The sequence below is a fragment of the Haliotis rufescens genome, unplaced genomic scaffold, assembly GCF_023055435.1.
Source record: "Haliotis rufescens isolate VD_foot unplaced genomic scaffold, xgHalRufe1.0.p SCAF_7, whole genome shotgun sequence".
Lineage (NCBI taxonomy): Eukaryota > Metazoa > Mollusca > Gastropoda > Lepetellida > Haliotidae > Haliotis > Haliotis rufescens.
Window position 1 is genome coordinate 49,496,016 of NW_025964361.1, and position 248,362 is coordinate 49,744,377.

Sequence of the window (248,362 nt, forward strand, 5' to 3'; positions counted from 1 at the left end):
TGTTGACATGAGAAACATGTTGCACCTGAGCAACTGACCACGCCCTGGTCGTGTCCACTTCTGCATAGGGGGACAAACTCGCCCTTGGTCGTACACTTCCTTTCCTCTTGACACAGGTCTTGAAACCCAAGCATAATCTTGAAGACATGCTTTAGCCCACACAAAGCTGACATGTCATGACGTAACTGTTGAAAGCAGCATTTAAGCCAACTCACACAAAAAGTAAATACATAGTAAGCTCAACTCTTTGCAGTCCAGTCCATGAAACATGCCTTATACAACACACAGGAAAAGCTTTAAAAAAGACACCAAAGCCTCTGCTTTTTTATTTTTTATTTTCCTGCAAACATGTCTATAAACACCATGTGGGGCGGTCGGGTAGCCTAGTGGTTAAAGAGTTCACTCGTCACACCGAAGACCCGGGTTCGATTCCCGACATGGGTACAATGTGTGGAGCCCATTTCTGGTGTCCCCCGCCGTGATATTGCTGGAATATTGCTAAAAGCGGCGTAAAACCATACTCACTCACTCCATAAACAGCATGTACAATCTGCAACAGACTGCCCTGCACACCACCATACCCCATCACTTCTCAAAGTCTGGACACATCAGCAGCTACTTGCCATGCTCTCACGCCACACCTGAAATAGAAGACGGTACAAAGGAACCGCTACCTGCCACTGTATCTCAAGGGAGAACAAGTACATGAAGTAAGAAACTCTATGAGGATCTATTGCATGCATTCAGTTACATTCACTTCTTGACAAAACATTGATGTTAACTGAAGACCAGGCATATTCTATGACACTCTCCTACCCAGAGTACCTAGCCAGCATAGTACCTCTGCCACAGGCCAGCGCCATGTGACGATTCTTCACATCTTTCACAGTCCATTCAAGATATTGCATATGCTTTTCATCTGTTTCATTTTTGACACATCTACATATCTAGGTACACACGTCATAGAATGGTTAACTTTCATTGAGAAAATATACAAAATCGTGGAAAACTATTTCCATTTGCGTAGTTATCATATGTTTACATTGGTTGTACGGCTCCACATGCTGTCATTGAAGCCCTACGGAGAGCTAGCAATACGGTCACTTTGATGCATAAATATAAATTGTCATGCAACACACTGTCGCAGTTATACATTGTAGTAGCATATCTATATAATTATGCAAAACAATATGTAAAGCTACCCCAAATACTTTCATAAGCCTGTTCTATTCTGATTTCTGAAAAAGCGGGTTGTTTACAAACAAGAGAAAAGTCCGGTCACGTGATATGCAAATTAGCCTGTGGCAGTGGTGTTATGAATTAAGAATTTTGGAATTCACACCAGATGCACTATTTTCTGTTGCCCATACATGGGTAGCCAGTGGTTAAGCGTTGGCCAGTCACATGGTATGATTCCCCACATCCGTGCAAAAAGTGAAGCTCATTCTTGGTAACCTCAGCTAATTGTTTAAGGTCAAATGTTGCTAAAACTTGTGTTCCTAAAAAACATCAAGAAACTGCTTGTAATAAGACGTACACGCACTCACAGCAACATACTACTCAATGAAATTCTTCCTCAGTTGACTGTACTGTGACTGACCTGAGTAGCAGCTCGATGTACGATGGTGTGTCGGAGAGAGAGTTCGTCAAGGTCATTGGAGTAGCCTCCCCCTATCACAGTGGCACATGGGATACCCCTGGAGGCCAAGTGCTGCAGCACATAGTGGTCTCGGTCGTACAAACCTACAGACAGAAAGACGTCAACTATAACCAGAGTAGTCTACCCTTGGTGCAGCAGATTGTGGTGTCATCCGTGCAAGCCAACAGACGTTAACTATAAACAGAATAGACTCCCCTATCACCATGATCACATGGGATACCCCTGGAGGCAAAGTGATCTTGGTCGTACCAATCTCATTGAAAACAGATCTTTTACTCCGAAACCATACCTCTCTGCATAAGGTTCTGAGGTCCCACAGACAACATGTTAACCATAAACAGAGTAGCCTCCCCTTGTCATATTAAACTATGGAGTTGCTTCCCCTGGGAGTGCCAACAGGTGATGCTCATCCTTTACTTCCTTAAACCTTCATGTGCACGATTTGTATTTATTTAATTATTTCGGCAACACTAGCATATTCACTTGATCCCTATCATTGTGACATTATAAGGACGTTTGGACATGCTATCACCTTGATCTGTCATCTTGAGTTTCCCGAGTTCGTCCTTCTCATGGGGGTCAACGCCAGCATCATAAAGTACAAGGTCGGGCCGGAAACTTTTGACAATCCAGCCAAGGTGATCATCAAGTGTTGACAGATATTCTTCATCCTGAGTGCACAGACAGAGTGGAACCTCATTAATCCAGAAGTACACAGAGTGAAACCTCATTAATCCAGAAGCACACAGACAGAGTGAAACCTTATTGATCCAGAAGCACACAGAGTGAAACCTCATTAATCCAGAAGCACACAGACAGAGTGAAACCTTATTGATCCAGAAGCACACAGAGTGAAACCTCATTAATCCAGAAGCACACAGATAGAGTGAAACCTTATTGATCCAGAAGCACACAGAGTGAAACCTCATTAATCCAGAAGCACACAGACAGAGTGAAACCTTATTGATCCAGAAGCACACAGAGTGAAACCTCATTAATCCAGAAGCACACAGACAGAGTGGAACCTCATTAATCCAGAAGCACACAGACAGAGCGAGACCTCATTAATCCAGAAGCTCACAGACAGAGTGGAACCTCATTAATCCAGAAGCACACAGACAGAGTGAAACCTCATTAATCCAGAGGTACACAGACAGAGTGAAACCTCATTAATCCAATGTGACTGTTAACCTTCTTGTGCCTGACAAGGCAGCTTGGGTGTATACTCCCCAGGGAGCTGAGAATGAAAATTGGGTGCACACTAATCCATCGACCATTGTAATAATGTTGGTGCTTTGAGCATGCACCGAGTGTATGGAGGCTAGTACAATATAAGTACACACATTACCATTATTAAATCTAACATAGCCACATACCGTACAGCCGATATCAAGTCCCACATCGATATCACTTTGCTGCTTCTTGTGCGGAAAGTTATCCTGGCAATGCATTGAGAATGTGAACACACGCTTGTCATCCTTGAAGATATACGCTGTGCCATCACCCTGGCAACACAAAGATATCACGTGAGTGAGTGAGTTGAGTTTAACGCTGTATTCCAGTAATATCATGGCGTGTCAGCTTAATGTGGGAGGAAAGCCTGAAGTGATGTAGGTCTCAGACGTTTACCACTTCGGTGAAACCCATGAGCACAGGTATGGCGCTGACAAACCTAGAAACATAATCGGGGCAAAGCGGGATTCGAACCCAAAATCAAAGGATTCTGGCATGCCCAAGGGACGCAACTCTGCACTGCGAATTGTGGCGCCTTAGACGACTGGGACACCCGTGCTCCAGATATCATGTGACAAATATCTCACAGACTTGTATTGATAAAACATGAAACTGTCAGTGGTATGCAACTGGCATCTTGCTCCTTCAGCCATCTATTCACCAAATTTACAGGACATAAAAAAATTAATCTTGTAATAACCTTTAAAGGGGAACTAGGTTCTGGTTAATTGCCAGTCATAGCAAGTTTGATTAAAGTCACCAGGGTCCCGTTCAACAAAGCGATCGTAGCACTAAGACGATCATAAATCAATGTTGAAGCATGGGAGTTACAATCATCTTAGCGCTAAGATCGCTTTGCGGAACGGGTTCTAGAATGGTTATTTTGATTGGTTGATGATAGAGATGGCCATGTTACTTCGAAAAAAACACTAAGGTGGTGAATGGATAAATGGTATCTTATAAAATATAATGGAGATACAATACCCCAGATTATTGAGGATGGTAAAGGCATATCATTAATAAATAAATCTAAGTAGTTGTTGTTGTTAGGTTTGTTTACATTTTATGAGCACCAATGTGTACGCACTATTATGGTAAAATGTTCCCCAACAACGGAAATGACGTCATCACCATGAACCTCGTGTCAGTTACAAATAAATCATCATTCAAACCAGGCGTCTTTTGCTTAATGTTTCTCCCAGACCAGGTGCAGGTCATACAAATACACAAACATGATTTACAGTCCTACAAATACACTACATCTGTCACCAATATGTAGTCCTTCTTGAATGCAACCATGCGCACTAATAAACGTGCTTCGATACCGCCATTTCTACTGGGGTTGCTTATAGTAGAGATGGTGTCGCTACTGTGCCAAGTCACTACATGGACGTCCTGGAGGAAGCTAATTACAATAGTAATGTCATCAAACCAACTAAAAATACTGAGTCGTATACAGACTTTTTACCTGGTGTACATCAAGGTCTACAATGAGAACTCTCTCCACAAAGCCATGTTTCAGCATGTAGCTTGCAGCGACAGCCAGGTCATTCAGAAGACAGTACCCCGAGCCATGGGCAGGGAAGGCGTGGTGCGTGCCTCCCCCAGTGCTACACGCCAGGCCACGCTCCATGGCTGTGACAGCTGCTAGTATTGTGCCTGCTGAGAGGGGAAAATAGGAGCAAGGGAATGACTGACCCCTTGACTTGGGTAGTTATTGACATTTAAACTCCACCGTAATGTGTCATGACAAATGCATGTTGTGAGGTGTAGTGACCAAGTCAGTGGTTGATTTCCATCATTGGAGTGTGGATTATGGACAAAACAATGTAATGAGTGAGTGAGTGAGTTGGGTTTAATGCCGCTTTTAACAGTATTCCAGTTATATCACGGTGTGTCAGCTTAATGTGGGAGGAAAGCCTGAAGTGATGCAGGTCAAAGACATTTACCACGTCAGTGAAACCCACGACCATGGGTATGGTGCTGACAAACCTAGAAACATAATCCGGGCGAACCGGGATTCGAACCCACAATCATAGGTTTCTGGCGTGCCCAAGGGACGCAACCCTGCACAGCGAATGGCAGCGCCTTAGACGACTGGGCTACCCATGCCCCCAGAAATGTAATGAGTGACTTTACAATCAGAACAGTACTTGGCAACATTTCCGAGAATAATTTTAGATTATCTTCTGAACAAACACAGCCATGATGTATTTACCACACATATCAGGTTGTTATTTCTCTTTGTTCCCTAGTCTAGTCATCACACAAGTAGTACTTTACAGTCTGATGAATTAAATATGATTACAAATGAAGCTTCAGACACGGCAGAAACTCTTTCCGGCACAACTTCTATCATGCAGCTGTTTATTTGCTTTTATCATATTTATAATTTGGCAAAAAACAAATATATCAAACTTTTATTGATAACCATTTCTCTATTTTTATGATACCATTTCAGGGCTGTTCTCACCTCTTAATCAAGGTTCATCTAATTCCAGGAATTAACCAAACAGTAGCCCTCAAACATTGTTACAAAGAAAGAAGTTACTATCCATAACAGTTTCATGCCAATGTCTGGCATATGATTTCGCTTGCTCATCCGGAACCTCACCTGTTTCATACCTGCACCGACTAACGAGTCCCTCTGACCATTTGAATCCAGTGAATCTCTGTTCCTTGTCAGTTGTCTGCCCTTGGAAGAATCTGTTGATGTAGTCTTCTGTATGCACTGGTAGCAAGTCCTTGGGCTTCACATGCTCGGGCTGGAGGATTTGTTTGGAAGAGATTACATTGTCTCTTCTCAAATAACGCATCACCCCATGAAACTTTCTCATAGCAAATCGGTGCTTGATTGGCAGGTCGCTGACATAGCCATGGTGATGGATAATAGGTAAACCTTTCATTTCTGCCCTTTTGACCTGTAAACATAGAAAACAATCACTACAAATACCCTGGTAAGTTGAAATCACTATACTGTACACAGAATAGCAGTCAACAGTGTGCATGAAGAGTGGTAAAGATTTCTTGATGGACAGAAGGAGTCATAAACATACATTATTATAAACTATATTTCTGTGTAATCGTGTCAATAACACTCTACCGTGCCTTACATAATGGTACATTAAATAATACTTTAGTGGAAGATGCAACTAACAATTTATAGAACTGTTTCAATAATTTTTAAATGGCATATGTAGAAATCCTAGCTAAAACTATTCACATTTCACATCTTCCTCAGTCCAGGCTATGTGTAGCATGTCTAGGTTATTTCATTACTGATGAAGAGACACACAAACATAAACAGCAAATGAAAAATGTAAAGGATCATAAGCTGAGTTTATATGGTTAGTAATGACTTGAAGATCGTGAAGTTTTTTGTTGTTGTTTAATGCTGCACTCAGCAATATTACAGCTATATGACGGCGGTCTGTAAATAATCGAGTCTGGACCAGACAATCCAGTGATTGACATCATGAGCCTCGATCCACGCATTTGGGATACGATGACGTGAAACTAAGTCAGCGAGCCTAACCACCCGATCCCGTTAGTAGCCTCTTACGACAAGCATAGTCACCTTTTACGGCAAGCATGGGTTGCTGAGGACGTATTCTCCATCCGGACCTTCACGGGTCTTGTGATGGAAAAATCATGATGTGATGGAGCTAACAATTGAAATTAGTCACCTGACGAATCATCTCTTCAAAACCATCGACAGGTTTGATGTTTAATGCGTGTTTCAAACGCTTGAATGTCAAAAGAGACCTGTGTGTTTTCGAACATAGACATGTTGACTTTATCATGTCTTGTCTAGCTGATTCTGTGACAAAACTGACAAAGGTATTTAATTTAAACAATGCTCCGGAGCCACCTGTTGTCTATTTCAGATCTCAATACAAATAGGCTAATTAACTGCGGCCCCTAACTACGATTGAACAGTGATGCACGGTCAAGCAAAATAAATAGATACACGGAATCTTTTCTATCTTATCCAGTGACCACAAAAATATTCTGAAAAACACGTGTTTTTCTGTTTTGACATTCAACCGGAAGAGGAAATTGTAAAGTCTCCTCCAATCACGCGAGACCACAAATATATTTATAAACAAAGATGGTTTCCCTAACGTGCAGGGTTATATGATGTGAAGAATTAGTTTGACTGCTGCAAAGGTAACTGTCAGACAATGTTTGAAGTGATCAATGGTGATGGATAAACTTAGCTGCTTGTTAAATTTGTAACGACTATTACTGTTGTCTGCATGTCTATCAAGGTGACACTGACAGAAGGAATGTCAACTGCCACTGCCGGATCAGACATCACCTGACAACCTTGGTTAGCAGAAGCGGATCAGTGAACTGCCAGTGGGGAAAATAATAAATGACATAATAAAGTAGAATAAATTAATAACAGCGCTTTATAGTTGTTAATCAGTCATTTCATTAGTCGTTCATAAATATCCAAGAAGTTACAGGCATAACATATAAGTTATAGATTTTATCAATATGTTCTTTTTTTTCGAGGTGATCATGATCAGTATGGCAGTTGACATTCGTATTATCCATCTTTAAACCTGTATGATATGGAGATAATTAATACATTGTTTAAAAATATGGCTCTGAATCATAAGCATGTAGAGTTAAAAGTTGCGATGCACCATCAAGGTACCCTTGCATTGGCCTGGACACCTAGCCGAGAGCCACAATGTGGTCCGACAGTCAAGACACTACCCTACAATATGTCTTGACTGTTTAACCCAATCACAGCTCTCGGCTACCAGACACCTATATATCTGCCTTGTTTGTTAGATGCTGTTAATATAGTGGCATGTGAAAACATGACAGTTTTAAAAACAGGATGATGAGGCTAAAAATAAGCAGTAGAAATGATGCTGCTTGCATTTGTATGGTTTAATGTTATTAAGCCTAAAAAATAAATAATTGAAAAGCAAAGCAATTAATGCAAATCAAACTTGGACATCAACTTTAAAAACTAACTTGAAAATAGAAGTTCCACAATCGCATGTGGTAACCTCATGAGTGACATCCATAAGTGCCACATTTCAACAAACACATAGTATTTTTCATAGTCATTGCTAACTAAACACATAAATTATATATAAGGAATGAGCTCGTGCACATCTCTTGCAGAAATGGCTGAATGTGTCCAGAAAAGTGCGTTCTTGCCTTAATTACATATAAACCTAAATATATAAAAGCAATCATGCTGAGCATGATAGAAAGGAAGCTTGGTGAAAGGTAGTGTGGACAGTAGTTATCCTCATCATTTCTGGCACACTGACATTAACTAAAACATATGTCAACTAGTTGATGATACAGGTTTTCTTAAGTATCAGATGAAATATGCAGAATACAAGGAGCATGCACCTGTTCATGAATTGGTGATAAAAGAGATCAGCCTTCCACCAACCAGATGTTTCATTTATCCAACAGGCTCAACCTCATAACAGTCTGAAGATGTTGCGACCGCTGTGTCATGAGGCACAGTTGTTGTTGCACCAGGCTCTGCGATCTCAGCTGAGAGTTGGTGTGGGGCTTCAGCAGCGAATGGTTTCTCATCACTTGTGTAGAGGTGAGGAGGCTGAGATGATCACATCTTCTTAACCAACACTACTGATGATACTGATCTGATAGTCAGGGTTGCAGGTTCATTTATGTGGTTTATTGAGTTTATTTTCAGTCCGTCAGCGTTAACTCTTTGGAAGGGATATGTTGCTTTATTTCCTCGGGTGTTTCCTCATCAGTCTTGTAGATCACCTTAACATCTCCAATTTGAGCATGTGTCATCAAGACTTAAAATTTCGTCAGTCAATTTGTGCATCTGTGATTGGGTCTGTAGTTGGTCCAACTGTCCATTTCCATTACTACCACTGAAACTTTACATCCCTTTTTCCTCAAATCCTCTGAACCTGTCAATGTGATTTTCACGTATCACATTCTTCATGCACTAAGCTACAAAGAAGTAAAAGATTTGGTCTGTCATGCTGATCTACCTTGTTTGCTGGTCAAAGATGCACTGCTTTTGATCGTAAATTTTCAGACAGTTTTCATGTAATGTTCTTGCCTCCGTGTTCTAGTGGTAGAGAGTCTGCCCGATGAGCGGAATGTCGGGGGTTCGATCATCGGCCATATCATACCAAAAGAAGTTAAAAGAATGTACTTGTTGTTACCCTGCCTGGCGTTTTGCATTAAGGGGCTGGAAATAGTACTGGTTGGCTCAGAGTCAGTATAATGTGTCTGAGTGGGGTATTCATGTTACACTGCAGAATGGTATCTCAGTGGGCTAGCACCATAAAATCGGCATTAGTCTGGACTGGTACAAGCAGCACACACATACATACGTGTGTGCTTGCAGGTTGCTGTATAAGTGCAATGATCTTGAACGCGACACTAAACCCCATTTCACCTCACCTCACCTCACCTCACCTCATGTACTGTTCATGTTTTTGGTGAGAATAGTAAGTGAAGAAGGGGAGCATCCAGTAGGGTTACCATGGTTACTGTGATGTAGCAATCTTCTAAAGTTCCAGTGTCTACAGGCAAACAAACATGAGAAAACTTCTATCAACAGTCAATGCCATCTGAACCACAAAATGCAGTTGTTATATTACATTTAGATTGTCAACGTCAGTTCTCCACAACACGCAAATACATCAAGAAAATCCAGGGCACCTGGTCCCAGACTCTTGCCAACCTTGCACGCCAGCTGAGCTCGAGCACAGGAAGCAAGGATGGACCATCCGAACCGGGATCTTCTCAGCCCAAGATGGCTGCCCCCGCTGCGGGAGCCCAAACCCCATTGTCTAGTCCAAAGTCTCTCGATGGCTCAGGGGATACAAAGTCATCACAATCACAGAAGGTTTTAAAAGGTAAAGAATTGTGCATGTTGTGAACAGAACACCAGTTTTGGTGTGGAATTTTCAGGTGTGAAAAACAATGTGTAGATACTAAACTGAAAGGGATTTTGAAATGTCTTTGTTTACCGTTTCCCATGTTCAACTCCCAAATCACTTTAAGGAGTATCGAGCTCAACTTGGGCTACGTGATGCCTAGTGGTCATAGTCATGATAGTGGTAGGCATGTTTGGGCTATCAGAGCTCCAGATAAGCTGCGTATCTGCGTGAAATACGCATCAGAAATGCAGAAATACGCAGTTAAATATATTCCAAGCGTATCAAATACGCAACGAACATTACAGATACGCTACAAAAATAATATTTGTGCGTATCATCAAAATATTGTGAAGTAACCCTGCGTATTCGATTAGCAAATCAGCAACTTATTTTGAAATTATAAACGGGCATTTCGTCAACCTTGCCAAACTTCACGATGACAGTAACAGAAATTTGAATACGCAGATAGAATTACTGATACCCAATGATTTTAAAATGCATGGGTAAAATACCCACAACACCAAAAGCTTATCTGGAGCTCTGGGCTATTCATTTTATTGAAGTGTTTCTCCCTGGCTGAGAGATCTCAATTGTGGTTACATTTCGGTTCCAACAACAAGAGATTGCATTATATAAAATAAGGATAAGTATATAAATATCAAATATATCAGATATTAATAATTATGGCTGTGTAATTGTTTACCTGTAGTTACGCCCCGAGCAAGGAAAAAGTCCATCGACTACAGCTATACCGGCAATATCTACATCCTCCCCGTCAGAGCCATGAATGAATACCTCCTCAAACCAAGGTGAGTAAACAACATGATATACCGTATTCGACATAATAAGCGCCCAGGGCGCTCTCAAAGTTAGAAATAGGGGGCTCTTATTAGAATATTATTTTGGTGAAAAACAACAGAGTTGAAAGATCGTAAATTTCGTGGTTTATGCTAACAGCCTGAAATGTTTATATACGACAGATATATTTTATCCAGAATTTAATTTCCCATAATTATGAATGCATATAACATGCGTATTATACACGAATATATAAGTCCTGTGTACATTGATCAATCGGAAGGGGTGCTAATTGGGATTGTACGCTAGCCAATATATTAGAAAATATCGCAGTGGGCGCTTATTAGAGCGGGGCGCTTATTACGTCGAATACGGTAGTTGTAGGTGTCGTTTGTAAAGAAATTCTGGGAAATACAGAATTGATCTTCTGTAACCTGTGCTTGTTGTAAGAGGCGACTAATGGGATTGGGTGGCTAGACTCGCTGACTTGGTTGATGTCCGTTATTGTGTCCCAATTGTGAGGTCAATTTTCGTGAAGTCAATCACTGGATTCTCTGGCCCAGGCTCCATTTGTATTTTTTTTATTTACAGACCCCCATCATATAGCTCGAATATTGCTGAGTGTGGCTTTAAACAACAAACAAAGAGACTGTAATGAAATTCATGTAAATAAACATGAGATACATTAGGCTGTCTTCGTCTTCCATCCATGTTGATATGGCTACCATGGTTACAAGAGTTGTGAGGGGCGGTCGGGTAGCCTAGTGGTTAAAGCGTTGGATCGTCACGCCGAAGACCCGGGTTCGATTCCCCACATGGGTACAATGTGTGAAGCCCATTTCTGGTGTCCCCCGCCGTGATATTGCTGGAATATTGCTAAAAGCAGCGTAAAACCATACTCACTCTACCACTCCGCTCTACAAGAGTTGTGTAAATATGTGCACTAGATAACTGGACCAATCTGTCTCTTGTAATTGACACTTGAAAAGATTGTCTTTTCTCATTTATGTATACATGGTATAAGACTGCCAGTACCATCTTTGTTGTCCTCATGTCTGAAACTAAGTATTTGTCATTTCTTATCCAGTGATCTCGATGAGCTGCCAAAGTACTCACGGCGGAGTCCTTATGAGACAGGGCCAAAGATTGTTGTTTATCTGCGCTCGGACGTGGAAGATTTGTGAGTTTTGGAGTTAGCTAATCTTGTATTTATCCAAACTGCTATATTTGACTGTGAATGATTTTGTAAGTATTGTTTGTCATCACCAGGTAATACTGTTCTTGTTTGCTTAACGCCGCGATATGACTGGAATACTGTTAAAAGTGTCATTGAACCCAACTCACTCACTCACTCTTGTTTGCTTAAAGCCCCATCTGCGGTAGGAACTACCGCACTCCAGTGGGCGGAGCTTATACGAGTGATCTGACAGGTCAATATGACGTCATGATAACACACACATTTCATTGGTTATTGCGTAAACGGGTGACGTCATGTAAACACCCACCCACGTGGACCGTTTGACAACAAGGACGTAAGTTTTAATGGTAATAAATATCTATCAAACGATTCCAGTTGTTGGTCCCCCAGTGGTTGCCAAGTCCGGTGCTTGTACAAGATTTGCCCTGATCATAATTTTCTTAGTCTGCCAGCACTTTTCAATCTGTTATCAGTACAGATACCAGCATTCACGTATTATTACATTTCACAATTATAAAATATCCATCTGTTGATGTACTGCCCATTCTTGTAGTTGTATTTTGAGAATAACTAACAGTCTTCATGAAATTTCACATCATCTGACTGAGTGAATGAGTGATGTAAAATACAAGCCTTTGTACAAATAATCTGTGCTTTTTTAATTTTATGTAGGTTATTCTATGTATTACTCTTTGTCATTTTAAGACAGAAAATGAAGAAAAATGCTTGAAATGTCAACCCTCCAATGTATACAAGAGAATTTCACTTAACATGATGAAGATTATTGTTCAGTTGTGATGTCTTGAACAATGGATAACGTCCTAACATATTGTTCTCAAAAATGAAACTACTCATTAAGATCCAGGTTAGAATTGGTTTTGAGCAACCCATGCTTGTCGTAAGAGGCGACTAACATGATTGGGTGGTCAGGCTCGCTGATTTTGTTGATGCATGTCATCGTTTCCCAATTGCATGGATCGATGCACATGTCAGTCACTGCATTTTTAGACTCGATTACTTACAGACCGCCATCAAAAAGCTGGAATATTGCTGAGTGTCACGTTAACCAACAAACAAACAACAATAACAATAGTGAAGCAGCATGACATCATAACGTTTCAACTGACCAATCGGGGCAGTCGGGTAGCCTAGTGGTTAAAGCGTTCGCTCGTCACGCCGAAGACCCGGGTTCGATTCCCGACATGGGTACAATGTGTGAAGCCCATTTCTGGTGTCCTCCGCCGTGATATTGCTGGAATATTGCTAATACAGCGTAAAACCATACTCACTCACTCACTCACTCATCTGACCAATCAGCATGCAGAATGTTGAAAATCACTGAAATGCAAATGTAAAATTACCATGAAGTTGTGACACCCGATATTTCTACTGTTGGGCCAATGTGTGCACTATTGGATGTGACGCGTAGACTAGTTGTGGTATACCGTGTGTGTGTTGGCCTCCACAGGGCCGGGAGAGTGTGGGGCAGCCTGGACAAACTGAACAAGGAGAAACACAAGCTGCTGCAGGGGGACCGATGTGAGTGTAGAGCTGACGTGGAGACTTACAACTTCAACATTACTGCAGTCCATTCATTATGCATCACTAGTTATAGTCTGAATTTCTGTTAGTCTACTTCCAAGGTTTTAGGATCAAGATGAATCTGAAAATAGCTACATAATTACATGTTTATAAAGTGTATTCATCTTATTGCCGCTTAATTACATGTTTATAAAGTATATTCATCTTGTATGTAAGCCATAAGGAGTTATGTAAAAATTAACTATTTGGTAAATTTTATGATTTTTTAAATGTCCAATTGTTGACTAATATGTCAGATGTAAGAATTAACCTATTTTAGAAACAAGATTTAAGAGTTGTCTCCCCTTGTACATCTAGATGACGTGTTTGAGATGCGGCGCCTCATTGACCAACACAAACTACGAGTAGCAGCCATGTCAGAAGATCGACCTCCCACTGACAAAAATTACACAGTCGTTAGTCTCCTTTTTTCCTCCTAATCCTCCCTGTCACTTACTCGTTTCTGTTGTAATTGTGCAGAGTTGTGTCCCTTGGCTGAGCTAGGATCTGCTGGTCATGGGTCCTAATCCCAAAGTATCAGTTATGATTCCCATGGTTGCGGGTTTCACCTCAGTGGCAAATGTCTACAACCTGTGTCATTGTTTGGCTAACTTTAAGAACTTTATTTTCCTTTTAACAATGGGTGAGTTTGTTTTATGCTGTTTTTAGCAATATTCTAGCAATATCACAGCAGGGGACACCAGAAATGGGCTTCACACATTGTAGCCATGTGGGGAATTGAACCCAGGTCTTCGGCGTGACAGGCAACCCCACCGCCCCTTTCCCTTAACAATAAGTGAGAGTGAAAGTTGCATAGTAAACAGAATTAAATCTACTTGAGTAACATCATTGAATACACAATGATCATGTTAAAGGGGGACTAGGCTCGGACAAACTGACGGTACCAGCACATTTGATCCAAGTTGTTCAGACAGCACTTTCTTTGCCACTTGAATATAATTTTAGTATGTATATCAATGAAGCTGATAATGATTTCCCTAATTACACAGAGACAATGTGTAACTTCCACACAGGGCATAGTTTCATTGTTGAGACCTTGACTAAAAACTGCCAAAAGACTGTGAGCGTAGTCCCTCTTTAGTACAATGGTTACTTACTAATACTGTACCTGTGTGGATGTTGTCCACCTCCACTCCAGTGGGAGATGCTTGTATGTCTGTAAGCCTGGTAACACTAAATACTGCTGCTTATGTAAATATTTAGGTTGTGTACAGTTGGTAGGATTATTTATTTATTTATTTTTCAGAGGGAAATATTTTTGGAGAGTGGCACAGGAAGAGTTGTCATGTCAGCAATTTTTGTGTAAGTTTCAGGATAATTTTGTCGTCTTCCTGCCCTTTTTATTCAAGTTCTTGAGTCCCCTCTCATATTTGCTTGTTGTAAGAGGCAAGCTAAATGGATTGGGTGGTCAGACTGGGTGATTGTGTGGACGTTGTTCATAATATCAATCACAAGTTTGTCCAATCTCATTAAAATCAGGTCTTAGTTTTCGCTACCGCTATACAAAGATCTGAGGACATCCCATTACGGGTCACGTCAGAACGACCTTTCGGGACTTTGACCGACCAATGAAATGATTGACAAGAAATCGACATGGGCCAACCAGAAGGCAGCTTTCTCGAGCTTTACGACCCTAGTTTGAAACTGGTGACTACATGTCCAAACATATTTTGACGTATTCTCGATTAAAAATTAAAAACGGATTAAAAGAACATTCTGGAATGGCTTCTAGATGTCCTAGATTGTATGGATATAATCATAGAAACCCGTAAGTGTTGTTACCTCTGTTAAATCTTTCGAGGTTGCATGATTAGAAAACACATTCCAACTGTCACTTTCATGATCTGGTAAGCGACGTTCTGATTGGTTGGATGAAAGGTTGTTCTGACGTGACCCGTAATGGGATGTCCTCAGATCTTTGTTTAGCGTTAGCGAGAACTAAGATCTGATTTTAATGAGGTTGAAGTTTGTCTGTCCAAGGCTCAATGATTTACAGGCTGCTGTGGTATTGGCAGTGACCACATCATAATCTTGAGGCTCTTGAGAGTGATGTTAAAAAAATAATTTCAACTGTTTTGAGATAAGCATGAGATAATAACATTTTGTTCAGATTTTAGTCTTCATACTGATCATGCAGAAAGGTTCTGTCTAGACTTGCTACAGCTAACATCATCTATTGTTGTGTTTTCAGTAATGCTTTGAACAGCCTGATAAAACTTGTAGCATGGATCTTCACAGGCTCACACAGCATGTTCTCAGAAGTCATTCACTCAGTGGCCGACACAGTCAACCAGGTAGGCAAATATTGCTGTCGATAATCCCCACATCGTCAATACTGTCAACCAGGTAGGGAAATATTGCTGTCGATAATCCCCACATCGTCAATACTGTCAACCAGGTAGGCACATATTGCTGCCGATTATCCCCACATCGTCAATACTGTCAACCAGGTAGGCAAATATTGCTGTCGATTATCCCCACATCGTCAATACTGGGCATGTTCCACAAAGTTATCTTAACGTAACGCTGTTCTGATCTTAACTCACATACTTTTAACATAGACTTTAGACAGTTATGTTCTGAGATGGAACCGTGGAAGGTAAGTGTTGGTGTAAGTGATCCCACATATCAGGGCCCACTTGCACAAAGCGATCATAGCGCTAAGACTATTGTAAGCCTATGCTAAAGTATGGGAGTTACGATCATCTTAGCGCTAAGATCGCTTTGTGCAAGTGGGCCCAGGTGTTTTACACAGTCTTTTTGGGTAATGGCCTCTGTAAGTAGTTGGTACGACTTCAATGGAAATGCTGTATTCGTGTTTCCTGAGCTTAATGTTAACATCCAATGAGCTATGCTGTAGACTAATGCAGGGATAAAATGCACCAACAAGTTATAGTTGAATTTGTCAGTTGTGATTAGGGTCATCAGGTCTACGATGTCTCGAAAATATAATTTCCTATTCAGGTTATCCTGGCCTTCGGGCTGTACCACTCCATGCAGAAGCCAGACTCCGACCACCCGTAAGTAGGATATAAACATCTAAAACCTGCATCACTTCGGGCTTTCCTCCAACATCAAGCCGACACGTCGTGGTATAACTGACAAACTGGTCAAATGGGCATCAGACCAAACTGGTGAACTCACTCATGAACCTATGATGTCACCATAAGATATCAAGTTTCAAATGTCAACTGCATGTAAGCTAGTGAGTTTGGTTTAAAGCCTCTTTTAACACATTTATCGGTTATATCATGGTATGATCATCTGATTTGGGAGAAAAGCCGGACATGATATTTTTTTTCTTCGGTGAAATACATGATGATGAAACACTCTCAGAGGTCTTATGCAGATCCAACAACTGCTGGGACCTCCCAGGGACATTGAAACTTAGGGACTGGTCAATTACTTTAAGGGGGCGAGATTGGTGAGAACTGTGTCTAATTTTGCTGACACCCCCCATCCCATTTATGCATCACCCTTGCATGACCCCCACCCTATACTAAATGACCAGTCCCAGAATAATGTTCTAATGTTATAAGGGGCGGTCGGGTAGCCTAGTGGTCAAAGCTTTTGCTCGTCACGCTGAACACCGGGTTCAATTCCCGACATGGGTACATTGTGTGAAGCCCATTTCTGGTGCCCCCCGATGTGATATTGCTGGAATATTGCTAAAAGTGGCGTAAAACCATACTCACTCACTCTTAGTTATGATCCATATCTTATTTATTTTAAAAGATAGAACTGTGTCATTTTTTCACCTTTTTTTTTTACTCCCAGTCAGATGACTGTAGCTACATCCCTGCTTTGTCTGTTGCAGGTATGGGTTTGTCAACCTGAGACATATTTCATCCCTGATCAGCGGTGTGGGCATCTTTTGTCTGGGTTCAGGCCTGTCCTGTTACCATGGCATCCAGGGTTTTCTCCATCCAGAACAGCTTGGCTCTATGTACTGGGTACGTCTATGTTCAGGCTGTCTTGAAACAGTGTGCCTGATGTTTGTTTGAAGTAATGAAGAATGCATGAGAATCAAGACCATGACGAAGCGGCAAGTTGTTCTACTTCTGTAATCAACAGATTTGAGAGATTACTCTAACTTAAACCTTGTTGTGGTTCATATATAATTTCTCTAGCACTGTGCGTAATGATCTACTTGTTAAAATGCAAGTTCAGAATGGCCAGTGAATTCCTGGCTCAGAATCAACTGCAACAACAATGATGTAATGATCTAATCATAATCATTGAAAATTCTATCTTCTGTCAGTGCATGGGTTGTATAACATATATAACATGTATAAGGCACTGTAACTCTCTGTTTTGAGTTATGTCCCTTAGTTGTGCCAGGGTGGGATGGTTGTGAGTCAGCATCATGCTGATGTGTTTTTCTGAAGTGGTAAACACTTACAATCAGTGTTCGAAATAACACCTGCCCATTTGTCACAATAAGCTGCACGTATAGAATGAGGGCCTGAAGAGTTTAGTCCGGGCCTGCAGCTTCTAAAGTCTAGGGGTCCTGATGGCAGCCTGGTATTTTCTTTGTATTTCAGACACTGCCTACAATCAATCCATTTCGCCTTTCCTCCCACATCATGCTCTGAAAAAACTGAATTATTATCCATAGTGAAGTCAGCTCACATTGTTTACAAAAATGTACCCTGGCCAAAAATCAAAATCTGGTCATATAGACATATACCCTGTGTGACTACTGCATATCGCTGAAGCCATTGGAAGATTTAATTTGATATGTGTGCATCCAGTTCCTTTATTGTCTTCCAGACTGTGGATAAATCAATCAGGTCATACTTTCCTATAAAATCCATATCATATTTTCTTGCAATTATATATTCCCGCAGCATGGAAAAATTTCTAGTACCAGTGAAACTTTAACAAGGATCAGCTGAATCAGGTGTCAATAAGCTGCCCTGGGATTAAATAAGTTCATCTTCATCTAGATATAGAAAAATATAGAAAAATAAAGAAAATTCAGCATAGTGTTCAGAGTATTTCAATGAATGTGTCCATTTTTGCAGTCCAGCAGCATTAGTTGAGTACAGTAACCATATTATGTTCTTGATTATATTCCAGGCTCTTGGGACTTTAGCAGCTGCCTTTGTTTCTGAAGGAGGTGAGCCTACTTGACATTAACTTTTGCAGACAACATAAAAACAGTACGTGACTGACAATATTCAGTGGTCAAGGGTGATTATGGCAATTGGAGTAGTGACTGGTGTTAGGGTACACAGATCAGGGACCAGCAGTGAAGAACAACTCTCAGCTGGGAAATTGTTCATCATCATGCTTGCATTATTCTATCAACCAGTGGGCTCAAGCTTCTTTTCTTACTATAGTACCTCCATAGTCTTGCAAACTAGGGTGAAACCCTATTCAATCACTTGACTCAGAGTAAATATGGCACGAACGAATCAGCAAAAGTCTGTTTCGGTCATGTTGGTAATGAGTAGGCTCGTCTGTAAAAGTGTCTGATATCTTGTCCACAGTATCTCAGGCAGAGTGACTCATGAATTTAATAGTCCTGAAAAGATCCGGGTAGAAAATAGGTCCTCAGCAACCCATGCTTGCCGTAAGTGGCTACTATGCTTGTCATATGAGGCGACTAACGGGATTAGGTGATCAGGCTCGCTGACTTGGTTGATGCATGTCATCGTATGCCAATTAAGTAGATCGTTGCTCATGATATCAATCCCTGGATTGTCTGGTATAGACTCGATTATTTACAGACCGCCGTCGTATTGCTGGAATATTGCTAAACAACAAACAAACAAACATGAGTATGATACATGGGGGTTAAGCAGCAAGGATCAACATTGGGTAGAGTGTGTGTATTGGAAGTACAGAAGGTTATTGTGTTTCAGCAACGCTGCTTGTGGCTGTGAACCAAGTGAGGAAGAAAAGTCGAGCCAAGAACATGAGGTTCTGGCAGTATGGTAAGTAGGATTGGGCATCATGTGGCTTTCTTAGGTTAAAGGACAATTTAAAACTCCTGTATATGAGAGTTTACTGCATCATGATCACTGATAATGACAACAGGATTCTTACTAGTTCAAAAATTGATACCACATCTGTCACAAAATATTAAATTGACAATTTGGTATCAGGATTACTAGATTATGGATCATAACATGTTCGAAGCATCATTATATTTTTCTGACTTTTTCATCTGTGTCAGGGTGACACCCAAACACTGATACCAAGATATCCAAGATGCATTCCAAGTCTGTACAGCAGATGTTACCGAAGACGTAAAGTTCTGTTGACAAGGCTGGTGCATTCCGAGTCTAATTTCTGTGTGACCTGCCCATGTTTCAGTGCAGGGTGGGTTTGACCCCAATGTGAACGTGGTGCTGCTCGAGGACCTCGCTGCCGTGGTCGGGGTAGGCATAGCAGCGGCATGCATGGGCATCACACACTACACCGGCAACCCCTTCGCTGACTCCCTCGGCTCCATGTTGATTGGTGGCCTTCTCGGGGTGGTTGCTACGTTTATTATCACCACAAACACAGAAGCTCTGGTTGGCAGGTACTGTAGAGTTTGTATCCTTTGAGATGTCTGTGATGTGAAGTTGATTTGATTCAATACTTTTAATAGCTGATTGAGGGGATTATTATCCCCCGCCACAAAGTGGTAGGGGGATCAAGAAATGGGTGCTATCCATATGCCCTTCCGTCCATCATGTTTTGTTTCTGGAGCAGAACTCAAAAGCCATGAGAGATATCTTAACCAAACTTGGCACACGGATAGGTGCAGTTGTGAACTAGTACCTTTTGATAGTTTGGGATTTTTGAAAATCGGTAGTGTTCATTTCCAGAGCAGATCTTGAAAACTGTACAATATTTCTCACCTTGCACACAACTGGACATGTCAAATATTGGGCGGGCATATGATTATTTCACTCTTGTTTCATAATTTCTTTGTAACTGAGACTGTCTGGCTTGCTTGATGTTGTGTGTTTCTGCTCGCAGGTCCATCCCACAGACACTGAAGCAGCAGATTAGCCAGGACCTGGAGAGTGACCGCATGATTAGGTGGGTGTCATTTCATAATTAGATAGGTGTTATCTCATGATTAGGTTTGTCTTATCTCATGGTCAGGTAGGTGTTATCACATGGTCAGGTGGGCATTATCACATGATTGGGGAGGTGCTATGTCATGGTCAGATAGCAAGCCCCTCACAGCGATAGCCCGTTCCCAGAACTCTCAATACTATCGCTGCCACCAGTCAAAACTCCCTACTGTGATGGGTGGCGACAACCCTGCTTGGAGTTATGTTTATTAACAAGTGGCGACTGTCTTGACGCCGAATACACTTACCCCTGCTAAATTACTTTCTTTGTTTGTCAATTTGAATTCTATTTCATTAAAACTATCATGTAATTGATGTAGTAAGAATGTAAGGGAGAAGTTGATTTTCTGTTAGTCTGCAATCTCGAAGCAATCTGATTATACAAACAACAAAGTAATTTCATCTGGAAAACATGGTCCATCGTAAACCTTTCCAAAATGAACTATCATGGCATTCACAAAGACATAAACAAAAGTATAAATGTTACTACATTTGGGGTTAGAGGGTAAATTTCAAGATTCTTGTAATGGCTGCGCACCACACTAGTGGCAGCAATGTTACCGAGAGTGTAGCGAAGGTGTTACACACTGGGAAGGAAGTTGGGTCAGATAGGTGTTATCACATGGTCAGGTGGGTGTTATCACATGATCGGGGAAGTGCTATATCATGGTCTGGTGGGTGTTATAACTTAATGAGATGGGTGTTATCTCATGCTTAGGGAGGTGTTCTTACATGGTCAGATGGGTGTTATCACTTGATTTGGTGGATATCAGCACCATATCAATTTGACGCTAGTATGTATTTAGTGTTTGTGAAGCTACTTGCCTCAGATGCACATAACATTTGATGTGAGACCAGTTGCTCTCCCTTCTGTAGGTCGCTTCATGATGTGAAGGCCACTGACATGGCCGGCCAGGTGAGGTTCAAGGCTGAGGTGGACTTTGATGGAAGGGAGATAACTCGTGCATACCTTTACAAGCTGGACCTGGAGCAGCTGCTTGCAGTGCGTTCTCTTTGCAGTGTTAAAACTTGATATGAAAATTATCTTTAGAATTCAGAAAACTGTGTTACCGAAAACATTCGATGTAGTGTGGTTTTATCATTCCTGTTGAAATTGGTTTAAAATCGTCTTCCATGCACTTGTTAGAGGTGAAACGATACAACAAGGTCACAATACAAATAGTATCACATTACAAAGGTCGCGATATGATACGTATCACGATATGCATATTTATGTCAAATTGTGTGGAAATGTCTTGACTATAAATATTTTACAAAAGGAAAAGCTAGCTGTAGACACGTTCGTTGTGGCTATATTTTCAGTAGTGAACTTAATTCCAACATATTTTGCAATTTATTTTACTGACAAAAACCAGGTTATCGTCTTGTATCGATACAGAATAAAATGTATCGTGTATTGTATCGACGCATGAAAACTAGCGATGCACAATGCACCAATGTATCGTTTCACCTCTGGCACTTGTTTGAAAAAAATGTCTGTAAAACGAGGAATTATTGTCAGTTAGACGTAAGCTGTGCTCACATGGCAGAGTTACATCCGTTGGCTGCTGTGGCTAGCTTCATGGGTTCACAGATTCTACCCCATTACGATGCTTGATAGTCAGCACCTGTATTTACTGGACCAGTGCAGATCCGGGATAGAATAGGGCTTCAGCAACCCATGCTTACCGTAAAAGGTGACTATGCTTGTCGTAAGAGGTGACTAACAGCATTGGGTGGTCAGGCTCGCTGACTTGGTTGATGATGCATGTCATCGTATCCCAATTGTGTGGATCGATGCTCATGATGTCAATCACTGGATTGTCTGGTTCAAACATGATTATTTACAGACTGTCGTCATAAATTTGGAATATTGCTGAGCAAAACAAACAAACAAAAACAAACAAACTGTATTTATGGGGTACCCAAGGTGGTAAGATATTTAACCTGCATCACATGGGGCTTTCCACCCACATCATGCTGACACAATGTGATACAAGTGAACCACTGATCTGCTAGGTGTGTAAAAGACGAGTCATGGTACAGTATTGTGTGTTTGGTGGCTGCAGGAGATGCGCGAGCTGCAGAAGGTCGAGGACGTGGAGGGCTTCATGTTGAACCATGGAGAGAAGATCATCGACCTCCTGGGGGAGGAGGTCGACAGGATTGAAAAGAAACTGAAGGTAACTATTGCCTGATACAAAGTGTCCACAGTGAACACAGTGAAGTTTTGGATAGATTCTGTACCCAGGAATTCAGCTCGGGTACCCTTTCCCTACATGGGTACATGTCTAAAGCCCATTCCTGGTGCTCCTCGTCGTCATATAGCTGCAATGTTGCTAAAAGTGGCGTAAAACCCAACTCACTCACTCTTGGAAATGTTCTAAAATGACCAGGGGGTCACGGATGACCCAGTCGTCTAAGGCCCCGCAATTCGCTGTGCAGAGTTGCCTCCCCTGGACACGCCAGAAACCTATGATTGTGGGTTCGAATCCCGGTTCACCCCGATTATGTTTCTAGGTTTGTCAGCACCATACCCGTGCTCGTGGGTTTCACCGAAGTGGTAAACGTCTGAGACCTGCATCACTTCGGGCTTTCCTCCCACATTAAGCTGACACGCCATGATATAACTGGAATAATGTTAAAAGCGGCGTTAAACCCATCTCACTCACTCACTCACTCTAAAATGACCAAGACATTTTTTTAGGAAAATCTCGGCTCTTTTCACATGTTTTTTCAACCAAATTGTCACATGTATGCTGAAATATCATGACTTTTATCAAATATATGTCATTCATTACGATATTTTCAAGACAAGCTCTGATTGCAGAAAACCCATCCCCAGTTGAGGCATGTTGACCTGGAGGCGTTATGAGACCAAGGGGAGATAATCTAGTCAAGAGTGGTTCAGCAAGAGGACTAGTGCAATCTTAGACCGCCCATTCCACAAAGCATGAAGCCAGTGACACATGTCGTACATGGTGCCTCCACCTGGTGCTTGTATCAATGGCACCACACTGATCCAGATGGGCACACTCACCTCAATCCCATAAGTCACCTCGGCCAGCGTTGGGGGCTGGGGGGAATTCGTATGGAACTACCAGTAGTTTCGGTCATGTGACGGTCACATGACAGAATACAATCTGTCTGCAATCTTGACACTAAATCAAATGTTGGAATTTGGAGAATTTTTTTTTCTCAAAATTAAATAATTCTTTGCCTTTCCTGGTAATTTGTGTGAATCATACGATAAGCTGTTTTATGATGTGTTATACAGCTTACTGCACAGGGATTTTGTGGTACAGAAGGCAGTGGTGTGGACAGTACACTGGGCTGTTCAAGGTGTGAAGTAGGCAGCCAAAACAGCAGAGTGGACCCAGAGAGATAGTGAGGGGACCACACTGTTGGAGAAGGTTCAGCTGATGAAATACTCCCTCACAATATACTTCAACCTGTGCCCACTTAGGCTAGGGGCACAGTCTTCATTTTAACTTTCTCAACAGCACCTTTTTCTTGTGAACTCAATGTTGTTTAGGGGGTATTTAAGATTGGATCGTCCAATTGGATGATTAAGGTGAGAGAACTCCTGACAAGGCAAATGACAACTTTAGAGGCTATCATGATAAATATTTATATCAGGACGGCTAACAACTGCAATATATGTAATATTTACCTGTATGCCAAATCCATGTGCCATAACTGTTGTGGTTCTCACTTTTGTGTTAAGTCTTGCTTTTGGATTTTCTTTTCATTCTTGATTCTCACAATGAAGGAGAAAAAACACAATACAGCACTGCAGGGAGAATAAACCACGAGGGGTACAGCTTATATGAGATATCAACATTGTGTATAGCCTCTTTGATGGTGTTGATAAAATGTACACGCTTTAAAAATATTTACCCTAAATTTTGATAATGATGACTCTCTCAATAGAATCCTACCTCGGCAATGTCGGACAAGTGCATTTTATGCACGTGTGTATTTCCTGTATATTCTCACAATCCTTTCGTCGATTAGCTGAAGCTGTTCTCCCAATGACAATCATCATATCTCTCCCGCTTCTGGATATGATCTTTCAGCCATCGTGTTTATCTGCGTGGCCCAGCTACATCTATGGGGAACAACTCACCAGATACTCCCCTCTCACAAATAACGTGTGCGCATGTTTGAATCTCCAGAAATTATGTCATGATAGAACACTGTTTTGGCATGAAATAAACCACACTTCATTGTTCTTTGCGATTTATCTCATTAGCTATCTTATATAGTCAGTTAATGCCATTGACTGGCGAAGATTTGCCTATACATGTATATGAATAAGAGATGTTATGCAGGGAGAATAACTGTTTATTACAAGGCAAGTAGGCTATTAGGTATATTTGTCAGTTCATGTCAGTTCTTGAACTATATGTAGGCTTTTGAAATAATCCTACTTTTTACTTTCAATCAAATCAGATTTTGTTATATGTATTGATCATTTGCACAGTTACCGTGTGATGGTAGTTGTTGTTCAAAGGACATGTAAGCATTTAAGGAGAGTTGTCGATCAGGATAGAGGACCAGTAGATGTCCACACAAGACTTTCATGAGCAAGTGCAGGGGCACTTCGGATGTTTGCCTTCTCCCGATACCCTTTTGCTGTGAAGGAAACATTTTGTAACTATTTCTGTGATTGAAGTGGCATTATCCAAGGTGGTTGTACGTCCCAAGGAGGTTGCTGTGGACATTGTGGAGTCTTGTATGTGATGTGAAGAGACTGTGCCTGCTATTTTAGGAACCATTCTGTTGCTAGTATACATGGCTTCATTGCCATGATCGTTGCTGTTTGTTATGGATGCACATCTACGCCAGTGTACATACAACTATGCATGACTAGAGTCCTCCCTAGCCTTGCTGCAGGGGTGGCAGTTAACCCTTCCTTCATATGGGTGGAGTGATCAATCTCAACATTCTCCTAATTCCATGAATGTTTGATCGAAATTATCTTGCAAAATTTTATCTCCATTTTGTTGTGTTTTGTTTATTTGTTTAACACTGAACACCACAATATTTCAGCTGCATGAAATCTGTAAATAACCACGATTCTGGACCAGACAATCCAGTGATGACATCTACGCAATTGGGATAAGATGACATGCATCAAGCAAGTCAGCGAGTCTGACCACCCGATCCCGTTAGTCACTCTTTTGACAAGCATGGGTTGCTGAAGACCAGTTCTAGCCTGGAATCATGGAGACATTCCATTGCTATACATGTATATACCCAGGACCAGTTCACAATCCTCTACATCACTTTGCCAGAAGCAGAATTTGTCTTGCAATTTAGTGTAATTTGATTGGATGGCTGTGTCATTTGAATCAGACTCAAAACTATAGTAGTGAATGGACTCAGGTACATGGAGTTAGCATCATGGAATGGAGATTATATACCCTGGATAATAGGAGATCATTAAGTGCTCCTTTCAGCTGATTTTGTGAAGTGAAGCTGCCATCCTAGTGGTAAAACAGACTAGCAAAGACTATACAGACAAAAGTACCGTTTGGTTAGTAGTGTTGAGGAATGTCATGCATTGTGATGTTATGTGCTATGTTCATTCCTGTGCCGCTGAAGTGCTTTATGTGTCTTCGTTAAGGCCAGACCAAGTAACTGTTTGACAGATTTTCTAACTGAATACGAGTGAGTGAGTAATTGAAATAACTCAAGAATTGACATTATATTTTGAAAATATTTATAGATAATCAGTGTAGTTGTTTTATTTTCCTCAGAAACATGAGTTAGAACAGCACTTATTTCACTATAAATATTTTTGGTGGACAGTTTTCTTTGAAATTTTTTTATTTATACTTATTGAAAACTTTGGATCATGGTTGATCTTGTCTGATCATTACAGCTATATCTGTATGTCATGACCTGTTGCCAGAGGAATTTTGAAACAAACCTTTCTTTTTTTCCCCAAACCACAAATGCATGTAGCTGTTTCTTAATTTTGTAATTTTATTAATTGATCTCGGTCTTGTATGACAGTTTCCCCTTTACTGATTGCATTTTTTATTTATTTTCTATACTATTAATGATGCTATGTATTATAAGTCTCCATGTGAAATGTGCTTGTTATGGAGTTTTAGCTTGTTGCCATGTCATATATCCATGTTGAAAGTCACCATACTGAGATACATAAAGGAGAGTACTGCATCATGTCTTTGTGTTATCATTCACCAAGTGGGGTAGCCTAGTGATTAAAGTGTTCACTTGTCACACCGGAGGCCTGGATTTGATTCCCCACATGGGTACTGACATGCAGTGGGTGTTTTAAAAAACGCAACAAATATTATGTGGCTGCTCTCTATCAAAGCATGACTGAACAGTGACAAGCCCAGGGACAGAGTTCACTGCGGCATGCCTTTGCGCACACAGCCGATGCGCCACATGTTGCTGTCCAGAACAACACCACACCTGAACAAATGGTGCGTTCGTGCGTTTGTTTTCAGTGTTTTGGAATGGTTTGACGCCTTCTGTCCAGGTACAATGTGTGCAGCCTATTCTGGCATTCCTCACCATGATATTGCTGGAATATTGCTAAAGCAATCTCATTAAAAGGACATCCCATTACGGGTCACATCAGAACACAAATTTTGACCGAACAATGAAATGATTGACTTTGGCCAATCAGAAGGCAGCTTTCTTGAGCTTTATGACACTAGTTTCAAACTCTTCGAAACATATTTTGACGTAATCTCGATTAAGAATTTTAAAACTGATAAGAAGAACATTCTGAAATGGCTTATAGATGGCCTAGATTGTATGGATATAATCATAAAACCCGTAACTGTTGTTCGGAATACCCCGTGTTAAATATATCGTGGTTGCATGATTAGAAAACACATTCCGACTGTCACTTTCACGATCTGGTAAGCGACTCTCTGATTGGTTGGATGAAAGGTCGGTCTGACGTGACCCATAATGGGATGTCCTCAGATCTTTGTTTAGCGATAGCGAGAACTAAGATCTGATTTTAATGAGATTGTTGCTAAAGCAGTGTGAAAATATACTCACTCAGCAAGTAGAATAAAGAATAAAGTATGACCAAGTACATTATAGCTAAAAGTATGTTTTTAACTAAGTACATTACAGCTAAAGGTGTGTTAACTGAACAAGTACATTACAGCTAAAGGTGTGTTAACTGAACAAGTACATTACAGCTAAAGGTGTGTTAACTGAACAAGTACATTACAGCTAAAGGTGTGTTAACTGAACAAGTACATTACAGCTAAAGGTGTGTTAACTGAACAAGTACATTACAGCTAAAGATGTGTTAACTGAACAAGTACATTACAGCTAAAGGTGTGTTAACTGAACAAGTACATTACAGCTAAAGATGTGTTAACTGAACAAGTCCATTACAGCTAAAGGTGTGTTAACTGAACAAGTCCATTACAGCTAAAGGTGTGTTAACTGAACAAGTCCATTACAGCTAAAGGTGTGTTAACTGAACAAGTACATTACAGCTAAAGGTGTGTTAACTGAACAAGTCCATTACAGCTAAAGGTGTGTTAACTGAACAAGTCCATTACAGCTAAAGGTGTGTTAACTGAACAAGTCCATTACAGCTAAAGATGTGTTAACTGAACAAGTACATTACAGCTAAAGGTGTGTTAACTGAACAAGTACATTACAGCTAAAGGTGTGTTAACTGAACAAGTACATTACAGCTAAAGGTGTGTTAACTGAACAAGTACATTACAGCTAAAGATGTGTTAACTGAACAAGTCCATTACAGCTAAAGGTGTGTTAACTGAACAAGTCCATTACAGCTAAAGGTGTGTTAACTGAACAAGTCCATTACAGCTAAAGGTGTGTTAACTGAACAAGTCCATTACAGCTAAAGGTGTGTTAACTGAACAAGTACATTACAGCTAAAGGTGTGTTAACTGAACAAGTACATTACAGCTAAAGGTGTGTTAACTGAACAAGTCCATTACAGCTAAAGGTGTGTTAACTGAACAAGTCCATTACAGCTAAAGGTGTGTTAACTGAACAAGTCCATTACAGCTAAAGGTGTGTTAACTGAACAAGTACATTACAGCTAAAGGTGTGTTAACTGAACAAGTACATTACAGCTAAAAGTGACCCGTGAAGATCCAGAGTAGAATAGGTCTTCATCAACCCATGCTTGCCATAAAAGGCGACTATGCTTGTAGTAAGAGGGTGGTCAGGCTCACTGACTTGGTTGATGCATGTCATTGTATCCCAAATGCATGGTTTGATGCTCATGATGTCAATCACTGGATTGTCTGGTCCAGACTAGATGTTTACAGAATGCCGTCATATAGCTGGAATCCAGTGATTGACAGCATGAGCATTGATCCAAGCAGTACAGATACGATGACATGCCTCAACCAAGTCAGGGAGCCTGACCACCCCGTTAGTCACCTTACGACAAGCATAATCGCCTCTTATGGCAAGCATGGGTTGCTGAAGACCTATTCTACCCTGGATCTTCACGGGTCTTCAAATATGTGCACTATCCATCTTAAGGCTGTAAATGTAGGATAAAACATGTCCTTGGGTTTTTATGGGAATAGAAGGCCCATCTCATACAAAAACTGAGAGGATGTGTTTTATTTTACTTTTGAAGTGAATGAAAAGTCTGAATGAACATTTATCAGCCATTTTATTTTTCAAACATGCTTTCCATGAACCTTAGGAAATGGATGTAAAATATCTCTTGCTGGCATACATGTACTTGAAAAAGACATTCTTACAAGCATTGAGTGCCTCAGTAGCCTAGCAGTTCACACACAAGGCTTTTGTCAGCACCTTACCCTTGCTGCTGGGTTTCACCAGAGCGGTAAACGTGTGATGCAGCTCACCTGCATCACTTCAGGCTTTCTTCCCACATATGGGGGCGGTCGGGTAGCCTAGTGGTTAAAGCGTTCGCTCGTCACGCCGAAGACCCGGGTTCGATTCCCGACATGGGTACAATGTGTGAAGCCCATTTCTGGTGTCCCCCGCCGTGATATTGCTGGAATATTGCTAAAAGCGGCGTAAAACCATACTCACTCACTCACTCTTCCCACATATAGTTGACACGCCGTGATATAACTGAAATAATTAGCGGCGTTAAACCCAACTCACTCACCAACTCACTGTTGTCACATCCCTGTATATGAGGTTTAACCTGACTGGAGAACCATGAAAAATTTAACATTCCCGTGTCAGGGAAAACTGAAATTTGTTGATAAAAAAACAAAGCAGATGACAATAAAACCGATCGCATAAACGCATCACGGCAAAGGCCATGGTAACCCGATGTATGCGAGTTCTGTGCCAATTGAAATGCACATGCGTTCACCCATTTCTTGCCCTATAAAAATCCACCCTGATCGGATAGCATTCATTCCTTATTGAATTGCTACCACAGGCCAAGATTGACAAGAAATCAGCGACACCAAGCCCTTTGACGATTGCAAGCTGGACAAACCGCCCGGCATGTAGCCAATGCATTTCAAGACCACGTAAGGACCATATACAGGCTCCAGCAACGGTACCATGCAGACCACCAACACTACAGATGGCCGACCACGTAGTGGAAGACCAAGGGTCACTACCCGACGTCTGGGTCGTCAGATTGTGCGACAGCATCTTCCAGATCGCTTTGTTACTGCTGCGGAAACTGCTCGACAGACCATGGGGACACACCAGCGACACATTAGTGCGGACACCGTGCGTCGACGATTGACGAACAGACGAGATTCAAAGACGGCTGAATGACGTCCGACCAAGGCTGACAACTGCAGCTGAACTGCGTCAGGCGTTCCTCAGAGTGTGGGCTCAAGTGCTAATGGCCTTCATCAACCGTCTCATCCATTCCGTGTATCGACATTGCACGGCAGTCATCAATTCCAATGGCCGACACACGAGATACTGACTTGTGATGCCATTTTCTCAGAGACTAGCGTTGTGTTTCACTTTTAGAACATTTGACACTTAAATTTCAACCTTGATGATCAGTTTTGCCAAGTTTCATCTTTTTTATATGTCACAAAGTATGTTTACAGTGCAAATAAGGTTTCTCATATAGCTATCCATGGGGACGTTTCTTTTGCGGTTCAGTATATGTTCTTGCATCTTGATCGCGGTGTGAGAACCGTTTCAGTTCTCATGTCACAGATTTTCACCAAGGAAACAATTACAACACTGTAATCCACTTAGTGTCAAGACATGACAAGAGTGCTGTCAGTGCAGGATAACAAGCAAGTAACTGGACGTTTGTAACAAGTACAATATGAGCCAGCAAGTATCATTATTTGGTGTTTGTTTTGTGTCTATTGTTTAACGACGCACTCAGCAATTTTACAGACGGTGGTCTGTAAATAAGCAAGTCTGGACCAGTCAATCCAGTGATTGACCTCATGAGCATCGATCCACGCAATTGGGATACGATGACATGCATCAACCAAGTCAGCGAGCCTGACCAACCCATCCCGTTAGCCCCTCTTACGACAAGCATAGTCGCCTCTAACAACAAGCATTTTTATTTATAATGAATGTCCCGTTACATGTGTCTTATCTGACTTAAGAAACAGGATAAAAGTGACAAAATACTGTTTAATCAAGTTTAAAATACAATCTAAAAGTATGAATAACTCAATACAATAAATCGATACAAATATGCAAAATGTATGCAGTACTGTAATTTGTTCCTTGGAATTGAATTCATGTATAAATGATTTGGTTCCTTCCTGCCTTGTAGATGTTCCCAGGGATACACCTAACATTTGACCCGTGGTGTAAAGTTCTGGTCAGGGCTGGGTTCCAACCTCATGAACTCTATTGTTTTTACACTTACTTACAGAGTTTTTACACTTACTTACAGAGTTTTTACACTTACTTACAGAGGTTTTACACTTACAGAGTTTTTACACTTACTTACAGAGTTTTTACACTTACTTACAGAGTTTTTACACTTACTTACAGAGGTTTTACACTTACTTACAGAGGTTTTACACTTACTTACAGAGGTTTTACACTTACTTACAGAGTTTTTACACTTACTTACAGAGGTTTTACACTTACTTACAGAGGTTTTACACTTACTTACAGAGTTTTTACACTTACCTACAGAGTTTTTACACTTACTTACAGAGTTTTTACACTAACTTACAGAGTTTTTACACTTACTTACAGAGTTTTTACACTTACTTACAGAGTTTTTACACTAACTTACAGAGTTTTTACACTTACTTACGGAGGTTTTACACTTACAGAGTTTTTACACTTACTTACAGAGTTTTTACACTTACTTACAGAGTTTTTACACTTACTTACAGAGTTTTTACACTTACTTACAGAGTTTTTACACTTACTTACAGAGTTTTTACACTTACTTACAGAGGTTTTACACTTACAGAGTTTTTACACTTACTTACAGAGTTTTTACACTTACTTACAGAGTTTTTACACTTACTTACAGAGTTTTTACACTTACTTACAGAGGTTTTACACTTACTTACAGAGTTTTACACTTACAGAGTTTTTACACTTACTTACAGAGGTTTTACACTTACTTACAGAGTTTTTACACTTACTTACAGAGTTTTTACACTTACTTACAGAGGTTTTACACTTACTTACAGAGTTTTTACACTTACTTACAGAGGTTTTACACTTACTTACAGAGGTTTTACACTTACTTACAGAGTTTTTACACTTACTTACAGAGTTTTTACACTTACCTACAGAGTTTTTACACTTACTTACAGAGTTTTTACACTAACTTACAGAGTTTTTACACTTACTTACAGAGTTTTTACACTTACTTACAGAGTTTTTACACTAACTTACAGAGTTTTTACACTTACTTACAGAGTTTTTACACTTACTTACAGAGTTTTTACACTAACTTACAGAGTTTTTACACTTACTTACAGAGTTTTTACACTTACCTACATAGTTTTTACACTTACTTACAGAGTTTTTACACTAACTTACAGAGTTTTTACACTTACTTACAGAGTTTTTACACTTACTTACAGAGTTTTTACACTAACTTACAGAGTTTTTACACTTACTTACAGAGTTTTTACACTTACTTACAGAGTTTTTACACTTACTTACAGAGTTTTTACACTTACCTACAGAGTTTTTACACTTACTTACAGAGTTTTTACACTAACTTACAGAGTTTTTACACTTACTTACAGAGTTTTTACACTTACTTACAGAGTTTTTACACTTACTTACAGAGTTTTTACACTTACTTACAGAGTTTTTACACTTACTTACAGAGTTTTTACACTTACTTACAGAGTTTTTACACTTACTTACAGAGTTTTTACACTTACCTACAGAGTTTTTACACTTACTTACAGAGTTTTTACACTAACTTACAGAGTTTTTACACTTACTTACAGAGTTTTAACACTTACTTACAGAGGTTTTACACTTACTTACAGAGTTTTTACACTTACTTACAGAGTTTTTACACTTACTTACAGAGTTTTTACACTTACTTACAGAGTTTTTATACTTACTTACAGAGTTTTTATACTTACTTACAGAGGTTTTATACTTACTTACAGAGTTTTTACACTTACTTACAGAGTTTTTACACTTACTTACAGAGTTTTTACACTTACTTACAGAGTTTTTACACTTACTTACAGAGGTTTTACACTTACTTACAGAGTTTTTACACTTACTTACAGAGGTTTTACACTTACTTACAGAGTTTTTACACTTACAGAGTTTTTACACTTACAGAGTTTTTACACTTACTTACAGAGGTTTTACACTTACTTACAGAGTTTTTACACTTACTTACAGAGTTTTTACACTTACAGAGTTTTTACACTTACTTACAGAGTTTTTACACTTACTTACAGTATTTTTACACTTACTTACAGAGGTTTTACACTCACTTACAGTGGTTTTACACTTACAGAGTTTTTACACTTACTTACAGAGGTTTTACACTTACTTACAGAGTTTTTACACTTACTTACAATATTTTTACACTTACTTACAGAGGTTTTACACTCACTTACAGAGTTTTTACACTTACTTACAGAGTTTTTACACTTACAGAGTTTTACACTTACAGAGTTTTTACGCTTACTTACAGAGTTTTTACACTTACTAACAGAGGTTTTACACTTACTAACAGAGTTTTACACTTACTTACAGAGTTTTTACACTTACTTACAGAGATTTTACACTTACTTACAGCTTGTTTTAATGGGGCTCACCAAACAAATTGATTTGTTTTTATTGGGAGTAAGACATGTAAAACACATGTTTATGAAGTAACATATTGAGGAAATATATATTCCCAGCGGAAGAAATGTGTGAAACTCTTGCAACAGGAAATCAGGCAGACACTTGAAAATTTAAGTGTGAAATGAATTTTGTAAGGAAGGTTATTATTTCTTTTGCTCCTGGATGGGCATACAGTTACAACTGCTTCAAGCATTCGTTACCAACTTGTGCCATTCTGGGACAAAGATGCTGCTAAAAGGTTTTACTCAAATCTGACAGATCCCCTGACAGTCGGGGTGGTCGGTCGGCCTTGTGGTTAAAGCGTTAGCTCGTTACGCCGAAGACCCGGGCCCACTTGCACAAAGCAATCTTAGCGCTAAGACTGTTGTAAGCCTATGCTGAAGTATGGGAGTTACGATCATCTTAGCGCTAAGATCGCTTTGTGCAAGTGGGCCCCGGCCGGGTTCGATTCCCGACATGGGTACTCTCCAGGGAGCTGAGAATGAAAATCGATTGCTCACTGATCCATTGACTGGGGTAATAATGCACACGAACTGGTACGGAGTTTGGCGCCATACAAATGGAATATTGCAAAAAATACGGCGTAAAACCATACTCACTCACTCGCTCCCTTGACAGTCATATAGCTGTACAATTTACCCAGAGAATCTCTTTTATGGTCTCTGGTACAACCATAGACAACACTGAAATAATCTTCAGCTTCAATGAGATTTCCATTTATGACTAATATAAAAAGGTACTATTTTAGTAAAACGAGTATTATTGACATGAAAACGAGATAATCCCCTTGTTCTACACGCAAATGTGTAACGTCATGTGTGACGTCATCGTACGCACATGCTGCACATGTATTCCTAAACCCGATTTTGGCCTAGATGTTCGAATTCTTGAAATTCTAGAAATAACGTTATTTGGTGTTTAATCATGTTTTTTCAACAAGCCGTTTTCCACATGAAAGAAAAGATGAGGTATTGGCTAGCCGTTCTCTTCTCCGTTGGCCCGTAACTAGACGAATTTCTTCCAGTGGAAATAAAGAAATAAACTATGGATTTATAAACTAAAATAACTTACATTATGCACTTCAGCATATTTAGTTTAGTAAAAAATAAAGTTTGCCTTATTTTTTCCTTAAAACACATCCAAACACTGATGTCTGATTTTACAGAGCCTTAAATTAATCTTACTCTTATCAGACAGAATTTTTACCTCTTAAAATTGTTTCAGGCACTGACTGCTATTTGGTTTTGTTAGTCAAGTATAAGAAATTTGAGGGAGGGGGAGGTGCAAAATAGGTTTACACCATTCCTTCTTGCAGCAGATCTAAAATTTATTCAACGGTTGTGTGGAAGAACAGACTCAGATTGATTTGGTGAAGTGACAGTTATACTCGTCAGTGATCCGAAATTATGTGCGGGGGTGGAGTCAAATATAGCGCCCCGCCCACACACAATTTCGGATTCCTTGCTTATTAAATCAAAAGTGACTTGGGTTTCAGTATAAATTGTCTCAACGCAGTGTGAAACTCGTAACCTATTTGAACATAAACGTGTGCATCATCAACAGTAAAAAAAACCCGCTTTCGTCGAGTTCATTTTTATTTCTGTAGATTCGTCTGTTTATTGTTGTCACGTGACTATCAAGCTCCTAACAGTCCAACAACTCCTCACACCACTTTCGGACATAACATAAACAAGCATGGCCGCCGACACGCGGAGAGAGCTTCCTGTTACAGGTCCAACCACCCTATTGTTCGATGACCGTATCGTTCTGGTTCTATGCCGTTCGGTTCGGTTCGTCAAGGGCTGCTCTCAGTGGTGATCGTAATTCAAATATTGGAAATATGTTAAAGGTAAGCTCTCTGTGGAAATTGACCCGTAATGTAGAGCACTACATATGTCAAATTATGGAACCGGCAATGACAAGTTATCTGGTAATTTATAGATCTGACGGGAGCAGTTCGATCAGATGCATCACTCATGCTTTTCTCTCCGACAACCCCCACTGACGTTAAAGGGCAACACAATGTAAGACAGATCTATATTGGGCTCGCACCTTTCACCAGTGGATGTGCTGACCGTTGATCAGTCAGCCGTGGCTAATTGTGGCAATGGATATATTGTCATCCCGATACTTTACAGTATATTTCTAGTGACCACAACAATAACGATTGCTAATTTTGTAATGTATGTATTTTCCCCAGTATTGATAAGTACCAGTTTTGTAGGTCATGTGTGATATGTGTAAGCACCATGCTCTGCATGATTATTAATGTGTATGATTCAATACATATAATTTGTTTTTATATAGTTAATTCATGAAGCCTCTGAAGCTGATATCTTAAATTGGAAATATCATTAACATTTAAATTCATCTTGACTCATTTATTTTCAGTCCCCAGACTAAATTACTATTCAGAATAAATGATATTGCATAGTATAAAATTAATGCAGTATATGTATTCTAGAATGTTCTTGATACGATATGTTATCATGGTACTTGTTCTTTCATATGTTTTTAAAGTAACTTTCACAAATGAATCAGAGACTTACTGCACAACCAATTTGAATGCTAACACAGGTTTTTTTGTGACACAGAAATGTGCGTCCACTACACACAGTTGTGCAGAAAGGATGCAGAAAAAAAGAATTAATAGCGTTTAGTGATCAGAACTTAATGCCTTTATGTCAGGCTTGGCACCGTTGCTATTAATACTACATCTTAATACCTACCTTCATTCTGTGCATCTATGTGCTGGTTTTCATGCTGCCATCATCTCCGGCCTAGATCTGCTCTTGGCATGTCCGGTTATAGGAATGTTTGTTTATATTTACTATGTCATCTTGTAATGTGGCACTTGCTCTCCAGCTTTCAGCTGCACAACGCATATTTTATATTTTTGCATTCATCTGTAGTTTGTTGCATCTATATATATATGTTGTTATATAATTTGTAGCATTCCGAGGGATGCACAATAATATTCATTGTACCAAATTCTTGATGAGAAATATAAAGTTCCGAAAGTAATTATCAAATCCTACACTATTATATACTACCCCATTTCATTACATTATAGGACCCTCATATTTCCTGTAAAACAATTACCGGTATTTGGGACCTCTGGACCCCATGTTTTGTAGGTCAAGGTAAAACCCTGCTAACAGAAGTGCCCTTGACATCAAAAGTATTTAACATAACTAACAATGCTCTTCTCCTACAGATACATTGCTGACATCAGCCATGAGTAACAAGGGCGCCACCACAGGTGGGGTTGGATCAGTTTCGGATGACAGCGCTGCAGTTCTGCCTGAAGGATCCGATGTCTCCTCACACGCCCCCGCACCTGTGTCAGGGTCCACTGATCCAGACGAAGGAAGCTTTCTTGGCCAAGTCAGGGACGAGTCTGTGTTTGGATCTGGCCCAATGAGGCAGTTGTCTCAGTTGAGTAGCACTAGTGAAGTCTCGGAAGGTGTTACAAGTATGTCATCTGGCAAGGATGATGTTTGTGGGCGTAGGTCACCTGCATCTCGACCAACTTCAGAGTTGTCTCAGTTATTATTCTCCCCCCACCAGCTTGGTTCATCTGGCGGGTTTGTACCAGTATCTCCCAGTTCTAGGCAGTCAGCCGTTTCCCAGGTGCCCCAGCACAGCGACCTCGTGACTTCAGGTGAGAAAGTCCATACATGGACATGTCGGATCTTTTGGTATGTCTTCATCAAAATACAACTTTGCTCGAAGAAATGAGCAATTATTTTAAAATGTATTTGTACTGAATTTTCAGTATTAGCATCTACAAACAAAATTGGACAATAGAACCATGAATATGATAAATATATGATAAAGATTGTCACCAGAATTGACGCTACTTGCAGGTGATACTTTCCTCTGCTAGAGCACATTTAGTAACTTATTTTCTTATTGATAAAAAATTGTATTCTTCTTGGCACACAGCCAAACATGTATGGCCCTGTGTCACACTGGAAAATAATTTTGGGCACTTCATAATTTCTCTTCAACTTTCTCATCGACTTGGTTAAAAAATTGATGTCTATTTTTCTGGCTTTTACAGACTGTTTTTGCATCTTGACCTTTTGGGCAAGAACATCCAAATAAGGCAAGAGAATCATATGATCTGCTGTGTTAGAAATTGGCACTAGTCCTGTAGTCCTTGCCAAACTGCCCAATAGTTAAGGTATCATGAGGACTAGTAGAAATTTGCCATTTTTAAGGGTTTAGCTCTATGTTATCATTCTAAGGACTAGTGGACTAAAAATGTTAGTTTCTACCCCTGATCTGGCTGATGGCTCTGATGGCAGATATCATTTGGATCTGTTTAATTGATTTAGGATCCCGGGTGGTTCCTGAAAGCTACAAATTTTGTTTGTCTTAGCCAAGCATAACCGTGAAGATTCGGGTTAGAATAGGTCTTCAGCAACCTATGCTTTTCCTAAAAGGCGACTATGCTTATCGTAAGAGGCCACTAACAGGGTTGGGTGGTCAGGCTCGCTGACTTGGTTGATGCATGTCTTTGTATGCCAGTTATATGGATTGATGCACATAATGTCAATCACCGGAATATTTACAGACCACCAAACTAACAAAGTTATTTTCTGATCCTCTAATGCAGTGAGTGGTTCCCCTCGAGGGGAAGATTCCGATCTCTACTCACGTCCTACGTCCATCCATCAGTCCCCTCAGCTCAGTGTGAGGAGTGGCTCCATTGGCTCCAGTGGCTCCTACAGACTTGGGGGACACTCCAAACTCACACCCAATATCGGCAGACATGTTCCTGGCGTGTCTCCGACGTCTTCCAAAGAGGCTGTGAGTGAAGCTCGTACTCCGCCAACTGAGGGCCATCAACCGCTTCTTGTGCAGCTGTCCAGCGGAAAACGAGCGGAACTGTCTCACGTCTCGGATCAGGAACATAGGAAGAGTATTGCAGATTCAAGGTTATCCCGAGGTCGGGACAAAAACGTAAGCGAATCTTTGTCTGCTGTGAAGGAAGATGGGGAGGCGATTTATCCACAGATGTCACGAGTTGGATGGCATAGCCTGGACACAGAGGACAATGATGATACCTTCTATCATGGCTTGAATCCTATGTATGCAACTGTCACCAGCAATGCCTCCGCCTTCAGTCGAGAGTCTTCAGACATGGCCTACATTCCGAACTTCCCTGGGGGAGTCCTACACTTTGTACAGGAAGGAGACTCTGTCTTCAACCAGATGGTCAGTGTAAGCTGTAGTGTCAGTAAGGCTGTCATACAATGCACATTTATAACATGCAACTTGATTATTAGCTGTTCAAATATTCCCCATTTTGCCTGAATTTCTCACATTGTTATCCACATTTGGCATTTAATCTATTTTTTAACCAATAATTTTGTGCAATTCTGTAATCCTCATTACCATTCGTGACCAACTCGTGTTATTCCAGGACAAGCCGAATAGCGACTCGTGCCCCTCTCATGGCCATTTTTGCGACATGGTTCCGTCTTAGCGGAAACGGGCATACCTAAAACAATTGTCAACTCGTAGTGGATGGGTCACATATATTTCCCCATATATTATATCTATTTCAGATGCAATTTAATACACATCAGGACATGCGGAATTATACAGTATGATTGACCATATTTAACTGTGTCTTGGGTACATTTTTAGATGTAAGACATGTTAAATTAAAAATTGTTTCTGAGGGATTCTTTGACGAAGAGCTTGAAATCATATGCGTATTCTGATTGGTTTGTCGTATTTTCGCACATAACATTAATCGATAGGGGGACAAGTCTTCTTGCAGGTTACGGAAAGGGGCGAGTGGTGACGAATGCCTCATCACCTGTACTTAATATTATTACATACATGTTAATATTGTGACTATGATCCTTGTAAGAAGTGACTGACAGGATCTGATGGTCAGGCTTGCTGACTCCATATAATCTAGGCCATCTGTTAGCCTTGCCAGAATGTTCGATTATTCTGTTTTCAAATTTTTAATTGAGAATTTGTCAAAATATGTTTCAAAGCATAGTCACCAGTTTGAAGCTAGTGCCGTAAAGCATGAGAAAGCTTCCTTCTGATTGGCTTATGTCAACTTCTTGTCAGTTATCTCATTGGTCGGCCAAAATTTGCCAAAGGTCTGTCTGATGTGACTGGTAATGGGATGCCCTCAGATATTTGTTTTGTGGTAGCGAGAACTAATATCTGCTTTTAATGAGATTGTATCACAAGGAAATATATCTTCAATGAAATTGCCTCAAAATGCTTTGCAGATTATTATGATGTCAACGTTTACTATGACATCACAATCAAATGACATCATTAATCTCTGCCACTGCAGCTGAACTATTTAGACTCAAGACTGGTTATTACTGTTGCAAACTGAAAAAGTGGGAAGAATGATTTTGGATGATAAACAGAATCTTGACCTGGTGTCTTCCAAACTCAAATTTATCAAGACTCAGATATTTGTAATTTTCATCAACTCGTCTTGATATATTTTGTCTCGGAAGACACCTGGGTGAGATTCTCTATGTATTTACGACCCGTGAAGATTCTGGCGACTAACAGGTACGGGTGGTCAGTCTCGCTGACTTGGTTGATGCATGTCATCGATCCCAATTGCGTGGATCGATGCTCCTGATATTAGTCACTGGATTGTCTGGTCCAGACTCGATTATTTACAGACCACTGTCATATAGCTGGAATATTGCTGAGTGCGGCGTTAAACAACAAACCAACCAACCAACTCTATGTATTTACAGTGTGAAGAAGTTCTCACTAGTTCAGACAGTGTTCCCTTTTATGTGCAATAGAATACCGGTAATTCAGTTGGAGATGGAGCAGTACTGTGAGTCACTTCTAGACATCGGTTTGATTTCAGGATCGTTATTATGTGTGTATACCTCGAGACAGCACAGTAGATGATGTTGCAAGTTACATCGCCGGTGGCTGGCGGCGGCGTACTCCCAAGATTGTGCTGTCTGTGATCAGCAGTGTGCAGTACTTCAAGGCCTGGGAGAATGAGAGAAGTGTCGACAACTTTAAGAGAGGACTCATTCAGGTAGGCGTGTACAGGGCATCAGGCTCAAACAGTTCAGACTAACAAGCAAAGCCTCATCCTCAAGGTTGTTGAAGGAAAACAGGATTTTGCACTAACAATATTCCTGACCATTAATCAAGTTGCAATATTTTGATTCCCTGAAAGACACTTGTTGAGCAACTAATACATACTTTACAACAAGACCCGTGAAGATCCAGTTAGAATAGGTCGTAAAAGGCGACTATGCTTGTCGTTAGTGGTGACTAACGGGTTCGGGTGGTCAGACTCTCTGACTTGGTTGATGCATGTCAGCGTATCCTAATTGCTTGGATTGATGCTCATGATATCAATCACTGGATTGTCTGGCCCAGACTTGATTATTTATAAACAACCGTCCTATAACTGTAAATATTGCTGAGTGTGGCATTAAACAACATACAAACTTTACAACAAGCATCTGTACTACAAAGGGAGGTAACCATAGTACATAACAGGTGACCCATGAAGATCCAGTGTAGAATAGGTCTTCAGCAACCCATGCTTGTCGTAAAAGGCCACTAACGGGATCGGGTTGTCAGGCTCGTTGACTTGGTTAATGCATGGATCCCAATTGCGTGGATCGATGCTCATAAAGTCAATCACTGGATTGTCTGGCCCAGACTCGGTTATTTACAGACAGCCGTCATATAGCTGGAATCTCTCTGAGTGGGCAGTTAAACAACAAACAAACAAACGTAACATGTCTTCGATGTATTTCAGGCGGCAAACTTGACTGAGATGTGGATTCTGACTGATGGCCTTGACCGTGGGGTGGCGAAGATGATTGGCAATGCTGTGTACCAGGAAATGGCCCGCAGGAAGTGCCAGGAAATGGATGCTCAGGTGGTCAAGAACGTGTACATGGTGGAGAAAGTGACCAAACTGACTGTGCTGGGCGTCGTCAACAAGGAGCACATCGCGTACTCCGAAGCCTTGAGCGGAGAGGTATGCTGTGTCTGCCTTTTCTCATTACTAATATTTGTGAGCCGAAAATATTATCAACATGTTTTTATATTCTAATGTGTAAACAAACAAGGCATGTAAAAGTAATGAATTCATAGAGAAATATTGTCTTTACTTGTCATAAAACTTGTTTAGCTCATCTAATGACCTGCAAAGTTGAAATTATATGTGAGTGATTGAGTGAGTTGGGTTTAACGCTGCTTTTAACAGTATTCCAGTTATATCACGGCGTGTCAGCTTAATGTGGGAGGAAACCCCAAAGTGTGCAGGTCTCAGACGTCTACCACTTCGGTGAAACCCACGAGCACGGGTATGGTGCTGACAAACCTAGTAACATAATCGGGGTGAACTGGGATTCGAACCCACAATCATAGGTTTCTGGCGTGCCCAAGGGACGCAACTCTGCATAGTGAATCGCGACTTGGACTGGGACTGTGAATTAGACGACTGGGCCACCCGTGCCCCCCTGAAATGATATGAAAGAGATTAACATGTTACTTGACAAGAAAAGACAATAAAGTGTAACCATAGATTTTTGCCATTAAACAATATATCACGTGACAAACCACTGATGTGGGTCCTACTCCGCACCCACCTGACCCGAGTACTCCCCTGACCCATCCCAGCCCTACATTGAAGCATGGTTAACTGGCACCATATGTGTCAAGTTGTCCATAGTTGGTGGCAACACCACGGTACCATTGTTAGTTGATATGGAATCCGTGTTGGCAAGGTTTCCTTGTATGTATGTTTGTTTTGCAATTAGAATCTAAATTTGTGTTTTCTTTTTGAGAACATCATGATTTGTCAAGTTTCTGACAACTGTATACAGGGATTTATCAAGAGGCTGATATTGGCCCAGTCATATAAACTTTCCAATTTTGAACTAAAATTTTCCCAATTCATGTGACAATGTATTAATGTTTGTAACTAATAACTAATTTTTGGGCTGAGTATGCACTTATGACAGATCAATAAATAGAAACAGGTTTTAATGTTTTGTTTTATGTTATTGCAATCTCAAAATACCCCTGAATTTAAGAAATTTTGAAAATTAAAAAAATCCCACATTTGAACAAATAGCATTTATTTCTCAAATTTGCCTGCCAGGGGCACTAAGTTAAACATCCTGGACTCATCCTCATCGGATATATGATGAAAGAAAGTGCCACTAACCCTCTGAATTACAGCACAAGGACCCACAGGAACTAGAGAACTCGGGCTACAAGCCATCGTCAGGGAAGTACAACTTGAACCCAAACCACACCCACTTCATCCTGGGGGAGGAAGTCACCTCGCAGGAACTCATCAACTTCCGATATAACCTGGAACTTCGCTTCCAGATGCCCGTGGGTCGTCCCCGGCGATATCGACGGATGCCTTCAAGTCAGACCACCCTGTGTATGTAGAGCTGTGTGAAGAGAGAGGCAGTGATAGCATGGTTTGGAAGAAATGCTAATCCACTAAACTAACTAAACTCACACAAGTAATAATGTTGGTTAAAATAACAGTACTGTCTGGAATGTGACTGCATGTGCAAACAGTACTTATTCCCTGTTGCAGAGAACAGTGAGGTTATAACAGTTCTTATTCCTTGTGGCAGGGAACAGTGAGGTTATAACAGTACTTATTCCCAGTGGCAGGGAACAGTGAGGTTATAACAGTTCTTATTGCTAGTGGCAGGGAACAGTGAGGTTATAACAGTACTTATTGCTAGTGGCAGGGAACAGTGAGGTTATAACAGTACTTATTGCTAGTGGCAGGGAACAGTGAGGTTATAACAGTACTTATTATGCTAGTGGCAGGGAACAGTGAGGTTATAACGGTACTTATTGCTAGTGGCAGGGAACAGTGAGGTTATAACAGTACTTATTCCTAGTGGCAGGGAACAGTGGAGTTATTACTTCACTTATTCCTATTGGCAGGGAACAGTGAGGTTATTATAGTTCTTATTCCCAGTGACAGGGAACAGTGAGGTTATAACAGTACTTATTCCTAGTGGCAGGGAACAGTGAGGTTATAACAGTTCTTATTCATAGTTGCAGGGAACAGGGAGGATATAACAGTTCTTATTCCTAGTGTCAGGGAACAGTGAGGTTATAACAGTTCTTATTCCTAGTGTCAGGAAACAGTGAGGTTATAACCGTTCTTATTCCTAGTGGCAGAGAACAGGGAGGTTATTGTTTCACTTGTTTCACTTATTGTTTCCTGGCAGGGAACAGTGAGGTTATTACAGTTCATATTCCTAGTTGCAGGGAACAGTGAAGTTATTACTTTACATATTTGTAGATGCAGGGAACAGTGAGGTTATTACAGTTCATATTCCTAGTTGCAGGGAACAGTGAAGTTATTACTTTACATATTTGTAGATGCAGGGAACAGGGAGGTTATTACAGTTCATATTCCTAGTGGCAGGGAACAGTGAAGTTATTACTTTACATATTTGTAGATGCAGGGAACAGTGAGGTTATTACAGTTCATATTCCTAGTGGCAGGGAACAGTGAAGTTATTACTTTACATATTTTTAGATGCAGGGAACAGTGAGGTTAAAACGTACTTGTTCCCAGTTGCAGGGAACAGTGAGGTTATAACAGTTCTTATTCCTAGTGGCAGGGAACAGTGAAGTTATTACTTTACATATTTTTAGATGCAGGGAACAGTGAGGTTAAAACGTACTTGTTCCCAGTTGCAGGGAACAGTGAAGTTATTACTTTACTTGTTCCCAGTTGCAGGGAACAGTGAGGTTATAACATACTTGTTCCCAGTTGCAGGGAACAGGGAGGTTATAACAGTTCTTATTCCTAGTGGCAGGGAACAGTGAAGTTATTACTTTACTTATTTTTAGATGCAGGGAACAGCGATGTTATAACATACTTGTTCCCAGTTGCAGGGAACAGTGAGGTGGATCTGGTGCAGACCCACATGCCTACAGTGGAGGGGACCACCACTCCTGTCATCGGCCTCCTGATTCAGGGAGGACCGCCCGATATTGACCACACCCTTGCCCTCCTCAAGAAGAAGATACCTGTGATAGTTATGAAAGGCTTTGGTCTCGCAGCTGATCTGATTGCATTTGCCTACCAGGAAATGAAGGAAAGGTAAGCATTAGAGATGCTTCACAATGTTGTGAAATATGTTTTAGAAAGTCAGAAATGGCTTCCACTTTCATGATTAAGTCTCAAAGTACATCATATAGTAATCATGATATATTTTTTTATCTGCAGAAAAAGAAGTCAAAGTGACCTTATAGTTGATATTTAACATCAAGGACTGTGTCCTTCCTTGAAAGAAGTAGCTATTTACAGGCTTGTGCAATGATTTAAATCTTATCATGTATCCATGGTAACAGATCTGATGATGACCACGTCAACATGTTCGTCAAACCAGAACTGATGAAGAAGGTCAAGGATGCATTTCCAAAGGATTTCAAGGACGATGATCTTGCTCGTAATGAGTGTCGGGACAAGATTCTAGAGTGTGCAATAATGGCTCATCAGGTTAGTTTGTGCATGGACGCTGTGGTCAGAGCCTTGTGTGCACTTGTGCGACTTATCCGTGATCCCCACTTTCCCCACTTTCTCAGCATCATCCACTCACTCACTCACTCACTTAACCACGTGGCCTTCCAATATAGGTCATCTGTGTTCCAGTCTGATTCACCCTACCCAAGAAGATCTGTGATCTTCATAGGTCTTCAGCAACCCATTCTTGCCGTAAAAGGCAACTAGGCTTGCTGTAAGAGACGACTATGCATGTCATAAGAGGCGACATTAACGGGATCGGGTGATCAGGCTCGTTGACTTGGTTCATGCATGTCATCATATCCCAATTGCATGGATAGATGCTCATTATGTCAATCACTGGATTGTCTGGCCCAGACTCGATTGTTTACAAACAACCGTCATGTGGCTGGAATATAGCTGAGTGTCGCATTTTACAACAAACAAACAAAACAAAAATCTGACTCACCCAACCCCCCTGACTGAGATGTGTGATCTGTGTGTTGCAGGACAGTCTCACCCCTCCCTATCCCCCTGACTGAGACGTGTGATCTGTGTGTTGCAGGACAGTCTCACCCCTTCCTATCCCCCTGACTGAGACGTGTGATCTGTGTGTTGCAGCACAGTCTCACCCCCTTCCTATCCCCATGACTGAGACGTGTGATCTGTGTGTTGCAGGACAAACTCACCCCTCCCTATCCCCCTGACTGATCTGTGTGATCTGTGTGTTGCAGGACAAACTCACCCTCTCCCTATCCCCCTGACTGAGATGTGTGATCTGTGTGTTGCAGGACAGTTTCACCCCCTTCCTATCCCCCTGACTGAGACGTGTGATCTGTGTGTTGCAGGACAAACTCACCCCTCCCTATCCCCCTGACTGAGATGTGTGATGTGTGTGTTGCAGGACAAACTCACCCCCTCCCTATCCCCCTGACTGAGACGTGTGATCTGTGTGTTGCAGGACAGTCTCACCCCCTCCCTATCCCCCTGACTGAGACGTGTGATCTGTGTGTTGCAGGACAGTTTCACCCCCTTCCTATCCCCGTGACTGAGACGTGTGATCTGTGTGTTGCAGGACAAACTCACCCCTCCCTATCCCCCTGACTGAGACTGTGATCTGTGTGTTGCAGGACAGTCTCACCCCTCCCTATCCCCCTGACTGAGACGTGTGATCTGTGTGTTGCAGGACAGTCTCACCCCCTTCCTATCCCGGTGACTGAGACGTGTGATCTGTGTGTTGCAGGACAGTCTCACCCCCTCCCTATCCCCCTGACTGAGACGTGTGATCTGTGTGTTGCAGGACAGTCTCACCCCCTTCCTATCCCCGTGACTGAGACGTGTGATCTGTGTGTTGCAGGACAAACTCACCCCTCCCTATCCCCCTGACTGAGATGTGTGATGTGTGTGTTGCAGGACAGTCTCACCCCTCCCTATCCCCCTGACTGAGACGTGTGATGTGTGTGTTGCAGGACAGTCTCACCCCGTCCCTATCCCCCTGACTGAGACGTGTGATGTGTGTGTTGCAGGACAGTCTCACCCCTCCCTATCCCCCTGACTGATCTGTGTGATCTGTGTGTTGCAGGACAAACTCACCCCTCCCTATCCCCCTGACTGAGATGTGTGATGTGTGTGTTGCAGGACAGTCTCACCCCTCCCTATCCCCCTGACTGAGACGTGTGATGTGTGTGTTGCAGGACAGTCTCACCCCTCCCTATCCCCCTGACTGATCTGTGTGATCTGTGTGTTGCAGGACAGTCTCACCCCTCCCTATCCCCCTGACTGATCTGTGTGATCTGTGTGTTGCAGGACAGTCTCACCCCTCCCTATCCCCCTGACTGAGATGTGTGATCTGTGTGTTGCAGGACAGTCTCACCCCTCCCTATCCACCTGACTGATCTGTGTGATCTGTGTGTTGCAGGACAGTCTCATCCCTCCCTATCCCCCTGACTGATCTGTGTGATCTGTGTGTTGCAGGACAGTCTCACCCCTTCCTATCCCCCTGACTGATCTGTGTGATCTGTGTGTTGCAGGACAGTCTCACCCCTCCCTATCCCCCTGACTGATCTGTGTGATCTGTGTGTTGCAGGACAGTCTCATCCCTCCCTATCCCCCTGACTGAGACGTGTGATCTGTGTGTTGCAGGACAGTCTCACCCCTCCCTATCCCCCTGACTGATCTGTGTGATCTGTGTGTTGCAGGACAGTCTCACCCCTCCCTATCCCCCTGCCTGAGATGTGTGATCTGTGTGTTGCAGGACAAACTCACCCCTCCCTATCCCCATGACTGATCTGTGTGATCTGTGTGTTGCAGGACAGTCTCACCCCTCCCTATCCCCCTGACTGAGATGTGTGATGTGTGTGTTGCAGGACAGTCTCACCCCTCCCTATCCCCCTGACTGATCTGTGTGATCTGTGTGTTGCAGGACAGTCTCACCCCTCCCTATCCCCCTGACTGAGACGTGTGATCTGTGTGTTGCAGGACAGTCTCACCCCTCCCTATCCCCCTGACTGATCTGTGTGATCTGTGTGTTGCAGGACAGTCTCACCCCTCCCTATCCCCCTGACTGAGACGTGTGATCTGTGTGTTGCAGGACAGTCTCACCCCTCCCTATCCCCCTGACTGATCTGTGTGATCTGTGTGTTGCAGGACAGTCTCACCCCTCCCTATCCCCCTGACTGAGACGTGTGATCTGTGTGTTGCAGGACAGTCTCACCCCTCCCTATCCCCCTGACTGATCTGTGTGATCTGTGTGTTGCAGGACAGTCTCACCCCTCCCTATCCCCCTGACTGATCTGTGTGATCTGTGTGTTGCAGGACAGTCTCACCCCTCCCTATCCCCCTGACTGATCTGTGTGATCTGTGTGTTGCAGGACAGTCTCACCCCTCCCTATCCCCCTGACTGATCTGTGTGATCTGTGTGTTGCAGGACAGTCTCACCCCTTCCTATCCCCCTGACTGAGATGTGTGATCTGTGTGTTGCAGGACAGTCTCACCCCTCCCTATCCCCCTGACTGAGACGTGTGATCTGTGTGATCTGTGTGTTGCAGGACAGTCTCACATACCTGACAATCCTAGACACCAGCAGTAAGGAGTCGGATCTCACCCACCTCAACAAGTACATCCTGAAAGCACTCTTCAAAGGTGAGTTTCATGCCCGGTGCTATCCATATTAACTTGTCAGCTTCAGGGAACCATAAAATAAGTAAAAAGCAAAAATTCATTTGGTTGACAAGACTAATGTTTTTCTGTTATGTGAGATATGCACAAACAATTTTCTATTTGATGTACCTTATGAATTTAGAACTGGTTGTTAATATTGAACATTTTCCAATGAGCCCAAATAATGTGGTGCAATGTTTGCATTCTGTATACTATATAATCACTGTGATCATTGTGATGCAAACACTCTCTCCTGTACATCCGTGTTCATCTCACTGCTCACAACATTACTGAAGAGCTGGTTATATGGTTTGATTGTATGACAAGATTATATCCCTCCAGCTCAGACACGGAAACTGGGATTCGATGGCAGTGTGATTGTATAACAAGCTTATATCCCTCCAGCTCAGACACAGAAACTGGGATTCGATGGCAGCGTGATTGTATAACATGCTTATATCCCTCCAGCTCAGACTCAGAAACTGGGGACTTGATGGCAGCGTGATTGTATAACATGCTTATATCCCTCCAGCTCAGACTCAGAAACTGGGGACTTGATGGCAGCATGATTATATAACATGCTTATATCCCTCCAGCTTAGACACAGAAACTGGGGATTCGATGGCAGCGTGATTGTATAACATGCTTATATCCCTCCAGCTCAGACACGGAAACTGGGGATTCGATGGCAGCGTGATGGTATAACATGCTTATATCCCTCCAGCTCAGTCACGGAAACTGGGGATTCGATGGCAGCTTGATTGTATAACATGCTTATATCCCTCAAGCTCTGACACGGAAACTGGGATTAGATGGCAGTGTGATTGTATAACATGCTTATATCCCTCCAGCTCAGACACGGAAACTGGGGACTCGATGGCGGGAACAAATCCAGAGGGACCTTCAACTCACTCTGGACTGGAACAGACCTGATCTAGCAAACACTGAAATCTTCAAGAAATATAACTGGATTAATATCAAGGTTTGTTACTGTATATATAAGAGTATTTGGTTGGACGTACAACACTCCAATCTTCATGATCTTTTCCTGTATCAGAACATGTATGTACAGAACACTCCTGTTACTTATACCACAGATTGGTGGGGATTCTGGGAGGCAATATTCATGTAGTATGAAGAGCTACTAGACTGATAGGAGCTCATAGAAGCAGTCTAGTTCGGCAGTGTGGAAACTGGACATTTTTAGTCAGTCAACAATCTTGCCTCAGGAAGATGACCTCGGTGTTGTGAAAGCATTTTATGCATTTATTATATACACATCATAGTAAACTGATCTAACTTGGAATGTTGCACAGATTGTAGCCCCATCTTGCTTTCTTTATTGCAAATGTTGCCCTTGAGAACTTGGTGATGTTTATTTCAATTGATGTGTTTTTTGACTGAATATACGCCCCAAAAGGTTATTTCTCAGTCAGATTGTACTTTGGGCCAGTAAAATGATATGAGTTGGAAAGCTTTTTATTTGTTATAGCCTATTCTTCAGGGATGGAATCTTATTACTATTTTGTTATGGCCTATTGTTGAGACACCCCTGGGTCAGTATCACAGAGGTTGATGTTGTCCATGGTGTTGCAGGTGGAGGACCACGTGTTTCATCAGGCGCTGATCAGAACAGGCCGCGAGGAGTTTGTGGAGCTGTTTCTCAACAAGGGCTTCCGGGTCCACCGCTACCTCCACCACAAGCGTCTGCACAACCTGTTTGAGAATGCCCAGGACAAGGAGTTCTTCATCGGGGTCTGTCTGGAGGGTGTGCTGGGGAAGTCTGTGGTAGGTGACATCGGGGTCTGTCTGGAGGGTGTGCTGGGGAAGTCAGTGGTAGGTGACATCAGGGTCTGTCTGGAGGGTGTGCTGGGGAAGTCAGTGCTAGGTGACATCGGGGTCTGTCTGGAGGGTGTGCTGGGGAAGTCAGTGGTAGGTGACATCGGGGTCTGTATGGAGGGTGTGTTCGGGAAGTCAGTGGTAGGTGACATCGGGGTCTGCCTGGAGGGTGTGTTCGGGAAGTCAGTGGTAGGTGACATTGGGGTCTGCCTGGAGGGTGTGCTAGGGAAGTCTGTGGTAGGTGACATCGGGGTCTGTCTGGAGGGTGTGCTGGGGAAGTCAGTGCTAGGTGACATCAGGGTCTGTCTGGAGGGTGTGCTGGGGAAGTCAGTGCTAGGTGACATCGGGGTCTGTCTTGAGGGTGTGTTGGGGAAGTCAGTGGTAGGTGACATCGGGGTCTGTCTGGAGGGTGTGTTGGGGAAGTCAGTGGTAGGTGACATCAGGGTCTGTCTTGAGGGTGTGCTGGGGAAGTCAGTGGTAGGTGATATCGGGGTCTGTCTTGAGGGTGTGCTAGGGAAGTCAGTGGTAGGTGACATCGGGGTCTGTCTGGAGGGTGTGCTGGGGAAGTCAGTGGTAGGTGACATCAGGGTCTGTCTGGAGCGTGTGCTGGGGAAGTCAGTGCTAGGTGACATCAGGGTCTGTCTGGAGGGTGTGCTGGGGAAGTCAGTGCTAGGTGACATCGGGGTCTGTCTGGAGGGTGTGTTGGGGAAGTCAGTGGTAGGTGACATCAGGGTCTGTCTTGAGGGTGTGCTGGGGAAGTCAGTGGTAGGTGATATCGGGGTCTGTCTTGAGGGTGTGCTAGGGAAGTCAGTGGTAGGTGACATCGGGGTCTGTCTGGAGGGTGTGCTGGGGAAGTCAGTGGTAGGTGACATCAGGGTCTGTCTGGAGCGTGTGCTGGGGAAGTCAGTGCTAGGTGACATCAGGGTCTGTCTGGAGGGTGTGCTGGGGAAGTCAGTGCTAGGTGACATCAGGGTCTGTCTGGAGGGTGTGCTTGGGAAGTCTGTGGTGGGTGACATCAGGGTCTGTCTTGAGGGTGTGCTGGGGAAGTCAGTGCTAGGTGACATCAGGGTCTGTCTGGAGGGTGTGCTGGGGAAGTCAGTGCTAGGTGACATCGGGGTCTGTCTGGAGGGTGTGTTGGGGAAGTTTGTGGTAGGTGACATCGGGGTCTGTCTGGAGGGTGTGTTGGGGAAGTTTGTGGTAGGTGACATCGGGGTCTGTCTGGAGGGTGTGCTGGGGAAGTCTGTGGTAGGTGACATCGGGGTCTGTCTTGAGGGTGTGTTCGGGAAGTCAGTGGTAGGTGACATCGGGGTCTGCCTGGAGGGTGTGCTGGGGAAGTCTTTGGTAGGTGACATCGGGGTCTCTCTGGAGGGTGTGCTGGGGAAGTCTGTGGTAGGTGACATCGGGGTCTGCCTGGAGGGTGTGCTGGGGAAGTCAGTGCTAGGTGATATCGGAGTCTGTCTTGAGGGTGTGCTAGGGAAGTCTGTGGTAGGTGACATCGGGGTCTGTCTGGAGGGTGTGCTTGGGAAGTCAGTGGTAGGTGACATCAGGGTCTGTCTGGAGCGTGTGCTGGGGAAGTCAGTGCTAGGTGACATCAGGGTCTGTCTGGAGGGTGTGCTGGGGAAGTCAGTGCTAGGTGACATCAGGGTCTGTCTGGAGGGTGTGCTTGGGAAGTCTGTGGTGGGTGACATCAGGGTCTGTCTTGAGGGTGTGCTGGGGAAGTCAGTGCTAGGTGACATCAGGGTCTGTCTGGAGGGTGTGCTGGGGAAGTCAGTGCTAGGTGACATCGGGGTCTGTCTGGAGGGTGTGTTGGGGAAGTTTGTGGTAGGTGACATCGGGGTCTGTCTGGAGGGTGTGTTGGGGAAGTTTGTGGTAGGTGACATCGGGGTCTGTCTGGAGGGTGTGCTGGGGAAGTCTGTGGTAGGTGACATCGGGGTCTGTCTTGAGGGTGTGTTCGGGAAGTCAGTGGTAGGTGACATCGGGGTCTGCCTGGAGGGTGTGCTGGGGAAGTCTTTGGTAGGTGACATCGGGGTCTCTCTGGAGGGTGTGCTGGGGAAGTCTGTGGTAGGTGACATCGGGGTCTGTCTGGAGGGTGTGCTGGGGAAGTCTTTGGTAGGTGACATCAGGGTCTGTCTGGAGGGTGTGGTGGGGAAGTCAGTAGTAGGTGACATCGGGGTCTGTCTGGAGGGTGTGCTGGGGAAGTCTTTGGTAGGTGACATTGGGGTCTGTCTGGAGGGTGTGCTGGGGAAGTCAGTGGTAGGTGACATCGGGGTCTGTCTGGAGGGTGTGCTGGGGAAGTCAGTGGTAGGTGACATCAGGGTCTGTCTGGAGGGTGTGCTTGGGAAGTCTGTGGTAGGTGACATCGGGGTCTGTTTGGAGGGTGTGCTGGGGAAGTCAGTGGTAGGTGACATCGGGGTCTGTCTGCTATTGCTGTTACTATGCCTCCTCTTCTGTGGACAAATCAGATGTCTGGTTTTGCTAGTAAGACATTTCTTAAGACCCTTCCACAGAAGATGTACTTTTCTGGAGATTATTTGTGGCGACTTCTCCTGCATCTTGACAGATTGGACAGATTCACTGGTTGTTGACTTAGGTGGATACTTGATGAAACAATCTGAAACATTCTGAAACAATCTGAAACAATCTGAAACAATCTGAAACAATCTAAACAATCTGAAACAATCTAAAACAATCTGAAACAATCTGAAACATTCTGAAACAATCTGAAACAATCTAAAACTATCTGAAACATTCTGAAACAATCTGAAACAATCTGAAACAATGCAGATAAGGGGCTATGATGAACCCTGTTGTGTAGTCCCTATGGAGTGGCAGCGAACTTTTCAATGAAGCCAGGGAGGATTCCGGGATACACATGGTCCCTGGCAACCTATGTTTGTCCCGCAGGTTGACTACTTGGACGGTGGTCAGATTCAGCGACTGGTTGATTACTTGTCAAAACAGTTACTCATAATATCCATTTTTGGTGTATCTGGCCCAGGTTCAAGTATCTAAAGGTCACTGTCATACAGTCGGAATATTACTAAATGGGGCTTTATGCAACAAAATACCAAATAAATATAATTTTCATAACCTTTGAGTTCATAGCGTCCAGGATTAAGTTTTGTGATGACCTCCAATTGCAGGACCCGTATGCTCCGCTGGACCGTGAGTTTGTTGAGACTGAGAGCTGTGACCTGAACCGGCTGATATACAGGTGTACGCGACTATCGAAGCTGGTCAACCCTTACACGTTGTCCATGAACGCCCTCGGCTCGTACATCACGGACAAGGATGTGGCTGAGAGGAGGGTAAGATACCTGGAGCTTAGGCTAAAAAAAATAATAGTCTTCGTTCTCTGGCCCCGCCCGCATCATCATAAAGTCTGTTCGTTTTTATTTCCATTTTCAAAATTTAGTTCCCGCACTATATTTTCAAAGGCCATTGACTGAGATCCAATTCTTTTATTTTTGAAGCCTTAGGTAGATTGAGATTGGGTTTTATACATGAACATGAATTATGATCATATTTGCATGTCCATTTCTTTATGTTTAATATATATTGAAGTGTATCAGTCACATTTTGAATATTGTTTGGAGAATTGTGAAAAAATATGATGCCATGTGATACTTTTACAAAAACAAAATGAATGGAGGAGTCAAAGTAAAAAAAATGAAAAGTGGAAAAAGATTCTTTGATTCCACTTAGTGCTAAGTGTTAACCACAGTAAAGTTGTGTCTGTAACGATAAAGTAGCAAGACTGACAAAGAAATTTAAGAACATTGCATGTGGAGCAACATATCTAGAGAATTTTAAGAGATAAGAAAAAAATCCTCAATGTTTTGTTTTGTTTGCTTCACGCTTATTGAACATGATTTTTCTAAACCAAAAGTGAAGCAAACATAAAAATCATCTTGCATGGAGGTCTGTAGACACCATGTCCTCTGACCATGTGCAGGCTGTCAACACGCTGGTGTTCTGGGCAGCGCTGACCAACAGACCGAAGCTGGCCAAGGTGTTCTGGCGCAAGACGGAGGACCCCATGGCGATGGCTCTTATCATCAGCATGCTGATGCACAACCTGGCCAAGCGGTGGTGCAAGGAGCCGGACATCCGGTACAGTGTCAAAAACACAGCAATGTGAGTACACCCACTTCCTCATCCATACCTGGACACCTGGTGTTCAATGATCAGGACCAGTCATAAAGACTGTCCATTTACTATTTGGGGGCGGAGGGGGCTGAGGTGTTTGTCTGTCACTGCTGTCACTGCCTCAAGTCATACTTCATACTTGCAAGGAAGCAGCAAAAACAATTTGGGGGGGGACCAACATTATTTTCTTCAAAGAAAGAAGTTAGTCGACTTTCACTACAAGCATAGTCGCCTCTTGCGGCAGGCATGGGTTGCTGAAGACCTTTTCTCTACCCAGATCTTCACGGGTCACTTGACCAAGGAGGCGCCCAATGGTAGAACCACCATCCTTTCACTCTCTGGGTGACACTCTGTCCACGACCTAGGAAGCAATCCCTCTGAAATAGGCTAAACTTCATGTTCTACTCTAAAGGTAGGACTGCATCAGTCATGTTTGAGCTATGAGCATGTTGTGGTTGTGTTGCAGTGAGTTTGGCAAGATGGCCGTCAGCCTGTTGGACCTCTGCTACAAGGACTCCACCAATCAGGCCTTTCAAGCTCTCAACAAGACTCTGCAAGACTTCAATGACAAGACAGTGGTGGAGATTGCCAGGATGGGCAAAAACAAATGGTTCATTGCCCATCCTTGTTGCCAGAAGTGGCTGTCTCGCCGTTGGTATGGAAACCTACACATCCGAGAGTTGGACTGGGGGCAGCCCACGCTACCCGACTGGCTCAAGGTAAATTGCTTGATAGGCAGGACTTAGAAGTTGACGGATGACAAAGTAGACACAATTTAAGGATAACAACTTCTTTGTTTACTGTAAAGGTGACATTTTGGTATAGATCCTTATACCGTTGTCAAGCAAGGATTTAGTTCAAGGTATTATGGCAGACTAACAACTGTTGGCAATACTCATGAGAAATAGGGGGGAAATTATTCTTTATTTTCTGGGGACCCTTGATTGACAACAGTATAAGGATCTAAAACGAAATGTCGCCTTTACAGTAAATAAAGAAGTTGCTTTCCATACATCCATAAATGTAACATGGCAGACGGCAACTAATGGCTGGTGGTAATACTCATGAGAAATAGATGGAAATTATTCAGGAGACATTTAATTTGTGGGGACCCTTTCCCCTTTGTTTTCAACATAGCAACTAAAAGGCCACTATGCTTGCCGTAAAAAGTGACTATGCTTGTCGTAAGAGGCGACTAACGGGATCCGGTGGTCAGGCTCGCTGACTTGGTTGATGCATGTCATCGATCCCAATTGCGTGGATCGATGCTCATGATATTAATCACTGGATTGTCTGGTCCAGACTCGATTATTTACAGACCGCCGTCGTATAGCTGGAATATTGCTGAGTGCGGCATTAAACAACAAACCAACAAACCAACCATCAACATAGCAACAAACAAAGTTAAGCTCCCTTAGACTCTTTTCACAACTTGTACACCTCACTGGCATTACAGTGGCAGTGGGGTAGCCATCTTCCATCTTACTTCTTTCAACATCCATGATGGTCGACAAGCCTGAGACAACTAACTTGTGGTCATCCTTGACTAGCAGCACTTGAAGATTATAATTGTGAACCAGTTCCCAGTGAAAAGCGTTTAGAAGTGTTCCACGTAAGGAAGAGAATTGTAGTTAAAGTGTTCACTCATCACACTGGAGAGGAGGAGACTGAAGGCTAAGTTTGATTCCTGGGACAGTGTGTGAAGTCACTTGCTGGTGCCCCTGCCATAAAGATAAGGATCGGCAGAGTACAGCGTACCCGGAAGGTCAAACATGAATTACCTGTGTCATTAGGAAGATGTATTGTAGTGTAATGATCTGGCACACAATGAAACAAAGTTAGAGCTGCAAAGATATGTTTAGTGGACTGTTTCTGTGTGGAGTTTATTTTACAATCTGGTTTATCTTACTGATTTTGGCTGGACTAACGAGTCTATGCATAGTCCAATCAAAATCGCGCACCAAAATCGAAATTCAGTTCGTAAACTTTCTTGCAGATTTCGCTCGATTGCAGGATTTGCAAAACATGAGCACCGCCAACTCGTCAGCAGATATTTTCCAAATCTTTTCATGTTTTTAATCAAGGTGATCACTTGTTTTGATGCATTTCCCGATGTAAGACCTGTTTTATCACAATATAGATCTTGATAATCGATCAGATTGTCCTTTCTCGGCGCCACCATTTTGTGTGAAGCAAACTCAAGCAATACGAGGTGGAATCTGATTGGTCCACAGGTGAGGCGTAGAAGGGACATAACTGGTTATAGCCACTGGTCGCGCTACGATTGAGCCCAGTAATTCCAGCCTAGTTCGGCAAGGGTGGAAACTGGACTTTTAAAGTCAGTTAACTCTCTTGCCCCGGGAAGATGACGATCTGGTAGTAGGCCATCAGTATCTGCCAACTCAAAGTGTGAGTCAGTTCTGACATGGAGAAGAGGCCAGGATGCTACAGTGTTGTTGTTGTTCCAGATCTACCTGAGTGTTTTCCTCGTCTTCCCCATGTACGTGTGGGTCTACTTTGAACCGGAAGAGAAGGGAAAACAGAAGTTTGAAACAGGTACAAAGCCAATCCTCTTATCATTTTCATGAATAAATGTAGCCTTAATTTATTTTGAATGTTTCATATATTGTTTTCACTTTTACTCCTTTCAACAAGTTTCGACCCGTGAAGATCTGGGGCTTACAGCAACCGATGCTAAAAAGGCGACTATGCTTGTCATAAAAGGCGACATTAATGGGTGGTCAGGGTGGTTGACTTGGTTGATGCATGTCATGGTATCCCAATTGGGTGAATCGATGTTCATGATGTCAATAACTGCATTGTCTGGTGCAGACCCGATTATTTATAGACCACGTCAGATAGCTGAAATATTGCCGAGTGCGGCGTTAAATTAAGCAAACAAATCTAACAAGTTTAGATCTTTGACTATAGCTGTCTAAATAGTAGATGCATCTTAAACAGACGAAGGCTATTTATCATTCATCATTTCCTTTCTGTGTGAGCATTATGGTCAAAAGAGATCATCGTCCTATCAAATTGATCTTTGTTGAAAAACATTCTGAGGTATGGATACTGGTACATACTTTATAGGATCCTTATTGGTACAGTGTGATGAAGTTGATACAAATGGTATGATTGGTTTATTCTGAAATTATTGTAACCTGTGTTATGATTGGTTCAATGTGATATTGTCACAGGCATTCTTTTTGGTTCAGTGTGATATTGTCACAAACATTCTGATTGGTTCAGTGTAATATTGTCACAAACATTCTGATTGGTTCAGTGTAATATTATCACAGGCATTCTTTTTGGTTCAGTGTGATATTGTCACAGGCATTCTGATTGGTTCAGTGTGATATTGTCACAGGCATTCTTTTTGGTTCAGTGTGATATTGTCACAAACATTCTGATTGGTTCAGTGTAATATTGTCACAGGCATTCTGATTGGTTCAGTGTGATATTGTCACAGGCATTCTTTTTAGTTCAGTGTGATATTGTCACAGGCATTCTAATTGGTTCAGTGTGATATTGTCACAAACATTCTGATTGGTTCAGTATGATATTGTGACAAGCATTCTGATTGGTTTAAAGTAATGTTGTCACAACTATTCTAAATGGTTTAAGGTAATGATCTCGTGACACATATTTTGATTGGAAAAGTTGGAGGAGTATGTAAAAAATGATCTGACTGGTTCAATGTGATGATGTCACAAGCGTTCTGATTGGTTCAGTATATTGTCACAAGTATTCTAATTGGTCCAATGTGTTGCTACAGATGATGATGAAGAGGAGGTGGAGATTGCAGAGGACACCATGCTTCTGCGACCGACATCCATGGACTTGGGGGTCAAGAGGGTGGGTTGGGGACCGGGGTCCCAGTCTTTCTCTGTGACATGAGTCAGTGTCCGGCACGAATAAGGCCAAGGCCAAAGTTAACTTTTTTTTACAGGGGGGCAAATAAGATTATGCATTTCTTATTCAAGTTAACTTTCACAAGGAAAAATGTTTTCTATATTTTCTATATTCTGTTTTCCTGCCCCCACCCGGCACTGGCTACGGCACTGAAGGCTGTAACTATCAAGGGAAGCCAATTACCTATCAGCGCCAATTATCCGTTGGCTTCCCTTGTTAGTTTCCACCTTTTGTTATCTTATTACTTTTGTTGTCCTTACATTTACATATATATGCTCTCTGCCTCATGGCATTCATTCACCTGATGAAGGAGTAAGCATATACTCTGAAACGTTGTGTTCCTCATAATAAAGAAGCTGACATCCATATGTTCTCTTCCTCAGTTCTCAATGCTTCAATTTGGCTATAAATTGGACTGATTGAAACTGTCAGAAAAGTGAACATTTTTGTCTTGTACAAGCAGGACGAGATATAATCTCTGAGGACTAGTGAAATATACTTTCACTTGTCCTCTGAAATAGTTTAAAAAAATACAAATTTCTGAGGCTGAGACCCAGGATCTTTAACAGAAACATGTAACACAGGTTGATGTGTAGGGTGTTATGTCATGTAACCATGGTGACAGTTTATAAGATGTCATTTGTCGTAATGAGCAACAAGTAGATAGAAATTAAGAGAAACGCTCAATGATTTCCTTGAAAGATGGGGTAGCTTAGTGTTTTAAGGGTTCGCTTGTAATGCCAAAGACCCAGGTTCAATTGTACTATGTATGAAGCCCATTCTGGTATTCCCTGCCATGATATTGCTGTAATACTGCTAAAAGTGGCGGAAAACCATACTCTCTCTCTCTCTCTCTCTCTCACTCACTCACTCACTCACTCACTCACTCACTCACTCACTCACTCACTCAACCACTCAACCACTCAACCACTCACTCAACAACTCAACCACACAACCACACACTCACTCAACAACTCAACCACACAACCACACACTTGCAAGAAGCATGAATGTACACATTATTAAAGGAGCAAGTGTTTAAGAACAAAACATTGAAATGGTGGCAACATATCTTGTTTTCAGAAAAAATCTGTTGTGAAGCAGAAGCTACACAGTCTGATCGCTCGGGGGAACCTGGGGATCAAGCTGCCGCTATGGAAACAGATCTTCTATCTGTGGAGTGCCCCCATCACCAAGTTCTGGATCAATCAGGTGAGTACCATCCACATCCTCATCCATAGGGGGTTGAAGAGTTGCCTCCCTTACCTATGCCAGGTTCCACTGCTGTGAGTTTGAATCACTTTAGGACTGTTTAAGGTTGTTGATCTGTACTCATCCATAGGGGTTTGCAGAGTTACCTCCCTTAGCTATGCCAGGTTCTGCTGCTGTATGTTTGAAGCACTTGAGGTCTTTGTAAGGTTGTTGATCGTTACTCATCCATAGGGGGTTGCAGAGTTACCTCCCATAGCTATGCCAGGTTCCACTGCTGTGAGTTTGAATCACTTTAGGCCTGTTTAAGGCTGTTGATCTGTCCAGTAAATCAGGTCATAGATGCTTTCCCCATGAGCGTTATTCCTACACGAGGGTTTCACCTGAGTGGTAAGTTACATGTAGGACCACCCATGGGCATTCCGGGTAAGAATATAGGTCCCGGCAACCTGTGCTTGTTGCAAGAGGTGACTGAATGTCAGCGCGACTTGCTAAATTGCATGTCATTGTATTCCAAATGCATGGAGCGATGCTTATGATGTCAATAACCATATTGTCTAGTCTGGACTTAATTATTTACAAACCACCGTCGTATAGCTAGAATGTTGATAGTGGTGATAAACAACAAGCCAACCAACAAACATCTATGTCCTGACCTGGGACTTTCCTCCTTTAACTGACATGCTGTAAAAACTGAAACAATGTTACATGCCGCTTTTAGCAATATTAGAACTGATTTTATGTGTACCCTCTGTCATATACCCCCCACTCACTCATACACACACCCCATTCACCCATACAAACAACCACCCCCCACCCCCCACCTCCCACTCACCCATACACCCTCCCACTTATCAAGCCCCCTACTCACCAACCCACTTTTCCAGCCACCTACTCACCCATACACTCTCCACTCACCCACACACACACCCCTCATCCATACACATCCCCACTTAACAAGCCACCTTCTCACCAAAACACACCCCTACTTTTCCAGCCACCTACTCACCCATACACTCCCCACTCATCCATATTCCAGCCACCCACTCACCCATACAACCCCTTCACTTATCCAGCCACCCACTCACCCATACAACCCCCTCAAATATCCAGCCACCCACTCACCCATACACCCCCTCACTTATCCAGCCACCCACTCACCCATACACACTCCTACTTATCCAGCCACCCACTCACCCATACGCCCCTCACTTATCCAGCCACCTACTCACCCATACACACCCCAACTTATCCAGCCATCCACTCACCCATACGCCCCTCACTTATCCAGCCACCTACTCATACACTTAGCGTTGTGTTCCAGCTGTTCTATGTGTTCTTCCTGGTGCTGTTCAGTGTGGCAGTGTTGTGGCCCTCGTGCGGGAACGTCTACCTCAACAGCGTCGTCTTCATATGGACCGTCATCATCTGGGCAGAACTTGTCAGAGCTACACTTGTCAAGAAAGCGGTCAGTTCTATTTCAAACTTCCAGTTAGCTTTTGATTCACGAAGCACTAACGCTGCCCCTGTCATTGTACACCTGTGGGGATTCCAGGATAGAATAGCTCCGCAGCAACCTATGCTGGTCGTAAGAGGCAAATTTTTTAACTTATCCTGCATTACTCCGTATTGCATTTACTGCTATGTTTGACAGAGAGACGAACTGTGTGAGATCCAGCTGCTGAAGAAAGTTGTCCCAACCAGCCCAGGAGGCAGCGCCCTCTCACAGTCGGCACGTGACCCGGAAGTCATGACGTCACACCAAAAGACATAACTGCTTTGTCACCTCCACGGACGGACGTACTTTGTATCCCTTGTGGAAATTAAAGCTTATTATTTGTTTTTTATATTTTGCGTGTTTCTACATTCATTATATGCTGCTACATTGTTACCTGTTATGGGCCGTGACCTTAGGGTCTTCCCATTCGTAAATTGTAACGTTTATCGATCGTCTGTGGCTCACGTCACAGTAATTTACGGGCGCAATGTTGTTCCCGCCATTTTGTTTTCTTTCCCGCCATTTTGGTCATTCACCACGTGGCCACGTAATGTCGTGTTCTGCGTTTTGAATTCTCTCTTTGGCTTGGGTAATACATTACATTTATGTATGTTGTTTTGGTGTGCTTAAAGCCTTGCCTTTTCGCTACCTCTCAGCGTAATTGTTTCTTCTCATAAACTTCAATATAATACGAAGTTTATGAGTTACATTATGTCTCCCGTACTCTGTGGTTTTGCCACATGGTTACGTGTTTGCTTAAGGCTTTGCCTTTTCGCTCCCTTTTAGCGTACTTGTTTATCTCATAAACTTTAATAAAATATACTGTTTTTGAGTTACTTTATGCTTCCCATACTTTGTGATTGGCCACACATTATGCTTCCCGCACTTTGTGGCTTTGCCACATAGTTATGTTTTGCTTAAATTCCAGATTTTCTGCCGCGCTGCACTTGTTTCCGCGGGAACAAATCTGGTCGGGGCCGCCCCTTTCTGCCGTGATTGTACGACGCCCTGTACTTTCACAAGGCAGTGCCGATGTTGCAGTCATTCGTCGCTGTGATCCTTCAGCTCATGCGAGTATCCAGGACACACCTCGCTCAACGTGCTCGTTGACCCCCACCTACGTTGACGGCAGCAGCGCTCAGCGGAGCTTCACGGCGGCTCCCAACGTAGAGTCTGCCTCCCATGGCACGACATACGAACGTTCACGGTCTCCTACTCCACCGGCGGCTCCAGCGCTCCCAACGTAGAGTCTGCCTCCCATGGCACGACATACGACCGTTCGCGGTCTCCTACTCCACCGGCGGCTCCAGCGCTCCCAACGTAGAGTCTGCCTCCCATGGCACGACATACGACCGTTCACGGTCTCCTACTCCACCGGCGGCTCTAGCGCTCCCAACGTAGAGTCTGCCTCCCCTGGCACGACATACGACCGTTCACGGTCTCCAACACCGTCAACGCTGATGTCTCCGGCGCCCCCGGCGCCTCCGATGACTCGGCGCCTCTGATGACGCGGCGCCTCCGGCGCTCCCGGCACTCCCGGCGCTCCCGGCGCCTCTGATGACGCGGCGCCTCCGGCGCCTCTGATGACGCGGCGCCTCCGGCACTTCTGATGACGCGGCGCCTCCGGCGCCTCTGATGACACGGCGCTCCCGGCGCTCCAGGCGCTCCAGGCGCTCCCGGCGCCTCTGATGACTCGGCGCTTCCGATGACTCGGCGCCTCTGATGACTCGGCGCCGCTGATGTCTCGGCGCTCAACAAGCTTCATGACTTGTTCATGACAAGCTGATAACTCGGCGCCGCTTATGTCTCCGCGCCTCTGATGTCTCCGCGCTCCGGCGCCTCCGCATCCTCTGATGTCTTCGGCGCTCAACAAGCTTCAGATCAACAAGCTTTATCAAGCTCAGATCAACGAGCCGACCATCCGATCTTCTACTGCGGCTTAAGGGGCACCATCGGCAATCGCCTCCCCGGCGCCACTGCCCTCTTCTCTTGCTGCCGTCTCATAACTCATAACACGGAGAAGCATGGTGAAACAACTGTCGCCGCTCCTTTCGCTACTCTCCCGTCGGTCTTCGGGATCGTGACTATCGTTCTACTTCCTGGGTGGAATCATTTCAACCAATAGACAGTTGGTCTGATTCAACTTGCCCACTGAGACGTTATCCATAATCCCGTCGTTTAAAGCGCTATGATTCCGGAGAGATAACCTGCGGGTTTCCATCGAAACAGAGCGTCATGTGAACAGCGTCTGTATCAGATTCGACGACGACATCCACTTACAAAGAGTTTACTTCGTCGACATCGCAGACATCAACGCTGTTCTACCCTACCCTAGCGCCAGCGTTCCTGAGAGAGACTCTTCCTCGGCGCTCCCCGGGTTTTCCACGACGCCCATGGGGTTCCGTGTTTTATCGCAAAACTCGGGTACACCACTTGATCGTCTCTCACACAGTTCATTGAGGATTGTCTGTGTGTGGAGTTTGCACCTCAGTTCCGACTCCAAGGCGGTTTTCTCGGCTACTGCGCAGAGTGATTTACATGTCACGTGTCAAGTACTCGGACTGTCAACAACTCCGACCGGATTTAGGTCAACTTACCATGGCAAGGGGTGCCATGTATTTCTACAGATTGGTTTCCATGTCTACCTGTACGCTTGGTGATACCACTCTACCAGGCGCCTGTCGCAGTCCATCCATGCACGGATGTTGGAAACAATAGACCTCCTCTACCAACACGGCTGTCACGAGGAACCTTGTTTCATCAACCCTTCGCTATAAGAACGATAGCGCCTATAGGCGTTCAAGGGATGGAAAAGATCGCCTTCCTTCGTCCGGTTTGATCTTTTCGACTACGACAGGTAGTCCTATCTTCCGCCTTGACTACCGGACACAGTGTCGATTTGATACTTAAAGTCCCTCGGCCGTCCCACTGACCCCTGTTGCATACCTGCCTCGTATCGTGTTGTCGTCCTCCATCGTCACCTCGATATAAGAACAGGAGTACTTATACGCCGCTTCAGGGATGAAAACGATCTCATTACTTCGTGCAATGGCCATATTGCCTCGACTTCCTACTACCCGGTTACGTCGATGCCCCGGCGGTCGATTGTGAAGCTGGTTTACTTCGTCTACTTGAGGTTGGCTCGCAGGCGATCACACCTTTTTTCCGAATCGTACCGACGGTACGCAATCGCAGACCCCTGTTGCTGACTACCTCCCCTGCCACCTTGTCAGTGGCTAGTGGCCCACGCCAGCCCACATTGTGACCACCTGTGATCCAGAGATCAACACCATTGGCACAGCAACAGCCTCGAGATAAATGCTTATCCAGGACGGCACTTGCTGACAGTGCATTCTCGGTCACGCCCTGTTGATCGTGTCCACTGACGACGTCACCGTAGTGTGGTGTTTGCGGACCCAGAGTTCTCGCCCCTCTCCCGGCGCCACAAACTCGACCGGCGCCCCCGAGAATCACCATCTTCGGCGTTCCAGGCGCCTCAAGCTCTCCGACGCCTCACGCTCTCCGGCGCCTCGGGCCAGACTATGTGAAACGGTCGACACCCCAACCCTAGATCTGTTTGCCTCATATCTGAATGTGGCCAGCTGTCGTCTTCCATTCCACCTGTGCCGGATACGACCGCTGTGGCAGTCGAAGCCTTCCATCGTTCCTGAGAAGGATTACGCGCGTACGCTTTTCCGACTCCGGTTCTCCCTCCCACGGTTCTTCAGAGATCCAGGCCACTCGACCCCTGCCATTGACTTTGGTCTCGCCTTATTGGTCAGCCAGAAGTTGGGTTATCGACCTCCGAAACATAGCCAGAGACAACCCCTGGAACTTCCGGTGTGGTCCAACCTTCTGCTCCATCCACACGGTCTGTTGCCACACCCTCATACCCGCATGTTATCGTCTGCACGCCTGACACACATGCAGAAAGCCAAGGGCTATTCGGCTAGAGCGACCAAGGCTATTGCTTCAGCCCACCGTCCATCTACAGGGGGACTGTATGCTGATAACTGATGCTTGTTCCAGGCATTTTGTTCTGACAAACACCAGGATCCGATGACAGCGTCACCGCAGATCCTGGATCAGTTCCTTCTGTACTTGTGTAGCACCCATCGGTTGAAGGGCTTACCACCCCCACATACCTGGTCGCCATCTACTCCGTTCTGGCCATCCCGGACGATCGGAGAAAGACGAAAATTCCCGACCTACGGGCCTGGCTGCGCTCGTTCAGTCTTGAAGACCTGAAGACCAAGTTCGGACCGCCTGCGTTGGATCTGAATGTGGTCTTCAATACCCTTCGAACCACTCCCCTCGTCTTCCTTCTTCGACCTTAAGTAGAAGACGGGTGTTTCTACTGGTTTTGACTACTGCCGCTCGAGTCCATGTACAGCACGCCCTCGACGCCTCCCATGCCCGGTTCGAATGCGGTACCCAGGGCGCCGTTCATCATGGACCGTACTGGGACGTCAGCGTAAAGATTCAACTCCCAGGACAGCCTGATAGATCATTCCTTGTCCCCTCCCCCCTCGTCCAGTGTGGGTGCCGAGGATGAGGATGAGCGTCATTATGCCCAGTAAGGGCACTGAAGGTTATTCTACGATCTAAAGACTGCCGCAAGTCTAGGAAACACCTTTTTCTGCCGGTCTCCCCTTCGTCGCTGTCGTTGGTCAGCCGGAATACTTTTCCCTGTGGCTCCGGGCGGTCATCCTTAAAGCGTATGAGCCGCCGGATTGGACCCTCCCCCCAAAGGCTATTACCTGAAATAAAATGAGATCAGGGCGATCGTATTTACACTGGTTCTTCACGGTATACTGTTCCATCCCGTCGTTCAGGGAAGCCTGCTCGTGGCGATCGGACACCGCCTTCACCAACCACTACTTCCGTGATGTAGCCTTGAAAGTTGTCGCCGGCGTTCACAGTTTTGGTCCCTGGTTGTAGCCCAACAGGTCATCTATCTCCGACGCCACTGATTCTCCGATACCCTGAGCGGGGCCCGTCGACCTTTCTGGTGTTTATCACCCCAGACGAGACGGCTCTCTTGCGTTCCGCATTCGCTCTTAGGTCAGTTTTAGTTTTGGGTTACCCGACTCATTCTATTGCTGTCACCTATCCGGGTTTTACTTTTTGCATCAACTCTCGTTTCCTGACGACAGGAATGGTAGTAGATGTGGTCACCGGCGCCGACGCCGACGCCAACGCCGCTGCTTCTCTGGTACCTGAGCGGTGCCCGTCGACCTCACCGGTGTTCCTTGCCTCCAGCCTAGAGGGCTCTCCTGCGTTTCGCATTCGCTCTTGGGATTGGTCGTAGATTTTGCCGCCGACGCCGCTGATTCTTCGATTCCCCGAGCGGGGCCCGTCGAACTCTCTGGTGTTTATCACCTCAGATTAGCTCTAGGTTCTACTGCGTTTCGCTTTCGCTCTTCGGTAAGTTATATATTTTGGCTACACGCCTCATTGTATTTCGGTTACCTATTCGGGCGTTTCGTTTTTGCATCGACTCTTGTTTCCTGAAGACAGGAATGGTCGTAGATGTTCCGGTCATCACTTGTATGCGGTGCGGATTCATCGGACCTTGACGAGGGTTTAATATGGTTCACATCTGCAAGTATGCCCACCGGCCAAGCCGTCTGATAAAGATGCAATACGGAGTAATGCAGGATAAGTTAAAAAATTTAGTAAAATCTAAATATTTTTTACATTTGTATACTTATCCTGCATTACGAAGTCTAAGTTCCCTCCCTTTCGCTACGCTACCTCCCCACGAAGTTTCAGATGTTATGTTTAAAGCAGTTATGTCTTTTGGTGTGACGTCATGACTTCCGGGTCACGTGCCGACTGTGAGAGGGCGCTGCCTCCTGGGCTGGTTGGGACAACTTTCTTCAGCAGCTGGATCTCACACAGTTCGTCTCTCTGTCAAACATAGCAGTAAATGCAATACGGAGTAATGCAGGATAAGTATACAAATGTAAAAAATATTTAGATTTTACTAAGTAAATGGATTGGCTGAGTGCATTGTACCCTGCAATCGTTGCACACCATGTCAATCACTGGGTTGACTGGTCCAGGCTCCATTATTTACAGGCCACCCCCTTGTAGCTGGAATGATGCTGAGTGCAGCGTTCAACAACAAACAAACAAACAAACTGTATGGTTGTTTGACTTGGGTTATGTCTGACGCTAACCGTACATATGGCAGTAACTTAGTACTGTTTGTACAACATAGTGACTTTCTTGGTTTCTGGACTGTTTCTGGAAGTGGAAGTCTCTTACTTGTATAATTCACATTTGATCTGCTTTTTAAACATTTTTCTTTTGGTTTAAAAATTAAAAGAATTGGTTCTCAGGCAATGGCTTTGAAAATATTGTGCCAGCGAGTGGTATTTTTGTTGTTGTCTTTTTGTTCAAACTCGTATGAAACCAAATGGAAAGTTGTGTACAGTAGAGCTGGGACGGGTAACTCGGGTACGCGGGTCCTACTCAGTACCCACCCGACCCGGGTACCCGAGTTACCCGTCCCAGCTCTACTGTACACAACTTTCCATTTGGACTACAGGACTACAGGACTACCCGGACCTGTGGTTAGTCATGTGATATATTGTTTAATGACAAAAAAAGTAAAAAAGTATCTAGAACTCTATGATTACACTAAGTGACAAATGTTCACATTTCTTTCTGCCTTTATTTGTTTGCAGAAACATAAAACTTCAGTTACACTGTGGTTACACTACAAGTCACAAATGTTTGCATTCCTTCTCACTTTTCATATCTTTGAATAAAGATATAACTTGAGTCAACTTCAGTGTATGCATGACCAGATTGTTTGATACATGTATCAAGATATGCTATGGTAACAAAATGCCCAATCGGACATTTTGTAGCTATCTCTTGAGACCTACAGTGGGTTCCCAGATAGGGTCGGGTAATAGGGGCAGGGTACCTGGGTAGTAAATTTGGACTCGTCCAAGCCCTAGTGTACAGTCAATCTGGGAAAGGGCCTGTAGTGAAATACTGGAGTACAGTGTTTGAACACTTTTGGACTACCAGTATGTGCATAATACACCAATGATCTTTGTTTTTTTAAAAGATTTTAGAAAGGGAAATAAAAACAAAACATGCTGCAGATTTTATGCTGATGTGGGGAGTTCCTGAGAACCAAGACTATTATTTTTTTAGCCTTTGCTAATGTTTTCATGCTCAGTTGTTGATAGTTCTAGGCAGGAGGGATCCAGCATTTTTAAAAGGGAGGGGACCAAAATATCAAAATCCTCTCTCTACATTTGGCTTTCAAAAGAGGGGACACCCTGGAACCCCCTCTCTAGTCTCTGAGTCCGCCTATGCTAGGCAGCATTTGTTTTTTGCAATTTGGTCACGTTAGCGCTCTAAATAGGTCCCAAGCAACTTTTTCTTGTTAGTGTTGTAAATAGGTCCCCAGAACCCTCCTCTGGTCCTACAGTGACGTATTGGATCAGATGGTCAGGTTCCGTGATTGGTTGAATGCGTGTCATCTTCTTCCGATGGTGTGAGAGTTTGATCAAATTGTTATTTACAGGCCACCTAACATGGATGTCTGAAATGTAAGACAAACTATAGAAACACTGATGCTCGTTTGACCAATGTTGTGGTGAATGTGTAGGACTCATACAGGCATATCCATAACGTTTTGTCATGTTCTTCTTTTGTCAGCAGAGAGCAGGTAAATCTAACAGTGGGAGTGGTGTATTAACCCGTAGAAATCTCTGATCTGTCATTAATTCCTCAGTTGATTTTTATTCCACATTCATTTAGACAAATGTTTCATATTTGAAAAAATGTACAATTCCCAAAACAGCCATAACATATTTCCCAGAAACAGGATATTGTGAATTGTGTTATAGTTTCTACAGTTCTTCTGTAATTCAGGACTCAATGAGAATAGGTCTTCAGCAACCCATGGTTGCCGTAACAGGCAACTATGCTTGTGGTAAGAGGCGACTAACAGGATTACATGATCAGGCTCACTGACTTGGTTGATGCATGTTATCATATCCCAATTGTGTGGATTGATGCTCATGATATCAATCACTGCAGTGTCTGGTCCAGACTTGATTATTTGCGGACTGCCGTCATATAGTTGGAATATTGCAGAGTATGGCGTTAAACAACAAACAATCAACACACAAACAGTAATTCATTTGTGTAGTCATACTACAGAAGAAATCGATGTCCGTAGAGTCAGTGATTCGAGGAATTTTTAGACTATTGTTGCCACATCTATCTGGCACCCTGTATTTGTATTAAAGAAGGCATGTTTCTGCCGCTTATCATCCTCGATCATCTGTTTGTCACATCTCTCTGGACCTAGTGGCCCTTACAGCATAAGTTTGAGTCTGTTTGGAATGAAATATTGATCTGCAACTTTGTGTTTTGTCTTGGCATATCTACTAATAATCACCATCCATCAATTTGCATGATCAAAACAATCAGTGACATCATCAGTGCTCAACTCGCCGTATTGGCGAATGTGTCCTGGGTATTTATCTAATAGAATGGATGCATGTAGACTAACGATGTAGTGAGTTGGTTTTAACGTTCTAACGATGAAACACAAAGCACCTGAAACTAACTCAACCAACTTCAGGAGTCACAGTGACCGTCTCCGTGGTCTAGTGGATAGAGTGTCTGACCGAGAGTGGAAGCTAGGGGGTTCGATCCCCGGTCATGTCATACCAAAAGACGGAATATAATACCAAAATATGGTACTTGTTGTTACCCTTCCTGGCACCCTGGCATTAAGGGACTCAAACAAGGACTGGTTGGCTTGAAGTCAGTATTCTGTGTCTGAGTGGGGTATTCATGTTAAACTGCAGCATGGTATCTCAGTGGGCTAGCAGTATAAAATTGGCATTAGTCCGGACTAGTGCCTTCACATCGCTACGTAAGTGCAATAATCTTGAATGACGGTAAACCCCATCTCACCACACCTAGAAGTCACAATCCACAGGTTGAAGGTGGCCAAGTGGGTGCTGGTGCTCCAGCTTACTGTAAGTTATCTCCCTTAGCTAGATCCCCTGGTGATTGGTTTGAATCCCAGATGTTACCCAGATTATGATCCTTGGTCTGTCAGCACCTACCCATGCTCACCAAAGTTGTAAAGGTCAAGGACCTTGGTTTAGATGATGCACCATGATGACTAATATACTAAATAAGGATAAGATATATGGATGAACATCTTCTTTATTACAATTAGGAGTGACGTTTGGGTGTAGGTTCTAACACCATTATCAAGCAAGTGATCTCCAGAGTATGGTTGACAAGTATATATACAGGTAGGAGGCAATGTCTATACAGTAGAGTAGATATCAGATGTAGTTATACTGGAGTGGAGAAGCCTGTTATGAACACAAAAGGGTAGTTAAGACAATAATCTGTATAAACATTGCCTCCTACCTGTTATATACTTGTCAACCATACTCTGTATATCACTTGCTTGATAACAGTGTTAGAACCTACACCGAAACGTCGCTCTTAATTATAATAAAGAAGTTGTTCATCCATTCATCTTATTCTTATGTAGTACTCCAACTTCTTATGCCTATCAAAGAAGTTAAGACTAATGTACTGTTCAACTCATTCACTTAAAACTTCTGAAACATTTCACTCCATTATGTAATGGGGTACTCCACGGTGTTGGCGCTCCGTCTATATCCCCCCTTCCTCCACCCCAGTATTTATCTTAATGCTTCCATGATGAATGTTTCCATGGTAACAAAAGACTTTGGTTCTGTTCATGTCCTATTTGCATGCCATGGTGGGGATTCTATATGAGGATTAGTTACAGAAATGTCACATGTAGAATTTCACTGACTCAGATTCTCAGTTCTGTTGGTGAGGATTGGATGACCAAAATGTCACCAGTGTGTGGTGGTGGGGTAGCCCAGTGGTTAAAGCGTTTGCTCATCATGTCAAATGCCCGGATTCGATTCCCCACCAAGGGTACAATCTGTGGACTCCATTTCTGGTGTCCCCCTCCGTGATATTGCTGGAATATTGCTAAAAGCGGTGTAAAACCATACTCACTCACTCACTCAACTCAAAATTGTAAAGGTCAAGGAATATTGCTAAAAGCGGTGTAAAACCATACTCACTCACTCACCTCAAAATTGTAAAGGTCAAGGAATATTGCTAAAAGCGGTGTAAAACATATCACTCATCAGTGTGTGGCAGATACTCAGTCCCGACCACCTGGGTCCCGTTTTACAAAGCGATGTTAGCCGTACGACTATCGTAAGTCTATGTCAAGGTATGGGAGTTACGATTGTCGTAGTGCTAAGATCGCGCTGGGGAACAGGGCCCAGGAACCACCTCCCAGCTTTGTAGGGCTGAATCGCTGAGTCATCTAATGACATAAATCAATGATCACTCTACTGACAAAAGTCTTTACCGAATTTGATTAAGCCAGTTAAAATGATTTCTTGTCTTTTATTAAGACTGATTTTTTTTGGGCGACATATTTCTATAATTATACTGTTCTTAGCAGTGTAAGAGACTCAACTTGTGTGCTGTATCATTGCAATATGTGCACCTGTTATAATAATAATGGACTGAACTCTATGTATTGCATGTATTGTTCTCCAGAAATACCCTGAGGTGCCAATATTCTGGAAGACAATCGAGATCATCCTCATCATGGTGTTCATGCTGATGTTCCCCATCTTCCGCATCCTGCCACACTTCTTCCCCTACGTGGACTACATGACCACCAAGTTCATCATGAGCATCGGCCTGCTGCTCTTCTACTACCGCACACTGGCGGTCTTCCTCCCTATGAGCCCCACACTCGGTCCCATGCTCATCAGCATCAACAAGATGGTAGGTGCAGTTACCTCCCCTTGTTTTGCCCCATAGTTGTCTCCCCTTCAACTCATGGCTGTAATGTGCCCCTTGCTGTGCCCCTTGTGCCCACTGCTGTGCCCCTTGTTGTGCCCCTCGCTGTCCCCTTTGCTGTGTCCCTTGTTGTGCCTCTGCTGTCCCCTTTGCTGTGCACCCTGCTGGGCCCTTTGCTGTGACCCTTGTTGTGCCCTTTGCTGTGTCCTTAGTTGTGCCCCCTGCTGGGCCCTGTGCTGTGCCCTTTGCTGTGCCCCTGCTGTGACCCCTGCTGTGCCCCTTGTTGTGGCCTTTGCTGTGCCCCCTGCTGTCCCCTTTGCTGTGCTCTTCCTGGGCCCCTCGCTGTGATTTGGCTTGATTCAAGTTTAACTGTAACCACCTATCCTGTGAAGATCTGGGTTAGACTTGGTGATCATCAACTCATTCTTGTCATAAGAGGCGATTTAGGGGATCGGGTGGTCAGGCTCACTGACTTGGTTGATGGATGTCATTGTGTCCCAATTGCTTAGATTGATGCTCATGATGTCAATCACTGGATTATCTGATTCAGTCTTGATTATTTACGGACTGCCATCATATGACTAGAATATTGCAGAAGGCTGCATTAAACAAAGAAAATCCCTCACTAACTCATGGACTGCTCAGTCATGGTGGTTGACATGATTGGGAATACGCCATGATTGGGATTCACATGTAGAATTTCACATCAGGATTGGGAATACGCCATGATTGGGATTCACATGTAGAATTTCACAACATCAGGATTGGGAATACGCCATGATTGGGATTCACATGTAGAATTTCACAAGATCGGGATTGGGAATATGGCATATATGCTGTAGAACCCTATCCATTCACTGCTCTGTTTCTGTAGGTACGGAAGGACTTCATGACGTGGATGCGGATGTTTCTGATCGTGATGGTGGCCGGGGGCATCACAATCCACGCGGTGTTGTACCCCAGCTACCCCCTCACACAGGAGGGCATCAAGAAGGCCCTGGCTCGCGCCTTCTTCGCCATGTTCCTCACCAAGATAGATGACCTGGAAGGTAGGAACTCAAAACAGCATTCCACCATCACTGACATGACATTTAGAGATGTGGTATCTATGGAGACTAACTACAATTTGTTGTCATGGCAACTTCTGTCTTCTTTGAATGCAGTATTATCAAGCAAGTTCCCTCCAACCCTGTCGTCTATCGTAACAATTTTGATATTAATCTGCATTTTAGGTATGCTATGAAATATAATTTTCAGCTTATTTGTAAGGACGCTAAGTTCAATGTTACATTTTTCAGTTAAATAAATGTATGAATGTTGTTTCAGAAAAAGCCTGACCGATGAAGATCCAGGTTAGGATAGGTCTTCAGCAACCCATGTTTGCTGTATATGCTTGTCATAAGAGGCAACTAAAGAGATCAGGTGGTCAGGCTCGCTGACATGGTTGATGCATGTCATTGTGTCCCAATTGCATAGATCGATGCTCATGATATCAGTCACTGGATTGTCTCATCCATTCTTGATTGTTTACAGACCACCATCATATAGCTGGAATATTGCTGAGTTTGGGTTAAACAACAAACAACAAACAAACAATCAGAAAAAGCAAATCCATGTCTTGCAGTTTATAACCTCATGAACTTAATTGGTTGAACATAAAACTGATGCTATTTCCCCGATACTTGTTTCAGGTGATGAAGACTGCAACAACTTGTACCGCAACAAGACGATAGAACACTGCAGCGGTAGGTTCACCACAATGTCATACCACAGTCAATGATCAAACCTTCCCACACTGCCTTGGCTCTGCACGAGTTTATAAAATATTTTCCTCAAAGAATCTGTAGGAACTTAGAAATGGTTGCAGGATGTCTAAGATGGCTTTGCAGAACAGGGCCCGACTCTACAGGCCAATGCTCACTTGCACAAGGCGATCTTAGCGCTAAGATGGTCGTAACTCCCATTCTTTAACATAGGCTTACAATTTTTCGTAGTGCTAAGATCGCTTTGTGCAAGAAGGCCCTGCAGAGCCTCAGATACGGTAAGCTATGTATTGCGTAAAATATGCAAAGTAAGTCACCACTACCCAATTGATTATGAGTTGCTTGCATACAAATACACATGGGGGAGCACAGGTGGCCCAGTCGTCTAAGGCGCCGCGATTCGCGTCCCTTGGGCACGCCAGAAACCTATGATTGTGGGTTCGAATCCCGGTTCGCCCCAATTATGTTTCTAGGTTTGTCAGCACCATACCCGTGCTCATGGGTTTCACCGAAGTGGTAAACGTCTAAAATCTGCATCACTTCGGGCTTTCCTCCCACATTAAGCTGACACGCTGCGATGTAACTGGAATACTGTTAAAAAAGCGGTGTTAAACCCAACTCACTCACTCACAAATACACATGAAGAATTGTTTTGTTATGATTATATTGCTGTGGTGAGGTCATGTGGCATGTGACACACTTGGGGAAACACACGAACAGATGCAAATTGGAAGTGTGAGTGAGCGAGTTGGATTTATTGCTGCTTTTAGCAAATTGGAAGTCACCTGAAACACAATTTTAGCACATTATTACTCAGAGGTGTAAAAATGCCCATAAACCCAATGGACACAATGGACCCATTAATGGACCCAACAATAGAGCCAATAATAGACCCAATAGACCCAATAATAGACCCAATAATAGACCCAATAGACCCAATAATAGACCCAATAATAGACCTAAAGGACCCAACAGACCGAAGGGAGTAAACAATTATTAAATACCTGAAGAAAACTATCAACACCCAATGTGAATGATAACTCTGGAGTAAAATACCCAGTGGCTGAAAACATGAGCCCTGACAGGCATTAGTTGCTGTATGACGTACACCGGTACTGCTGAGTCAGCACTATGAATGCTTCACTACAGCTTGTAGTACATGAGCCCTGACAGGCATTAGTTGCTATGTGACGTACACCGGTACTGCTGAGTCAGCACTATGAATGCTTCACTACAGCTTGTAGTACATGAGCCCTGACAGGCATTAGTTGCTGTATGACGTACACCGGTACTGCTGAGTCAGCACTATGAATGCTTCACTACAGCTTGTAGTACATGAGCCCTTCCTTCTGTTTCAGTCAGTTCCAGCACCTCCGGCACTGGTAAGTACACATGCAGGGTCTCATGCTGTGTGCAGGCATATGTTGGGTTGAAGGGAATATTCAGCATTTTGTAAAATGATGTTTTTTGTTGAGGGAGTTGTGACAATTTAAATGCAGTTTTGATAAACGCCAGTCATTAAGTAACAATTTTAATGTTCTTTGTAGAAATAGATGATGTTTTGTGCTGCAGCTAATGACAGCTGATGTTTTGAGCTGCAGCTAATGACAGCTGATGTTTTGTGCTTCAGTTAATGACAGCTGATGATTGGTGCTGCAGCTTATGACAGCTGATGTTTCGTGCTGCAGCTAAAGACAGCTGATGTTTTGTGCTGCAGCTAATGACAGCTGATGTTTTGTGCTGCAGCTAAAGACAGCTGATGTTTTGTGCTGCAGCTAATGGCAGCTGATGTTTTGTGCTGCAGCTAAAGACAGCTGATGTTTTGTGCTGCAGCTAATGACAGCTGATGTTTTGTGCTGCAGCTAAAGACAGCTGATGTTTTGTGCTGCAGCTAATGGCAGCTGATGTTTTGTGCTGCAGCTAAAGACAGCTGATGTTTTGTGCTGCAGCTAATGACAGCTGATGTTTTATGCTGCAGCTAAAGACAGCTGATGTTTTGTGTTGCAGCCAATGACAGCTGATGTTTTGTGCTGCAGCTAAAGACAGCTGATGTTTTGTGCTGCAGCTAATGACAGCTGATGTTTTGTGCTGCAGATAATGATGGATGATGTTTTGTGCTGAAGTGATGGCTGATGTTTTGTGTTGCAGCCAATGACAGCTGATGTTTTGTGCTGCATTTAATGTTCTACAGCTACTGACAGCTGGTGTTTTGTTCTACATCAACTGACAGCTGGTGTTTTTTTCTACAGCTAGTGACCAGTTGAACCGATGCCCTTACAGCAGCCTAGGGGGGTATGCCATTGTCATCCAGTACCTGCTCATCACCAAGCTTGTCCTCATCACCCTACTCTACGCTATGTTCAGGTAGTTTTCTGGCAGTTCTGGCGTGGGTATGAGCTGTTACTTTCAAGTCTGACCTGGATCAATTAGCAGATAAACTTAACTGTAGATTTAATTACCGTATTTTCTTTAGTATAGTGCGCACTTTTTTTCGAAAAAAACACAGCTGTGTAGAAGGGGGTGCGCATTATACACGAATTATGAGTTTGGATGTTTTTCTCCCCCATGGAAAGACATTACCGTGAGCACGAAACACCGGAAATACCATGTCAACAAATCCATAATGAAGTACGCAAAATAATCATGTAATTACACTGTCTGACTATAAAAAGTGTTCTTTGTATATCTGGAATTATGTTTGTAACTTATTTCATTAATTTTATTCAAAATTCCTTATACAGTAATATTGTTTTTATTAATTTTGGCGAAATCGTGTGTGAAGCAATCGGAAGATCGCACAACTCACCGTTATTAACAGCAACCACGGTCTGAATACCGCTATTGAAGCCTTGAAACAAACTTTAGTTGACAGAGAATGGATACATATATCATAAATGACATACTTTGACTCGTTAAAAATCATATTTGTTTTTTATTTGACGATTCTATGTCAACATGAAGTTCTCGCGATCACGCGATCACGTGTGCGTGAGCCTTGACGGTGACTGGTCAGACTGGTTCCATGTAAAAAATAATACCCGGGAATAGCGATCAGCTGCTTCGCTTAGGGTTATTATTATTTTAAATATGTTTAGTAAAGGCTGCATATAATTAAGAAAATAATGGAATATATTATTCCTGATAAAAAAAAATAGTTTCAGATACAATTGTTGCCGATCCTTGCATTAAAAATCCTGTAAAGTTATATCATTGGGTGTGTCTTGACCGAATCACCGGTCGATTCCAAGAAAACGTGTGTACAGCTGATTACTGTTTCCGGCTTAGTTTACGAGAAAATACACAAGGTAATCTTAATCTCTAGATATAAAACAATGCCTAGCAGAACAATAAATACTATTTAAACAGTAAATAAACATGTCTGGTGACTTTTTTATCTCAAATTTCGAATTTGTACTGACGATGTTTCTCAGCACCTGTTCGTTTGCCGGACTTCACTGAAAGGGTACGGTGTAAAAAATTTCTGCGCATAATATTCAAAAAAAATTTCTACAAAATATTGAACCCGCTAGAGGGGGGTGCGCACTATACTCAAGAAAATACGGTAAGCATAATTAATTTAATTTGGAATGAACATGTAGCAAAATGATTCAGAAAAAGTACTTTTCTATAAATAGTCACTTACATGGTAATGCAGCCATTCAATCAGCTTTTGATAGGAAGTTATTGCGATTTGAAACCTCTGACTGACCAATCAGATAATGGGTTTTCTAAATTCATGGTAAAATTTTATGAAAAATATAGGAGAAGAAACATTCTGAAGGATGTTTATTTGTGAACTTTCTAAAGTGTAGTTTTTACATTGAAACTCCAGCGACACTAACGCCCGAATCAGCAATGAAGCTGAGGAGATATGGAAGTACCAGCGCTACACCATCATCGTGGACTTCGACGAGCGGCTGCGCCTGCCGCCCCCGCTGACGCTGATCAGCTACATGTGCATGTTCCTGTCGCTGGTGTGGAGGAAGCTGAAGCAGCTGTACTACCGATGCCGCTCCTGCTGCAAGTGTGTCAAGAAGGACATGAAGGTATTGTGTGTTGTACAGTCTACAATAGTCCAGTTATATTAGACCATCTCAGTGATCTTGTGGACAGTGAGTGAGTTGGGCTTAATGCCGCTTTTAACAGTATTCCTGTTATATCACGACGTGTCATCTTAATGTGGCATTAAACCGCACTCACTCACTCACTCACTCACTCACTCACTCTCACACCCATACACCCACCCACCCACCCACCCACCCACTCACTCACTCACTCACTCACTCACTCACTCACTCACTCACTCACTCACTCACTGACTGAATCTTGTAGTTATATCTGACTGCCTCTGTGGTCTAGTGGATAAAGTGTCTGCCTGAATAGTGAAAGTCTGCAGTACAAGACTTACTTTGGGTGTTTCCATCCTCTAGGACGGTATGAAGAAGGTCCAGATTATGAAAGTGAGGCGGACAGTGGATTTCAACTACTGGAAGAGTTGTCTGCAGACCTTCAATACAGAAGAGGAACAGGAGCTGATAGAGAGACACAGGAACAAGGAACAGAGTGATAGGTGAGGGGTGGGGCAGGGGCAGGGCCAGGGGTGGGTCAGTTGTAGGTTTCGGGCAGAGGCAGGGGCAGAGGCTGCCCTTGTGGGGCACGGGATATGTAGGGCCACAGATCGGGTGGACAGGTGCAGGGGTGGGTCAGTTGTAGGGGTCAGGCATGGGCAGGGTCAGGGGCTGACCTTGTATGGCAGGGGATATGTAGGGCCACAGATGGGGTGGACAGGTGCAGGGGCAGAGGCTGCCCTTGTGGGGCAGGGGATAGGTAGGGCTGGAGATTGGGTGGACAGGTGCAGGGGTGGGTCAGTTGTAGTGGTCGGCAGGGGCAGGGGCCAAGGCTGCCCTTGTGGGGCCCGGGATGTGTAGGGCCGGAGATGGGGTGGACAGGTGCAGGGGATATGTAGGGCCACAGATGGGGTGGACAGGTGCAGGGGATATGTAGGGCCACAGATGGGGTGGACAGGTGCAGGGGCAGAGGCTGCCCTTGTGGGGCAGGGGATAGGTAGAGCTGGAGATGGGGTGGACAGGTGCAGGGGATATGTAGGGCCACAGATGGGGTGGACAGGTGCAGGGGCAGAGGCTGCCCTTGTGGGGCAGGGGATAGGTAGAGCTGGAGATGGGGGCGGACAGGTGCTGGGGTTTTGGGAAGCAGGGTTGGGGAAGGTGACGGAGTGGGACAGGAGATGAGTGGGGTAGCTCCAGGGATGGGGCACTTGTAGGGGTTGGGAAGGAGATAGGAGCATGGTGAGGGAGACGAGACAGGTGAAGGGATGGGCCAAGTCAGGGGGTTGGGTATAGGAAGGGGTTGTAGGGCAGTTGACACCTGAAGTCTTTTAGTACAGTTCCTGGTTTGTAGTAGCTAGGAAGGGATAGTCACTTGTGGAGGAAACATTCAACACTGCCTGTATTTGTTCCCCTAGCTTGTCTCGGCTGATTGATGACATGGAACTGCAGAAGGACAACCATCGCAGAATGAACAACCGTGTGGTCCACGTGGAGAAGAATGTCACGGTCTGTCGGCTGCTCCTCGAGGAGATGAAGCATATGATACAGAACCTGGGTATGTGTGATACTGAGCCTGGGTACGTGTGATACAGAGCCTGGGTACGTGTGATACAGAGCCTGGGTACGTGTTATACAGAGCCTGGGTACGTGTGATACAGAGCCTGGGTATGTGTGATACAGAGCCTGGGTACGTGTGATACAGAGCCTTGGTACATGTTATACAGAGCCTGGGTACATGTGATAGGTAACCCACGTATGTGTGATACGGAACCTTGGTATGTGTGATACAGAATCTGGGTAAGTGTTATACCAAGCTTGGCTACATGTGATACAGAACCTTGGTATGTGTGATACAGAACCTGGGTATGTGTATTACAGAACCTGGGTACGTGTGATACAGAACCGGGGTATGTGTATTACAGAACCTTGGTATGTGTGATACAGAACCTGGGTACGTGTGATACAGAACCTGGGTATGTGTATTACAGAACCTTGGTATGTGTGATACAGAACCTGGGTATGTATGATACAGAACCTTGATATGTGTGATCCAGAACCGTGGTATGTGTGATACAGAACCTGGGTATGTGTGATCCAGAACCGTGGTATGTGTGATACAGAACCTGGGTATGAATGATACAGAACCTTGGTATGTGTGATCCAGAACCATGGTATGTGTATTACACAACCTTGATATGTGTGATCCAGAACCGTGGTATGTGTGATACATAACCTGGGTATGTGTATTACAGAACCTTAGTATGTGTGATACAGAACCTGGGTACGTGTGATACAGAACCTTAGTATGTGTGATACAGAACCTAGGGTATGTGTGATACAGAACCTGAGTATGTGTATTACAGAACCTTAGTATGTGTGATACAGAACCTGGGTACGTGTGATACAGAACCTTAGTATGTGTGATACAGAACCTAGGGTATGTGTGATACAGAACCTGAGTATGTGTATTACAGAACCTTAGTACGTGTGATACAGAACCTGGGTACATGTGATACAGAACCTTGGTATGTGTGATACAGAACCTAGGGTATGTGTGATACAGAACCTGGGTATGTGTATTACAGAACCTTAGTACGTGTGATACAGAACCTGGGTACATGTGATACAGAACCTGGGTATGTGTGATACAGAACCTTAGTACATGTGATACAGAACCTAGGGTATGTGTGATACAGAACCTTGGTATGTGAGATACAGAACCTTGGTACGTGTGATACAGAACCTTGGTATGGGTGATACAGAACCTAGGGTATGTGTGATACAGAACCTAGGGTATGTGTATTACAGAACCTTTGTATGTGTGATACAGAACCTGGTTACGTGTGATACAGAACCTGGGTACGTGTGATACAGAACCTGGGTACATGTGATACAGAACCTTGGTATGTGTGTTACAGAACCTTGGCATATGTGATACAGAACCTTGGTATGTGTGATACAGAACCTTGGCATATGTGATACAGAACCTTGGTATGTGTGATACAGAACCTTGGTATGTGTGATGCAGAACCTAGGGTACGTGTGATACAGAACCTGGGTACATGTGATACAGAACCTTGGTATGTGTGTTACAGAACCTTGGCATATGTGATACAGAACCTGGGTATGTGTATAACAGAACCTTGGTATGTGTGATGCAGAACCTTGGTATGTGTGATACAGAACCTTTGTATGTGTGATACAGAACCTGGGTATGTGTATTACAGAACCTTAGTACGTGTGATACAGAACCTGGGTATATGTGATACAGAACCTGGGTACATGTGATACAGAACCTTAGTACGTGTGATACAGAACCTGGGTACATGTGATACAGAACCTTGGTATGTGTGATACAGAACCTTGGTATGTGTGATACAGAACCTAGGGTATGTGTATTACAGAACCTTGGTATGTGTGATACAGAACCTGGGTACGTGTGATACAGAACCTGGGTATATGTGATACAGAACCTGGGTACATGTGATACAGAACCTTAGTACGTGTGATACAGAACCTGGGTACATGTGATACAGAACCTTGGTATGTGTGATACAGAACCTAGGGTATGTGTGATACAGAACCTAGGGTATGTGTATTACAGAACCTTGGTATGTGTGATACAGAACCTGGGTACGTGTGATACAGAACCTGGGTACATGTGATACAGAACCTTGGTATGTGTGATACAGAACCTGGGTACATGTAATAAAGAACCTTGGCATGTGTGATACAGAGCCTGGGTATGTGTATTACAGAACCTTGGTATGTGTGATACAGAACCTGGATACGTGTGATACAGAACCTTGGTATGTGTGATACAGAACCTAGGGCAGGTGTGATACAGAACCTTGGTACGTGTGATACAGAACCTTGGTATGTATGATACAGAACCTGGGTATGTGTGATACGGAACCTAGGGTATGTGTGATACAGAATATGGGTAAGTGTTATGCCGAGCTTGGCTACATGTGATACAGAACCTTGGTATGTGTATTACTGAACCTGGGTATGTGTGATACAGAACCTATGTGTGTGATACAGAACCTATGTGTGTGATACAGAACATGGGTACATGTGATACAGAACCTTGGTATATGTGATACGGAACCTGGGTATGTATGATACAGAACCTGGGTACGTGTGATACAGCACCTGGGTACTTGTGAAAGTATTGTCATTATAATGCAGCCAGTAGTCATCGAAGTAGATATATATTTACTGCTGCTTTATTGACTGACTTGTTGTTTGCCAGATCCAAAGAGCCAGGGCCTGAAGCCGGTGCAGCAGCTCGTGCATGTGTCGGCCCGCCAGTCCCCCTACCCTGGGACACGCACACAGCGCTTCCCCGTCTTTGATAAATACGTGGCCTGGGAGGTGAGTCACAATGACGACGCGGCAGGCAATTACGACACGGCAGGGAAAACTATCTGTGTCTGAATTAAAAAACAGTCAATATCTGTCCCTTCACTGATATTAACACTGACCATGTTTGTCCATCATGTTTTGTTTAAGCAGAACTCAAAAACCATGAGAGATATCTTAACCAAACTTGGCACATAGATAGGTCTAGTGGTGAACTGGTACCTTTTGATAGTTTGGGATTTAAAAAAAAAATTTTTTTCAGTTTCCATGGTAACAACTTAGACTTGTTTTATTGGGGTTCATTACCAATGCGTGAGGGGCATATGTTGTTTTATCTGACAGCTGTCTAAAAGTAAAAAAGTATAACATGTGCTCTTTTCAGCAGTACAGGATTAAGAAAGGAAATAATCTGAATTTTGAATGAAAATCTAATTGCTTTATATATGTGTCAAGTGATAAATCATTGGCTAGTGGTTTCTGTGCAGGTTGTGTATGAGGCGTATGACCCGACGTACATGACACGCCCCCTGGAGGACTTCAACGAGGAGTACGCTCCCTTTGTGGACCCGGACATTATGGAGTAAGTATGTACAGACAGCGAATATACTGTTACTGGTCATGTGTGGGATGGGGTCGCCCGACTTGGAGGTGAAGTTCATTGTGTGCCATTATACCCAGAAGCCATGGAATGTTGCTCATAATATCAACCACTTACATGTCTACCTCACAACCTTCCTGGGGGCACGGGTGGCCCAGTCGTCTAAGGCGCCGCGATTCGCTGTGCAGAGTTGCGTCACCTGGACACGCCAGAAACCTATGATTGTGGGTTCGAATCCCGGTTCACCCCAATTATGTTTCTAGGTTTGTCAGCACCATACCCGTGTTCGTGGGTTTCACCGAAGTGGTAAACATCTGAAACCTGCATCACTTCGGGCTTTCCTCCCACATTAAGCTGACACGCCGCGATGTAACTGGAATACTGTTAGAAGCGGCGTTAAAACACAACTCACTAACTAACACAACCTTCCTGACCTCACAACCAATGAGAACTCCCTTCCTGACCTCACAACCAATGAGAACTCCCTTCCTGACCTCACAACCATGATAACTCCCTTCCTGACCTCACAACCAATGAGAACTCCCTTCCTGACCTCACAACCAATGAGAACTCCCTTCCTGACCTCACAACCAATGAGAACTCCCTTCCTGACCTCACAACCATGATAACTCCCTTCCTGACCTCACAACCAATGAGAACTCCCTTCCTGACCTCACAACCAATGAGAACTCCCTTCCGGACCTCACAACCAATGAGAACTCCCTTCCTGACCTCACAACCATGACAACTCCCTTCCTGACCTCAAAACCAATGAGAACTCCCTTCCTGACCTCACAACCAATGAGAACTCCTTTCCTGACCTCACAACCAATGAGTGCTCCCTTCCTAACCTCACAACCAATGAGATCTCCCTTCTTGACCTCACAACCATGATACTTTGTTTTTAGACTCCGCCATGAGGAACAGTCCCGACAGAAGATGAGTCCTGAGGAAGTGGAGAAGTTGTCCCCCTTGCCTGAATTCACTCCCATGTGGAACACCGTGTTTATCGAGAAGGTTGACGATGTTAGTGTTGATTTGGATCGTACTTCATGGATCACGTTCGACAACCAGCCTCTGAGATATAAATTGGACACGACAGACCTTCCACAGTGAGTTGTCTGGTTGAGTCTTAAGGATGGGATCTGGGATTCTTTCATATTGCTATAGTTAATCTGTCATAGCACTAGTAATTGCTTGAATATGGTTTTATTTGTGCCCTAATCGGCAGATCCGTTTGCATTCCAGTTATCATTCTCAACTCCCTGGGGAGTATACAACCCAAGCTGCCTACGGTAGCTAGAAGGTATTATTTACCCACCTCAAATTTCGGGTACTCCTTCTGGGTGAACAGAGGCACATTAGAACAAGTCGCTTGCCCAGAGTGACACCACACGTTTTGACACTTGTGTTTTGGGTGTGTGTACGTATTCGTGTTTCCACCATCTGCTACCATTGGACGAGCGGGTTCTTTGAGTGCACAGGGTGTATGTACTGTACACTAGGGGTAGTGACAACACTGTAAAGACCTGTCAACACTGTTGGTCCCAAGGCTGAATAACAACCCGGTCACTAGCGGGATACGATTTCAGCACCTGGCGCTTGCTAGCCTGGCACTTTTGAACGCATGCCACTCCGCCTCCGGAGTAGGAACCCACTGGGCAGGATGGGTATCCGTGGGCGGGGTAAGTTATGATTTAGGTGATGTGTGCAGGAACCCACTGGACAGGACGGGTATCCGTAGACGGGCCAAGTTATGATTTAGGTGATGTGTGTAGGAACCCACTGGGCAGGACGGGTATCCATGGGCGGGGCAAGTTATGATTTAGGTGATGTGTGTTGCAGGAACCCTCTGGGCAGGACGGGTATCCGTGGGCGGGGCAAGTTGTGGAGGTGGGGCCCCAACCATCGTATTGCAGCCGTGGTGACACGGTGGAAGAGGAAGTACTCGCCGCTGGGCTACCCTCTGGACCACATTGTCGTCGAGGGGAAGAGGGTCCTGGAGTTCATTGTGGTCCCCCGGCCGGATACAGGGGAGCTAACTCTTCCAGGGGTAAGTATCTCCGACTTAAGGTTCAGTGTTTGTCTGTTGCAGGCTTCAGCCAACATTATTCAAACTCTATCATGGCAGACTAGGGGTGGTGGGGTAGCTTAGTGGTAAAAGCGTTTGCTCGTCATGACGAAACCACTCACTCACTCACTCACTCACTCACTCACTCACTCACTCACTCACTCACTCACTCACTCACTCACTCACTCACTCACTCACTCACTCACTCACTCACTCAAGGCTGCAGTTAATGGAGTCCATGGATACATGTGTTATGGACATCCTACGGCATCGGTGCAATGACACACAGTCGAGGCAGTGAGTAAGACCACCTGAACCAGCTCTTGCAGGCCGGGTTATTGAAATACAGTTTATAATAGTGTAAGTCCGACTCACTCATTCGAACATATAAACAACTGCTTGAGAAGTATTCCAATAGGAATGGCATGTTATGTATCATGTTCCTATTATGAATCTCCATTTATACGTCACCCATAGTATGTGTATCATCTGTAGCACTCACGACTCACTCACTTGCTGTGAAGATCCGGGGTACAATAGGTCTTCAGCAACCCATGATTGCTGTGTAGCACTCGCTACTCACTCACTTGCTGTGAAGATCCGGGGTAGAATACATCTTCAGCAACCCATGATTGCTGAGTAAGGCGACTATGCTTATCGTAAGAGCGACTAACGGGATCGGGTGGTCAGGCTCACTGACTTGGTTGATGCATGTCATCATATCCCAGTTGCATGGATCCATGCTCATGATGTCAATCACTAGATTGTCTGGTTCAGAATTGATTATGTACAGACTGATATCTTGTTGCTGGAATAGTGCTGATTGCGGAATTAAACAACAAACAAAAAAACAAACAAACACTTGCCTTGGACAGGCATTCAGAACTTTCACAAACTAATTTATTGTTTGTAATGACGTTTCCGGGCTTTTTCTTGCCCCTTCATCAGGTTAATACAGAGTAGTGTTGTGAGTTAATATATATATAGATGCAGGCTGATATGTTTACACAAGGTGGGATTAATGTACAAAGATGACCATGTAACGAGGAAACTCACTCACTTGTATCGGTAAATACAATACGAGAAGGCTGTTTGAAGGTCATGGGCTTGTAGTCCAATGTGTGTTGTGTTGTTAACTATACAAATGACTGCATGGTTCCAGGGTAACGTGTACGGCATGACCACTTCCTATGGTGTGATGTGTGAGGAGTTTATGAAGGGTGTTCTCAACACAGAGGATGCTGAGGAATGTCAGCGGTTCGGGGAGGAAGATATGATCAACGTAAGTACTGTTAGGTTACGACATGTTCACACTCCAGCCATTCCAAGTCAGAACCCCAATCTATTGTATATACGGTGACTGGATGAGGAATGTCAGTAGTTCAGGGAATCAGATAGGATCAGCGTAAGTACTGTTAGGTTACGACATGTTCACACTCCAGCCATTCCAAGTCAGAACCCTTGCCTATAATACATGGTACCTGATTGAACAGCAATGGCCTGTAAATGTTTGGATGTACAATGACATGAAATCCCTTTCTGTCAGCAGTGGTCTGGCTGTGTGAATGGGGATCTTTTATGATCATAACATGGGTTGTAATAACCTGCAGATAGCTGAGGATGGGATATTGCACATTTATCCATTAACTTGTTTAATATTAATACAGTATGTGACTGAAATGGTTTGTGGAAACATTTTCAATTGATTGGAACTTCTTAATATGTGACGAACCAGGAGATAAGGGACCTTATGGGTGAAAAGTCCCATTTTGACTTTTCATTATAATTTAAAACAACAGTATCTTCGGAATGCAAAAATATAATTTGCAAGTTTCAATTCATATTTATTACAGAGATACATGACATCAAACAGTTGGACTCAAACAAATAACTGTTTATGTAATAATTACGGTTTTTAGACATTATGTCTGATGAATTGAAAGTAGACATGTATGCTGAAAGGTTTTGAAATAAAGTTTTTATTACATAAAAAACTAATGAGAAAAGAATTAGGTATTTTTGTACAGTCCGCACCAGGGGTCCGGAAACCGTCATATGCGCCGGACATGTCCGATTGGGAATCTCAAATGTCCGTTTTAAAATATTGTTACCGGACATTTTAAAAAGTATTGTCCGGACATTCTTAAATTTTGACCGGACATGATCAACAGTTAGGACTGAGCAGATTTTAAATTTTCCGGACCCCTGGTCCGCACACATGGTGATCTTCACCGAAGTAAGTTGACGTCAAACATCTTTATGACGTCATGGCACAGTTGCATCTTAGCACCCTTAAGGTCCCATTTCTCCCATCTTTCCGAGGCAAGCGAGTTAACTGACTTTAAAAGTCCAGTTTCCACCCTTGCCGAACTAGGCTTGAATTCCTGGGCTCGATCGTAGCGCCACCAGTGGTTATTACAAGTTATGTCCCTTCTAAACCCCTCCCATTGACCAATCAGATTCCATCTCTCGTATCACTTGCATTTGATTCAAACTAAATGGCGGCGCCCAGTCAAGACGATCTGATCAATAATCAAGATCTATATTGTGTTAAAACGGGTCTTACATCGCAAAGTGCATCAAATCACGTGAGCACCTTGATTAAAATCATGAAAAGATTTGGAAAATATCTGTTAACAACGAGTTAGCGGTGCACATGCTTTGCAAATCCTGCAATCGATCGAAATCAGCACGATAGTTTATGAACCGGATTTCGATTTCGTTGCGCGATTTTGATTTGACTATGCATAGACTCGTTAGCACAGCCAAAATGTAACTCCATAATACCAGCCTAGTTCGGCAAGGGTGGAAACTGGACTTTTATAGTCAGTTAACTCACTTGTCTCGGGAAGATGCATTTCTCCTGGTGGGTCACATATGTGGATGATTCTTAGCTCAGCGTACTAGACGAAACAAAGGTGTGTTCCGGCTGCCACTAGTGTCTGAAGATGCAGACAACTATTTAAGTAAAACATCTTTATCTTCCAGTTCTTTGCCGAGTTTGCAATGTCCACCTCCAGTGAAACACTGTACAAGCTATCGCAGATGAACGCAGCAGCAAAAGGCTTCAGTGCCCAGATCCTGTACCGCGGCTACATCGACGACCCCTCCAACACCGACAACGCCTGGAGGGAAGCAGAGGTGTGGAACTTCCACTACCAGCTCAGTGACACACTTGACGACAGGATCCCAGTGGTGAGTTGTTTTTCATGGCGGAGAGATCATTCATGACTATGGCGGAGGGTGCTGCGTTTATTACCGAAGATGTTCAAAGTACAAAGATTGTTTATTTTATTTTTTTAATAATGCAACAACTAAACAACTAAAGAGGTTCAATATACCAAAGAACCAATGGAGCAAAGCACAGCCAATGAGAAATATCATTGTGAGGGCTATTCAACCAATCAAAAGCTAGTAAATTGTATTGTAAGAGCTATTCACATGATTCAACCAATCAAAAGCTAATAAATTGTATTGTAAGAGCTATTCAACCAATCAAAAGCTAATAAATTGTATTGTAAGAGCTATTCAACCAATCAAAAGCTAATAAATTGTATTGTCAGGGCTATTCAACCAGTCAAAAGCTAATAAATTGTATTGTAAGGACTATTCAACCAATCAAAAGTTAATAAATTGTATTGTAAGGGCTATTCAACCAGTCAGAAGCTAACAAATTGTATTGTAAGGGGTATTCAACCAATCAAAAGCTGATTAATTATATTGTAAGGACTATTAAACCAGTCAAAAGCTGAGAAATTCTGTTTTAAAACCTATTCCACCAATCACAAGCTGAGAATTTCTTTTGTAAGTGCTTTTCAACCAATCAGAAGAATCAAAGTACTTTTTAAAGGGCTATTCAACCAATCACAAGCTCTAATGTCCACATCAGCAATTGTTTTGGAGCTGAATAGAAATATGTACGCAAACTCCAGATTCCAGGCTGCATGTAGGAATAAGGTGGTCAGTAACATGAAACGAATGATCAAGCCACATGGTATATTTGTTCCAGAGAGAAAATGCCTGGAGAGAAATATCCCCCTACACCCGTCTCTATGGCAACCAAGATTCCATTGTGAAAGAAGCAGCAAGGATACACGATTCCTACTTTTAACCCTTGTGGAGTTCTCCATCACCTGGTATCTATCTCAGCAATATAACCAGCACTGCTTCCTGAACACTCAGCAGTGTACATACATCACAAGTGCCCTATACGTGCCATTAGAATTTTGGTTACTCCATCCAGCTATGCAGAGGTTGCCATAGTAACAGGGATCTGTTTACCTTCCAGTGATGACAATCACGATGTGGCCATAAGTATTAGTTGAAGATTAGCAATGTCACCATTACAATACCAGGATGAAGACTGGAGACAAGTGATGCCAGGATGAGGACAGATTAGTATGTCGCCATCTGCGACATTAGAAGCGACTAACGGGATCGGGTGGTCAGGCTTACTGACTTGGTTGATGCATGTCATCGATCCCAATTGCGTGGATCGATGCTCATGATATTAATCACTGGATTGTCTGGTCCAGACTCGATTATTTACAGACAGCCATCATATAGCTGGAATATTGCTGTGTGCGGCGTTAAACAACAAACTTGAAAAACAGGATGAAGAGATATATAAATACAGACATCGGTCTGGATTAAGATGATAATTGTATGGTGGAATATTGTTTTGTCCTACACCCAGCAAGATGAGCATGCTTCACTGCTACATCGCAGACCTCAGGTCCAAGGCAGGTGCTTGCCCCAGTGTTGGTTGTGCATATGGATGGATGTACTCTGTATGTGTCTTAAGCAGGGCGAAGTGTCTTGAACATTGATGAGAGTCTCTGGTCAAAGTGTGCAGCTATTTGGGGGATACTATTGCAGGAAGCTCACACTGTGCCATGAATAATGTCATGTTTGCAGCAGATTGTCAAGAATATTACATTTGGAATGCTGGATTCTGTAAGAATGTTATAATTTCAGTTCACAGCGATTTGAATCTCATGAGTTTAGCTGCAGCCTCGACTGGTGTTCTACATACCCAACAGAACAATGTATATGTTCAAGAGTATCTTAGATGATGTCTCAGCGTGCATGTTATATATTATTGCCATTTTGAAGAAGCACATCAGAACATTTGTTGACTTGTCATTAAGGCAGTTTGTTTTTTGATAATGTCTTTTTAAGAAATACTGGTGCAGATAGGCGAGTCCCTCTTTCTCTGTGTGTAAAATTGTGGAACTGAGCTGTTATATATATATATACATATATACATACAATGTATATGAGAAGGAGAAATATGTTTTCTTGATGTGCGATATGTTAGAATGAATTGTTTAGTTTATTTTGGGTTGGTATTATTGAGGTGAGGTGAGGTGAGGTGAGGTGAGGTGAGGCGAGGCAGGGCGAGGTGAGGTGAGGTGAGGAGAAATGGGTCTTTACATCATGTTTAAGATTATTGTGCATTTATTGCGTCATGCATTGAACATGTATGTGTGTCTGTCTGAACTCGTTCAGTCTAATGACGGTTTTATAGTGCTAGCCACAGCTCAAACAGATCTGAAGAATAATTTGACTAATTATATTTTATTATATTTAGTGACATATTTTCGTGATTAAAAAATAGTTGCTTTTATTTTTAGACCCGACAATATAGTCATTGCCCAGGACAGGGAAGTGCCTGATCAACAATTACCGTAGTCAACGTAGTAACAGTTTCAATGCGTGTTACTTCTTATCGGTCTGGTCAGTTTCTTTGTAAAATTGTTTCATGATTATGACAGTTTGGGGATTCAGATCACAAGAGTAACGTGTAACTTTTCATTATCAAGAACTATTGGATATAATCTATAGACAGGAAAGTAATGTCATATTCATTTGGAGAATTATCAATGCAGGGTACTTAATATATGAAATGACCTTAGATATCATACATATTTTTATTCAGCCTTGTTGCTTGTCTTGCCAGCTCTGTGGGCTCGCAATGGTTTGCTGTTCTCTGTATGTAACATGGACGCTATGGAACCTCTGTGAACACTGTTTAACACTGTTTAACTGTGTGATTGATGAAGACAATCAGTTATTGTTGTGTAGGTGTGTGTCAGCAAAGTGTGATAGACCAATACTAATGTTCTGTAGTATATAGATAGTAATCGATGATGTTTCATGGTCACATGTAACTGATGATCTGTCATGGTCACATGTGACTGATGTTACATGTAACTGATGTTTGATGGTTGCATGAAGTGATCATGTTTGATGGTTACATGTAGCAGATGATGTTTCATGGTCACATGTAACTGTTGATGTTTGATGGTTACATGTAACTGATGATGTTTGATGGTTACATGTAACTGATGATGTTTCATGGTCACATGTAGCAGATGATGTTTGATGGTTACATGTAACTGATGATGTTTCATGGTCACATGTAGCAGATGATGTTTGATGGTTACATGTAACTGATGATGTTTGATGGTTACATGTAACTGATGATGTTTCATGGTCACATGTAGCAGATGATGTTTGATGGTTACATGTAGCAGATGATGTTTGATGGTTACATGTAACTGATGATGTTTGATGGTTACATGTAGCAGATGATGTTTGATGGTTACATGTAACTGATGATGTTTGATGGTCACATGTAGCAGATGATGTTTGATGGTTACATGTAACTGTTGATGTTTGATGGTTACATGAAACTGATGATGTTTGATGGTTACATGTAACTGATGATGTTTCATGGTCACATGTAGCAGATGATGTTTGATGGTTACATGTAACTGATGATGTTTCATGGTCACATGTAGCAGATGATGTTTGATGGTTACATGTAACTGATGATGTTTGATGGTTACATGTAACTGATGATATTTCATGGTCACATGTAGCAGATGATGTTTGATGGTTACATGTAACTCATGATGTTTGATGGTTACATGTGACTGATGTTTGATGTGACATGTAACTGATGATGTTTGATGTTACATGTCACTGATGATGTTTGATGTTACATGTCACTGATGTTTGATTGTTACATGTAACTGATGATGTTTGATGTTACATGTCACTGATGTTTGATGTGACATGTAACTGATGATGTTTGATGTTACATGTCACTGATGTTTGATTGTTACATGTAACTGATGATGTTTGATGTTACATGTCACTGATGTTTGATTGTTACATGTAACTGATGATGTTTGATTGTTACATGTGACTGATGATGTTTGATTGTTACATGTAACTGATGATGTTTGATTGTTACATGTGACTGATGATGTTTGATTGTTACATGTAACTGATGATGTTTGATTGTTACATGTGACTGATGATGTTTGATAGTGCTGTGACCTGCTCCCTGCTGGCTGTCAGGGTTGCCCAGGCCACACCTCCTTGTTGTGTCTCCGTTATACCAAATCTTTCTGTTGTGTCTCCGTTACATCATACCTCTCTGCTGTGTCTCCGTTACAACATACCTCTCTGCTGTGTCTCCGTTTCACCAAACCTCTCTGTTGTGTCTGTTACACTAAACCTCTCTGTTGTGTCTCCGTTTCACCAAATCTCTCTGTTGTGTATCCTTTGCAGCAAACTTCTCTGTTGTGTTGTCTGTGTGTGGAATATATTCCTTCAAGTTGTAAATAGTTTTCGTGTTGACTGTTGTTACTAAGTTAACTTGAGTTATCCAGGTAGAATTTGCATTTATCTCCTATGTAAAATTTGTTTTACCTTAGGACATGTTCTCTGATAATCAAACAGGTGCGTATTTCTGTGTGTGATTTTAATCAGAAGCATCACAAAGAGAAACTATTTTTCAATATTGGTATGTTTTATATGGATTTTTTTTTAAGATTTGTTTATTTCCACCTTTATTTACCTTTTATCCGACACAATACCTCCACAATGTGTCATATCACATGTCACATATTAACCTGGGAAGATCCGGGGTAGAATAGGTCTTCAGCAAGCCATGCTTGCCGTAAAAGGCGACTATGCTTGTCATAAGAGGCGACTAACGGGATCTGGTGGTCAGGCTCGCTGATTTGGTTGATGCATGTATCCCAATTGCGTTGATCGATGCTCATGAGGTCAATCACTAGATTGTCTGTTCCAGACTTGATTATTTACAGACGACTGTCATATAGCTGGAATATTGGTGAGTGTGGCATTAAACAACAAATAAATAAACAAACAAACAAACAACATGGTTCATATCCCCTCCCACCGATCCTCATACTTATGTAAATTAGTACACCTCAGTTCCCAAGTGGGATTCTAGGGGAAAACAAGCCTGAAGGTATGTCATGCTCTCCATGAAAGGGATGGAGACAGTAACATGACTGGTCATGTGACCGGATGGGGAGTCAGATTGCAGGAGTAGCCTGTCTGGTCATGTGACAGGATGGGGAGTCAGATCGCAGGAGTAACCTGTCTGGTCATGTGACAGGATGGGGAGTCAGATCGCAGGAGTAACCTGTCTGGTCATGTGACAGGATGGGGAGTCAGATCGCAGGAGTAGCCTGTCTGGTCATGTGGACAAGGAGGTCAACTCCATGTCCAGGGTTTGAATCCCAGCACTTGTCAGGGATGGTTTATTATTGCTATGTATGTTTCTGGAATAATGAAGCAGTTTTCCGAATGAGCTGATAATCGTCAAACATTTCCTGAAAAAGAGACAAATGAAGAAACAAATCCCGTCCAGTTTAAGGCCACAACAATGTATCAGTTTTGATGAAGTACGTGAAGTTCCCACCGTTCAGAAAGGCTGTAGTAGGCACTAGCGATTCAGGAAAGTTCTTTCTTCAAGGATACATATTGTAATGTGATGTATTGATATGAAACTTTATTACCTACGAGGGCAAACTTATCGGGGTCCATAAAACTCATATGTGCCACGAGACAACAGTGTATTGTTTTGGACAGCATTGTTGACGTCATTCGTATCTTATTGTGACGTGAGGTGGGAATGACATCACAATAGAAACGTCGTCATAGCTGAAGATTGTTAACATTGTTCTACAAATTGTGCTTCCACTGGTGTTGTGACTTGCTGTCCTTGTAGGTAAACACTAGAATAGTCTCTGTATGTAGACATCTTCTTCGGTAATATATAGAACATTATATTCGTGTCTGTCTCGCTCGGAAAATACCGGAATTTAGACACTCGTGTAATGAACATAGTATGACATGAACACTAATATGATATCCTCTATAGGCAACATATAAAAGGTGGAGCGGACTCAACATTGGAATATGATTTATGACATACTATTTAAAGTGGTAAAGTTTGCTAACAGTTGTAAGTTATATTGTCCATACAGTGTACAAAGTACACTTTGGGTGTTGTCATTCACTTCAATTATTGAAAACGACTGCTTATCATGACAAATGTCATATTTTTATTTTCATATTGTATTGCGACCAGGTGTATCGTTACCTGCTGTCCAGTTTGACCTTACCTGACATTCCAGTATCATATCTCCTGACCAACCCTAGTGTGAGGGACCCGCATTTATTTGAAAAAAAACCCCAAAACAGACAATTTTTGTATGGTTTGTATATTTATATATCTGTGTGATTTTCTTTTGGACAAACTATTGACATGCACTGGAAGGTGATAGGAAACACATTAATTTGTCTTCTTGTTTCATTTGGGGAGAGTATTTTTCCTTCATGAACATGAACTGATATCTTCATAAAGACATATTATCCCACCGTGTTATACAGCATATTTTCCCCCAGGGTTTAATGACATATTTTCCCCCAGGGTTTAATGACATATTTTCCCCCAGGGTTTAATGACATATTTTCCCCCAGGGTTTAACAACATATTTTTCTGCAATACTTTACAATACTTCTGCAAAATACTTTAGGGTTTGATAGGCAGTGTATCAAATATATTGTAAGATAGAAATTTCATCCATTTTGTTATACATCTCAACTTATCTACTTTTTCCAAGTGAGTTGGCTGACTATAAAAGTCCAGTTTCCATCCTTGCCGAACTTGGCTTGATTGTTAAGCGCCACTAGTGGCTATTACGAGTTATGTCCCTTCTATGCCTCTCCAATGGACCACCTCACATTTCACTTGCATTTGCTTCAAACAAGACGATCTGAACGATAACCAAGATCTATATTGAGAAAAAGGGAATCTTACATTGCGAAGTGCATCAAATCACCAGAGCACCTTGATTAAAAACATGAAAAGATTAAGAAAATATCTGTTGACGATACTACTTTGCATACTTTGCAAATCCTGCAATCGTCTGAAATCTGCATGACAATTTTTGAACCGGATTTCAATTTCATTGCACAATTTTGATTGGACTATGCATAGACTCATTAGTCCAGCCAAAATGTAACTCCATAATACCAGCCTAGATCGGCAAGGGTGGAAACAGGACTTTTAAAGTCAGTTTACTCACTTGCCTCGGGGAGATGTTCCACCCTTGGAATATGTGTATTTTGCCCTGTTCCTTTGTCCTGAGATGTTTGTTGCAACAGTACATGCATGTATATCGCACAGTTCCCAAAAAAGTTATTTTAGTAATCTCATGATACTTTGCTTGTGATGTTTTTGTCTCAATGCACCATGAAAAGATTTATCAGGACCAACACATAGGCTGATATTCAGCCTTCTACTTCTCAGTAGAAATTCCCAAATTTGAATTAAAAATTAACCATTCCATGTAACTGTAGCTGTAGATCTGACAAGGCTTGTGGGGTGATTCATATTTCACTGATAATGGGGATGGGGAATCCACCTATGCACCACTGCACTATTTGTCTTGTTCTGTAGAAAACGTGATGATGTCCTAGAGCTGTTGAGTCATTGCTGTGCATCTTGTATGTTGTAAAATTGCTGGCTTATTAATAATCAGATCATGTATGTATTTACATCTATTTACTGAAGCTGTTAATTCTCTTATATTCCATCATTGTCCTAGTGACTCTATTAATCCACATCTGTCAGTCTAGGAGTTTATTGCATCAGTGTCTGGTGGTGTTGTTTGCTAATGTGAGGTGTCTGATATTCCTGTTTACTTGTGTGCATTCTTTAACAGGTGCATTGCAACAACCTGGTTTTCGTCTTCAGCTCAGGTAGCCATTGTGCTGTGCAGAGTTGCTTCCCTTAGCCATGCCAGAATCTGCTGATCATGGGTTTGAAGCTGTAGAGATCAAAGATTTATATTACCAGAGTTACTTCTGGTTGAAGTATGTGCTGAAAGAACAATGAAATAACAGATGATGGTAGAACATGGCTTTGATAATTGTCATGTCATCCATGAAATATATACAGCTACTGCTGAGAATCGACTGCTCAGTAGGACTTGTGTGCTGGGCCTTGCGTTCTATGTATCTATGTTCTATGTACTATCCACGCTTCCATCCACGCTTCCATCCATGCTTCCTAGTGCCTTCTTTCCTCCCCCACAAGGTTTTTTTGATCCGACGGGAAGTTGGGATCATTGGCATTTTGTGTCAAATTTGAAAAAATATATATCTCGGTTATTTCTTTATTAGGTCATATTTTCAGTTGTACTGAAGACCTGTAAAGAAATGGGTTAGAACTGGTCTTCAGCAACCCATGCTTCACCCTATGCTTGCTGTAAAAGTCGACTATGCTTGCCGTAAAAGTCGACTATGCTTGTCGTAAGAGGCAACAAACTGGATCAGACGTGATTACAGACCGCCTTCATGTAGCTGGATACAATATCCAATCTGGATACATATTATGATGTGGTTTCTTTTCTTAGGTCAAAATGACCTGAAACAATTTTTCATTTGAAATTGCTTTTTAAGACAGTTTACATCTTCCCGAGGCAAGGGCGTTAACTGACTGTAAAAGTCCAGTTTCCACCCTTGCCGAACTAGGCTGGAATTTCCAGGCTCGATCGGAGCACCACCAGTGACTTTTATGAGTTATGTCCCTTCTATGTCCCTCGTCCTGACCAATCAGATTCCATCTCTTATATCACTTGTATTTGCTTCAAACAATATGGCAGCACCAAGTCAAGATGATCTGATTGATAATCAACTGAGTGAGTCAAGACGATCTGATTGATAATCAACTGAGTGAGTATGGTTTTATGCCGCTTTAAGCAATATTCCAGCAATATCACGGCGGGGGACACCAGAAATGAGCTTCACACATTGTACCCATGTCGGGAATCGAACCCGGGTCTTCAGCGTGACGAGCAAACACTTTAACCACTAGCCTATCCTACTGCCCCGATTGATAATCAAAATCTATATTGTAATAAAGCGGGTCTTACCCCGCGAAGTGCATAAAATCACTTGAACACCTTAATTAAAAACACGAAAAGATTTGCAAAATATCTGTTGATGCCCAGATGGTGGTACACATGCTCAGCAAATACTGCAGTCAACTGAAATCTGCACGTTGAAATCCACGTTGTTTACGAACCGGATGTCTAGTTGGTTACGCAATTTTGATTGGACTATGCATAAATTCATAGTCTAGTCAAAATGTAACTCCGAATTCCCAGGAGAGTTCGGCAAGGATGGAAACTGGACTTTTATAGTCAGTTATCTCCCTTGCCTTGGGAAGATGGACAGCCTACGGCCCCACCATGTAATATTCTGGGGGTGGGGTTCCTCTCAATGTCAAATGGATCGTTTACATGATGCTTCTTACTGGATGTTATGTACAACCATCCGGGGCCTATAGCCTGTATTCCCCCTCGGTCGGACCTCACCGATTCTGCAGCACAGGTTCCAGTTGTATGCCGTCATTCCTTCGTCAGCTTTATGTGGAGGAAGGCAGATGATATTTTGATATATATTTATCTATGCAGATTTTGGCTATTTTCCTGTAGATGTCTTATTTGTATATCATGATACTTGTCAACATGTTAATGGTTAATACCTTGTGATATATGTTTGGACGATGTGATATATATATTGTATTCAGGTAAACATCAATGTCTTGCTTGATTTAGTTGCTTGACATATACGCATGATCAATATATACGTATACGTATAGATGCACACACACACACACACACACACACACACACACACACTTTCACTGGAGACAACTATATTTTTTTTTAAGTTTAATGTTGCATTCAGGAGGTCCAGTGCTCTACAAGTTATGAATGTGTTGTATGTAGTGCATTACCTATCACATCTGTCTTTCTGAACGTCCGACAGCAAATTGCTGGTGTGCTCCATCCAGTTCCTCGTTTGTGTTCATTTGGGGCCTTGGGTTCCAAGTAAGAAATGCTGAGAATGGTCAACTGTGCAGAATCAATGAATTTAGTAGAGTTGTGAGATTCTGCTATGATGGTCTAGTCGTTGCTGCTCTATAGCATAGTTTCTGCTGCTACAGTCAAGCTATAACCAAAACAAAGAAACCACTAATTTTATTTTGTTAACAGAAGTATGTTTTTAGCATGTACACAGCAAATGTCAGTTCGTTTTAAGCGTGTTTGTCATGAACATAGTTTACTGTATGTGGGTTTGATGGAGATGGCGGAGGGAGGGAGGGTAGCACTGCCTCACCAGTAGTACCAAATTTTCTTGAGTATATTTCACACTTTTTTTCCAACAACACAGCTGTGTAGAAGGGTGTGTGCATTATACACGAAATAATGAATAATAAACACAAGGTAATCTTAATCCCTAGATGTAAAACAATGCCTAGCAGAACAAAAAATACAATTTAAACGGTAAATAAATATATCTGGTGATTTTTTATCTCAAATTTCAAATTTGTACTGACCAAGTTTCTCCTTTACCGGGGTCGCTGAAGGGGTAGATCTACGGTGTAATTTTTTTCTGCGCTTGACATTCAAATTTTTTCTCTCCAAAATACTGAATCTGCTAGAGGAGGGTGCACATTATACATGGGTGTGTACTATACTCAAGAAAATACGGTATTCACTCTGTTTTTTTTCATGCATTCCTTCATTTCTTAAAATCGTGTTTTATTCAGTCATTCTTCATTATCCTAGTTGGTTAGTCATATGTTTTGTGTGTATTTTATATATTATGTATGTAAAGAGAATCATGGTCAATTTTTGGCTGAATTACCAGGCTGTAAAGTCATTTTGGGAATCTTGTATTACTGGCAGCAGTGGTGTCAATTTATTGCCTTGTTTTGTGATCATCTTCATTCATCCAGGGTATTTTATTTCCATTCTATTGTCATATATACCCTGGACCTGTTCTGAGTTATTCTGATTAATTTATAACCAAAAAGAACCCTTAGCACTTATCTATGATCTTAGCCCAGGAAATCTGTAAAGTCCTGGGTTTGTCCTTTTCATTGTTTTCTGAAAGAGAGTGAATGATCCACGTCGGGTGTTATCCTCCTGACAGTTGTTTTGTTACGTATGACATCTTTGTTGATACAAAGTTATTGTTTATTCAGTTTTAAACTTTTTGTTTGTGATTAATTTTGTTTGTCCTTGGGAATATTAGGTTTTTCTTTGCTGAGTTTGTGTCCTGTCGGAACAGCTGTCTTTATGCAGCTTCACATTTCCAGATTATATGATGATGATGATGATGATGATGATGATATATTGATGTATGTATGATGATAATTGTGCATACATATCTGTTCGCCTGTGTGTTCCTATGTCACCACCTATCTGCTTGTATAAACTGTATCTAGTCAGCTGTCTCAGTTGCAATAAATTATTTTTTAGCAAATCCATTTGCCACGCAGTCTGCACCTCATGATGTTGGACGAACTGGATGATGCTGGGCTCCATAGTAGGATTATTTACTACAAACAACACACAGGCTCTGTGAATACGACACACATGCTCTGTGAATACGACACATGCTCTGTGAATACGACACACATGCTCCCTGCATACGACACACATGCTCCCTGCATACGACACACAGGTTCTGTGAATATGACTCACATGCTCCCTGCACACAACACACATGCTCCCTGCATATGACACACATGCTCTGTGAATACGACACATAGGCTCCCTGCACACAACACACAGGCTCTGTGTATACGACACATAGGCTCCCTGCACACAACACACAGGCTCTGTGAATATGACACATAGGCTCCCTGCACACAACACACAGGCTCTGTGTATACGACACACAGGCTTCCTGCACACAACACACAGGCTCTGTGAATACGACACATAGGCTCCCTGCACACAACACACAGGTTCTGTGTATACGACACATAGGCTCCCTGCACACAACACACAGGCTCTGTGAATACGACACATAGGCTCCCTGCACACAACACACAGGCTCTGTGTATATGACACATAGGCTCCCTGCACACAACACACAGGTTCTGTGTATACGACACATAGGCTCCCTGCACACAACACACAGGCTCTGTGAATACGACACATAGGCTCCCTGCACACAACACACAGGCTCTGTGTATACGACACATAGGCTCCCTGCACACAACACACAGGCTCTGTGAATACGACACACAGGCTTCGCGGACAAAGCACACAGGCTCTGTGAATACGACACGCATGCTCCGTGGACAAAAGACAAAGGCTCTGTGAATATGACACACTGGCTCTGTGGACACAACCCACAGACTCTGTGAATACGACACACAGGCTCCCCGGACAAAACACACAGGCTCTGTCAAAACGACTCTGTGAACACAAGACAGCAACACAGTGTAAGCTTGGTGTAAGAGGAAAGCTGATGCAGATCCTAAGACTTGAATCTGGAGTAAACTACGGCTATAAGGAACTCAAATGGACCACTAATTTCAGTTAATAAATAACCCTAGTTTGTTATAAACAACAAATGGGCAGGGCCAAAAAATAGGTTTGTTATATCCGTCAGTTCCTTATAAGTGTGTTCGTTACAAACATTGAAACATACTTTGAATTTAATATAATGCCCAGAACCTGGCAGCTCTGCTTTTACATGCGTTTATCCTCCATTGTGATGTCATTGGTTACCATGACCACAGGGAAACAAGTCTTGTCTCTGCCACAGAAGCAGGTGAGATGTACATTTTACACACGACACTAGTTATTACTGTTACTGAATATAAATATAAAACAAAAACACACATTGAAAGTTTTAAACTATTTATCAACTGGTGTTGATATATTTGAAATCAAAAGACACGAGCGTGAGATTCTAGATGTATATTGTAATTCATTATTTTCTTAGAACATATCTAATGACAAAGTCTTGTCCAAAATTCAATTGACAAGTAAAACACTGGTAAGAGGAATTTAATATTGTTTTGATGTGCAAGGTGAGAGTTTGGTTAACGCAGTATTATGGAGCCATTATTTCACTGAACTGTTGATGACAAACCCACAATCGCAGAGGATTTGAACCCAGAATCACAGGAATCTGGCAAACAAACTGCCTTGACAAGGGTTCCACCTACGACAGAAGCCAAAGGGGCTCATTAGGAAAGAAATGTTATCACTCAATTCTCAAACTTTCTGATTATCAATTACGTTGTCAAAAAAAACAAATATTAACAAGTATTTGTCACAGAGTGACGAAATATCCCCCGCCATATACACCATAGTACCAAATATGAAGACAATCCAGCGATTAGTTCTTGAGATATTGTGGCAACACCGTTTTCCAACTCCAAAAACAGATTTGCCTGCTGTGACCTTGAAAATGGGGTCAAGGTCACCAAATCTGACAGGTGTATGCGATGTCTGTATACACACTATAGTTCCAAATATGAAGACAATCCAGCGATTAGTTCTTGAGATATCGCGGCAACACCGTTTTCTAACTCCAAAAGCAGATTTGCCTGCTGTGACCTTGAAAATGGGGTCAAGGTCACCAAAACCGACTGGTGTCTGCGGTGTCTGTATATACACCATAGTTCCAAATATGAAGATAATCGAGAGGTTTAGTTCTTGAGATATCGCGGCAACACCGTTTTCCAACTCCAAAAGCAGATTTGCCTGCTGTGACCTTGAAAATGGGATCAAGGTCACCAAAACCGACTGGTGTCTGCGGAGTCTGTATATACACTATAGTTCCAAATATGAAGACAATCCAGTGTTTAGTTCTTGAGATATCGCGGCAACACCGTTTTCCAACTCTAAAAGCAGATTTGTCTGCTGTGACCTTGAAAATGGGATCAAGGTCACCAAAACCGACTGGTGTCTGCGGAGTCTGTATATACACCATAGTTCCAAATATGAAGACAATCCAGTGTTTAGTTCTTGAGATATCGCGGCAACAAACAGGTGGGACGTACGTACGGACGGACGGACGTACGGACGGTCGTGAATACTATATCCCCCGGTTCGCGCTTTCGCGCGGCGGGGGATAATAAGCTGGAAGAATAAGGATGCTGTTTGGTCCTTGAAGTTGTCAGTTTGTTTGTTTGTCAATCCAAGTGTCTCAGCTGAAGAGTAGAACCGTAAAGATGCAGGGAATAAAAGGTCTTCAGCAACCCATGCTTGCCGTGAAAGGCGACTGCTTGTCGTAAAAGGTGACTTACGGGATCAGGTGGTCAGGCTGGGTGACTTGGTTGATGCATGTCATCGTATCCCAATTGCGTGGATCGATGCTCATGAGGTCAATCACTGGATTGTCTGGTCCAGACTTGATTATTTACAGACCACCGTCATATAGCTGGAATATTGCTGAGTGCGGTGTTAAGCAAACAAACAAACAGTTGAAGAGTATGCTGAGGAAATGACAGACCAACTTTGGTTATGGACATATTTTATTGAGGAGTGGACAGATCAGAATCTACTACATCTGCAGACATCGTAAGGCAGTATGGTAATGGAGTCATGTGTTGCTGGAAGACGATCCTTCGTTGAGGTAATGCTAGTATCACCATGGAAACATCACACTGGGGGTCTTCAGAAGGAGGGACAGGATTGCAAAGACCGAAGTAGGAGGACGTTCAGTCTTAAGAAATGATAAACTATGATCTGTTGCGAGTCATTTGGTCACAAATTCACTAACTACACAGTTCTTATATGAATTCTTCAGAAACCAAGACAACAAGTTTCTATTGGTAGATAAGAGGGGACGTCACTTCAGCAAAATTAAACATTAAGGGCAGTTTGAAAATACAAAGTCTTGACATACAGGGGTGACCACCCAGCGCTGATGTTCACAGGGCTCAGCACACAGTCTCATCTGACAAACATTAGCTACGATTCACTACGTCCACAGTAGCTGAGGATGAACAGTTGTCTCCCCTACTGGAATGTTGAGCTCCACACAACAGTTGCCTCCCCTACTGGAATGTTGAGCTCCACACACTGCACAGCGGAGAGGTTGGAATGTATCAGAGTTTGGAGTATCCTACACAATATCTATGACAGCTTCAATGTTAGGCTATGTAACAAAATAGAAATAAATAGGACTACATGGAAAACCTTTGCACGCCAGATTTCATGATTTTCATGTTGATCTGTGACTTTATGTTTATCTTGCACACCTTGAGGGGTCCTAGATGTTAGTAATAGTCATAAACTACAGAATTATGTAAGTAAAAGCAATTAAATAATATATTTATATATTTATATATGTAGAATATATACAATTAGTCAAAATATACTTTGTTCAAAGACTAAAATGGCCATGGATAACTTCCCTCATTACCAGGGCAAAAGAACATAAAATCAATCTGATGTTTCCAAGTTGTAAATATGGAATTTCAGAAGACAAAAAGTGATTTTTCAAAATGAGGATGACATCTTGCTAGTTCCATTCATACTAAATCTAAAATTTCAAATTAATATCTATTTGTTATATTCGTCACTATAGTATGTAAACAAAGTACATCCATCTATCTACAATACTGGTACAAAACACAAAAAATAAAAGTTGGATGGAGGGAATACCTATGTAAAACTAGGAGACCATTGGACGGATTTCATGCCGAGGTTTTCAATACTATACAAGTACAGCTTCTAGAGCCAGTAGGGCACAGCTGCAACAAGTGTCAACACAAGCAGGAATAAATATAGCACTCATAATAAACAAGAGGGACCTAAATTCAAATTATGTACAGCAAAACTGTCAATTTTCATAATGGGGTATTTAAAAGTTGAAGTCAGAATCGCAACAACTGTGCCCAGGTTTTTAAACCACTGCACTACAAAGCCATCTTAACAGTTGCAAGTCCATGCTGTGATCATTTCTTGTGTTACTTGTGTATCAACATAAAAAAGAAGCATGGATAAAAAAAACACCAACATTGTTTAATAAAGAGACAAAAATTTCTTCAAGATGTTAATAAATAAAATTATCTTTGGAAAAATGCAAGTGTTTGAAATGTTCTTTTCTTGGCATAGCTTCATAAATTATCTCCTGGGCCCACTTGCACAAAAGGATCTTAGCACTAAGATGATCGTAACTCCCATATTTTAGCATAGGCTTGCGGTAGTCGTAGCGCTATGATCGCTTTGTGCAAGTGGGCCCTGGTGCATTATTTCCTTCCCTTGCTATGTCATGTTGACCTGGGTGTTGCAGGGAGTTGAGATTGCTTTGTGGCAGTGGTTGAGAAGTGGATAGGTAGCCATCAAGTGGCAGTGACAAGCTACATTATAGCCCTACAGCCACCACATGCTAGACTCATGTAGACACATCGCCCTGCACGACGTCTGGCTCCGAGGAGAAACACGTATCACAGTCCAGCTTTTTAAATACAACAGACATACTGAGAGTTACACACTATATACCTTCGTTTGACCTACTACAATCAACAGTATAACCTTTTGTAGCTCTAAAACTTAAAGCAAATGACGTCCCTTGCAAATATAAATGTTGGACAAGGTATAACTTGAGTGTGGTACACTGCATACGTTCGACTATGAAAACCTTGTCTAAAATGTACATTTAACCTTGTAAGGGACACAGCAGTTAACTGAATCTTCAATGCTGTTTTATTATCACAGATGACGTTTGTCCAGTTTGCATTGGAATAGCAATTCCCATTATCCATGATGACAAACCATGACATACAGGGTCAACCTTGGCTACATATTAACAATGCTCCTTAAATAAATAATATCTCAAGTGACAGGATGTGGCCATGAGTTGTTTCCCTTGGTCGACTCTTCGCTACAGAAGGTTGGAATGTTTGGCAGTGGTCTTCCCCTGCAAGTCCAATGTCGATATTTGATCACATGGGACTGGCACAGAATTTAAACTCAACTTCCATCATAATCTTAAGGCTTAGGAAGAGGTGTGGTAGACTGGATTGTCATCAGTATCTTATCTTTGACGAAATGCATCACCCGTTCAGTATGATACAAGGCAAATACAAAGACTTCAATAAATGGAATACTTAGATGTCAAGCTAGGGCTGAGATTTAGCTTTCCTATCAGACAAATGTCTGACGGAGAGAGATTTAGGCGCAATTTGTGTATCCGAGTAATCCTGTGCCTGCTGTCATTTTAAACATTCCCTGGAAATCAGGATCCGATGTCGGAGTGTTTATAGGACATCGTGACCGTAGCTTTTTGGTGTAGTGTCCAGAAGATCGTCATCCTGTCCTATGTAGCTTGTACGTTCTGGCGACCGACGGCGTCCGGAGGAGCTCAACATGGAAGTATCTGGACTGCGATATCTGGAACACGAACAGATTATGGCTTCACAGATCAGAACAGTTTTCAAAAAAGAAATGACAACCATATTTCTTTCAGTAGGATGTGCACTGTATACTCAAAAAGCAACATTGTCCTTGCACTGCGCATGCATGCATGTACAGACAAACACGCACACAGACAGACAGACAGACAGACAGAACAAATGCCTTGTGACCGAAACCTACCTGCTAGGACTAGGTGATCTTGACCTTGAGCGTGACCTTGCCCTTCCCGGGCTATATGACCTTGACACCCGAGTGAGTGAGGATGAATACTCTGATATCATAACTGGCGGGTTGAGCCCATGTCTCCTCATCTCCTGCACGGCCCTCTCCCTGGATACAGATCAACATCATTCAGTTCAGTTAGTTAGGATTGAGATCAGGGCTAGAATAGGTAGGTCTCCAGCAACCTATGCTTCCCGTAAATGGCAACTATGCTTGTCATAGGAGGCGACTAACGGGATCGGGTGGTCAGGCTCGCTGACTTGATTGATGCAGGTCATTGATCCCAATTGCATGGATCGATGCTCATGATATCATTCACTGGATTGTCTGGTCCAGACTCGATTATTTACAGACCGCCATCATCTAGCTGTTATATTGCTGAGTGCAGCGTAAAACACCAAAACCAACCAACCAAGTTAGGATTGTGTTTGTTTGCATGTTGTGTTATCAGCAATACACCAGCTACAACATGGAGGCCTGTAATTAACCAGAATGAAATACAATCAAGTCACCGAACTTGACTAAGCTCTATTAGATACTGGGTTTCTAATACTGTGATACATTATTAACTAATAATGACCGTTTAATGCAAATGTACCCATTGTATGACTAGAATTTGGGATTCGTACCCATTGCATGAAGAGAATTTGGGATTCGGTAAGTTAGTGAGTTGACACTGCCAGCATTAAACAGAAGAGACACTGGGTCAGTGGCTTGCATGAAATTGATAGACACTGGGGCTTCTGTAAGATGAAATACGGTAATATGATATGGACCATTGAGCATAATTGTGGTGAATGTTTTGTCTGAACACATGACCAGTTGGTCGTGCTGATCCACTGAGATCATCAGGTAGCCTGGATCCAGCTAGGACTTACCTCTCGAACCGCTCCCCTGTCAGCTGTCTGCGGAGTCTCTCCACGTCTCCCTCCAGCTCCACATTCCTGGTCCGCAGTGACGCAATCTCACGACTCTGACTTTGGCTGCAGGCAAATTAGGATTGATCAGTACATTGAAATAACAAGTGAAAAGTAAGGGAGGGACAAAAAGGTGTGATGAAGTTTTAATTCTAAATGCAAAGTTGTAAAGGTAAAGCTTAACAAGTTTTCCAATTAACATATTTTTACATATAATGTGTCATCTATCTTTATCAATGTATTTACAATATCCAATAATATCCATAAAATCACAAAAACAATCACTAGTCTTTTCACTTTCTACCTAGGCCCTGTTGGACAAAAGCGACGGGCGGTTGGGTAGCCTTGTGGTTAGAGCTTTCGCTCGTCACACTGAAGACCTGGGTTCGATTCCCGACATGGGTACAATGTGTGAAGTCCATTTCTGGTGTCCTCCGCCGTGATATTGCTGAAAGCTGTGTAAACTCACTTAGTCACTCCACAAAGCGATTGTAGTACTAAGTAACTCCCATACCTGAACTTAGACTCACAACAATCGTAGCGCTTAGACCGCTTTGTGGGATAGGGCCTCGGTCAATACTCTTTATATCAATACTGGGAGCCAGTATTGAAGCCTACACATGACTTCACTCACATTTTGCTCTCATTGAGTGACAGCCTGTCCTTGAGCATCTGGACTTCCGCGTTCCTCTCCTGGCTGGTGAGCTGGAACTGGAACTCCTTCTCTCGGTTGTTCTGCAGGAGACTCTCCAGGTTCTTGGCGGTGGTGCGCTCCGATGACACTTGGCCCTTCAGGAGGTCGCCCTCCTGGCGCAGGTCCTCGATGACACTCGCGAGCTACAGACAAAGACAAGCAGGTCAGGAGTAGAAGCCAACACACATTCTACTTACTACGTGTGTATGGTGTCGCATGTCTCGGAGGGTGAGTCTTGGGCAGGAGGATGTTTTAGCATTCAACAAAGGTAGTTTTGAACAACCCAGAATATCAATACAGAGATCTGCCCTAGGGAGGGATGCTGAAGTGATGAGTAATTGTGAAGAAACAGTCAGCTGCAGGGATGACGACTGTAAACTAGGAGAGGTGTACGGGATCAGATGGTTGAGACAGTCATGAGACAGTCAAGAGAGCTCGATTTAGCTGTATAAAACATGTACCTTAGCGACCTATTATTGAAAATGCAACCTAATATTTATATCTACAAGCACAAAGTGCATGTCCCAAAACATCAAATTTGTGTTTGTCTAACCCTTACTTGTCCACACAACATCAATCTAAGTGTCTCTAAGTTATCTCACTTATCCCTGTGTTGTGTCAGTTTCATGATATATAAGTCATCGTAGATCTGTTATTTTAATTATTCAGACGAGTTTATGCATCTGTGTTTCAACATTGATACATTTAGGGGACCAGGGTGCAACCTGTTTTAGTCTGGTGCAACTAGTTTTTTTCTGGTGCAGGTCAAATCAGGTTCTTTAATCGAACCCTGCTCAGTAGTCTAGACCGTGTTAAGCTGGAAGCCCACTATCCAGCCAATTACTCTACATGTATACAGAGAACATGTATACAGAGAATGATGACTTCATAATCCAGTTATTCCATACTGTCAACCTGTTCACAGTGTTGCCCTGTATCTGTACAAGCCTGTGCCTACCTGCTCCTTGTCCAGGGAGGAAGAGGTGAGCTGCCTCTGCAGGGTCTCCTTGACGCCCTCCAGGCGGCTGCACATCTCGCGGACAGCGGTCAGGTCGGCCAGCAGGTTCTGCTTGTCCTCCTCGGTCTGTCGCAGGCTCTCCTCCAGCGTGGCCACCGACCGGGTCAGGTTCGACAGCTGGATCTCGTACGACTGCTGGGCTGACAGATGCTGCGGAAACAGAAACAATACTCATACCTCGCTGAACACATTCCAGAGTCACAAAAATGGTAAACTGTTCACCAAACACAATTAAGAAATGGTTCAATATTTTCTGCATTGACTGGTTCTGTGAAGACATGATGCACTGCTAACACTGTTGTGAATAAAGCATTCAGCAATATTCCATCTATATATCAACCCGTAAATAATCAAATCTGGACCAGACAATCTGGTGATTGATATTATCAGCAACTCTTCCCACCATCAGGCACAATGACATCAGATGTACCAAGTCGCAGAGTCTGACCACCACATCTTTTCATCATCTTTCAAGTCGCCCTATGACAAGCACAGATTTCTGGGGACCAATTCTAACCCAGAATCACCACAGGGGAGCAATGTTGTGAGAAAGTCGAAACAAAACTTGCTGCCATTTGTGAGTGAGGAACTGAAATGGTTTTGCGTTGGGATAGACACAGTACTGCAGCCTTTTTGGGGGGGGGGGTTTGGGGATTCATGGCATGTCACTGCAAGGATAGCCTTCACACGCTGAACAAATGCTGTGAATGGAACCAGGGGTCTAGCATGATCACATCACTGTAACCAGCTTATTACTACTGGAGGTGAAGTATTTGTTTATTTGTTGTTGAACCCCACACTCAGCAATATTCCAACTCTATGACATCGGTCTGTAAATAATCAAGTCTGGACCACATCATGAGCATCGATCTACGCACCTTGGGATATGATGACATGCATCAACCCTCCGATCCTGTTAGTCGCCTCTTACGACAAGCATAGGATGCTGAAGACCTAGTCTAAGCCAGATCTTCACAGGTGAAAAAGAAGAGTATGAAAGTTCAAATGCTGTAAAGTGCTGTCCTACCTCCTGCACCTCCCTCTCCAAGTTGTCGGTCTTGTCGCGGTAGCGCCGCAGCTCCGAGTCCTTCGTCATGAGCTCCAGTCGCAGGTTGGATCCCTCGCTCTCCAGCTGGTGGCTGGTGGTCTGGTACTGCTCTGCCTCCATCGACAGTCGGCGGTACTGCTCCAGGATGTCTGACCGCTCCTGCTCCTGAGGACACACAACAGTGGGAGTCAGTATGTGAGTCAGTCCGACAGTGAGTAAGTGAGTTAGTCAGTAAGCAAGTCATTACGTAAGTCAGTATGCAAGTCATTACCGTATATCGCTGTGTATAAGGCGAGTTTTTCGTACCTAAAATGAGGGGGCTAAGAAGAGGGGTCGTCTTATACACGGAGTCGAAGATCTCACATTTTTTTCCACTGGTGAATGTCAACCGGCATCTGATAGCCAGCCCAGCATTTGACAATAAAACTTCGCATTTCGTCCTAAATAACTGTTCCAATAACTATTTCCATACATAAACATGATTTGTATCTCTTTTCCTTGAATAAAGTTTAATGATTTCTGCAAATAAAGTTGAAATGACCCTCGCCTCGATGCAGATTGTCAAACCACCTGACACGGTAAAACAATCAACATCCGTGAGTAGAGAGCAGGAAGTACCGGTAAGCATTTGCATATTGCACATGTGACCTAACATGTGATAACCGGTGAAGTTGAAATCAATTCAAATGAATTTTATTTTACGGGCACCAATTTGGTGTTGTACCGTGTAAACACAAAATGGCGAAGTGTGCTGGAGTTACACACGCGACCAATCATTGTAGAAAAATACAATGCAAGATAAACATATTTTTATTGCATATATAAGGTTTGTGTGCGCACTTGTGATGTGCTTCATTCCAGGTCGCCTTATACAAGGTGTATAGGATTTTGGGTTGATTTTGAAGGCGTGTACAGGGGGGTCGTCTTATACGTGGGGTCGCCTTATACACAGCGATATACGGTATAAAAGTCAGTATGCAAGGAATTATGTGAGTCAGCATATGAGTCATTACGTAAGTCATGTGAGTCAGTATGGGAGTCATTATGTAAGTCATGTGAGTCAACATGCGAGTCATTATGTAAGTCATTATGCGAGTCAACATGTGAGTCATTATGTAAGTCAGCATGTGAATCATTACATAAGTCCGTATGTGAGTCATTATGTGAGTCATTACGTAAGTCATTATGTGAGTCAACATGTGAGTCATTACGTAAGTCAGTATGCGAGTCAGTATGTGAAACAGTCTGTGAGTCAGCATGTATTTGGCAATATTGACACATTTCAAGTTTTCTGTTGTGGATATGAAGCATCTTGAAGCCAGTTTCAATTCTTTTTCAATGTTCCATTATTTGTTTCTGATCCATACGTGCTGTGAAACTATTACTGTCTCTACCTTCCTCAAACTCTTCTTCCCTTAGGATCATTCTCTGTAGTCACTTTCAAACATAAAGAACTCGTTTAGAATTGTTATCGATGTCTTTTCTCTGCAAGCAACACAAGATTACAGGAAACAATATCCCAGAGTGACTTGTCCTACCTTGGATGAGAGGACATCCTCGGTGCGCTTGACCTCGATGATGTACGCCTGGACCTGGACCTTCAGCTGCTCACGCTCTTCCAGGGCATCCTGCAGCTCCTGGTTCAGCTTCTGTAATGTAAGGGTGACCTCGGTAATGTGGGAGGACCTCGGTAATGTGGGGGTGACCTCGGTAATGTGGGAGGACCTCGGTAATGTGGGGGTGACCTCGGTAATGTGGGAGGACCTCGGTAATGTGGGGGTGACCTCGGTAATGTAGGGGGGACCTCGGTAATGTGGGAGGACCTCGGTAATGTGGGGGTGACCTCGGTAATGTAGGGGGGACCTCGGTAATGTGGGAGGACCTCGGTAAAGTAGGGGGGACCTCGGTAATGTAGGAGGACCTCGGTAATGTAGGGGTGACCTAGATAATGTAGAGGTGACCTCGGTAAAGTTGGGGTGACCTCGGTAATGTGGGAGGACCTCGGTAATGTAGGGGGGACCTCGGTAATGTGGGGTTGACCTCGGTAATGTAGGGGTGACCTAGGTAAAGTAGGGGGGACCTCGGTAATGCTGGAGGACCTCGGTAATGTAGGGGGGACCTCGGTAATGTGGGAGGACCTCGATAATGTGGGAGTGGGTGTGAGGGGGAGGAGAGAGATGAAAGTGAGTGAGTGAGTGAGTATGGTTTTACGCAGCTTTTAGCAATATTCCAGCAATATCACGGCGGGAGACACCAGAAATGTAATATGGGGGGAACCTCAGTAATGTATGGGGACCTCAGTAATGCATGGGACCTCAGTAATGTATGGGGGACATCTACATTGGAATCTAACTATTCCTGTTACAAACTAACACTTCCCAATTGATGTTATAAGGAATTATCCAATTCTGACAATTATAACTGTAAGACACTACAGCTGTTCTTGCCTGATTCTCCTTGGTCATGACAGCGAGGTCATCCTGGAGCCGCCTGTTCTCTCTCAGGGCAATGTCCTTGTTGCGGCTGGTCTCGGTGAGATCCTCGCCAGTGGACTCCAGCTGACGTCTCATACTCTTGAGCTCCCGGTCCTTTAGGTTCAGGTTCTCATTGGCGTGTCTGGAGGAGAGAAGAAGGAATAGCTCAACACTTGTAGTAGGAGTGCCTACATGGTGCAGATCTAAAGCTTAAGGCATGGTAAGAGGGGGGGAAGAAGGAATAGCTCAACACTGGTAGCAGTAGTGTCTACATATTTCAGATCTAAAGCTTAAGGCATGGTAAGAGGGGGAAGAAGGAATAGCTCAACACTAGTAGCAGGAGTGCCTACATGGTGCAGATCAAAAGCTTAAGGCATGGTAAGAGGGGGGAAGAAGGAATAGCTCAACACTGGTAGCAGTAGTGTCTACATATTTCAGATCTAAAGCTTAAGGCATGGTAAGAGGGGGGAAGAAGGAATAGCTCAACACTAGTAGCAGGAGTGCCTACATGGTGCAGATCAAAAGCTTAAGGCATGGTAAGAGGGGGGGGAGAGAAGGAATAGCTCAACACTGGTAGCAGTAGTGTCTACATAGTGCAGATCTAAAGCTTAAGGCATGGTTAAGGGGGAAAGACAGTATCGTCAACCAAACTGATGACAACTCAAAAAGTTAGGAGAATATAGCTTTGTGGAAACATATCTGATAAATTACTGCATATAGTCACCAACATGAACCTATATCACACATATGCAATATGGTCCTAAGGAAAACAACAGCACATCACAAGGGAACAGATACTGTGACAATACTAGATATTGATATCAGAGGCACAACACTATTCCAGTAAACTCACCCAAGTTGAGCCTCGAGCTCCGACACCCGAATCTTGAGGTCACTGATAAACCTCTCCTGCAACACAAACGTCAAATAAGCATGAATAAAACAAACCATATTTATATTTACACAGGTTTCTACCATTAAAAAATAGACACAGAAATATTACCCAAATCTGGGCATAATTGCATTCTATTTTATTTTGATGATCATTTAATTAGCTATATTCAAATGATTATCCAATATATTGCAGTATTCAGAGAGCTAATTACCACAAATAGCTGTCTGAAATACTGCAGTTTAGTGAGTGAGTGAGTGAGTGAGTATGGTTTTACACCACATTTTGCACTATTCTAGCAATATCATGGCAGGGGACACCAGAAATAGCTTCACACACTATAACCATGCGGGGAATCGAACCCAGGCTTCGGAGTGACGAGCAAATAGCCTACCCCACCACCCGTGCTGCAGTTTAAAATTTTTCCTTATAGCACACTTACCCTGTCATGGAGTTCATTATTGAGCTGTGCTTGCTTCTCCGTTTTCTCATCAACAGTGAGCTGTAGGGAGTCCTTCTCACGGTCCATGGCATTAATGGTGTTGCGGAGCTGATTGCCGTCGTCTCGGGCAATTTGCAGAGCTCTGGACAACTCGGCCAGCCGCTCCTCAAGAGTTACTGATCTTTCCTCCTGAGATTGCAGTTCTCCCTCGCGGCGAGACAGACGTCTCTGGGTCTCCTCCAGAGATTTCTCCGACTCCTCCGCCAACATTCTGCCACACATCATAGTACATACAGACATACTTTCAGTCGGTCATCAGATGAACACAAAATGAACCTAAATTTGACTCCCTGAAACTACTGCTCCATTTCTTTTTCAAAGGTTAGAGAATAACTGACATAAAAATATGAGTGAGTGAGTGAGTGAGTGAGTGAGTGAGTGAGTGAGTGAGTGAGTGAGTATGGTTTTACGCCGCTTTTAGCAATATTCCAGCAATATCACGGCGGGGGATACCACAAATGGGCTTCACACATTGTACCCATGTCGGGAATCGAACCGGGGCCTCGGCGTGACGAGCGAACGCTTTAACCACAAGGCTACCCAACCACCTCCATGAAAATATGAAAAATTAGCAGAATTTGATGTCAGCTATTTAACATTCCTAACTGTGTCCTTGAATTATAAAGAGCCTAATCATATTTTACGGTTTTTTACATCATCAGAGCATCCTCCTCCCTGATACTGGAGTCATTGAATGACAGGTGCTGTTGTGTCAGGGGTAAAGCACGGCACAGAGTGGGGTACTTACTTCATCTGGCTGGCGGTCGACCTGACCTTGGAAGCATCGTCTGTGACCTCTGTCAGCCTGAAGGCCATGTCCTTGATCTGTTCCTCTAGAGTTTTGATTTCGTCCTTGAGAACATTCACCCGTACTATGAATTCATTCCGCTCAGCTTCCACCTACACAAACAGAAGAGGTCAGTGATGTAACATAACTTCCACTGTTACAAACAGAAGAAGGTCAGTGATCCACAGCTTCAGTGACAGGAACATTGATACAGCTTGAATATATGAGGCATTCAATTTACCCAATAAGATCATTTGCAAACTCTGTGCGATCACAATCTAGATGTATCTAGAAATTATCAAAACTGGTTACCACTTTGAACTGTAGTGAGTGAGTGAGTGAGTGAGTGAGTGAGTGAGTGAGTGAGTGAGTGAGTGAGTGAGTGAGTGAGTGAGTGAGTGAGTGAGTGAGTGAGTGAGTGAGTGAGTGAGTTTGGTTTTACGCCGCTTTCAGCAATATTACAGCAATATCACGGTGGGTGACACCAGAAATGGGCTTCACACATTGTACCCATGTCGGGAATAGAACCCGGGTCCTCATCATGACGAGCTAACACTTTAACCTCAAGGCTACCCGACCGCCCCTCTTTGAACTGTAGTATAGTTTCAAACAGATCTGTGTTGTACTTACTGTATGTAGTGTATTTTCTAAGTCCTCCACCCTCTGCTCCAGGCGAGCTCGGTCAGAGAGAGATGTCTCGGTAGCGATCTGTTGTACAAAGAGAGAAAACCATTTACACAATTTTCCACTGTTATTCCTAGGAATATTTTCTCCATTAATAAGAAAGGTTATTGAAATAATCATTAGGCTAGAAATCATTGATACTTGATGATAATCAAACATTGTCTTAAATGTCAAACGTTTCAAATTCAATCTATTTTTTAACTTTTCTATGTCAACGATCAACAATAACTGTCATAAATATGCTATTTTTCGGTCGGCTCAACATGGAAGGAAAGTGATGCAGGTCGAGTAGTGTAGAAAGGAAAGGCAACTCAAGGTTACTACAGTTCTTGATTACCTTGAGGCGTTCTCGTAGACTGTCTCGTTCCGTGGTGAGGCGGCGGAGGTCGGCGATGACGTCGTCCCGCTCATTCTCCGCCCGTCGGAGGAGGGCCTGAGCTGCAAGAGAGGGTTTGGGGGACTTGGGAGAGATGACCAGCTCCCTCCTGAGTCGCATCAGCTCATCGCGTGTCTCCTCGTACATGCTGTTCAGCTTGTCACGCTCGGAGGTCAGCACCTTCACGTTGGCCTGGATCTGTCAACAAATATAACATTGCTGCTTTTTCAAAACTAATCAAGAGGTTTTGTGAAAAATGAAGTCCAGACATCACAAGGAGGGAACCAAATATGGGCATCACATATTGTAGCCCTGCAGTAACTGGCATCCGGCATCACAGGGAAAACCACAAGGCTACCCCATAGGCAAATCAAGTAACCATGTTTGATGCAGTATACAACAGATCCATGAAGATCCTGGTAGAGAATAGATCTTCAGCAACCCATGCTTTCATAACAGGCGACTAACGGGATCGTTTTTTCAGGCTTGATGCCTTGATCGATGTATGTCAATGTATCCCAATTGCATAGATCGATGCTCATGATGTCAATCACTGGATTGTCTGGTCCAGACTTGATTATTTGCAGACCGCCGTCATCTAGCTGGAGTATTGCCGAGTGCAGCATTAAACAACAATCAAACAGCTTACAACAAATCTGAGATGTCTGATACCACTTACATTTCTCATACATTCTCAGCATTTATAAAGTCTAACATGATTATAAACATGATAAATGGCCAATTCATTTCACTGTTTCTTTAGACATTCGTTCCTCAAATTCAAATGCTAAAACTATTCAAGTGTCTAGCTATGTCCCACCTCTGCCATGTGCCTCTCAAACTTGTCGAGGAGTCCCTTCAGCTCATCCCTCTCCCTTGTCAGGCGACTGATCTCCGCCTCCTCCATGATACCCTTGGTGGGCGAAGACCTGATGGGTGTGGCTGACCTCTTGAGGAGCTTGAGGGCCTCGTACTCCCTCTTGTAGTAGTCCTTCTCCTCCTCCAGGACCCGCATGATGGTCTCGTACTGGACGATGCTCTGTACAACACAGACACACAGTTACAGTCAGATAGACAGGATAGGAACAATTCACACTCTCAAAGACACAGACAGCCGGGATAGAAACAATTCTGACACTCACAGACACAGACACACAGACAGCTGTGACAGCAATACAGACACAGACACACAGACAACTGTGACAGCAATACAGACACAGACACACAGACAGCCGGGATAGAAACACAGACACACACACACAGTTAGCCGGGTAGCACCACAGACACACACAGAGTCACAGACTCAGACAGCTGGGATAAAAACACAGACACACTCACAGACATACGTAGTCACGGACACAGACACACACACTCACAGACACACAGACAGCCAGGATAAAAACAATTCACACACTCACAGACAGAGACACACACAACACCCACAGAGAAAAAGTCAGCAATTCAGAGAAGGGCCATAGTTACCTTCTTATCGGACCTTGAGGGTGTGGCCTCCCTGACAGGGCTGCCAGCGCGGGATGAGGGGCGTGACCGGATGGGGCTGCGGGCGCGGGGAGGGTCGCCACGGAGGAGACGCTGCAGCGACTCAGCCTGCTCCCGGTAGTAATCTCTCTCCTCCTCCACACTACGGATGAATGCATCTAACTTGCTGGGGATCTTGCCTTTCTTCACGGGGCCATTCTTTCGCTTCAGACGCTCAATCTCCAGAACTAACTCCTTCTCTGTGTCACAAAATAACAGGATCCTATTTAATGGACAAGATATTATAAAACTTTGGTACTCCTATAAGGGATTGACTTGATCACATAAACTTCACCAGTTTAAACAGCGTGACACATACACAGTGACACAACTGACACCTCTGTTGTAGGATACACATCATTATTCCTTGTGTTTATGTTTGCTTAAAACATCAGCTGACTGTGTTGTCAGTGTTAGCGTATTAATGTTCACTGTTGCAGTCCGATGCAAGAAGGGTTGAATCTTAATTTGACTGGTGCATGTAAGAAGCTATCATTACATATTAGGCCACTCTTTTTTAATTTTATGTTTTACAGATTTATTCCAGCTTTTCCACACACGGTTGGTCAAAATAAAAATAAAAACATAAAGCTATGTCAGTCATTTATTTGTTTATATGAAAGTCTTTCTGCTGTGGAGTTAATACTTCAGCTAACTTCTTGAATCACTGATAGTGAAGGTGAGGTGAGGTGAGGTGAGGTGAGGTGAGGTGAGGTGAGGTGAGGTGAGGTGAGGTGAAATTTGGTTGAACGTCGCGTCCAAGATTATTGCACTTATATAGCGACGTGCAAATACCATCTTTTAACGTCTTTTGGTATGACGCGGCCGGGGATCAAACCCCGGACCTTCCGCTCTACCACTAGACCAAGGAGGCTGTGATAGTGAAGGAGACATGGAATTTATATACAACATATCATATTGTATAAAAGGGTCTAAATTACTAGCAGGAGGTACAATAAAAATAATTCTTCTTATGTTTAATTTCTTTCTTTTCCAGTTGCTTTTCAGAAGGGACAGGCCAGTGAAACAAAACATAAAAAATGGCTCATACTTTAGATGCTACATATGAATTATATTTACTTGAAAGGGAAGGAAGGATTCAAAAGCTCTCATAGGCATCTTGTTTTGCCCATTAATGTAAAAGTTTATTTTACTTGTGAAACAATCTCGAAATAAACTTTAATGGAGTTCAGGTTTTTATGCCTATGTTTGGAGAAACAACTGGCTATTGCTGTGTGAGCAGTCTTGGTAATTATGAGAACACAACTATCTCAACCGGTCTGGTTCTCACCGTTGGCGGTCATCTTGTTGCAGCGCTGACTGAGACGTCGTTTCTCCTCCTCGATGCGATCAAGCAGACCTTCCAGACGAATGTTCTCATTCTCCTTGGAAGAGAACCTCATTTTCATTTCGGAAAGTTCCTTCGACATACGCTTTGTTTCCTAGACGCCAAAGGGAAAATTCATACTATTTTCTTCTGATAAAATCATTTCCAGAAAAAGCATTTCACTAAACTATCTCATCTAGTTAATGAATTAAAAATCTAACACAAGCTCTTTTAAAGAATTGTTTGCAAATATCCAAGCAGATTCTCAAAAGCAAGGTGACTTTAACTAGTGCCTAGATTTGCGATTACATAAAAGGAGAAACAGTGGGATGGTCACATGACACAACAATTACGAATTACGAGGAAATCAGAGTAATGCTATACTTATTACACACTACAACAGTCCACAGTGCAATCACAACAACAAACACACAGTCCTCATACTGGAGTATTAGACTATCTGAGTTTTACGTATTTGCGTACTCCATTTGACAGTCCACAGTGCAATCACAACAACAAACACACAGTCCTCATAATGGCGTATTAGACTATCTAAGTTTTACGTATTTGCGTACTCCATATGAACATCTTGCTACTGTTTTAATGAATTCCCATGAATACTAGTACCCGGTAGTTCTCATTACATGATCATAGTTTGATGAACAAATAACACATCTTCCAAATCACTAAAACATTTTATGAACATCCAAAAACGTTTCAACTTCATCCTGACAGATTAACATTATTTTCTATTTCATTCAGACATTTACAAAGAAAACCTGAAAGTTACAATTGTCTGTCAGACTTAATAAGCGATTTAAATATTATGCTTGTTTGTTTGTTTGTTGTTTAACGATGTGTTCAGAAATATTCCAGCTATATGACAGCCGTCTGTACATAAACAAGTCTGGACAAGATTTAAATATTATGAATCAAACCTCTTATTTCTTTTCTGTACATAATTACAACAACCTTTAGAATGCTACTAGTCAAATTTCCTTTTATTTGATTAGGAATCTAAACAGATGCAAAGAGTTATCTGACATTTTAGCAGGTAACATTTCCTGAACTTGTTCACCAATTCAAGAACCATATCGTATAACTATTTTCATAAATACTATCTATTCTGCACAACAATATGCAATAATGCGACTGGTAATTTGACACTGAACTCATCTTTTTGTCCTATTCTACATCAACATCCTATTATTTATTATAATAATTTAATTCATTCATTCTACACAACACTTTATAAGAATGTAACACGTTATTGGACATTCATATCAGGCCTTTCGGATATTAGCAATTCCTGACCATTTATATTTTTTCCTAGTTGTTTTTTGTTTTTGTTTTTGTTTAACGCCACACTCAGCAATATTACAGCTATAAGATGGCGGTCTGTAAATAATCGAGGCTGGACCAGACAATCCAGTGATTGACATCATGTGCATCGATCCACATAATTTGGATACGAGGACATGCATCAACCAAGTCAGTAAGCCTGACCACCTGATCCCGTTTGTTGCCTCTTACGACAAGCATAGTCGCCTTTTACGGCAAGCATGGGTTGCTTAAGACCTATTCTACCCCGAATCTTCACGGGTCTTCTCCGAATTGATGATGGTCTATTTCAACAAAGTATCATTATTAATTTCATCAGAATTCTATGCAAGAATATATCAAGTTATTAGAAATTCAAATAAAATTTTAGAAAACTTTCAGAAAGTAATTTCCTGAATACAGTAAACTACGGTTATAACGAACTAAAAGGGACCACCCATTTTAGTTCGTAATAACCGTAGTTCGTTATAAGCATATATACAGCATATATACAGCATATATGCAACACATGGCCGGGGCTAACAAGTAAGTTTGTTATATCGGTCAGTTCGTTATAAGCGTGTTCGTTATAACCGTAGTTTACTATATTTAATTTTCTCCCGTGTTAGATAAGTATGGCTATCCACATTCTCTACAGTACACTATGAACAGGCAGGCTACAGACAGTGGGTACACCTACAGCCTTGTACTGGGCGACGGTCATGTCGAGTCCCTCCAGCTCGAAGCGCGACTTCTCCAACTCCTCCTGTGGGGGGACAGAGTGTGTGAGTGAGGACTACTATACAAGCACTACACTACAGTGAGGGAGGGGTTACACGTCAGAGTTGTCTCGGGAATATCTCAGCCACGTGACGCTGATCTAACATGGGCTTCATATTACTACAAAACAGCAAAGTGTGATCAAAAAGAAGAAAGTTGTATGTTATGAGTGAGAGTTGCAGTTTAAGGCTGCTAAGAACAGGATTTCCGTTCTATCACGGCGTGACAGCTTGATATTGGATGAAAGCCTACAGTTACACGTGACTGTGGTCAATCCCGCAAGCATGGGTATGGTTAGGACAGTAGTTGAAAAGTGACACTGCCCAGCCACATGCAGTATCTCGACTACTATGCCACCTCGGATCTCATGATAGAATCACAAAGCAATACAGTACAACAAATCTACATCACAAATCAATAACAAACTATCAGACTGGCTAGAAATTAGTTCCTATAAAATAGTACTATACATAAGAAAACTATACATAAGTCAGAACAAAGGAACTAGAACTATTGAACAGCTAGATTTATTTACACAAGAAAGAGATGAAAAGTAAACTGCTGATTGACAATGACAAACATGTTTCATAAAATGACTGCAATATAAAAACACTGAAAGCTTGTAGAGTGAGTGAGTGAATGTTGTGTAGCGCCACTGACAGCAATATTCCAACTACATCCAAGGCCTGTGCCTAGAGCAGACAAACCAGTGAATGAAAGAATGAGCAACAATCCTCGCCATCGTGCACGATGCCACCAGCCAAATCATCTATCCTCTGGTCGATATTGAAAGAGCTAACATTGTTCCATTCATGTAGTTGATTTTTCACTCTTTCTTTGATTCATAAAGATTCTTCAAAATCCACAGAGCAATCTCAGCACTATGGCCAATGTTTGAAAGAAACTACATTGCCAGTCTGCCATCAGGACCCACAGAAGCTGCAGGTCCCGACTGAACAGTAAGGTCCCTCATTTAAATAAAAATCAACACATAAATTTACTGCAGGGACACATTCAAATTTGAAACCATGAGCCCCGACACGAGTTTCGGGCAGGTGCTTATTTCAAACACTGACTATGGCCATCATATTTCCCATACTTTGTTTAACATATTATAACAAGTCTTGGCCCTAAGGAGTGTCAAGCAAGCCCCAGTGCATATCACAATGATTACCTTCGCCTCGAACATCTCCCTGTCGGCCGTCTTGACAACCTTCTCCTTGTCCCCTTGAATGCGTTTGGCAATGCGGTCAACATCGTGAAGCTCCGCCTCCAAGTCGCGGATCTGGGACTGCCGTTTCATCAGCTTAGAGTCTGCATCTGTGATCTTGTAGTTGGAGTCATGGAGCTTTCTTTCAAGCTCACGGTTCTTATTACTCATGAAGTCCACCTACAAAGGCAACAAGGACTCTCAGTTGTTAACATACACTGTAGTTTCCGTGACACACAGAAAATAACTTGACTTCACTAAACTGGAGCCAACTGATCTTAGAATGCTTTATCTTAATTCTTTGAAACAAAATGAACAAATTCGCAGCTAGCTAATGTATACGTCAAGTTTCTGTTGGGCCGCAGTTCACAATATACTGACTCCAAGCCAACAAGTCCGTGTTTTAGCCCCTTAATGCTGAGCTCCAGGCAGGGTAACAACAAGTACCATGTAGTAGCATCTTTTGGCATGCCACGGCTACGGATCAACCACCGACCTTCAGCTTTCCAGGCAGACGCTCCATATCAACTAGACCACGGGAGAGGTGAGTGAGTTAATGAGTTGTATAACACTATCAGTAATGTTCCAGCGAGGGGCCATCAAAGCTGGCATTCAAACATGGAGAGAATCAAACACAACTCTTTTGTGTCTCCACTAGGCTACCCCAAACCCTATGTTTGTTTGTTTGTTTGTTGTTTAACGCTGCACTCAGCAATATTCCAGCTATATGACGGCGGTCTGTAAATAATCGAGCCTGGACCAGACAATCCAGTGATTAATATCATGAGCATCGATCCATGCAATTGGAATCGATGACATGCATCAACCAAGTCAGCGAGCCTGACCACCAGATCCCATTAGTCGCCTTTTACGACAAGCAGAGTCACCTTTTACGGCAAGCATGGGTTGCTGAAGACCTATTCTACCCCGGAATCTTCACGGGTCCCCAACCCCTATGAGGGTACAGAGACCGACCAGAACGTCTAGAGTGTAAATATGAAGTTGTAGATTTGTTCAATGCAGCAAGGATAAAGCAAGTCAATAGTCAAAGCATCACCTGGTTTGAAGGGTAGAAGTGTAGTAACAGGGGTAGCACGTGGACAGAGGAAACAGGCAAATACTACGAGGTGTGTGGCTGCAGTTAGTACCACCTGGAACCTATTCTCTAGCTTGAAGTATTGTGACAAAAATGACAACATTTAAATCATAACCATCTGCTTGAACTGAAATTCTCATTGCTGCTTTTATGCTACCCTATAGAATCTCCAGAGTGTTGGGTATGGGAGAGGGTGTGACTCACCTGTATGTTAAGGTGTGAGATCATCCGCTCGTTGGCGCGGTTGCGCGTCTCGAGTGCCACCACATCGGCCGGGCGGCCGCCGTCTAACATCCTGCTCATCCTCTCTATTTCCTCATCTCTACCTTCAACCTGGAACATAACACAACAACATCAGTCACTGTATACAACATCACACCCTGCATGTGTTCATGTACAATTCTGTTATATCTATATACAGTAGGGCTGTTACGATTCACTCGCGTATTCAGTGAATTAAACCGTATCCATTCATGAATTGAATATTTTGAATATGCAAGCATCTGCATATTTACATACCCTGTACCTAAAGATATCACAAGAACATATTATATGCATAGATTTCATCAAACACAACACTCTTATAATATTAAGTTTGACAGTATTGTGGTCACTGGTCATTGTAGCATTTGAGCAGATACTAGTACCTGGATAAGTGCAGTATATAAATGTATAATATATTAATCATTAACAAACCATGTCAAATACTTTATGTTGTCAATGTTTCACTTAATATAACAAATAATACAAATAATATTTCAGCTGCTACATCAGACTTGTTATTGTATTCGTGAATTAATATTCGTATTCGTTACCCTATATTCGTGATACGAATCGTATACGCTTCATAGTGTATTCAGTGCAGCCCTAATATACAGGGATGACACACTGGAGTCTGTCACCTACCAACGCTCAGTTATAATTTTCAGTTATACAAAAATATGCAAAGAGAATAGACACGGTCAGTGATTCTGTGTGGTACCACAGAGCGAGCATGTTGAGAGATAACGTGATCTTCATGTCAACTTAGTAAGAAATCTGATACTTAGCTCATAGTATTGCTGTGAGGGAAACTCCAGTATAGGACCTGACAAGAATTGAGTTACAAGCTGGTCAGATTAATACTAAGACCTCCCTCGATCTGGTTTATGGGATCATGACTCCATCTTGTGTAGGCACAGGTCGTTGTTGCTCTATGACAATATGAATCAGTTAATGCAACCATGACGGCCGATTAGTCTAACGTTGTGTAAATACTGGACTACTTTATGTGGACTTCATTGATATTAAAAATGATACAAATTTTCTCAATATATACTCTCCAAAAAAAGTAGAGGATCATGAAATATATTTGATTTATTTATTAATGTAAATGTCAGAAGATTATCCCCTACTTTGAAGAGTATATATTGTGAAAATATGTGTATCATTTTTGTACATATTGAGTGAGTGAATATGGTTTTACGCCGCTTTTAGCAATATTCCAGCAATATCACGGCGGGGGACACCAGAAATGGGCTTCACACATTGTACCCATGTTGGGAATGGAACCAGGGTCTTTCGGCGTGACGAGCGAACGCTTAAATAACTAGGCTACCCGACTGCCCCTTGGACATAATGCAACTACAACTATTTGAATAGTTGCTAGCAGATGCAGATTTGCAACAACGATGCCTTGAAAACAATTGGGCTGAGTGAAACCTTTTTCTACAATCACTGCCTTCTCACCGACTACACACAGTCTATTTGGCACGACAGATTGTAATATGAAAGAATTGGGTGTCCTTAACTTCTTTTGAGTAGTATATTACCACCATCTGATGAGCAACCCGGAATGCGAATAACTTTTACTACCATCAGTGAAGCGTGCAAAACACAAAGCTTGTCTTTTGTCAGTGTGTGAAATACAATGGGCCGATTGATTGGCTGGTCGTCAGCTTGATCAACCGGTTACATTACAAAATCAATCTTGACAATTTCTCCTGCATCATGCGTAGTGCTTCACGTTAACAAACCCCAGCATGAACACCCCAGTGTGAGCACCATAGTTTCATAACCTCACAGATTTAAGAGTCGTTAATGAAAAAATAATTCAACATTCACCTGGTGTTATTGTTTAGCCCCGGATATGGAAAAGCTACAGAAAACCATTTCACACTATCAATTTCTAAAATCAATCCCATTTTGTCCAGGTGAAGCTTTTGTCAGAATACTTGTAGTAAATTCTTTTACAACCACAGGTTATAAATAAATCAATGCAGGGAGATTTGCCAGCAGGCATTGTGCACGCAGTGTGAGTAAGACGGTAAACATGGTAACTGCCATATCAACATCGTCTACAAAGTGGTGCAAGAAAGTACTTTTTTCATTCAAAAAGCCACTTGGGTCTATTACCTCTGAAACTTCCTCTACTAAACAATCAGTATGATCCAATGGGTAATTAGGCAGTTGGAATGACGAAAACCCTATTTACAAAACATCATATTTTAGAAACCAGTTCACAAATAATTCTAAAAGTATTTTGCAATATCAGTGTATGTTATTATTTTGTAAAAAGTGTTATTGAAATGCACTGGGTATGTTTTCACTCTGAACCAATAAACCAGAAGCCCTATCACAGAAAGAATTGCTGACTGCTAGCCTTTGTACTTTTCTGTCATAATTTATCAAATTATTTTTCTAATTCATAACAGAATGTCAATCAACAATTCTGTTTGACGGTTTGTATTGAAAAATATGCACAAAAACATACCTAAATGAGAATATCAGCTTCAATCAACGAGCTTGATTCCTTGGCTATAGCTGGTAATTGATACACAGACTGTCATGCAGTACAAGCAAGCCACAATCACGTCTGACATTGTACAATGACAAACAAACAGCCATCTTACAACTGCTACATTCCTCATTATCGCATTAGAATTAACGGATTAAGTCTACCCCCAGGGCCAGTCCCATGTTCAACTGTGCACTGAGGTTCCTGTTCGGCCCACTCATTCGGAACTGCCCAACCTGCACTCAACTCGAGTTCCTTACCTCCCTGATTAGAGAGCAAGTCTGGACACAGCTCAACACGTCGTACTTGTAAATACTATGGATCTAGGAGTGTAGACATTACATCCACTCCACTTGCTTTCAGACGTGTAGCATTATCGATCAGAGCAAAGATTCTCAAAAGGTAGACGTAATGGATGTTCACTTCTTTATTATGAGGAACACAATGTTTCGGAGTATATGCTTACTCCTTCATCAGGTGAATGATGTGAAAGATGTCTTGTGTTAATAGATAGGCTGCCATCTTCTTCACAGACTATTCCTTCGTTAAAATATATAGTTGAAGAGGAATTGTTGTTTTTACTGTAATTATTATTGGTTTGCAAGCTATGGGTCAGAGCAAACATCAACTTAAGATTTAAATATTCATTACGTGAAGATTAAGCTGAAATATATACACCATTCATAGCCATATATTGATAGCTACTGCAACAATTGTTGAGTTGCAACCAAATTATGTTAACCAAATTTGTTCCATTTACATGATAATCTACCTTCAAAATGCAACATCAAAGTTGCAGGGAATATCAGGCACTTGCTTACCTGCTTGAAACATTGTCCCTTTATTTAAGATAAACTTCTCGTGAGAAGATACCAGGGATTTATCCCCTGGCAGGCAAATTTGAAAAAAATTGTTATTTTGTTTAAACTTGGGATTTTTAAAAAGTTCATATTTTCTTAAATTTAGGGGAATTTTGAGATTGTATTTAATACAATATCATAAAACAAAGCATTAAAACTTGTTCCTATTTATTGGTCTGTTATAAGTGCATACAGGTTACTTCTGCACAGCATTAAAAGTAGTTATTAATTATATATCTCTTAATACATAGTAACATGAAATGGGAAATGTTTAGTTCCAAATTGGGAATTTTTATTGACATTTGCTGCAGACTTGGGGCTGAATATTGGCCTGTGAGTAGGTCTAGATAAATGCATGAATGTAATTCTTTTAACAGTATCCCAGCCTACACATTATCATTTCTCTCCGCAGTTACACTATCACTATATCACTATACAGATGTGTACATATTAAAGCCTTCCTTTCTCATCTCCCTGCAGTTATCTCAAACAAAACTATTGAAACATGTCCAGTAGAAACATTTACCAAAACCTGCAATGATACCCATGAAACATACCTCCTCTCCTCTTCAAACATATATCCAACCTTCCATCAATGCCATGAAGCATACAATGTTGAAGCAAAGACTCCAGTCTAGAGTTCCTTCACAATTATTATCAATTACCCTGGCACCAAATCCCTGACTTACACGGCCGGCTAGAGCTATACACTCTGAGGTAATACAGGGATTTGTCCCTGACAGTACACCTGCTATGCTGTAGGCGGTAATACTTGCCCAACGTAACTCCTGTCTGCCGGTCAATCTGGCGTGAACAACTTGGGCCATTTACTGACTTGTGTACAACAGTCTGATGTAACACATACAGTAAGCTTATCAAGTGGGGCTGCAGACATCATGTTAAGCCTGTGTCCACCCACTTGCCCCACAATTAGTGAAGGACTTAACAATGATTTGGAGATAATTCACTGTTGACAAATGGCAGTTGACGTTTGGGTTGGATGGTATCAACAAGTTTTCTTTAGTTCTTATGATTTGATTATTTTGTATCACACAGTTCCTCAGAAGAGAGAAAAATTTGTTTCAAAAAAGATTACCCCATCAACCTCAAATTTGCATCTCTCAAAAATTCGAGACAACCAACAAAACTACACATATCCTGCCTACATTTGGAAAAATAACTAGATATATAAAAGTTTGAAACATAAGTGTTTGTGTTTTTGAAAGGCATTTAGAAGTGATACACATAAGGAAGAGAATACATGGATGTCAACTTATTTATTATGAGGAACACATCGTTTCGGAGTATATACTTACTCCTTCATCAGGGGAAGGAAGAGAATATATGGATGTCAACTTCTTTATCAGGTGAAGGAAGGAGTAAGCATATACTCTGAAACGTTGTGTTCCTCATAATAAAGTAGTTGACATCCATATATTCTCTTCCTTATAAGTGTTTGTATTCCATGGAAAAATCTCTAAAATTGCCAATAAAGACATTTAAACTAATGGCTCAACAAACCAGTGCTTGTTCACAAGTTTGAAACAACAAATTCCCTTTTCATAGGACAACTAGCATGAGGAGTAATGAATAAGACTGTCATAGCCGAGTCAACAATTCTAACGGCTATACCCCATACTGACTGTACTGTCTTTCCGCCGTCATAAAACAAATTTGATCAACCCATATAAATTTCCACTCCAAATTGGCTCTAGGTCTTTATGGAGTGACAGATATGGATTATATTGTAAATGATGTAGCCAAAACAACAAAATGTAAATCAAATCTCTGTGCTAATACAGGACATCAATATTTACAACAATATTTCAAAGCCTGTTTCAACAATTGCTTACAAGATGAAAGCAGACGTCAACCCCGTGCCCCTAGAGGGCAATATCCCCGGGCACAAATCACTCTGTGACAGAACTCGTGACAATGTGCGAACACTATATATACACGGTTGTGTGGATCTACAACTACAAACATAATTCATGTCCCTCAATAGTTCAATACCCCCAGCAGGTGTTCCTTCCTGGCGTTCACTCAGTCAAACTCAGACGCATACCCCTGTCAGTAGTATACTACCAGCCGACGAAAGCCACTGTATTACAATGAACACACTGGTTACCAGGGTTAATGCAGTATTAGAAATTGGCACTAGTCCTGTAGTCCTTGCCAAACTGCCCAATAGTTGAGGTATCATAAGGATTAGTAGACATTTGTCATTTCTAAGGGCTTTGCTACATGTTATCATTGTAAGGACTAGTGGACTGAAAATGTTAGTTTCTACCGTTGGTTAATGATGGGTTTTTCAAAATTTAAGTACTGCCATGTTTGTTCTAAAATGTTCAGCAATATTCCAGTTATGTGACAGCAGTCTGTAATTAATCAAGTCTGGAGCAGACAATTCAGTGATTGACACCATGAGCACTGATCTACACAATTGGGATATGAAGACATGGATCATCCAAATTACTGAACCTGACCAATTGATCCATTTAGTCATCTCTTCCTTGTATATTTTGCTGGGGACCTATATTCTGACCTAACATACTTTGAGTACCAAGAACTGGTGTATGTGCACTAGATCAAGCTTTGTGATTGGCCCATCTTAGGGAGCAATAACCACGCTTTGTATTAACTTGACACTCTATATAGCCTTTCATCACACAACTGCAAGACTGCAAGAACAGAGACATTTTCATCAACAAACTTACAATGATGACTGAATATTAATATAGAGCACCAGCAACACAGAGTGAGTGAGTGAGAATGGTTTTTCCCCGCTTTTAGCAAAATTCCAGCAATATCATGGCGGAGGACACTGGAAAATGGGCTTAACGCATTGCACCTATGTGGGGAATCAAACCTGGGTCTTCGGCGTGATGAGCCAACGCTTTAACCACTAGGCTACCCCACCACCCCCAGCAACACAGAGCCAACGATGTTTGGGAACAATCAGGTCATGATTTGTGATGACTAAAGTACTTATTACATGGGTAAGATAAAAGCAAATGCTATCCGATGGCACTATTTTGATTTGGATCTTAACTTACCCTGATAGTGGGGGCTTCAACCAAGGGGTCATTTTATACTTGTTAATACACGGTAATTATATAACAATTGCTTTCATGCAAGGGTGGTTTCCTGAGCAGGAGAGTCAGAACAATGAATATACAAATCCTAACATGTTTACCCTCTTCCTAAAACCTGAAAGGTCAACTTAAGGCTGCTCCAGAGAGATCAGCACCGACTCACAAGCATCATCACATTCACCTGTTTCTTGTCTTCATCCGACCGCTATACAAGTCACACTTTTTTTCTCAATTATTATACATAGCAGCCTAAAAACACCCATTTAGCTAAAAAAATCCATCCCTAGATCACACAACATATATTTTTTAAGTCTGTCCAAACTAAGGCTGAAACAACAGCCTTATCACAAAGCCTATAGATTACCTAGTAATTCTTTGGCTGCTTTTTATGTCAAGCATATATCAGATCAGTTACAACTGTGAAATAACAGTCTCAAAACACCCATTTAGCTGAAAAAAACCTAACATCCTTACTTCACATAACGTTTATTTTTTAAGTCTGTCTAAACTCAGGCTGTTGTTACAGCCTTATCACAAACCCTATAGATTACCAAGTAATTCTCTTAAAAGGGCATTCTCTCTGGCTGCTTTTTAGGTCAAGCATATATCAGATCAGTTACAACTGTGAAATAACAGTCTCAAAACACCCATTTAGCTAAAAAACAAAACATCCTTACTTCACATAACATTTATTTTTTAAGTCTGTCCAAACTCAGGGTGAAACAACAGCCTTATCACAAACCCTTCAGATTACCTAGTAATTCTCTTAAAAGGGCACTCTCTCTGGCTGCTTTGTAGGTCAAGCATATATCAGATCAGTTACAACAATTTATCAATAAGAGCTACAAACTTTGCTCTCACATCCTAACCCTGAAGTGTGGCTCCACGATCTCAAGTCTCCAGGGGCTCCTCCAGAGCAGTGATCAATAGACAGGTAAGTCCGCCCTGTCTCCACGATCGATACACTAGTTATCCTTTCAGCGCCTAGGCTTTCATCTTACAAAACCTCTACACGCCATGACATGGTGAACATGTCTATGTAGAAACTGTCTCAATAATTAATTCATATCTGTTCAGGGGACTGGTATTGATTTGAAATATGTTCAATCTATTATTGACAAAATGGGGTTAAATAGGATCAGATAAAACACACGGTGTCTCAAGTAGGGAAAGTGTTGAGTCAGCAGTATACATGGTATACGAGAGGTAGATCCTACCTGGGATACTTAAAAGAACACTGGTTGGTTGGCCCTGGGGAAGGTTTGAAGGTAGACCTTCATTGTGCATTGTAATATAAAACAGAAAAATAGTTAAAACCTGCTTAAAACAATACTGGTATGTTAGCCCTGGTTGTCAGTGGTTAAGGTCTGGATGCTGACCATATTTTTACAACACTTTTAGCAATATCCCCACAGAGATAGGCTTCAAACATTGCACCCATATGGGGAATCAAACCCACCCCCTTAAATGCTCTTGTCACCCCTACTGCCCGACTTGTCTTAGAAGTTAGTGATGAAAGTCAAGGTCATGTTCCTATACAAGAATGAAATACATGTACTCATATCCTCTGCCAATATGACATGTCCGGTTGTGTGTAAGGCAAGAATTATTGTACGGTTTTCAAGATCTGCTACAGAAATGAGCACTACCTCCAAGATAAGTCTAAGTCAAAGTCCTTGCCATGTAAACTCGAAAAATAAATTTTAAAAAATCCCAAACTATCAAAAGGCACCACTTTAGAACTGGAGATATCCATATGCCAAGTTTGGTGAAGACATATTGTTTGGTTTTCAAGATCTGCTCCAGAAATGAGCGTTACCGCCATTTTCAATCTAAGTCAAAGTCCTTGACATGGAAACTTGAAAAATATATTTTTTTTAAATCCCAAACTATCAAAAGGTGCCAGTTCTCTACTAAACCTATCTATGTACCAAGTTGGTTATATCTTTCCACGTGACAGAGGGACAGACAGCACCCATTCCTGTATCCTCCCCCTTCCACCTCGTGGCGGGGACGGACGGACGGACAGCACCCATTCCTGTATCCTCCCCCTTCCACCTAGTGGCAGGGATAATGAATGGGATGGCAAGGGCCTGGGACGTCCCCTCACTTCCACCACTCACCACCATTATTTAACAACATGTTTGTATCAATAATACTCTCCTCTGCATGTCACTATGCTGGTCTGACACTGCAGGTAACTTGACAAGAAACAGAAATGAGCAGCTCAACATACATCCTCAGTATTCACCTGAAGAAGGGGCACGAAGTAGCGCTGAAACGCTGTCACAAAGAACAACAAAAGAAAGTTGTTATCCATATCAAGTTCCTGTCTTTATCGAATGAGAAGTTTTACAGATAACTTTACTGGAAACACATCCTGGTGCCGTTGTACAAAGTGATCTTAGCCGGTGATCGTAACTCCCATACCTTAACATAGACTTACGACTGTCGTAGTGCTAAGGTTGTTTTGTACAACGGCAACCTGTACATTACCCCACTTAGTCATCACTAGCCTGAAGCCCAATACTAGTAAATATTCACTCAGGCTAGTAAACATATGCATAAGTTATTTGAGAGACAATTCGACTGAAAACAAGAATGCATGTTCGGGGCAGTAAAAGATGCATGTCCTACCAGAATGTATTCCAACCTATAGCTGTTCCTGGTCAACACACCTTCAGGTTGAACTGATACAAGCCTACAGCAGAGTGAACCACGCACCTAGTGATAACCCACACCTGAAGTATCCGGTATTATATGTGTATAGCCTACCTGGACCACCTACTTAATTAGCACAGGTGACTATTGTTACCTGCCACTAATGCACATAACGGTTACCTTAACGAGGTGCCAAAATAAATAGACTAATTAATTAGGTGTTTAAGTGATATCAATTGTATCATTAGGTGGCTAATCCAGTTAGGTTAAGTGGAAATATGAAGCAAGTAAATTGCATGTATCCATTACACAGACTATCTTCTTACCTATTTAGTCAGCATTGATGATCATCTAAAAATTCAGTTCGGATTAATTGAACCCACAGATTTCACAATAAAAAGACCCTTTAATCATTATTGTTTTTAAATTAAAAATGTTCTCCAACCCTTCAGGATTTGACACAGTAAAACAAAGAAAGACTCTCATAACTATAATAGGAAAATTACATGTGTGCGAACGAAACTGATGCCAGGCATTTCTATTAAATAAAGACACTGGCTACAGTTAGCCTGTATATTGGTTGGGTCTCCCTAAACTTACCTGTGATACCAGTCATTGAAACAAAATGTTTTTGTGATATCCAATGATATCCTACAGTCCTAAACAAAATCATTACAATGTTGAACCCAAAAAGTCAAGCATAAAGTTGCTTAGATAATGTATTAACTCACTTTCTGCCAGTATCTACGAAAACTTTCTTGGTGAACTCTGGCTATACAGCTACCTGGCAAATATATCATTATGGATAGTTTGATATTAAGTTGGTCATCCATACCGGGTTGTATAAACAGTTGTATCTTTATCGCCTCTATGTGTGGACTTGAGATAAGAGGTATAATAAATCAAGCCTCCACAAGCCCCCTATCAACATAAAGCTACCCAAGGTACTGTAATAGATTGCACTGCTATCCTGGCACAATATTACCTCACCAAATATTTAAAATTTAAAAATCTAGAGCTGTAAGAAATTTCTATCCTCAGAATGTTTTAATAAACAAATTACTGGAAAGCATATAGAACATAAAAGAAAACAGATACATGTCATATTTTGGCAGTGTTGCATTATTTAATATTTTATTCTACTTCTAAGTTAAAGAGACCTGATACTTTCACATTATTACAGTTAATCAGTCATGCAAAGACATACTGACTGTAGTAATATAAAAGAATTTGGTGAATGTAACATATTTTGAATAGTATAGTTTTAAATAAATAAATGCCATATATTATGCATTCTTTACGTGTGACATTCAAACCTGAAATTTCTTTAATCCTATAAGTCTTGAAGATAAGTGACGAAGTTGTTGACTTCCCATTATCAGCGACATAATCCCATGTTCATTATTAACCAGTCTAAACCTATCTCAGCCCGATAGCGGCAATTTTCACCTGTACCGACACTAATACCCACAGGGCATCAATTTAATTACAGAACAACAACAGATCTCGTTATCACCAAACAGCTTTGTTTCATCTGCCGTTACAATCGTGCCAGCAGACACAACTGCCAATTACAACCATAGAAGCAGTGACTCTACGAGAAACCAGTCCACACGCGAGTCAGGGATGAGTGTACTATCAATACCTGTCAACTGGTCAATATATGACAATAGCACCACGGGGGAGATACGACAGTTATACTAACCTCAGAGATAACAGTTGGCCATGAGTTGGATGAGCCGTGACAGTTTAAATACACTTGTTCCACCCCAACAATTTCCTCAGACAAGCCTTGACTCGTGATAGTATCTGCAAACACTCTACGCCAAGTTCACTTGAGCTTCGCGCCAATTCATGACTTCAAATCAGACAGCCCATGTGTCAAGTCCGAACATGCCTGTCAATTGCCGGGTGTTGTGAATGTATTCTACAGAAGTACAAGAAGCTATTGATGTTATTAACCTTACCAGCAGTATGCAGCCTTGCCATGGCTCCATACACATAAAACAGAAACTTGCAAAATAGTGTGTTGGTGAAATGATAGTAAATGTCACTATTGACCCACCTGATTGAAAGAAATATCCGTGTGGTGTGTGCTAGGTCCCGTGTTGTCCACTCACTGGCGACCCTGATTCAGCAGTGAAGGAGATTTGTTTTAACCTCCCCTGCAGACCAACACGCTCGGTACACCCAATTCTGATCACAAAGTCCCTCCACCTTTGTTGTCACATAACCCTGATAATGCCTAATTAATTCACTTCTTTCTCTGACTGACAGCCGGTTCAATTACCTAGGCCCCGCCTCCATGAATTTTAAGCCAATCAGAGGAAGCCAAGCTCACTTGTTCACTGACCCTGCAGATTGGAATTTGACCTCTCGTGGTTGCTAAGCTTTTAGCGTACATGGCAACAGGTGACTGGAGTGGGGACAGCCGTGTTCAGGTGAAATACCTATTAAAAACAACCCTATCATCGCAGTCTGGATAAGATTAACACTCTGATCAATAAATAAAATATTTACAAGACCTGCTATTCAGTGAATGTCGCTCAAAGCACCTATGACTTGGGTAACTGTTTATTGTGTGAAGCAAGTTTAAATATCCACCACCTAGTTGTGCCTGCCAGAACAGGCAGCAGTTCTGGAGGCAAAATTGGACTTCAACCCAGCAGTATATTTGACAGCAATGAATGGCTGCAGACACTTATGGTTGACCCCAGGCTGAGAAAGCTTTAGATACGGCACAAAAACTGTGGCAATGAAAGCACTGGAGTGGTTGTAAGGTGTATGTTAATTCTTGGTGATATCAAAGCAAGCTTCACAGAGATTTTCACACCAACAAAACATGGTGATCATCAAAGGGAAGGGCAGAAACCAAAGTCGCGATAAACCTAATATTTTTTCATGACCTGAAGTTAATTAGTAGACACTGATTCAAGCCCTTTTCAATGTAGCATGTCGATCAGAAAATCATGTGAAGAAGGAATTACTCCTACAATGGGGTTGATACATGGATACATTTAAACATACACATGTTGCCGTTCTACCTCCTTCACAATCACCAGAGTTCTAACAAGCAGTGGACAGCATCGACTGATGTCACCATTGTTGGGTCTTAAACACTACCTTGCTTAAAAACAAGTCATAACATCTTATGTTAACTGGCAAATCAGGGATGTATCGAGGATTCCATACTAAGTGCCCCTTGCGAGCAAACTGGGAAAAAAATAATCTGGTGTTTAAAACTGTGACTCTTAAAATGTTGTTTGCGTGTGTTAATTCAGTGGTATTTTAACTCTGCATTTTAATATTGTTTTTGATCTTACAACACAACACTAAGCAGAAACCTCTTCTACCTTATGTATTGGTCCTGTTATTTACCTCTACAAAGTCATAACATTCGGCCTAACCATATTAATATAAAATGGAAAACTTGCAATCCAAACTTAGGAATATTTACTGACACTGCTGAAGATTTGTTGCTAAATATCGCCTCTGAGAAGGGCTGGATAAGTCCCTGTATATACCTTCGGTTTGAATATTAAATATTTTTGTTCCATCTTATCGCACACATATGAAGATCGCTATTATCAAAAAGGTCTAAAATAGAATGATCACATTTATTCAGTCGCTAGATATGACAATCCAAAATAGCTCCTAACATCGTCTACTTTCCTGTTACCATGGTAATCCCCATAAACAGTGCATTGAATAGAGATTTAATGAGGGTACATAATATCCTCTAATATGTAGTGAGATATAGACTTAATTAGTCTTGACTCTAATTAGCCGCACCATCAGGAAATAACAGCCACACCACAGAGCTTCTAATTAATAATCCCGCTAATCAATAACACAGAAATATAATAGAAACTGGAGAACCATTCAGATCTCAAATTACCTTTCAACCAAATCCACAATAAAGCCTGTTCAATTATTCATCCATGTTTGATATTTCAACTTAACAGAACAGCTACTGGAATGAAAGATTTTGTTGTTTGTATAAAAAAAATATATAAAGTCAATGTCTTAAGATAAGTAAAACAATTCCAAAAGTCAATTATTTCAAGTTGGTCGTATAGCAAAACAAACAGTTTAAAATAGTTTACTTTTGACACCAGCCTGATATTAAGCAGTATATATACGCCAGTACATTCAAAATTGAAATTGGGATATTTTGCTTCTTGAAAGTCTCCTCTCCCTACCGGCCACTATAAAGTGTCCTAGAAACTCTCAGACCTTACAGCACATTCCCCTCCCAACTACACCTCATGGGAATTAGAAGTCAAGACAAATTTTATTCTGACTTCAAGTCAGCTAAACTACACACGAGCAAAGCCGCTAGCCATACAAACAATCACTTATTAGCCTGTGGGCTTCGGTCATAAATTACCCCCTGTCAATAGCCATGTTTTGCCTATTGAAAGCAGCTAAGCAATTGCTCCTACATAAAGCTTTTCTGCTTCGAGAACAGCGTCAAGTTGAATTCTTCTGCATATAGACCCAGGATAACTCCAACCTATGACTTTGTGAAGGGGTTGTGAAACTTGTGATTTTGTTTATATGGGCAAGGTACATTGTGTGTAATCTGCTGTACCTTCCATAGTGTATATATTGTCATTCTCAAGTGGTCACAATGTCCTGATTCATGCAGTTTATTACTGGGGCTAAGGTGTTTTTTCATTATTGGTTTACGGATCCACCAACAGTAAAAATCAGAAAAGAAGAAAATAATTTTTCTCAATATATTATTTTTATATTACCGCCTTGTCTGAAAACCCCTATTTAGCAATAAAATATATCACAAACGATTTTCATGGATGTTCCGACACAAGATATTAAACTCACCACGACAGCATGTTAAAATAATGTTCAGGATTTCGGCCATCATGCCACTGAATCATAATTATTTATTTTTTTAATACCTATTGACCATACGTTTACACAAAAGACAAAAAATATTTAGGAGGTGCTTTTTTTTCGACCACTGACTTCAAGTTATGGGAGAAAAATATCTGTAAACCAATATAAAAAAAAGAAGACCTATAAAGAAATTAATAGTTTTTGTTAACAAGCAGTATCAGACATGAAAGTATTTTTTTCCCTCTTTAAGTGCAGTGTGTTTAACACCCTGCTGAAGAGCACTTCATTTTACTGCTTTACTGTGGGAAGAACACTCTGAGTGATGCATGTTATTAGGGTCTTATGTGATGCAGAAACTGCATCCAGTACGCACAAATGTTTGGAATGGCAGCAGAAAAATATAAATTGCGTCAAGAGGGACACACAATAATATTCATTGTACCAAACTTTTGACGTTGGTTCATACACAGGACAAATCTTGTATTCCAACCCACAACCTATACAACACACAGTTGGGTATATCTTATCATATTCAGAAAAGCGCCCACGAATGTTATTTTGAAACACCTTTAGTCATGCCCCTTTTCATGCACCTGTTGTGGAGGGTGATCATTGCTGATCGATGACATAGATCTATAGACACAATGGGACACAAATATTATAGTGAAAATATTTGCATGTGAGGTGAGGTGAAATTGGGTTTAACGTCGCGTCAAAGATTATTGCACTTATATTGCGACGTGCATGCAGGTGTGTGTGTGTGGCTGCTTGTACTAGTCCGGACTGATGCCGATTTATAGTGCTAGCCCACTGAGATACCATGGCGCAGTTTAACATGAATACCCCACTCAGACACAGTATACTGACTCCGAGCCGACCAGTCCTTGTTTTAGCCCCTTAATGCCGAGCGCCAGACAGGGTAACAACAAGTACCATCTTTTAAGGTCTTTTGGTATGACGCGGCTGGGGATCGAACCCTGGACCTTCCGCTCTCCGGTTGGACGCTCTACCATTAGACCACGGAGGCGGTTGATTCGTCTCAAAAGATCCAGTCATGTCCTTTATTGCCTGTAGTTTCCAGAAACTATTTGTCATGGATTAAATTTAAATCATCTCTTTCCATTTTATAAATGGAACTATGTGTACTTGATGATGGCTCCAACACAGGGTAACCAATCAATCATCGATAATTATTGGCAATCAAAACATCACTACATTGTTCAATCCACATTCTAAATTAGCAGCATTGTGTCAATGTATCATCACTCCAAAATATCATCACTGACACTGACTGATATGTCTTCATTATGCAGTGACAGTGAATAGATGCAAGTGGCCTTAATCTCAACACTGATTGACCAGTCTTCCTGTTTACCGTTTTTTTACCAGTAAAATTAGGCTTGGACCGGCTTGGACTGCCAGTCCCTGTGGACCGGCAAATAACATACCTTATAAATCTTTGTTGAACATCAGCAATATTCATATAAGCATATTTTTGCACCAAGTCAGCTTGTCTGTTATAGTCAAGGTTTCCCCTTTGTCTATTTTTAGAGCAAGGAAATAACATTTTGCTTTACTTTGAGCAGAGACCATATATCGGTATATGGTCTCTGCTTTGAGGTTAAACACATATTTTTAGCAATTTATGCCCCGTTCACATGCGCCTCTATACATATGTGTGTATATTTGCATACATTTGCATCATGTCTGGAGCAGATCCAAAGGTAAATGTAAATTTGCACTGTGTGTATATGTTGCAATGTGAACGTTTGTGCCAATGTCAGCGGACGATCAAATTAATATACTCACGACCAAAAGAAACGTGAACCATAGAATCATATAGAGAAGTATGTACGTCAAGAAGAGATGTTTCTAATGTGTACCACTTAATGACAAATCTAACAAATCAAATCAGTCAAATGTTACCACAAAGTATCTTTATCTTTATCACGATATGCTGCACTTGTTTCCAAACATTACACGCTAATCCTGCAAAAGACAAATGGTGCATCGCAAGTAATGGATCTATGACGTCACTTGTGATGCTTTCATGCGCATCGGTTCACACAGCATACCAGTATATTCGTTTGTGCATCGAACCCATCTAATATTTTTTGAATATGAGTAATTCTTCATACATAAACCAACATGTCCAGTAGTCGCGTTTCTGTTGTTGGTGAGTATATATTTGTTGATTTGCCCACACCAAACAAATTGTAAACAGTTCTGTATTCTGAAGTTGCCAACTTTTATGAGTTGGGCGGATGGTGTTTTCCTTTTTGTTTCAAGTAGTCAAAACTGTGTGTACAATTTAAATCAAAAACATGTTGCTTCATGTGAAGATTTTCGGTGAAGTAACTCTCATCTCATTCAACTTTGATCGGAAAACAACCTGTCATATGTTTTAAGTCATGAACAGACTGACGAATGTGTGCTTTACACCATTTACATACTTTATTTACACACTAAGATGCTTTTCATGTGAACGCATAGTATATGCACAATTACACACGTATGTATAGCTGCACGTGCAAAATGACTAACGTGAGTAAATGTTGCGCACGTGAACGGGGTATTATACCCCGTTCACATGCACCTCTATACATAGAAATACATACGTGAGTATACTTGTCATGTAAACACGTTTACTCGTGTGTATATTTACACCAGGAGCAAATTTGCATCAAGTCTGGAGCAGGTGCAAATGTAAATTTGCACCGTGTGTATATGTTGCAATGTGAACATTTATGTCAATGTAAGACGATGATCTGATTGATATCTGTTCTTTTGTCAACACCAAACAAATTGTCAACAATTGCCAACTTTTAGAGTTGAGTGGATAGTGTTTTCTTTTGGTTTCAAGGACTCAAAACTTTGTGTACAAATTAAAACAGATGTTGCTTCACGGGTAAATTTTCGGTGAAGTAACTCTCATCTCATTCAACTTTGATTGGAAAACAACCTGTTATATGTTTTAAGTCGTGAACAGCCTGACGAATATGTGTGCCTTACACAATTTACATACTTTATTTACACACCTAAGATGTTTTTCATGTGAACGCATTGTAAATTTACATATACACACGTATGTATAGTTACACATGTGTAAAATGACTAATGTGCGTAAAAGCTGTGCATGTGAACAGTGTATTAGTCTTAGTCTCGGAATATTAAACAGAAAAGAGAAAATTGTGACTGTATTTTTGTGTGAATGACACGTTGATCTAACTAAAAAACTTCAGAGATGACGTCAGTGCACTGAACATGATGTTGAAAGAATTATAACCAGATCAGTTTTTTTGCTGAAGTTGGGACTGACAAAAATAAGGGTAGGGGTGGGGGGAGGAGGAGGAGAGAACTGGTAATTGTTTCCACTAAGACTGGCAGTACAAAGCCAGTGGGAACACTGTTGATTGGTACACAAAAGCAGAGATATCTCCGACACCAACTTGTGAACCAGTTTGAAAGAGTGTAGCTACAGATGCTGTCACAATTTAACAGTCTTTGTCATAACCCTAATGTTGAAAAATATAGAATTAGCATGTATACTTGGGTCCTATTATTTGAGTAGTAAGAAGTACGTCCGGTCACCTCACTCATAACCCTTGTATTATGTATTACCGTATTCGACGCAATAAGCGCCCACAGCGATATTTGCTAATATATTGGCTTGTGAACAATCCCAATTAGCACCCCTTCCGATTGATCAATGTACACAAGACTTATTTATTCGTTTATAATATGCACTCATGCATGTGTTATATGCACCCTTAATTATGGGCAATTAAATTCTGGATAAATATATCTGTCGTGTATAATACACACAGACTTCTATTTTGTATCATTTCAGGCTGTCAGCACAACCCACGAAATTTACAATCTTTCAACTCTGGTTTTTTTTCTCCAAAATTTTATTTTAATAAGAGCCCCCTATTTCAAATTTTGAGAGCGCCCTGGGTGCTTATTACGTCGAATATGGTAATGTGCCACTGTGATCATGAGGACAGACAAAATGCGCCGTTTCGATACTAAAAAGGTTAGATTTTAAGGTGTGTAAGAAACAGATAACTGCACTTGTGCCTGTCAGATATAATTTATCTTACAACTCGTTGTTTCAAATCTTATCTTGCCTTCACACATTTGATATGTTTTGAAACAACTCAATGGAAGATAAAAGGTATCTGACAGACACTCGTGTAGTAACCTCTGTTTAACATCCTATGGTATGACATCACCAGGGTATCAAACCACGGACCATTCGCTCTCCAGGCAGATGCTCTATCCACTACACCATGTAATAGTTTAAATATGATGATGATGATTAAGTTACATCAATTCAAATAATTATTATTCAACATACTCAAATCATTGTGTACATAATTTTGACACCTAATTTACACTGTCATCCAATCAAAAGACAGAAAATTCCCCCAGGGGTATATATAGAGAATACCACACCTATACTATTGAGGAGGAATATCAGGTATGAAGTCGCTAACATCTGTCATAAAATAAAAGTTACAGAACCCTTTTCATAATCATTGAAATATAAGTGCCTGATGGTGCATACCAACTGTGAAGGTCAAATTTCAGCAAAATGCCCTCACTGTACAACTCGTGTTATTCTGGGATAAGCTGAATAGCAATCGTGCCTCTCTCATAGACATTTTCGCGACCGGGTTCTGTCTTAGCGCAAACAGGCATCCCTAAAACAATTGTCAACTCGTTGCGTAATGGTTCACATATATTTCCTCATATATTATATATATTCCAGATCCAATTTAAAGCACATCAGGACGTGCAGAATTATACAGTATAATTGAACACATTTAACTGTGTCTTGGGTATATTTTTTGATGCAAGACACATGTAAAATCAAATATTACTTCTCAGGGATTATTTGATGAAGAACTTGAAATCATAAGCGCATTCTGATTTGTTTGCCGCATTGTTGCACATAACATTCATTGATAGGGGGACGAGTCTTCTTGCAGGTTGCGAGTGGTGATGAATGCCACTTTCATTGTGGAACTAAATGATTTTCAGGGAGCTTCAGTCAACTTGTTCAACTCAGTGGTAATACATGCAGCCGATGTTTATCGTTATCTTCGAAATAAAATACTTGAATATTATTGGTGAAATGGTGTTTTCATTAACTTCATTGTACCCCGCTACAGCAAAGTACAACTGGAATGAATTGTAGTAACTAAGTCGTCACGACATCCAACATTTTCAATGTGAACTGCACTGTGGGCCGCTAACTTAAAGTCCAACTGAATGGTGTTGGGATTTGACGTCAAGTTCAACTGGTTCGCTATGTCACACAAGTACTCTACAGTCTTAACACAGGTGTCGTCGGTTTTGTTCATCCAGAAACAGTAGACCAAAGCCAATGTGAGTAAGAGATCTAATCACAAACTCACTAACTCTTTTCCACAGTTGAACACTATGCGCAAATATATTTTTACGCATTTTAGGTTTGAAATTATCCTGCATATTTTATTGGAAACAATAAAAATTGACTTAAAATAATTGAAAAATGTACTCTCCTGGTAGGACGAGCATTCGTTCAATTCTTTCTCGCCCTACACATGCTGCCACTCGTCAATACGAGCGGAAGAGTGGACTGTTAGAGCCCTGCTAGTAAAATTTGAAATGTTTCATTCCCGAGCCAACACCGAATCAATGATGAAAAGATCTGGGCATGTCTAAGGGAAACAACTCTGTTCAGCAAACTGCAGAGTCAGCCCTCAGTGATCAAGACATAAGGTGATTCACTGTCTGTGCGTACATACGTGCATGTTGGTGGTCTTTGACTTTACTCCCTACATTCAAACACTGAGTCAGACTCTAAGTGCTTTCGAAATTTCAAAAAGGGGGATTTCTTGGCCATTGAGACTTGCTCCTATATTATCTTAATACAGTATTTGTCTAAGGACCCCTAAATCTTTAACTGTTAACGTTAGGCTTACTGTATTCGATGTAATAAGCACCCAGGGCGCTCTCAAAATTAGAAATAGGAGTCTCTTATTAGAATATTATTTTGGCGGAAAAAAACCAGAGTTGAAAGATCGTAAATTTCATGGATCTTGCTGACAAACTGAAATGTTTATATACGACAGATATATTTTCCAAGAAATTTAATTGCCCATAATTAAGGGTGCATATGGCACACGAGTGCGCTTTATACACGAATAAATAAGTCTTGTACATTGATCAATCGGAAGGGGTGCTAATTGGGATTGTTCACTAGCCAATATATTAGCAAATATCGCCGTGGGTGCTTGTTAGAGCGGGGCGCTCATTACGTTGATTACGGTATACTAAGGACCAATGACTTTCACGCTCAATTTCAAAGAACTGCTAATCATAAGTATGATGAAATGTTGCCTACCTGTTGCCTGAAGGTCCTGATCTTCCTGTCCATGACGTCCTTCTCATCCTGCAGCGTGCACACCTCCTCCTCCAGGTTGGCGATGCGGGTGTCGGCGACCTGGAGCAGGTCAGCCACGTACGGGTCATCCGGGGGAGGGACATTGAACCCTGAACTCTCGGCTGATGGGACGGTCAGGTCGATCTCCATACGCTGCCGACGGAATGGAATGGTCTTCTTTCTACCGCCTACAAATTGAGTTGACGTTGTTTGTGTTTACAACAATTAGTGTTCTTTGAAAGAAAAAACAAAGTCATTTGCTTTGTTTTTATTTTGTCATCAACAAGTGTTCAGTCACCTTATTTGTATTTCCAGTATCAAAGACAATTGCCAAGTCCTAGCAGATGCCACACTGCTATCTCACACCTATTGACAATGATAATCATCTTTGAAACTAGTTTTTACTCTGTCTGGTATGATTCATAAAACATTTCTTACCATTTTGTCCTTTGGCATCGCTAGCACCCTTTGGGTGTGATCATTATTAACATGTGCAACGTCAAAAGGAAAATTGCACCAAGCTCAATAGCAGGTAGCATCTTACATTATTTATATCTGCATATATATAAATGGAGTGTGTACAACATTGTGGATGTTCCAGAGAAGTATCTGGAGTTGACAACAAAAAGACACCTACCTGGAGTTTGTACATCAGCATGGTAGTTCTAGAGACACACCAGGTGTTGTACAACAACAAAAAGACACCTACCTGGAGTTTGTACAACAGCGAGGATGTTCCAGAGCAGGAAAGAAAAGACACCTACCTAGAGTTTGTGCAACAGCATGGAAGTTCTAGAGACACACTTGGAGTTTGTACAACAAAAAGACACCTACCTGGAGTTTGTACATCAGCCAAACACCTACCTGGAGTTTGTACATCAGCCAAACACCTACCTGGAGTTTGTACATCAGCCAAACACCTACCTGGAGTTTGTACATCAGCCAAACACCTACCTGGAGTTTGTACATCAGCCAAACACCTACCTGGAGTTTGTACAACAGCGTGGTAGTTCTAGATACACACCTGGAGTTTGTACAACAGCATGGTAGTTCTAGATACACACCTGGAGTTTGTACAACAGCATGGTAGTTCTAGATACACACCTGGAGTTTGTACAACAGCATGGTAGTTCTAGATACACACCTGGAGTTTGTACAACAGCATGGTAGTTCTAGATACACACCTGGAGTTTGTACAACAGCATGGTAGTTCTAGATACACACCTGGAGTTTGTACAACAGCATGGTAGTTCTAGATACACACCTGGAGTTTGTACAACAGCATGGTAGTTCTAGATACACACCTGGAGTTTGTACAACAGCATGGTAGTTCTAGATACACACCTGGAGTTTGTACAACAGCATGGTAGTTCTAGATACACACCTGGAGTTTGTACAACAGCGTGGTAGTTCTAGAGACACACCTGGAGTTGGTACAACAGCATGGGAGATCTCGAGACACACCTGGAGTTTGTACAACAGCGTGGTAGTTCTAGAGACACACCTGGAGTTGGTACAACAGCGTGGTAGTTCTAGAGACACACCTGGAGTTTGTACAACAGCATGGTAGTTCTAGAGACACACCTGGAGTTTGTACAACAGCGTGGTAGTTCTAGAGACACACCTGGAGTTTGTACAACAGCGTGGTAGTTCTAGAGACACACCTGGAGTTTGTACAACAGCGTGGTAGTTCTAGAGACACACCTGGAGTTGGTACAACAGCGTGGTAGTTCTAGAGACACACCTGGAGTTGGTACAACAACTAGGCACCTATCTGGAGTTTGTACAACAACCAAACACCTACCTGGAGTTTGTACAACAGCGTGGAAGTTCTTCTCCTGCAGACTGAGGATGCGATCTGCCTTCTCCCGAGCATCCTTCTCCAGCTGCCGAACCTTGTGCACATACTGGTTGTTGAGGAACTTCAGGTCCGCGTTCTCGTGCTCCAGCTTGCGCAGAGAGGCCTTCAGCTCTAACAACAGACATTCTCACTGTAAAACCTTGCCTTCAGCTCTAACAACAAATAGTCTCACTGTAAAACCTTGCCTTCAGCTCTAACAACAGACATTCTCACTGTAAAACCTTGCCTTCAGCTCTAACAACAGGCAGTCTCACTGTAAAACCTTGCCTTCAGCTCTAACAACAGACATTCTCACTGTAAAACCTTGCCTTCAGCTCTAACAACAGGCAGTCTCACTGTAAAAACTTGCCATCAACTCTGACAACAGAAAGTCTCACTATAGAACCTAACCAAAACGCTACAGAAACAAACCATTTCAGCTGAGCACCGCCTGAGATCTTGTGATAAGATACCAGGGCTCGAAAAATCCACTTGTCTGCTTGTATTTACGAGTTGCAGCATGTGTAGGACAAGAAATAATTGAACAAATGCTTGTCCTACCATTATGGGAGGTAACTCCATCAGTTCCTGTTCGGTTGTAGTAGCATATTGGGATGATTTAAATATCGTCTGTACCTAAGTATCGATGACACCATAGGCATCAGTGAATCGTTACTGCCCTAACTTCAAATGATACTACGGTATTCAACGTAATAAGCACCCCGCTCTAATAAGCGCCCACAGCAATATTTGCTAATATATTGGCTAGTGAACAATCCCAATTAGCACCCCTTCCGATTGATCAATGAACACTTATTTATTTGTTTATAATATGCACTCGTGTGTTATATGCACCCTTAATTATGGGCAATTAAATTCTGGAAAATATATCTGTCGTGTAAAATACGTACAGACCTTTCTTTTGTTTCTTTTCAGGCTGTCACCATAAATCACGAAATATATGATCTTTCAACTCTGTATTTTTTTCTCACCAAAATTATATTCTAATAAGAGCCCCCTATTTCTAATTTTGAGAGCGCCCTGGGCGCTTATTACGTCGAATACGGTAGTTGGAGTGGGAGAAGCATTATGAGTGAATCATATTTTTATAAGCCAGTAACAATCTTTTATCAACATCATGGTTGCATGAATGCTTGTGTCTTTCGCCCATATGTCGGAGGTCAGCAGTGGTTGTAAGATGCAGAGAATTAGGGCTCAAAGGCACTTGCCCATTCAAACACGGGTACCCTGAGGCACTTAAGTCCACCCCATTTCCTTTTATCACCTAAAATGGCCCGCAGAAAAATCTGCCATACAAGGATCTAGACATACTAAGAGGCAACACTTTTGTATCATGGTCGCCCTAACTCTGACAGCAGTGTCCACATATTGTATCATGTACCATATCTCAACCCTTGTGTATCATGTATCATATTGAATCATTTGTGTATCACGTCTGCCAACCTCTGACAGCAGTGTCCATGTATTGGATAATGTACCACCACACTGGTGTACAATGTACCATATCACAACTCTTGTATATCATGTACCACATCACAACCCTTTTGTATCATATGATATACCATGTCATGACCCTTGTGTATCATGTACCATATCACAATCCTTGTGTATCATGTACCATATCACGACCCTTGTTTCATGTACCATATCACAACACTTGTGTATCATGTACCATACCACAACTCTTGTATATCATGTACCACATCCTGACACTTGTGTATCATGTACCATATACTGACACTTGTGTATCGTATACCATATCACAACACTTGTGTATCACGTACCATATCCTGACACCACGACACTTATGTATCATGTACCATATCATAACACTTGTGTATTATGTTCCATATCCTGACACTTGTGTATCATATTAACCTACCTCTAACAACAGTGTCCATGTCTTCCTTCTGTTTAATGAGCTGCAGGTGAATCTCATTGTTCTCCCGCACCAGCTTGGCGTTGTCCATCTTGTACGGCTCCACAGCACCATCAACCTCTTTCGTCTCATTTTGACGTTTGCCAAGTTCCAATTTTGCCGTCTTCAAACTTTCTGTTGTGTGAATAAGATCTGCAAACAGTTTCTCCACAAGTGGGAGTGATTCAATGCCCAGACTTTGCCGGTATCCCAACTGATCCAGTCGGCGTCGAACATTTGTAAACTTCTGCTGCGCCTGAGCAGATGCAGTGGCAGCCATCGTTGTGCCCTCTCCTGCCTGACGTGGAAAAGTAAAACATGATCAGTTACAAATATATTCAGATTCTTAACAAATTCTCATGCCTGTCTGTGAAATAAGATAAACTGTTCCATACAAACCACAATAATAAAAACAAAATATTGGTGCCGCAGTTTGTGCCAAATGTTTTTGCGTCTACTAGTCTGAACTAGCCTAATGTTCAGTAAATAATGTTATTTTTTTACTATTACTTGCAGTTACAAAACCTAACAGAATTTACTAGACTCACTCATTTTACTAGACTGGTCGGTAAAGTCGCAGAGTGGTGTCATTTTTGTTTCTGACAGGTAAGAATTGAGGTGAGGTGGGGTGAATTGGTTTAACGTTGCATTCAAAATAATTGAACTCATAGCGACATGCAGACATTTTTCTTGTCTGGACTAATGCCAGTTTTATAGTGCCAGCCAAATGAGATACCAGGATGCAGTTTAACATGGATACCCTACACAGAAACAGTATACTGAATCCCTGACAACAAGTCCTTGCTTAGAGACCTTAATGTCGAGTGCCAGGCAGGGTAACAACAAGCACCATCTTTTGGTATGACGAGGACGAGGTACTCCGAGCAGAAGCTCTATCCACTTGAAGTTGAACACAGTGGAGTTCGGTAAGAAGTGAATATGCAGTCCTCAAATTTAGCCACTAGCTTAGCTCATATTAGTCCATGTGGTAACACTAAAGTCTGCTGAAAGTGATGTCAAGAGCCATGTTTGGGCAAACAGACTATAAACCTTTTTGGCACCGACTGAACATATAGGTTAATATAATTGTTCTTATTTAAAAATACCCCAGTCTTTTGGAAGCCATGAAGGCCACAGAAGTTCCAATCCTACTCAACGTTAACACAAGTTTGATCAATACTGGTTGTGATCAAATCATTCTGTCAATTAAAAGAATGGTGTAACTAAGCAGAACTATTTCAAGCAACAGCACAAATTTATTTTGTTTGTGGTGATTGGTTGAAATCCCAGATTGTCTTTTTTACTTTTCATATGGCTAATTTCCATGCATACGGTAACAAAAATGAAATGTGGAAAAATTGTTAGCAGAATCATTGTTTACTTGGGAACTAGATCTAGGCTAAATGGCAGTGGTAAACAATCTATTGGCATGATTGGGGCCTGCAAGTTATTAAAATGACTACCATACAATCAAACAGAATATGCAAATGATAAGGGGAATTATGAGTGGATCTTGTATTAGTGTGATATGATCTCAAATAAGTATTAGCCTTGTCCACCATGTCCACGTTTGCGTAGATTGGTATCAACTAGATCGACACAAGGCAACAGTTGTTTGAAGAAATCTCTGATTCTCCATCAGGCCTATAATATTTAAAAGAAAAGGTTTACTCTTGACTGTCACCCAAATTGGATATGTAAGACTTATTAGCTCAGCTACCTATTGCAAAAAAACTGTTGCCTACTGAGAACATCTGCTCATCAGCTGATTATCTGTGGCTAGCGTAACACTAAGTCTACACAACGTACACTTGCGATAGTTTTCATACATCAAGTCATAGTCTCATACATCTAAAGTCCGCACCATCTACTTACTCGATTCAATATGTGCTACGGTTAGAAAATCACGCACATGACATCAAAACAACATATCCTATCGATCTAGAAATTGTCTGTCAGACTCATCCATGTTTGACATTTTGACAGAAACTTCATCATCAAACACTTTCTTATAAATCAAATGTCATTATAGTCCTATCAATCTACTAATTATACAGTACCTCTGCGAACAGAGATGAAGTCAAAAGATGTTGATATTTTCAATGTGCTCCGGTATATTTAGCCATATGATGTTTCACAAAGGCATGTCACAACAAGCCCTGGTAGCATTTGAAAATGGCGCAAGCCTGACCTGTCGGAAGGAACAAAGATTAGAGTTATCTCCCTTACGCAAATCGGCTTTGAGAAAATTATAAATATTATTAGCCAGCATTATTTCAGCCACTACGTGACAAGCACATTAATAACATATCACAACCTGTTCACATTGGACAACACATCAGTTAGATTATTTCGGACTTGTTTTTAAAAATACTTGTATGAGAGCATTAAAACATTTAGACTGGTTCATGATATCAGAGGGTGCAAAACCCGACTATAGATCACCATCAACCACAATTTATATCACCATACTAGGGACCATTAGGACTTAACGGCACCTCTGCCATCTGCACGGTATCCAAGCAGGATTTACACCATCCCTTTAACTGCTGGTGATTGTTGACAAGTTAAGCTGGGAATAAACCGGGCAAATTATAGTATATGTTTGACAATGGCTAAAATGAAACAAGAAATGGTTATTCGATGGTTGTGTATTTGATGCGGGGTATCATAGTTGTGTTTCGTAGCTTAGACTGCAGCGTTTTGTAGACGTAACGTTTGTAATATTTGGGTCAAATCCATTATTGCAAGTGTATGCTTTATTTTGCCCGACGGTTTATGTACAACATAACATATTTTAGGAATATAGGAATATAAGTACTTAGGATGACGTGGCCTTACGTGTGGACACCGTTTTGTGACATCAAGGAGCACGAGCATGGTGCCAACAAACCATGGGTATGTGAAAACGTTCTTAATATATCAGTCACGGCCATACCTTTTGTAATACAGATGTCTGTCACATTCCACTATAGTTTTCTCTTCACAATGACATTTAAAATACATCATCGTGCACATCATCGTGTACATCGGCCCCAGTTGGGTGGAGACTTCATCAACTTGAATGTGATTATGTTGCAGTTCTGTTCACTGAAACACAAGGGGCTGTCGGGTAGCCTAGTGGTTAAAGCGTTCGCTCGTCCCGCCGAAGACCCAGGTTCGATTCCCGACATGGGTACAATGTGTGAAGTCCATTTCACTCACTCACTCCCACCCACCCACTCACCCACCCACCCACCCACTCACTCACTCACTCACTCACTCTCACTCACTGAAACACAAACGATTATAGCTAACTTCTGTTGGTTGACCATGCAGGACAGATTTAAAACGGTTTGGAGAGAAATACTCAACCGGAGCTGTACAGGAAAAGTAATGGCACTTTAGTTTAAGGATGCCAGCTCTTAGAATGCGATTCTTCAGTCAGCTTCTTGGGGTATTTCCCAGACTTTACTGTTTGAAGCAGCTAGAATCTTTGGCGATGATAAAGTTGGACTTTGGGACATAATTTTGAACTTTGTCAATTTGTTTGAATTGTAATTTTATGTTTTAATTTAAAGTGACATGTGATGCATATACATGGAGCCTGTTTATGCAAAGTATAAAATATATTTTAACACGCCTTGAAGTCCAGCATTTCTAGAAGACATTTCTCTACAATAACCATGAAAACGAGACGGTGACATTTCTTCCGAGAAACCACTTATCGCATGCAGTCCTGACTATATTTTACACCAGCTTCAGTGACTATTGACGCAAACCGAAAAATAGGATTTTACGCCGCTTTAAGTAATATTCCAGCCATATCACTGAAGGGAACACCAGAATGGGGCTTCACATATTGAAAACATGTGGGGAATTGAACCTGGGCCTTCGGCGTGACGAACGAATGCTTTAACCTTCACACTACCTTCTGAAATATTGTACATAATATGTATGTGTATGTACTGGTCGTATGCTTTAACGCATCTCTTATTCTACATAGACCTCGGGGGCACGGGTGGCCCAGTCGTCTGAGGCGCCGCGAATCGCTGTGCAGAGAAACCAGAAACCTATTATTGTGGGTTCGAATCCCGGTTCGCCCCAATTATGTTTCTATGTTTGTCAGCACCATACCCGTGCTCGTTGGTTTCACTGAAGTGGTAAACGTCTGAGACATGCATCACTTCGGGCTTTTACTCCCACTTTAAGCTGACGCGCCGTGATATAACTGGAATACTGTTAAAAGCGGCGTTGCAGGGTCTGCCTAATGCCCCAAAGGACGATCAGATATTTATGCTTCAAGCAGAGCCCGGTATGTGGTGGTGATTCGGGCCAGTGAGGGTTACATCCGTTATTGCCTTTAGCATAGATGTCTTATGATATTGGAAATTGGTTTACGTCACTTTTATTTTGGATCTGACTGTTCTGGCGCACGTTGTGCGGCGTGCTACGTCCGTAGTGAACTTCTCCTCAGAAACCACAGGACCACTGAAGCTGAAACTTCCCATACTTGTTCCCACCAATGATGACATTCCACATTTCTTCAAGAAGTTCAAATTCGATTTTAAATTGAAACCGACATTTATCGCAATTACTCAGCCATTTTGGTTCAAAATGTAATGACATTTGGTCGATGTGTAGATAGTAGTTAGACTCAACACGTATGTTCCGTTTTTAGATATTTAAAATTTTGATCTTGATTTGACCTTTACGTTTTGACTATGCTAAAGGCTGAAACCTCTTATGGCCACTACGCAGCCATGTTTGTTCAAGAAGTAATGCAATTTGGTACACGAGTAGTTACTGGTGGGGTTAAATATACATGTTCCGATTTTCGCGATATTTTATTTCTTGACTGTGATTTGACCTTTACACTTTGACCCTGCTCATCAATTCTCTTCCAATACTAAGCCATTTTTGTTAAAAAAGTAATGACATTTGGCAGATGTGTAGTAAGAAGTAGGTCTAAATATATTTTCCGTTTTTTTGTGTGCAATATTTTAAATTTGACCTTGTTATGACCACGCACTTGTATTCTCCAAAAAAGCATATTAGACTCTGTAAATTTTATCTCCTTTGGAATTGAAAAGTTTAACTTGGACATGTTACCTTCATTTTGTATTGATATATATTTTGTTCAAGTCATTAGGTTTTAGTGTTAGTTTTCAGTCCTGAGTATTTATACAGAAAATACCTCAATATTAGAGCTTTTGCTCTGTGGCCATCTTTGTTGACATTTCAATCTGTTGACTATATGTGGAGGTGAGCCACTGTGTTGTGGTACAATTGTTGTTGTTTGTATGAAGACTTTTCGGTGTAAATTCTCACACAGTTGTCATAATATAATTAAGGCAGCACGGGATGCACACATTTTATACAATAACTAAATTTATCAGTATCATAAATCTAGGATGTGAGTTATTAGTTCCTTTCTGATATGTTTATGTTTCCAGGGTTGGCAGGGTCTTCTGATTGGCTGGTGAAGACAAGATGATGAAGCCGAATTGAGCGTTGAACATCCTTTATAATGATCAACGCTCAATACAGTTATTTACCTCTCCAAACTAGATCCATAATTTCTCTCTCACACTCACCCAGACTCTCTACTTGCTAGGGGTTTGGAATTTAAGTTTTTTTCTGGAGTTATCCACTCCCCGATATTGTCACATTCAAAAGTATAATTTTTCAAATTGTCGCCAAGAGCACGCCATTTGTCCTTACTACATCAATGGATACCCAGTCAGAGCTTCACAATTCCAAGTATAAAAGGTTATTTGTTATTCGAGTTAAATCTGTTTGCCGCTGTTGGAATACAACCACCACATCAAGACGTGTCATAACACATATACTCACCAGCAATGTGTGACGTATATAATACAGTATTTCCTCTGATAAGCGCGCGGAGTTTATTCTTTGACTAAAATGACAAATCCGGGTAATGGAGGCGCGGTGGTAATTTGTGATACTTAATATTTCAACTACGGCGTTGCATATGCTACAGTCACAAATAAATTGACGTAAAATATAATTTTTATGTTCTTGAGAGACCGAGCGTGAACTTAGTAACATGAAACTGCAACAAAAGCAGTTTGTGTGAACTATAACATACACTGCGACCCCCGTGCTCCTTCGTGCTCAACGCTTAATGGAGGCCAGTGACAATAAGAAGTCCGACGCTTATTAGAGGAAATATGTCGGACCATCCTTTATTAGCACACCTCAGGTATAGGATATACTCAAGCTGTGTGTATAGCTGAGATACATTAAAAATGGTATTTATGGTTTAATCACACGCATGGTCATATCTAATAATTATACCTAGGTGTTGCCTTAAATTGGTAGCATAATTTCTCTACCGTGCTATTCATGATCCTGAAGGATTGTCGCTTATCTCGTCGAGTTAGACTGTATTAAGTCTCCTGTGGGCGGTCAGTTATGTCGGAGCAAAGTTCTAAATGGTGAGGTGAGGTGAAATGGGGTTTAACATTGCGTCCAAAATTATTGCACTTATATAGCGACGTGTACACACGTGTGTGTGTGGCTGCTTGGACTAGTCCGGACTAATGCCGATTTTATAGTCCTAGCCCACAAAGATACCATGCCGTAGTTTAACATGAATACCCCATTCAGACACAGTATACTGACTCCGAGCCGACTAGTCCATAATGCCGAGCGCCAGGCAGGGTAACAACAAGTACCATCTTTTAACGTCTTTTGGTATGACGCGGCCGGGGATCGAAACCCGGACTTTGCCATCTCCGGGCGGACGCTCTACCACTAGACAACGGAGGCAGTCAAAAGTCCTGACTGATAGTTGTAGACGTTTACTGCCTGTGATGAACCCCATTAAAACTGATATGGTTAAGCAAATTAAGCAAGCAAGTATAATATTCGGGTCTAGTTTGGATTTGAACTCACAACCACAGTATCCGTGGCGATCCGGGGTAGACTAGGTCTTCCGGAACCCATGCTTGCCGTAAAAGGCGACTATATATGTTTGTCGTAAGAGTAGACTAACGGGGTCGGGTGGTCAGGCTCGCTGACTTGGTTGATGCATGTCATCGTATCGTGGATCGATGCTCATGATGTCAATCACTGGATTGTCTGGTCCAGAGTCGATTATTTACAGATCGCCATCATGTAGCTGGAGTATTGCTGAGAGCGGCGTTAATCAACCAACCAACCAACCAACCAACAACAACACAAGCACAGGGTCATGAGCAGCTGAGGGGTTGCCATGGAAACGAACACCAGCAACTTATTGGTGGCGGCGGGTAGTCAGGGGAGATGCTGCGATGTCAGATTTCTGGTTTCTGGAATGTTGTCACCCGTCAGGCGGCAACGATCATCGATAGATAACACCAGCTCCACTATATTCAGGATAGCTTCAGAAGAAGTTACAACATATATACGCATCCTGTTATCAACTGAACTGAATTCACACATTAAAAGAGCTAGGATAGTGTTTCAGGGATTATTATCAAATTGGAAAAGAGTGGAGGATGATACTTAGTAAATGTTGCTACAAAATAAATGTAAATAATTAATGTGACGGTGGTCTGAATGTCAAACTGGTCAGGATGTGGTGACACAGTGGTCTGTGTGTCAAACTGGTGAGGGTGGTGTAACACAATGGTCTGTGTGTCACACTGGTGAGTGTGGTGTAACACAGTGGTCTGTGTGTCAAACTGGTGAGGGCGGGGTGACCCAGTGGTCTGTGTGTTTCACTGATGAGAGTGGAGTAACACAGTGGTCTGTGTGTCACACTGGTGAGGGTGGGGTGACACAGTGGTCTGTGTGTCAAACTGGTGAGGGTGAGCTGACCCAGTGGTCCGTGTGTCACACTGGTGAGGGTGGGGTGACCCAGTGGTCTGTGTGTCACACTGGTGAGGGTGAGCTGACACAGTGGTCCGTGTGTCACACTGGGGAGGGTGGGGTGACACAGTGGTCTGTGTGTCAAACTGGTGAGGGTAAGCTGACACAGTGGTCCGTGTGTCCAACTGTATCTGTGACGGCGGTGATTTTATGCCTCGCTAACGCTTGTCACGTCTTACAAACAAACGTACATTTTCCCAAGAACTGCCCTGATGAAAACGTCGGCTGAAAGCACATATCTCGTGATTGGTATCAGCGTGAAACGACCAGGTGATGGTCAGGTGTTGGATTACACCCATTAGCAACGGTCGATACTCGGTGTTTGACATCTAGCCTTGCTGGTTGTATTGTGGTAGTAGGGTCGTTGTATGGACGTGGTGAGTGAGTGACAGGTGTTTTGCAATATCAGAGCGGGAGGCACCAAGTGTAGATTGCACAATTGTGCATTTACATTTGATTAAAGGTCCGTATCACCGGCTTGAAGATAAGAACGATGGATCGACGGAGGGCTAACTTTCTAAAGTTTTTCGAGGATTACGGAACTTCTAGAGAGACAAAAACAGATAAGGAAACAACTTTATCAGTCTAAACACCGTTCTATCGATAAAAGAAATCAGTTAGCTTACTCGCTCAGCCTGTGTATGTCAATATACCAAATGAATATATAGAGACTTAAAACTAACAGTTATCGATAAAAACGATGCTAAGCACTCAATCAGCAGGGGACTGCAGTATCAGATTTCATGACTGACAGGTGGTATTCCGGGAAATCAATACATATGTAATAAATTGTGCTCGATTCCATTGTAAGTATATCGAACAAGATAAAAGCATATACATATCTTCGTCACACACACACCTGCAATTAGTATAGAGTCGTGATTAAAATTGTAAACATGAATAATATGGATTTATTAAAGTGGAAGTAGAATCTACTGACGAGATACATATTTGATCATTATCTACTCTTCTGGGCGTGACAGGTGCGCTGCACAATGTGGGAGAAAGCAGCTTGCCTATGACACCCAAGTGGGCGGATAACAGCTGCTTGCACGGACTGCGTCAGGCGTGTCTGTCATTCATCTGTATATTTCGTACAGACTGACTTTTATAGCTACTTCGTGTTTCATATTTTACTGTGATTTAATTTGCTACTTATTCCTCTCGGGACACATTATAACTTAGTTATTTGAGCGACATTTGCGAGAGACATCTTGGTTCTACAAATAATGAATTTAGAGAGAGAATGATCCTATCAGTTTATTTTTATAATACAAAGAAAACGATGCGATTTATAATGGCGCTTTTAAATAAAACCGAACTCGGATGTGTCGAATTCCTGGTTGCGTCAGTCCTGTCTAGGCTCGGTTGGATACCACGGTTAAGTCGAACTTTTCTCTATGGGTTCGAGACAACAGTGTTCGACTGTATTGTACATATAATAATATAATATAATGTTTATATGGGCATGGTGTATCATTTGTTTTTGTACATTCTCTTAAATATCTAGAATGTATACTCCAGTTGTGTTAGATGTTGTAATTATGGGGAGAAGTATGTATAATGACATTTTCCTGTCTGTTACTACGCCCCTTCCTTGCAGTTAATATTTGGGGAATTAATATTGTTTAAATCCAGGAAGCGGACATGTATAGAACGTTAATGTATGGTCTTCTGTTGAAATCGATGAAAGTTAATGGCGGTAAGTTAGGACCGATGTTAGGAATATTCATCTGGAATAAATAAGTGTCTGGTCCTTGTTCCAGAAAGCGATCGTATGGCTAAGATGATCGTAACTCCTATATATGCTTTAAAACAGCCTTAAGGCAGTCGTAGCGCTAATCGCTCCCTCTGTGTCACGTGGCCCTAACAGATTAACACACTCTATATATAAGATTGTAAATTGTACCTGAAAATACAGTTCTACGGCAATAAGTTGACGAAATGTAGCCAATATTCCAGTCCAAGTATTGTCATACTATCAAAGACCAAATAGTTGATATTTTTATGTGTTATATGCGGTATGTTGTAAATAGATTATATCATCTGTGAATTCCTTTGATGTTGAGTTATCTTTTAGTATCGTGAAAGCGTCACTCAGTACTCATGTATTCACCGAACCTTAACGATTAGTGTAGCCGTTTTGTGACATAATGTGCACTAAGTGATAAAAGCATGAAACTTGTCACAGTTGTATGTAATGACATTCCAAATAATTTCAGATATGGGGCCGCCCCATCAATCCAATATGGCCGCCATGGCGGAAAGAAATTCTATTTTATCTCGTATGAACATGACCCACAACCTAAATATATTATGAACATTTTGGAATGTATTTACCCAACACTACACAGTCTTTAAAGTAAATAACTATATTTTAGTTGACTATTTCTTTTGATTTAGGTGGTCCAAAGTTCAGCTTCCAGATTTCTTCCCAAACAGTGGCCAGCTTGAAATGCAGCTCTTTTGACATTTTGGTACAACGCAGCTGATGTAGGAGGAACAGAATGAATTGCTCTACCTTTCCTAGTGTATAAGTCTTTGTGTTCCTCGTCAACTCCTGTACAGAAACTGGTCCGAACATACATTAAGGGGGGCACGGGTGGCCCAGTCGTCTAAGGCGCCGCGATTCGCTGTGCAGAGTTGCGTCCCGTGGGCACGCCAGAAACCTATGATTGTGGGTTCGAATCCCGGTTCGCCCCGATTATGTTTCTAGGTTTGTCAGCTCCATACCCGTGCTCCTAGGTTTCACCGAAGTGGTAAATGTCTGAGACCTGCATCACTTCGGGCTTTCCTCCCACATTAAGCTGACATGCCGCGATATAACTGGAATACTGTTAAAGGCGGCGTTAAACCCAACTCACTCACTCACTCATACATTAAGTCCACACAAATCTGAATGACTGGCATCATGTCCTTCACATCCTGTTCAGTTGGTACATCACCAAGGAGATTGAAAGCCTCTGTTGCTTCATCATACACATTCCATGTTTCCCACCCTGTTTCTTCTCCATTTCCCTCAAATAAACATGTCTGGTCACAGCCAGTAATTGCAAGATAAGCTTGAAGTGAACAAGCTTTCTCTGGTTCGAGGAGTCTGACAAGGACATGAACAGCCAAATATCTGAATTGATTGCAAGTGCCAAACGCTTTGGACAAACAACGCAATGACCAGGACAATAACATCAGTAGTCCTGCACCATGACCGTGGAATATATTTATTTTATGAAAAAAACCATAATCTAGAAATGCATACAAAAGCAAGTCTAGCCAGCTCAAGCTAGCTCTATTTTATTTTTAGAGTCAAGAAGGATATTGTGTAATATAAGATTTCAGAGACTAAATGTTAGTCTATAACATCAGTATCAACCGTTCAAAACAAAATGCTATCTTTTCGCTGTCAGGCATCATTTGACACGTGGGCGAAAAGAGTCTTGTGTCAAGTTTCTTCATCTGAACATAGATGCAGATCATTGACAACATCTGCCCCTCTAGTTATCAGACACTCATAATCGCCGTCGAGCATGTAACAAATTGTGCAATTCATATCGGATTTAAGATTTTGAGATTCAATACAATACACGATCATCGAATTTATACAAACGCCATTATCTTCATTCTATGAAGAAGAATCACGGCACACCTCGCTGACTTCAGCTTCTCGGCTTCAGGCTATAATTAATGCTGATTTGCAAGAACCATTCATACGTAAATGTGATTTTCACCGTATCGGACCGTCATCGACATTGAGAAATTGTGCGTGTATGAATAAGATAATCATGTACTGTTTGATTGATCGACCGACGTTTACATGGACCTGATTTATACTTGCTTAGCCGCTGGAGCACAATATCTTTTTTTTATAATATCACAATATAACTTGATTAGTGTTGTAACGAAAAACGACTATATCACACATAATGTTGTGTTTTACCATTTTGCTTTAGTTCTCATTAATGTTACGCTCTTTCTGCACACGCTCGATCTGTTCAATAACTTCGCTATGAGCGAGTCAGCTGTCACCACTGTCCAAACGTTATAGCGCATATAACCTTGGGAGCCGTGGCAAGTCTAGGCGCGGCACGATCAAACGAAGTCTCCCAGATTCGTGTCAAACCGAGGCGCTGAGAGTAAACAATATGGCGAGCACCTTCCTAACGTGCTCTTACCAACAACAAAGTTCGATCACTGTCACGTGAATGTTTATCCTCAAAGTACAAATCGTGTCCTCAATCGCAACACATTTGAAGAATTTTTTAGTAATAGCAGGATAGTCTGACGGGTGCACCAGGTCAGCCGATCGAACGGGCACCGCTAGGGAGACTCTCTTCTTCTGTCACTGTCTCCCCGGGGCTAACTTCAGTACAACAGTCGAACTAGCACAGGACACGTTGCATTTGCTCGGGGTCTGCGGTTTAGGACGAGACAACAGTTGTTGTTTACAACGATGAGACGGAATACAGTCACTCTGATCAAATATATCCTGGGAGGAACCATCTTTTTCCTGGTCGGCCCCTTCACCCTGCGTTATCTGTTCGGGGGGAAAGGTGCACGTGAAGACTTTGTTGATGCTGATGTTAATCTGCCACACCCACACGAGGGGGAGAGACAAGCAGACGTGAGTGACGATTTTACATACAATACCACCGGTGTCATTACTGATTTCCATTTTAAAGTTATGGAAACTAACTAACAGTACATTGTGCAGTTAACAGCTGGGTATCAGCTTATTATTGTTGTTTTAATTATATTCTCTTAAACTATGTGAAATATTAACCAGAATCAATCTTATCTTGTCAATACAGAGTTTATGAGATACCAGCATTTAAAAAAAACCCCATACATTATTGAATGTTAACAAACTTTAAATTATCTTGAGGTACTTAATAAGGTATCCATTAAAATAACTTGAGCCAACTTGTTGTGGATTGCAGTTTAGATATTATACTTTGATATGTGGAGATTTATGTATTAGGTGGACTGCCCTTAGGCCTCTTGACCATAAAAAATAACAGGCATCCTGATCTTAGTGGAAATAAGCTGTGAAGATCCAGGTTCAGTAACCCAAAAGGCGACTAATGGGATCGGGTGGTCAGGCTTGTTGATTTGGTGGATGCATGTCATCGTATCCCAATTGCGTAGATTAATGCTCGTTATGATGATCACTGGATTGCCTGGTCCAGACTCGATTATTGCCAGGCCGCTGTGTTATAGATGGAATATTGGTGAGTGCGGTGTTAAACAACAAATACAGTTTATTTTGGGAAAACTATCTGGTCTGTTCATATAGCGCAGTTGGTTACGAGTGGCAGTTCTTGCTGTCTATTCATTTGGGGTACATTTGAAAAACAGAGTTCAGTATAATTACATGTTCAATTTATCAGAAATTTCCAGACAGAAATAAATGTAACCTGACTTCAAACAAGAGGGTAAAGACGCAGACGTCAGTGTCACTGGGCATCAGTGTACTGCTTCAAGCGACTGAACAAGTTTAGAGGTGTGCAGGAAATGTATGAAATGTTGGTTAGTTACACAGTAAACTGGGTGTCTCCTGATGATGTCACACCTATTCTAACCCGGATCTTCATGGGTCATTGAGTTATATATATTAACTGGAACACTGAATAATTACTGGTTTCTTTTAACCTTTAGCCCGCTGATGTTCTGTCATGAAACTAAACTCAGTTCAAAATTATCAGTTATCAATGGGACAGGTAGACTTAGAATATATACCACCCTGCAATAAGTATTACTGGTCATATCGACCGAGACAGTTTTCTGTCAAATCGATTAATTGGAACAGCACAAACTTCAGCTTTCTGTCTGATGAAGGTTAGGAGCACAGCATACCTACTTGCCTGGTAAACCATCGGGGATGGCTGACTGGAGGTTGATTTGCTGATCTTCAAGTTAGTCAACCAACTAAACATGCTGAACAGGTTTTTATGAACATCAAGTAAAAACATGTCAGGGAATGGAGATGGGTAGAAAGGACACGGGTCACAAGAAGAAACATTGTTAGGTCAAGCCTCGCTTTTCGGGACTCTTTCGTTTCCTCTAAGATTGCCCGGATAACAAATTTCAAGGGACCAGAGGCCAAAAATACTCTTTTATATGATGCATATGATTTTTCAAGTATAATGTGCTATAATTATTTTTTGAAATTCAGGCGAATGAACAGGTGATAAACTTGTTCACTTCAATTGTAAAACTTGTGATAAGCATCACTTGATGTGATGGTTAAATTGTGTTGCCTGGTCCGCTAGGCATTGTTTTAAATATGAAAGGATTACACCATGTGTATTTTCTCATAAACTAATCCGGAAATAGCAGCCAGGTGTACATACACTTTCTTCCCATCTACCAGTGATTTGGTTAAAAAATACCTGATTATATGACTTGATACAATGATTTTTTTCTCTTCTTTGTCCTCACACCTTACTTCATATCTACGCTGTGGTGGTTCTCTCCACTGGGCATTTGACATTCTTGGTTCATTCTTTATTAGTCATTAATAGCTGCAAGATTGATTGGAGTGCCAGTTTATTGAGATGCTCGTTAAACAGGTGGACAGTTTGTGTGATGTTGGTTAAAGAGGGTGTCAGTTTGTATGATGTTGGTCAAAGAGGGTGTCAGTTTGTGTGATATTGGTTAAAGAGGGTGTCAGTTTGTGCGATATTGGTTAAAGAGGGTGTCAGTTTGTGTGATATTGGTTAAAGAGGGTGTCAGTTTGTGCGATATTGGTTAAAGAGGGTGTCAGTTTGTGTGATATTGGTTAAAGAGGGTGTCAGTTTGTGCGATATTGGTTAAAGAGGGTGTCAGTTTGTGTGATGTCGGTTAAAGAGGGTGTCAATTTGTGCGATATTGGTTAACGAGGGCGTCAGTTTGTGCGATATTGGTTAAAGAGGGTGTCAGTTTGTGCGATATTGGTTAAAGAGGGTGTCAGTTTGTGTGATATTGGTTAAAGAGGGTGTCAGTTTGTGCGATATTGGTTAAAGAGGGTGTCAGTTTGTGAGATGTCGGTTAAAGAGGGTGTCAGTTTGTGTGATGTCGGTTAAAGAGGGTGTCAGTTTGTGTGATATTGGTTAAAGAGGGTGTCAGTTTGTGCGATATTGGTTAAAGAGGGCGTCAGTTTGTGCGATATTGGTTAAAGAGGGTGTCAGTTTGTGCGATATTGGTTAAAGAGGGTGTCAGTTTGTGTGATGTCGGTTAAAGAGGGTGTCAGTTTGTGTGATGTCGGTTAAAGAGGGTGTCAGTTTGTGTGATATTGGTTAAAGAGGGTGTCAGTTTGTGCGATATTGGTTAAAGAGGGCGTCAGTTTGTGCGATATTGGTTAAAGAGGGTGTCAGTTTGTGTGATGTCATTTAAATAGGTGGCCAGTGATTCGGTTAAAAAATACCTGATAATATAACTTGATGCAATGATTTTTTTTCTCTTGTCCTGAGCTTTATCCTTTTGTTAAGTTGTTGCTTTTAATATCTAATCACCAATCAGTAATATGATACAGCTGGCCCTTTGTGGAAGAATCTGTTATTATGTGCAGCCGATTATGTACTTTGGGAACAATAAAAATATAACTTTCCTGAATTAACAATACATTTATTGACCTTATCATCAATCAGCAAGCCTGATGCACCAGTTGATAAGTAACCCTTATATTGCATTATGGCATTAGCTGAGGCTTTGATGTTATCCTGGTTAGGCTTGAAAATATGAAGTTTCAGATGAGCGTCAACTGGATGTAATTGGCGTCTTTGACAGGAAGTCTCTACTATGTGATATGAACGACATATTTAACTAACATTTTACTTGTTTGACTTTGTTTTAGAGCCAATTATTATTGCCATTGATGCATATCAGGTTTTCCTATTGGCCACAAGACAAGGTTTGCTGTGTGACATGTGCAACATTGTTTAACAGCTGAGTGAAATAGCTGCTTGTTGATTTCAGTTGCATTTGACATGTGGACAGCTTTAGACTTGTTAGATTAGCAATGCTGACAGCCATTAAAGAGCCTATGTCAAGGCATGGTGTGGACAGATATGGTTGTGTTGTAATAGGAAGTAAAATGAATGTCAGTTTAAATGGGGACCATTTCAAAATGTTAATTGAAATTTATTTTACTGCAATTATTTTTTATTTTTTTTGTCTTCTTGTGTGAAAGGATATAGTTGTGTTGTGCATAATGGTAGTCAGTTTGAATGGGGACCATGTCAAAATTGAAAATTGAAATTTATTATACTGCAATTATTTTTTTTATCTTCTTGTGTGAAAGGATATAGTTGTGTTGTGCATAATGGAAGTCAGTTTGAATGGGGGACCATGTCAAAATTGAATTTTTTTAATACAACAATATACCTGATATACATGTACATATGATGTATGTCAACAATTTATTAAGTTATATTTCAGTAAGTTGTCAGTGAGGAGAGTGGAATCTTAGATGTGCTATGATAGTTGATACCCTAATCATGCCTTGATTATGATCCTCAGTTTGCCGGCACCATACTGGTGCTTGTTGGTTTCACCAAACTGATAAACATGTACGACCTGTGTCACTTTGGATTTCCCAGTGACATTAAGCTCATACTCTGGAATACAGCTCATTCACTCACTCTGCAGATACCTGTCAATAGCACCTGTCTACCTGTAGGGCCTGAGAGACAGCAACATGACAGGTAGATAGTGTGACATAATGGCTGATGGATGGCATCCTTCTCACCCCTTTCATTAATCAATTAGGCAGTTGTCTTCACACCTAACTTCTTGTCTATCCTGTGGTGTACTCTCTACTGTACCTTTGTCATCCTTGGTTCATTCTTGATTTGCCATTCATAGTTGCAAGATTGATTGGAGTGACAGCTTATTGAGATGCTGGTGAAATAGGTAGCCAGTTTGTAGTGATGATGGTTAAATAGAGTGCCAATTCGTGTGATATTGGTTAGATAGAGTGTCAGTTTTTGTGATGCTGGTTAAATATTATCATATTGTAGTGATTAGATATTTTAATGATTCAAAACTATGATCCTAAATATTTTCCAACTATTTTTTTGTTGTGGCCTACATATTTTTTTGACACTGGCTGGTGACACTGGTTGGTTGCACTGGCTGGTGACACTGGCTGGTGACACTGGCTGATGACACTGGTTGGTGACACTGGCTGGTGACACTGGCTGGTGACACTGGCTGATGACACTGGCTGGTGACACTGGTTGGTGACACTGGCTGGTGACACTGGCTGATGACACTGGCTGGTGACACTGGTTGGTGACACTGGCTGGTTACACTGCCTGGTGACACTGGTTGGTGACACTGCCTGGTTACACTGCCTGGTGACACTGGTTGGTGACACTGGCTGGTGACACTGGTTGGTGATCTGGGTTAGGACTGGTGTTAGGCAACCCATGCATGTCCACCGTGAAGATCTGGGCTAAGACTGGTCTCTGGCAACCGATACTTGTCTCCCGTGAAGATCAGGGTTAGAACTGGTCTTTGGCAACCTATACTCATCTCCCGTAAAGATCAGGGCCTTCGGCAACCTATACTTGTCTCCCATGAAGATCTGAGTTAGAACTGATCAATGTTCATGATATCAATCACTGGATTGTCTGGTCCAGACTTGATTATTTACAGACCGCAGTCATACAGCTGGAATATTGCAGAGTGCGGTGTTAAGCAACACTTTGATGTGTTTGTCTTCATATGGGAGACTGAATCAATTTTAATGCTTAACTTTTCATGACAAATCTAAACATATACATGATATGGCTAATAGCGTATACAATCAAAAGGTCACACTTGTGACAGGCCATGGTGGTTTCTTGATGTGGAACTATGTACACATGGCCGTGCACACAGTAGAATATAATGCGACATAGAAACCTGATATATGATCCTGGTGCTATACTACTGGAATATACAAAGAAGAATTTACCCATGGCATACACCTAGAATACATATAGGGCAGTTTCTATAGAGTGGGCATGTTGATAGACAGGACTGGTTTGTGTGTTGACTAAACACATTTAGCGCAAAGATTGTATGTGACTATTATCTGTACCTCGGTCAGGCTTGTCAGAGTGTTGGTGCAGTTATATTTTCATTTATGCCATCATATGGATATTGGACATATGTCATGCTTAGTGCCATTTGTAACTTGGTCACTATGGTAACAATAAATCAGTGCAAGTCGTTTCTGTTTGATTAATCCGCAGTATAGTTGCATTCATGAAACTCATGCTGTGTTTGTTTCTCACTCTAACATATGAAAGGAATAATTATGTATTTGTAATTTCAGATATGTTGATAATGTGTAACTGCTGTTTATCAGATGTGGAGCGGGGTTGTATTGTGTAATTATTATCGTTGAGTTCGATTTTACGCCGCTTTTAGCAATATTCCAGCAATATCACGGCGGGGACACCATTGTACCCATGTCGGTAATTGAACCTGGGTTTTCAGCGTGGCGAGCAAGCGCTTTAACCACAAGGCTACCCGACCACCCCGTTATTATTATCATTAGATTGACATTAATAATAATAATAATAATAATAATATTATGATGATGATGATGATGATGATGTTTGTTTTAATCCATGTAGTCTGAGCACTAGGCCTGTCCTATGTCAATTAATAATGGTGCATATCTCAACACTAAAAATGCGACACAAATGTTTCGCATACGGACTGACTGAATAGGCTACATTGAAATATTCACAATAAGAAACAGTAGCTATGACTCAAGGACTCATTAAGTTTGCAGTACGAGCTCCGAGACGTGGGTGATACAATAGAGCTTGTACATGGGTGGAAATGGGTATGTGACAGGGACAGGTGAACACACACCTACTGCCGTGTGGAGGTAGCCGAAGCAGTGTGGAGTGAGGGAATATTTTTAAATGGAAATCTCCACACTCTCAAACCCTCATTAGCAGCAAGGCCTTTGTCTGACTAGATTCATTATGGAAATAAATTGGGGCCAAGCATCATAGAGGTCAATAACTGGGTACCCGGCATGAAAAAGGCCAAGAACTGAGGGCTAGGTATGATAGAGGCCGAGAACTGAGGGCTAGGCATGATAGAGGCCGATAACTGAAGGCTAGGCATAATAGAGGCCAATAACTGGGTACCCGGCATGAGAAAGGCCGATAACTGAAGGCTAGGCATGATAGAGGCTGATAACTGAAGGCTAGGCATGATAGAGGCTGATAACTGAGGGCTAGGCATGATAGAGGCCAATAGCTGAAGGCTAGGCATAATAGAGGCCAAGAACTGAGGGCCAGGCATGATAGAGGCCGATAACTGAAGGCTAGGCATGATAGAGGCTGATAACTGAAGGCTAGGCATGATAGAGGCCGATAACTGAGGGCTAGGCATGATAGAGGCCAATAGCTGAGGGCTAGGCATGATAGAGGCCAATAGCTGAGGTCCAGGCATGATAGAGGCCAATAACTGAAGGCTAGGTTAGATAGAGGCCAGGCTTGATAGTTGATACAGTATTTTATCCTAAACTTCACTTCAGATTATACATTAATTGAGAATACCAGGGTAAGCCTATAAATTGACTTGACTAATGTTTTTCTCTATGTGCAGAACTTCATATACAGGCATCCTTGCTTTCATGGACTTTCGTTGTGGGTTTCAATTTTAACAATATCTGCATGTCTCCACTAATCTACTTCATTATAAAATAATATCATAACAATGTAGCTATTACTTTGAAAAGATTAATAATGAACATGATGTAAAATTATTAATAACTTTACCACTATGGATGTATCAGTGTCAGCAGTATCATGTATACCAATGTGATTGTACCAGCTTATGTTTCAGGAAGTCATTGTGAAAACATATTACTAGTTTTATTTTCATAATATGTTTTTTTTCTACTTACGGTGTATTACATAAATATTGAAACTGAATTGTGCCATATTCTCATTCCTGATTCTGTAGGTACCACGTGCAAATTACAATATGTTTCACCTTCTGTGTTACACATGCGGCTTTATGACAGTATACTGTAGGTACTTGCATCAGTAGGTAGTTATGCTACAAAAATGCTTTGTGCAGTGTTGGCCCTCTGGGTCCTCTGGATCAAAGTTATTAGACCCGTGAAGATTCTGGGTTAGAATAGGTCTTCAGCAACCCAATGCTTGCCGTAAAAGGTGACTATGCTTGTCGCAAAAGGCGACTAACCGGATCGGGTGGTCAGACTCGCTGACTTGGTTGATGCATGTCATCGTATCCCAATTGCGTGGATCATGCTCATGATATTAATCACTGGATTGTCTGGTCCAGACTCGATTATTTACAGACCGCCGTCATATAGCTGCAATATACCTTAGTGCGGCTTAAAACAACAAACCAAACCAAACCAAAATCAAAGTTATTAGATCTGAGCTGTGCAAAACATAAGCTCTATGCAATGAAAAAACATAATTAAATAATGTTTAACTATAACTTTTTACAGTTACATGCTTTAAGTCTATTGTGATTTTTCTGTCAAATCGAATGTTAAGTGTCATAAGAGTCTATAATCACCTCCGAGCTGGGCAATATAACTGCTGTCACTCAATACCACCTGGTGTGAAACTGTTTGATACTATGTAGGAATATTAACAGTGTAAACATGATAAACCTACATCAGTCACAGATGATGTGTAAATTCAATAGCAGTCAGTGTTGCATGTTGATATTTGGGACAGTATAAGTGTGTGGATGAACTTGCTGTTGTGGTACATATTGATGAAACTGTAGGTGTTTTTCAGTTTTTTTGCCACTTTTAAAGGATTGCTGTGAATTTCTTTTGAATAGGATCAAATTTATTTTTGTAAAAATATTGTTTTGTTTTTTGTTATCTGGTTATAGATTTGACTTTTTGTCATCATCCTGTAGACAAATGCTAGATATTTTTCAGGATATATGTTAGATGTTTAATTAAAATGAGTAAGGTTTCTAATATTAAATTTAACGGGGCTAACTCTACAGGTATCCTAGCTCTACTTTGAGATGTTTATTTGTTTGTTGATTAACGCCGCACTCAGCAATATTCCAGACATATGAGGACTGTCTGTAAATAATCGAGTCTGGACCAGACAATCCAGTGGATGACATCATGAGCATCGTTCCACGCAATTGGGATACGATGACATGCATCAACCAAGTCAGCGAGCCTGACCACCCGATCCCGTTAGTCGCCTTTTATGACAAGCATAGTCGCCCTTTACGGCAAGCATGGGTTGCTGAAGACCTATTCTACCCTGGATCTTCACGGGTCTCTGCTTTGAGAGCACAGGAGCAAAGCTAATCATCAGGCAACAACTGAGACAGGACCAATAGATGTAGCATACCACTGACAGTGCAAACATTGTGAACAAGAGTGATTTAGCAAAATAAGTAAATATGATCTCCAGCTTGCTTCGGTGTCTTATATAGACTCTGGTTTTTCCTTATGCCTGAGGATTTCTGATGTTCATTAACTTGAGACGGGTTTCTACTACATTCTAGCACACATCTATGCTCTTTATTAAGCAGCTGTCCTGCAAATATGGCAATTAGGCCAATTAAAATTAACTATAATACCTTCATTCCCCTCCCAGAGCACAGAACCTACAATGATGGTCGTTCTTTTATTCTTTTTCCATGAAATACACTACCTGCATAGAGCTACCAAACTTTCGTGGTTTACTGGAATCACGAAGGTCGACTGTTCACAGATGCTTTGATCGGTTTCTAAAAAATATGTTTTTTTTATTAACAATAAGCCTACAGTCCATGCTGTGCCACATTCTTAAAGTATTTGCATTAAAGTGTAGTCATTAAAAGATTGTGACCTTATGGAAATGTGACCTAGATATGCATTTGACCAACATCTACAGGAAATGTGAGGAAGTAGGCTGCGTAATTAACGTGAACAATGACTGACATGGAACTCCAGATGAAACACTGGCTGGCATTGATACTGTACACCACTGTATACTTGGTACTGTAATCCTGGACCCGTGAAGATCCGGGGTAGAATAGGTCTTCAGCAACCCGTGCTTGTCGTAAAAGGTGATGGGGTGGTCAGGCTCGCTGACTTGGTTGATGCATGTAATCGTATCCCAATTGCGTAGATCGATGCTCATGATGATGTCAATCACAGGATTGTCTGATCCAGACTCGATTATTTACAGACCGCCGTCATAAAGCTGGAATATTGCTGAGTGCGTTAAACAACAAACAAACAAACAAACAAACTGTAATCCTTTGTCCACCCTCTGTGGTGCTCAGAGATTTGTGCCAGACAATTCTAAGTTATAGTTAAAACATGACTGAGGTTTTTGGTAGAAACTGTAAAACCTTGAGCCGGGGTTAGAAAGTTGGCAATAGATCTATAAATATGCATTGCTAATCAATCAAAATCTAATAGGCCAACACTTTTAAAAGCCAGGAATAATCGCAAGTCAATATTCACCATGGCCACCATACTGGAGACATACCTGTGATCAACTTACAAATAAGGGTTCTAGGATTGAGCTGCCATTACTGCCAAGGTGCTGTCACTCCCGCCTTGTTTCGACACTAGCATTAGTGGAAATCCATAGCAAGGAAATTAACCTTTTTGAATTTGGAAGTGTGTGAACATTAGTCTCAAGTTTAACTTGTAAATCTTTATTTAATGAACATCATTTTGGTAACGTCTTTTCAGAATTTTGAGAACATTTCCTTTCCAATCACTTTTCTGTTGAGCCATAAGGAGTAGAGGGGTCCCCTGTTTGACATACTTGTAGGGGGAACTCTAAGATAGTGATTGGTTGGAAACAATGGTTGAATACCATCTGTTCTTGGATGTGTGATCCCAAGGGATGATGCCCTCTCCACCTGGTGAATGTCACACTGTGATGTGGACGAGCGGCGCTGGTGTGTCTGGTCCAGACTCACTTACACAAAGACGGATCCAGAGGATGGGTCCAGAGGATGGGTCCAGGGGTCCTGACCCCCCTTTTTGATAACCAAATATAGAATGTTGTAAGCAGTAAAATTATCTGAGAGAAGATTTTTGATATTTTGGACCCCTCCCTTTTAAAAATGCCGGATCGGCCCTTGTTACAGGAAGCTGTTATATGGCTGCGATTGTGATGGCTCAAGTCTTTAACAACCCTGAGTACACTGTACGAATGAAATCTGTGTCAGAGGAAGTTATGTCTATGTCATGAAGTTGTGTTGCTTGCCACTTCCTTGTTTCATTACTCTAAGGGTTTAATTGTGCCTGTCAAAAACATATCATGAGGACATTGAATAGGGAAAACATTTGGCCAAATAGTCTAAAGAGCTGCGACTGATTGTGCAGAGTTGCATGCCTTCTCCGTGTAAGGATCTGCTGACCTTATCGTGTGGTGGTTATCATGGTTGTAGGGTTTGGTAAAAATGTCTACAACCTGTCTCCACATCCCGTGGTGGTTGTCATGGATGCAGGTATAGATAATTGTCTACAACCAGTCTCCACATCCCGTGGTGGTTGTCATGGATGCAGGTATAGATAATTGTCTATGACCTGTCTCCACATCCCATGGTGGTTGTCATGGATGCAGGTATAGATAATTGTCTATGACCTGTGTCCACATCCCGTGGTGGTTGTCATGGATGCAGGTGTAGGTAATTGTCTACAACCAGTCTCCACATCCCGTGGTGGTTGTCATGGATGCAGGTATAGATAATTGTCTATGACCTGTCTCCACATCCCGTGGTGGTTGTCATGGATGCAGGTATAGATAATTGTCTACAACCAGTCTCCACATCCCGTGGTGGTTGTCATGGATGCAGGTATAGATAATTGTCTACAACCAGTCTCCACATCCCGTGGTGGTTGTCATGGATGCAGGTATAGATAATTGTCTACAACCAGTCTCCACATCCCGTGGTAGTTGTCATGGATGCAGGTATAGATAATTGTCTACAACCAGTCTCCACATCCCGTGGTGGTTGTCATGGATGCAGGTATAGATAATTGTCTACAACCAGTCTCCACATCCCGTGGTAGTTGTCATGGATGCAGGTATAGATGATTGTCTACAACCAGTCTCCACATCCCGTGGTGGTTGTCATGGATGCAGGTATAGATAATTGTCTACAACCAGTCTCCACATCCCGTGGTGGTTGTCATGGATGCAGGTATAGATAATTGTCTATGACCTGTCTCCACATCCCGTGGTGGTTGTCATGGATGCAGGTATAGATAATTGTCTATGACCTGTCTCCACATCCCGTGGTAGTTGTCATGGATGCAGGTATAGATAATTGTCTACAACCAGTCTCCACATCCCGTGGTGGTTGTCATGGATGCAGGTATAGATAATTGTCTATGACCTGTGTCCACATCCCGTGGTGGTTGTCATGGATGCAGGTATAGATAATTGTCTACAACCTGTCTCCACATCCCGTGGTGGTTGTCATGGATGCAGGTATAGATAATTGTCTACAACCAGTCTCCACATCCCGTGGTGGTTGTCATGGATGCAGGTATAGATAAATGTCTACAACCAGTCTCCACATCCCGTGGTGGTTGTCATGGATGCAGGTGTAGGTAATTGTCTACGACCAGTCTCCACATCCCGTGGTGGTTGTCATGGATGCAGGTATAGATAATTGTCTACAACCAGTCTCCACATCCCGTGGTGGTTGTCATGGATGCAGGTATAGATAATTGTCTACAACCAGTCTCCACATCCCCTGGTAGTTGTCATGGATGCAGGTATAGATGATTGTCTACAACCAGTCTCCACATCCCGTGGTGGTTGTCATGGATGCAGGTATAGATAATTGTCTACAACCAGTCTCCACATCCCGTGGTGGTTGTCATGGATGCAGGTATAGATAATTGTCTATGACCTGTCTCCACATCCCGTGGTGGTTGTCATGGATGCAGGTATAGATAATTGTCTATGACCTGTCTCCACATCCCGTGGTGGTTGTCATGGATGCAGGTATAGATAATTGTCTACAACCAGTCTCCACATCCCGTGGTGGTTGTCATGGATGCAGGTATAGATAATTGTCTATGATCTGTCTCCACATCCCATGGTGGTTGTCATGGATGCAGGTATAGATAATTGTCTATGACCTGTGTCCACATCCCATGGTGGTTGTCATGGATGCAGGTGTAGGTAATTGTCTACGACCTGTCTCCACATCCCGTGGTGGTTGTCATGGATGCAGGTATAGATAATTGTCTTCGACCTGTCTCCACATCCCGTGGTGGTTGTCATGGATGCAGGTTGTCATGGATGCAGGTATAGATAATTGTCTACGACCTGTCTCCACATCCCGTGGTGGTTGTCATGGATGCAGGTGTAGGTAATTGTCTACGACCTGTCTCCACATCCCGTGGTGGTTGTCATGGATGCAGGTGTAGATAATTGTCTACGACCTGTCTCCACATCCCGTGATGGTTGTCATGGATGCAGGTATAGATAATTGTCTACAACCAGTCTCCACATCCCGTGGTGGTTGTCATGGATGCAGGTATAGATAATTGTCTATGACCTGTCTCCACATCCCGTGGTGGTTGTCATGGATGCAGGTATAGATAATTGTCTATGACCTGTCTCCACATCCTGTGGTGGTTGTCATGGATGCAGGTATAGATAATTGTCTAAAACCAGTCTCTACATCCCGTGGTGGTTGTCATGGATGCAGGTATAGATAATTGTCTATGACCTGTGTCCACATCCCGTGGTGGTTGTCATGGATGCAGGTATAGATAATTGTCTATGACCAGTCTCCACATCCCGTGGTGGTTGTCATGGATGCAGGTATAGATAATTGTCTAAAACCAGTCTCCACATCCCGTGGTGGTTGTCATGGATGCAGGTATAGATATTTGTCTACAACCAGTCTCCACATCCCGTGGTGGTTGTCATGGATGCAGGTATAGATAATTGTCTATGACCTGTCTCCACATCCCGTGGTGGTTGTCATGGATGCAGGTATAGATAATTGTCTATGACCTGTGTCCACATCCCGTGGTGGTTGTCATGGATGCAGGTGTAGGTAATTGTCTACGACCTGTCTCCACATCCCGTGGTGGTTGTCATGGATGCAGGTGTAGATAATTGTCTACGACCTGTCTCCACATCCCGTGGTGGTTGTCATGGATGCAGGTTGTCATGGATGCAGGTATAGATAATTGTCTACGACCTGTCTCCACATCCCGTGGTGGTTGTCATGGATGCAGGTTGTCATGGATGCAGGTGTAGATAATTGTCTACGACCTGTCTCCACATCCCGTGGTGGTTGTCATGGATGCAGGTGTAGATAATTGTCTACGACCTGTCTCCACATCCCGTGGTGGTTGTCATGGATGCAGGTGTAGATAATTGTCTATGACCTGTCTCCACATCCCGTGATGGTTGTCATGGATGCAGGTACAGATAATTGTCTATGACCTGTCTCCACATCCCGTGGTGGTTGTCATGGATGCAGGTGTAGATAATTGTCTATGACCTGTCTCCACATCCCGTGGTGGTTGTCATGGAAGCAGGTGTAGGTAATTGTCTACGACCTGTCTCCACATCCCGTGGTGGTTGTCATGGATGCAGGTGTAGATAATTGTCTACAACCAGTCTCCACATCCCGTGGTGGTTGTCATGGATGCAGGTGTTGATAATTGTCTATGACCTGTCTCCACATCCCGTGATGGTTGTCATGGATGCAGGTGTAGGTAATTGTCTATGACCTGTCTCCACATCCCGTGATGGTTGTCATGGATGCAGGTGTATTCCCACCAAGGCCACATTAAACAGGTTAAGTTACTGGAAGCCGGATAAGGATGGTTGCTTGTTTTTCTGTGTCACAGCACAATGATCTTGTCTGTATTACTATGTTGTCATGAACATGATGAACAGGTTAGTTGCAGGTGCCCCATGATCGATTTGACATCTCTTGGTGTATCAGTATTCATCCAACTGATGATTGCTGAGAAATTGTTTCTTCCTATTGATTATTTGGAAGCACTCTGATAAGTTATGACTGGTGTGACTGGATACAACTATCACTGAAGCTGTTCTGTAGACTAACATATTAATTGTCCCCAAAATGAAGTTATGTATGAGATAAATATACACTCTTCGGTACAAAGGTACAGTGGTCCCTCGCTACAACGCTACCAATGGGGTCCAAATAATTGGTGGGCGTTATAGACGATGAGCCGTTTAACTGAGGCTGAGGCGGGGGAGCGCGCTCGGCCTATCTCATGATCTTCGCCTTGTCTCGCACATTGCAATGATACAAGTTGTTTACCGTTCATAGTGTAAAAATATATATCCATTATGTTTTCGCCGTTTGTTATTACATGTATTTACAAGCCTTAACTGTCACATTCAATGTGAATGTAGTCTACTTACATGAAAATATCGATTGATAATGGTAGTAACAGACTCTATGAGTTAAGAGCCAATTACAATTCATTACACAAGTACAGAGTGTTTCAGTGGCATTGATTGGTCATGTTGCTTAAAATACGGAAAAAGAGAGTTTTGACCAGCACTACGTGCATTCATACACATTCATACAAATATAGATACACATCCAAGCCAGATTTATTGGTTTGATATGATTATTTGATCCGAATCAAAAGGAATGACTGCCGTGTTGTGACAGCAACTACATGTGAGTTGACAGTGTCGCCTCAAATTGGATTGCCCACTAATTAAGAATATAAAGTTCGCTTGTGGTTCTCTTTTATTGCATGCATGCGCTTCTAAGATCAAAGGATGTATAGTGTGAAAAGTTAACCTAGTAGAACAATCGTATTTCCGGGACTTGCCGCGGATGTTTTCAAACAGATTATTAGAACTCCATTCAGCGATAAACGGTTGATTATGCAATGAGAAGCATTATGTGCAAATGAACAACGAACAACAATACAATCACGGCTGTGTAAAACTCTCAGTATTAAAAGTGTACATTAATTTTGGGAGCCATGTGTTACCGCGCGTAGTAACCGAGGTAGCGCTTTATGGAAGAGCACAATAGCGAGGGATCACTGGACTCTGAAGTCTCTCTATTTCAGGAGCTGAAAAGTATAGGTTGCTAGGGTTGAAAAGGGTATAAAAATGGAGTGGAGATGATTATTTGGAAACTATTCTGCGCTAGGGTATGTGAGACTAGCTGTGCTGCTGGTGCTGTATCTCGTCTGGTGTTATTACCTTGCTTTGTGGTAAGGTGACCTCATGGGTACACATTGCGATCAGTCGAAAAAACTCAGGCAATTAGAGGGGCAATTCATTACTTTAATGCCTTGTTCTAAATACAAAATGTAAGTACCAATACAACAGGGATTAGATACTACCATTATTAAGATTTGGGTGTCCTGTTACCCATGTTAACAAAGTTATCGGAAGGCAAACAGCTGTGTCTTGAATGGTACAAAACCAACATCACCTGAGTTGTTCAATATCTTCTTCATGTTTCATACATTTAAGTGTCTCAGTTCCTTCCAAAGAGAACTGTGAAGATCCGGGTTAGAATAGGTCTTCAGCAACCCATACTTGCCGTAACAGGTGACTATGCTTGTCATAAGAGGCGACTAACGGGATCAGGTGGTCAGGCTTGCTGACTTGGTTGATGCGTGTAATCACATCCCAATTGCGTGGATCGATGCTCATGATGTCAATCCCTGGACTGTCTGGTTCAGACTCGAATATTTACAGACCGCTGTCATATAGCTGGAATATTGCTGAGTGCGGCGTTAAACAACAAACAAACAAAAAATCCTTCCAAAGACTTCATTTCAGCGTTATTTCTTCTGGACCTTCAGTGCCAAGGTATGGTCAGGTAGCCCAGGGGTTAAGGTTCTGATCTTCAGAACTAAAGTCAAGGTGCAATTCCAAACATGGGCCTAAATTATAAGTCCATTTTCAGTGCTGCCTGTGTGATATGGCGGTAGTATTGTCGGGAGCAGCATATACCAGCACATACCAGCACTCAATAATCCTTAATAATTCAAGATCACTTTATGATCTTTGGTCTGTGACCTCTGCTCATGGGTCTCATGAAAGTGGCAACGTCACCTGTGGCACTTTGGATTATTAAATTTCTTTACACATCACACACATGTGAAATTAATGTTGATATCAGCGTTAGGCGCTGTTCAGTCACTCAAGTAATATATATTATGTTGTTGATTTAGTATTCTGTTTATTTGTTTTTTCAGCTTGCTAGGGGTGAACTCAAGCAGGTTGACTGGCATGACTACAAGCTTATAGCTGAGGAGCAGCAGCGGAAGGGTGGGTAACAAGTGTTTCACGTTCATCAACTGGTGTTTCACATTCACCAACTAGTGTTTCACATGCACATACTAGTGTTTCACATTCACCAACTAGTGTTTCACATTCACATACTAGTGTTTCACATTCACCAACTAGTGTTTCACATTCTCATACTAGTGTTTCACATTCACCAACTAGTGTTCCACATTCACATACTAGTGTGTCACATTCACCAACTAGTGTTTCACATTCACCAACTGGTGTTTCACATTCATCAACTGGTGTTTCACATTCACATACTAGTGTCACATTCACCAACTAGTGTGTCACATTCACCAACTAGTGTTTCACATTCATCAACTGGTGTTTCACATACACCAACTGGTGTTTCACATTCACCAACTAGTGTTTCACATTCACATACTAGTGTGTCACATTCACCAACTAGTGTTTCACATTCACCAACTGGTATTTCACATTCACCAACTGGTGTTTTACATTCACCAACTGGTGTTTCACATTCATCAACTGGTGTTTTACATTCAATAGCAGAATTGCTTAAACCATACCCACTTACTCACATTCACTAACCACATTGTTTCATATTCACAACCAGTATTTCACATTCAACAACAGTGTTTCACATTCAACAAACACAGTTATCTCATTCAACAGCAACTACAGTATAGTACTTGACTGTCAGATTAACAATGGTCTTTCACATTCACAACCAGTGCTTTCAACAACAGTTTAAAATTCAACAACAGTGTTCACATTCACCACATACAGTGTATCACATTCAACAGCAACAACAACAACAGTATATTACTTGACATTCAGATTAACAACAGTGTATTTCTTCATGTTCTTGACAGTCAGTTTAATAACCATGATAACAGTTTTTCACATTCTCCAACCATATTATTCATCAATCCCAATGTAACACTGCAATACTTGACACATATTGAACAATACTACAATTCAACAAGCACAGTTAAACAGTGTAGAACATGATAATAAGGCAGAACAACAGTGTTTTATCCTGAACAATTATAGCCTGGTTATAGTGTACCTGTGATATTTGAGAAACATGTTAGGCAACAATGTCTCTCATTCAGCTTTCTAATGTAGGAGTATTGAAGCAATAGGGGTTCTACCTACTTCAGCTGAGGATATATGTCACTGTGACCCAATACCTCTATTGGGTTTGAAATACCAGCTAGTAGCCAGTGGCTGGGTTAAATTCATAGCATGATAATGGCATGGATAAGATAGATTCCTTGTCCCTGAAGGGGAAATATATTTTAATATATAAATATATAAATATGATCATGGTTATTAATCTTTATTTTTTTAAAGAATATGTTTTGATGATGTATATTATCAATAATATGTCATATGAAGCCAATGTTTTTTTGTTTGTTGTTTAATGCGATAGTCAACAATAATCTAGCTATATGATGCCAGTGAAAAATGTTCTCTAGCAAAAGTAATCTGTTCAAAAATAATATTAATATACAAATATGCTTCATAAAATAACCTGTTGATTCAGAAATATTGAAGGATGGTACTGATCTTAATGAAAGAGAAGGAGACATACATTCGAGAAAACAGTAGTTTATTATCTGCAATGTGTTTCTTATGACATTCACAACTTATATGGATGAAAATATTCTTGCTGGCACACTATTGCTTAAATTCCAAAGTCCTCACCTGAATACCTTTGAGCGTACCCTGTGGCACACTTGTAGGACAATACAGTGCCATGTGGCACACTTGTAGGACAATACAGTGCCATGTGGCACACTTGTAGGACAATACAGTGCCATGTGGCACACTTGTAGGACAATAGAGTACCCTGTGGCACACTTGTAGGACAATACAGTGCAGTGTGGCACACTTGTAGGACAATACAGTGCCATGTGGCACACTTGTAGGACAATACAGTGCCATGTGGCACACTTGTAGGACAATACAGTGCCATGTGGCACACTTGTAGGACAATACAGTACCCTGTGGCACACTTGTAGGACAATACAGTGCAGTGTGGCACACTTGTAGGACAATACAGTGCCATGTGGCACACTTATAGGACAATACAGTGCCGTGTGGCACACTTGTATGACAATACAGTGCCATGTGGCACACTTGTAGGACAATACAGTGCCATGTGGCACACTTGTAGGACAATACAGTACCCTGTGGCACACTTGTAGGACAATACAGTGCCATGTGGCACACTTGTAGGACAATACAGTGCCATGTGGCACACTTGTAGGACAATACAGTGCCATGTGGCACACTTGTAGGACAATACAGTACCCTGTGGCACACTTGTAGGACAATACAGTGCCATGTGGCACACTTGTAGGACAATACAGTGCCATGTGGCACACTTGTAGGACAATACAGTGCCTTGTGGCACACTTGTAGGACAATACAGTGCCGTGTGGCACACTTGTAGGACAATACAGTGCCATGTGGCACACTTGTAGGACAATACAGTGCCCTACTGTCCCCTGTCATCAACACAACCAGAATAGGGTGTTGGAGATTAGGTATGACTGCCTTACTCTGGAACTGTGGGCGGCTCCAGGCTGGATGGAAGGCATGTAGGGTCTAGAGCTGTAACATTGCTGTATGTAGAACCCATTCCACCTGTCCAGTGTTGGTGGAGCTGAATCTCAAGCTGACAATCTTTCCATCATATGTATAAAAGCTGTAAAGATCTTAAAATTGGTGAAAAAACTGGAAAGATAATTTCAATGCTCTTAAAGATAATCCCTTTGACAAGTTGACATGATTTTATGGCAGTTTTTGTATTATGGATGGCTTTGAAGTAAGGAGCGAAATTAATCATGTTCATTCTTTTGTGAAAAAAGGAACTGCTCGATGTGTCATTTTGACAGTTATAATGACTTATGTGATTGCTCCATGTCAGCTGGTAAAGTGGTGGTGTCATGTTCTCAATTTCCACTTTATTACCTACGTTGAAAAACATAGAAAGCATACAACCTGTGAAGATACAGGTTAGAATTGGTCTTCAGCAACCAATGCTCGTCGTGAGAAGCAATTATACTTGTCGTAATAGGCGACTAACAGGGTCTGGTGGTCAGGCTCACTGGATGATGCATGCCATTGTATCCCAATTGTGTAGATGCTCATGATATCAATCACTGGATTGTCTGGTCCAGACTTGATTATTAAACAGACCTCCGTCATATAGCTGGAATATTGCTGAGTGCAGCACAAAACAACAAACAAACTAAAATCTAAAGTATGCATAGGTATTGCAGGGATTTATCTCGTCCAACACAGAGGCTGATATTCGGCTCCAAGTCTGCTTGAAATGTCAATAAAAACTCCCAAATTGGAATTAAAGTTTCTCATTTCATGTTAATATGTTTAGAACTAATGTCATGGCTATGTAGAGGTGACTTGTACTTCACTGGTAACATGACCAATTAACCAGGAACAGGAAGATGTTTTGATGCTTAGTTTCACATTATTGCAATGTTCAAATACCTCTGATTTTAGGGAAGTTGGAACTAAAAAAAATCCCAATTTTGAACAAGATTATGATATTTTCCAATTTGCCTACCAAAGGTCTTGACTGAGATTTTAGGCAGAGGGTTGTTTGGGAGGGTCATATGCCCGAACGCCAGCAGTCTGTTAATAATCGAGTCTTGACCAGGCAATCCAGTGATTCACATCATGAGCATCAATTCACGTAAATGGGATACGATGACATGCATCAACCAAGTCACCGAGCCTGACCACCTGATCCCGTTAGTTGCCTCTTATGACAAGCATAGATGCCTTTTACTGCAGGCATGGGTTGGTGAAGATCTATTCTACCCTGTATCTTCACGGTACTCATCGTACCCTGAAGACGTGGGACATTGTTCACTAATTTGTCTGACTGAAAATTTATTGTTTACCATGTTTACCATCCACCATCACATGGCTGGAATATTTCCACTTTAAACAATGAACTAAACACTCCATTGATTATTTATGAAGCCAAATTTTAAAGTTAATTTTCTCTGTCAGGCCCAGGGGAACAGGGTTCTGCAGTGATACTCTCAACCGAGGATGAACAGAAGAAGAATGACCTGTACAAAGTGAATGGATTTAACGCATACGCCAGTGACAAGATCTCCCTACAGAGGGCGCTGAAAGACATACGACATCCAGAGTAAGTGTGCATGTAGAATCTAGTTACCTCAAGTGTGGGTCAGCCATGAGGTGTTAAAAGTTTTCTCTGAATATTTTGTATGATTATTTGTAGATGTGAGTTCAGGACATGCAATGACTAGCATACCGTAGTACTGATGTAATAGGGTGATGGGGTAGCCCAGTGGTTAAAGTGTTCGCCCGTCATGATGAAGGCCTGGGTTTGATTCCTCATATGGTACAATGTATGACTCCATTGGCAGTAACCCCCACTGTGATATTATTGGAATGTTCAAACCCAACCCACCCACCCACTCACTCACTGATTTAATAGGTTATGGGTTACAGTATGCAGTGTTCAGATCGACGGAGGTCCTTGGTGCTTGAGCTCTTCTGTTGTATTTATATCTAGGGTATAGGGCTGGGACGAGCCCAAATTTACTACCTGGGTACGAGGCAACCTAGGTGGGGCTTTTAGGGTTGCTTACTTAATTTGGAGAACAAATTTTGAATTTTGAAATATGACTGTTTGTGTCACATGATGTATGCTATTTATACATGTATATGAGATTGCCTGGTGTAAATCTGTTGTCTTGACAGTCTTGACATCTGAGTGGTTACTCAATAGAACAATAGCTGCCTGTGCCCAGGTAGAGGACAGTTAATCTGTTTATACAGCTCCAACTGATAATTACCACTGATGCTGGACTGGAATTGCTTGACAAACCATCAACAGAAAAATATCATGAATGTCTTGAATTTGTATTTTGGACAATTTAATAACAAACAGCGATATCCAGCATATCATACTGAAAGACTGGAAGGCCTAAAATGTCACATGACCTAAGTATGTCACAATAGATTCCCTGTCAGAACCCATCAGCAATATGTTGATAAACATATCTTACACCACAAACAAATAACTGAGTAGACAGTGTAGCACCCTGTACCCTGGTTATACAAGCCTACACACAAGGTTTATCCTGTGTATAACAAACAGGGATGGGTATTGGAGGTTTAAAGTGTGTCACAATATTTTACGATGCACAAGGCCGTATTGCGATTCAAATCACAATATTGCATAATACTTAATTTTGAATTCAGAAGCAATTTGAAACAGCTTATTGCTGTTTCCAGCTTAGTTTACAAGAAAATACACATTGTAAACTTTTTTTTATCTCTTTATGTAAAATAATGCCTAGCAGAACAAGTATTACAATTTAATCAGTAAATCAACTTGTCCAGTGATGTTTTTTGTCAAATTTCAAAATTTGTTCTAAACCAAGTTTGTTGTCACCCATGCGTTGATACCTGAATTTGCTGAAGGGATACGATGTCATTTCTTTCTTCACATAATACTCGAAACACCTTTTTTTCCAAATACTGGATACTCTTTTAATAAATATGCATGGATGCACGCTCCATGTGTTTGGCAAGTGTATAATCATGATAATATTAAGCACTTGATAAAAATCGCATGTTGAAATACGATATACCGGGCATTAAAAAATAATAATGTGATACGTATTGTGTAACGAGTGAACCTCAATATGCTGATATACTGGTAATGCCGCGTACGCTTGATAACATGAGTACAAAATGTTCCTAAGATGTAATAATATTTCTGACTGAACAGCTGTCAAAGGAAGAAGTATGTGAACAAGTTGCCGACTGCTAGTGTCATCGTCCCCTTCCACAACGAGCACTGGTCCACGTTGTTACGGACCACATACAGCGTCATTGACCGGGCACCCAAACACCTCATCCATGAGGTCATCCTGGTGGATGATTTCAGTACTAAGGGTAGGTAACTTGTGGTAGTTTATCACTTATCACGTGATGAGTAGATAGTCAGATCAACCTAGATAAAAGAATATTCTTCAATTTGTTGGGTAAAAACAAAAAGTTTGTATTAATGCTATACATTAATATTCTGCTGGATCATTCTGGTAATTACTAATATAAACCATGTTAAAGGTGAACTGGGTTCAGGCCTTATGTGGATCAGTCTTGCAGAAAATGTATGTGTGTATTTTTATAAAGTACACAGTATAAAAAAATGACTCAAAATCAGCCATCTCCGACCACACCCAAACCCACCCTGACCACAACATCCAGTGGAACAACATCAAGATCCTGGCCAACAATCAATCAGACTACAAAATCATGAAACTCCTAGAAGCCATCTAAAGGATCCAGCAAGCAATGAACAGAGATCAAGGCTACTACATCCCGCCTGCTTACCATCACCTAATTGCTAAATCCCTATGTCCATCCAATTAATCCACTGGCTTCCAATCATCTCTATCAGCATGATCAGTCTGCTTGCTGACTCTGTGTCCATTAGTCATCCACTGGCTTCCAATTATCTTAATCAGCTCTCTGTGTCCATCAATCAATTTACTGTATAAACATTGATGTTAATAAGTATATATCTATGTTGTTTATCACTATCCATATTCCAAATCTCAAAATTCCCAAATTCTATATAAGCAACCCCTAAAGCCCCCTCTTGGGTTGCACACACCACTTTCGCCCCTTTCGGAAACACATTAAATGGCCTGGCCGGGCCCGTGTGCGAAATACGCATCAGTCGGAAAGCGCACGTTAAATCATCAAAGTAAGTAAGTAAGTAGGCACTATCCATCACTTGCTTGATAAAGGTGTTAGGATCTACACCGAAACGTCGCACTTATTGTAATAAAGAAGTTGTTCATCCATAGAACTTGTCTTACTTCATCACACCAACTTCTAAATGCCACTGAAAGAAGTTGTATTTCAAGGAGAATTTAGTAGGTAGCAACATGATGCACATCACAATAGTTTAGTTAGATTAAAAAGAAACGTATTTTTTCTCACTGTTTCAGAGTTTCTCAAGGAAAAACTAGAAAACTATGTGAAGGATAATTTTGACAATGTGAAGGTTGTCCGTGCGGAGAAGCGTGAGGGTTTGATCCGAGCTCGTCTGCTCGGGGCGAAGGCAGCAACTGGCGATGTCCTCATCTTCCTCGACTCCCACGTGGAGGCGAACATCAACTACCTCCCTCCACTACTGGGTGAGTGCATGCTGCACACAACCCAAGTGTCAATACTTCTTGACAGATCTGATAACCCATTTCTAATAGTACACCACCATGGTATAACTGATATAACACCACCATGATATAACTGATATAACACCACCATGGTGTTCCTGATATAACACCACCATGGTGTTCCTGATATAACACCACCATGGTATAACTGATACAACACCACCATGGTATAACTGATATAACACCACCATGGTATAACTGATACACCACCATGGTATAACTGATATAACACCACCATGGTATAACTGATATAACACCACCATGGTATAACTGATATACTGCCCTCCCTCCCTGCCTCACTCACTCACTCCTTGCTGAGGGTGTGCTTAGCAGTATCCCCTCACTCACTCTCTGGGATGATTGGTCCAGTGGTTAAAGCATTTGCTTATCACACCAAAGGCCTGGGTTCGATTTCTTTTGTCTGAAGCCCATTTTTTGTGTCCCTACCATGATATTGCTGGACGATTGCTAAAGTGGCATAAAATTATACTCACTCACTGCCTTTTTTCCGATCACAGAGCCGATAGCTCTCAACAAGAAGACAGTGGTATGTCCTTTCATCGACGTCATTGACTATGAGAACTTCGCCTACCGCGCCCAGGATGAGGGTGCACGGGGAGCGTTCGACTGGGAGTTCTTCTACAAGCGATTACCTCTCCTCCCTGAAGACAAGAAACATCCAGCTGATCCATTCAAGTATGTTGTATGATAGGGATAAGTTTCTATTGGTATGTTTCTATGTATATACATTTACCCCTGCGATATCAGCACCACTGGTGCAACTTTCTATGAACCATCTATTCCGTCAGTATGCAGACTTATGATACTACATGTATACATAAAGCCTTGTTTTGGTGCATGCTGTGGTCAGGCATGGTACATTCTGTGGTACGATGTGGTCATGTTACATTAAAGTATACATTTCCTTAGTTCCCTATGGCCAATACGTTATTGGTTGTGTGAATGTGGAACTGGGATAAAACAGGCTGAAATGTTTGCTCTGGAGAGCGGAAGGTCCGGGGTTAGATCCTCGGCCGCGTCATACCAAAAGACGTTAAAAGATGGTACTTGTTGTTGCCCTGTTGGGCACTCGGCATTAAGGGGCTAAAACATTGACTGGTCGGCTTGGTGTCAGTATACTGTGTCTGAGTGGGGTATTCAAGTTAAACTGTGGCATGGTATCTCAGTGGGCTAGCACTATAACATCGGCTTTAGTCTGGACGAGTACAGGCAGCCACACACGTGCATGCACGTTGCTATATAAGTGCAATAATCTTGGACGCTACGTTAAACACCATTCCACTTCACCACTATATGGTTATTGTCCACACTTGCTTATTTAGAGGTCACTTATAATGTTGCTTTCTTTTACATAAAACAATGTGCATGATGTCCCTCACTCACTTGTTCTCAACAGGAGTCCGGTGATGGCTGGTGGACTGTTTGCTATCGACCGGGAGTGGTTCTGGATGATGGGGGGTTACGACCCGGGACTCGACATCTGGGGTGGGGAACAGTACGAGCTTTCCTTCAAAGTGAGTGTCTGTCCTTGATTCACTTTGAACAGGGTGGTTTGTCAGCACCATTCTTGATGGCCTCTCTTGTGTCACTTTGGGCGTTTCTCCACATCAACCAGACACTCTGTGTTATAACTGATATAATGTTCAAATCATTGCTAAGCTGACAGTGATATGGACAGGGAGAAGAACATCTTTAGATGTTCTCTCTGTTCACTGTGGCTAGATATAGAACATTTTGTGCTCTTTAAGAGATGTCTTTTCAACTAACGAATCGCAGTGTGTTGCTGTTCTTGCTGTGGTGTATGCAAATGAGCTTATCCGATATTTGTCAACAAAGGGATTGCAATTTGCTGTGCAGAGTTGTGTCCCTTAGGCATGCCAAAGAGGAACATTACCTGAAGCTTTTTTAACTAAAAATCCTTCAAAAGTTCCTAGTTAGTGCAGTTGTTGTTAGTTATCAACATAGGTCTTCAGCAACCCATGCCTGCCGTAAGAGGCGACCATGCGTGTCATAAGAGGCGACTAACGGGTTCGGGTGGTCAGGCTCATTGACTGGGTTGATGCTTGTCATCGTATCCCTAGTGCGTAGATCGATGCTCATGATGTAAATCACTGGATTGTCTGGCCCAGACTTGAATATTTACAGATCGTCATATTTGCAAGCAACCAAACAAACAAAAGTTATCAACAGATTTTGACCTGACTTATGATTGGAGTTGCATCACACAATGTGACCATACTTGTAGCTGCTTTTACGAACTGTGTGAACTGACCACTATATTTGTTACAGATCTGGCAGTGTGGAGGTGAAATGGTGGATGCCCCCTGTTCCAGGATTGGACATATCTACCGCAAGTTTGCTCCATTCCCTAATCCTGGAGTGGGTGACTTCATAGGCAGAGTAAGTAGACAAAGCTCTCAAACACATTCTGTAGGTGATGCACATTCTGCAGGTGATGCACATTCTGTAGGTAATGCACATTCTGTAGGTTATGCACATTCTGTAGGTGATGCACATTCTGTAGGTAATGCACATTCTGTAGGTGATGCACATTCTGTAGGTAATGCACATTCTGTAGGAGATGCACGGTTTTTAAAGACTTGTACACTACACTTTACCTTACTCCAACCAAGATTTGAAACGTACGTCACCTCCCCCTATGAACGGTAATTGTAGTTGATTTTCATCAGGGCTAGTCAACTATCTGACTACCAGCCCTTGTTGCTTGTGAAGCCTTGTGTATCTGTAAGGAGGTGTGGGTATAGTGGGGTAGCCTAGTCAGTGTGTCTTTACGCAAAGACCTGTGTTCTGTCCCCCACATTGGTACAATGTGTGAAGCCAATTTCTACTGTCCCCTGCTGTGATATTGCTGGAATTGTGAAAAGAGCTAAAAATTAGCATAAAATTCTGCTCTTTCACCCACTCTAAGGCTGTATGGATCAAACACTGTTTCAACAGGATAGGCAAATATCTTTCAAGATTTAAGCTTACTTCTTTGAGATCATCGTGTCAAATCCCCGGCAACATATGCTGGTCATTTGAGGCACTTTAATGGATCGGGCACATACTTGTATGTTTACTGGCTGACATCATATGGCAGGAATATTACTAATTGCAGTGTTAAACAACAAGAATAAACTTATATTTGTGCTCTGACAATGTAGAACTACCGCCGTGTTGCCGAGGTGTGGATGGACGAGTATGCAGAGTTCCTGTACAAGCGCCGCCCCCACTACCGCAATGTCGACACCGGGGACATCAGCGAGCAGAAGGCCATCCGCAACAAGCTCAAGTGTAAACCATTCAAGTGGTTCATGGAGGAAGTTGCATTCGACCTGGTCAAAGTGTACCCACCAGTTGAACCAGAGCCAATGGCGGATGGAGAGGTAGGGGGAACTATATTTTGACACAAGTAATACCATTCAGGATAATATATCTACTCAGCGTCATTATTGATGGGTCACCTTGGTATGTAGAGTCTCCAACATGATCATGTGCCAACAAGTGTCAACAGGTCTGAGTCTGTTCACAATGTCACACTGACTGGATGCTTTATGAAACTTGACAAATGGACAATGGCTATAAAAAAACAATGAAAAGTGCTGGATTGAATGTGATGGAAAAAGCTACCCAAAACACACGCCTGAACGCAACCAGTGGTTTAGCCATGTTAGCCCATGCAGTGCAATGCATGACAAGTAACAGTCAATGTGGGTATAAAATGGTTCATTCCAGATGCAACTGAACTGCACTCTCGGAAGTAGAATGAATATTTTTCTTATTATCTGCGTGACTCCTCAATAATGATGTTGAGTAGGTATCGTGTAGATCCTGTAGGCTACCACTTGTGAGGATAAGTCATTTTAGTTCTTTTATTAAAGCTTCATTTAATTCTCTACTTTCTTTGGTTTGTCCTGGTTAATCATCCGGTTTTTAGTCAGTGCATGGACAAGCACGTGGATGTAAGCAGAATATGACATGAACTTGTGTAGGGTGTAAAGGGCCAATAAAATTTTTAAGTATTAACAAAATATATAAGGAACAACATGTAAATCATAACTAACGATGCTATAACAAATGTAAATGGTATAAAAGGGTAAATTGCATGTTGAAAAGGTTGAAGTGTGTATCACAGATGTTTCGTTTAAAATCCGGAAAATAATGTTGGTAATAACATGTACTTACTACCTTAGTTACAAGTTGTAATAATTCCCATTTGTGTTTATTATAGCTTGTACCTGTCAACAATAGGCCTTACAATTAAAGGGCCAGTAAAAGAATTTGAAGGAAAGACATAATACAAAAATATCAGTCAATATTTCAAAACTGAACCAAGAATGTATTTATCAATCTATGCTGAAGTTATAAAATAAACCATTCAAGACAGTGTACTGGATTATGTGTCAATGGCCAAAGCGTATCACCTACAGATCCTCCCCCTTTTTTCTATTGACTTCAATGAAATTATGTTTTAGCACTAAAGGTGAGGAGGCAAAGGAGCCCCAGCTAGTTGTCCTCGTGCAACTTCTTGTGCAGAGTTGCCTCCCTTTGAATTCAAATCCCAGACTGTGATCCATAGTTATCCACTCATTACTTATAACCAATGTCTCTTTGGATGCCTCCAAAATAGCACAGTAAAAGTTGTATAAATGAAATGGTATTCAAAGTAGAGTTACACCCAACCTGAATCTGGTAAAGTTTGATGATCCAGTTTGATTTTTTCTTGCAATCTTCTGTAATCTTCAGTACAATGACACTAAGTCTTGTTATCACAAATCAAGCTACCAAGAGTTATCCCCCTTTCTGTACACAAAACCTGATATGTTTACTTATTTTCTGGATAAGGTTTCATGTAACTAATGTGTGTATTTTCACCTTGGAATTACAAGAGTCAAAATTACTGAAGTAGACATGAACAGTGTGTATAATGTGAATATATGTTTGAGGTTGTGGGGTGTCACCCGAAATCAAGCTGTAATGTTGTTATGTAAGCTATTTTGAAAGCAGCATTAATTGAATCTAGTCACGTTTGATTTCATCTCAGTGCTTTCAATCTTCCTTCTACAACAACGTCGTTATATAAGTGCAATAATCTTTGACGCGACGTTAAACCCCATTTCACCTCACGCCTCCTTCTACAACAGTACAAAGACACAATTCCTGTAGTTTTGAATCAAACCACCAAGAGTTATCCCCCTTTCTTTGCCCTGAACATTTACTGTCCAATTACTAATGATATAGATGAAAAGGCCTTAACAGGAATATAATATGAATATAAATTTGACATTGTGGTTTGGTCAATATGGATCTGATAGTTATCGGTGTCAGCAATATTGTTGGTAATATGGTATTTAGTATACTGAACAAGGAAAGTTCGGGATCATGATTTTTTAAATCTTTCTTTGCAAATGTGTGCTCAATATTCCTGATCCCCTTTTTTGTTGAGTATATATTTTAGCTTGATAACATTTTTATCCTATTACCCTCAATTTCATTTACAAAATTATCCAAGTATTGTGTTCTGAGAATAATGAATTTTCATCTGATAAACATTTGTTGCATTTAAGTTAAGGAATAAAGTTTGTACTTCGTTTTTTAAAAGTAATATTGTTTTTATCTGATATTCAACTGCTGTGTTTCAGTTGAGGAACAAGGCCAGTAACTTGTGTGTGGACACTCGCTTCAAGGGAGCCAATGAGAGGTTTAACCTGGAGCCGTGTATCAAGGATGGAGGCGGGGCTAATGGAGAGCAGGTAGTTTGTGTTTCGCATGTTGGTCCGTCACCTGTACAAGCGGTCAGTGTCCTCCGTTTCCTCTTTGTCGATGACCGCCTCCTTTGTCTAGTGGAAGAGCGTCTGGCTGGAGAGCAGAAGGTTTGGGGTTTGATCCCCAGCCGCGCCATACCAAAACACGTTTAAAGATGGTACTTGTTGATACCCTGACTGGCGCTTGGCATCAGGGGGTTGAAACAAGGACTGGTCGGCTTGGAGTCTGTATAGTGTGACCTCTGACTCTGGGATATATAAATAATACCACATTATCAGAATGGAATGTCCACAGTGGAAGTCCAGTGTTAAAGGGAAGTAGGATGACCCAAGGGCTGTCACATGGCTGACCTGACATCGCATCCTACTCCTGACTTCCTGGATTGATGCTGTCATGATTTGCCGATGGTTTGCCTGGTCCAGACTTGATCTGGCATATCCTTGTACTCCTGACATTCCTGGATTGATGACCAAATTAATTGTTCTTATTTTCATATGTCAACGATTTGACATTATGTGTGTTTAATGTGTTTATACTTTCAAGTACTTTCCTTTACAATTTTGGGATGTAATGAACTGTTTGTTTTCAGACGTTTGAGTTCTCTTGGCATAAAGACATCCGTCCAAAGAAGAGAACAGTCTGCTTTGATGTGTCGCAGTCTATGAAGAAAGCTCCTATAATCCTTTTTAACTGTCACAACATGTTAGGCAACCAGCGCTTCAAATACAAAGTAGTAAGTTGTCTTACTATCCCTGGAGCCTTGTCAATGTTTATATTGGTCAAGTATTCTGAGTATGTGCTTGCTGTGTCAGCAATTCTTTTGCAGTCTTCAGTGATCCATGCTTGCCGCAAAAGTTGACTATGTTCGTCGTAAGAGGCGGCTAACGGGATCATGTGGTCAGGTTAGCTGTCTTGGTTGATGCATGTTATCGTATCCCAATTGTATGGATCTATGCTCATGATGTCAATCACTGGATTGACTGGTCCAGACTCAATTATTTACAGACCGCCGTCATATAGCTTGAATATTGCTGAGTGTGGCGTTAAACAACAAACAAACAGACAAACAGACAAACAGACAAACTTTAACAATAATGAATGATCTGTTTGTATAGTATTTATTGTGTCCACAATTGTGTTATGAATTTAATACTTAATTTAATACATCTCCCCACGTTGAGTTATGTCAAGTTATCGTGAATACATCACCCCACGTTGAGTTATGTCAAGTTATCATGAATACATCACCCCATGTAGAGTTATGTCAAGTTATCATGAATACATTGGTCCATGTAGAGTTATGTCAAGTTATCATGAATACATCACCCCATGTAGAGTTATGTCAAGTTATCATGAATACATCACCCCATGTAGAGTTATGTCAAGTTATCATGAATACATCACCCCACGTTGAGTTATGTCAAGTTATCATGAATACATCACCCGAAGTTGAGTTATGTCAAGTTATCATGAATACATCACCCCATGTAGAGTTATGTCAAGTTATCATGAATACATTGGCCCATGTAGAGTTATGTCAAGTTATCATGAATACATCACCCCACATTGAGTTATGTCAAGTTATCATGAATACATTGGTCCATGTAGAGTTATGACAAGTTATCATGAATACATCACCCCACGTTGAGTTATGTCAAGTTATCATGAATACATCACCCCATGTAGAGTTATGTCAAGTTATCATGAATACATTGGCCCATGTAGAGTTATGTCAAGTTATCATGAATACATCACCCCACGTTGAGTTATGTCAAGTTATCATGAATACATCACCCCATGTAGAGTTATGTCAAGTTATCATGAATACATCACCCCATGTAGAGTTATGTCAAGTTATCATGAATACATTGGTCCATGTAGAGTTATGACAAGTTATCATGAATACATCGCCCCATGTTGAGTTATGTCAAGTTATCATGAATACATCACCCCACGTTGAGTTATGGCAAGTTATCATGAATACATTGGTCCATGTAGAGTTATGACAAGTTATCATGAATACATCACCCCATGTTGAGTTATGTCAAGTTATCATGAATACATCACCCCACGTTGAGTTATGTCAAGTTATCATGAATACATCACCCCATGTAGAGTTATGTCAAGTTATCATGAATACATTGGCCCATGTAGAGTTATGTCAAGTTATCATGAATACATCGCCCCATGTAGAGTTATGTCAAGTTATCGTGAATACATCGCCCCATGTAGAGTTATGTCAAGTTATCATGAATACATCACCCCATGTTGAGTTATGTCAAGTTATCATGAATACATTGGCCCATGTAGAGCTCTCAATGAGTCTATACAATGCTATGTTTCAGGGCACGTCTCAGATCTACCATCCTGTGAGCGGACAGTGTCTGGACGGCGACCCTGCCAGCCACGAGATGTTTATGAACCCGTGTGACGAGTCAAGCGATACACAAAAATGGCAATGGGAAAAAATGAATACAACAATAGTTTTAAAAGATTGGGATATTCCTTTAGATTAATGAAATTATAAACTTATTAAGTTTAAGAAATGAATTAATTCGCTCAAGCAATATGTTTTGTTTGTTGATTATATTATGGTAGGCTGACTGTGGTGTTTGGATGAAGGCAGTGTGTGGGGTGTGAGGTCACATGTTTACTCTCACAATTTCAAGGTTGCTATTATGTTGATCAGGTACTATTGACGTGAATGTACAGCTCTCAAATGTTGTTGTAGTGCAAATTAAAACCACCCCCCATTTAAGTGTTCATCAGTTCAGTGTTTACATAGCTGTCATCAAACAGTGGCTATAATTTCACAGATATTTTACGTGGGATCAACTTTAACGTTTTGGGTGTATGACATGTGAAATAGCATGTCACGTATGTATAAGTATTGATGAAGCTCATGTAAGGACATGGATGAAGTGCTGTGTCAGACAGTCTCAGTGGACGAAAGTCCCAACAACATAGAAACAACAGCTATAGAGCAAGGTACCGATTTCTTAGGCTAAACTTGGAAAGGTTTCTCGGGCATTGACTTGTCTCTTTAATTACGGCGTGTCGGTCTTTTCTTTTGGCAAAAGAAAGTGTATTTTTCATATTTCAAACTTCTGTTCCTTGGTCTCTTTAAATACTGGAAGTATTGGCAATATATATGATTTACAAATTTGCTGCGTCAAATGAAGCAAACAGTCTCATATATACTTGACGTTTGCAACTGACCTGGTATTAAAGAGGTCAGTGTGTGCCCAATTTTTTTTGTATTTGTTAGTATTCCTTGTGGGGAAAGAAAAAATGTTCTTCAACAATAAATAATAAACTGAAGTCCTACCTTCCCCTCACCTAGGAGAAAAATGTGCTGGAGAAATGTTTGTATTTTCTTATGCAGGCTTACCACAGGGCTATAAACATATCTCATTACACTGGGAGTTCGTTGGGAAGCGGATTAATCCATTTCAAGAAATATTTTGCCATTCCTCCTTGATGGGAGCAATCTCATTAAAATCAGATCATACTTCTTGCTACCGCTAAACAAAGATCTGAGGACATCCCATTACAGGTCACGTCAGACCGACCTTTCGCGAACTTTGACCAGCCAATGGAATGACTGATAAGAAGTCAAAATTAGCCAATCAGAAGGCAGCTTTCACACTAGTTTCAAACAGGAGACTACGCTTCGAAACATATTTTACCATCTTCTCGGTTAAAAAATCTAAAACTGAACAAAAAATCATTCTGGAATAACTAATAGATGGCCCAGATTGTATGGATACAGTCATAAAACCCGTAACTGGCATTTGGAATACCACGTGTTAGATTTTTTGAGGTTGCATGATTAGAAAACACATCCTTACTGTCACTTTCCTGATTTGGTAAGTGACGCTCTGATTGATCGGATGAAAGGTCTTTTGACGTGACCCGCAATGGGATGTCCTCGTATCTTTGTTTCACGGTAGCGGAACTAAGATCTGATGTTAATGAAATTGTCATGGGAGATGTTAGAAAGTTGAATAAATGGAACCACTCAAGATTTATCAGCACGTAATCAGGACGTTTTTTTATGTTTTGTAGACCCTGATGCTTTGTTGACTGTTTTGTGCTGCATTTGTGTTGGTGACAGTTGATGATGTTTTGTTAGAAGTTACATGTTGTTCCTGAAGTAGAAATGAGTTGGAAATATTTGTTATGGTTTTCCCACAATATTACCCCGATGTATTTTTACACACAATAACATGATCAATGCAAATCCTGTTATGCTGGACAAAGTTTCCGATTGCTGATGATTTGATGAACCTAAAATGATTAGTTCATTGTTGGTTATTTCAAGGATTCCAAGTAATTAGTGTATTATTTCTCTTGACAAGACAGTAGGATAAGAGGCATGACATGATATTGGGCTCAAAGCCGACATTCATCCTGATTATGATCATTGGTTTGTTGGCACCATACCGGTACCGTCTCTTCTGGGTTTCCCCAAAGTGGTAAATGTCCAAAACATGTGTGTCTTTTTCCCCACATGCTGTGATATAACTGAAATACTGTTCACAGTGCCATGAAGCACAACTCACTCACTCACTTGGGCAGGTTCTGTCACCTTCAGCAGCTGTGACATGTACTATGCAAGTTGTAGTCACTGAATGCTTGTGGAATGTAGACAGAATAAGCGGAGCTTGACCAGGGGGATGTTTCCTTGACAGCCAATCGTGAAACCCAGTCATGTGATCAAGTTTATGGAAGCCATGACCTTGACTGCTACATTTCATTTTCAGTCAGGTGATCATAAAATTCTGTCATGTGACCAAGTTTCTGGCAGCCATGACCTTGACTGTAGTGTCAAATCAAAATTGTATTTAAATACAAAAAGCTGTCCAATCTACCTTATTTGAAGCATATACAAATTGTATGTGATAGTGTTAGGTCTTGTTTAGGATTCCGTGCACTGAAGGACATCTGGTCACAAACATTGCACATTTAAGGCTAAAAAAAATAAGAGTCTTGGTTCTCAGGCACCACATGCACCATCAGAAAGTCTGCCGCAACTTTCGCTCTTATTTCCATTTTAAATTTAAATATAACTTTTGGACTTGGAATATTTAAGGATTTTTTTATTTTAAAAAAAAAATGGAAAAAACCCGAAACATGCAGTGAACTTTATGATGATGCCGGTGGTGCCTGAGAACCAAGACTATTATATTTTTTTTAGCCTTAAAAACAATGCGATTAAATATAGAACACAGTTACTTCCCTTTCCATGCGCACAGCTTTACTGCTCATCTTGTGTTATGGTCAAGGCGGAAATGCCCTGTGAACTGCTAGTAGTCAGTTATGGGGGGTCTGGAAATGCTCTGTTCTCATGGATGTGTGAAACCCTGTAGGAAGCAGGATGTCCTTGTACATGTATAAGGAAGGTGTATGTGATGTACAAATGTCAAAATGTCCCTTGTTTAAATTATGATAATTTTACAACTGTGATGTTGAAGTAACCATGACAACATTCTTTGTATAATTCTGCATTTACCATATGTGATATATTATATTTGTGCATCATGTCAATTTACAAAATATCTTGCAACCACATCTGGCATAAAACATTGCCCCATTGTTCAAATATGCATGTTTAAGCTAAAATAAATAATAGTCATGGTTCTGAGGCACCGCCCGCATCATCATAACGTTTGCCGCACGTTTTGTTTTCATATCCATTTTCAAGAAAAAAAAAAAAAAATCCTAATGCATGAAAACTTCCCTCAGATGTGCACTGCTTTACTGCGCAATGGGAGTTTGTATGCTGTTTTTTTTAAGGGAGGCCCTTTTCATGGTTGATTGTACACAACTGTTTTTTTGGTTACGTACTAGTTTGAACAAGCCAAAAAAAAGAAAGTAAAACACCATCTACTGGCACTATATTTTCAAAAGTCATTGCCTGAGAACCAATTCTTTTATGTTTTTAAGCCTACGGTAGAATTCATCACATTTATGTTAGAAGATTTATCAAGATAAATGTGGTGTATCTACAAAAATGCTGATGCGGCACAGGTATCTTCTGCTCAATCATTCAAATAAAAACGTCCAAGCCATTTCCATAATTTGAAGAAATCTTTGCTAAAAGCAACACCAGCTTGGTACCGACAAACTCGGATGGGAATGAACCAATCAGATAATCTAAGGACACTTCCTGACTATCTCATTGGACAGCTGCAGGTTAACATTTGCATATCAAATAGCCAAGTGTTTGTTTCTATTAGCTATTTATGTAAATTATGTAGTTTTGATAACAGCTTACATTATTAGGAGGGGTATAGCAGGTTTCATCATTGAAGTTTTTGTCATGACAGGCACAGATGAAATATTTATAAAAGTGAAGTATATTAGTGAATATGATGTTAAGGACTATTGTTGAAACATGACCGTGGTTTTGGTAATTGATGTAATTTTATGAAGTGCATTAACCTTTACCAGGTGTTCTTGTTGTAACTGTAATGTTAAAATGTTAAGATTTAGGGGTCCCTAGATTCAGGTACCATTGGAGAAGACCCCGAGGACCCCAGCACCCCTCCCCCCCCACCCCCCCCCCCCAAAAAAAAATCCAAAACAAAACAAAATAAAAACCAACCCCAAATTGAATTGGACCAGAGCACCTTTTCTTGTTGTACGAGGTGACTTAATCGATCCAACTAGGCGGATTGTATGTCATCCTGTTTTTAATGTATTATTGTAAACAATATCAGTCACTGGATTGTCTGGCCCAGATTTGATTATTTACAGGTTGCTATCATATGGCTGGAATATTGCTGAGTGCTCCATTCAACAACAAACAAATGTTATAGGGATACAATTGAACTTGAACTGTTGTATATGATTCATGAAGTTTCATGCGACATTGTTGTAGCAGCTTAAAACATTGGCATACACTTGAACTGTGTGTGTAGCGGGGGACAGTGGCATACAGTCTAGATGTTGTAGGGGTAGCTGCATGCTTACTGTTGTCTTTGGGGCCAACGTTGAGTTGCTGATTCTCTACCTGTGTTGATGTAGATAAAATGTTACGATATTTTTGTACAATGTCTCAATGTGTTTGTGGGCTGTATATATTTATTGTTTCAATGGTTGACATGTATCTCATTAACGCATCAACCCAGTACAACCCACGAACAAATACTGCTGGTAAAATCTTTCTGGGATTTGATTTAATTACCGGGTATACAAAACATTCAAAGATATTGTGTGTGGTTGTTACAGAAGATATGAAATGCTGAATGTGTACTTTATGTTTAGGAATTTATAATTGAGAGAGGTACCGTATTCGATGTAATGAGCACCCCGCTCTAATAAGTACCCCGCTCTAATAAGCGCCCACGGGGATATTTGCTAATATATTGGCCTGGGAACAATCCCATTTAGCACCCTTTCCGATTGATCAATGTACACAAGACTTATTTATTCGCACTCATGTGTTATATGCATTCTTAATTATGGGCAATTAAATTCTGGAAAAATATATCTGTCGCATATAATCATTTCAGTCTGTCAGCATAAGCCACGAAATTTATCTTTCAACTCTGTTTTTTCACCAAAATAATATTCTAATAAGAGCCCCATATTTCTAATTTTGATAGCACCCCGGGCGCTTATTACGTTGAATACGGTATATATTTGCTGAATACAGCAACAAGTATACAGGGTGAACTACATGGTTGTTTATGCTACTCTACTTTGGTAAGGATGCTGAGATATTTACAGACAGGAGCAATCAGTTGACTGTGTCATTGGGTTACAAGATCCCTATGAGAAATTGAGTAGTATTGAATGGAATAAGTCTGGTAGTCTAAGATGTGTGGCACACTTTTGCGCTACCTGTTTGTACCACTTGATGTGTGATTGCATGTATACAGGTATGGACGGGAACTGGCGTTACTGGGACGTTATATACAGGTATGGATGGGAACAGGCGTTACTGGGACGTTATATACAGGTATGGACGGGAACAGGCGTTACTGGGATGTTATATACAGGTATGGACGGGAACAGGCGTTACTGGGATGTATCTGTATTTGTGGCTTCAATACATGATTTGTTTATCTCCGATACAAGCAAAATGAAATGATATGTTGATTTTGTACAACGGGACACATCAAGGCTGCTATTATGAGAGATGTTCTGACAATGCTCTATTGACTAGACCACAGAGGCGTCAGGTTCTGTAGGATAACAAGATGTTGTTACCAGTGGGGCACATTTCCGTGGCAAGTTGCTTTTTATGGTTGCATCTTTTGGTTGTGGCAGAATCCAATGGTGGGTCGAGTCCCAGATTGGCTGTGGTCATGGTGCTAGGCTTGTCAGCACCATCCTTGTGGGTTTCACCTCTGTGGCATCGCATCAATCAGCTTCACTTCACATTTACCTCCCACATTAAACTGACATAACTGAGGTACTGTTCAAAGGGCAATAATCCCATCTCAAGATCTCACTTTGTTGCAGTCATACTTCAGTCTTGTTCCTTATGGAAAGAAGTCACATCCAAACATTGTAGCAGTTTTATTTAGGTTTGAAATAAATTAATTTCAGTGCCATGATATAAGTAGTGCTGTAATGGCCTGTCTTGAGCTTATATTTGCATTTTGTCCTTCAGCAACACTCAGAAGCACTCCTGACACAAATTGTTATTACCAATTGCTGTAACAATCATTCTGGACCAACAGAGATTGACAAATTGGCAACTTTTTGCTATGTAATTACTCCTCTCTTTGACAAAAACCTACAAGCATGGTAGCAGCCACAAATCTCAAAACTGCTGCTCTTTGAAAAGCCTTCCTTTTCATGTGACAACCACAATTACCGTATTCGACGTAATAAGCACCTAGGGCGCTCCCAAAATTAGGAATAGGGGGCTCTTATTAGTAAATAAAAATAAAAACAGAGTTGAAGGATCGTAAATTTCGTGGTTTATGCTGACAGCCTAAAATGTGACAAAAGAAAAGACTGAGCGTATTATACACGACAGATATATTTTCCAGAAGTTAATTGCCCATAATTAAGGGTGCATATAACACATGAGTGCATATTATACACAAATAAATAAGTGTACTTTGATCAATCGAAAGGGGTGCTAGTTGGAATTGTTCACTAGCCAATATATCAGCAAATATTGCCACAGGCACTTCTTAGAGCGGGGCGCTTATTACATCGAATACGGTTTAAGTTAAGTTTAAAGTTTAATGTAGGGCAACAAAGGTTGATAATCCCACACTCATGGACAGAGACTTAGGATTTGGTAACTACAAAGACCAACCATTCTTGTCACAAAGCAGGGGAGGTCTGGTAGCCTAGAGGTTAAAGCTGAAGACCCGGGTTTGAATCCCGACATGGGTACAATGTGTAAAGCCCATTTCTGGTGTCCTCCGCCGTTATATGTCTGGAATATTGCTAAAAGCGGCATAAAACCGTACTCTCTCACTCACTCTCTCACTTTAACAAAGCCTTACGATTGTCAGAACTATCACTCTTTGAGCTGTTTGGTACAGAACTGTGGTGGGGCAAGACAGTGTATAATAACTTCACTCTCCGACAGAGATTTGATATTGTCATATTTCTATGATTATTGTGTGGAATTGGGCCTGGCTAATTTACGGAGGACATTGACCTGATTGTTGCAGACAGGCACCGAGCAGTACCTGTTTATTAAATACCGATTCCAGATTTGCACACAGATGAGTTTCGATGCACCCTCTTCATGGTTTACCATTGTATAAAGGACATGTACAAGTTGATGAATACAACCTCAGAACGAAGACCAGACCACTGAGCAAGATGTGTTGTGTAACAGTCCATTTGTTGATGAGAATTACTGTCAATCTTGAAATTAATTTCCATTTTACAGTATTTATAACATTTTCATGAAAAGCTGAAATATTAGATGTGACATTAGACAGTGTGGACTCCACTTAAGGCAAACATACTATTTGTTTGTGGTTCACAAGGTGCTGTGTTATGTACATGCAGCATGCTGGGTGCTGTGAGTGTCTTGCTATATGACATGCTGAGGTAGTATCTTTACGGTGGCTGTCACTGGTTGTTTGAAGATATGTACAACTTGATTGATAGTCGTCTAAGGTTGAGAATGTTATTTTGATTCAATGTATCGATATTAGATGTTGACTACTAGATGTTGTTGTTTAACGTTTATATTCTGTTATTGGTCCAAGCTTAAATGCACCTATATATCATTACTTCAGTGTACGGTTGTCGCAGTCAGCATTCATCAAATTGAATTATTTGTAATTAAGTTGTACATCTGAAGGGCTATTTTCTTTAGAATTTTGTCACAAGCAAAATTGATATCTTTCCTGCAAAGTCAAAACTGAATATATTTGTTAATCATATTGAAAAAAATAATCATTATTATTCCTTCATAGTATTTGGTAACAATCAGTGACAGATTTAATGGAAGGCATGGGCACTGGTTGCCTACTCTGTGAAGGTACTGTAATTTGTTGTGCTGAGTTGCTTCCCTTCTCTTAGCCAGGATTTACCGATGATTGCAGATTCACCATGATTATTATTATTGTTTTGTTTCCATCCTATCCTTGCCTGTGGCTTTCCCGAAAGTGGCAAACACCAAGATCTGCATCACTTTGGGGCTTTCGTCCCACATTTGGTTGACACATAGTGATATAACTGAAATATTGTTCAAAGCGACGTTATGCCAAACCTGCTTGCAAAGAGAAGGTAAAGTCGTATTGTGATTACAATTGTGCAGCTGTTTTCCAACGCCTCACAGGTTGATGTATATTTATGAAGTCTGGATGACCTGGTTCCTCAGTTAAACCCTTGTTGTGAATGTAATCCAGTCTTAAAGTGCCTTTATATATGATCTGCAAAGTTTAGATATAGTGATGCATGAAAAATCAATTACATGTATTGGTAGAATAATGATGTTTGCTGTGAATAGCCTGAACTGTAGCAACAAGCATTGCATGGGCCGATACAGAGGGGGGTGGGGGGGTGCGCACTCCCCCTTTTTATTTCGAAATAAATCTTTATTTCTGTATAAATTACCACCAAAGACAATAAATAGATCTTAATTGTGCACCCCCCCTTTTAAAAAAAGCTGTATCCGCCCATGCATTGTATAACTGTGTTACATACTGACTAGCATATGTCCAAAGAGATTTGGTGACAGACAAAGCATTAATGCAAGAAAGGTTTCTAAGATGTTTTGACAAAGCCCAACTCCAAGAATAGTGGGCGTATAGCAGTAATGACAGGCATGCGTTTTTATCACTTTGTAGGACAGAGTACATGACACATTTTAACACACTAATGTAGAACCCCCATGGGTATGAAACACACTGGTTTATTGTATAGCCTAAGTTCACAGAGACAATGTGTTGGTTTCACACATGGCTTTAGTTAGCAGTCTGCACTGAGATTGGTGAAAGGCACTTCGTAGCTGGCCATAGCCTTGCTATATCATTTACAGTCACGACTTGAATTTTATTAAATCAGCATTTTGCTCAAAATATCCCTTCAACAAGGCATGTTAACTAACATTCCACAGTATACTAACCTGAGTATGTGAATGGGTAGTCAATGCTGTTAACTTGTTAGCCACAATATTATGCTCAGTTACAAATACACATGAGTAACCTGAAGTTTTTGTTAAGGTGATGTATGCATGTGAAACGCCAAATCAATTGATCAATTTCCACAAATATACATTGATTCAAATATTTTGATATGTTTTTATGCCTTGAAGTGAATTGTTATTTATTTCTGACATTATTTGAAGTTATGACTTATTACTTGTAATATCTATTATAATATTACATTATTGAAGGAACTGATTTCCTTGTCACATGATGCTACTGATCCCAAGACAGTACAGAGACCTGTCTGATGCTAGTATTGTTCAATTTGTTTGTGGGGATCATCTCTAATCAGGAAACTATGAGGTCATTTAAGTTTAGGAGAGATACACATATATTATCTAACACATGGAAACCATACAGACATCAGCTGAATGGATTTAAACAAAATTGTCCTTTGCAGTCAAATCAAATTTTAGAGAGGTGTTTATATAGTAATAATGGATATTTACAAAGACTTTGTATGGTATACTTAATTTATACACTATCAATTGACAGCATATAATGCAGGGTATTGGTGACGACAATGTACTGTCAACACTACTTGCTGATTACATGGTAAGGTATACCCCTAGCTGATTATAAGGTATACCTTGCAGATGAATATAAGGTATACCTCCCAGATGAATATGCAAGGTATTGGTGACTACAAGGTTCTGTGAACATTGTGTACTTCCCATTTACATGGTAAGGTATACATGATTTCCACAGTGTCTTCTCCCAGCTAAATATACAGGGGATTGACAGATAAACAGAGAAGAAAATGTCTGCATTGTGTTCTTCTCCCACCACAAGGTGTACACAGCTTTGTTCCTTGGTAGTCCATTACAGTGATGGCAACATAGTTATACCTGACAATGGCTGTTCCGGTCCATGTGTTGCCTGTTCATGGACGTCTACATTACATTGTCACTCACTTCAGTGTTGGTAAGAATACATGTAATATTTTATGAGAGAGAGTCCGACAATATCCTGATTCTTTACAAAGAGCATGCACTGTATGATGTACAGTTTTGCAGAATTTTGAATAAAATATGAAAACAATAACATATATTCTCGTCTTTCTCAAGGTCTATGGAATAAAGATCACTACATATAGCCTCTGAAAGGCATTTAGAATTGATACACATAAGGAAGAGAATTTATGGATGTCAACTTCTTTATTATGAGGAACACAACGTTTCGGAGTATATGCTTACTCCTTCACCTGATAAAGGAGTAAGTATATACTCCGAAACATTGTTTGTTCCTCATAATAAAGATGACATCCATAAATTCTTTTCCTTACTACATATAGCTTCAGAAATCCAGGGACACATGAACAAAGCTGCAGATAATAATGGTTAAATTGAAAATGAGTGATGTAGAGGCAGTATGGTATGGTAAGATTTCTGTGGCAACATAAATCTGTCATTATTGAGGGATCAGACAATAAGGGTTAAAACGTAGCATTTTCAACTATAGAGTGCAGTTCAGTTGCATCTGGAATGAAACATTTTATACCAACATTGACTTTTATTTCTCATGTATTATACGTACACGTGACGTGACCCGTAATGGGATATCCTCAGATCTTTGCTTAGCGGCAGCAAAGAACTTAGATCTGATTTTAATGAGATTGTGTTTTTAACGGTTGTCTTTTTTTTCGGTTTCATTAAAGCATCCAATCAGTGTGACATTGGCAAAAGCAACAGGACGCTTGTTGTCATATGTTCAAATTTGACACCCTACATACGTATTTCAAGATGACCCTTCAATATTGACGTTGAATATAATTAGATTTTCTTGTTTTGTTGAAGTAACATTTTGTGTCAATATTTGTTTTCCATGTGTTTTGTTTAGCATAAGATGTTTAAGGATAATGGATCCACAATAGTTATAGGCAAGGCCACATGAAGTGAGCTCACATTGATGACGCCCATGAGCAGCCAAGAGGTGTGATTTCTGTAGAAAGAATTGAAACCACTTTGGTGGGGTCATTTCAAAACTAATCTCAGACTGAAAACCTAAACCAAGGATGAAATGTATTTCTGGAATACTTCTCAAAAGTCTCACCATATTAATTATCAAAGCCACGAGCAAGAAACAGAAACCAGCCTCCTCTAGGACAACTCATGCACATAACACTCTGAAGTAGTATAGGTAATGGGGGTTCTGGCTCACTTCCACTGGAGCCGGATTTATATACCTATACTGCTACTACAGATGGAATTTTTTATGCCAAAATGACTATGCGATTCAACGATAGTCATGAGTTGTATTAAACGAAACATCAATATTAATTAATAATGGATAAAATTTACTATAGCCCATGAGGATATTGGAAAGGTGTAGGTGTAGAGCCAATTTAACTTAATCTCATGACTATCGAAAAGATGTACATATGGTTTAAGGAAAAACTGTACATATGGTTTAAGGAAAAACTACATATGTGGTATAAGGAAAAAACTGTACATTTGGTGTAAGGAAAGACTGCACATATGGTGTAATATAGAGTAACTGTTACATAATCTCATTTATCACGGTGTGTCATAAGACTCCCTTTTTAGTTCAAATACAATATATTAAAACCAGTACATAGACATATTTATCAGGTGTATAAAAGTACATGAATATTTTCAACATATTATCTAATTTTCAAAATATTTCCATCACATTAAACATGATCATCTTTTCGAATTTCGTGAATAGCATAAAAGGTTTTCGAGAAGGGGTATTTAGACACATAACATTAATATCTTAAGTGTGTCTATACTCGAATCTACACTTAATCCATATACACATTTACACTAGCGAATTCTAGTGACGTCTCATTGGCGACGACATGAACAATCCGACCGGTAGTGACCTTCTTGTATGAAGATCGACATCACTATTAAACCGACCTTAGAAAATACATAAGTTATGGATCATACATCTTTGTGTTTTGCGATTCGCGTTTCCTATGGATGACGGTTCGGTGGAAACGGTGATACAAATATGCAATGGGCACAACTGTAAAATATGCTACTAAAGGTTATTCACACATCGGACCGCTCACATAAAACCACAAGGCATGTGTCACAGTGTGGGACTTTACATTTCATGATTTTTCCCAGTGTAAGGTTTATTTCTATATTATAATGTAATGTATGTTCGTATCATGTAGACCCGTGAAGATCCGGGGTAGAATAGATCTTCAGCAACCCATGCTTGCCGTAAAACGCGACTATGCTTTTCGTAAAAGGCGACTAACGGGATCGGGTGGTCAGGCTCGATCGCTGACTTGGTTGAGGCATGTCATCGATCCCACATTGCGAGGATCGATGCTCATGATATCAATCACTGGATTGTCTGGTCCAGACTCCATTATTTACAGACCTCCGTTATATAGCATTACTATTGCTGAGTGCGGCGTTAAACAACCAACCAACCAACCAAATCGTATCATGTATGTCTGGGTTAGACCATGAGGACCCAGTGTCTGATTGTTGAAATATTAATGGTAATTAAACCACAAGGTGCACAGCATTTTAATGATTAGACACTGGGGTCTGAGTGGCCTAACATACTTAAACCATGCATGTCCAACATATAAAGCACCTAAAACTGTACATTTGGTATAAGGAGAAACTGTACATTTGGTGAAAGAAGAAACTGTACAAATTGTATAAGGAAAAACTGTACATATGGTTGAGGAAAACTGTACATATGGTTAAGGAAAACTGTACATATGGTCAAGGAAAACTGTACATATGGTTGAGGAAAACTGTACATATGGTTGAGGAAAACTGTACATATGGTTGAGGAAAACTGTACATATGGTTGAGGAAAACTGTACATATGGTTGAGGAAAAGATGTACATATGGTTTAAGGAAAAAACATACATTTGGTGTAAGGACAAACTGTACATATGGTATAAGGAAAAACTACATATGTGGTATAAGGAAAAAACTGTACATTTGGTGTAAGGAAAGACTGCACATATGGTGTAATATAGAGTAACTGTTACATAATCTCATTTATCACGGTGTGTCATAAGACTCCCTTTTTAGTTCAAATACAATATATTAAAACCAGTACATAGACATATTTATCAGGTGTATAATAGTACATGAATATTTTCAACATATTATCTAATTTTCAAAATATTTCCATCACATTAAACATGATCATCTTTTCGAATTTCGTGAATAGCATAAAAGGTTTTCGAGAAGGGGTATTTAGAGACATAACATCAATATCTTAAGTGTGTCTATACTCGAACCTACACTTAATCCATATACACATTTACACTAGCGAATTCTAGTGACGTCTCATTGGCGACGACATGAACAATCCGACCGGTAGTGACCTTCTTGTATGAAGATCGACATCACTATTAAACCGACCTTTGAAAATACATAAGTTATGGATCATACATCTTTGTGTTTTGCGATTCGCGTTTCCTATGGATGACGGTTCGGTGGAAACGGTGATACAAATATGCAATGGGCACAACTGTAAAATATGCTACTAAAGGTTATTCACACATCGCACTGCTCACATAGAACCACAAACATGACATACATATACAACATGTGGCCAGTCATGACGTTTCCACACATGATATACTTGTGAGGTGAGGTGAGGTGAAATGGGGTTTAACGTCGCGTCCAAGATTATTGCACTTATATAGCGACGTGCATGTACGTGTGTGTGTTTGTGTGGCTGCTTGTACTAGTCCGGACTGATGCCGATTTATAGTGCTAGCTCACTGAGATACCATGTCGCAGTTTAACATGAATACCCCACTCAGACACAGTATACTGACTCCGAGCCGACCAGTCCTTGTTTTAGCCCCTTAATGCCGAGCGCCAGACAGGGTAACAACAAGTGCCATCTTTTAACGTCTTTTGGTATGACGCGGTCGGGGATCGAACCCCGGACCTTCCGCTCTCCGGGCGGACGCTCTACCACAAGACCACGGAGGCGGTCGATATACTTGTGATCCCACCTGTGAAAGAAGGGTGTGTGTGTGTGTGTGTGTGTGTGTGTGTGTGTGTGTGTGTGTGTGTGTGTGTGTGTCGCGATTCTGTGCAGAGTTGCGTCCCTTGGGCACGCCAGAAACCTATGATTGTGGGTTCGAATCCCGGTTCACCCCGATTATGTTTCTAGGTTCAGCACCATACCTGTACTCGTGGGTTTCACCGAAGTGGTAAACGTCTGAGACCTGCATCACTTCGGTCTTTCCTCCCACATTAAGCTGACACGCCGTGATATAACTGGAAAACTGTTAAAAGCGGCTTTAAACCAAACTCACTCACTCACTGTGAAAGAAGGGAAACACTGCAATAGCTTGCATACATTCATAAGCTTTCGGCTTTGAAGGAGATAGGTCTGAAATACTTCGATGTTACTCCACTGAACTTTCGGCTTTGAAGGAGATGTGGCAATAGAGGGTTTAAAGGAGAATCAAGTCCACACCAATTAGCAATTCTCTGACCAAGGTGTCAGGGGATGAGCGTCCAGGAGTGGACAAAACTAAACAGGCTTTGGAGTATACGTTTACAACAGTATATACAAAAGACACTACAAAAGTCATAGGAATACACACACCAGAGTCATTACTATTAACATCTTCCCGAGGCAAGAGAGTTAACTGACTGTAAAAGTCCAGTTTCCACCCTTGCCGAACTAGGCTGGAATTCCTGGGCTCGATCGTAGGGCCACCAGTGGCTATTACGAGTTATGTCCTTTCTATGTCTCTCCTATTGACCACTCATATTCAACCTCTCGTATCACTTGCATTTGCTTCAAACAAAACGGTGGCGCCCAGTCAAGACGATCTGATCGATAATCAAGATCTATATTGTGATAAAACGAGTCTTACATCGCGAAGTGCCTCAAATCACGTGAGCACCTTGATTAAAAACATGAAAAGATTTAGAAAATATATGTTGACAACGAGTTAGCGGTGCACATGCTTTGCAAATCCTGCAGTCGACCGAAATCAGCATGACACTTTACGAACCGGATTTCGATTTCGGTGCGCGATTTTGATTGGACTATGCATAAACTCGTTAGTCCAGCCAAAATGTAATTCCATAATACCAGCCTAGTTCGGCTATAGTCAGTTACGAGTAACTCACTTGCCTCGGGAAGATGCACTATTAACTGCATGTTTGTAGAAACCAGAATATCATTCATGATTTCCAATTAGGTATACACTACGAACAACAAATGGTAGAATCTACAAATTCACAGGAAAATTTCCACACGTGGTGCTTTGATGCACAGAAAACCAGCAACCATGTACACTTTCTGTTTAGGTATCAGTTTTCCATGTAACCAGCTGCGGACGTACAATAACACTTCCTTGGTTGTGTAAATTAAAACATTACACATATAAATCGGAAGGAGATAGTGTTCAACATATCGTGGTGACACAGCTATTCATGGACATGAATTATTACTGTACAGTAGTCAAGTCCTACAAGTAGCACTGTGCCTGTTTGTCCATGAACACTGTCTAAGGACCGTAGTGTCCAAATCAAGGAAATAAGTACCTCTTTGGGTTAAAATGTTTCTATTTTGGGCCGTTTTAGTAATTCGTTGGTCCGCGCGGTCGGAGAACATTCAATCTGATTCTGAAAAAGGACGTATACTGTCATGATGCCGGATATTGTATATTCACTTAATGCTGTGTTCAGCTGTCTCACCCTCACACTGACCATTTGCAGTAAGAATTGGTGATAGGAGGCTGTCACAATCTTTACACCGTCTATTTTCTACCAAGTTCAGAACTGTCTGTCTTCTCAATGAAGAGTCGCAATGTATCAACATCCTCACAGCCTTTGTATACCAATGCCTTGCTATGATGTGTAACACCGTCTCTCCTGTGTTGTTCTTCAAGTGTCCATCTGCCCCCTTCTCAATGAAGAGTCGCAATGTATCAACATCCTCACAGCCTTTGTATACCAATGCCTTGCTATGATGTGTAACACCGTCTCTCCTGTGTTGTTCTTCAAGTGTCAAACTGCCCCCTTCTCAATGAAGAGTCGCCAATGTATCAACATCCTCACAGCCTTTGTATCCTGAGAATGCATATCAGACAGGGGCAGCAGTAGCCTCACACACTCTGTGCAGTGTTTTGATGCTGCTAAATGCAGAGGCGTTCGTCCATTCTTGTTCTTGATATGTCCTTCCGCTCCCTCATCAATCAGGAGTTATATAGATAGTGTAAAGTTGTAAAGAGTTACCATCCTCATCTTGAACATTTATATCAGACACAGATAGCAACAGCCTGATACATATGTCACAGTGTTCACTGTTCTTCACATGTCCATCTGCCCCCTTCATGATAAGAAGTTGCAATATGTCATGCCAGACATGTCCATGCGATGTTGTGGAACCATACCTTTCCTGCCTTTCACCAAATATGTAATGTAGGGGCGTCTGACCATCTTCATCTTGAGCATTTACATCAAACACTTGCAGCAACAACATCTTGATAGGCTCTGTACACTGATACCTTGCTATGATGTGTAAAGCTGTCTGTCCTTTCTTATTTTTTTCAAATGTCCATCTGCCCCTTTCTCAATGAAGAGTCGCAGTGTTTCATGCCAAAAACTTCTTTCCGAAGAACGATGTGCCTGATCAGAACACTGTGTATATGCACTCTCAAGTATATAATGCAAAGCAGTGTTGCCATCTTTATCCTGAGCATTAACATCAGACACTTGTAACAACATCCTCACAGCCTCTGTGTACGGATACCATGCTATTAACCTGTGTAATGCTTTCTCTCCTTTTTTGAATATGTGTGTTTTTTGAATAAGTTCACACATTCTGCACACTTCTTTGATGCTGCAAAATACAGTGGTGTCTGTCCTTGTTTGTTCTTCATGAGTCTATTTGCACCATGCTCCAGAAGGAATTGTACCGTTACATGACAGTCGCCTTTGCGTGAATCTGATAAGGCAGATTGGGACCCACGGAGACAGTGCAACAGTCTGATGCATTTTGAACATTTCGCTGCTAAATGCAAAGTTGTTTGTCCCTTGTTATTTTTCAACTTGGCATCTACTCTCCCATCAATAAAGGATTGTAGTATTTCTGAGCATTTGTGTAGAACTAGTTCATTAGAACTGTAGATACTATACTAGTTCCCATATTCGTCCTGGATATTTATATCCGATATTGGGAGTAACTGTTTGACACACTTCACACTTGACACCGTCATGTGCACATCCGCCCCCTTCTCAATAAGGGCATTTAGAGCGTCATGGCAGTCATGCATATTTGATTCATCGACAATGTACTCAGCTAGATGATTAAGATAGAGTAAAGCTATTTTACCGTCTTCATCCGGAGCATTTACATCTGAAACTTGTAACAAGAGACTGACACATTCTTCACACTGTTTTTTTTTTGCTGTCAAGTGCAGAGCTGTCTTTCCTTTGTTGTTTTTCAAATGCCCATTCGCCCCCATCTCAATAAGGGCCTTTAGAATACTATGTCAGTCATGCGTATTAGATACATTGCCAGTGTATACATGAACATCATGATTCAGATAGTGTAAAGCCATTTCCCCACCTTCATCCTGATCATTTACATCTGACACTGGTAACAAGAGCATGACACATTCTTCACAATGTCTCCCAAGTGCAGAGCTGTTTTTCCTTTGTTGTTTTTCAAATGCCCATTCGCCCCCATCTCAATAAGAAGTTGCAATACTCGATGATGTCCATGATTGTACAAGTGTGTATCAACAAGCAAGCGGTGCAAGATTGTTTTGCCATTTCTATCTTGACCATTTATCGCAGATGGCCAAACAAATCTGACACATTCTCCCAACTGCTGTGAGAAAGCGACATACAGAGCTGTTTGTCACATTTTGTTCTTTACATTACAATCTGATCCCTTCTCAAAAATGAATTGTAATGTTTCATGAGAAACATGTTTCTGCGACAAATAGTGCAAGAATGTGTTACCATTTTCATCCTGAGCATTAACATCAGACTCTGGGAGCAACAGCCTGACACAATCCTCACACTGTTTTAATGCGGCTAAATGCAGAGCTGTCTGTTCTTTTGTGTTCTTCATGTGCGCACAGCCTGTCGCTGTTAACACACTTTGGTTTCCGCGAAAGTCGCGTTGATGTAACACACCACAACACGTTTAAGATACGGCACAGGATGAAGATGGAAACATTCTTGCACTGTTTGTTTGATCCTGCATCTTCAAAGTGTTGTGTGTGGAAAAAGTGTCAGGCTTTTGCTTCCAGAGAGAGAGAGAGAGAGAGAGAGAGAGAGAGAGAGAGAGAGAGAGAGAGAGAGAGAGAGAGAGATATTTTGGCAGAGGTTTCTTTTGAATGCGGACATGATCTGTTGCTTATGTCTATATTCAGTTTGTTTGTGATGGTAAAATAGCTCTCGCAACAAGTAGCATCAGCAGATATTGCAGTTAGTTTAAGAATCTAATGAGATGGATCGTTTTGTCAGCCTCTGTGACTTGTCTGATCGCGTGTCATCATGCGGAATGCCCGGGATAATTACCAAGTCTGTCATTGGTTTGCATTGTCCAGACTCGGTTATTAACATGCTACCGTGATGATATTGGAATATTACAGACGGAGGTGTTACAGCTACTCAGCCATACAAAGTTAGGACTGCTTTGTCTCTACCAAATATTAGAGAGGGCAAATGGAACATTTGAAGGACCAAAGATAGACACAATTTTATGGATAACAACTTCTTTAATACTGTGAAAAGCGATGTTTCGGTATAGATCCTTTTACCGTTGTCAAGCATTCCTACTCCATCTAAAGCTTTGTGAGGACCTGTTCGTTGTCTACCATTAAAGCTTGTCCAAAACAGACACCTAGTATGGCTCTGTACAAATAAAGTCACGGTTGCTAATTGATCTATGTAAGCTGTAAGGATTTGTTGGTTGATGTATTGGCTACAAAGGAACTACAGTATCAGATCGAGGGTGATCAAGGAAGCACAAACAACCTCCTAAAGTATTGGCAGGATAGACGTTCCCATATGTAATCAATATATCAGTGAATACACCAATTAGAACACTCACCAATCATTCTAATTCACAGGAAGAATATCAGGAGATCGAAAAAGGGGAGGCGTTTCTAATTTGGTTCCACTGTCTGTGTGCGACGCAAGCTTATCGCTTTTAGCAAACAGGGGGTGGCTGAAAAATGGTTTAAATCTGTACCATGTCCGGTTACGAGTGCGCAAGAGTAGCGTCCTTGTATAACTTTCACCATCACTACGCAAGCTATCTATTTGTCGTGGATATAATAAGTACAGCAACCTTCTCTGCTGATGCTACTTATTGCGAGAGCTATTTTACCATCACAAACAAACTAAATATTGACATAAGCAACAGATCATGTCCACATTCCAAAGAAACCTCTGCCAAAAGCAGGTTCGATTGTACGATTAAGACGCATTTTGTTTACTTTCAGTAGCCCTAATTGAGGATAAACCAGCACTTTCTGTAGCATACGTTGTGAGTGACGTTTAATCATTAAGAACTTGAGATCCATATATTCTCTTCCTTGACTATGATCTACATGAAATCTCCTGATCACCCCACTGCTGAGTATTCCCATGGAAGTTGCAAATGAGACTATGGTAGACTGTATGGTGTTTATATTGGAACAGGTAGAAACGTATTTCCATTCATGACAGTAAGCGGCACTGACGGTGGAATTCATGACAGTAAGCGGCACTGACGGTGGAATTCATGACAGTAAGCGACACTGACGGTGGAATTTAGGAGAAGGGATTAACACCCTCTGAGGCTTGTTTCCAAGATATTCTAGACACAGCCCCAAGAAAACGCAGCTGCACGGGTTACAGAACGCCCCTGTTCCAGCATCGGCGTATGGGTACCCGGTAGGATGATATTGTAAACCGTCTAATGTCTGCCATACATGCTTGGTTGTGTACACGAGTGGAAACAAGATGAGAAATTTGAATTCTCACTGATCCAGTGATATAATAATGCGTTTTGCATTATTAAACCACAAGGTGACCAGACAGATGGAAGATACTCAATCCCATCATAACTCGTGTTTTGTATAAGGTCAACTTCGTTTTAATTGGATACGTCTTCGAAATCTACATTTAATTAAACCGAACAAGCACGTCACACACTTTAATTTCTTCATATATTCTTTATTAGTAATACCTTAATAAACATCTACTACAGACAGACTACACAATCGAACTATATGCGTATGCTGTATACAGATACAGATATGTCTATAGGTATAATGAGGTCTGCAGAACACTCGAACAGAACATTTTTGGATACCATAAGAACGCTCAGAACACTAAAGATGAATCAGTGCATTCTCATCTCCCTGATGAGTATACAACCTAAGTTGACTGAGGAGCTTGACGGTTAACAGTTATATTAAGGTTAACATTACCATCTCATTCTACCGGAGACCCATTCACTGCTGGATGAAAAAGGCATGTGAACCAAGACACACTTGCCTAAGCCTGCACAATGTACTTCAGGAGTCAAGCTGCCGAACGCAATCACCCATCCAACTACTCTCCGCCACCAACGTTGCTTAACTTCAGTTGATTTGTGACCTGTACGCTGTCCACAATACCACGTGCCACCTTAATATGTTGTATGTTCGTCGCGGTTATCAATTCTTATTTCGACCGTGACGTTGCTCTATTGTTTGAAGTCGTCACTGACACAATATCCAAGCAGAATTTGCTTGTTTTGCACTTCGTAGGTACAGTGATGCATTTTATAAGAATTTCCTTTGCGACCACAGTGATCTCTCTGTTAACAAAAACGGTAAGGTCAGGATTAAATTTTACAGAAAGGTTAAGAAAACTGAACGATGTTGATTGTAAAACGTTTATTAAAGTGTCACATGCACAACATGTACAATATAAAATTGACGCATAACACAAAAGGTGTATGGAGTGCGTCCAGCCAGACAAAGACACTATATACAACATAAACAAAATATATACATACATATAATGTAAGAGGTGGGAAATTTAGCTACGAATTCAGAAGACTCACAGGACAATAAAGAACGAGAGAGCAAATTAAATAATCATGGTGACAACTGTCGTCTCTTAAACAAGGCGTTGCGGCAAGCAACTTTGGTAAAACGTTTGAATTCATTAAATGAATAAATTTGTCTTCTTCGCATATCACATTAAACTTCAGGTTTTTTTTGAGCTGCGCAATATAAATCATACCGGAAATCATCATAAAACTGCCATGTAGTAAAAAGTGACATTTATCTCCCACCAAATCACAATCGCAATATTTACATAACCTTTCCGATAGATGTATAGAAGGTTTGGAACATCTACCTGTCTCAACAAACAAAGTGAGGGAGTGAGTGAGTTGGGTTTAACGCCGCTTTTAACAGTATTCCAGTTATATCACGGCGTGTGAGCTTAATGTGGGAGGTAAGCCCGAAGTGATGCAGGTCTCAGACGTTTACCACTTTGGTGAAACCCTCGAGCACGGGTATGGTGCTGACAAACCTAGAAAACCATAATTTGGGCGAACCCGGATTCGAACCTACAATCATAGGTTTCTGGCGTGCCCAAGGGACGCAACTCTGCACAGCGAATCGCGGCGCCTTTGACGACTTGGCCATCCGTGCCCCCCTCAACAAACAAAGGTAAAATTCAACATCTAAACTTGGCTAAAAGACGGCGGTGGTCTCTATACATAATATTTTTAACATAGAATTCAACAGCAGGTGTAAACTTAAATTTTCTGCAAGTACTTAACTTATTTCCATTTACATTACACTTAACATTCCAAAACGAAGTGTGAAAATTAACTACGTCATCCTGAAATAAAACGTTTTTAATATACCCAACACAGCATTTAACACCCAGTCTGATTTCGAGTAAGAAGTGGTAAAACATCCAAACAATAATATCAGGCAGAATACCAGCCCATATCCCCTCTACTTGCAAGAACAGGTGCATGTTTACTTAAACCAAGATACATTCAGGCAGCCTTATTTTGCACAACTTCAACTTCTTTAAAACTATGAAAGACCCATATAATGGCACCATAAAACAAAACTGGTTCTACCAGCGATTTATACAACTTCGTAAAAAAACATAATGTGACATTCCAACAGCATAAATATACTTAGTGTACAGAGCAGATAACGCTCTACTAGCGGACTAACAAAGCTCTTTCACAGTCTTGTGCATGTCTAAATATTCTTTTAAACACAATCCTAAATGACGATAAGCGCTGTCATAAGAAATGTGAGTATTGTAACAATAAAACTTATAACAAGATCTAAAAATAGATTTTTTTTCCCGAAAACAGACAATTTTGATTTTGTCATTAATACTAATACACCATTTTAAACACCAAGTACTTACAATATCTAACATATGTTGCAGATATTTTTTATTTTGAGCTAACAACGCATTATCATCAGCGTATAACAAAATGGGTAACATTCGTTATCCAATGGTACACCCCATTTGTGAGTTGTTATCAACTTGGCAACATCATTTATATATAGAGAAAATAGAGTTGTGACAATTTGCAACCTTGCTTAGTACCCATGGAAACGTTAAAAGAGTCTGTTATGTAGTCAATCACGCGTACTGCAACCTCACATCTTGATGTAGGGCTTCATTCACTCCTCAGGTGTTGTGCAATGTTCAGTATAATAACCCCATGTTTACGAGATACTTTCAGCGTAGATTTAGCCTTCATAACTTCAGCTTTTGCTTCCAAAGAATCCATAGTTGCTCTGACTAAACGTGGGTATATTTCCTCTAGGCCTCCTTCCTTTCATTTTAACATTGTTTGCGTAGTTCCAGATCGTCAGGCAGAAGCGCCAACACCTTGTTCTTTGTCACTCGCGAATCCTTATCCTCGTGGGTGTGAACATTCAGGTTCTTTATGACTACAAAATTGTCAACAGCATTATACATTTGTTTCCCATTTATAACCCCTCAGTATATTTGTTGGAAACTTTGTACCTTTCTTTCATATGCTTCGAACTTTCAGTCAATTTCCTCATGAACAGAACTAATCTCACTTTTGACATTGTCGTAAAGTTATTAAATATATTGTATTAAACATCAAATGTTAAGCTTTAGAATAAGGCTGCGGGATCAGCGTTGAGGATACGCTGACACAGATGTGTCCAGAACTGGGGGTGTTCCTCCACGTCCAGAATGTGTTCCTCTGAAACCACGTTGAGGAGAAGACGAGGAACTCGAGCTCTCGCTGCCAAGGGCATATCCCTGTACAGAAGCAGGACCCGGTCCGTGATTGCGTTGTTCACGGACATCAGCCTCACAATAGACAGGACAGTAAAGTGTATCCACTCGTCTCTCAGGAAGTTCTCTGTAAGCACGATAACAATCTTCCAGCTTCTCGACAAAGTATTAATGGTCACTTCAGCCTGGGAACACCCTACAGGGTCATGTAAGTCGGGCAGGTACAGTCTTATACCAGGGGAGACTTTGGGGAGCTCCTTGAAGAGACAATGACATGGCCAATGATACTCAGCACTCTCATAGCATATGTAGGCATCATAATCAAAATCCTCCCTTTGTGGTCGGCGTCTTGGGTTATAACCAAGGATATCCAATACGCGGTGTTCTATTTTGGGGAAATATTTCTTGAAAAGAAAAGCTACAAGTAAAGACAACAGTGCAACCAAGTTTCCAACTATGGCCACCGCCAACCAGAACTGACCAACACATGTTCTCCACTGAAATGTCCTGCTTGCATAAAAGGAAGCTGTATCAGACAACGTTCCATCACCAAGGATGCAGCTGTAGTTGCCATGGTGATCTAAAGTGACATCAGTTTCCAGTAACCATTGTATGAAGTGAAGAGTTCCACAGCTGCAGCTGAAGATGTTGCCTGTTAGGTAGAGGTAGAACGAACCGTTATTCACAACAAAGTCATCGAGCATTGTCTGTTGCTGTTTACGGATGACTGACAGGGAATTCGATGTCATATCCAAATGTTTTAGCCTAGCCATCATCAGGAGATCTTCTGCTACGTCATCCAGTCGATTTCGTGCAAGAGAAAGGTTTTCCAATTTGTTAAAGTTTCTCAATGTATTTTTGTTGATAAGCTGCAGATTATTGCCTGACAAATCGAGTCTTGTTAGTTTGGGCATGACATTGAAAAAAGGTTCAGATGGGGACACAAACATGTCATCATCTGACGTCACATCGTGAACAAGCAATATTTGGAGATTCGTCACCATGTTGGTGTTGTTGAATACATTCTGGCTGATCTTCATATGGGATATGTCCAAGAGATTCAGATTTTTACAACATTTCAAATATGACGGAATGTCTAAAAGATCATTTCTAGAGAAATCTAACACAGATAGATGATCGCTTTGTGTCAGTGTTAAACTGATACGCACATGGTTAGCATTGGCAGATCTGCTGAGGTTTACATAACTTAGATTAGGAGGTATGGGAAAATACACCCCTCCTCGTTTTGTGGTATTATATTTGTGGCTGATAGAAAAGCTCAATTTTGTACCCCGAGACAAATCCAGATATTTCAGATTTTCCATCATGTACATATTTTTTGCAGCAGGGAGCAATTTCCCATTCAACAAGTTTCGAGACAAGTCTAGATATTCGATACATCTGAAGAAAGTCGAATTGGTTATGGCATTATCATCAACTTGTGTAATCTTATTACGAGACACGTCTAGCTTTTTCACACATATATCTGCAAGATAACCGAACATTTCCTTTGTTAGAGTCACACTGGTTTCTCCTGTGGTAACAACTCGAGACAGTATTATTTCCTCCATATGTCTTCCAGCCAAACACCGAAGAGCTCTTGTTATGGAGACGAACTTGGTCGTGCTTCCATGCGAGAGGCCAATTAGCAAATTGGTTAGGTTCTTAAAAGGACAAAATGCTCCTGCTTCTATATTTCTAACAACACCGTTGAAATTTAATATTTTAAGTGGAATATCACGCAAAGCTTGAAAGGTTGTGTTTCCAATAACAGGTATACCTATGGTATTGATATTCAGAAGTGTGAGGGTGTCTTTCAACTGTTCTAATTGGGGCCATTTTCCGTCTTTAGGCCAGGAGTTAATATAAAGCTTTTCTAGGCTGTGTAGACCTTGTACAATATCAGTAGGAAATTGTCCTTCGTTATTTATACTTCCTAACAGAACCAATTGCCTCAGACTAACCAAATACTCGAACAGTCCATCTGGGTATGTTGTCTTGTCCAATGAAAGCGTGTCACAACTCATTTTCAAGGCTTCCAGTTTACCAAGACCTTTGAAAGCATCTCTCTGCAATGTATTTAACGGATTGGCACTCAGATAAAGGAATCTCAGGTCACGTAAAGCGCTAAAACTGTTGTTGGATATTCGGGTGAGAAGATTATTTTGTAAATCCAAACCTACAATGTCCTTTGGAAGATCTGATGGCACTTGAGTGAGATTCTGTCTTTGACAGTCGGTGACGTTACCCTGGTACGCTGCACTATAACTGGTGTGACAGCCACTGACAGAGGTGCATGTTGCATCCGTCATCAGCAGGAGAAATATCAATATTTCCACATGCATTGTTTCTGAAACACAATAACAGTTGACCTTGAGACACAGAGTATTTGTATAAATCCATGAATTCTGATTCTGGAATAATTAAAAACACGTAGGAAGGTACCTCACTGTTTGACATTTGTAAATAATAGTTTCACAAATAATACCAGATAAATAAAAAGCTGATTCTGTCTATTTTGATGGTATAAAATTTAATATAAAAACCATTGTTTCCAAAGCCTGGAATAGCCACGTCAAACATATAAGGGTGTTATGATTTGTCAACTGCTCCAGACGACTTGCAACTTATACTTTGAAAAAACATCGTACTTACCAAACGTAAACTGCCACCTTTGCCGTATGATTTGTGTCAACATTCTGTTCCCCTTACACCTTTCCCTTCCTCCTTTCCCTTTATAGTGTCACGTGTTACTAAAGCATAATACTTCTTAAACTGCCTTATATAAACACTCGTCTGTTTTCCTGATAATAAACAGTGTGACTTTCAATTGGATTGGCTCAAGCAGGATCAACCAATATTATGACATCTTTTAATATAATGTAATACGAATCAATATCTGAACAAAGCCTTGAAGATACAGGTATACATTTCAGTGAACTTGTAGACCTTCTCTTCAGTCGATAGGGGGTATTTCCTCCTCATGTTTCAATGACGTCGCTTGTCACTGATTTCTTCCTTCTACTGAACTGATTTATAACTACAGTTTGTATTCCTTCAACACACTGTTTCTTCATAACGGTGATAAGTTAACACTGGCGTAAACCCGTGCACAAAGACATGTTTTGATTCAATTGTTGTCCTATATCCTTCAGTGAGTAAATTTGGTGTAACACGGCTTTGAACAATATCCCAGTGATATAAGGGTGTGTCAGCTCACTGAGAATGGAAAGTCCGAAATGATGCTTGACAACGGTACAAGAATCTACACTAGTACCAGCCCCATCTACCTAAGTCACAGCCAAATGTACACAAGTACCAGCCCCATCTATCCGAGTCACAGCCACATCTACTCGAGTCACAGCCCCATCTACTCGAGTCACAGCCACATCTACCCGAGTCACAGCCATATCGACACTTGTACCAACCCTATCTACCCGAGCCACAGCCACATCTACACTTGTACCAGCCCCATCTACCCGAGTCACAGCCACTTCTACACTTGTATCGGTCACATCTACCCGAGTCACAGCCACATCTACACAAGTACCAGCCACACCTACCCGAGTCACAGCCACGTCTACACAAGTACTAGCCCCATCTACCCGAGTCACAGCCACATCTACACAAGTACCAGCCCCATCTACCCGAGTCACAGCCACATCTACACAAGTACCAGCCCCATCTACCCGAGTCACAGCCACATCTACACTTGTACCGGCCCCATCTACCCGAGTCACAGCCACATCTACACAAGTACCAGCCCCATCTACCCGAGTCACAGCCACATCTACACAAGTACCAGCCCCATCTACCCGAGTCACAGCCACATCTACACTTGTACCAGCCCCATCTACCCGAGTCACAGCCACATCTACACAAGTACCAGCCCCATCTACCCGAGTCACAGCCACATCTACACTTGTACCAGCCCCATCTACCCGAGTCACAGCCACATCTACACAAGTACCAGCCCCATCTACCCGAGTCACAGCTACATCTACACAAGTACCAGCCCCATCTCCCCGAGTCAGAGCCCCATCTTTCCGAGTCAAAGCCACATCTACACAAGTACCAGCCCCATCTACCCGAGTCACAGCCACATCTACACTTGTACCGTCCCCATCTACCCGAGTCACAGCTACATCTACACTTGTACCTGCCCCATCTACCCGAGTCACAGCCACATCTACACTTTTACCAGCCCCATCTACCCGAGTCACAGCCACATCTACACTTGTCCCAGCCCCATCTGTCCGAGTCACAGCCCCATCTACCCGTGTCAAAACCACATGTACACATGTACCAGCCCCATCTGTCCTAGTCAAAGCCACATCTACACAAGTACCAGCCCCATCTACCCGAGTCACAGCTACATCTACACAAGTACCAGCCCCATCTCCCCGAGTCAGAGCCCCATCTTTCCGAGTCAAAGCCACATCTACACAAGTACCAGCCCCATTTACCCGAGTCCCACCCACATCTATACTTGTACCAGCCCAATCTACCCGAGTCACAGCCACATCTACACAAGTACCAGCCCCATCTACCGGAGTCACAGCCACATCTACACTTGTACCAGCCCCATCTACTCGAATCACAGCCCCATCTACCCGAGTCACAGCCACATCTTCACTTGTACCAGCCCCGTCTACCCGAGTCACAGCCCCTTCTACACTTGTACCAGCCCCATCTACCCGAGTCACAGCCACATCTACACTTGAACCGGCCCCATCTCCCCGAGTCACAGCCACATCTGCACTTGTACCAGCCACACCTACCCGAGTCACAGCCCCATCTACCCGAGTCACAGCCACACCTACCCGAGTCACAGCCCCATCTACCCGAGTCACAGCCACATCTACACTTGTACCAGCCCCATCTCCCCGAGTCACAGCCACATCTACACTTGTACCTGCCCCATCTACTCGAGTCACAGCCCCATCTACCCGAGTCACAGCCACATCTACACTTGTACCAGCCCCATCTACCCGAGTCACAGCCACATCTACACTTGTACCTGCCCCATCTACCCGAGTCACAGCCATATCTACACTTGTACCTGCCCCATCTTTCCGAGTCACAGCCACATCTACCCGAGTCACAACCCCATCTACCCGAGTCACAGCCATATCTACACTTGTACCTGCCCCATCTTTCCGAGTCACAGCCACATCTATCCGAGTCACAGCCACATCTACCCGAGTCACAGCCACATCTACACTAGTACCAGCCCCATCTACCCGAGTCACAGCCATATGTACACTTGTACCAGTCACATCTACCCGAGTCCAAGACACATCTACCCGAGGACAATTCACATCTACCCGATTACCAGACACATCTACCCGAGTCCCACCCATATCTACCCGAGTCACAGACACATCTACCACAGTCCCACCGTCATCGACCACAGTCCAAGTCACATCTACCACATTATTACCCAAGTGAGGAAGATACAGATGGTAAGATACTAAATATATACGTCATACGTGTGTCGTACAAGGTTGACCTCGTTTCATTCGTTTCGATTGGACTGCCGTGACCTCTGTCACACCGGAACAACTTTTTTCATTCATAAACAAATTACATTCTTTTTTACAATTACAAGGCAGAACGGAAGGAATCTCATGAAAGTGAGAGACATTTACACACACCTTATTTAACCAAACAAGATCGTCACACGCATTAAATTCGCTTAGCAATCTATATTAGTTATGCATAGAGCTACGACAGACATTATATTATCGAGCTATATCATTATGCAATGTACGACTACCGATGGATCGAGGGTCCATATGAGCGTGACGCATCCGACCACTTTCGCGACTTTCAATATGATTTAACGTAAAAGGTTAATCGAGGTGAAATGAAGTCAGTTTAAGCTATTTGGACAGATATCTAGAGTTACGATGGATGCTCCGGTTGTGCCATCAGAGTCCCCAATGAAAGCGTATTTTGTGATATTGCTTTCGAAGGTGTTTGTTCATGAATGAACATACACGACTGCACGACCAGATCACTCAAAGTGAACAGTTCCGATACAAATCATTCGAAAACTCCGTGGAAGTGTGCCTGACTTGTGTGTTTGTGACCCAAACAACCCAAGTGTGAAAATAACATTCCCTATTGACCTCTAGCGTAAAACGCTGTGAGTAGATCACAGTTGTCTTTTCTTGTTCCGATGGTGACCTTGCCCTTCGTTCGAAGCTATAACTGACATGTAAGCAGACTTGAGTTTGTTGATTTTCACGTCTTTAGTATAGGGTGGTACAGTTAACATACACTTCTTTGGCGAGCACTCTGATTTCCCTCTTACGTCGGTTGGAAGGACTGAGGGCTGGTCCGAGATTCAAAGCGCGACGCTAATTGTTCTGCGTACTAACAACATGCGCTTGAAATACAATAAGTTGAGTTAATTCTTAAAATAAGATCTGGAGCGTTGATGCTGTCATGTTTGCACACACAACAGCAGGAACATGTTGTTAATGCGTATGCATAGAAATGTCCACAATGCCCTTTTGGGGGCATATATCAATATTCATGCGCAACCAGATTTGCAACCTGTTTCAGTTTGGTATGTTAACGAAAGAAAGTTGTTATGTATTTATACTTAAATACATATTTGACGTGGGTAATGAATAAAATACCACACTCGTTCTCGTTAGATACCATTTTTACGAAACTCGTGAACATTCTATTGTATCTGACCGAGCGAAAGCGAGGACGGACACCAAAGAAAGCCCACTCGTTTCCTAAAAATGGTATGTAATGAGAATGAGTGTAGTATTCTCCATATATTTGGTAAATGTCAAGCAGCTATGCCATATTGTGAACTTATTTTCAATATTACTTTTTGAAAGATCCTATTATCCAGTGAATTGGATGACTGTTTTTCTTGTTTCGATTTACAAACAGGTTGAACCAAATAATGTAAATAGTTACAGTGGAATAACTCTTCTTAACAAATTTAGTAAAGTATTTACTGACATCGTCAAGAAGAGGCTTGTAGTCTAGGCAGATACCTACGAAAATATAAGTGAGTCCCAAGCTGCATTTAGAAAGGGTACTCGACTAATGGCGACGATTTTATCCTACCCGATATTTATCAGTAAAGGGAAATAAGGTAGCTGACCCTGTGACAAAAATCAATATGTGGTTACTTTATCAAGGACATGTTGGAAAATCTATTTTTCTAGTGTGTGTATAGTAATAAGAAGTTTTCGGAATAAATCAGAAATGTTCGTTAGCAACATCGGTGTCCGCCAGGGATGTATACTATGTCCTTTTCTATTTCCATTTTCATGAATGAATTCGTCTATCAAATTCATAGTAATTACATAGATAGTATTCAATTACATCCAGAAGCGACTATATTGTTTTTGCCTGTTTTGATGTTATTGAAAATAGGTACACTTATTCACAATTAAAACGGGTTTTGACTGATAAACCTAGTACCTTAATTGAAATGGTAGATGGCAACTGTGGAAGGTTGTCAATATATGCATGAGGTTATCTACATTACATACTGGGTCAACATATTAAGTGTGTTATCTACAAGATATTCATATGTCATAAAACAAAGATTATGTATAGTGAAATACAGCACAATGTACTAGGCCTTCTCCCTCATCAATACCATGAATAAATACTGACTTTCAATTACGACGGTCTGTAAATAATCGAGTCTGGAACAAACAATCCAGTGATTGACTTTATGAGCATCGATCTACGCATTTGGAATACGATGACACGTCAGCGAGCTTGACCACCCGATCCCGTAAGTATGCTTTTAGGACAAACATGTTTTGCTGAAGATTTTAACCCGGATCTTCACGGGGTTCATGAACTTTATTTCTATATATATATATGAGGTCTTACCTTCTTATGCCTGACCAATCAACTGAATAACAACAAGTATGTAGTCAGTTTGATTAAAGGCACAGGATCGTTGATCCCTATAATATGATCATAGACAGTTTCAATGGTAGATTCAATGGCAGTATATACAATGATGACAGTGGTCAGCATCAGATAGGAAATTATAGTGGTTATGGCAAAAGTGATACAAATATATCAGAGGTAAAGCTCTCAATATGGTCTAGGCAGGGAATCGGGGATGACGAGCGATCCTCATATGAAAGCTGGTTTCAAAGTGATGAAATGTGTGCGAGACGAAATGTGTGAGATCCAAAAGTGTGAGAGATCCAAAAGTGTTAGAGATGCGTAAACCGCTGCTGTCCCCTTATATACAATCAAACCCGCTTCCAAAACACCACAGAATATTCCATACCAGTTCACGGTATACTGGAAGTTTACACTCAACACTAGTATCTAAAAACAGTATTTAGTATTAGATTAATATTAAATAGTACTACATTCCTGAGAACTAATCACTGCCGAAATTCAATGCAATAAGCGTCAATCGAATCTCTACAGAAACAGTTTAACTCAATTGAAAACCACTGTCAAACAACAAAATACACTGCAGTATAACAGCGTGATGAACCAATCTACATAAGACTTGTAAGATGTAAATAATACAGATATCGTTTCGTATCCCTAGACACTTTGGTAACCGCGACACTGCCGTCAATGTAAAAGCCGCTTTTAAAACAAATTTTTGGCAGTTTCTGAAAGTGTTTATGAATGAACAAGACTGAAAGAGCAGATCCCTCGAAAAGAACATTTTGGATAAAATCGGAAGAAAACTCCCTGAAAATGTGGCTGATTCAAAAGTGTGCAGCCCTAAATACCCAAGATATATCAGTGCATTCTTACCTCCCTGATGGGTATACAAACCAAGCTGATTGTGAGTCGCTTTAAGGTTAACAGTTACATTAAGGTTAACATTAGCATATCATTCTTCCGGGTACCCATTTAGTGCTGGGTGAAAAGGGGCATATTTCAAACAATAACACGCATGCCTAACGATACACCATGTACCCCAGGTGCCAGCCTGCCGAACGCAGCCACCCATCCAACTACACTCTACTAACGATACACCATGTCCCTCAGGTGCCAGCCTGCCGAACGCAGCCACCCATCCAACTACACTCTACTAACGTTACACCATGTCCCTCAGGTGTCAGCCTGCCAAACGCGGTCACCCACCCAACTACACTCTACTAACGTTACACCATGTCCCTCAGGTGTCAGGCTGCCGAACGCAGTCACCCACCCAACTACATTCTACTAACGATACACCATGTCCCTCAGGTGTCAGGCTGCCAAACGCGGTCACCCACCCAACTACACTCTACTAACGATACACCATGTCCCTCAGGTGTCAGGCTGCCGAACGCGGTCACCCATCCAACTACACTCTACTAACGATACACCATGTCCCTCAGGTGTCAGCCTGCCAAACGCGGTCACCCATCCAACCACACTCTACTAACGATACACCATGTTCCTCAGGTGTCGGGCTGCCGCACGCGGTCACCCATCCAACCACACTCTACTAACGTTACACCATGTCCCTCAGGTGTCAGGCTGCCGAACGCCGTCACCCATCCAACCACACTCTACTAACGATACACCATGTCCCTCAGGTGTCAGGCTGCCGAACGTGGTCAACCATCCAACTACACTCTACTAACGATACACCATGTCCCTCAGGTGTCAGCCTGCCAAACGCGGTCACCCATCCAACCACCCTCTACTAACGATACACCATGTTCCTCAGGTGTCGGGCTGCCGAACGCGGTCACCCACCCAACTACACTCTACTAACGATACACCATGTCCCTCACGTGTCAGGCTGCCGAACGCCGTCACCCTTCCAACTACACTCTACTAACGATACACCATGTCCCTCAGGTGTCAGGCTGCCGAACGCGGTCACCCACCCAACTACACTCTACTAACGATACACCATGTCCCTCAGGTGTCAGGCTGCCGAACGCGGTCACCCATCCAACTACACTCTACTAACGATACACCATGTCCCTCAGGTGTCAGGCTGCCGAGCGCTGTCACCCATCCAACCACCCTCTACTAACGATACACCATGTTCCTCAGGTGTCGGGCTGCCGAACGCGGTCACCCACCCAACTACACTCTACTAACGATACACCATGTCCCTCACGTGTCAGGCTGCCGAACGCCGTCACCCTTCCAACTACACTCTACTAACGATACACCATGTCCCTCAGGTGTCAGGCTGCCGAACGCGGTCACCCACCCAACTACACTCTACTAACGATACACCATGTCCCTCAGGTGTCAGGCTGCCGAACGCGGTCACCCATCCAAATACACTGCGCAACTAACGTTGCTTACTTTCACCTGGTTTGTACCTATGTGCTGTACACAAGACCACGTTCCACCATAATATGTTGTATGTTCGTCGCGGTTAACCACATTAATTATGACAGTGATATTATCCTAGTGTTTGAATCCGCCACTGACACAATATCCAATCAATATTTGTATGTTTGCACTTCGTAGGTACAGTGATACATTTAACTTGAATTTTCTTGGCGATCAGGGTGATTTCTCCACAAAAAGACCTGGTAAGGACGAGATTAATGTATGCAGATAAATCAAGGAAACTGAAAGATTTGGATTGGTGTTGTCTGTGAAACAGTTTAGGTATTCCATCGCCAGTTCATTTTCAAATGGGATACGTATGCTACAACAAATAACTCCCAGGTCACATAAAAGGCAATGAATTGACATGTATTTGTATTAACAATCAGAGCATTGTTACACTTCAGAATAAGGCTGCGGGATCAGCGTTGAGGATAAGCTGACACAGACGTGTGCAGGACTGGGTGTGTTCCTCAACGTCCAGAATGTATTCCTCTGAACCACATTGAGGAGAAGATGAGGAACTCGGGCTCCCGCTGCCAAGGACATATCGTTGTACAGAAGCAGGACCCGGTCCGTGATAGCGTTGTTCACAGACATCAGTCTGACAATAGACAGAACAGTAAAGTGTATCCACTCGTCTCTCAGGAAGTTCTCTGTAAGCACGATAACAATCTTCCAGCTTCTCGGCAAAGTATCAATGGTCACTTCAGCCTGGGAACACCCTACAGGGTCATGTAAGTCGGGCAGGTACAGTTTTATACCAGAGGAGACTTTTTGGAGCTGCTTGAAGAGATAATGACATGGCCATTGATACTCAGCACTTTCATAGCATATGTAGGTATCATAATCGAAATCCTCCCTTTGTGGTCGGCGTCCTGGATTTAAACTAAGCATGTGTAATACGAGGTGTTCTATTTTGGGGAAATATTTCTTGAAGAGAAATCGAACCCGGGTCTTTGGCGTGACGAGCGAACGCGTCAACCACTAGGCTACCCAATCGCCCCGCCCCTTGTTAAGAAGTAATCGTATGACACATGATATCACGTACCAGTAGATTGGGCCTAATAACGTGCAGATAAATGAAAACAAACCTGCTTCGGTGCTTGTTTTAGAATTCAATTATATCAAATTTTGACAAGATATATCATTGTTTCTACAATAACAACCACGTCAAAAGCAAGCAACATTGTAAGAAGTTGTCTTCTTGTTAAACTCCATTCAAATATCAACGTATATCTTAAATTTGCTTCATACACACCAAACGTTGGCGGTCGCATTCTCGGTTTGCTGTTTATAAACATTTTAATTCTAAGCATTTTGTTTCTTCCTTCTTGTTGAATAAAGTCACGTAATACCAAATCGTCTTCCTGCTTGAACACGCCATTCTCAATAACCCACTAGTTTGTATACCCCCGGGAATACAAGTGTCAGTTAGACGGTGAAGTAGTGGCTCATGTAAAATTAATGACATGAATCTGTTTAAAACACATGGAAGGAATCCCACTCTGTCTGAAGCTTTGTGAGAACCTGTTCGGTGTCTACCATTAAAGCAATGTCAAGAGCAGACACCCAGAAGACCATGTCTCTATACAAATGATGTCAGGCGACATACGGTTGCCGTCTGTGCTATGTAAGCTGAGCGCTTATTGGCCGCTGAAACCAGGTCTTTGTTGGATGACTTTGGCAACAGATGAGTTACAGCATCATTTCGCGGGTGATCGAGGAATGTAGCGCATACAACCTCCTAAAGTATTGGCAGGATAGAATTTCCCTTGTGTACTCAATATATGAGTAAATACACCAATTAGAGCTTACACTCACCAATCATTTTAATTTACAGGAAGAATACCAGGAGATCGAAAAAGGGGGAAGCGTTTCTAAATTGGTTCCACTGTTTGTGTGCGACGCAAGCTTATCGCTTTTAACCAACAGGCGGTGGCTGAAAAATGGTTCAAATCTGTACCATGTCCGGTTACGAGTGAGCAAGAGTAGCGTCCTTGTATCACTTTCAACATCACTACGCAAGCTATCTATTTGTCGCGGAGATAATAAGTATATCAACCTTCTCTGCTGATGCTACTTGTTGCGAGAGCTATTTTACCATCACAAACAAACTAAATATAGGTATTAGCAACAGATCATGTCCGCATTCAAAAGTAACCTCTGCCAAAAGCAGGTTCGATTAAGACGCATTTTGTTTACTTTCAGTAGCTCTAATTGAGGATAAACCAGCACTTTCTGTAGCCAACGTTGTGAGCGACGTTTAATTATTAAGAACTTGACATCCATATCTTCTCTTCCTTAACTATGATCTACATGAAATCTACTTATCATCCCATTTTGGATACCATAAGAACACTCAGAATACTAGAGATGAATCAGTGCATTCTCATCTCCCTGATGAGTATACAACCTAAGTTGACTGAGGAGCTTGAAGGTTAACAGTTATATTAAGGTTAACATTACCATCTCATTCTACCGGAGACCCATTCACTGCTGGATGAAAAAGGCATGTGAAGCAAGACACACTTGCCTAAGCCTGCACAATGTACTTCAGGAGTCAAGCCGCCGAACGCAATTACACATCCAACTACTCTCCGCCACCAACGTTGCTTAACTTCAGTTGGTTTGTGACCTGTACGCTGTCCACAAGACCATGTGGCACCTTAATATATTGTTTGTTCGTCGCGGTTATCCATTCTAATTTCGACCGTGACGTTGCTCTATTGTTTGAAGCCGTCACTGACACAATATCCAAGCAGAATTTGCTTGTTTTGCACTTCGTAGGTACAGTGTCATACATTTTATAAGAATTTCCTTTGCGACCATCGTGATCTCTTTGTTAACAAAACGGTAAGGTCAGGATTAAATTTTACAGAAAGGTTAAGAAAACTGAACGATGTTGATTGTAAAACGTTTATTAAAGTGTTACATGCACAACATGTACAATATATAATTGACGCATAGCACAAAAGGTGTATGGAGTGCGTCCAGCCAGACAAAGACACTATATACAACATAAACAAAATATATACATATATATAATGTGAGAGGTTGAAAATCTAGCTACGAATTCAGAAGACTCACAGGACACAATAAAGAACGAGAGAGCAAATTAAATAATCATGGTGACAACTGTCGTCTCTTAAACAAGGCGTTGCGGCAAGCAACTTTGGTAAAACGTTTGAATTCATTAAATGAATAAATTTGTCTTCTTCGCATATCACATTAAACTTCAGGGTTTTTTTGAGCTGCGCAATATAAATCATACCGGAAATCATCATAAAACTGCTTTGTAGTAAAAAGTGACATTTATCTCCCACCAAATCACAATCGCAATATTTACATAACCTTTCCGATAGATGTATAGAAGGTTTGGAACATCTACCTGTCTCAACAAACAAAGTGAGTGAGTGAGTGAGTTGGGTTTAACGCCGCTTTTAACAGTATTCCAGTTATATCACGGCGTGTGAGCTTAATGTGGGAGGAAAGCCCGAAGTGATGCAGGTCTCAGACGTCTGCCACTTCGGTGAAACCTACGAGCACGGGTATGGTGCTGACAAACCTAGAAACATAATCTGGGCGAACCCGGATTCGAACCCACAATCATAGGTTTCTGGCGTGCCCAAGGGAAGCAACTCTGCACAGCGAATCGCGGCGCCTTTGACGACTTGGCCACCCGTGCCCCCCTCAACAAACAAAGGTAATATTCAACATCTAAACTTGGCTAAAAGACGGCGGTGGTCTCTATACATAATATTTTTAACATAGAAATCAACAGCAGGTGTAAACTTAAATTTTCTGCAAGTGCTTAACTTATTTCCATTTACATTACACTTAACATTCCAAAACGAAGTGTGAAAATTAACTACGTGATCCTGAAATAAAACGTTTTTCATATACCCAACACAGCATTTAACACCCAATTTGATTTCCAGTAAGAAGTGGTATAACATCCAAACAATCAGTGAATAATATCAGGCAGAAGCTCTTGCTGTTTTCTGAGTAACAGTAACTGAGCACCAGCCCATATCCCCTCTACTTGCAAGAACAGGTGCATGTTTACTTAAACCAAGATATATTCAGGCAGCCTTATTTTGCACAACTTCAACTTCTTTAAAACTATGAAAGACCCATATACTGGCACCATAAAACAAAACTGGTTGTACCAGCGATTTATACAACTTCGTAAAAAAACATAATGTGACATTCCAACAGCATAAATATACTTAGTGTACAGAGCAGATAACGCTCTACTAGCGGACTAACAAAGCTCTTTCACAGTCTTGTGCATGTCTAAATATTCTTTTAAACACAATCCTAAATGACGATAAGCGCTGTCATAAGAAATGTGAGTATTGTAAGAATAAAACTTATAACAAGATCTAAAAATAGATTTATTTTCCGAAAACGGACAATTTTGATTTTGTCATTAATTCTTATACACCATTTTAAACACAAAGTACTTACAATATCTAACATATTTTGCAGATATTTTTTTATTTTGAGCTCATTATCAGCGTATAACAATATGGGTAACATTTCGTTATCCAGTGGTACACCCCATTTGAGAGTCGTTATCAACTTGGCAACATCATTTATATAGAGAGAAAATAGAGTTGTGACAATTTGCAACCTTGCTTAGTACCCATGGAAACGTTAAAAGAGTCTGTTATGTAGTCAATCACGCGTACTGCAACCTCACATCTTGATGTAGGGCTTCATTCACTCCTCAGGTGTTATGCAATGTTCAGTATAATAACCCTATGTTTACGAGAGTCTTTCAGCGTAGATTTAGCCTTCATAACTTCAGCTTTTGCTTCCAAAGAATCCATAGTTGCTCTGACCAAATGTCTAGGCCTCTTCCTTTCATTTTAACATTGTTTGCGTAGTTCCAGATCGTCAGGCAGAAGCGCCAACACCTTGTTCTTTGTCACTCGCGAATCCTTATCCTCGTGCGTGTGAACATTCAGGTTCTTTATGACTACAGAATTATCAACAGCATTATACATTTGTTTCCCTTTTATAACCCCTCAGTATATTTGTTGGAAATCTTGTACCTTTCTTTCATATGCTTCGAACTTTCAGTCAATTTCCTCATGAACAGAACTAATCTCACTTTTGACATTCTTGTAAAGATATTAAATATATTGTATTAAACATCAAATGTTAAGCTTTAGAATAAGGCTGCGGGATCAGCGTTGAGGATACGCTGACACAGATGTGTCCAGAACTGGGGGTGTTCCTCCACGTCAAGAATGTGTTCCTCTGAAACCACGTTGAGGAGAAAATGAGGAACTCGAGCTCTCGCTGCCAAGGACATATCGTTGTACAGAAGCAGGACCCGGTCCGTGATTGCGTTGTTCACGGACATCAGTCTGACAATAGACAGGACAGTAAAGTGTATCCACTCGTCTCTCAGGAAGTTCTCTGTAAGCACGATAACAATCTTCCAGCTTCTCGACAAAGCATCAATGGTCACTTCAGCCTTGGGATACCCTACAGGGTCATGTAAGTCGGGCAGGTACAGTCTTATACCAGGGGAGACGTTTTGGAGCTCCTTGAAGAGACAGTGACATGGCCATTGATACTCAGCATTTTCATAGCATATGTAGGCATCATAATCAAAATCCTCCCTTTGTGGTCGGCGTCTTGGGTTATAACCAAGCATATCCAATACATGGTGTTCTATTTTGGGGAAATATTTCTTGAAAAGAAATGCTACAAGTAAAGACAACAGTGCAATCAAGTTTCCAACTATGGCCACCGCCAACCAGAACTGACCAACACATGTTCTCCACTGAAATGTCCTGCTTGCATAAAAGGTAGCTGTATCAGACAACGTTCCATCACCAAGGATGCAGCTGTAGTTAAAAGTAGTCTAAAGTGACATCGGTTTCCAGTAACCATTGTATGAAGTGAAGAGTTCCACAGCTGCAGCTGAAGATGTTGCCTGTTAGGTAGAGGTAGAACGAACCGTTATTCACAACAAAGTCATCGAGCATTGTCTGTTGCTGTTTACTGATGACTGACAGGGAATTCGATGTCATATCCAAATGTTTTAGCCTAGCCATCATCAGGATTTCTTCTGGTACGTCATCCAGTCGATTTCGTGCAAGAGAAAGGTTTTCCAATTTGTTAAAGTTTCTCAATGTATTTTTGTTGATAAGTTGTAGATTATTGCCTGACAAATCGAGTCTTGTTAGTTTTGGCATGACATGGAAAAAAGGTTCAGATGGGGACACAAACATGTCTTCATCTGACGTCACATCGTGAACAAGCAATATTTGGAGATTCGTCACCATGTTGGTGTTGTTGAAAACATTCTGACTGATCTTCATATGGGATATGTCCAAGAGTTTCAGGTTTTTACAGCATTCTAAATATGACGGAATGTCTAAAAGATCATTTCTAGAGATATCTAACACAGATAGATGATCGCTTTGTGTCAGTGTTAAACTGATATACAGATGGTTAGAACTGGAACATCTGCTGAGGTTTACATAACTTAGATTAGGAGGTATGGGAAAATACACCCCTCCTCGTTTTGTGGTATTATATTTGTTACTGAGAGAAAAGATCAATTTTGTACCCCGAGACAAATCCAGATATTTCAGATTTTCCATCATGTACATATTTTTTGCAGCAGGGAGCAATTTCCCATTCAACAAGTTTCGAGACAAGTCTAGATATACGATACATCTTACGAAAGTCGAATTGGTTATGGCATTATCATCAACTCGTGTAATCTTATTATGAGACACGTCTAGCTTTTTCACACATATATCTGCAAGATAACCGAACATCTCCTCTGTTAGAGTCACACTGCTTTCTCCTGTGGTAACAACTCGAGACAGTATTATTTCCTCCATATTTCTTCCAGCCAAACACTGAAGAGCTCTTGTTATGGAGACGAACTTGGTCGTGCTTCCATGCGAGAGGCCAATTAGCAAATTGGTTAGGTTCTTAAAAGGACAAAATGCTCCTGCTTCTATATTTCTAACAACACTGTTGAAATTTAATATTTTAAGTGGAATATCACGCAAAGCTTGAAAGGTTGTGTTTCCAATAACAGGTATACCTATGGTTTTGATATTCAGAAGTGTGAGGGTGTCTTTCAACTGTTCTAGTTGAGGCCATTTTCCGTCTTTAGGCCAGGAGTTAATACGAAGCTCTTCTAGACTTTTTAGACCTTGGACGATATCAGTAGGGAATTGTCCTTCGTTATTTATACTTCCTAACAGAACCAATTGCCTCAGACTAACCAAATACTGGAACAGTCCATCTGGGTATGTTGTCGTGTCCAATGAAAGCGTGTCACAAGACATTTCCAAGACTTCCAGTTTACCAAGACCTTTGAAAGCATCTCTCTGCAGTATCTTTAGCGGATTGGCACTCAGATAAAGGAATCTGAGGTTACTTAAAGTGCTAAAACTGTTGTTGGATATTCGGGTGAGAAGATTATCTTGTAAATCCAAACCTACAATGTCCTTTGGAAGATCTGATGGCACTTGAGTGAGATTCTGTCTTTGACAGTCGGTGACGTTACCCTGGTAGGCTGCACTAAAACTGGTGTGACAGCCACTGACAGAGATGCATGTTGCATCCGTCATCAGCAGGAGAAACATAAACATTTCCACGTGCATTATTTCTGAAACACAATGACAGCACATTAAGAGGAAGAAAGTCAACTGTATAGACACATTTATTATGGATTAATGAATTAATTTGACTTAAGATCACGTTAAAACTTGCATGTTAAGGGAGTGAGCGAGTTGGGTTTAAGGCCGCTTTGAACAGTCTTACAGCTATATAATGGCGTGTCAGCTTGATGTGGGGATTGGAACCCATGATCATTGTTTTTGTAGGTGTTTTTGTTTGTTTGTTGCTTAGCACCGCACTCAGCAATAGTCCAGCTATAGTCCAGCTATATGATGTCGGTCTGTAAATAATAAAGTCGGGACCAGACAACCCTGTGATTGTTTTGGGGTGTCACAAAGGGACTCAATTCAATTGCGGTGCCTCAGACGACTGCATGTTACATGTTGCGCGTTGCATGTTAAGAAGTTACATGATCACATAAAATACCAATCAAAACAAATAACATTGAACTGAGCTTGTGAAAAACTTGCAGATAAACGAAAACAAATTTTGTCAGTGATTGTTTTCTAAAATGTAATGATTTAAAATTCTGACAAGAAATACCACTATTACAAAATTGTTAAAATTTAAAAAAAAACCCACACAAACATTACACGTTGTTAGGATTCGCCTACTGATTTTAACGTATTTCCAATATCAACGAATATATCTAAAATTTACTTCGTGCTAAACAAACTTAGTTTTTATTTGATATTCACATTCTTTTAATTCTATATGTTTCAGTATTCTTTTTGTTTAATAAAGTCAAACGTTATAAAATTGCCTTCCTTCTGGAACCACTTCACCATCAATACACCACTGGTTTGTATGACCTGTTAAAATCCGGTGTGTCTTTATATGAGGGAATTCAAAACATAAACGCTTGAGAAGATATTCTACAAATGCTGTCAAGCGAGAAACATTTCTCTTTTGCTATGTAAGTTGAGCGCCCATTGTTCGCACCTGAAACAAACTTACATAACAACTTGACGGGTGCTCGATGAATGTTGCCCATACAAAACTCTTAAGAGTTGTAAGAATAGATCTTCTCAAGGCATGCTGGTCAACTCATGTGTTTTCCCCGCAATACACCAAAATATACTAGCGTGACCTTCAATATACTTGAGAAAATACACCAATTCCAACCTAGGATCACCAATCATTCTAAATTGACAAGAGTTCGTAAAATATTAGAGCATGTCCAGTATTTCTGTCTATCTCCGTCACTCAGTGTATCTGTCTTCCTGACTCTGTGTCTCTCTGTACCTACATGTGGCTGTCTCTCACTTCAAATATTTCGTACGATCTATTATGTTTCTTTATAACATGTTACGAGCCGATGTTCATCACACTGATCATGATGTACTACGCAATTAAGGCACATATATTTGACACAGACACATGCATATACACTCACTGATACAGCGTACAGGTAACTGGCTATTTAGCTCTCTTTGTCTACCTATTAATGAATAATGAGTTTTGGTAAAAATCGTGACCTTTTACTTAATATCTATATCATCATTACCAAAACATGTTCAAATGATTTTTTATATAAATATCGTTTAGATGAGCAAACACTAACCTAATGTTTAGTAAATATATCATTTGTCTACTTACCAAACTTGTCCAGTATTTCAGACGGATAATTATCATGATAATAGGCATCACTAGGTGATCATGGTTCCGGGAATGCTGACTTGTTTGTCTGATTGGCTAATGATGTCGGCTAAAGAATATCACGCTGAAAGTAACACCACAATGCATGAGTCATGCTTGGAGACAGGATAGACACGAGTCTCGTCAACTGGCTCGGCTAATATACAATGAAATGTTTGAAAGGGTGTGTGAAGGAAATACGATCTGTACCTGTAGTAAGTAGATTTATTATCGTTTGTTAAATGTCGATATGACATGGACTTAGCTGATGTGTAACAATGACGGTGTATGTGTTGGTGGTCATGAATGTATGTACACGATATTTAAGGGTGGAGCCCGAGACAAATATAACACCGACACTATAATTAAGACACCGGAGAAGATATTTGGAACAACAACTTTACCCAAGACCAGATAATCCAGTGATTAATATCATGAGCATCGATCCACGCAATTGGGATTGATGACATGCATCGACCAAGTCAGGCAAGCCTGACCACCCGATCTCAGTAGTCGCGTCTTACGACAAGCATAGTCGCCTTTTACAGCAAGCATGGGTTGCTGAAGACCTGTTCTTCCCCGGATCTTCACGGGTCAAGACGAAAATGAAGGGATATTTAAAGCAAAAGGGTATCCCCTGTCTCCCTTAATTAGACCAGGTCTTCCTGTGCTGGACGTGTGATTCGTACTCTCATTATCTCTACCTGGATGAACTACAAGATCTGGTCAGTGATTATAACCACATTATACGTTAGTCGCACCTTCGCCGTTGTAGGGGATTTATTCTTGAATATCGAAAGGGTCATGGTAACAGTTTATGTGGATTTTCATCAGACGATTTCACATTAAAGGAAACTGACAGACTGCGAATGAACCAGAACAAATATATCCTGGAGAAGGCGGCTGTTTCAAATGTCATAGTCAGCTACCGTAAGATTCAAACATTAGTTCCCTGAGAATGGGAATTGCAATATTAGGATTTCCCGACATTCCGTAGTAATAAAGTAGTACGCCTCGGTGGGCATGGCTTAGTATTTCACATTCATTGGGAAATGAATGCAATAACACGTGACCAAATCAGCTTATCAGAATGCAGGATTTACTATGAACACAATTTTTTTTTAATATTAGCACATTACAACCTACAGATGACAATGCTTCTGGCTCTGATAATGCCATAGCGGAGTTTACTTTGTAAATGTTAAGCAGCCATGCTATATTGTGAACTTATTTTCTATATTCTGTTTGAAAGATCCTATTTTCTTGGGAATTTGATGACTGGTTTTCTTGTTTCGATTTACAAACAGGTGGCCGCAAATGTTGTAAATAGTTGTAGTGGAACAACTCTTCTTACCATATTTAGTAAATTATTTACAGACATCGTCAAGAAGAGGTTTGTAGTCTAGGCAGATACCTTCGAAAATATAAGTGTCACAAGCTGGGTTTTGAAAGGGTATTTTACAAATGGCGACGGTTTAATCCTAACCCTACTAAAATACAGAGATATTTATCAGTAAAGGGAAATAATGTAGTTGACTCTGTGAAAAGAATCAATATGTGATTACTTTATCAAAGACATTTTGGAAAATAGATTCTTTTGTATGTGTATAATAATGAGAGGTTAGGTTTTCGAAGTGTATCAGAAATGTTTACAGGCACCATCGGTGTCCGCCAGGGATGTATACTATGTCTTTTTCTATTTCCATTTTTCATGACTGATTTAGTATATCAAATTCATAGTAATTGCATAGATAGTAATTAATAACACCCCGAAGCTATTATATTATTTTGCCTCTCCTTTCTGATGGCATAGCATATGGTCTCGAGCACGATACCTTGTTTACAAAGGTAAATACATGCATTAGAGCGTTATTGTGAAGAAGCGAAAACTACTGTCCATACAGAAAGAAATCAATGTAGTAGTCCTTGAAAGTGGTGCTAACTCATATAGAAAGAGAAAGGGTGTTGTGGAGGGCCATCTTTGGAAAAATAAGTCCTCGTATTTTTAAATACCTCGGACATTTGAGACTTAGACAATTTTGATGTTATTGAAAATAGGTACACTTATTACAAGTGAAAAAAGGTTTTGACTGTGAAACCTAGAACTCAAATTACAATGGTACATGGCAAGTGTGGAAGGTTGTCGATGTATGAATGAAGTTACATTACATACTGGGTCAACATATTAAATGTGTTACCTAGAAGATATTCATATGTCATAAAATAAATATTATGTTTAATTATTATGAATGACAGCACAATGTACTAGGCCCTCGCTGTCATCAATGTCAGGAATAAATATTGACTGTCAATTACGACTGTCTGTTATTAATCGAGTCTGGAACAAACAGTCCATTGATTGACATTATGAACATCGATCTACGCTTTTGGAATACGATGTCAGCGAGCTTGATCACCCGATTCCGTTTGTATGCTCTTAGGACAAGCATGGCGATTTTAACCCGGATCTTCACGTGGTTCAATGACAATATTTACTCATCATGAACTTTATTCCTTTAATATGTATCCGGGGCCAAGTATCACAGCAAATTAAGTGTCACGTGAGATCTGACCTTCTTATGCCTGACCAATCAATTGAATAGGTTTTGTGGTCCATAAAAAATCTGTAGTCAGTATAGTTACAGGATCGTTGATCCACATAATATGAACAGTTTGTGATAGATTTGTGATTTCAAACCTTTATTCTTATTTGTCAGAGTTATTGGCTCAAAAGTAGTGGAGTCACATTGGAATTTGATTCGGTATTGTGTGCAGTTAAAATTAGCGGAATCAGTGGTTGGTTATCCAATGTACAGGTTCAATGCCATCTGTCTGATATTTAGCTCATATTACATGTAAAAACCGTGAAAGGACAGCATTGCGACGCGAGTGAGGTTAAATCTCACATCAAACATCATCGACGTTCTTCTTGTGGAAGGTGGACCACTTAATAGGGCACATGGGAGGCAGGTAAGCAGCATTAGCGGGGGATTTCAGCTGGAGGGGTTAGGACGCTCGGAAGCTTGATTCCAAGAGATTCCAGGTTCCGGCCGATATAAAACACAGCTTCACAGTTTACAAAACGCTTCTGTTCACACATCGGCGTATGGGTACCCGGAAGGATGATATTGTCAACTGATTGATGTCTGCCATACATCGTTGGTTGTAGACTTATGTGGAAGCAAGAGAAGAAATTTGTATTCTCACTGACCCACTGATGCGTCGACAGAAGTAATAACTTTATTAACAGTAGATAGAAAGTAATACCTTCCGGACAAAAGCATTCCTGTGGAGCGTGGAGTACCAACAAAAGCATTCCTGTGGAGCATAGAATTTCCAACAAATTCCTGTGGAGCATAGACTTTCCAACAAAAGCATTCCTGGGGAGCATAGAATTTCCAACAAAAGCATTCCTGTTACCTTCCGGACAAAAGCAGTCCTGTGGAGCGTGGAATTTCCAACAAAAGCATTCCTGTGGAGCGTGGAATTTCCAACAAAAGCATTCCTGTGGAACGTGGAATTTCCAAGAAAAGCATTCCTGTGGAGCAGCATTTCTATGGAGCGTAGAGTAAAGAAACAAACAAAAGCATTCTTGTGAAGCATACCATAGAGGCCAGTCAATACCTTTCACACAATAGAAGTTAACAATAACATTCCAGGATCAACGTTTCAACCACTAATAAAATGTATGTTGCGACGAATACTCAGTAACCAATGAAACGCTAAAGGAAGTCAAGGTACACTAATGAAATTCAACTTTATAGAAGTTAAGCTGTGTTTAACTGTTGAAGCTTTCATTCGAGCTTAAACAGCGATCTTGTCAACAAGACGAAATCTTCACGCCAGTATACATCTTGAATCTGATCATGGGAACCCGAACAACTGACAAGTTTGTATTTTTTTACACCAGAACTTCAGTGTTTAGTCAACATTTTTCTACTGAGATTGTTATCCAAGGAATAGCATTTAACTGTGCTGAGCAGTATTACATGTATAAAAAAGCTTGTATGTTCAGAGATTGGGAAACTGCGCATAAGATTTTAAAGTGTGTTTCTGCCACCGAACAAAAACGTTTAGGTAGAAGTGTGAGATGTTTTAATCAATGCCAATGGGATGCTGTGAGTTCCAATGTGGTGTATGCAGCATCTTCAGCTAAATTCACAAAGTCTGTTTTTCTGAAGAAACAACTGTTAGACACTTTTCCCAAGATCTTGGTACAAGCGAGTCCGTATGATCGTGTGTGGGGTGTGGGTCTATCACTGCATGACCCTAATATTCTTAATCCATCTAAATGGAAAGGCAGCAATAGACTTGGTCAGATCTTAATGATGGTTAGAAATGAAATAATGAACACAGAGCCAAGTGAAAACTTATGACTTTAAATGTGTTACAGTGATGTAACTTGCTATTTTGAACAGAGGCAAGAAAACTACATTCTACTCGTGGAAGCAGGTCATGCGGATGCCACACACTCTAAATGAGCCAGTCATAACAAGATTGCCTGAGTGGTTAGGGAAGAATGCGCGAAAGATGCAAAGAGAAAATTTAAAGACGCTGATGAAGTGGATATGGCTACAAAACTGAAACATGCAGAGGATCTTCTCACGTTGAGTTACTCTTTAGAAGTGAGTAAAACGATCAGCCAGCTCGTGTGTGAAATGTGTATTCCTTGTCTGTTTAATGAAGAAGGTGATCCAATCTTTTTGGGAGAACATTCTTGTCGAATGACGGAGCAGGAGCAGGTGGATAAATACTTCAACGCGGCACTTGAGGATGCGGACAATGAACTGGTAATAGGAAAATGGATGAAACTTGTGACTGATGATCCAGATCTGTGCACAATGCCTGCTTTCCATTTAGTACCTTACCAGTGTAAGGACTATCGTGACAATACATTCAAATCACCCGAATGGGTGAATGGTTTGAAGCAATGCGTTGTAAAAATGTTGAAGTTGCAAAAACGCTTGTAGACTGTTTCCATGTCATATTATTCTATCAGTACCAAATGAAACGTGTGTGTGTACTTTAGCAATGTCCATACTATGAATAAAACATAAATTATGCTTACATCTTTGTTTGTCTTCTTTTGATAGTTATCAAATGGTTGTTCTTTAATAGGTGTCTGTTGTCAGAGCTTCTCTCATTTCAACATGAAGCCACAACAGAGAAAGGTGGTAACAAAAAAACAGGAGAAGATGTTAGAAAGTTACTATTTTAACCCGCTTGAACCGGGGGCTTTTTATGGTCCTGAGAAGCTTTATAGCGTTCTGAAATTAGCTCGTCAACCAGATCTCAGACTGAGCACTGTGAAACGTTTTCTGAACAAACAGGACGCCTACAGTTTACACAAGCCACCCAAACAGAGATTCAAGAGGCTGAGAGTTCGGGTGAATTCTATAAATGAAATGTTTGATGTAGATTTGACCGACATGACTCGTTACAGCAAGGAGAATAATGATGTGCGCTATTTACTGGTGACTATTGACATACTGAGTAGGTTTGCTTTCGCCCTGCCTTTAACAAATAAGAGACCAGAGACAGTACTGAAAGCTTTCAAAGAAATAATTCAGGAACGAAATCCAATGGAAGTGCGTGTGGATGGTGGTTCAGAGTTTAAAGGAGTATTTAAAGATTTTTTTAGAAAAACACAATATCACTCTGACTGTTGCACATAACGAAAATATCAAAAGTAATTATGTGGAACGATTCAACAGAACACTGAAATCACTTATTACGCATTACTTGACCCATAATAACACCAAGTATTATTTAGATGCACTGCCCAAGTTGATGGACAATTATAATAACACCTTACATTCTTCTTTGCCCAACCTTTCTCCAGTTCAAGTCAAGAAGAAGAATGAACTGAAAGTATGGGAACATTTGTATGTGAAGCCGTTGTTACTTAAAAAAAGCTCCAAACACTCAAAGCTCAAAGTCATTTGTATTTAAAGTAGGGGATCTTGTTCGCATTCCATACCTCCAGAGACCTTTCAGTAAGGAACTTGATCTGAAGTGGACTCAGGAGCTGTTTAAGGTGGCTAGGCGATACAAGAGACAAGAGATAGCACAGTATCAGATAGAAGACTTTCCCGATAAACTGATGGAAGGTACGTTTTATGCCAACGAGCTACAAAAGGTGGAGAAAAAGGAAAATGTCTTGTGGCAGGTAGAGAAGATTTTAAAGAGAAAACGTGTGAAAGGGAAGACCTACCTGTTAGTGAGGTGGTTGGGCTGGCAGAGTTCCTTTGATTCTTATGTGGAGGAAAGTGAACTGAAAGATATCTGATGGAAACGTAAATATTTAGCAAAAGCTCAGACTCCAAACACTCTTATTTTAACGAGAATACGCCTTATCATTTTCGTGTCAAACTAAATCAAAGGTTGAATTTTGATGGATTCTGGGTTGTGTCTTTAACGGAGAATAATTTTGGTAAATTTGACATCACCCACCTGAATGATCCATATGTGGACGTGTTATGCAATCTGTGTGATAGTTCTTTGGCAGGTGAACAGCAATTGCCTTTATTGAGACGGCTTGATCTCAGACAAGGTCCTTACTATAGCTTTGCCCATGAATACAATATTCCGATTAAAGTCAAAGAATCTCCACACATAGAGGTGCGTATAAAGGCCAGTAACGGCATGTCACCCTCTTTCTAAAGGAAGTGACATATGTGACACTGCACTTGAGACGGTATCCCTTCGTTGATTAACCATGGAGTCCACACCTTTGCATGTTCCCGATTATGTCAAATGGAACATCTGCCTTAGTGAATGGTAAACCACAGGTGAAAGTGATCCCGACACGACTTCAAGTGAAGACCGAAGAACCCAAGATCAAACTGGAAGTGACATCAGAGATGCAGAATATTGTTGAGAGAGGCAATGCCAAAGAAAAGCGACGGAAATCTTTAAAACGAGCTGCAGGTGATCGAATCACCACTTCAAAGAAGATCCGTCAGACAGATAACATTCCATCCAAGACCGCTAAGGTTCTCCAGTGTATCCCTGTTCGAGAAAACGACGTTTTCAGTTAATCATGTCACTATTGAATGATAAAGACTTTGAGGAACTGATACCGCCCTCTCTCAATCTGTTTATTTTACCACCATACCAGACCAGCATCCATCAACATTATTTTGATGAAGTGCGACCACTCAGCCAAATCAATGATTCTTCACCGTTGGAATTTCAAGTAACGAATGCTGGAAGTGATTACATTGACCTGAACCGTACCCGCCTACATGTGAAGCTCAAGGTGAAACATGCAGATGGCACTGATCTTGTTGACAAGGAACATATTGTCCCTGTCAACTTGTTTCTGCAGGCCCTCTTTTCCCAGGTGTCAGTGTACCTGCAGAATCAGTTGGTATCTTCTACAAACAACCATTATGCTTACAAGAGCATGATGAAAACTCTACTCAACAATGGAACAGAAGCTAAAACTTCACAGCTGTCATCTCAACGCTTCTACAAAGATGTGTCTGAATCCAACAATGATGGCGAATCGACTGATCCCTACACTGGTCTCAATACAGGAGTGCAATCTCGTGGCGGTTTCATTAATACTAGTAAAGTCTTGACCATGTCGGGGCCATTGTATGAAGATATCTTTCACATGAACAGACATTTGGTCAATGGAGTGGATTTGACAATGAAGCTGTACCGCTCCTCGCCCCAGTTCTGTTTGATGAGTGGCAAAACAGGTCAAGATTACAAGGTGGAAATTCTGGATACCTACCTGAAGGTGTGTAAACTGAAAGTCAATCCAGCTCTTATTTTGGCACACAACACCTTGTTTCAAGACAGCAATGCTTTGTATCCTTACACCAAAAGTGAGGGTCAAGGTTACAAGCATCCCCACCACTCAACTGACACATACCATTGACAATCTGTCGAATCCTATTGCTAATCGTTACATCGTAGGCTTTGTACTCAGCAACAGCTTGAATGGATCTTACACTGGTAACCCCTGCAACTTCCAATCTAGTATGGTGAAAAACATCAGCCTGTACATCAATGGTGCCAGTGTCCCCGGACGTCCCATGCAGGCAGATGACGTTGAGTCCTATGTGCAGATGTTCGATGGGATGTGTCTGTGGAAAGAAAATACAGGAAACGGAATCACTCGGAGCGACATTTTGCTCGGGAGTGCCCTGTTCGTCTTCGACATTGATAAAGTATGCAGTGAATCCGACTATCTGAATCTGTTGAAATCCGGTAGCACCCGACTAGAAATCGAGTTCAAATCCGCCCTCACCGAAACACACAGTTGTGTTGTTCTGAGTGAAAGAAATTCCCTCATCGAAATTGACAAGACCAGGAACGTGTTTGTGAAGTAAAAAACATGAAAGCCTCTGACCTTGCATGTGCTATTCAAAGCGACTCCATCTTAAAGGACCATGTCTTAGGTGTGTTTGCCAAAGATACCTCACCTGTGCTAACTAGAGTCATGCTTGCACGTGGAGTGGGTCTCATTGTCAATACTGAACCATCTGGAAGACCGGGTCGTCACTGGGTGGCTATGTACTTCAAAGGAAATACAGGGGAACTCTTTGACAGTCTGGGTTAGCCAGTGAATTCCGTTTTTGATTTGTACTTAAAAACCTATGTCAATCAATACCAGCACAACAGAAGACAATTACAGTCCTCATCATCCAACCTTTGTGGTCATTATTGTTTATATTATTTGTTGTATAAATGCAAAACAGATCTTACCCTTCAAACCCTTGTGCAGATATTCGATGTGCAAGTCCGTTTTAACAATGATGAGCATGTGTCAAAGTTTATCTGTAATTATTTTAGATATTGTTTGTAATCTTGTCATACCTGTGTCATGTAACATACTACTGTACTTGTGTAACCCATTAAAAAAATGAAATAAAAAAATTAGAGTAGTCATTCGAGTTTGTTCTATAAATATAAGTAACTCAGCTGTATTGTCACAGTTGAATTATTGTGCTCAGAGTGAGATCATGGAACGTAAGTGTCTCTTACCAATACAAACACCTACCAACATATCTGTGATTGGTGGATCTTCCTCAGGGAAAACAGTTTGGGTGAAAAGGTTGTTAGAGCAAGCTAATCTGATGTTTGACAAACCTCCCAACCTTATTGTGTACTGCTATGCCGTATGGCAAGACATCTACAGTGACATGCAGCAAAACATTTCTAACATTCTTTTTATGGATTCCCTTCCAACTGAGAATGATTTGAAAATGTGGTCTGAGCAATCTGAAAAGAACATGGTGTTGGTCATGGATGACATGATGATGAATATATGTAAAAGTCCACTGATGTTAAATCTCTATCTACACTACATTGTCTCATCATTGGGGAATCAGTGTTATAAATATTCAACAGTCTGCTTATCCTAAGGGGGATTGTAACCGAACTATTTCCTTGAATACACACTACTTCATTAAGCTATCTAACCCACGTTCTGCACATGAATATAAAATCTTGGCATCTCAAATATTTCCAGGACAAGTCAAATATTTTACTGAATCATTTCGTGATGCAGTGGAGGGAAAGAAATTTCAATATTTTATGATTGACGTATCACCCTATTCCGATCCTCAGTATGGGCGTCTGCGCAGTGGTGTCTTTCCAGATGAAGTATGTATTGTGTACCAACCCAAATAAAAGCTACTGCTGAAAGTTATACCCACCAGTTGCCCGTATTACCAATGAACAGATCAGTTGCTTACTGAGGTCATCATGGATGTTTGCGGACGATTTGAAGATATTGCTAACGATTGTTCAGTGATTTCAACCAATGCTGAAGTGTATGGGGATAGCTTTTGTGAGAGATTAAAGGCCTTCACCAGTTGGCCCGTGCAAATGAAACAGTCTCTGAAGACTATGGCACAAGCAGGATTCATTTACACGGGTCAATCAGATAAAGTCTACTGTTTCATGTGTCGATTGCGTGTAAATAAATGGATGCCAGAAGATGAACCACTAACTGAACATTTCAGGTTATCACCTCAGTGTAGTTACATAAACATGATAGCTTCTAATACCAAATGAGAGACATCGGCTATGGTGTATGAGGAATATTAGGGTCTAAGCATACATATATAAAAGTCACAATAACCTAGTTAGATCATTTCACATCGTGATCTCTTCACATCAATATGGGTGATTTACTGGAAAAACATCTGTCTTTTCTTCAGACACTACTGCAGGCTAATGTGAAGCAGGGAAAAAGCTTTACTTCAATATGTTTCATGTGAACAAATGCATGCTATCAATACCATGATGTTAAACATTTTGAAAGGGAATATTCCGCTCTCACTGATGGATAAAACTCGCTTGCACCGTCATAGGTTTCACATTAGAACATTGGCTGCCAAAGAAGGTTTTACCAATCGGATTAAAAAGGAGGTGTTGATAAGACATCATTCGATCTTGCCTATTTGCATTGCTGCACTGTTAGATTACCTACATCATGAGCAGACCTATGGTTCTCCTGAACAGGAACACATACCAACGCCTGATAGACAACCAGGAAAAGGAGAAGACAGCGACTCAGGAACAACAACAACAACAGATAATGACAGTGACTCCGGACCGGGAGACGAGTCCTCTGAGACTGAATGAGACCCCTGAAGAAATCACCCATGATGAAGCACAGATTAAAGCGAATACGACCTTGATTCTGGATCTACTTCTTAAGGATGTGTCATTAACTAAAAAGATTGGCAAACTCACCAAACTATGGTAATTTATCAGGGATCAGATCAGAAACGCTCACTTCAGACTGAATGATCAGTTAGAAATTGTGTTAGATAATGAGAATGTGTGGATCGGAACTAAGGTTATTGACCTCATTCGTTTTACTGTGATGCATCGTGGGGCTGTTCCTACAGGCTACCGTGACTTTCTCAAACTTTTAAAAATGCTCCATGTACCAAAGCGGCTTTTGTATAAGCCAGATGCAAAGAAACAGAACGACAAAATAAAGAAGGCAAAATCATCTTTATATCTAAAACGACAAGCACAACATGGTGTGCCCGGTGCTAACACTACTGCAAAATTAAGAAAAGTAGAGTCTTTCTAACTGTACATGCACATTGAATTCATGACATGTATTCTATGTAACTTTCTGATTGTAAAACAATAAAATAATGCTAACACATGCGTCTTTAATTATTACTATCTTCCATGTTCATGAGGACTCTGAGCTGCATCTCAAGTCTTTCTTTTCTGTCATCACAGAAGAAATGCCTATGCATATAATCAGAGTCACTGTAACGCACAGTGTGCTGGTCCTGAAACTCTAGCCCAAGGCTTACCCTCTGTTGCTTGGGTTTTTCCAAGATGGTATGAAGGGGCAGCTCATTCACTGCACAATCAAAGTATTGAGTAATACACTCGTCACAAACTATACATTTTGGAGCTCTATAGAAATATAAGTTCAAACTTAAGTGCAAACAGCTGCACACAATGAACATGAGTGGTGTGGCTGCTATTCAAAACAGTTTCAGATTGCTTCAAGACAGATGTATCAAGCGGGTGTATAATAGGGTAGTACTAAGAACTGCTGAATCACCTTGACCGAGTACACAAGCTATACAATATTTTTGAGAAAATGTTTACCATGGGATGGTACTGAAAACGTGACACTTTAAAAGCACATGTGTTCCATTATGAAAGACTACGTTAAAGGGATACACTTAATGAAAGAGCCGTATGGAGAGGTGGTGTGGTGAAATTGGGTTTAACGTCGCGTCCAAGATTATTGCACTTATATAGCGACGTGCATGCACGTGTGTGTGTGTGTATGTGTGTGTGTGTGGCTGCTTGTACTAGTCCGGACTGATGCCGATTTATAGTGCTAGCTCACTGAGATACCATGCCGCAGTTTAACATGAATACCCCACTCAGACACAGTATACTGACTCCGAGCCGACCAGATTTACACCGAACAAGCACGTCACACACTCCAATTTCGCTATGCATCTCACTGTGTTTTCTAACATAAAAGCATATTTTTAATCAGAATGTGTGTATGTTTTATGTTTCAATTCACAGTTATTCGCTCTCTTGGTCTATCAATGTGATATGAGCCACTAGTGTGATACGAGTTACCTCCCTTGGATCACGAGGGCAGGCCGCTCGCTTCACCCGCCTTTCGGTGTATGTATTCATGCAAGCCAGCGTTCATTGTTTCTTCACTGTCAATAGTGTATTACCTCCCTTACACCGGTAAGCCCTATCGTTTACAGGTTTCTGGTGTAGCCGAACGGTTTGACCATTGTTTTTCCAGCTAAGTTTACTACATGATGATATATAAGAAGAAATTAAATCCAGCCATGTACAATTGATGGAATAAATATGATTAAACCAAATATGAACTGAGCGAATGGTTAATTCAAACGGAATATATGGAGGAATGATTAATGAAACAGTGTTGTACAGTCTTAAGGTAAGTTCACTTATTTTCATTATTACTATTACATCAATTAGTTATATGTCATAAAGCAGAAAACATACGAATTACACATCTGCAGATGGGTATAATGTATACTTTCTACTCAAGTTCTAATATAATGGCGAAAACAAGTAACAGTGATATTATCTAGTTGGTGATCGTCTAAAAGCAACATTTAACCCTTAATGTTACGTTAGCACACTGAAACAGATAAAAAGTTAAAGAGTGATAGAAATGTTAATAGATAAAGGTTAATAGATAAAGGTTAATGAATACCGCTCTGAACAATAACATAATATTTTAACACTTAGTGAAACGTGAATGAAGTAGAGAAAAATGTTTATAAATGAATTGACATCGGTGAAAGGGTGAACAGGTTCAGCGGCTAAAACCCACACACGAATAGATTCACTCTTGCGTGTAAAGAGTGGGTGAGAGAGAGCTACCCCTAGTGTATTGATACTAATGTGCGGTGACATAGTTACATGTTTGAACAGAGCGATTATATACAGAGCCAGCCTTACTGCTAGTCTCCTTTAGCAAAATTTGCTTCTATTGTGTGATTTGACTGGCCTCTGTGGTATGCTCCACAAGAATGCTTTTGTTTGTTTCTTTACTCTACGCTCCATAGGAATGCTTTTGTTTGTTTCTTTACTCTACGCTCCACAGAAATGCTTTTGTTAGAAATTCCACGCTCCACAGGAATGCTTTTGATGGAAATTCCATGCTCCACAGGAATTTGTTGAAATTCTATGCTCCACAGGAATGCTTTTGTTGGTACTCCACGCTCCACAGGAATGCTTTTGTCCGGAAGGTACTACTTTCTATCTACTATTAACCACAAGGTGTAAGGGACAGATGGTGAAATGATCAATGTGTTCACTTCATTTAAATTGATGAGTGCATATCTGAAAGGTCAGGTCGGTACTTTGTTTTCATTTATAAAAAAATCAGAGACTTCTTCGTGACTTACACTTCATTACACCGAACAAGCACGTCACACACTTCAATTTCGCTATGCATTCTGTATTAGTCATATTAACTGCAGACACACTACACAATCGAACTATATGCATGTGCTATGTACAGATACAGTTATGTCAACAGGTATAACGGTATAAGGTATAAAGGTCCATTGGTCATGGAAGTTCTATGAGCACTGCTACGTGTCTATTCCCAAATTGAAACGATAGGCTAATCCAGAAATCTGAATCTAAAACATCTTAGTGTGAAACCAACAAACAACTAACAAGTGGTATTCAATCAACGAATGAATTATACTATTAACTTAGTTAACAAATCAATATAAATTACAGCACAGCAATTACAATGGCAGAAAACAAAAGAGTGGTTGTACAATATTCAATGGCAATAACTAATACGATGGCAGTGGTCAGAATCAAATAGAAAATTACAGTGGTGATGGAAAAAGTCAGTGATACTAATATATATTCACCCAGCGGCCACGGTGGTCAAGTTTCCAAGATGGGCGAGCCAGGGAATCGGGAATAATGAGCGATCCTCACATGAA

General features: G+C 41.4%; 8 protein-coding genes across 15 annotated transcripts; 3 read left to right on the plus strand and 5 right to left on the minus strand.

Annotated features, from left to right (window-relative positions):
* Positions 1-318: 318 nt before the first annotated feature.
* Positions 319-6,953, minus strand: LOC124110475 (uncharacterized protein SYNPCC7002_A1628-like). 3 transcript variants are annotated; one of them, XM_046469856.2, is made up of 7 exons: positions 6,580-6,953; positions 5,508-5,814; positions 4,362-4,552; positions 3,037-3,165; positions 2,193-2,331; positions 1,601-1,743; positions 319-641 (listed from the first exon to the last, which is right to left on the minus strand). In XM_046469856.2, exons 1-7 carry the CDS (start codon positions 6,694-6,696, stop codon positions 609-611), a joined length of 1,059 nt encoding a protein of 352 aa, XP_046325812.2. In that variant the 5' UTR covers positions 6,697-6,953; the 3' UTR covers positions 319-608. The 3 variants fall into 3 exon arrangements, with proteins under 3 accessions (XP_046325812.2, XP_046325811.2, XP_048244005.1); XM_046469855.2 differs by having other exon boundaries at positions 4,362-4,555; XM_048388048.1 differs by having other exon boundaries at positions 4,362-4,555; positions 6,471-6,953.
* A 38-nt stretch (positions 6,954-6,991) lies between these two features.
* LOC124110476 (zinc transporter 9-like) lies at positions 6,992-26,673 on the plus strand. The gene is made up of 18 exons (XM_046469857.2): positions 6,992-7,063; positions 8,345-8,483; positions 9,529-9,780; positions 10,514-10,613; positions 11,690-11,782; positions 13,269-13,339; positions 13,700-13,797; positions 14,649-14,704; positions 15,594-15,696; positions 16,367-16,422; positions 17,220-17,355; positions 18,485-18,524; positions 19,273-19,344; positions 19,727-19,937; positions 20,381-20,443; positions 21,358-21,484; positions 22,551-22,664; positions 23,312-26,673. Exons 2-18 carry the CDS (start codon positions 8,369-8,371, stop codon positions 23,354-23,356), a joined length of 1,752 nt encoding a protein of 583 aa, XP_046325813.2. The 5' UTR covers positions 6,992-7,063; positions 8,345-8,368; the 3' UTR covers positions 23,357-26,673.
* An 8,782-nt stretch (positions 26,674-35,455) lies between these two features.
* LOC124110477 (transient receptor potential cation channel subfamily M member-like 2) lies at positions 35,456-92,828 on the plus strand. Its single transcript, XM_048387475.1, has 33 exons — positions 35,456-35,608; positions 36,977-37,423; positions 38,384-38,985; positions 40,640-40,819; positions 41,558-41,782; positions 42,991-43,201; positions 44,686-44,899; positions 45,151-45,298; positions 48,349-48,442; positions 49,312-49,442; positions 50,057-50,248; positions 53,443-53,607; positions 54,255-54,436; positions 54,915-55,167; positions 56,917-57,004; positions 58,224-58,303; positions 59,444-59,572; positions 60,894-61,037; positions 71,685-71,918; positions 72,808-72,982; positions 73,625-73,678; positions 75,055-75,078; positions 75,946-76,060; positions 77,529-77,742; positions 78,127-78,266; positions 79,179-79,318; positions 82,019-82,140; positions 82,614-82,708; positions 83,635-83,838; positions 84,572-84,779; positions 85,960-86,079; positions 87,786-87,992; positions 88,807-92,828. The coding sequence occupies exons 2-33, from the start codon at positions 36,997-36,999 to the stop codon at positions 88,906-88,908; spliced, it is 5,619 nt and encodes a 1,872-aa protein (XP_048243432.1). The 5' UTR covers positions 35,456-35,608; positions 36,977-36,996; the 3' UTR covers positions 88,909-92,828.
* Positions 92,829-102,471: 9,643 nt separating this feature from the next.
* LOC124110478 (centrosomal protein of 135 kDa-like) lies at positions 102,472-148,926 on the minus strand. Of its 6 annotated transcripts, XM_046469859.2 has the most exons (23): positions 148,790-148,926; positions 146,694-147,027; positions 144,755-144,922; positions 142,912-143,138; positions 122,470-122,598; positions 121,134-121,349; positions 119,880-119,945; positions 117,824-117,974; positions 116,476-116,732; positions 115,814-116,032; positions 114,955-115,191; positions 114,564-114,641; positions 113,895-114,046; positions 113,087-113,357; positions 112,606-112,661; positions 111,726-111,894; positions 110,817-110,927; positions 109,258-109,443; positions 108,171-108,380; positions 107,153-107,355; positions 106,480-106,584; positions 105,560-105,709; positions 102,472-105,355 (listed from the first exon to the last, which is right to left on the minus strand). In XM_046469859.2, exons 2-23 carry the CDS (start codon positions 147,007-147,009, stop codon positions 105,223-105,225), a joined length of 3,810 nt encoding a protein of 1,269 aa, XP_046325815.2. In that variant the 5' UTR covers positions 147,010-147,027; positions 148,790-148,926; the 3' UTR covers positions 102,472-105,222. The 6 variants fall into 6 exon arrangements, with proteins under 6 accessions (XP_046325815.2, XP_046325816.2, XP_048243436.1 ...); XM_046469860.2 differs by lacking the exon at positions 119,880-119,945; XM_048387479.1 differs by lacking the exons at positions 144,755-144,922; positions 146,694-147,027; positions 148,790-148,926 and adding an exon at positions 143,935-143,958.
* Positions 148,927-158,704: 9,778 nt separating this feature from the next.
* On the plus strand, positions 158,705-194,676 carry LOC124110480 (putative polypeptide N-acetylgalactosaminyltransferase 10). The gene is made up of 12 exons (XM_046469866.2): positions 158,705-159,204; positions 175,780-175,852; positions 179,888-180,032; positions 181,647-181,813; positions 182,878-183,066; positions 183,624-183,801; positions 184,523-184,640; positions 185,416-185,526; positions 186,291-186,512; positions 188,769-188,879; positions 189,482-189,625; positions 191,238-194,676. The coding sequence occupies exons 1-12, from the start codon at positions 159,034-159,036 to the stop codon at positions 191,406-191,408; spliced, it is 1,800 nt and encodes a 599-aa protein (XP_046325822.1). The 5' UTR covers positions 158,705-159,033; the 3' UTR covers positions 191,409-194,676.
* Positions 194,677-213,062: 18,386 nt separating this feature from the next.
* LOC124110481 (CD180 antigen-like) lies at positions 213,063-217,141 on the minus strand. Its single transcript, XM_046469867.2, has one exon. The coding sequence runs from the start codon at positions 217,115-217,117 to the stop codon at positions 214,646-214,648; it is 2,472 nt and encodes an 823-aa protein (XP_046325823.2). The 5' UTR covers positions 217,118-217,141; the 3' UTR covers positions 213,063-214,645.
* Positions 217,142-230,265: 13,124 nt separating this feature from the next.
* On the minus strand, positions 230,266-230,760 carry LOC125376229 (toll-like receptor 2). Its single transcript, XM_048388196.1, has one exon. It carries the CDS (start codon positions 230,758-230,760, stop codon positions 230,266-230,268), a length of 495 nt encoding a protein of 164 aa, XP_048244153.1.
* A 199-nt stretch (positions 230,761-230,959) lies between these two features.
* Positions 230,960-234,507, minus strand: LOC124129306 (toll-like receptor 4). The gene is made up of 2 exons (XM_046492829.2): positions 234,351-234,507; positions 230,960-232,740 (listed from the first exon to the last, which is right to left on the minus strand). Exon 2 carries the CDS (start codon positions 232,733-232,735, stop codon positions 230,960-230,962), a length of 1,776 nt encoding a protein of 591 aa, XP_046348785.2. The 5' UTR covers positions 232,736-232,740; positions 234,351-234,507.
* Positions 234,508-248,362: the final 13,855 nt, after the last annotated feature.

What these genes read in the sequence shown, in the direction of transcription:
- LOC124110476 (XM_046469857.2), top strand. Translation starts at nt 8,369, where the DNA reads ATGTTGCGACCGCTGTGTCATGAGGCACAGTTGTTGTTGCACCAGGCT. An exon ending in ACCTGGAGCAGCTGCTTGCA is followed by an intron (nt 21,485 to 22,550) that starts GTGCGTTCTCTT and finishes TGGTGGCTGCAG; the next exon opens with GAGATGCGCGAGCTGCAGAA. An exon ending in GGATTGAAAAGAAACTGAAG is followed by an intron (nt 22,665 to 23,311) that starts GTAACTATTGCC and finishes CTCTGATTGCAG; the next exon opens with AAAACCCATCCCCAGTTGAG.
- LOC125376229 (XM_048388196.1), bottom strand. Translation starts at nt 230,760, where the DNA reads ATGCTTGGTTATAACCCAAGACGCCGACCACAAAGGGAGGATTTTGAT.
- LOC124129306 (XM_046492829.2), bottom strand. Translation starts at nt 232,735, where the DNA reads ATGCACGTGGAAATGTTTATGTTTCTCCTGCTGATGACGGATGCAACA.
- LOC124110481 (XM_046469867.2), bottom strand. Translation starts at nt 217,117, where the DNA reads ATGCATGTGGAAATATTGATATTTCTCCTGCTGATGACGGATGCAACA.
- LOC124110477 (XM_048387475.1), top strand. Translation starts at nt 36,997, where the DNA reads ATGAGTAACAAGGGCGCCACCACAGGTGGGGTTGGATCAGTTTCGGAT. An exon ending in GTGTCAAGAAGGACATGAAG is followed by an intron (nt 77,743 to 78,126) that starts GTATTGTGTGTT and finishes TCCATCCTCTAG; the next exon opens with GACGGTATGAAGAAGGTCCA. An exon ending in ATAAATACGTGGCCTGGGAG is followed by an intron (nt 82,141 to 82,613) that starts GTGAGTCACAAT and finishes GTTTCTGTGCAG; the next exon opens with GTTGTGTATGAGGCGTATGA.
- LOC124110478 (XM_046469859.2), bottom strand. Translation starts at nt 147,009, where the DNA reads ATGGCTGCCACTGCATCTGCTCAGGCGCAGCAGAAGTTTACAAATGTT. An exon ending in TTGAGAGGCACATGGCAGAG is followed by an intron (nt 115,192 to 115,813) that starts GTGGGACATAGC and finishes ATTTGTTGACAG; the next exon opens with ATCCAGGCCAACGTGAAGGT. An exon ending in TGGAGAGGGAGGTGCAGGAG is followed by an intron (nt 108,381 to 109,257) that starts GTAGGACAGCAC and finishes CTGTTTCCGCAG; the next exon opens with CATCTGTCAGCCCAGCAGTC.
- LOC124110480 (XM_046469866.2), top strand. Translation starts at nt 159,034, where the DNA reads ATGAGACGGAATACAGTCACTCTGATCAAATATATCCTGGGAGGAACC. An exon ending in AGGGGGAGAGACAAGCAGAC is followed by an intron (nt 159,205 to 175,779) that starts GTGAGTGACGAT and finishes TTGTTTTTTCAG; the next exon opens with CTTGCTAGGGGTGAACTCAA. An exon ending in AGCGCTTCAAATACAAAGTA is followed by an intron (nt 189,626 to 191,237) that starts GTAAGTTGTCTT and finishes GCTATGTTTCAG; the next exon opens with GGCACGTCTCAGATCTACCA.
- LOC124110475 (XM_046469855.2), bottom strand. Translation starts at nt 6,696, where the DNA reads ATGATAAAGTCAACATGTCTATGTTCGAAAACACACAGGTCTCTTTTG. An exon ending in GACTTGATATCGGCTGTACG is followed by an intron (nt 2,332 to 3,036) that starts GTATGTGGCTAT and finishes CTGTGCACTCAG; the next exon opens with GATGAAGAATATCTGTCAAC. An exon ending in ACTCAAGATGACAGATCAAG is followed by an intron (nt 1,744 to 2,192) that starts GTGATAGCATGT and finishes TTCTGTCTGTAG; the next exon opens with GTTTGTACGACCGAGACCAC.